The sequence below is a fragment of the Phacochoerus africanus genome, chromosome 3 (genome assembly GCF_016906955.1).
Source record: "Phacochoerus africanus isolate WHEZ1 chromosome 3, ROS_Pafr_v1, whole genome shotgun sequence".
NCBI classification, from domain to species: Eukaryota; Metazoa; Chordata; class Mammalia; order Artiodactyla; family Suidae; genus Phacochoerus; species Phacochoerus africanus.
Window position 1 is genome coordinate 64,709,393 of NC_062546.1, and position 281,578 is coordinate 64,990,970.

At 40.4% G+C, this 281,578-nt stretch overlaps 2 protein-coding genes across 4 annotated transcripts; both read left to right on the forward strand.

The window, feature by feature from the left end:
* The first annotated feature begins 52,947 nt into the window (after nucleotides 1–52,947).
* On the forward strand, nucleotides 52,948–197,138 carry CACNB4 (calcium voltage-gated channel auxiliary subunit beta 4). Of its 2 annotated transcripts, XM_047771923.1 has the most exons (13): nucleotides 52,948–53,100; nucleotides 142,167–142,286; nucleotides 144,101–144,223; nucleotides 152,027–152,157; nucleotides 154,699–154,775; nucleotides 156,511–156,530; nucleotides 156,752–156,832; nucleotides 158,174–158,232; nucleotides 168,235–168,344; nucleotides 175,886–176,037; nucleotides 177,806–177,901; nucleotides 191,814–191,999; nucleotides 194,877–197,138. In XM_047771923.1, the coding sequence occupies exons 1-13, from the start codon at nucleotides 53,095–53,097 to the stop codon at nucleotides 195,135–195,137; spliced, it is 1,422 nt and encodes a 473-aa protein (XP_047627879.1). In that variant the 5' UTR covers nucleotides 52,948–53,094; the 3' UTR covers nucleotides 195,138–197,138. The 2 variants fall into 2 exon arrangements, with proteins under 2 accessions (XP_047627879.1, XP_047627878.1); XM_047771922.1 differs by lacking the exons at nucleotides 52,948–53,100; nucleotides 142,167–142,286; nucleotides 144,101–144,223; nucleotides 156,511–156,530 and having other exon boundaries at nucleotides 152,098–152,157.
* Nucleotides 197,139–207,446: 10,308 nt separating this feature from the next.
* Nucleotides 207,447–242,591, forward strand: ARL5A (ADP ribosylation factor like GTPase 5A). Of its 2 annotated transcripts, XR_007133937.1 has the most exons (7): nucleotides 207,447–207,796; nucleotides 220,427–220,487; nucleotides 220,961–221,108; nucleotides 223,559–223,642; nucleotides 229,035–229,186; nucleotides 231,944–232,269; nucleotides 242,534–242,591. XR_007133937.1 is itself a non-coding variant. In XM_047771924.1 (6 exons), the coding sequence occupies exons 1-6, from the start codon at nucleotides 207,751–207,753 to the stop codon at nucleotides 231,990–231,992; spliced, it is 540 nt and encodes a 179-aa protein (XP_047627880.1). In that variant the 5' UTR covers nucleotides 207,447–207,750; the 3' UTR covers nucleotides 231,993–238,255. The 2 variants fall into 2 exon arrangements, 1 of the variants encoding a protein (XP_047627880.1); XM_047771924.1 differs by lacking the exon at nucleotides 242,534–242,591 and having other exon boundaries at nucleotides 231,944–238,255.
* The last annotated feature ends 38,987 nt before the right edge of the window (nucleotides 242,592–281,578 follow it).

Below are 281,578 nucleotides of genomic sequence, written 5' to 3' on the forward strand. Positions count from 1 at the left end.
CTTGTCTTTTCTAGGGCCTCTCCCACAGCATATGGAGGTTCCCAGGCTAGGGGACTAATTGGAGCTGTAGCCACCAGCCTACACCACAGCCACAGCTCATGGCAACGCCAGATCCTCAACCTGCTGAGCAAGGCTAGGGCTCAAACCCACAACCTCATGGTTCCTAGTTGGATTCGTTAACCACTGAGCCACGAAGGGAACTCCAGATTGTACTTTTCTAAGAATTTGTCCATTTCTTCTGGGTTGTCCATTTTATTGGCATAGAGTTGCATGTACTAGTCTCTTATGATCCTTTGTATTTCTGTGATGTCCATTGTAACATCTGCTTTTACATTCCTTTTACATTTCTATTTTTATTGATTTGAGTCCTCTCTTTTTCTTGATAAGTCTGGGTAAAGGTTTATCAATTTTGTTGATCTTTTCAAAGAACCAGCTTTTAGTTTCATTGATCTTTTCTGTGGTTTTCTTTGTTTCTATTTCATTTATTTCTGCTCTGATCTTTATGATTTCTTTCCTTCTGCCAACTTTAGGTCTTGTATGTTCACTCTAGCTGCTTTAGATATAAAGTTAAGTTGTTTATTTGAACTTTTTCTTGTTTCCTAAGGTAGGCTTGTATTGCAGTAAACTTCCCTCTGAGAATTGCTTTTGCTGCATCCCATAGATTTTGGAGTGTTGTATCTTTGTTGTCATTTGCTTCTAGGTATTTTTTAATTTCCTCTTTGATTTCTTCAGTGATCTGTTGGTTGTTTAGTAGCATATTGTTTAGTTGTTTAGTAGCATGTTGTTTAGTCTTCATGTGTTTGTGTTTTTTGCAGTTTTTTTCTCGTTGTTGATTTCCAGTCATGTAGCATTGTGGTCAGAAAAGATGCATGATATGATTTCAATTTTCTTAAAGTTACCGAGGTTGGATTTGTAGCCCAGAATGTGATCTATCCTAGAGAATGTTACATGTGCACTTGAGAATAATGCATATTCTGTTGCTTTTGGATGGAATGTCCTATAAATATCTGTTAAGTCCATCTGGTCTAATGCTTCCTTCAGGGCCTGTGTTTCCTTGTTGTTCTGTCTGGATGATCTGTTCATTGCTGTAAGTGAGGTGTTAAGGTCCCCCACTATTACTGTGTTATTGTCAATTTCTCCTTTTAAGGTTGTTAGCGGTTGCCTTGTATATTGAGGTGATCCTATGTTGGGTGCATATATATTTCAATTGTTATATCTTCTTCTTGAATTGATCCTTTGACCATTATATAATGTCCTTCTCTGTCTCTTATAATATTCTTTATTTTAAGGTCTATTTTATTCGATGTGAGTTTTGTTACTCCAGCTTTCTTTTGATTCCCATTTGCATGGAATATTTTCTTCCATCCTCTCACTTTCAATTTGTATGTGTCCCTAGAACTGAAGACAGCATATATATGGATCTTGTTTTTCTATCCATTCAGCCAGTCCATGTCTTTTGATTGGGGCATTTAGTCCATTTACATTTAAGGTAATTATTGATATATATGTTCTTATTGTCATCTTATTAACTGTTTTGGATTTGTTTTTATTGCTCTTTTTTCGTCCCTTCTCTTATTCTCTCCTCTTCTGGTTTGATGACTATCTTTAGTGTTGTTTTTGAATTGATTTTGCTTATATGCGTGTGTATCAATTGCAGATTTTTGGTTTGCAGTTACTCTGAAGTTTTGAAATTGGAGTCTGTATATATACAAGGTTGTTTTAAGTTGTTGATCTCTTAATTGCAAGTGTATCTCCAGTCCTGCATTTGTACCCTCCTCTTTTCACAATTTCTGATTTTGGTAGCAGATTTGCATATGGATGATTTCATACCTTTGCTGTATATATGCCTTTACTGGTGAGACTAGTCGTTTGTGGAATTTTTTTTTTTTGTCTTTGTGTCTTTTTGTCTTTTCTAGGACCGCACCCATAGCATATGGAGGTTCCCAGGTTAGGGGTCCAAATGGAGCTTTAGCCACCGGCCTATGCCAGAGCCACAGCAATGCCAGATCCGAGCCACATCTGCGACCTACACCACAGCTCATGGCAACATCCGATCCTTAGCCCACTGAGAGAGGCCAGGGATTGAACCCACAATCTCATAGTTCCTAGTTGGATTCAGTAACCACTGAGCCATGATGGGAACTCCTCATTTGTGGCATTTTTGTTTCTAGTTTTGCCCTTTTCTTTTCTGCCTAGAGAAGTTCCTTTAGTACTTGTTGTAAAGCTGGTTTAGTGTTGCTGAATTCTCTTAGCTTTTGCTTATATGTAAAGCTTTTGATTTCACCTTCAAATCTGAATGAGAGCCTTGCTGGGTAAAGTAATCTTGTTTGGAGGTTTTTTCCTTTCATCACTTTAAGTATATCATGCCACTCCCTTGTTGCCTGAAGAGTTTCTTCTGAAAAATCTGCTGATAACCTTATTGGAGTTCACTTGTATGTTATTTGTTTCTTTTCCCTAGCTGCTTTCAAAATTTTCTCTTTGTCTTTAATTTTGGCTGGTTTGATTAATATGTGTCTCAGAGTGTTCCTTCTTGGGTTTATTTTATATGGTACTCCTTGTGCTTTCTGGATTTGAGTGAGTGGTTCCTTTCCCATGTTAAGGAAGTTTTCAGCTATTATCTCTTCAAATATTTTTTCTGTCCCTTTCTCTCTCTCTTCTCTTTCTGGTACCCCTGTAATATAGATGTTGGTGCATTTAACATTGTCCCAGAGTTCTCTGAGACTGTCTTCACTTTGTTTCAATCTTTTTTCTCTTTTCTGTTCTGCATCCATGATTTCCACCAGTCTGTCCTCCACCTCACTTATTTGTTCTTCTGCCTCCTATATTCTACTGTTGGTTGCGTGTAATGAATTTTTTTATTTGTTATTGTATTTTGCATCTCTGCTTGCTTAAGTTTTAAATCTTGTATTTCTTTGTTCAATGTTTGCTATAAATTATCAATCTTTGCCTCCAGTTTATTTCCAATGTCTTGCATCATCTTTGGCATCAGCAGTCTAAAGTCATTTTCCTGGAGGCTGATAATCTGCAGATCACTTAGCTGGTTTTCTGGGGTTTTTTCTTTCTCCCTTATCTGCATTATAGTTCTCTGCCTTTTCATTTTTATATGTTTTTGGTGTGGTCTCCTTTTTGCAGACTATAGAGCTGTAGCCTCTCTTACTTCTGGTGTCTGCCCCCCTTGTGGCTGAAGTTGGTATGGGGGCTTGCTGTAAGCTTCCAGAAGGGAGGGACTGGTGCCTGCCCACTTGTAGGTGGAGCTGATTCTTATACCTTTGGTGGGTGTGGCTTTGTCTCTGGGTGAGATTAGAGGCAGCTGTGTGCCTGGGGGGCCTTTAGGCAGCCTGTTTACTGATGGGTGGGGCTGTGATCCCACCTGGATTATTTTTTGGCCTGGGGCTTCTCATTGCTGATGGGTGGGGCCAGATTTTCCCCAGCAGCCACCTCTAGAGGATCACACACTGATGTATATTCCCAAGACCTTTGCCTCCAATGTCCTTCCCCCACAACAAGCCACAGTCATCTGCTGTTGTCCAGGAGATCCTCCTCAGGTTGGAACCAGATTCCTGTGGAGACTCGGCTTTGCCCTGGGACCCAGTGCACATGAAAGCCCATGTGCACCTTCCAAGAATGGGGTCTCTGTTGCCCCCAGTCCTGTGGAGCTCCCAAGCACAAGCCCCACTGGCCCTCAGTGCCAGGGGCTCTTCCTTCCAATTGCAAATGCCCAGCTGTGGGGACCTGAGTGGGGCTCAGAGCTCTCACTCCTGTAGGTGAGGCTCTGCGATACAGTTACTTTCCAGTCTGTGGGCTTCCCACCCAGCGGGTATGGGGTTGCTTATATCATATAATTGCCCCTCCTACTGTCTTGATGTGGCCTCCTCTTTGTCATCTGGAGTATGATATCTTTTTGAAAATTTCCAATCCTTTTGGTTGAAGGTTTTTCAGCATTTAGTTGTAATTTTGTTGTTTTTATGAAAGAAGGTGAGCTCCAGTCCTTCTATTCTGCCATCTTAATCCCATCCTCAGGGAGATCCTTTTTAAATCCTCTCCTGCTCCTCTGCCTACAAGTAGATGGGAATATTCTTCTTCCAGCATGGTGTCTGCTCTCTGTGGTCACTCTCGGGCTTGCTCCTCCTTGTCTCTGGGGCTGGCAGCACTTCCCTGCTCACCCTCCCTGTCTGGCAGCTGTGCACTCAGGGCTGTTCAGCAGGGCCAGGGTGCCAAGGTGGCTCCTGGGCTCATTGAGGTGGTGCCACGTGCTCTGTGCTTTCCCTCAAACTCACCAGCAGCTCTGGGTGGCGGTGGCCTGGCCAGGTGAGCCAGGCCGGGCAGAAGGGGCTGCAGCCACGGTGGCTGTGGTAAGACTGGGAGGCTGGGCTGGGGGCAGGGGGCGCATGCCGGCTGAGGGCCAGGACTTCGGAGTGACTCTTTAAACGGCTGTTCCATTGTTGCTGCTTGGTTACACCTGTTGTACATGCTTCCATTTTCTGTAGTGCAGTGTATGTATCATGGTTCAATCTCTTCTTCACTGTTCTCTGTAAAGGGAGGCACTCTGTTTTCTCCTTGCCTTTGGAACCAAGAGGAGTATTCACCAGAGGCAAATAGAATACTTGTAACATTGGAAAGTTACAGTCACAAGGACAGTTTCTGGGGCCATTTGTAGTCACCATTGCTATTAACTTGTCAAAGCAATAAGAATATCGCTATCTTCTCTTCTCTTCTTTTCTCTTCTCTTCTCTCTGTGTGTGCCTCTGTCTCTTTCTCTTTCTTTCTCTGTCTCCCTGCTCCTGAGTCCTGACCAGTTCTTAGCTGGGAGCCCCAAATAGGAGATACTCTATGAAGGGATGGAGGGGAATACCAACTCCCATGTTCATTCCACCAAAACCTACATGGACATGGAAATTCCTGACACTCTCTCTCAGTTAAACTCTCACTGCCCTCGTAACTCACAAGGACACTGCTGGGAACCTGTCAGTTGCAGAAGGCTCTTCTTTTCCCAAGTCAGGAGAGTGCATAATAAACAGGACCAGGACTGCTAAGCTCTAGACACTTTGACTTGGGGATGGACATGAGTCAGGACCATAGGCTGTGGGATTGAAACCCTTGCACTGGAAACAAATAGAAGCACAGTGATTTTTTTTTTTTGAGTTTTTAAGGGCTGCACCCACTGTCTGGGCCCACTTTGCCCTCTCAGCTACTTCTTCTCCATCTAGAGATCCCTCTTTCTCCTTAGTCCAGTCACACATACTTCTGTCGTGGCCCATATTTCAATGGCAGAGTCTTCCTGCCTGTCTCGAAGCAGCTGCATCAGTTATTTGGCATGTCTAGAATACTGAGAGAAAAGAGGGAGGAAACTAACACCTTGAAAACTAACACCTCTACTCTTGATCCTTTGCATAAATACACATGCACCCACAGAGGTGTATACTTGGTGGTTGTCCGACTGACAATATTCAGTCCACTTGTCATTTTGACCTCTTTTAATTGTTATTCCCAATATCCTTTTGCTAGGGAGATACCATCTCTTGTATTATTAGAAAATCTTTTAATTCATTTTTTTAGTGATCCATTAATCCATCCGGTTACCCAAATATTCATTTACCCATCCATCCATTCACTCCTTAAACATGTACCAAGGGGCTGTGTTGTACCATTGCTGCTAGATGCAGGGAACTCAAAATCTGAAAATAAGTGTTGTACCATTGCTGCCAGATAGAGGGAACTCAAAATCTGAAAATAAGTGTTTCCCTTCATTTTACTATCTCTTTTGTTTGCCACAATTCTGAATCAATTCTAATTAACTATCCAGAGTAGAGATGTGATTGAACAGATGCTTGTATATAAAATGATATTCCCAAGTCATAGAGGTAACTGTAAATGATCTAAAATAACTTCTATCATCCAATTTTACTGAAGGAAAAGGAGTCTGGTTGAAAAATCACCATCTGGGTAAGTGTCCTGAAATGTCTGCACTTTGGGTAGGTTGGTATTTTTCAGAGTGTGAAAGGACACCTGCTTCAGAATCACTAGGGGGTGCTGTGAAGATGCAGGTGCATGGGTCTCTGATGTGTTCAGTCAGAATTGCTGGGTGGAGGGCCTAAGAATATGCATTTTCACTAAGCAGCCCCAGCTATTTTTATGCCCTAGAGCTGGAGAACCACTGGAATGGGTGCAATGCCTGTGTTCTTAATCTGAGCTAAGCTTGTCTTACGGTTGCAAATTTCTGCTCAGGGAGGCAGAAAAGCCTAGTGGTTAAAAGTGTGAGGAGTTCCCCTTGTGGCACAGTGGATATGAATCTGACTAGGAACCAGGAGGTTGTGGGTTAGATCCCTGACTTCGATCAGTGGGTTAAGGAGCTGGCGTTGCCATGAGCTGTGACGTAGGTCACAGACTCGGCTTGGATCCTGCATTGCTGTGACTCTGGCCTAGGCTGGTGGCTACAACTCCAATTCGACCCCTAGCCTGGGAAACTTATTATGCCGCAGGTGTGGCCCTAAAAAGGACAAAAAGACAAAAAAAAAAGTATAGAATCTGGGGAGTTCCCGTTGTGGCGCAGCAGAAATGAATATATCCATGAGGACTCGAGTTCAATCCCTGGCCTTGCTCAGTGGGTTAAGGATCCGGTATGGCCTTGAACTGTGGTGTAGATTACAGACATGGCTTGGATCCCACGTTGCTGTAGCTGTGGCATAGGCCAGCAGCTGTAGCTCCGATTCAACCCTAGCCTGGAAATTTCCATATGCCTTGGGTGCGGCCCTAAAAAGCAGAAAAAAAAAATGTGGGGAGTCTGGAGCCAGACTGCCTGGCTTCAAATCCCAGTTCTACCTCTAACTACTGTATGATATTGGGCAACTTGTGTAAAGTCATTATGCCTCAGTTTCCCCATCTATACCATGGAGATGATAATAGTACCTACCTCATAAAGTCGTTGTATGAATATAGAAACAATTAAAAACAGTAAACATGCAATAAATGTTGGCTGTTATTGCAGTCCTGTTTTTCTGTGGTGGCCTCTGTGGTTTATCCAAAGCACCATGATTGCTGCTCTACAGTAAAATCTTCCCCAGCCACCCTCATTCGTTCCTGAGCACACAAACACAGATATGCTTGGTACCACGAATGGCATATCATGACCTGCCTTCAAAGAGCAGAACTGTAGGTCACGGTCATGTTGACAGTTACTCCTGCCTCTTTGAAAGCAAAATATCTAAGATTGAAGGAATATCACTGCCTTAATGTCACGAGCCTTAATTTTTTTAAATAGATGTTTAAGCCTCAAATTTGGAGACTCCTAAGTGTTTCAAACCAGAATCGTGGCTTTGTTTTAAGTTGACACAGTGAGATAGGGTCCTTCTGTGTGCACGAAATTATGCAGCAATTATGGTGGAATCCCATCCAGAATTCTACTGGTTTCCATGGCAACCTGAATTCAAAATAGGCTCTCAGAAGCCTCCTCAGAGTAAGAAAAAGCAAGTTTCACTCCTCCTATGGTTATGGAATATATAGTTTATGCAAAGCACTTTCTAAATGGAACTTTTGTCTTTTTACTTATCTTGTCATTAATAATTTTAATGTTGTTGTAGTACTACATTCCTGAGGTTTTTTTTCTGTATCATCTCTGAATGAGAATCACAAGCCTCCTTAAACTGCTCATTTTGCTATGAATAGCTGATGTTTCACTTTGTTGCTCATAACAGATGCACTATGTATTTTTGACTTTTCTGACTAATACTCTAGTAATTAGTACCAGGGAGACCAACTGTTCAAGGATTCCTAGGTTAGCAAGTCAACTTATTTTTAGTGGCAGCTTAAAGACAAAGCAGTTGAGTAAATGCCCACTTTTGGTAAAAGATGAATTTTAGCACACATCTGTCTGAAACAATTCCAGAATCAGAGCTTGTGAACACAAAGAGCAAGTCTTTTGCAGATCCTAACTGGATTTGGTTACAGCAAGTTTAGTGGTGAAGATGGGCTAGGTTTGCTGAGATAACAAACACGCCCAGGAGTCTCAGAGGCTTATGACACCAGTTCATTTCTCACTTGGGCTTCCTGCCTGTTGTGGGTTTGCTGTAGCTCCTCTCACTGCTGTCTGTGCTCTGGGACCTGGGTTGATGGAACAGCTCTTATCCAGACCATTGCTAGTCCAGCGGAAGAATGAACAGAGATCATGGTGAAGCGATTACTGACTCTTAGAGTTTCTATCCAGAAGTGACACACATTTCTGCTCACAATTCACTGTCCATAGCAAATCTCATGTCTGGGCCTGACTCCACAGGTTGGGGATGTATAATCCCCCCTGCAGAGCAGTTAATAGGACACTCCCTGTGGTAATAAGGTCAACCACAGAAGGGACATCAGAGTTTGCAGATGATAGATTCTTTATAAGGGTGTTGGCGGTGGGAAGTCATGGTAAAATTGCAGTACTTTTGAGCTTGGTAAAATGGTCCATGAGGATTTTGTGGCTAACGAAAACCCTGTAGGCATTGGCACTAAAACCAGGTCTCTTAGAACCAAGTCTGGCCTTCTTTTCTTTCTAGAATTAGAAGACTTGGTCTCATGGTTTTGACAAATGAGCTCTTTGTACAAGATGGCAGAGTTTTCAGCCTTGGGTTAAAGTGTATTCTCTTCCATTTGGTTTGTCCTTTTGAGTACCGTTACTTTGGATAATTAAACATTTAAATTTCTGATAGTGGAACCTAGTGACTGCATAAATGTTTTTATAATTGGTTCTTTGAGGCACAGGACCTCCAAGAAATGAAAATGGCCAACAAGACATTTTTCCATTGGTAGTTTTTCTATATTAATTTGAGATTATGATTCATTTTTTGTTTTTGGTTGTGCCTGCACCGTGTGGAAGTTCTTGGGCCAGGGATCAAACCTGCCGCACAGCAATGACAACACCAGATCCTTAACTGTTGGCCACCAGGGAACTCCTGGAATTATGACACTTTAGATTGTACCCAAGCCATCAGAAAGAAGAAGCCTCTAGAAAGAAAGCTGCACTGGGCCAGAAAGGACATTTTTTTGAACCATAGGGTTGTTTCTCGTTGGCACGCCTAAGCCACTGAACAACAAGGGACACTGTATGAATCATGGGGGTGGGGTGGAGAGGCATGACTAATTGTACATGAATGTATGCCTGAACCATTTTGTCCCTGTGATATTGCCCCAGGAGAAAACGTAACTGGTCTCCCATGGGCCGGCCTGTTTCTGTGGGTACATCAACTGCGATTGATGTGATCGATGCCCCAGGGTCACTATCCACGTGGAGGAGTCCATGGTGCACTCACATCCCATTGTCTTGCAGGGTAGCATCAGTGTTTTCCTAACCAGTCAGGGAAGGCCTGACTTGCCTGGCCAGTGAACTTAGCTATAGCACCAATGGGGAGACAAGTAGAAGAGACTCCCTGGTCCAGGCAACTAGAAACATTCCACCACCTGACGTGAAGCCTGGAAATCCACTAAAGATATATTGTGAAGATTCCATTCTTCCGAAGGAAAGAACAAGTTTGTCTCCAAATGAGTCACAGGAGGGTGAGCCTTCTTACTGCCAATTTACTGAGGCCTTGTGATTATAACCTGCCATCTCCCAGAGTCTGGCTGATTCCTTGGTAATGGTTGTGTGAAGAGGTTCCAAGAGGACTTCTTCCTATACTGGGGGCAGGGTCTGTGCACAGGGCATACTTTTGTGAGGGGCCTGGTGCTGATTTGACTTCCTCCAGGTGCCCCCTTCAGAAACTCTCTGCTCTGTGAATCTGCAGGGATCCCATCATAGTGAGTGCTAATGGCCCCACCAAACCTGAAGACCCTTCTTGGATGCTCATACTCTGTGACCTAGTATTTTCTCTCACTAGCATTGCTGGGTACCTGCTGCCTGATAACATTTAATATTCATAGTAATGTCCCACTTTCAAGTGCTAGCAAAGACTTCAATATGTCTGGTGTGCATTAGACATATTTTACAGTTTGAGCTCTTGAAAATTTGTGAGCCTTGTGTGACCTGTGCATAGTCTTTTTTCTTTGCTTTTTAGGGCCGCACCCGTGGCATATGGAAGTTCCCGGGCTAGGGGTCTAATTGGAGCTGTAGCCGCCAGCCTACATCACAGCCACAGCAGCTCAGGATCCAAAGTGCATCTGCGACCTACACCACAGCTCACAGCAACGCCAGATCTTTAACCCACTGAGTGAGGCCAGGGTCAAACCTGCATCCTCATGGACATTAGTCAAGTTCGTTAGAACAGGAACATCCTGTGTATATTCTATTTAAGTGGGCTACATGGCAAAACTCTGCATTAGGATAGCTGACTCTTGAGTTTCTGGGTTAGAAAGGAGCTTGAAGTTTATCAAGAATTCTAGATCATTGTTCCTCCATATCATGAGTGGCCTCTCAACTGTGGGGGTGGAAACCTCACTGCCTCAGGAGGCAGGGACCTTACTGGAATAATTCTTCTGTGTTCTTCACTGTATCAGAGCTGACTCTAGTCCTGCCCTTCCTTAGCTTCAGTCCTGCTTCCTGTGACTGCCCAGAGTTTCAGTCCCTTTTCCAGCATGGAGGCCCTGGAAATATGTGGGGGAACAGTCACATCTCCTTGCATTGTCTTGTCTTGGGACCAAGTTTATTCTCTTACCGTTTCTCAGAGGAAATGGGTTTTGTTTCCTCTCCCTCTGGTTGCTGTCCTTGGGCTGTGTTCCCTTGAGCCCTTGGCCCCACCTTTTCAGTTCCAGGCTTGGACTAGAGGCGGGATTCTAGCTGTGGCTGGGCCAGCACTGTCCTGGCCTGGCAGAGTGGTCCCAATGGAAGGGGCATGAGGTTGGCCCTCAGATACACCTGGGCTCAGAATGCAGTTCTGCCACTTGCTAGCTGTGTGACACATGTGTCATTTTCTAATCTTTGAGTCTCAAATTTATTCATCTTGGGGAAAAAAAATGGAGACAGCAATTTCCTCATCCAGGCAGTATTGTGAGGAATAAAGGGATGACATGCTTGTGTGTGGGGTGTAAGCTATTGTCAGGAAATGTTCATTTTCCTGTTGTTCAGGGTATTACATATTCATTCATGATTATGTTATATCCACTTTTTGGTAGCCATGTCACTCCTGTGCCACCTTGAGCTTGAAGTGATCTGAGGTCCCAAAATCTTCCTCCTGCACTTTGATAAACCAGTCTCTCCTGTCCTGTTGAAAATGTGTAACAAGTATCCCCTGGAAATTATAATGGCACCTGCCTTATAGAGTTGGTCTGTAGGGTGAATGAAACAAGATCATATATGTAGAGCACATAGCACAATATCTAAAATACAGTGGAAAGCTGTTGATGATCAAGTCTTCCACCTTGACTCAACAGTAGCCAAATGGCTGTTCTAAGTAAAATCAAGTCATTAACAAATTTGTAGTTCCCTTCGTGGTGCAGCAGAAATGAATCTGAGTAGGAACCATGAGGTTGTGGGTTCGATCCCTGTCCTCGCTCAGTGGATTAAGGATCTGATGTTGCCGTGAGCTGTGGTGTAGGTCGCAGATGCAGCTCAGATCCTGCGTTGCTGTGGCTGTGGCATAGGCTGGCACTGTAGCTCCAATTAGACCCCTAGCATGGGAATCTCCATATGCTGCAGGAGCAGCCTGAAAAAAAAAAAAAGCAAAAAAACCCAAAATACAAAAAAAAAAAAATTCTTCAAATGTTGGTATCAAATTGTTTTGAAACTGAAAAACACAGTGTATACAGTCTGAGTAAAGCAATTTCCAGGAAAAACATCCCTATGGAATAATTTAAATCTATAAAATAAAATAAGGCAAAACCTTTTTTTAATCAAAGCCACAAATTATTTCCTGAATTGGTCTGCCCAAAGTCCAACACAAAATTGATATAAAATAAGTTTGGGGAATTCCTGTTGTGGTGCAGTGGAAATGAATCAGACTAGTAACCATGTGGTTGCAGCTTCAATCCCTGGCCTCACACAGGAGTCTGGTATTGCCATGAGCTGTGGTGTAGGTTGCAGCACTGCTTGGATCCTGCGTTGCTATACTTGTGGCATAGGCCGGCAGCTGTAGCTCCCATTTGACCCCTGGCTTGGGAATCTCCATATGCCTCAAATGTGGCCCTAAAAAGCAAAAAAAAAAAAAAAAAAGTTTGATTGAACTCTCTGCTCTATTAGCTTAGTAGAGAGCCTGAATAACAGATTAACAAAGCAATTTTCTAAACCAAAATGTACCTAAACATCTAAAACTTTTTAACATCATCCTTAATGTCCTATCAAAGATCTATGACTAGGCGAGTGTATATCTTTGAATTCATTTTATAGTTCTAGTTCATGTGTGTGAAAGTGTCCACTCCAGATAAATCCATTACTTATCTTCAACATTAAAAAAATACAGGGAAAAGAAGAAATGCGAGTGGTAATCTTTATTATTACATATTATACTAATTGTTTTAGTACAGATTGATTTGAATGGTGCTTACTTCTCTAAGGTCAATATTTTGATAGAAACAAAATGTGACAGAGCTAATGAAGAAGATTGAGGAGCTAATACAGAAAGCAATCATTCCACTTGGAAGAAACTTGAAGTTCCCAGTGGCTTAGCAAATTGAGGATCAAGCGTTGTCACTGCTGTGGTGCAGGTTTGATCCCTGGCCCTGGGGAGAAAGTAAAGATAAGGAGCTAATGTAAAGGGTTTGCAGCAGTGCCTCAACTTGATTGCCTGTCGGTAAAACTTAGCTCCCTGTGGCTCCCTTGACTCGACATCAATACTGTCTTCTAAGAATTGATATTATTTATTTGCTGATATTTTTTGTTTGTTTGTTTATGGCTCTGTCCAGAGCATGTGAGAGTTCCTAGGCCAGGGGTCAAGCCTGTGCCACAGCAACGACCTAGGCCACAGCAGTGGCAATGCTGGATCCTTAACCCATTGAGCCACCAAAGAACTCCAGAATTGATGTAATTTAAATCTTAATCTCAAGAAAGTACATTGCAAGCCAGGAAAGGCAGATAAGATGGTGCTGGAATAGTTCTTAGAGTGTCCTGTGTCCTTACCCCCAGGTTCTGATGCCCTTTTAGCAGGCGGCTCCCCTCAGGCAGAAAGCTGAGTAGCCTATTAGGTGGCAGAGACCTGTCCAAGGCCCAGCAGAGGGAGGCTGGACTTGTTCCGATTCAGGGACAGCCAGCTGCAGACCATCTTTCCTTAGGGTCACTTTGATTATACAAGGTTCTAGAGGTACCAACCTGTTCCTTAGCGAGAAATTAAAGACCCAAGTTTACTTCCTCACTTCTGCCGCTGTCATTTTGACATTCTGCCTATTCTCTGCTTCTCTCTTTAAAATAAACTTTTTATGTTAGAGGAGTTTTAAGATTTACAAAAAAATCGTGAAGGTAGGGCAAAGAGTTCCTGTATTCTCCTGTTTTTGACATCTTCGATTGGTGTGGTACATTTGTCACAATTAATGAGCCAGTATTCAAACACTGTTAGGAACTAAAGTTCATCTGCTATTCAGATTTCTTATTTTTTGCCTACTGCCCTCTTTCTGTCCCAGGATCCCATCCAGGACACCATATGCCATTTAGTCATGTCACTTTAGGCTCCTCTTGGCTACGACAGTTCTCTCTGCCTCATTTTTTCAACCTGCTTTGAGCTACTTTTCAAGAGATGCTTTTTCACATTTTTGATAAGTGTCTGACGGTGGGTGTTAACAAGGCTGTTAATTTTCTTTATTAATCCTTCAATCAGCAAACATTTATAGAGCACCTATGAGATGAGGTAACAGAACCTATCTACAGAATGAAGGTCAGTTGTCTTTCCCCATTTGCTCAAGCCTTAATGTGCATGGAGACCCCCTGGAGATCTTGTTAAAATGCAGATTCTGGCTCACTCATTCTGGGGCAGGGGCTCACAGTCTGCTTTTTTTTTTCTTTTCTTTTTTTTTTTTTTTTGGCCACACCCGTGACACCTGGAAGTTCTCAGGACAGGGATCAAATACAAGCCACAGTTACAACCTACACCACAGGTGTGGCAATGCCAGATCCTTAACTTACTGTGCTGGGCTGGGGATCAAACTTGCACTGCCACAGAGACAACGCCAGATCCTTAACCTGATGCACCATAGCAGGAACTCTGAGAGTCTGCATTTTTAACAAGTTCCCAGGTGAGCCCACACTTTGGGGATGAGGACCACAAGTGTGTGCAGAGCTCTGTGCTAGGTGCTAGTGGGATCTAGGAGGCTGGGATGGAGCGTGAGGGAAAGATACATAAATTGTCTATGACCATTTCTGCCATCAAGAAGTTGTTCTCCACTAAGGAGCTTCATGGGACAAATTATACTCCTTTTGTGTTGTAATAGATACACATACTTAAAAAGATTAAGAAGTGCTATTCTTTCAGAATTAAATTTGGCTAACAAAGAGTTAGCTGTTGGAGTTTCTGTGGTGGCTCAGTGGGTTAAGAACCTAACTAGTATCCATGAGGATGTGGGTTTGATCCCTGGCCTCAGTGGGTTGAGGATCTGGTGTTGCCATGAGTTGTGGTATAGGTCGAAGACTCGTCTTGGATCCTGTGTTGCTATGACTGTGATGTAGGCTGACACTGCTGCTCTGATTTGACCCCTAGCCTGGGAACTCCCATAGGCCACAAGTGTGGCCCTAAAAAGAGAAAAAAAACAAAAAACAACAAGAAAAAAAGAGTGAGCTGTGTTTATACATAGTATATAAAGCTAGAGTACTTTCATTATTAATTATGTAGAGAAATTTTTGTATTAAACTAATAGTAGAAGTCTGGCCTTAGAAGAGGAGGAATAAATAGGATGAAAGAAATGTACATATATTAAAAAAAAATGAAGCTTGTGATACTGTTAGAAACAAAAAGACTGAGCAAAACAAAGGAGTAAAAACTAAAGTGCTAAATGGAGATTAAGACAATAGATGGCAGGCATTTCACACCATTAAGATGGCTATTGTTTAAAAAAGGAGAAAATAGAAGTGTTGGAGAGGATGTGGAGAAGTTGTAAGCTTTGTACATTGTTAGTGGGAGTGTACATTGTTAGTACATCTTCAGTGGAAAATGATATAGTGGGTCCTCAAAATTTAAATATGGGAGTTCTCATTGTGGTTCAGCAGGTTACAAACCCAACTAGCATCCATGAGGATGCTGGTTCCATCCCTGGCCTCACTCAGTAGGTTGAGGATCTGGAATTGCCATGAACTGTGGTATAGGTCCAGATGCAGCTCAGATCCTGAGTTGTTGTGGCTGTGGTGTAGATTGGGAGCCGTAGCTCCAATTTGACCCCTATTCTGGGAAATTGCATATGCCACAGGTGCAGCCTTAAAAAGCAAAAAAAAAAAAAATAAAAAAATTAAACATAGAATTATCATATGATCCAGCAGTTCCACTTCTGGGTATGTACCCAAAAGAATCGAAAGCAAGGACTTGAACAGATAGACACACACCCATATTCATTATAGCATTGTTCACAATTCACATTGAAGTTATTTGCAAAAGTTGAAACCAACTCAAGTGTCCATCAATAGATGAATGGATAAACAAAATGTGTTATATACATACAGTGGAATACTACTCAGCCTTATGAATGCTGACACCTGCTACAACCTAGAGAACATTAGGCTAAGTGAAGTAAGCCATCACAAATGGACAATTACTATATCATTTCATCTACATGAAGGACCTAGAGCTGTAAAATTGAGAGACAAAGTAGAATGATGATTTCCAGGGCCTAGGGGGAAGAGGGAATGAGGAGTTAGTGTTTACTGGGTTCAGAGATTTAGTTTCAGAAGATGAAGAAGTTCTGGAGATGGATGGTAATAATGGTTGCACAACAGTGTGAATGTAATTAATGCCACTGAACCACAGACTTAAAAAATGGTTAAAATGATAAATTTTATGCCTATTTTACCATAATGTAAAAAAGAGATTTTAAAAAGACATGCACAGAAAGGACAATAGGCAGGTGAGAAGGATAAAATGATAACAGTAAAGCCATATTTATGGGCCTCGTGTGACATGCCAGACACAAAATGCTTATTAACTCTTTTAGCCTCTAACAACGATCCCATGAAGCTTATTAGCCCAATTTATTGATAAGAAAACCAAGAAAGGTAGAAGATTACAAACGCTTTATTTGTCAGGAAGAAGTGTCTAAGGTGTCAGTAGAATTTAAGGTGGGCCTTGGAGGAGAGACTGGTTTTCATTGGAAAGAGGTTGGGAGGCATTCTAGACAGACAGTGGGAACTGGCTGAGACTGGATGGCAACAGCTGTTCAGTTGGCATGAAGAGTTCATATGAATAAAGCATGACTATGAGGGCAGGTAATGAAGAGCATTCAATTCCAGAACAAGAGAGATGGACTTTATCTTTTAGTGTCTAAATAATTAATATCAAACTCAAGTGTTTTCAGAACTAGCAGGCAACATAAGTGGGAGAAGTGGCTTAGTGCAAGGCAACAGGGAGTGGTGTGGACTGTGGCAAACTGAATAGAGCACACACCACCTAAGACATTCAAGTCTCACACATAAACACAGAGTGGTATGGGCCCCTGTTGGGTTTTAGGCAGGTGTTAGATAATACTGAATTTCTCATGGTGAGGTCCCCCATCCCTGAAGGTATTCAGAGTGATGTTGAGGGTGTATAAGACCACGTGATATGTGACCCACATCTTCCTGGCTGTGTCAAGAGTACTAGGAAATAGTGGGTAAAAATTAATGCAGTTTCACTAAGTACTTTAAAAATATTTTTATTGTATGACAAAGACAAATGGAGTGGAATACTAATGTAGATAAGCAATTATTAGCATCAATTATTGTGTTACAAATATTAAAAACACATTCTAAAATTAAAATAATGCAGAGCTAATACTAATTGAACACTCACCGTGTGTCAGGCATTATTCTGAGCACTTTGCATATATCATCTCCTTCCACCCTCATCTCAGCCCACTTGCTCAGCACAGATATGACTCCGTACCCGTATGACCTCTGTTTACAGATGAGGCGAAGGAGGTGCAGAGCGGGGAAGTCACTGGCCCCAAGTGACTGTGGCAGAAATGTAGGACATGATGGCCACCGCTGCAGCGCATATACTTAACTCTGAGTTTCCTGAAAGCCACATTTCCTTTTCTCATGGAACCATAATCCGAGCGTAATATCACTATGGGCCACTAGATGTCACTACCCAGTGGTCCCTAAGAAACAGCAAGGGAACCCTGTGACTCCACTTTGAAGAAAACAGAAAACAAACAAAAAACCACAGGAGCACTGGTATTTATGGTCTTCCTGTTGGAGAATGCAGGCATGACCTGGTTGCCACAGTACCTGTCTCTCCTTCCTTCCCACCCCTAGTCCAGCCCAGCTGGCTGGTGCTGTCAGACCCCTATTCTGCCTTATAATTGTAGGAAAACGGAAGGGACTCTATCATTTCATATGTCAGTTCCCCGACCTCCAGCTCTGCTGAAGGCAAGGGAGCGGGATTGCTGAGGGAGGTTTTGGTGATTGTTGCTGGTGTGTGTGTGTGTGTGTGTGAGAGAGAGAGAGAGAGAGAGAGAGAGAGAGAGAGAGAGGCAGGGAGGGAGGGAGAGAGAAAGAGACAGTGACAGTCTCAGTTGTGTTTTTTGCAGTTTTGAATAACCTGGGACACATTCTTACAAACTGGACTAGAGCTTCCAACTAACACCTTCTCCAGTACGGCACCTGCCCGGGGCAGAGGTGTGACAGAATTCTGCTGTTATTTTGCACAGATGGGCAGGAGTGAGGCTCATGCACAGGACAGCAGTGAATGAGAGGCTCTGGGAAGGGAATAGGAGCGGGCCTCTAAGGGGCAGTGGGTGATGGAGGATTTGAGAGGAATATGCCAGGGGCTCATTGGGAGGGACAGAGCAAGGGGCACTGTGCCTCCTTACAGGGTACCCAACCACTACTGATTAAGGATATAGTGATGGAACATGTTCTGCTACAAGTACATATGGAGATATGCCAAGAATGAGCAAATCAGAGGTTTTAAAAAAAATCCTTCTTTCTGGATCCCAACGTCCTCCAACTAATTGCGAAATATTCCCTCTGTACTGTAAACTTCTCGAGACTTCTGTATTTATATCTAAATACAGTCAATAGATGGATGAATTACATTTTTGTCCCAGTTCACTTGAGCAAGAAAATGAAGAGAGGATTTTCTAAAACATGGCACACATACAAAAGTAGAGCAGATGGGGGGAAAAAAACCGCTGGAAAAAGTTTTTACCAAAATGTCTCTTTTCTTTTGGGTCAGAATATAACAGACACATCAGGAACTGTTTTGAAAAAATGGGGCTATGTTGTGAGAACAGCTGCAGAGCTCTTTGAAAAAAAATTCCATATAATAAAGCAAAATGGTACAGCTGAATGTCTTTAAAGTATAGGAAGAAAATGTCAATATCAGGCAGAACTTCTTATTTCACACGAGCCCTGGAGATGGAAATTCATCAGAAATGGCAAATGTGCTTTATGTTATGTTCCTTGATAGGATGTGTTTTTAAAAATGTGGAATACTGGGAATTCCCATTGTATTTCAGTGGAAACAAATCTGACAAGTATCCACGAGGGTGTGGGTTCTATCCCTGACCTGGTTCAGTGGGTTAAGGATCTGGCATTGCTGTGAGCTGTGGTATAGGTCCCAGACGCGGCTCAGGTTCCATGCTTCTGTGGCTGTGGTGTAGGCTGGCAGCTGTAGCTCCAATTAGACCCCTAGCCTGGGAACTTCCATATGCCAAGTGTGTGGCCCTAAAAAGCAAAAAAAAAAAAAAGGTGGAACATAATAATTCATGTGCTCAAGAAACTTGCCACTTTTATTACTTCAAATGATTTTTCTATCAGGCACATAACATTCAAATGCTAATTTATGTCAAATAGAAATATTGTTGACATTAACCTTCCCTCTGTACTGTAACTACAGTTGTTTCCTCCAAGTCCTGAGTTATCACTGACACTAAAGAGAATGGCAGCCACCACATTTTGATGCTGCTGTAATTATTTGATGAGAATACTAATAGCCATAGCCATACCACACATTTGAATCGCACTTTATCATGTGACTACATTTAATTCTTTTCTTGTGGGTGTTTGCTTTTTAGGGCTGCGCCCATGGCATATGGAAGTTCCCAGGCTAGGAGTCGAATCGGAGCTACAGCTGCTGGCAAATGCCACAGCCACAGCAACGAAGGATCCGAGCCATGTCTGTGACCTACACACACCACAGCTCAAGGCATTACTGGATCCCCAACCCACTGAGCGAGGCCAGGGATCGAACCCACATCCTCATGGATACTAGTCGAATACATTTCTGCTGTGACAGGACAGGAACACCTACATTTAATTACTGTATCAACCCTGTGTGGTGTAAGGTAGACATTATTAATTATATCTGATAGATGATAGCTGAACAAACGAAGGCTCAGAGAGGTTAATAAACTTGCCCGAGGACACAGCTAATTATTGTATACATTGATCACGAAGAATTCTTATTAAAATGAATATATCCCATTTGTAAATATTTTGCTTCAAGGAAGCATCTGCAAAGTCTTACACTGCAGATATGTATTTAGAGTTTAGTCACTGTGTAACGCTGGTAGAATTTGTTGTATAAAGGTGCAGTAAAGTCAGGCATTTATATCTTTGCTTTCTATTAGCTCCATGTTATTTGGTATTTAAAAAATTATCGTCCTTAAAAATTGTATTTCTGGAGTTCCCGTTGTGGCGCAGTGGTTAACGAATCCGACTAGGAACCATGAGGTTGCGGGTTCGATCCCTGGCCTTGCTCAGTGGGTTAAGGATCTGGCGTTGCCGTGAGCTGTGGTGTGGGTCGCAGTCATGGCTCGGATCCTGCATTGCTGTGGCTCTGGCGTAAGCCGGTGGCTATAGCTCCGATTAGACCTAGGAAACTCCGTATGCCACGGGAGCGGCTCAAGAAATGCAAAAAGACAAAAAAAAATGTATTTCTAATTTGTTGAAGCAAAAGTGTCATCATATTTGTTTTTTTTTTTTTTTTTTCCTAGCACAGGAATGAGGGAGGAACATGCCCCCACCCAAGAAAAATCTTCCCTTTAAAAATGCTGCTGTATTGTATGTCAGCCACTTAGGGGACTTTGGAACAGTTTTGTTTAAAACGATTCTTGGTGCCTGTTGCTAGTGAAGGTGCAGGCACATCTGGGACCACGTCTGAAGCACATGGGATATGGTGGTAGCAGCCCTCTTGCAGTGGCTTGTGGCATGTGAAGCCTTTGGTGCACCACAGGCCACCCCTTGGAGGGCTGGTTGTTGTCCGCATCTTCAGGTCTTTGCCTAGCAGGATGGCAGAAGCCAGTTTTCCAAAACTACCTCTCACCAATTTCCCTGGTATCTTTTGCACTGTCTTCCACCTGATTTGAAAAGCTCTACTGACCCTTCACGTTGACTTAACCTTCTATTCAACAACCACGTTCCCCACACTCCTTCCCTAAAATCTCAGCCTGGTGTAAACTTAGTCTTCCCAAAGTATTTAAACCAGTACAACTCTTTTTTGTTTTGTTTTATTTTTTTGGCTGCACCCATGGCATATGGAAGTTCCTGGGTCAGGGATCAAATCTGAGTGGCAGCTGCAACCTACACCACAGCTGGGGGCAATGCCAGGTTCTTAACCTACTGTTTTTAACCTACAGTGGGAACTCCATGACTCATTTTTTAAACCGAGTGGACACTGCCTTACCTGATGGTGTTTTGTGGGTTTTTTTTTTTTTTTTTTGTCTTTTTAGGGCTGCACTGCAGCATATGGAGGTTCCCAGGCTAGGAGTTGAATCAGAGCTGTAGCTGCTGGCCTGCACCACAGCCACAGCAACACCAGATCCAAACTGTGTCTGTGACCTACACCACAGCTCACCGCAATGCCAGATCCTTAACCCACTGACTGAGGCCAGGGATCGAACCTGCATCCTCATAGATGCTAGTCAGATTCGTTTCCACTGAGCCACGATGGGACCTCCCTGATAATGGTTTTGTTCAATAACATACATGTTTCAGCTCACCAACCTAAGTATAAACTTCAGGAGGACAGGATTTGCAGCAACATGGGTGGGCATTATGCCAAGTAAAATGAGTCCAACAGAGAAAGATACATACTGTGTGATATTGCTTATATGTAGAATCTAAAAAGTACAACAAACTAGTGAATATAACGTGAAAGAGGCAGACTCATGGATATAGAGAACAAACTAATGGTTACCAGTGGGGGGAAGGGTAGTATGGGGCTGGGGAAGTGGGCAGTACAAACTATTAGGTACAAGATAGGCTCAAGGATATACTGGACAACAGAAGAATATAGCCATTATTTTGTAATAACTGTAAATGGAAAGTAACCTTTAAAAATTGTATAATTTTTTTTCTAAAAAAGCAAAAGCTTCAGGAGGTCAGGAAGTGGTCTTAGGCCCGAGTCTTGCCAACCATCCTTCCACCTCCCCTAGGCACCCCAGCCCTGGTCGGGGCCTGTTCTGAGAGGCAGAGACTGGTGATCAAGGACAAGTACTCTGGACCTGATTTCCTGACTTTGAATCCTAACTGCTCTTTACTCACTGTGACCTTTGGCAGCTCAGCCTCTTAATCTGTGAAATAGAAATCAGAACAGTACCTACCTCAGAGGGTTGGTAAGAAGGTTCAGCAAGATAGGGGGTGCAAAGGGCCTAGACCAGCACCTGGTTAACAGTAACTATGAAGGAAGCCTCAGCTGTTGTTATCCTCCATAAGCATCTGCAGGCCAGACACAGGAACTCCATGAGGAGGCCATGGAGGCTGAGAGATTGGAAGAGCTGGCTACAGGCCCTGGGAACTTTCTCCGCACTCCCTGCCCAGCCTCAGCTGCTGGTCCCCACCTAGTTCAGGCCCCTCACTGGCTGGGGGCGTGTGCTTCTGGGAGTGCAGTCAGGCAGTGCTGTTGCCAAAAGAGAATGCTGAGGGAGAGTGGACAGGATGTGGTGACCATGGGAGTGGATGTGGGGAAGTGCATGGCAAGGAGTTAAGGATGCCTTCCAGCCTGGGTGACTAAGGTGACAATGACACTGATAAATGGATCCAGGAGTGGAACAGGTGAGGGGCACATAACCCCCAATGTGAGTTCCGTTATAGACATGTGGAGTTTCCAGTGTCTGGGATGCTGCCATTTGGAGCTACCCAGTAGCAACAGCAATAACAGATAACATGTATTAAAAAAATATCATGTTCTGGTCCCTACTCCAAGCCCATCACTGGTGCTAATCCACTTAGTCTCACCGCCACGCATGAAGGAGGTGTTATCTTTATTGGCATTTTACAGATGAGAAAAGTAGGTAAAGAGAGATTAAGTCATTTATGTTAAGTCCATGGCACTCATTAGGGCTGGCACAGATATTGGTACTCAGGCAGTCTGGCTTCTGAGCTCCGATGTGTAGCTCCCATTCTCTCTGTGGTTTCACAGGAAGGCAAGTCTGTAGTGTAGATGTGGGGAAGCCATGGGAGGGATGGTACACTCAGAGGGAGACAGCAGAGTCGGGTGGGATTGGCTGAAAGAAACTCAGGGAGCAGGGAGACAGTGCCAAGCCGCTACTGCAGGCTGGCCAAGCATCTTGAGAGAACCGATTCAAGCCCTGGAGGGAGCAAACAGAGTGGTGGGAAGATGCTGTCCCAGCTCAGCAGCAGCACCATCCTTTGGGAGCCACCCTGGCCATCAGCTGGGTTGGGAGCACATGAGGCTCCCATGTTTGGAGGCCTGGTCTCCTAAGCACAGGCCCACAGGGGCCAGGCAGAAGGGAGGAGGCTGGAAGTGGAGGGCTGTGAGTTCTATTAGGGTCCCCCCCACCCAGGACTGCAGGGCCCAGGTGGGCAAGGGCAGTCAGGAGTCAGGATGCTTCCCTGTGTGTCAGCCAATCCTCTGACATCGATGCCCCCCCACCCCCGGGAGTTCACTGAAGTCCTAACCCTCAATGTGAAGGTATTTGGAGGTGGAGCCTTTGGCAGGTAATTAGGTCATGAGGGTGGAGCCCTCCTGATGGGATCAGTGCCCCAATGAGAAAGGATGTGAGAGAGAAGGTCTCTCCCAGCTATAGAAAGACACAGCAAGAAGGCAGCTGTGTGCAAGCCAGGAGGACATCCCTCACCAGAACCCAACCATGTTGGCACCCTGATTGAGGACTTCCAGCCTCCAGAGCTGTAAGAAATAAATGGTTACTGTTTAAGCCACCCAGCATGATATTTTGTTATAGCAGCCCCAGTAGACTAAGACCATACTCTTCTTAATTTGCCAAGAAAAGGTTATAGACTTGACACAATGGTTTGATGAAACACTGTTGCCCATTTCCATCAACAAGGTTTGTTTAAATTGCCTTTAAATTTCTTAAATTAATGCTCTTTAGAAGTAAGTAGGTGGTAAGTATTATTATTGAGGGCACATACGAAGAAATGGATATGGGAATAGAATCCTAGCTAGACCCCCCCCCCGCCAAACTTTTTATGTAAGAAACCACCCACTGAAAGGGGGTTTAGGCTGCAAAATACTAGTTATGTCCTGGAGTTGGATTGGTAATTTTCAATTAACTTTTAGGGTGGCATAGCCTGGTACCTAAACAAGGTGAAGTGGCTGCTAAAGATTTATTTTGTACTGTGCATGCTGCCTTAATTATACCAAGAGGTTTAATGCTCTCAGCTCTGGCAGCGAATCAGAATCACTATCACCTGAGGGGTTTTAAGAAATTGCACTTATTAGGCCCCATCCCTGCAGGCTTTGGTTGAGTAAATTAGAGAAGGGATAGAGGAACACATTAGTGCTTTTTTTTTTTTTAATCAGTGCATTTTTAAAATAGGCGCACTTTTGTCAAGATGATGGAATGATGTAGCATTCGTCTCATTGTAATGATTTTCCCCAAAAATTTGAGAAGAAAATCAATAACAGAGCTGGAAAATAGGAAAGAGTACTGCCACCTGATAAGAAAATTTGAGGCTTCTCTGGGGGATACCAGCAGATAAGACTGGATTTTAAAAGCTAACAGAGCAGAAAGCTCAAAAGGATCTGACTGACCTGTTGGTTTGCTTAGGGAGAGCCTGTTCTTTGCCCTGGAGCTGGGAAGAAGCATCACAGTGCCATCTAGTGGAAGTCTGGAGGAGTCCTTGGAATGATTGATTATCAGGGTAATTAATTAAAAGACACCCCATTTGCACCTGCTTCCTCATGCTGAGCAGCTGGTGGCAGCATTTGTCCCCAGGCTAGAGCTGCAAGAACAGTTTTCTAAAATTTGGGCTCTGTCTTGGAGTGGGAGCATTGGCACTGAGGTAACAGAGAAGCAGAGGTTATCTTTGGGCTCTGAGTGGAGTGAGGCTCAAGAGGCTTGTCCCACTTTGTTGGAGGGCTCAGTCGCTTGCTGCCCTGCTCACACACCCATTGGGAAGCCTGGCTGTGGGCCTGTCTGCCCATGTACAGACTATTCTCACAGCTTGGCTGGAATTCAGGAGAGAGGTCAGCTGTACCAATAGACATTCTAGGGTGTGTATCTGATACAGATTTGTCATGAGTGGCCAGTTATTAACTGCATCCATCATTGATGTCAGTGGATTCCTTAGTGCCTCCATGAGGCTGTTTGCAGAGGGCAAATGAAACATTGAGAGTAAGGGTGACAAGCGCTGTTGATTTCCGTACAGCCTCCAGTCACAGTCACACACTTTACAAATAAGACAGCTGAGGGTCAGAGAAATTAAGACTTAAGTTTGTACAGATAATATGTGGCAGACCTAGGATACAAAACTAGATTTGGGGACATCAGATTATGCTCTTTCTGCTTTTCATGTAGGTTTCAGTTTACTTTGTTTCAACTATTTGATAAACATTCATTTCTAGAAGACTGACTGAACTTGGAGATCTTTAGGTAGTAGTTGTTACATGTTCCAATGTAATAGCTGCAGAACACTGAGAAGTGTTCTCAAATGATGGATCATATATAACTGGCATGGCAGGAGTGAAAAGGACATTTTAATATATTAATAAGAGGGTAATTTAGGGGTATGAGTGTAGACAGATGGAGTGTGTGTTCGTCTCCTGTCACCGCTGTAACTGATTACCACAAAGTTGGTGGCATAAACCAACAGACTTAATTTCCTCACAGTTCTGGAGGCTGGAAGTCCAAAGTCAAGCTGTCAACAGGGTCACCTTCCTTTTAACCTCTAGGGGAGATTCCATTCCTTGCCTCTTCCAGCTTCTGATGGCTGTTGGCCTCCTTGACTTGTGGCTACATTACTCTGGTCTCTGCCTCCTCCTTCACATCGCCTTCTCCTCTGTGGCTCTGTGTCTTCTCTTCATCTGTCTCTTAAAGGGACACTTGCCACTGGATTTAGGATCCACCTGGATCATCCAGGGTGATAGCATATCAACATCCTATACTTAATTGCATCTGCAAAGACCCTTTTTCCAAGTGAGATCTCAACAAGAAGGTCCAGGAATTTTGGATGTGGACATATCTTTTGGGAGCCATCATTTAACCTACCGCAGAGTGTAAATACTTTATTTTTTCTTAGTGAAAAAAAAATCCATTGGCATTATATCTTGTGATTTTTTTTTTCCCAACCTGTGGCATATGGAAGTTTCCAGGCTGGGGATCCAAGCTGTAGCTGCGACCTATGCCATAGCTGTAGCAATGCCAGATCCTTAACCTGCTGCACCACTGTGGGAACTCCCCTGTGATATTTGTTAATACAGCCATCAGCACACTTCAACTCTTGGGACGAGATCATGTCATTTTGTTTTGTTTTGTTTTGTTTTTAGGGCCGTACCTGTGGCATATGGAGGTTCCAGGCTAGGGGTCTAATCAGAGCTGTTGCTGCTGGCCTATGTCAGAGCCATGGCAACGCCAGATCTGAGCCGCATCTGTGACCTACACCACGGCTCACAGCAACACCCAATCCTTAACCCACTGAGCGAGGCCAGGGATTGAACCCGCAACATCATGGTTCCTAGTTAGATTCGTTTCTGCTGCACCATGACAGGAACTCCTAGATCCATGTCATTTTTTCTTAAACCAACGGGTAACAGTTACCAGTTTAGAAAACAGAGCTTTTCTTGAGCCTTTCCCCTGCCTGTGTGTGATGACATATCCTATGACTTTGTCTCTCCCTCCTTTTCTTCAGCTTCCTAGGAAAGATATTTGGATTTTCGGTCTTGGAAACTACTATTCAGGAGAGAGGCAGTCAAGCAAAAGAAAATCAGAAACTGTTCTGCAGTTGCTGTGTTCTTTAGTAGTGGAAAAGAATGGCAGGTTTATTTAGCTCCCAATTGGAAAGAAAGGTAAAATCCTTAACAAGGGAGTGGATACTGGGCTACTTATTTCTGAGTCACTCACATTCTTCAGTTTGCAGATGGAGAAAACAGAAAGCCAGAAGGATTATATAAGGTCATCTGGCAAGTCAGAGGCTGACCCTGTGTCAACACTAGGAGCTTTGGAGCTCTCTACTCCGATCCCCTGAATCATGTTTCATCTCAAGGGGCTCTTATTCTGTAATCTTGGGTTTCTGAGCAGAAGATGAAGTCTTGACCCTCAAAGTCAAACTGACACCAATGGGAAGTAAAGCCTTGAATTTGTCATGTTGGAGCCCCATTCAGTAAATGAGTAAAGATAAATGCTTTGGTTGTGCTGTTCAGGCTCTCTCCAGGCTGGCTCATTGTATGGTATCTGCAAACACACAAACTTTCAAAATGTCCATTCTAACATGGACCATCAGCAGTGCCTTCCTTGAGTCCAAGTAGATGGTCTATAGGATGACCGTGGCTGGAGTCCTCATGTGCAGGGTCATACAAGAAAAGCAACATCAAAACAGAAGACAGCCTTTCTTTTCCATATGGACTTGCTCCAGCTGTTCATCTGAAAGAAGGTTTTTGCCTCTGTAGACTTTGAACTGCCTTGAACTTGTTTGCATGTTCAAACAATCTGGGAGAATTAGGAAACTATTTGAGGACATGGAGCAAATGCTGTGTGGTAAACTGGGCCAAGGCAAACTTTGCTTCATCTCGGGAGCACCTGATGGCTCTAACAGGTACTGGTGGGCTGTGTTCCAATGTGAGGCTCAAGTGCCAGGTGATATTGCCAAGCTCCACCATCTTCCAAGTGCCAAACAGGCTTTCATGAAGTGTCTCTGTTAAGGGTATTATGCTTTGAATCATTTTATCTATAAAGTTAGCGCCTGAGTTTTTCTTTCTTTTTTTGCTAATGCTTATGTAAGCTGCTGCTTCTTCTTTTATTTTTTTTTTATGGTAAGCACATGACTGAACAACTACAAGCCACAAATCTTACACTCAGAAAGTTCACATAGGAGGTTTCTTCATTTGACTTCCTGGTGGCATTGGCCTTGTAGTTTTACTGTCATACCTGGGAGAGTTTTCAAGGTACATTTTTACTCACATTATCCAAAGGACAAGAACACTCCTGGTGTGTATCTGAGGGAATAGTCATGTTGCCAACCTTTTGGAGTTACTCAGTGGGCCAGAAATAATTTCGAATGTGTCTTGTTGAATATAAACTTATGAAAAACTTAAAACCCAAAGTTTCTGCAAATGTATCTTAATTCTTGCCTCGATCAACACATGGGCCTCAAGGCTGAGATGGTTTTCTATCTTTGCTTAGGCACAAAATTCATTGCAAGAATTTGCAAGGCCAGTGGAATCAGTGGATAAAAGGGACCTGGCCTAAATGATGTAGCTACTAGTTGCAGGCAGGGCAGGCAATGACGTTTGCTTAAGGAGACAATGAGACATTGTATAGAAAAGGGACTCTCCAGATTATAGATAGTAAAATGTAAACCTCAGTATGAGGACGTCTGGCGCATGAGACTGATTTTCTCTAAATACCTTTGTTTGGATTGATCTATTTCAACTTTATTTTTTATTTTTATTTTTTATTTTTTTGCTTTTTAGGGAGGCACCCATGGAATATGGAAGTTCCCAGGCTAGGGGGAAATTAGAGCTGCAGCTGCCAGCCTATGCCACAGCCACAGCAACGCCAGATCTGAGCCTTGTCTGTAACCTACACCACAGCTCACAGCAGCACTGGATCCCTGATCCACTGAGCAAGACCAGGGGTTGAACCTAAACCTTTATGGATACTAGTTGGATTCATTTCTGCTGAGCCTCAATGGGAACTCCTATTTCAACTTTGAGATTGGTCCAGGGCCTGTGCCCCTTTGTTCAGAGTGTTAGCCTCTGGAACTAGCCTGCTTTATAAGTACTTACCTGGCACCTCATGCAATTTGTTTGCCTTCCCTGGCCTACAGGTTTCTCACTGCTATATTGTTTCACCTTTGCTTTGCCACTTTTGCTCTACGTTCTTCTGGCCTGACTCAACTTTCATTGGCTCTTGTGAAAATCATTTCTCCTGGGCCCCAGGCTCCTAGTTCCTGTCTCTGAAAGTAGGTCTGGGCTTCCTGGGTCAAACAAAAATGGTATCTACAAATTACTTTGTCTCAAAGAGTGTTTCTAGATATAGTTAGTGATCAAAAATATGTTTCCTAACAGGAGGAAAGCTTATGCGTAAAGTCTTGATCAGAAAAAAGGTGTTAAAAAAAACCCCAAAAACATGGTTCAGCATCTCTGACCCTGACCTTACTCAAGATGTTTTCTTGTCCTTTCTTCCCACACCTACCAGAAAAAGGTACCAGAGTTGAGAACCTTGTGAGAAAAGGCCTCAATTTCAGGCCTGTCAGTGGGTGTGAGGAAAACAATAATTACTGAATTTGGAAGCCTATGAAGGTGTTGTTTTGACAGTACTGAGAACGGAGGTTTTCTGTTTGCATTGCTTGCAAAACTATTTGTGATTTAGGAAGTGAAATATTTCCAAAGCCTCTTTAGTGACATGGCTTGACCTTGATTTTGAAGGAGTAAAAGTCACAGATGTGAAATGCTCAGCTTGGATTGAATAAGTGCTCAGAGCATCACCTTTTTCTAAGGGTGACAGAGTGAATCCCAGTGGAATAAGGGAAGAAATGGGCCTAAAAGTTGCATCCGTGATTGACACACTAGCTAGGGTCTGGTTGCAGCTTTCCTGGAAACTTAAATTTACTCCCCAAGGTGCTGGTTTGCATTCGCACCTGTAAGGAGCTGTCACAATGACGTGTGTAACAGCCATGCTGTTTACAGCAAAAGCTAGAACTTTGTGTTGGTAAGTAAAAACTCTCCAGAGTAGGCATCCACTTAGTGGTTCTTGCCAGGGGTTATTATACATCTTTCTCTCCATAGTTATGTACTTAACAACCTCCCAAAGCCATAGTTGCCATTACATTTCATTCTTAATTACTTGAAAGATAAACTAATAATGCAGGGAATGAATGCACACCGTTATTAATTAAGATCCCAGGAAATGGGACAAATGGAAGAGAAAAGTGCTTTTTAAAAGTAGTCAAGTATAGCTTGCTACACTGCATAGAGAATCTTATGTCCTCATAGAGCCGTAGCTGGCACTTTTTCAGCCTCATACCACATCTTGTTGGCTCACCTTGGATTTCAGCCTCAGCTCTGGTGGACAGTTCCTGTGCTTGAAACTTGCTTACCTTCTCTTTATTTGCCTCATGGTTTCCTTCTAGGGAAAACTCTGGAGTTTTGTCAGCCCTTTCTGAAGCCTCTCCCCAAATGCAGGGGAGTTAACACCTTCTTAGCTACTGAGTCAGGAAAATTGATCCCGTGCTCTAACCTGTTGTCCTTTGGAGGGGGAGGCTTGAAGGGCATTTTATTCCATTGGGATTGAGCCCCAGTTACCTGAAAAGGCAAATCAGTAATGCATTCTTCATTTTTTCCTTTTCCCCAAACTCACTCTCCTGTCTCTGTCATGCCTGCTTCCTGAGACCATCATTTTCCAAAGTCCTTTATCTTAGATTCTGCCTTGGAGGAATCCAAATTAAGATATCTGTCATCATGGAATGATGAAGAAATCATTAGAAATAGCTCTTTCTGCATCTCCTTTTAACTTCTGTATTTAAAGATAGTATTTCCAGATTAAAAAAAAAAATTGGAATCCGGAAAAATGGAAAGATGAAGAAAGGGGTATTGGTCATGTCAAAAAAAAAAAAAAAAAAAGATTCTCAGAGGCCATGCATTCTGATGGTTATGGCTTCAGAAAGTTAGAAGCACATTCTTTACACTCCATTTTCAATTGTTGGCAGATCATTTGGTACATTTTTCATAGTTTGGGACTGAATGGCTACTTTTAATTCAAAACCACATAGGTAGAATTATAAGGTGAAACAAGGAAAAGTCATCTGGTCAAACTCACAGCCTTCAGACAGGACAAGAGTTAAACCCAGTTGTCTTGGTAGGGAGCAACATGAAAAAATATGGAATATCTTCTAAGTGGGCTGACTTTTTAGTGACTAATAGAGAAAGTAAGGTAAAAGGGATATGGTAGTGAAGCCTTTTTTGAAGAAGAGGGTTCAACGTGTCTAGAAACACAGCATAACAAGGGCAGGTCCTTCAGGAACTGCACTGTGGTATGGCTGGAGCACATGGGACGAAATTGTGTGAGAGATGATTCTGGTCACATCAGGAAGGGGCTGTACTTTATCCCTAAGAGAATGTGAATTCTATCCCAAAGAAAGGAAGGTGCCATTAATGTTGTTTAAGCAGAGAGTCATAATAGTTGCAGGGTGTTTTGGTATTGAAATGGAAAGATGTGACATCTGAGAGATGAGCGCAGGTAGAGGCAGAAAGACCAGAAAGGAGACTGTCACAGTAATTCAGGGAAAAATGAGGAAAGCCTAAACTCCTAGGGATTGAGAAAGAGGAAAGGTCAAAAGGTGATAGGGAGGAGTTCCCATTGTGGCACAGTGGAGATGAATCTGAATAGGAACCATGAAGTTGCGGGTTTGATCCCTGGCCTTGCTTAGTGGGTTAAAGATCCAGCATTGCTGTGACTGTGGTGTAGGCTGGCAGCTGCAGCTCCGATTCTAGCCCTAGCTTGGGAATCTCTATATGCCATGGGTGTGACCCTAAAAAGCAAAAAAATAAAAGGCGTTAGGGGAAACAATAATAGATCCTGGGGTTCAGTGGGGAGAGGGGAAGGAGGCATCACTAACGTCCCCAAATTTCCCAACTGGACAGCTGGGTGGAAGTGCTCTTCTGTTTTATGGTACAGGGACTTGGTTTCGTAGGAGACAGAGATGAGCTTATTGTTGGTATGTTCAGTCTAACATGTGTGGCCTGTAGGACATCAGTGCTCTTCTGATGGAAGTGCTCTTCTGTTTTATGGTACAGGGACTTGGTTTCATAGGAGACAGAGATGAGCTTATTGTTGGTATGTTCAGTCTAACATGTGTGGCCTGTAGGACATCAGAATTGAGGTTTCTGGTAGGTAAGTCTGGAACTCCAGACTTACATTTGAACTGAACATATTTATTCAGGAATTATCAGAAGATGGGGGGTGTTGAAGCCAAGGGAGAGATAGAGGTGGAATTCTGGGAAATTGGAGATGTGGCCAGTGAGTTTCCAAAAGAAGGGGATCAGGAGTGTCAGAGGTCATGGAAGATGAGGTTCTATTACATATAGTGACAAAAAGGTCTTTGGTAACTTTGGCAAGAACAGTTTGAGTCTGGGATGAGGATAAAGGCTGGATTCTGAAGGCTGAACAGTGTAGAAGAATGAAGGCTGAGGGTATGGATATACCCTCTGGATGCTGGCTGTGAAGAAAAGATGGAGATAGGTGAATAACAGGGAGAGTCAAGGCCAGAGAAGGGTTGTAGTTTCTGCAAGTGAATGGAGATATCCCCTTGTATTTTAAGGGTGACAGCCAGAAGAGAAATGGATTGAAGTTATAGTCAAGAAGTAATGATACCAGTACCACACTGTTTTGATGACTGTGGCTTTGTAATATTGCTTGAAGACTGGGAGAGTTATACCCCCTGCTTGGTTTTTGTTTCTCAGGATTGCTTTGGCAATTCTGGGTCTTTTGTGGTTCCATATAAATTTTTGGATTGTTTGTTCTAGTTCTGTGAAAAATGTCATGGGTAATTTGATAGGGATTGCATTGAATCTGTAGATTGCTTTGGGTAGCATGGCCATTTTTACAATATTGATTTTTCCAATCCATGAACATGGAATATCTTTCCATTTCTTTACATCTTCTTTAATTTCTTTGATTAAAGTTTTATAGTTCTCTGTCTATAAGTCCTTTACCTCCTTGGTCAGGTGTATTCTGAGGTATTTGATTTTTTGAGGTGTAATTTTAAAAGGTATTGTGTCTTTGCATTCCTTTTCTAATATTTCATTGTTAGTATACAGAAATGTGACTGATTTCTGAATGTTAATCTTATATCCTGCTACTTTGCTGAATTAATTAATCAGTTCAAGTAGTTTTTGGGTTGAGTCCTTAGGGTTTTCTATGTATAGTATCATGTCATCTGCATACAGTGACAGTTTGATCTCTTCTCTTCCTATATGGATGCCTTTTATTTCTTTTGTTTGTCTAATTGCTGTGGCTAGGACTTCTAAAACTATGTTGAATAGTAGTGGTGAGAGTGGGCATCCCTGTCTTGTTCCAGATTTGAGGGAGAAGGCTTTCAGTTTTTCTCCTGAACCCAGAAATAAACCCTGACACCTAGGGTCAATTAATCTTTGACAAGGGAGGCAAGAACATCAAATGGGAAAAAGAAAGTCTATTCAGCAAGCATTGCTGGGAAACCTGGACAGCTGCATGCAAAGCAATGAAACTAGAACACACCCTCACACCATGCACAAAAATAAACTCCAAATGGCTGAAAGACTTCAATATACGACAGGACACCATCAAACTCCTAGAAGAGAACATAGGCAAAACACTCTCTGACATCAACCTCATGAATATTTTTTCAGGTCAGTCTCCCAAAGAAACAGAAATAAGAGCAAAAATAAACCAATGGGACCTAATCAAACTGAAAAGCTTTTGCACAGCAAAGGAAACCCAAAAGAAAACAAAAAGACAACTTACAGAATGGGAGAAAATAGTTTCAAATGATGCAACTGACAAGGGCTTTTCTCTAGAATATATAAGCAACTTATACAACTCAACAGCAAAAAAGCCAATCACCCAATGGAAAAATGGGCAAAAGACCTGAATAGACATTTTTCCAAAGAAGATATACAGATGGCCAACAAACACATGAAAAAATGCTCAACATCACTGATTATAAGAGAAATGCAAATCAAAACTACCATGAGATACCACCTCACATCAGTCAGAACAGCCATCATTAATAAGTCCACAAATAGCAAGTGCTGGAGGGGCTGTGGAGAAAAGGGAACCCTTCTGCACTGCTGGTGGGAATATAAACTGGTACAGCCACTATGGAGAACAGTTTGGAGATACCTTAGAAATCTATACATAGAACTTCCATATGGCCCCACAATCCCACTCTTGGGCATCTATCCAGACAAAATTCTACTTAAAAGAGACACGTGCACCCGCATGTTCATTGCAGCACTATTCACAATAGCCAAGACATGGAAACAACCCCAATGTCCATCGACAGACAATTGGATTAGGAAGATGTGGTATATATACACAATGGAATACTACTCAGCCATAAAAAAGAACCACAAAATGCCATTTGCAGCAACATGGATGGAACTAGAGACTCTCATACTGAGTGAAATGAGCCAGAAAGACAAAGACAAATACCATATGATATCACTTATAACTGGAATCTAATATCCAGCACAAATGAACCTTTCCACAGATAAAAAATCATGGACTTGGAGAACAGACTTGTGGCTGTCCAGGGGGAGAGGGAGGGAGTGGGAGGGATTGGGAGCTTGGGGTTATTGGATACAACTTGGAATGGATTTACAAGGAGATCCTGCTGAGTAGCATTGAGGACTATGTCTAGATACTGATATTGCAACAGAACAAAGGGTGGGGAAAAAATGTATACATGTAAGAGTAACTTGTTCCCCATGCTGTACAGCAGAAAAAAATTAAAACAATAAAACAAGAAAAAAAAGGAAAAAAAAAAGAAGTAATGGACTCAGGCTCACGTTGAGGCCGCAGAAATTCGGATTTTGAGCACAGGTGCTGAGATCAACATTAGAAGGAGGAGAGATACCTCTTCTGCCGAAATGTAGTGGAAGGAGGTCTGGTTTGTGGGCTGGAACAGGAAATTCAGGGAATGTTGATTGGTTGGCCTCCTGGGGAGCAGGGGAGTGAGATCATCTGTGCAAGGTAAAAGAGGAGGGGTGAGGTAGGAATTTCAGATTGATGAAGATTTGTGTGGAATGGGGAGAAAATGGACAAGAGATATAGAAGGCGCACTGGGCAGTCATTATGGGCTGAAGGTCTGTTTCCCCTCCCCTACCCCACCCTCCCACCCCCTCAGCTCATAGGTTGAAGCCCTAATTCCTGATATGATGGTATTGGAGGTGAGGCCTTTGGGAAGTGATTATGTTAGAGACCACGAGTGTGGAGCCTGCCATGTGAGGATAAGGCATGAAGGCAACTGTGTATAAGCCCGAAAGTGGGCTCACCAGACACCATATCTGCTGGCACCCAATCTGGGACCTGGAGCCTCCAGAACCAGGAGAAAGAAATGTTTGTGGTTTAAGCTACCCAGTGTATATGGTATTTTATTATAGCAGCCTGAACTGACTGAAACAGCAGTAGTGAAAGCCAGTGGGGGTTGTGAAGCTGTGTCTGCATAATTTTGATTTTTTATTTTTTTTAAGAAATCAGACTGTTTACCCACGCTGGTGCTGGGTGGAGGTTTTTACTTTCTATTCCCCCAGATGTGGTTGAAGTGAATGTAGGGAAGGCTGATTGATGTATTATACAAAATTGGAGGTGTTTAGGGTCTGGAGAGCTCAGCAGGGCCAGAGAACAAGTAAATGTGAATAATTGAGAGACAGATTTAGAAGAATCAGAGGAGGGGTTCCCATCGTGGCTCCGTGGAAACAAATCTGACTAGCATCCATGAGGACACAGGATTGATCCCTGGCCTCCCTCAGTGGGTTAAGGATCCAATGTTTCTATGAGCTGTGGTGTGGGTCACAGATGAAGCTCAGATTACAAGTTGCTGTGGCTGTGGTGTAGACTGGCAGCTATAGCTCTGATTTGACCCCAGCCTGGGAACCTCCCTATGCCTCGGGTGCAGCCCTAAAAAGACAAAAAGAAGAAGAAGAAGAAGAAGAAGAAGAAGAAGAAGAATCATAGACGAAATCGTGATCTCGGGTGGGGAGCCTGGCTTGTCTATTCCTTTGCTGTTGTTGTCCCCTTTTACTTTTTGGAAAAATAGTAATATTAACTTACAGCCAAGCCCTGTAATGTCATCAAGAGTTTACTTTGATTTCTACATTATTTTTAAAGGTTATCTTAATCTCAAATCTAAGACGTTTAAAAAATTGTGTTTCATTTGGTAATTAAAAGGAAATATAAAAATTATTTCATTGTATCCGATTTTCAATAGGAAGAGTACAACTCTAATGAATATAGGTAAAGACATTTTTCATACAGATTTATGCAAATATGTAAATCCTCGGGAGTGAACAGCAGAAAATGATGTACAGTGACAGATATGGTCATTGGAAATGGAAGTGTACAAAAAAGAAGACATTGAAACTGGTGGGTTTCATCAAAAGTGTGATTCATTCTCCTTGTGCATAGGTACTAAGAGTTATCTGAGTTAACAGCATTTATAATAGCAATAAATTTAGAAAAATAAAAAAGAAGAGGAGAGAAAGTGCTGGTGTGGTGATTTACAGTGACACACTGCTAAATGCCTAGGTGTGAACGTGTGACCTTGTGATTACACTTATCTATGTGTGTCCTGGTTTGCTAATTCCAGTCACCCAGTTTGGTGCATTTGTTCATTTTTTTTTTTTTTTCTTAGTTCAGAACATCAACAAAGTCCTTTTCTTTTGGATGCATCTCCATGGCTTATTATGCCCAGTGGCCTCCAAGCTTTTCTGTCCTGAGGCTTTTTGGAAGATGATATCCACGGCAGAAACAATCCAAAGGCAGGCAAAGTGGCCCCTGGAGAGAGATGAACAGAATGAAACAGAGTATTCACTTTGCTTCTCTGAACTCAACTGTGCCCAGAGATTGAAGCACCCTCCTGAGCTGCAATAGTAAACTATAAAGAATATTCATGGCCATATAAAGATTTAATTTTTGAAGTTCAAATAGCCTATTCATCATTGTCAATTAATTTGTACCAAGAGCTCAAGGTGGTCGGCATGGTAATACTGATACTTTGGGGACTTTATCTGCAGAACAGATGAAATAATTCATTTGGACTCATATTTTATCTAATTTTGAAAATCTGTCCCCACTTTTTTTTTTTTTTTTGGAAAGACTGGAGTAACTTTTCTTCTTATGGAACTGTCAAGGACATGAGTTTGCTTCTCTAGTCTGACTCAAGAAGTGTTAAGTACTGTTTCTCAGCACTTACCTTGGTCCTTTCTTGCCATCTCTTCCTGCCATAATGGTCTTTCTGTGCTGGTAGGGGATGACCACTTTTAGCACCTGGGAGGGAAGGAAATAATCTCTGAAACAATTCTTGCAGAGATTCTTGAGTTGCTCAATTTCTAAACCCCAGTCGGGGTTTAGGCTAACGGTGGTACTTGGATTCAAGCTACGCTAGGAGAATCTGGTGTGGGGGCGGGGGCTGCAGGCTATTCCAATGCTACTATTTTCCAGTCAAGTGGGCTTTACCAGAGTTGATATGGAGGAAACTTTTCTTTTCAACATTGGAACTTCTTTTATCCCCCCTTAGAGTTCCCCCATTATTGTGTTAGCTAGCCAAGCTCTGAGAGTGAAATGAGAGCACTTCCTAAGCCCAGGTTATCAGGGTGATGAGTATGCTAAGCCATGTGACACCAGTTTCAAAAGCCATAGGCTGTCTGGGTCAGATGCTTAGTGCTGTGAAGGGGAGTAATTGGTTGTTTAGAGATGGGAGTAGGATTATGGGTGTGTCTGTGGGTCAGCTGGATTTCCTATTTTGTTAAATGTCAACATAAATCCACGAACGGTATCAACACTTACCCCCGGCCCATAGAGTATAGGCAGAGGCCCTCCTTGAGTTGGAGAAAGTGTCATTTTGGAAATTCACAACTGATGTGTAGCTTATCTATTGTGTAAATAGATACTGAGTCGATAAACAAAAGGTACATCAGTATTTAGCTTACTTTCTTTTCATGTGTAACCAGGTCCTTCTTAGAAATGAGACTAAGGTATGGGTGATGTTAGGTCACTTGGTGAAGGTCAGCCTCACAGGGTCATAAGTTGCTTTATGGATGTCAGGTCAGCACCATAGCATAAGGTGATAGTTTGGAGCATAACACTCTTCATTATAGGCTAAGGGATGTCTGCAATAGCTTACTCACCTGTCAGGTGTGATATTTCACTGTTTCAGTCTCAAATCAGTGGTCTGAGACTGAAAATGGCATTGGAATTTTTGGAAAATATAGATGATAGAAGCTTTACTGAGTTTTGATTTTAAGTGAATTGTAAAAAAAGCTCCACAGGTGATTCTGGTCTTCTGCCATCACTGAGAGCCATTGCCTCAGATAACTTCCTAAGGCTTTCCAAAAAGAGACTGAAGATAAGACTATCACAGTCTGTTATTCAAATGTGGAAATTCCTCACTCAGAGACAATAGATTTGCCATGCTGATAAAAATTGAAGTATCAGGCATTCCCACTGTGGTGCAACAGGCTCGAGGGTGTCTCTGCAGCACTGGGACGCAGGTTCGATCCTTGGCCTGGCATGGTAGGTTAAAGGATCTGGCATTGTTGTACCTGTGGTATAGATCACAACTGCGGCTCGGATCTGGTCCTTGGCCCAGGAACTCCATATGCCATGGGATGGCCAAAAAAGAAAAAAAAAAATGCAGTATTGTATATATTCACATATATATGTTTATTAGCAAAAAATGCAAATTAAAACAGCAGCAAATTCCACTTTTTGTATATCAAATTAACAGATTTTTTTAACAAAATTAGACCCTTAGATTTCCCATTGCCACATAGCTAATGATAGGGCTAAGAACTAGCACTTTGCATAAAACTAGTAAATATGTTAAATTGGTAGAATCTTTTTGTACACCATTTCACAGTGTGATCAAGAGGCTTAAAATAATTCATGTACTTTGACCCAAGAATATCTGGGATCTAGCCAAAGAAAATAATCTGAATTACAGACTAATATAATTTCAGCATTATTCATAAGACCAAAACAATGAGAACTGCCCAGTATATTCATATGATGCAATATTATGTAATTATAATAAATTATGTTTATGAGAAGTTTTTAGTAATGTGAGAAAATGTTTGTGTTGTTAGAGTTAAGAGAATACAACAGTTTACATATAGCATGTTCTAAATGTGAAACAAAATGCATACAGGGAGGAAGATACCCAAGTATTAACAATAACCATGTTTCAGTAGTACTACTCCCAGTTTTTATTTTTGTCTTTGTACTTTTCTGAATTTTCTCAGTTTTCTACAATACCACTTAAAAAAACATATTTCACTTTTGTAATCAAAGAAATAAATATACTCCTAGGAAATGCTTTAAAAACAAAAGTGTTGTGGAAGAATTGGCAGTGGATGGTCTCATAAGGCAGAGTGTTGATTTGCAAAGGGAAGGTTTGTGGACAATTTCTGTAGACTAGAAAAATGCTTAAGTTGGTTTCAAGCATAAGAAACAGCAGGAAGCTGGATCATAAGCACATGTTTTGGGGAAAGTGTAATCAGTGGGTCAAAGAAGGATAAAGTGAGAAAGATGTTGTAAAATAGAGATGGCAGTCCACATGTAGATGGAGGACAAGTACAATGAAAAACATGTTTAATTCTCTGTGGTTTCAGAGTGTGTGATATTAGGGGACTTTCCTGTGATTCTAACCCGTCCGTTCTCTGATTATTTTATGTTCATGAAATACATGGTTAGAGGAAGCAAATACAACCAAGAAGAGCTAAATGTGAAAGGAAATGAAGGACTCCACTGGCTATGAAGTTAGCTTGGCCCTCCCTTCTCTAACTGGACCTTTCTTTCTTCTCACCAAGTTTTAGGAATTGATTTGCTTGACTGAAGATAGGATAATGATTTGCAAAGTTGTTTTTTTAGTACTTACTATTCCAGTAGGTGTCTTTTTGAAAAAGGAGTCTGTATTAGGCCCACAGGCCATCTTCCTGACATTGTCTTTTAGTTCAGTTCTTTGATGGAAAACTTTAACGGTACCCGGCGGGGGAAAAAGCTCTAATTTCTTTATTCAGTTAGGTAAATCTGAACATTAACTCATAATGTTCTTTTCCTAATGCCAGCCAATAGTACTCTGAGATCCATAGCAATGTGTTATGAATCCCCACCCTTGGTTCCTGGAATGTTTGTATCTGTATCTCTTTCATTGCACAGCAGCATATCCAAATTATGTTAAAACATCTGGCCCATGTTCATATGACCCATAGGTTTAAATGGATGGTTAAAGGAGCCTAGGTAACTTCAGGACCATTATGACTTGACATTGTTTCCAGACTAACAAGTTACTCATTTACTATCTTCTTGTGTTTTATATTTATTTAATTTGATGGTTAAAAGAGTAACTTGGACTATGAGAAATAACTTGTTTTAAACTGTTCTTTTTGAAAATTGTGATATTATTGCCTTTCCTAGTGTAAAAGAAAATAGCTTTCTAAGATATGAAAGACCAGAGGGTCTTGTAGTATTTGTAGCTTACTCTCCCATACAAGGTTCGGAAATGCAGTGAGTTGGGGTGTTTTAAGGTATCTGGCACATAAATATTTATTTGGATATTGCTATTTTAAATTCTCAGTCTTTCTTAACATTTGAGAAATCACTTTCTGTTTTAAGAAAAATGCATTGCCAAACAACTTTGCAAAGCTGTGTGTGTGTGTGTGTGTGTGTGTGTGTGTGTGTGTATGGGTGTGTCTAGTCTCTATGCTTCATTTGTTTATGCTTTTGGATATATGAAACATGACTATTGATATAAGGGGTTATTGGCAGTTTTTTCACATTCTTCTCTATTTTTTATCAATACAAATGTATATTATTTTTATCATTTGTCCCAAAATTTATACCATTTTCTGTGGAGATGATTGTTATTTTCCTCAAATATTTAATGCAAGAATCACTTCTGAGAATTAGAATTTAGATCAAGTAACTCAGCTTGTTTCCATTTGTGCCTCTTGGGGAAAGCCTTTGGACTTAGTGCTCTAACTAATTTTCCATCCAGTACTGCAAAGGAAATGACCAAACAAATTAGGAACTAAAGAGAAATTATATTGAAAGTCTTCATGGGGAAATCCTTACAGACTTTGCTAAAAGGTGGTGAATATTTTTCTCTTTGTAGTGGTCTACTTCAATTTAAAAACCCAATGGAGTTAAAGATTTTCTTTGAATTTCTTTGAGCTTTGAAAATGCAGTATAAAATTGGCAACTTATATGTGTTTTTAGCTTACCAACATTTTGTTTTTGTTCCTCATCTTTGGTTTTAGAAAATAAACAGACTTATTGTTGCTACCCATTTATATAATACTGTTCTGTTCTTTTATTTTTGTTTTTTCCATTATAGTTGATTTACAGTGTTCTGTCAATTTCTACTGTACAGCAAAGTGACACAGTCATACATATATACATACATTCTTTTTCTCACATTATCCTCCATCATGTTCCATCACAAGTGACTGGATATAGTTCCCTGTGCTATACAGCAGGATCTCATTGCTTATTTTTCCAAATGCAATAGTTTGCATCTGTTAACCCCAGACTCCCAGTCCATTCCACTCCCTCCCCCTCTCTCTTGGCAACCACAAGTCTGTTCTCCAAGTCCATGAGTTTTTTTTTTTTTCTGTGGAAAGCTTCATTTGTGCCGTATATTAGATTCCAGATATAAGTGATATGAAAAAAAGTTCAACACCACTGATTATTAGAGAAATACAAGTCAAAACTACTATGAGGTACCACCTCACATGAGTCAGAATGGCCGTCATTAACATGTCAACAAATAAAAAATACTGGAGAAGGTATAGAGAAAAGGGTACCCTCCTACACTGTTGGTGGGAATGTAAACTTATACAACCACTATGGAAAACAGTATGGAGGTACCTCAGAAAACTAAATATAGAATTACCATATGACCCAGCAATCCTACTCTTGGGCCTATATCTGGACAAAACTTTCCTTGAAAAAGATACATGCACTCGTATGTTCATTGCAGCACTATTCACAATAGCCAAGACATGGAAACAACCCAAATGTCCATCACCAGATGAATGGATCAGTGTTGTGTTTTTAATGGGGATGGAGGGGGTGGCATGGGGATCTGTTGTAAATGACCACCATCTCGGTTTTGTCAGCATTTTGTAAAAGAAGAATTGAAAGATATGCCACAATCTAGTGAGGCACCTTTTTCTGAGTCCAGTGATTACCTTATGGACATTTTTTCTGATTGCCTTGTTTCTGCTCTAATGACCTGTATATTTTAGTTACTTTTACAGCTGATATTAATTAGTATAAGCTGCTTTAACAAAGAGATCCCCATGTAAAGATGCCTAAATAAGATGTGTCTTTCTCTCTCATTCATCAGAGCAGGAAGATGGTCCAGGACAGCAGAGGAGCCCTCTTCACAGGTCATTTACTGGCTCAGATTTCTTTAGCCTAATAACTCTTCATCGTCCATCTGTGTGGTAGAAATTGGCTCATTAGCACCATATCCAAAGGAATGGGGAAGAGAGTGTGTGGTGGGCAAACAGTCTTCTTTCAAGGATGTGAGCTGTAAATTGGACACATTGCCTTCACTCACACTGTTGGCAAGAACAAGGTCACATCTAGTTGCAAGGGAAATATAGATCTTAGTTGGAGAGTCATATGCCTTGCTAAAATTGGGGGAGGAATGGGGTTTACTGCTAAATGGAAGAAATAGAGAATGGATACCAGGACTGTTAGTCACCTTGCCCACATGATATAACAGAGAAGTCAGAGCTCAGCAGCGTGCACCAAAACTGCCCTTCCTTCCTTCCTGCTCACTGCGTTGCAGAAACTTAAAACCGTCAACCTGAAGCTTAAGACCAATCCATTGCTTGAGATAATCCTACTCAAGTCTCGTGGCATTTTGTAAGCTCTAGGTCTGGTTGCAGGTGGGACCTAGAATGAGTATTGGTACTCTAGGGTCTGTATCATTATTACTATTTTTTTTTTAGGGCCACACCTGCAGCATATGGAAGTTCCCAGGCTAGGGTCAAATCAGGGCTACAGCTGCTGGCCTACGCCACAGCCACAGCAACACAGGATCCAAGCTGTGTCTGTGACCTACACTGCAACTTGTGGCAATGCCATATCCTTAACCCACTGAGCAGGGCCAGGGATCGAGCCCTCATCCTCATGGATACTAGTCTGGTTTGTTACCACTGAGCCACAATGGGAACTCCATCTGAGCTCTGTATTTTGGACTGATAATATTTCCTACTCCCCTGCTGAGGCTCTAGAATGCCTGGTGCCTAAGGCAGCATGGGATAAGATAGAACGTGACACACAAGGTCCACTCAGGACCATGCTCCCTTGTGGAGGTCACCCATTTCATACTAGCTTATTTGGCTTTTCTTACTGTAGTCATTGAATTTCTGTTTTTCCAGTTATTGTGATAGGTACTAGGTTAGAGAGGCGATATAAATAAGATGAATGAGACATAGTTCTCTTCTTTGAAGGGGACGTAGGCTGGCATTCTTTTCCATAAGGAAATAGGGATTTCTCCAAAAATATATTTTGAGGCCACAACATTTCAGGAAACACCCTAGGACCCGACTGCTATGGTCCACCCACCAGTCACCAGTATCCCTTCTGTCCATAGATTCTGCCAAAGAAAAGCCTCTACCACTGACCCAAGTCTGGCTAACACCTGAGTTCCTAAACTCCTTTCCATCTTGTGGTTTGTTTTTCTAAAACCACAACAGCCCTAAACTTGACCTCACAGGTTCCTGGCTCATTCCCTTGTCTGTTGAGTCCTTCTAAGATCCCAAACATCTGCTAGACAAGACTATGAATTATGATGGAGACAATACCCTCAGGGCTCAAGGTGTGAGTTTTCTTTTCATGTTTATCATTCGCTTTCTACAACTGGAATTTTTTGGGGGATCTTCTATGGAAGGAAGCATTTGGGGTACAGAGCTGAACAAGACCTTGTTCTTGCCCAGGTTGTTCACCTTGTTGTAGAAGAAATAGGTCTACTGGATGAATTATGTGCTAGTAAGTGGTAGGCCCATTAGAAGAAGTCTGGGAGAAGAGAGGGCTTTGGGAGTATAGAAGGAGGAGTGTCTAATGTCTGAGGGAGTTGGAAAAGGTCTTAGTGACGTTTCCATCAGACCTCCAAGAAGGCATGAATTCACTAATAAGCAAAAGCTAAGGTGAGATGTTCCCAAACAGAGGGAACATTGTGCATAAAGGGATGAAGGTGTGAAAGATCATGGGGTCTTCTCTCCATCACAAAAAAAAAAAAAAAAAAATTCCATCAACATGCATAAATTGTTTTCTTTGAAATAAAGGCACTGTTAGAACAACAGCTCCATGTCACACCTAGATTACTTAATTTGCAAGAATCTGAATCTGAACATGATCACTCTCTTCTGGTCAGAGCATGAGGATGATTTGTTGGGAACTCTCTGGGGATGTTCATGTTCTGAGTTTTCGTAGCTCTAAAAAATATCTGCATTTCACGTTGTGAGCTTTTTTTGGTCGTTGTCAGTTACTGCCCTGTTTTGGCTGCCAAAGTGCAGAAGTAGCCAAGAGGTCAAGGCCATCATGAATTATTCACATATTTATTTCAAGCTGTATGTGTGCCAGGCACTGTGCTGGGCAGTGGACATGTAATTGGTGAGAAGTTACCTGAAACCTTTTCCCACAGAATTCACATTCTGCAGACATATTAATTCATCAGCCTCACTAACGCATGTCCATGGGGATTGGGGTCAGGGAGGTGTGGGGTTTTAGGCAAAGGACTCAGAATAGACAAAGCCCAGTGGTGGGAGGGGGGTGTGATGTGTCCAAGAAGGTGAGGCCAGCTATAGAGGAGAGAGTGAAGAAGTCAGAGGTACAAAATGAGGGATGTGGGGAGAGAAATCTTGAGGCCAGGCTGGACCGTGTTAAAGACTTGAGTCTTCACCTTAAGATTCAACCTTTAGGAAACCTCCACAGATTTCAGAGAGGAGCTGACATGATCTGATTTTTGTTCACAGAGATACTAGGTACTCAATAAGAATTCATAGATGTTTATTGGGTGACCAACTGGATTGGTTAAAAAAACAACCAAAAACATGTTATTAAATTGAGGAGAAAAACTCCCCCTGAGAGGGAAAAACATGAATTGCTACCTAAAAACAGTAACAAAATAGAAAATCCTATTTTATAAATTATACATTTAAAAAAAGTAAACTGTTTATTCTTTATAGCAAATTAGGAATCCTTGGGAAGGGGTCTGCCCAGGGCCATGTAGTAAGTTGGTAGCTGATTCATTTCTGCCCTGTCCCTGGAGTCAAATTCATCGCTTTCTTTCCCTGTTCCTGCTTCTCCAGCTGAAGCTTTGCAGATAAAGGAATCAGGTGGCTCTCCAGCTCTCATCAGAGCTTCCCCAAACCTGAGAGCTTTGATTGTAGCCCTCTCCAACCTTGGTTCAGTTTCTGTCTTAAGGATCTCCAGTTGGTCCCTGGGAGGATGCAGTCATGGTTTGCTGACCTTCAAGTTCCCAGCCTCTAACATAGTGCCGAGCCGTCAGCAATGGACAGTGTACTTATTAAATCAGCATGGACGATATGAGCTAAACAGTGTACGGGCAACGAGGAGGACACCAGCCAGACTAGTCTCCTCAACCCGATTTGTGTCTGAAAATAAAGTTGTGCAGTGTTAATGAAACTTGTGGCTGTGTGGAATGTTTTTGCCCAGAGATTGGCTTTTTTTTTTTTTTTTTTTTCTTCCTGAAAGTGAGATTTCTGAGTAATCCGTCAATCACAGGGAGGGATCTGTCATTCTCTAGCAGGTGAATAGGCCATGGGAATTTTTTTCCCTTACTGATGCTCACTCTTTTATGAAGTATGAACTATTATTTTTTCCTGGAGCCATCACGAGTGGCAGGGAGGAGGGAAGCAAGTCCACAGATTGATTCTTGCTCTGAGTGTCTCTCGGGTTTTCTGTCTCTGCCTTTTTATCCCTGTCTCTCTTTTTCTTTCTGTCTTTCTCACTATCCTTTTGCTTCCTTGATAAGAAACAGTCATAGCATGTGTTACAGGACTTTTGCAGGGTTTGTGACAGCTTGGGGCAGTCTAGGGGCAGCTGGTGGGGTGAGGGAGGTCGGAATTCTGGATTGGCAAGATGCCCGGCCGTTGGGAAGATCAGTGCATGCGGGTGCTGAGTATCGCAGGGCACGTGGGAAAAATGCAGAGCTATACAGGGTGGCTGAAGGCTTGAGGTGTTGTCAGGCCAGCCAGGAGGTCTGGAAGTGCATGCCAGCTTCAGCATAAGGTGCCATCAGTCTGGCCAAATGAAGCAGGTAGGCCATCGGGAGGAGGTTGGCATGAAGCTAAGTAGGGCGACAGGAAGCAGGATGCTGGTCTCGGCTCTGCTGGCTGAGACCAGGAACCCAGGTGGATGCTGAGAGGACCAGGCTGGCCTCAGGAGCAAGGAGGAGGACTCCCACCCCAGAGGCAAAGGGCACCAGCGCTTCAGGCCCGGACCCAGCAATGAGGAGAAGCAGCTGCTGCTTGTGCAGCATTGAGTTTGCACCAGACATCACTCTGAGCCCTTTCTTCTCTCAAGGCTTTTAACCTTGTGTGATAATCTTGGGGCAGTCCTCATTTTACAGATGAAGAGATGAGGCACAGAAAGACAGAGTAGCTGGCTGAGTGTTATCCAACTGAGAAGAGGCACCTTGGGAATATACAGGCAGCCTGGTGAGATCCCTGCTCTTATCCAGACTGCTCTGAAGTGTCCCTGTTGCACTGTGCCTAGAACACCATTCACACAAATTGCAGTTTGTGGGGGGACCTCTGAGCTGGGTGATGTAGGCAGCTCTGATTCCATACTATACCCTTAAAAAAATTAGACCAATTCTTCTGCCCTCTGCTTGCTTGCTCCCCCACCACCACCCCCACTTTTTAGGGCCACACCTGAGGCATATAGAGGTTCCCAGGCTAGGGGTCCAATTGTAGCTACAGCTGCCGGCCTACACCATAGCCACAGCAATGCAGGATCCGAGCCACATCTGAAACTTACACCACAGCCCATGGTGATGCCAGATCCTTAACCCACTGAGCAAGGCCAGGGATTGAACCTGAACCCTCACGGTTCCTAGTCGGATTCATTTCCACTGTGCCACAACAGGAACTCCTCCCCTCTGCTTTCTAACATTCTGGGCACTTTCTATGTCCCTTTCGTATATTAACTCATGAAGTCCAGAACTCGATTGTCTGCGTTTTACAGATGAGGCCCAGAGAGACTTAAGGACATGCCTGCCTAGGTAGTAAGGTCTAAATTCAAACTCACTAAAAGGGGGAATGATTGTAGTGTTTTGTTTTGTTTTCACTCCTTTGTCTGCCCTTCCATTGCCATCCATCTGAAGCATGTCAGGGAGGAAACAGGGGTAAAATATTAGTGCTCAAATGCCACACAGGTTTCTAGAGACAAAAAAGTGGATTTGTACTTGTGGAGCGGGAGAGGGACAAAATCATCTAGCACACGATGGCCGTTTAGAAAAACTTAAAAACAAAGAGTGAAAGAATCCCCAAGCCTGAGTTGGCCTTGGGTTCCTGTTCTAGCCCACAGAGCCAGTGAGTGTCCAAACACTGTTCCTTTGTCTCTTTCCCAACTTCTCAGAGTCTTACTGCAGAACACCAAACTCCACTGCCCTAGAAATGTTGAACTCTAGAGAAATCTGGGCGGAAAATTGGAGGGCAACATTTCCTTTTGTATGCAAATCTGTACCACTTGTCTTTAAATTCAGAGCTATCTAAAACTCAGAGCTCATCAGCCAGTTCTTGGCTTGTCCCCCCTCTTCCCTTTCCTTTCCAAAAAAGAGAAATGCTTGTCCTTTGTATTCCACTATCAATTCCAGGCGTTTACTATACCACAAAGCCCAGCCCAGGTAAGGAAAAGCAATGCTGTGTCCCTAAGTTTGAAGCCAGCAGAAACCGTTTCATGCTTTGAGATGCAAAAGAGTGCTGAGGACCATACCATTCCCTCCATTGAACTGAGCTCAGCTGAGACATTTGTCAAATTACAAGAGCCTCTGCACCAAGAATCATGTGATTTAGAAAATAGAATCACACAGTCAATGTCTTTTTATGAGGTATTTTGTCTTTTTTTTTTTTTTTCATCTTTTTAGGGCAGTGCCTATGGCACATGGAGGTTCCCAGGCTGGTGGTTGAATTGGAGCTATAGCTGCTGGCCTACACCAGGGCCACAGCAATGCAGGATCCAAGCCACGTCTGAGACCTACACCACAGCTCATAGCAATGCCAGATCCTTAACCCACTGAGCAAGGCCAGGGATCCAACCGGCAACCTCATGGTTCCTAGTTGGATTCATTTCCACTGCGCAACGACAGGAACTCCTTTTCATGCAGTCTTTTGGCTTTAAACTGTTGATCATCACAAGAGATCATCTGAAAAGAAACACGGTCAGCAGAGCATCCTCAAAGTGGGAGGCAGCCTTTGGAGAGGTGGGTGGGTTACTGGGAAACAAAGCAAGCCACGAGCTTTTCTGACTGGTCTGCACTGTAGCTGAGGTTGGAGTAGACCGGTGGAGGAGTGGCTTCTTTCTCATCTTCTCAACCCATCATTTAACTGGAGAACTCTTCAAATCAAAACCAAGAGGGTGCTAGTCCCTTACTTGATGTTCACCTTTTGCCTCAGTGCAGTATGACACCCTTGAGATTTGGTCCTCAGAACTTAGACCTGATGGGATGCTGGGGCCCTTTCATCAAAAGCTGGGGGCTTGAGATGGTGTGAAACAGGCCTAGGAAGCTCTCAGGGACCTCTCGCCACTGCTCAGCCAGCTCTTAGTTCAGAGAGTCTTGGGACAGAAATGGTCAGTTCTGAGATCCCCTCGGAGTTCCCAGTTCACTTTTCTGGGAAACTACTTGGAGTTCCTTTGGGAAACTCCACAGCCTCTTGCTGGGTTCCTCTGGATCTATAGGATCAGCCTGAGTACTGACTGGTTGAACCCTTAAAGTGACTTGAAGGTGCAGTACCTATTCTATGTAGATACAGTCAGGGGGCAGACTCCCTAGTCGATCAGTTGCTTTTCAGTTGTCAGCTTGTGGGTGACCAAATAGCTTGTGATTAGACAATTTTTAGAATGAAAGGAGTGGGGAAAATAGGGATCTTCCCATCAAAGTGATCTCTTTTTACTTTACTGAATTCCTCCTGGAAACACATCCACTGCTTCTCTTTCCTTATCTTGAAAACGCCCTCAAGAAGGGAATGGGGAAGCAACACACAGTGTAGAAAATTATGGCTTTGAATAAAACAATTTAACTGGATATTAAAATGAGGGCTTGATTAGGTGACCTCTGGGGTTCTTCCACCTCTCACAGTTCATTTAGCATTTTTCTAAACTCCTGGGAAACGGGCAGAGTCAGCCTGCCTCTGCTTTGCATCTGTCCTCAGTCCTTGAGGGGTCTGGGTGTAGGATTGCCAAGAATGACCAAAGGCTGCTCTACTTGATCCATTGCTCTCTCCCCTGAGTCACACTTCCCCACTGCATGCTTCCATATATCATAAGATGAGCCCCTGTCCTTTTAAGAGATTCTTTAGACCCTTACATTGGCTGTAGGGAAATGCGGGAGAGGAATTGAGCCATGTACAGTTTTACCAGTAGGGAGCAGTTTCTTTTATTTTGGTGAATTACGGAAGTGGACTGCTTCTCCCCTTCCCCGGCCCCCAATTTAGATTCCATTTAAATATATTAATAAAATATCTATGTTCTCAATTGAAATAGTAAAAGAAGGAAATGATCTGGAAAATTCTAAGGAGGAAAAAAAAAAAAAAAACAGCACCTTGCCTCAATTTTCTGTTGATTCTGGCTAAAATATTACATGGCTATAAGTATAGCTGTAATCAAATAATAGAAATCTGACACAGGAATTTGGGCTTACAAATCCTCTGACTGAGTCCTCTTGCTTGGTGGAGGGTTAGCCTGGGAAGTGACTTGCTCAAGGAGACACTGCTGTCAACAGGTAGGGCTGGCACTGGGTCTCCTTCTGTGGAGTCCTGCCAACCATACCTGTCCTCTGCAGCATTCTCCCTCCATGAAGGCACAGATGACATCCTTGTAAACCCTCCCATTTTGGGGTTCTTCAGGACAAATGAGTCCTTTTGGCATCTTTTATATTTGAAAGGATTGATGCTGTTCCCAAGGTGTGTAGCTGTGATTGATTAGACCTGGAAGAACTGTGCTCAGCTCAGCAGGTGTAGGTCTCATATTGCTGGTTTGTGACTCAGGTTTGTTCCTTTAAGAGAATGCTTTTCGGAGATACTGGCTAGAAGGACAGGCCTCATTTCCTAGGTCTGGGGCCAGCCAGTTACTCCAGTGCTGAGTTCCCATGAACTGCAACCAGTGCCTTCCAGCTGACAAAGCAGGGTTGTTATTGATAAGTGTTTATGTTGCACTTTAGATTTGCAAAGTTCTTTCTTTGGGTTATTTCTTACCTCAGCTTGGCAGGTGAAGAAACTAAAGTCCATAGAAGTGGAGACTGGTCCAGAGTCATCCAACCAATTAGTGGGAAAGCTGATGCTGGGCTCAGCCTCTGAGTTTCTGGGTCATTGCTTTGACCCCTGTGAGTCATGCAGCTTCTCTAGATTATGTTCTTTGCCCCTTACCAACTTCTTTTTTCCATATTTAGCTCTATTCTTTTACAGTGAGCTCTAGGGCTCTTATGTTTCAAAGCTTGCAGTACCTTATTGGTTGACCAGATAGCTGCAAGTGTCTGAGTAAGCACCACCATGGGACTTCTTCTCAGTCAAACCGAATTGTAGTGTGGTGGGAACTGGAGAGGCAGTAGGATGTTTCTGATTGGGTTATTGGAAAAAGATCAGTGCTATTTTAGAAATATTAAAGGACAAGCATTAGCAAAGAATTTAAGCTATTGGTTGTCATTTAAAGGTGATTTTAAAAAAATCAAACTAAAAAGACATTTAACAATTTTGCGTCTACATACAGGCTTTTGAGAGCTTTTGGCTTCATTTTCAAAATTTCACTAGTTGAGTCACAGAGGTACTTTCTTGCCAGTGAGGCAGAGAGATTTCAGTGAGAATATTAAAAATTTGTAAGGTAGAAATTCCCACAAGCAATCTCACCATCTGTTTATTCTATTTTTCTTTTATCTTGGTTTAAAATATTTTAAAAAATGACATATTGCTGGGTTTGACTTCAACTGCATCTGTTAGGTACAGATGTTGGGTAGAGATCAGTAACTGTTCAACCTGTCTTTGCACAGTATTCCCTGAAAATAAAATTCCTCCTTTGCTCCCCCATCCCCCTGCAGTTGTGCATTTAATGAAGATGAGCAGTTGTGTTTAGAGTATTCTATAGCTTTCCTTTCCCAACATACCAAGCAGCCTTCTGGATACCGAGAAGTGTTTATCACAGAACTATACAGTACAAGCGAAACAGGAAGCAGCTCTTTGCTTGGTAAGATGCTCCGAGGGAACGCTCTTCAGCTGACTGAAGCAGGGGAGCTGAGCCAATCAGAGGCCGCTTTCCTAGCTCAGTCACCAGTCTGTGGTTGAGGAAGGGTTTTGCTTTTTATGCTCTGTATTGGGAAGGCAGATAAAATGCCAGGTCTGAACTGCCTCTGGGGATAACCTCACCCTGTGTGATGTGAATGAATAGCATCTGGCCTGGTAAATCCACAGGAATCGATAAGGCAGGTGCATTTCTTCCAAACAGGCCTTTTCTGTCTTTACCTCTAGCTGTGGCTTCTGTAGCAATTTTGTTTTTGCCTTGAAAGAGGTGCTCTGGATTATCAGACCTCCATGTATGACAATTTGTACCTGCATGGAATTGAAGACTCGGAGGCTGTAAGTATTCTCATAAATAGTTGATGTCCTCTCCCCTCCTCTCCCTCTTCCTGCCCCCAACCCCCCAATTATTTCTTAGGCAACGCAGGGAACATGGAGCTGAAAGCCAAGACCATTTCGGTGCTTGTTGGCTACCGTATAAATGTTCTCTGTATAGTTTAGACTTAACTGAAATAATTCTTTATTATATAATTTCTTGTCAAGCAAAAAAGAAATGAGGTTGATAGCAGAGGGATCTAAGAGTGTAAGCGTCTGTCCACGTTTGATCTCACAAGGAAGGGGGAACTGCTCCTTGCAGACCGGCTTAAACTATTCAGAAAGCGCCTATGTTTTTCCAATAGCAGGGTGCACAGAAAAGGCTCATTCATTATATAATCCACATTGTTTATTGAGCTCACATGAATGGAAGTTCCTCAGTTGTAGCTGTGCTGTGTGTTTTCTGGCCAAACAAGTGGTGCAGATCTCCAGCTTCTTTGTTAGGGAAATCGGATGCAAAGGTTGCACCCCAGTGCAGAGGCAGAGACAGAGGCTGGGAATGCATCTCGGTACTCTACCCGGGAAGACTGGAGTAGGCTCACGTGTATTTGGCTTAGGAAACTGGACTCCTTTCCCTCCGTAGGTCAGCTTCATGTAATCTATTAAAATCAGGATGAAAATGGTTTTGAGAAATCCCTAAAATCATACCATCCCAATGCTAGCTTTTGAATATAGGGTAAGGCTGATGATCAGATCTTTCTTTTGCTATTGGTGGTCCTTGATTTTTCATCAATTGTATAGAAACCTCTAAAGGTAGAATGATTCGGGATATCTACTGGGACCTGCTGTGCAGAGCCTGAATTTTATATGAGTGCAATGCCATACGTGTTGCTACATTTGAACCAGGAAGGTGTTATATAAGGTTCTGTAGCCAAACCACCAAATAAAAAGATTATAACAGGGGAAAAAAAAACAAACCCTCTGCTATACGTCAGTGCAGACATATGTATCAAATGGTGTGCTATCCATGAAGGACAGAAAGATAGAAATGCCTTTCTGATAAGGCATTCCAGCCTCCCTTCCTGTCTGCATGTGAGCTTCGAAGTCTAACTCTGTTTCTGCAAAGTCTGTCTGCATGTCTCCCAGTGTGCTCATAAATTACCAGACTGTCAGTTTGCTGCCAGGGACTGTAGTCTGAAACGTCGGGGGCTGAAATAGAGAATGGCCACATTGGCAAAGGCGGTGGGAGGAAGGAAACAGCAACTAGAGGAGTTGAGTGAACCAACCTCCTTGGCCGGGTTCTTCAGGAGGCCTGATTATTTCTCCTACCCCTCCTCTCCACACTCAGTTATGAAACCTGTGATGCCTCATTGAATTGCAACTTCTATTTTCGACCTTGGTTTTAAACGTAAGTGAGTTGGACTTAACTGCCGAGTAAATGTGAAAACCTGGCTGCTCTGGCCAGTGCCAGCTAGGGACTAATGTTAGGGACTAACACACCCGAGTCCTCCAGAACTGTGTACGTTTCAGATGCACTGGTTCAGAGAGGAACCATTATAAGTCTGAGAACACATTTTCCCCTCCTGGCCCAGCCTCACAGGACAGCTGGGCCCTTGTGGTGGGTGGGAAGTGCTGAGGGCAGTGGACTGAGTCTGTGGCGGTCGTCGAAGGCGAGTAGTGCTGGGTACTACAGTGCTCTGCTCCCAGGGACTCAGTGGTGGCCAGCAGGCTGACATGCTCGGGACTGTGCCCATCTTTGGAGGCCAGGCAGGTAGGAAGCCTGAGGAATGCAGGATGGCACCTGGCCCATCTTTTGTTGGAAGTAGGGGAGGCTTTCTGATGGGTGGGATCAGAAGCATGGCCCATACATCAGAGGGGAAGGCAGAGGTGTCAGGAGGGGTGAACTGTCTCTGAATGCTCATTTGAGTTTGTTTGTTTTTATAAGGAAGAATAATGTGATGTGTTACCCAAGATGGTGTGAACAAAGCTTCAAGCCAATGGAGAAGACTAGGCCTAAATAGCTGACCCGGTGAAGTGAAAATTAAAGCCACACCTGGAGAGGCACATCTCAGCAGTTTTTCTCAATGCCAATGCATTGATGGCTGTAAGTGTGGGGTTTGCCCAGATCCAAGCTAAGCTCTCGGAACAGGTCTGGTGGACAGGTGTGGAGAGGCTTTTCTCAGATGGCCAGCTGCAGTTCAAGAATACACAGGCATCAAAAGCTGAGTACGGCGCTAATTTTGGGGGGTTGGGGAAGCCACCCTGTGCTGTTGGAGATGTCTTCGTGGGGTGTGTGGGGTTTAGCCTATGATAAGCGATTCTATTCAGTACGTTCACACAGTCAGCCTGCAAGAAGGTCATCTCGCTTGGGGACTGATATTTTATTCTGAATAAGAATAAAGGGTTATTTGTATATGGTTAGCACCTCCCCTCCTGGTAGTATGAGAGGGATTGTGGTATTGTGATGCGAGGCTTTTTCTTGAGAGTGTGGCCCAGAGGTAGGTAGCATACCCTGGATATCCTGGATTTTTGCTTGTAACCTCTGTATTTCACCTACTGTAGGAACACACTTAAGTCTGGGCATTTTAGACTTGTGAGCCCTTTGGAGCCTTTTTGGACAAGTTTGTTAACTTCTGCTCTGGTTTCTAGGAGGGTACTTAAGTGTCAGCATCATTGAGAATGACAAGGAAGTACAAAAGACCTTTCGATGCCTCCCCAGCAAGGCCCCTCTTGGGAAGGAGAGGTGTCACGCAGAGTGTCACATCACTCCTTTTGTTGCCTTGACGTGGACAGTGGAGTGTGTGCTCCCAAATGAGTTTACACCCAGTGCAGGCCAGCTGCAAGGGTCATGCACAGATTCTCACCATGTGGTTTTCTGTGGGAGGGTTAACCCACTCCCCCTTCCCTGCCCCCCGAGTCTTCCTCCAGCTCTTGGTGGCCAAGATGGTCTGCACTGGCTGAGCTCCCCTGTACATGCTATGTATTTTTTTATCTGATGCAAATTGATTTTGATAGATCTGCTCCTTGGTGTACACATTTTATAAATGGATTCATGTGTGTGAGATTGTTCTAAGGACTTTTCTTTTCATTCAGTAGGAGTATTATACAAACAATAGAAGGGATGTTCTTATAGGGATCAATGGGAGAAGCAGATAAGTAGGAAAAGTTACCTAAACGCCAACCAGAGCTAATTGCTATTAACATATTACTGTATGTCCTTTGTCCCTATATGCAAGTTGTCCCTATATGTGAATATGTCATTCTAAGCCTGCGACTGTGTATTGCATTCTGTGACATCCTGTTCTCACTTGATAAAATATTGAACCCATGAGGACTAGGCTGGCCTGTGCAGGAGATGCTTTGTGAAATGTAAAGCTCCTACATGGACCTTCTGGAATTTTGAGCATTTTAAATGAAATACAGATTCTTAAGAGTATTTTATAAAGTAAAGACAGGCTTAACTGCACATAAAATTAATAGTTGATTTCTCTGATATAATTGGTTCCATTTCCAAATGTTTAAATCCCCAAGTATTTAGAGGGAGGGACCTGATGTTTTTCAATAAAAATGATGATCAGATCATAATTCAGGGCATTTGCTAGGGAGGGAAATACATTCTTTTCAGTGTTTTCCTTCAAAGAAAGAAGCCATAGTGTATTTATTAATACTATTAGAAATCTGAAAGTTACTGTGAAAGGAAGTGTTAAAAATCTAATGTGTTTGTAATATCTGTCTGTATATATTAAAGCATGCATGTAAATTTATATGTCTTACATATTATAAGGATAACTATATGTTAATGGTATAAACTTTTCATTTTCTATAGGCTGTGTAAGTATGTTTGCCTAAATATCTGTGTACACATAGGTGTACCCACACTGTACGTCCTTATCCAGTCATGCACATTCATGCGTAGATAAGCTCCATGCTTTGCTAATTGAAGGTTAATGCTAAGTGGGAGATTTCTGCCATAGAGCTTTTAGAGAAGGAAAACTGACTGCTTTTGCTGTAAAGATACCCAAGAGGGTAGAAAGGCAACACATCCCCAAGAGAATAAAGGATTGCTGTTTTCAAAGACATAATAAATTTATTAAATGTGAAGATATGTCCTTGTACTTGTTAGGAAGGAAGATAAACTTCAAACAGAAGTCTTTTTGTGTTTAGGGACCTTTGGAAAAACACTCTAAAGATAAGAAGGATTGGATTTCTTTTGAAAATGTGTAAATCAGTGGTCTTAATGGTTTGGTAGGTCAGGTCAGAAAGTCTTTCTGGCCTATTTTTAGAGAGTCAGGTCTATTCTAGGAGAAAATCCATCACTGGCTAGAGAGGAAAACCAAATGCTGCTTATGGTGTGTATAATAAATTTGACTAAGAAAATCAAATTGTTTTACTCAGCTGAGCGATGTTAGTGTTTGTCCCACATCCATTAAGTCGGTGATGAACAGAACTTTCTCTTCAATTAATCAATTCTTAGTAATGATGTCTTCCTAAAATATATATTGAAATGATTTCTAGATGTAATTGACATAGAGCTTGAGAGAGAAATTCCTTAAATCTGATCAGAACCCATGGATTTGCCTCTCCAAGGTCATCAGTCTTACCTCTTTCTTGTTACTTTCCATTTTCGAGTAACAGAGGAAACATTAGGATCTGTATCTCCTTTCTTGCTGGTCTTCTACTTCCTATATGATTATGAGGTGTCAATCAGGATCAGGATTTTAGAATACAGTCTTGTGATGCTATGTGTACAGAGTGAAAACATTACATCGTTCTGTGATGCAAAGATGTTCAGTAGGAAGGTCTACAATAATGATGAAAAAAAATGCCTTTAAGGTGAAGGTAGGGAGGCATCCTTTTCCATAAGAATTCAGTGTGGATCTTACTTCTGTGTGGAAGGTTCTCGTCATCCAGTTCATCATCTAAACATCCTTTAGGAGATAAACTCAGGTACCCAAGAGGGACAAGGAGGCCGAACTGAATTTGTTATTTTTTTTGTTCTTTTTCTTCCCTCTCCCACTAATCTTTTACAATAATCATCATGTCACAAGCTCAGATCTCCATGAAGCTAAGTTAAAAATTCTACCAAGAGAGTTGTGTAGACACAGACTCTGCATGCTTATCTAAATCAGGCTACTCAGGTGCCTCTAACGTGTTCCTATCAGGCCACGCAGACTGTAAAAACTCAACTGCTGCACAAGACGAGGCCACATGGAGCAGGTGCGTGGGATCTCACTTATTGAGGATGGGGCACTAATAGTGTGTAAACTCAAGGGAGTGCGCAGCTTGTGTAAAATAATGGCAAGCAGATTGGGAGCTGTAGATTTTTATACCTTGGTCTTTGAACATTTTAGGACTTTGAAGAATCTAAGATAAAACCATGCAGCCCAGACAAAAGGAAGGTGGCCAGTTGCTGAGATCTAAATAGACCAATCTTTATTCTCCCTCTACATTTATGTATTCTTTCATAGGGTAAAATGTGTGGTTTTAGTAATAAATCTTTTTCTCTTTCTTGAATCGTGCCACAATATCAGTACTTCCTAGATCCAATTTTTTTTTTTTTTTGCATCTGTTCTCAGAAATATTGAAGGTCTTAACATTGAAAACAGGATGGTTCAAATTTGCTTTCATTCCCTTTCCATTCAATGCGGTTAATTTACTGTAATACATCTTAACGTGAAAATTGGCAGCTGTCAATTATTCAGGAGCTTGGTTGTGTAGTTTGTGAATAACTTAGCTCTCACATTTTGCCTTTCTTGTTTCTATGATTCTGTAATTTCTCTCTTCTTTTTTTAGCTTGAACATGGTATAAGATGCTTAGGGTTATTAGTCTATTAGCAGATTTGTTGAGAATTCGGTTGTGATAAAGTTGTTAAAATTGTTTCTCAATCTTTTTTAACCCCCATAAAACTGAAAGAAAACTATCTTCTACTGAGCATGTCTGTGAACTAGGAAAATGTCAAGCTTAATTTTTGTACTTTGTATCCTGAAATGTGTGTGTGGTGTACTAGTGTTGTGGATTCAAAACAGACACTCAGTCCAATTAGTCAGGGATTAAGTCCTGGCTCTCCACTTCCCATGTGACCATGGGTACATGTCTTAAATTTTCTGGGCCCTAGTGTCCACATTCCTGAAGTGTCGATGATAATGGAACCTGCATCTAGCATGGTCTTGAAAATTAAATTAGTTAATATGCGCAATGCCCTTAAAACATAGAAGTGTTTTCTGCTATTATTATTATATGAATAATGAATATACTTATGCTTGGGGGACCTAAACATACCCCTTCTTCAGTAGATTTTGATATTCCCACCAAATCCCCTGGTTTATTTTCAGAGTACTTGCATGGTTTTTGATAGTGATTCCCAAAATGTTGTAGTAGTTGATGAGCAAAAGAAGACATGATCTTCTAAGGCCTTATGATGAGTTTGTTGCATTTTGTTTCAGAATAGGGGTGGTAGAGTGTAGTTGAAAAAACACTAGGGGTTGGAAGTCTTGGTTTTCTCTACTTATTAGCCGTGACCTTGGGCAAATCATGTAATCACTCTAATCCTCAATTTTCCCTCCAATAAAACAAAAAGTTTTGACTAGATAATTTCTGAGATTTCGTCACATCCAAATTCTGTTCTATTTGCTCATAAACAGTTTCTTCAGTTGGAGTACAAATGCCACTATGTGCCATTTACTTTTTGAAGTGATTAATTACTGTGGTGTTTTGTGCATACTGACTGGGTGTCAGGATTTGGACCTTAAGTCTGGATGCTTGGGCTTTTCAGAATCTTTGAAGGAGGAAGCTGTGTGTGGTACACATCTTTGAGAGGACTAGATATTTCAAAGGGGAGATTTTTAAATTTTGGTTTTTTAACTCTAGAAGCCAAAAGAGGATGCTTTTCCTATTGTTTGTTTGCTTGCCAGTACCCACAGTGCACTTCCAGCCCATGGAGACTTGAGCTGGAAACACTTGAGTCTCATCTCTAAGAAAAACAAAAAAATTAAAGGCAAGAGCTTTCTGAGAAGTAAACTTCTCCTAACTCTATTGATGATCAAGGATCTGTAAATTTTCTTCTTTAAATTTTCTTTGTCTTTCCATCTTAGCTATACACTAGGAGAATGCTGACAGAAAAAGTTTAAATAATTGTTTTGTGATTGTTGTGATGTTTAATCATCAAGGTGTTTATTGTTTGGTATTTTCTTCCATTGCAAACTTTTCTCCAGTTCTTCATTATTATCCTTTGGGGTGTACTAAAAACCATGATCAGTCAATAGGAAAACCCCAGAAATAGAATAAATTCTGGGAGATATTCATTATTTTATAAGAAGTCTTTCATTACTTTTATTTATTGAATATTTTTGGCCATATCCATGGCATGTGAAGTTCCCAGGCCAGGGATCAAACCCAAGCCATAGCGTTACAACACCTGGTTCTTAACCCACTGAGCCACCAGAGAATTCTGTTTATTACTTTTAAAAGGATTGATTATCTGTTTAATTTTCCTTTATGATAAACTAAAAGGCCACAAAGAGGAAAGAGTAAAAAATATTTACTTGAGTCCAAAAATCAAATATTCCCTTAAATGTTGTTTGACTGAAGTAAGAGTTGGAGGCACATATTTGTTTTTAAGCTAGAAAAATATGGTGACTATCATGCTAAAATAGTTAATGAGTAAACAAATTAGTTCCCTAGTTTATTTCCAAAGAGTCGTTATTGATAACTTAATATCATCTAATTTCAGATGATGTCCCAGAGATTAATGTCTAGGGGTTTATTTAATTCAATGGCTCTGTTGATCCAAGGGATGGAATTAAGAACTTATTTATCAGACTTTGAAATCATCTCACATTTGATCATGTTGTGATGCTTAGGATATAAGGATGGTATTATGTATTTATATTATGTAGGTGAAATTGATAAGGTAGGGAGGTGCAAAACATTTCTTGGTTATCATGATGCAAAGGGTCTGTTGTGAAGTGGGAGGGTGCTGCAGAGTAGAGTAAGGGTCTCAAAAGGCCAGGTGGGTATTTGACTTGAAAAAGAAAAGATCAGAGTTCCCATCGTGGCTCAGTAGCAACACACCTGACTAGCATCCATGAGGACGCAAGTTTGGTCCCTGGCCTCGCTCAGTGGGTTAAGGATCCAATGTTGCCCTGAGTTGTGGTATAGGTCACAGCCAAGGCTGGGATCTGATGTTGTTGTGGCTGTGGCTGTGGCCAGAGGCTACAGATCTGAGCCCTGATTTGACCCCTGGCCGGGAACCTCCATATGCCAAGGGTGCAGCCCTAAAAAGACAAAGAAAAAAAATAACTAAAAAGAAAGAAAGAAAGAGAAGTTCCCGTCGTGGTGCAGCAGAAATGAATCTGACTAGGAACCATGAGGTTGTGGGTTCGATCCCTGGCCTTGCTCAGTGGGTTAAGGATCTGGCGTTGCCGTGAGCGGTGGTGTAGGTTGCAGATGCGGCTGGGATCCCAAGTTGCTGTGGCTCTGGCGTAGGCCGGCGGCTACAGCTCCAATTCGACCCCTAACCTGGGAACCTCCATGTGCCAAGGGAGCAGCCCTAGAAAAGGCAAAAAGGCAAAAAGACAAAAGAAAGAAAGAAAAGAAAAGATCACTTGATGGTTAAGTTTAATTATTAGTTAAATGAAAACCAAAAATTTGGTACTTAAGTCACGATGTATCTTCCTGGAGTACCAATGTTAGTTTTCTTCTATATCGTAACAATTTCTGAAATCATATACTGTATTTTATTGATCCTAAAGCTACAACACTCCCCAACACACACATTTTGATACATGTACAATGGTATTTCTTTAAAATTAATGGTATCTCATAGTTTTATCTGCATTTTTTTTCCCTTAGTGATACCTAATCTGATGTTGCGCCCTAAAATCATTGGTTTCTTAAATTCAGTGGAATGGAGTATTTGGGGGAAAGTATTTAAACAGTACAAAACCATATGGTGTGAGATGTTTGTCTTCCTTGACTACCTCCCTACCTAGTCCCCTCCCCAAAGGTAGCTGCTCCTAACAATTTAGTGGGAATCCATCCAGACCTTTTTTCTAAACATGAAAAATATGGATATTTAGAAAAACATACTCACAGACACAAAGATCCTGTTCATGATTCTAAAAAATATAAATAAGATCGTAACAAGTGTTCTGTGACTTGCTTTCTTCACCCAAAAATATACCATGGATATTTTTCCCTATCAGTTTACTCCTTTTTTTGTCTTTTTAGGGCCTCACCTGTGGCATATGGAAGTTCCCAGGCTAGGGGTCAAATCAGAGATGCAGCTGCCGGCCTATGCCACAGCCACAGCAATGCCAGATCTGAGCTGTGTCTGTGACCTACGCCACAGCTCATGACAACGCTGGATCGTTTACCCACTGAGCAAGGCCAGGGATTGAACCCAAGTCCGCATGGTAACTAGTCGGGTTTGTTACAGCTGAGCCATAATGGGAACTCCAATTTATTCTTTTTAATAACTGAATGACATAATGACTGTGTGGCGTGGAATTACAATAGATTTAGCCCACTGATAGATTTAGAATACTTGGGTTTTTCAGCCCTGCAGATAAATGTTACAGTTAATATTCTTGCATGTGAATCTTTGTGTACATATGTACCATTTCTCCCAAACTACTTCCTAGAAGTGGAATTGCTGCATTAGCACATTTCAAGATTTATAGATATCAGGGAGTGCTGTAAACATTTTTATATTAAAATAAATGTAAACATTCTTTTTTGATTGAGAATAAACCAAATTAGCTCAAAATATTAATGTGACATTTGAGACTTCAAAGAACTTTCTTGATCCTGGGAAGCAGCTTTGGGATATGGCCTCTACGTTCCATAAGAAGAATTTATTTACTCTCTGTTATAACAATTTGGTTTTTTAAAAACCCACAAAAACTTGAGAATTTGCCTCCATCTCACCTCCACCCCCAATCCATTTCATAAAGGTAAAAACTGAGGTTCAAAGCAGTTAGGCAACATGGGCAGAATGACCCAGACAATTTGTGGTGGAACTGGTCCTGGAAACTCCTCATGTGTGTCTGTCTGTCTGTCTGTCTCTCTCTTTTTTTTTTTTTGGTCTTTTTAGGGCCGCAGCTGCAGCATATGGAGGCTCCCAGGCTAGGAGTTAAATCAGAGCTGTGGCTGCTGGTCTATGCCAGAACCACAGCAACACAGAATCTGAGCTTTGTCTGCAACCTATACCATAGCTCACAGAAACACCAGACCATGAGGGGAATTCCAAAACTCCACACATCTCTTTCTAGAGCAATGTTGTTTTTACAATGCCAAAACCCAGGGTTAATAACATAAAAAAAACTGGAAGAGGCGTTTACATTGTGCCTTAGTGAGTTAATAACCCGATATAGTTAGTCTCCACGAGGATGCAATTTCAACCCTGGCCTCACTCAGTGGGTTAAGGATCTGGTGTTGCCCTGAGCTGTGGTGTAGGTCGAAGACGTGGCTTGGATCCAGTGTTGCTGGGGCTGTGGTGTAGGCTGGCACCTACAGCTCTTGAGTCAACCCCTAGCCTGGAACTTCCGTATCTCACAGATGTGGCCATTAAAACAAACAAATCCAACATGAAATAAACCACTGAAGGGGGTATAAGCATATTATTTGTAGGGTACTTGCTTGACAGCTAACAAAGCAATTGGGAATTGGGAGAATCTCCAAAACAGAGAACAGATTACTCTCTGATCCAAACAGTAAGACCTTTATCTCACTTGGAATCTAGATTTAAACTCTCAATTGCTTTCAATCCTTTTTGTTTGCTGTTGCTTTCTCCTGTGGCTTGAAATTCCCAGTCATTGATGGATTAAAATGATAATGCACCCTTAAAACTGAAGCAAGCATTAAAAACTCAATACTTGAAAATGTCAGAAAGAGGTTTTGTGTTTTAGGGATATATTAGAATTCTCAATATTTATATGCAGGTCTTGATGACATGTTCATCTTGATGTTACATTTGGCCCTAACCAAGAGTGATTGAAGTTCCATTTTTATTCTTTCTCATTTTCAGTTCATGGCCGTATGATTCTAGTCCAGGAAAACATTTGCATGATTCAGTAGTGATATTTTTTTTAAAAGGTAAACAGAACAGCAATGTTTGTAAAAGGTAAAAAGAAATGACATGTTCTGAATGGTGGGCTCGGGGTCCTTGTAGCAATCAGAATCCTTACCAAACACAGATAGCACCCTCAAATTAGGATAATTTGAGAGGGTTTAATAAATTGAAAAGGTACTGGTAGAATGTAAGGAAACCACAAGGGATAGCACAGTACCCCCTAAGCTGTTAACTTCAGATCTGTTGCCACCCTTAGGCTCAATGGGACCAGAGAAGGGCGTGGTTATGGGAATCTAGGAGGACTGAGTCCTGTCAAGAAGGCTACCTTGAGAAGGCTGCAGCTTTCCCTGTGGAGGGATGCAGTCAACCCAACAGGATCCTACGTGGAGGAAGCTAGGGGATAAATACCCCTATCTCATTTTCCCCCCTCACTCCGAACTTTGCTGGGGCTTCCATTGGCCAAACCCAATCAGAAGACAAGGAGTAGGGCTTATAGGTCAACCATGCTGTGCAAGAGCAGAGTAGGGAGAGTGGAGGCGAATTTGGAGGGGTTTCATCCATATCACTAAAGGGTCTTGTTCAAGTACATTCCTGTCATTCGTTGAAACCATGCAGTCTGAAGGCATTCCTAAAATGCATCTCTGAAATTGCCAGTGAAGTGCTAAAGGTGCTGCTGCTGGTCCTTTTCCATTGGAGGTGTGTGTTGGCTTTCCTATGTGAACATAGTTCTACTGAAGATGGTGACCTGGGTTTCAATACTGTTTTTTGGATTAAGATAAATGGCACAAAGGAACCTTTCCACAGAAAAGAAAATCATGGACTTGGAGAATAGACTTGTGGTTGCCAAGCGGGGAGGGAGAGGGAGTGGGAGGGGCTGGGAGCTTGGGGTAAATAGATGTAGAATGTTGCCTTCAGGATGAATTAGCAATGGGATCCTACTGTGTAGCACTGGGAACTCTGTCTAGTCACTTATGATGGAACATGTAATGTGAGAAAAAAGAATGTATACCTGTAAGTGTAACTGGGTCACCATGCTGTACAGTAGGAAAAAAAAAAAAAATATATATATATATATATATATATATATAAATGATAAAAAAATTTAGGTTACTCCAACAAGGTCTAGCAATTGGAGAATATAAAAGATTTAAATACTAGTTTTGTGGAGGAAGCTTGAGAAGCTAAGCTATGCGGGCTTCCCTGACAATATGCTAAGATCGTTACAGATAATGAGCAGATATCAAAAGGCATGTATGAGACCAACTTGTGGCTCAGCTCTGTTCCACTGTCATGGCCAGACCAGAATAATTCTTAGGATCCTTCCTAATGTCACCACATTGTGATTCCCAGCACATAAAGCAGTGGGAGGGTTGGTGGGAGTAAGGATTAGCATTGTGAGATTTTACAGTTCTGATGACAGCCTCTTTATTAAAAGACATATTGACTTAGTAGAGGTGGGAGTGGGAATGCTAGAGAAGGATTTCCTTTACAGTGTTAAAGCAAAACTTATTTTGTAAGGTTATAGGAAGCCCATGGAAAATAGCTTGGAGGTCAGGCTTTGCCAATTTTAGTAAAGCTAAACGGACCTTGTGTGTCTTATTAAAAAGCCAATTTTGACTGCTTGCCAGTTACGCAGTGTAAAATCTGTAAAAATCCATTGAGTTGCACATGTGTATGACATGTTTCTGTATGTGCATTATACTTCAGTTAGAAGTTGTGGAAGTCTTTTTGGGGAAGCAAGTGAAACCAGTGGGATTCTGGAAGCTGAGATAGGGATTAGGATCAGAATGAGCATAATGAAGGGCCTTGCTTCCCATTGTCAGAGCTTGTGAAATGTAGTGGAAGTAGATTCTTACACAGACTATGTGCTGGAGATCCTGAGTTCAGAAGAGCATGAAGCCTCACCTGGTGGACCAGTTGGCCAAGGATGGGCACATGACTCATCACTGGGAGATGTGAAAAGACCATGTCCTTCCAGTGTCTGGATCAGGAGTTTCGTTGCTCGAGGCTCATCTTGGCCTTTTCTTCTCTACTCATAGTATAGTTTCTCAACTATAGTAAGAGTTGTTTACATGCCATGCATGGCAGACGCCTCACCTCTCTACAAATGATGATTCTTAAGGTAAAGGAGACTCTGGGGAATAGATTTTCTCTCTTCCTCCAATGGTGTCTTCAGAGTCAGGGCCAGGCTGTCTTCAGTGGTGAGAGCCAGTCCTTATGCTTATAGAAGGGTGCCAGAGCATCAGCAGAGAGCCAGTTCAGATGATAAAGAATAAAATGATGATTGCCATGAGGTTTCTTTGAATAAGGTTCCAAGGCTCAGATGTTTACTCTTGGAAGGGTGTGTGCTTGGTACATGGGTGTGTGTACTCAATAGAGAGGTGCTGATTAAGTCTTTAAATATGTGTAAGGAGCAGCATTAAAGTTAAATTGGCATACATATTATGTGAACACTGCTTGAATGTTTTCATTTTCAAAATTTATGTACTTATAAAATAATATACATTATTTTTTACACATTGGTTAGAGGTAGAATTATAGCTCTAATTCTGTAATTATTGCTAGTGCAGCAGTGTTGCAAGAAGGGTGAGGTAGGTCTTATAATTCAAGTACACTATTACCATTTATTATTATAGATGCTTTCATCAGCTGTGGTATTTTGAATGGTGTGTGTGTATGTTTTAAACCCCTTGGATGAAAGCTATAATATAAAGAACTATGCAAGATATTATGTCAGGATGTTACTAGGACCAAGTAGTATGTTGATAAACATGATATTGTTTTGCCCTGGATTCGAAATATGCACAGGTAAAAAGGTAGCTTAAAAATGACTCTTCATGCCACATTCCAAACTTAGGGGGAGTAAATTTCCAAAAAAAAATTTTTTTTAAGAGAAAGGAATACCAAAAAGACAGAAAAATAACTAGGAAATGCATAACCTAGTTTCTGTGAATGTTTTGATTCATATCCCTTTTATATAAAATGTTCTGACTGTAAGATGTGCAACTAGTTGTTAGATTTTTTTCATTTGAGTGTTGCATTTACATAGAGAAGCTGGCTTTCAAAATGCCAGCCAGCAGCCAACTCAGATACTGAAGATCTGTCTAACTTAGTGACTAGTTTTAGTAACAAGATTACTCTAGGACTTTGTGTGCAGGGCACGCATCAGATACCTTGTGCTGGAAACTCAGCCAGAATTTTGTCAGTTGCGATCTATCTGATTCTTGGGGTATATGATTTTCACTTCTTTTTTTTTTTCTGTCTTTTTGCCTTTTCCAGGGCTGCTCCCGCAGCATGTGGAGGTTCCCAGGCTAGGGGTCTAATCAGAGCTATGGCCGCCGGCCTACGCCACAGCCACAGCAACTCGGGATCTGAGCCTTGTCTGCGACCTACACCACAGCTCACAGCAACACCAGATCCTTAACCCACCGAGCAGGGCCAGGGATCAAACCTACAACCTCATGGTTCCTAGTCAGATTCATTAACCGCTGCGCCACGATGGGAGCTCCTGATTTTCACTTCTTAATTTAGGGCTTGCACAGATAAAATAAAACCTCACCTCCACATATTCAGTTGAAGATGGATAATCTTGAAATTCAAGATTGCCTTCCTGGAGAAAACTTGGAGATATTCATCAGGCTCTGGCAGTAAACTATACCATTTCTTTTTGAAAAATTAAAAAATATTAATTGACACATGGCTGATTTATAGTGTTTCAGGTGTACAGCACAGTGACTCAGTTATATACCATTAGAAGTGTGAAAAGTGCTCATTATCCTATAAGCATTTATTTTAAAATGGTACAGTGGGATCTGGCTTTTCTCTGTGGAGGTACCAGTTCCATCCCTGGCCCAGGGTAGTGGGTTAAGGATCCTGCTTTGCTGCAGCTGTGGTGTAGATCGCAGCTCTGGCTTAGATTTCATCCCTGACCCAGGAACTTCCATATGCCATGGGGGCAGCTGAAAAAGAAAAAGAAAAAGAAAAAAAAAATAACTTCTGACGTCACCCTGCCAAGGACATTGATAGACTCTGGAAGCATTTCCTATTATACTGACTGGGGCTTCCTCTGGGTCCTGACTCTCCAAAAAATTATTGGACCTTTCTGCAATCCTGGGGCACCCATCAGACACTGATGGGTAGTCCTCTTTATTGTACCTACATGTAATGATACCAGCCTCCAATTTCAAAAGAGCCCTTTATTGTAAAGCATGCATTGTATTAGTGTTCTGCAGAACGTACTTTGGGGAAAATTCTTTGCAGTAGGTGCCTGGAAGCCATTGAAGCGTTTTTAAAAAGGAAAGTAGTGTGATTGGGTATGCATTGGTCAGGGTAGAAGATGGATCTGAGGAGAGGGAGAATTCAGGAAGAGAGTCCAATTAGAAAGCTCTTGAAATAGTACAGATGTGAGAGGATGGAGGCCTCAAATAGGGCAGGAGCAGTGGGAATAGAGGAGGAGGGAAACTGAGACACATTTAAGTCATAAATGCAGCAGGTTTAATATCTAATTAGCTAAGAAAATTAGAGGAGTCTGGGATAAACCACTCCAGTCTGGCTTGGGTGACCAGCTGGTTGTATGCTACTGAGAGTAGGAACTGGGTCATGTCTTCTGATGCCTTTTGAATTAAGCCAAGGGAGCTGGAGCTAGAAGCCATATCCAGATTTTGAGGGCCTCAGTCTTCCAGCTGTTGATCTTGATTCTTGCCTAAGGAAATTACTGGCTTCATCTCAGAGCTGTGAAATAGTTTTGATCCAGAGACCTAGGACCCCCAAGGACCAAGAGCTGACTGCAGAATAATTCTGTTCTCCTACTTTCCATTCTAGGTCCTGTACCCTTCCTTGTCTATCCTATTATGTTACATCTGAAAATCAGAGAGGAAACATGATCCGTTTCCCTAGCCTCTGTCTTGAGAAACTTCTCAGTAAAAAAATCTTCAAACTGATTTTTTCTTTATCTTTCTTAGCCGCCCTACGGCATATGGAGTTCCCAAGCCAGGTATCAGATCCAAGCCACAGTTGCAACCTGTGCCCACAGCTGCAGCAAAGACGGATCCTTAACCCATTGTACTGGACCTCAGATTGAACCTGTGTCCTGATGCTGCAGAGATGCCACTAATCCTGTTGTGCCACAATGGGAGCTCCCAAACTGATTTTTAAACATCCCCTTTCTCAGTAAGTGAGTATTATTGCAAGGGACAATCAGACTACAGATAGGGGCTCTTGAGATATTGCTCAGATAGGAACCAGAAGGAAAAACTGTTTTTAAAAAGTCTTATTCTCTTATATATGCTGCTTTTTCTGTGAGGAAGTAGAAGATCCTAATGTTTTTCCAGAGTAGCTCCTATCTCTTAACTTTATTTGGAGTTTCTAGCCACTAATTTAGTGTGTCCATTGACATATGTAAAAGAAAAACAGGCCCCTAGGCGAGTAAGTTTGGTAACGACCACATTCAGTGTTTCTTTCTCAAAGATTCATGGCACACAGTAGGCCACTAAAGTCTCCTAGCATTCTCTAATAAATAAACCAATTAGATTTTACTTAAACCAAAGTTATTTGACCTCAGAACATATGTTTCCCCCAAGGAATGCCGATGAACTACTTCAGAACTGGGATTCCGCAGAATGCAGCTGAGGAAAGGCTCATCTGGTTATTTCCACCAAGTCACATATTTGCTGGGAACAATCCCAGCATCTTAAATTGGGTGCGTTTTGCAGGGTGGGATGCAGTTAGCATTAGGTAGATACATATGTGCCTGGGCCTTCCTCTCAGAGACGGGTCCACTAGCTTAGGACAGGGCTTAGGATTTACGTGGTCGATATACACTTCCAAGGGGATTTTTATGTAGCTACTTTGAGAACTACTAGATAAAATTTTATTGCTGTGATCAGCCAGTGTTTGTGACAGGGCGCAGTACTTAGAGTTTCCTTTTTTTTTTTCTTTTAACGTCTTTGTCCTAAAAGAAATGTGTACTTTTTCCCTCTGGGTGGCAAGCCTTTTGAAGCAGAAATGTTTTTCTTACTCCTTTCCCTACCTTTGCCTAGCCTTGCTTGCCTGTGTGCCTGCTCCAAAACACTCCATCAATGGTTGCAGGGGATGAATTGAAATTCAATAACCCTGATTCCTCTAGATATCAAGAGGGACCTTGGGAATGGTCAGAAATGATCAAACGTGATGCATTTGTCAGAGATTCCCAAGGGACACGTGTACATATGTCCTTGACCTGCCACGTAATTATTTCTTCTTTGAAAAATCAAAGTACATTTTTAAGAAGAGATTAGCAGGTTTAGAAAATTAAAAGGCCTCTATTTATAAAAGAGTTGGGGTGTGATAAGGGAAACTCAGCCTTCTCTCAAACTGGGATATATTGGTTGTAAACAAATTGGTGACAATTTGGAGTTCTTGTTGTGGCCCCAGCGGTTTAAGAACCTGGTAACCCCTGGCCTCACTCAGTGGGTTAAGGATCCGGCATTGCCATGAGCTGTGGTGTAGTTCGCAGATGCAGCTTGGATCCTGTGTTGCTGTGGCTGTGGTGTAGACCAGCATCTGTATCTCCGATTCAACCCCTAGCCTGGGAACTTCCATATGCCACAGATGCGGCCTTAAAAAGAAAAAAAAAATTAAGTTTTCCTCCTAGAAAACTCCTAGACCCTACTCCCTGGAGCCCACTTCTTGGGATAGATTTTTTTTTTTCTAACTAGATGTTTTATTGAGATATAATTCATATACCATCCAATTTACCCATTTAAGGTATATCGTTTGATGCAGGCTTGTGGTTGCCAGGGGGAGGGGGGACGGAGAGGGATGGACTGAGAGTTTGGGGTTAATGGACACAAACTATTACATTTAGGAAAAGCAATGAGGGCCTACTGTACAGCACAGGAAACCATATCCAATCTCCTGGGATAGCCCCTGATGTAAAGTAATATTTTTAAAAAAAGAATGTGTGTGTGTACACACACACACACACACACACACACACACATACACATATATGTATGTTTGTATGGCTGAGTCACTTTGTTGTACAGCAGAAATTGGCACAACATTGTAAATCAACTATACTTTAAAAAAAAAAATAGGAGTTCCCATCGTGGCTCAGTGGTTAGCCAACTCAACTAGCATCCATGAGGACTTGGGTTTGATTCCTGGCCTCGCTAAATGGGTTAAGGATCTGGCATTGCCATGAGCTGTGGTGTAGGTCGCAGCTGCAGCTCAGATCCTGCATTGCTATGGCTGTGGTGTAGGCCAGTGGCTGCAGTTCCAATTGGACCCCTAGCCTGGCAACCTCCATATGCCACAGCTGTGGCCCTAAAAGACAAGACAAAAAAAAATTATATAGTTCAGTGGCTTTAGTATATCCAGAGTTGTGCAACCATCACATCACCCCAGAAAGAACTCTCATACCCATTAGCATTTCCTTCCCTCTTCCCCCCAACTTTCCCAGCCCTAGGCTGTCGCTATGGATTTGCCTTTTCTGGACATTTCATACATATGGAATCAGCCATATAACATGTGGCCTTATGTGACTGGCCTCTTTTGCTGAATGTAAAATTTCTCAGCTTCAGCCATGTTGTAGCCTATATCAGCATTTTATTTCTTTTTATTGCCAAATAATAGTCCATTGTGTGGATATAGACATTTTCTCTGTCCATCCATTGATGGACATTTGGGTTGTCTTACTTTTTGGCCATCGTGAAGAATGTTGTTGTACAAGTTTGTGTGTGTACATGGAACGTTACAGTGACCAGTCACTTTAGAATGTAAGCCGTTTTTAATAATTTGAGATATGATAAAGATATGTTGTAGATTCAAGGTATTTTTGAATCCTGCTCCACTGACCTATATGGCCGTATATCTCAGCCATTCCCATGTAACCCTGCTCTAGGCAGTATGGTACCTCACAGTTACATGAGTAGGCAGTGTTCAATCTTAAGTCCAAGAATTGTGGATATTGTTCCTTTTGGGCGGAGCTCCAGCCCCACCCCACCCCCACCCCCCTTGCAGCTGTCTCACTGGTCCCACTCTTATTCCATTCTTTCTATGAGACTCTTCCCAGCCTTTCCAAACTCTTCTGAATTCGCATGGCAGCATCTATCCCACTCACCTGGGCATTGACCACCTGCAGCCTAGTATGGCTTTGTCACTGCTTCATGTGTCTGTCTTAGCTCTGCAAGCAGAAGATGCTGGAGGGCAAGGATCAAATCCTACATTCTTTTGAGCCTCCCTAACCACAACCCCAGCTACACAAAAGCTAGAGAGAAATTAATATTCAATGAGTGGATGGATGTGATAGTTCGAATCCTCTGTGTTATCAGTGTTCTCTGTACAGAGTAAAATGGGACTGGCTTGCACCAACCAGTGAGGAAATGACAAGAGCCATCGAGTAAACCAGGTGCAGCTCTGAAATTGCAAGGGGCTGATTCAAAGAGTTGTTGACTTGTCAGAGAAGATGCTGAAAAGCCTTCTGTTTAGAGATAATCTTGTCTGAACATCTATAGTCTCTTCATTTCTTCTAACTTGTTCTCATCTGCAAGGACATGTTCTGGGACATTGTCTTGAAAATAGGATCCTTGCAACTTCCTCTCTTTAATTCCCAGCTCAGATCATAATTTGGCAGTTCTATCATTATCAGAGCCATTATGTCGGTGATAGCCATGGACCATCATTTCCGTGACTTCGCAAACAAGGTCATTTCTTAGAATGAGCCCCATGTAAACGGACCTTCTCATGTTCATCTCTAAAGCCAAATGGAAACCCCCTCCAAAAAAAAAATCATAAAAAAGTAAAAAAGTATAATACTTTGAAATAGAACAAAGATATTTGTTGTGCTGTCATTTGGCCATGAAAATTTCAACTATTTTCCTATACAACCCTCTCTTCAGATATTTCTCTGTGGATGAGGGTATTAAACAAATCATCCCAGTGCTTCCTTTTGAGCTACTGATGATAAGATCCATGGAAACAATTCTGCCTAAGTAAGATTACTCCACTAATTCATAGCCTTAATTTTTGTGTGATGTTGAAAAGAACTGCAGACTAGGACCATGCCTGTTAACCCTGGTATAGAACATGGGGCTGGCTGAGGGTTGGAGGGACAGGCATTACATGGTAGTGAGGCTGTGGCTGTTACTTACTATGTCTTGGCCACACCAATGCGCTTGTTCACAGCTTATAAGAGGTGGAATAATGGGAAATCTCTTCAACAGGAATGTGTCTTTGGATCCCCAGTGTCATTTAGGTGAAAACAAGGGTCATCTGAGTGAGTTCCTTAAGTTCCTGCTGTGCAAATATGTTGACGTATTTGTTCAATACACGGATGGAATTTGTGGTGAAGGCATAAGATTTGTCAATTAAGCTTAGACCCATTTATTGGTGGCCTTTGTATAGGGCCAATTATTAAATCAAAATGTTACTAAAGAATTGTTTACTCCTGTATTTTGTTGTTGTTTTTATTTTGTGAGCATCCAAATGAACAGATGGTGAGTGCCTGTGGCATGTCTAACCCTATACCTGGGATGTAGCCCTTGTAAGAGGAATAGACATAGAAGATGTTCTCAGGATGAAAATGCTTAGAGTTAACTCAAGAGGACCAGATCCAGGCACATGATAAACAACCAGGAAGAGCCACAGAATAACAAGATGGGCTTTATTTTTGCAAAAAGAGTTGGATTTATCACAGTGCTTGCTATTTACTGTTTGGGTTTGGATAAATTATTTACTTCCCTGAGACTATTTTCTTACCAGTAAAGTTGTAAGAAATAGTATCTTTACAAGGTTGTTGTGGTGAAAAAATCAATTTAGATAATATACATAAAGAGGCAAATTTCCTGACACATGGTAATTTAATAAAATCTAGAAACTGTTATTAATTGGAAGACAGCTTAGGGTGATAGAAATCAAGTTCACAAGGTTTGGTATACTATAGTATACCAAACTATGATATAGTTTGTGTCTAAATGTAGACACCAAAGGAACTGGGAATCATGGAAAGACTTTGGAGGTATGGAATTAGTCCATATAACTTTATAAAAGTAGTATCTAAACCAGACCACAGTAACCATGGTAACAGTTACCATGTGTTATGGACCAAAATTGCTCTACGTGCTCTATGTGGATTCCTCCCCCACCCCAGTTTTCACAATAACCTTATGGTGTAGGTACTTTTATCATTCATTTCCTCAGCATAGAAAATGTTATATGATTTGTCTATGGTTACACAGCTAGTAAATGATAGAACCAAGGTTTGAATCTAAGTGTCTGACTCAGAGCTGCTGCCTAAAGCAGAGAAGTGAAGGTGGCTGGAAAGTGGAAATGGCAGATTAAATGAAGGAATAGAACCGAAGGAGAAAGACTAGGCAAGGTACTAGCAGACCAATAAAGATGGAGTCCTGTAGGTGATCAGGTGCCGCTGTGGGACCCAAGTGTTTGACTGATCTGTAGGCAAGAGGGAGCCACTTCCTCTCAAAGTGGACCTTCCCTGCATCTGGAGGGATCCTGGGAACACAGTGATCTCACCAGTCTGCCTCTGCTCCGTTTTGACTCCTACTGATAATGGCAGAGCCACTACGTGTACCTTTCCTTTATCAGGGCAGAATCTTCCATCTCATCTGAGTTGTTCTCTAATTTTATAAGTTCAGGGCAGGAATTGCATTCCAGTACCCCACCTGATAGGCACTTTTTCCTCTAAACATACCCTGTCCTTGCCTCTCCACAAGCCGTCACACACTCTCGTCTATTCCTTCAGCCAGGTTTCAACACTTGAAGACTGTGCTAGCAAAGTGATGAGCAAAGCCAGAAACGATTTTTCATCCTTTTCGCCCAGTTCCCTGAAATGTAGCCCCTATTCCTGGGAATATAAATGTTTCACATATTTTTGAGAGCAGTGCCAGAATGTGAAGCAGCTACATCACTAAACATACTGTTAGTTTAGCTGACATGCTGCACCTCTCTGTTTCCCCCCCCGCCCCACTCCTGCCCCACAGCCCCACAGCAGTCCTTTTGCGATGAAGGTATCAGTGCATTGATCTGCATCCTCAGATGCTCCTGTCTTTGGGAGGGGGCATCCTTTTAAGTCCTGGACTTGCTGCTTCTGTGGTCCTTTTATTCGGGGCCTCTAGACTTCTAGGGCAAGTCATTCACCAGTTTTACACTGTGTTGTCTATTTACACTTCCTCTGTGCTTCACCTGTCTGCAGAGGTGGGGTGTGGTAAAAGGCCAGGAGAAAGAGGTGCCTTCCTGGGTTGGGGGAGAGGGGTGCTTGCAAAGATCTCTTCCAGCCTGTGCTTGCCTTCTGTCTTACATAGAGAGCTATCTAAGAGTGGTCTGTGTTTTATAGAAGCAAAGCCCCCTTCCCCCTTTTACCCCCTGAATCCTATTTCTAGCTGCCTCTTCCACATAATAGTTACTGTCCATTCAAGGCTTCCTATGAACCATGGACCAGTTCATATCTTAGGGCTGATCTGTATGTCATGTGTGTAGCACATGGGTGGGGCAGGGCTAGCATCCATCCTAATGGGATTGCTTATTTCTTTGTTTATGCTAATTAGTTGGCATTGATATCATACCAGTTATCAGGCAATCTGAATACTTCCCAGTCCTTTCTCAATACTCTATGTAACAGATATCATTAAATCCTCATGAGAGCAAATGAGGTAGGTGTAATTTTCCTGTTTTACAGATGAGAAAATGGAGGCGTAGAGAGGGTAAATAACTTCTCATGTCGCACAGTCCGTGGCAGCATCATGTTCATACCCAGAACCTCCAGCCCTTTCTAGTGTGCCCAGGCTACATTCCAAGCCCTAGAAAGTCCCTTTTCAAGTCTTCTTCTTCTTCTTCTTCTTTTTTTTTTTTTTTTTTTGTCTTTTTAGGCATATGGAGGTTTCCAGGCTAGGGGGTCCAACCAGAACTGCAGCTGCCGGCCTACACCACAGCCCTAGCAATGCCAGATCCAAGCCACATCTGTGACCTACACCACAGTTTATGGCAACACCAGATCCTTAACCCACTGGGAGAGGCCAGGGATCGAACCCAAGTCTTCATGGATACTAGTTGGGTTCGTTACTGCTGCACCACCACCGGAACTCCTTTTTTTTTTTTTTTTTGCCTTTTTCGAGTCTGTGTGCCTAGGTCATGTCTTGCTGCTTTGTTTACTAGATGCAGGCTCTCAGATGCCTCCTTCTGAGAGGTTTAATCAGCTTACTTGTGCATAGTGCTCCAGCCTCCTCATTAGTCTTTGCTATTAGGAAGAGACAGAGGCGCAGCCGTAGCAGAAGCCAAGCTGCAGTCTGCAGGCATTTCTTGAGCGGCTTTCCCCGAGGCCTGCTGTGCATGTTTCTGCCACAGGGCGTAAGCCTTCTTCCCAGGTGTGGACTTCATCTTGTTGCCCTGATTTATGATATATAGAATTCTCTTAAATGATCAGATTCCCTCCCTCAAAGGAGCAAGCTGGAACCTGTTCTCGCTGACCTCCCTGGTTCTCCTGGCTCCTCTAAACTCTCAGCATCCTTAAGGGAAATTGAAAAATGTGGTTACCTGTGGCTGTGTGCCAGCTCTGGAGGGCTTGCCTTGGTCAACTCCATCCTTATAACACTTCAGGTATCAGGACATTGATTAGAGGGGGAAGAGTTTTGGAGAAAGGAGGGTGAAATTTGGTCATTAGTTTTAAATTTTTTTTGGTCTTTTTTTTTTTTGTCTTTTTGGGGTTGCACCCACGGCATATGGAGGTTCCCAGGCTAGGGGTCAAATCAGAGCTGTAGCTGCCGGCCTACACCACAGCCACAGCAACACAGTATCCGAGCTGTGTCTGCGACTTACACCACAGCTCAAGGCAATGCCGGATCCTTAACCCACTGAGTGAGGCCAGGGATTGAACCCTCATCTTCACGGATGCTAGTCGGGTTTGTTAACCGCTGAGCCATGACAGGAACTCCTAAAAAATTTTTTAATTGAAGTGAAACTTATATGCCATAGAATTAACCATAGTACATTCATCATGTCGTGCAACCACTGCCTCTCTCTAGATGCATTTCATCACTGCAGAATGAAACCCAGTAGCATTAAGCACTTACTCAATACTCCCCCTCACCCCTCCCAGGAACCACCAGTCTGCTTTCCATCTCTGTGGACTCAACATTTTCAAATACTTCATACACACAGAATCATATAACATGTGGCCTTTCATGTCTGGTTTCTTCCCCTGAGCAGAATGTTTTCGAGATTCATCCATGTCATAGTATCCTTCAGGCCTTCATTTGTTTTTCTGGCTGAATAATATTCCATTACATGGTATTCTGCAGTCATTCGTTGATGAATATTTGGGCTGTTTTCACCTTTTGCTGCTAGAAACAGTTTTGTTTAAGTATTTGTTTGAGTGTCTGTTTTCAGTTCTTTGGGGTATACATCCAGGAGTGGAATTTCTGGGTCATATGGTAATTCTATTTAACTTTTTGGGGAACTGCCAAACTGTTTCCCACAGGGGCTGATGGGATTGGTTTTGAGAGAGAACTTTAGGGCACACAAGAAAAGACTTTCTGTCTCTATAGAAAGTCTGCACATCTTGGGACAAGACTGAAAATGTACTGGCCACTCTCCCTCTGCCATTGTCCCTTTCCAATCCTTCCCTTGGAGTGGATTGCCCTCAGAAATATCCTTTTTTAAAAATTTGTTTAATTTTTTTTTAATGGCCACACTCACGGCATATGGAAGTTCCCAGGCCAGGGGTTGAATCCGAGCCGCAGCTGGGGCAACACCAGATCCTTTGACGTACTGTGCCAGGCTGGGGATTGAACCCACACCTCAGAAGCATCCCGAGCTGTTGCAGTTGGATTCTTCACCCACTCACTGCACTGCAGTGGGAACGGCTCAGAATTATCTTTTTAAAGTGCACATCTCATCTTGCGATTCACCTATTTGAAAGTGAACTTGAATGGTTCCCTGTGGCCTTCAGAATACACTGCAGACCTCTCTCCTTGGCACATCATGGCCTTTACACCTTGGTTTTTGCCGTGGGCTTTAGCTTCAGCATCTGCGACTCCCACAGGCATTGTCACTCTTGGACCGCCTCACCTACCTGCAGGCCTCCAGCAGCTTATGCTCCTCCATATTTCCTTGCCTTTGCACACCTTGCCTCCTCTGCCCTCAGGACTATTCTATCTCCTTCCAGGCTCCACTCACACACCACACCCACCAGAAATCACACATGACTCCCTGGCCTGAACTTTACTACTCCCCGCTCTATGTTCATGGCTTCGTATGTCTTTTACTGGCTCCATGAGGATAGGGACCGTTGCTCTGTTTGCTTCGTTATGTGTCTCGAACACCTGTGACTCTGCATGGCACAAAGGAGCTCTCAAAATAGGTACTGACTGAATAAGGTCAGGGTGGCATTTTTCATTTTGTTGTCTTACTATCTGCTAGGGAAATAGGTATCAAATAAATGTTATGTGAATGAAAGATAGAGTGGAAGAGACGAGGAAGGGGCAAGTGAGGAAGAGGGGGAGGGAGACATAGGAGAAAGAAGGAAAACAGGAAAGAAGAAAGCAAGAGAGACAAAGACAAAAAAGATCCCAAAAAAGAGTGGATGAAGAGTGGGGGAATGAATGAACTGGAGAAAGCAGAGAGGAGCTAGGCCAATGTTGCTTGGCTTCAAAAAATGTAGCCATTCATTCTATAAATTTCGAAACTATTACATTAAAACATGTGCTTGTGTAATGGAAGGACGGATGGCTTCAAACCTTGGCATGAGTGTCCCCAATCTCACCCAATTCCATGTCCACTCCTCACATGGCCAGGGCCAGGAGGACCAGGATTTTGCAAATCCCAAAGGGTATATGACCCTTGGCAGGAATAGCTGCTTCCGTTGGTCCCATCATTCCTAGTCTGTTTTGGAGACTTCCAGGTCAGAGCACATAAAGGGACATTGGAGAGCAAAGCCGGAGTGGCTCTCTTCTGCTCAGCCTGAGCAGCTGTCCTTTGCTTACAGAGCACACATTATGTAATTCGTACTTTGCAAGCGGCTGCTAGGTGATGCCACTACCTTCCGGCTCTGCAGCGAAACAGGAAAGGCTCACTTAGGAGCTGTGGCGTCAGGCTAGGAAGACTTTTTATATTCAGGTCTCTATGGAGAAAATGACACCAGGTTCCTTCCGAGTTTCTCATAAGGGATTTTTAAGCAGCAAATCTAAATGCGATAAATGCGCTGGTGACACTCTCCTCCCTGCCCACATTGCTTTATGCGTGCCAGAAAGCGGAGGCCCCAGGAGTGAGTCACTGGCCCCCTAGGGCCTGAGCTACTAAAGAGAGCGTCAGAATACCCTCCCCTAGCTCCGGCAGCCCTGGCCAGGACAAGACTCCTCCGTGTACCCCTTCTGCACTATTTTATTGGCCTTTTTCCCCCATTTTAAGGCTACTGCTGCTTATTTCTGTAAACCAGGGACTCCTTAGCCAACAGATGGACATTCTTGTAACAGTGATTAAAATCTCACAAGCCTCCCTGCTAGCTCAGTGTCGGGGCAGGTGCCTGCAGATGTGCTGGGCCAACTTGGAGCAGGCAAGGGGAGTTGGCAATCTTCTCTTCCAATTAGAACCTTCTGCTGTCAGAGCCAGAAGACCTCATGGCTTTTTTTGCAAATCAAAGAGTCTTCTCCTTACCAAGGGAGCCCTGAAGTGAATGTTTCTAGAAGCCCCTTTAGACATTTTCAGGCCACTCAGGAACCATTTCTAAAGTTGTCTAGCCTCCATGTGATGCAGAAGCCCTGCAGCAGCAGTGGTCAAAGTGTGGTCCACACAGCGCGCTGCATCTTCCATGGGATCCCATGGGAAGCTGATTGGGAATGTACTTTCTGGAACCCCATTCAGGATCCACCAAGGGCTGCAAGGAGCACTGGCTTTAAAAGCACAGGAGGTGACTCTTTGCTTGGAAAATGTAAGCACCACATCTTACAGGGTTATAGAGCAGCACATCTTAAAAGGCAAGCCCCAGACATCTCCTCTTTACTCACTTGCAGAGTTCCTTCCCTTTGTCTCACCTGGCTAACCCCAGGTCCTGGGTGACACAACCAGATACACAGAACCTGCCGCTGTCTGTAGAGGGCATTTCTGGAGCTCTGATTTGATCCATCCTTTTCAGCTGGGTTGCTTTTTCTGATGATTGCTCTTTTTCCCACATTGGCTACACTTAGTGTTTTTCATATGGTGTCTCTCCTTGGGGGACTGGACTGAAATCAGATCTCAGGCTGTGAGCACATGTCACCAGGATTCGTGGTACAGGGCACCAGGATTTGCTTGGATTTTGTTTTCTAAAGGCCTCAGAATCCCCCTAGTCCTTCAGAGTCCTAATCTTACTTCTGTAAGAATCAATAGAAGAGATCCTTAAAACCGTGGTAAAGTACCCTCCACCTAAGGATGGTTTCTGGTAAAATGGAGAGGGAGAAACAGCATCTCTCTGGCCCTATTGTTCCTTCCCTTTTCTCCCCTCCATCTCATTGTACCTGGTGCCACACTGAGTGGGAGCACTTAGCTGTGCAGGACAGACCCTGAAGCTCTGGTCTTCTTCTGACTGCTGATTGCCCATTCAAACTGATCTGTCCTGTATCTTGTGTTCTGGGAAGTTAGCTAAGTTGATGATCTAATTGTAAAGTATTAAGGAATGCTAATGGTTTAAACCAACCCAGCCACTCTCATAACATTTGCATCTCAGTAACAACCTCAGGGAAGTGAATGATGTAGGAATTTGAGGCCCCATAGGATGATCCCATCCCAATTTGCCAGCCTGAGAAACACCTCTGTTCCAGGCAAACCAGAATGGCTGGTCTCTCAAGTCTTATTGGGGAGCGATTTTATAATAATAATAACAGCAATAGCATTAACAGCTAATGTTTATTATTTTCTCTCTTTTTTATTGAAGTTGATTTACAATGTTTTGCTGATTTCTGCCCTACAGCAAAGTGACCCAGTCATACATATATCTACATTCCCTTTCTTGTATTATCTTCCCTCGTGGTCTATCCCAAGAGACTGGATATACTTCTCTGTGTTATAGAGGTAGGACCTCATTGCTTATTCATTTTAAATGTAATAGTTTGCATCTAATAACCCCAAACTCCCATTCCATCTGACTCCTCTCCCCCTCCACCCTGGCAGCCACAAGTCAATTCTCAATGTCTGAATCTGTTTCTGTTTTGTAGATAGATTCATTTGTGACATATTTTAGATTCCACATATGTGATACCATATGCTATTTGTCTTTCTCTTTCTGATTTACTTCACTTAGTATGAGAATCTCTAGTTGCATCCATGTTGCTGCAAATGGCATTGTTTTGTTCTTTTTTATTGCTGAGTAGTATTACGTTGTATATATGTACCACATCTATTTAATCCCTTCATCTCACAGCTAATATTTATGTGGTGCTTTGTGCCAGGCACTGTTCTAACTTCTTTACATGTATTAACTCTATTCTTCTCAAAAACCCTATAGCTATATACCATCATTATCCTCATTTTTTTCAGTGGGGAAACTGAGGTACAGACACATATGCCCAAGTTCATGTGGGAAAGGAAAAATTTTCCAACCATGTGTCTGCCTGTTTTCTGTGCAAAGCCACCCTGCAAGAGGTAGTCCTGGAATAAAATAGTCTTTGAAACCTGAGTATTTTTCCTTATCCTGTGTGGCTTTCCTTTTGATGAACTTTCAGCTTAGTGGAAAAGTTGAGAAATTGTTTTAACCAACAAATTCATTGAGGCACCTGCAGGAAATGACTTTGTGCTCCCAGTTTGGGTATCTCTCTTGGTAGAACTTCCAGTCAATATTGAGCTTAGTCCCAATGAGTGATTGAGATACTGGATGAAGTTATTAAACCATGCCCAGGTTACTGACCTCAGAACCATAGCATGATCTAAAGGAGACCACAGTCTGTATGAGTTTGCCTGGCCTGCCATAGCAAAATACCACTTAAACATCAGCATGTATTTTCTCACCATTCCAGAGGCTGGAAGTCTGAGATCAAGGTGCCAGTGGTGTTGGTTTCCGGGGAGGCCTCTCTTTCTGGATTGTAGCTGGCACTGTCTCACTGTGTCCTCACCTGGCACTTCCTCCGAGTGGCTGCATCCTGCTGTCTCTTCCTCTTCTTCTAAGGACCATTCCTAGTGGATTAGGATTCCTAATGACCCCAGTTAACCTCAATTGACTCATTAACCAAACCACTAGGGGATAGGGCTTCAGTGTATGAATTCTGGGGGACAACATTCAGTCCATAACAAGCTGGAGGCAGAACTTCCTACTTCAGGGCTTGCATCTGTCACTGATTTGCCTCATGAGTAAAAGACAGTTCTAAACCTTAAATGAGTCATTCTGTGCAATAACCAGATATAGTAGTTCCAGTCAATGGAGAATGTGGTAGAGTCTAACTTGGGCTCATCTTGTTTTTGTTTTTGCTTTTTATTTTTTGGCTATGCCCCCAGCATGTAGAAGTTCTGGGGCTAGGGATCGAACCCTCGCCACAGCAGTGGCAATCGCAGATCCTTAACTGCTAGGCCAGGGAACTCCAGGCTCAGGTTGTTTATTCTTAAGTTTATGGGCTCAGCTTGTGCATTAACAAGCATAAACCTAACCATAAATAGGTTTCCTGAATCCATAACTCAGGACCGTGGGGGCTGGTTATTGTGTGTGTATGTGTGTGTCCAGCTGGAACTTAGACCCATATAACATAAAGTGGCTATAGCAGAGGGAAATTCTGTGTGGAGCAGAGGTATTGTAGGGTGACAAAACAGGTGTCCACTCCACTGTAGACTGTCTCCTGCACCGCTTGGTGATCTTGGAACATCAGCCCTCGGACCCCGAAGATGACTGTGTTTAGCACAGTTGCTCCTGACCCCCACTCTCATTCTCTTCCCTTCATTGGTTTTCAGGACGTATATTGTCCAGGGTCTTCCATGCCTCTGGTCCCTCCTACATCACTTTTGCTGTCTTTTATCCCACTTTGGAATCCCTTGTATTTGCTCTTTCCTAAGATTTAATTTAGACCTTGATCTTTTCTCCTTTCTTATTTATTTATTTATTTATTTGCTTGAGGAGTTCCTCTGTTTCTCCACTTCAGCCATCACCTTGTTTTTATTTTCAGCTGCACCAGTGGCATATGGAGGTTCCCAGGCTAAGGATCCAACCTGCACTTCCACAGAGCAATACAGAATCTTAACTCACTGCACCACAGTGGGAACTCCCAGCCACCATCTTTATTCCAGTAAAACTCAAATCTTTATCTCTGATGTATCAACCAGCCTCTCTACCACAGCCCTGATTGCCTACCAGCCATTTCCACTTGTGTCTCTTGTTATCAATTCAGTTTCAGGACCTCAGATAAGCTTATGCTTTTACTCTATCTGCCCTATATTGCTAATGACTAAATCCTGACAGATTTTTTTGTATTATATTGCCGGAGGCCAGCTCCAGCGGCCAGGGAGTATACACTTTTCCCCGAAGGAGATGGACAAACATCGTCGGATGCACATGGAGACAGCCTCTTTGTCCCTTCTTTCAGGGGGCTGGACTGCTCAAACTTTATTGGCATAAGTGGTTAATTATATAGACAGTTTTTCACTACAGATTACATCATAGTGTTAAAAGTACACTGGTTAACTATTAGGTTTTGTTTTTTGATCACATGGTAGTAGCAATACGTCATGTTCTAAAATCTTCAGTTTAACTAAATTTAATGAGTACAATTCAAGGACAAACAGGCACAACATATCATGTGGGAAAGAGGAGACCCAGCACAAACCACCTCATGGCCAGCCAATTTTTACAAGCTGAAGAGGCCACAAACATAACAATTCTTGTCTTCAGACTAGTGTCTATCTTCAAAGTGTCCTTGGCAGAGAGACATTATGAGAAAATACAAATCAACTTAGCCAGCTACTGCTTAGAAGCTTCTAAAATCAAGGACAAAACTCACAGCTGGGTTTCTTTTGATCAAGAATAATATAAGTCTAACTTCTATGAACCTCATTAAAATCCTAACTCTAAAGTTTACTTTATAACTAGTTAGTAGATAAACAGTATGTTTTAATTAAGTTGGATTTAAATAGGGAAAAGTCCTTTAGAATGAAATTTTTATTATATTATTATTGCAATTTTGTTAAATCACAAATCACCACAGGAAAATAAGAATGGGAAATAAGAATAATAAGCAAATAATCAGGAAAGACTGAACAAAAACCTGAATAGCAAGTGAATAACAGAAAAGACTAGGTCATCCATGGAACAATCCCCACTCAGCAACACAAAATGGAAATTGTTTCCTGGAAAATTTAGTTCCCCACCAAGGTCAGTGGGAGAGCTTTATTGTCTTCTGGGCCTGTCCTCAGAATTGCTCTGTGCAGGCAGGCATCCATCCCCTTGTTTAGGAACCTGCCCTCAGAATTGCACCGTTCAGGCAGGCCCCTTTTTCTGATTAAGAGCCTGCCTTCGGAATTGCACCGTCAGGCAAGCTCCCTTCCTTGGCTCCTTGTATCTTCTTGGCTCCCTGCATTATGTATTATGCCATTTCCTTCTTACTCCTATTACTATTGACCCAGTCCAGACCCTGTTGCCTCATAACTGGATCACTGCCACAGTTTAATTTCTGGCTTTCTGGCTTCCAATCTTTCTCCTTATTTTCCATTCCATATGCTCCTGCTAGAACTGTCTTCAGATGCAACTTTGATCATGTCTGCTTAATACTTTCCTCTCTTTTTATCCTCTAGATCAGACCTGAGGAACACTAACCTTTGGCCTCTACTAAATTCTTCATCTCTTTGAATCATAGGACCTCAGCACTGAAAGGGACCTTAGATAGTCTGATCCTGTATTCATGTGATGATCAATGACCCACACAAACCATCACTCAGGAGCAATTGTAACACCTTTAGTCACAGGTGACATAGGGAAGCACATTCCCTTCCTCACACTTAATTGTCAGAAAAGTCTTCCTTGAATACAGGTAACTTTAGAGTTTCTATACAATTGTTCATTGGCCTTATTCTGCCCCTTTTCCATCGCTAGCATTTAAGTATTTGTACATGGTTACTGTGCATTGTCTTCCCCAAATGATATGCAAGCAGTTTCTTCAAATGATCCTCAAAAATCCATTCCCTCCTGGGTCTCTTCTGGAGGTTCTCCTGGTTGACACTTTTCCTTCTAATAGGAGGCACATAACACTGAACCCTACATGAGCTTTGGAGGATGTGGCTGACATGATTAATATTAATTTTATAGTCAACAAAACCCACAAATCCTTCAAATAATTATTTGTACTACTTTTAAGTCAGGGCTCTCCTAACTGTACTTGGTAGTGGTGTCCCCCTGCCCCCAGCCTCCCCACCTCCCTCGGAAATAAATACCTTGGTCTAGTAAATTTCTTTTTTTTTTTCTTTTTAGGGCCACACCCAGTGCATATGGAAATTCCCCAGACTTGGGGTCCAATCGGAGTTGCAGCTGCCAGCCTATGCCACAGCCACAGCTACAGAAACGCCAGATCCGAGCCATGTCTGTGACCTACACCACCACTCATGGCAATGCCAGATCCTTAACCCACTGAGTGAGGCCAGGGATGGAACCTGCAAGCTCATCGTTCCTAGTCAGATTCGTTTCTGCTGCACCACAATGGGAACTCCGATCTAGGTTAAATTTCATCTTGTCTGACTGGCCATCATTTCAGCCAGAATTATTATTTATGGATGTTCTATCCGTCACCTTATGTATGAATATTCTTTCCCAATGTCATAGTCAACTTTAAATTCGATCATCAGTGCTTTTTACATCTTCAGCCAAGTTTCTGATGATGACATTTCCGGCAGGACACATTTTGGAACCTTCAGCACAGGTTGATACCTTAATAGTCATCCTATGTCTGGGCAATTGCACATCCATCTACACACAATCTGTATTCCTCCACCTTGTGATTAACTCTGTTCTGTGGCTTGATGAATTACAGCATTTCTTGTAGCCATATCAGAGCATAAGAGCGTGGAAATTAGAGTGGCCTCCTTGCTACCCAGCATTCGTGCCATGCTTATGTCACTTTGGGGCCATTTCCCCCTCATTCTTCCTGCCTAAAAGCTCCCATTTTTCACCTTTTACTTATAGTCATAATACTCTCCTTCATGACCAAGAAGCCAGCACTCATCTCCCTATTAGTTGCAGGCATTGTTTTGCTACAGCTTAGCTCTGACCTCAAGGTGCTTTTCCTTGTTTATGTACATTGCTTGATCTTATATTTATGCCCAGAATGAAACATACATTAAGGAAGTATTGGTTGGGTAAGGGAAGGTTAGTCTTGTCATCTTGATCAAACCATAATTATAAACTTCTTGGTGGGAGGTGCTCATCTTACAATTTTTTTTCTTTTATTCTGGAGGAATTAATATAATATAAAATGTATCATCTTAAAGCATACAATTCAATTTCTTTGGGTCAGTCAAAATGGACTAGGGAGATAACTGAAGCAGAGTCCCTCTTTCTAAATCACTCCTGGTCTGGCTTTGTTCATTTGACACATTTCTGTGGAGGTACTAAATGGAAATCTACTTCCTATGTACTACTTGCTCATCCCAAAGAATTCTTTGTTTCTGAAATAATAGCACGGGAGGGTCTAATACGTTCAGAATAAGGCTTCCTTTAGTCCACAACTTAGAGTTTCCAAAAATAAAACACTGGCTATGTTTATAAATTCATTTCAAAGGATCTGGGTAATTAGTGTTTAGTCACAGCATGCTTGTGGAGAAAACCAATAGATTATTACATCATGTTATTGTTAGCAAATGCCTATTTGAGGGTTTCTGTATAGTTCTGTGCCCAAAGAAGAGTGCCACAGCTATGGGCACTGTGATGAAATAATACCTTCACACATCTCTCTTCCAAGATCCTTTAGAATTACACGATGGTTAGAGACACAGCATTTGCAAAGGCATTTTATCCTACTTTAAATAGTTGATTCCAATAACTCTCCCTTGTCTCCCTTAAAGCTTTCTGGTTGACAAAGTGTTTCTACCTCCAGGAGCCAGTGAGCCAGGTAGTAGTATTGTGCCCATTTACAGATGAAATCAAAACTCAGATATGACGAATATCTTGCGCAAAGCCCGGCAGTTAGCGAATGCTGAACCTGAGACTTAAATTCCAGCCTGTGCTTCCCAAATCTTTGGATCCCCAGAGATACTTGCTGCAGCCTCAGGTTTGTCCCAAGTCACAAGAAGTCAGTGGTCAGAAATCTGGCTTCCAGGAGCTCCCTTCATGGCTCAGGAGTTAACAAATCCAACTAGGATCCATGAAGATTTGGGTTCAATCCCTGGCCTCACTCAGTGGGTTAAGGATCTGGCATTGCTATGGCTGTGGTGTAGGTCACAGACGTGGCTTGGATCCTGAGTTGCCGTGGCTGTGGCGTAGGCTGGCAGCTGTAGCTCCGATTTGACTCCTAGCCTGGGAACTTCCATATGCCGCAGGTACAGCCCTAAAATGCAAAAAAAGAAAAAAAAATCCTATTTTGGAGAAGCATTTTAGCTGAACATTTCCATTCCCTCAACACATATCCCTTTCCTGCAGTTTACTTTTTGTTCATCCCATTTCTCTCTTCTGGTACCACTTACACGTTTTCTGTCTAAATCCTCCTCAAATCCAGAGTACTGGGTTCTCTTCCAGAACCTTCTTGGCTCTAGAAGGCCCTGTGTCATGCTGTGTGGTTCTAGGTCAGCACCATGTGCTTCAGATCTCCTGTGTGTGCAGTAAGGACTCAGGATACTGTTTGTTTATAAATGCAGTATTAACTAGAAAGAGCCATTCCTTTTAGGAAATAAAACCTGGATTCCACTGCTTATTAATTTGCTTTTTACTTGTGCATATGTATATATGTTAACACTACCAGTCACGTGTTTAAGGTAGGAATTGTTGTTATTCAAGCAAATTTTGTTGGGCTGAAACAGTTTTTTTCTGGATCAATTTCAAAACTAACAAGAGTATAATTTAGGAGGAGGACAGATTATTTGATATAAAATTTGATATAATTCATAGTCCATCTTATCTAAGGTGCTAGGTTTTTTTTTTTAACCTCATTAAGAGATGAATCAAAAGAAAGGAAATTAATAAAATTTCCTTTCTTTTTTCTTTTTTTTTTTTCCTTTTTGCTTTTTATTTAGGGCCTCTAAGCTTATGGAGGTTCTCAGGCTAGGGGTCTAATCGGAGTTGTAGCTGCCAGTCTACGCCACAGCCACAGCAATGCAGTATCTGAGCCGCATCTGTGACCTACGCCACAGCTCATGACAAGGCCTAGATCCTTAACCTACTGAGCAAGTCCAGGGATCGAACCTGCAACCTCATGGTTCCTAGTCGGATTTGTTTCCGCTGAGCCACGACAGGAACTCCATGTTTTTCTAGGAAGCTTTTATATCATAACAGGGTGAGTTTCACCAGTGTCCAGGCCCATCAGTTTTTCTTTGGTCATGGAGGGTGCTGGTAGATGCCCTAAGTCGCTGAGCAGAGTGTACCCATTTAGAGTAGTTTGGAAGGGGCTCAACAAATTGATAGGTTACAGAGAGTCACTTTGGCTGACAACCAGGTAAGATGCCCATAGCTGTGAGTGAAAGGTTTTCACCTGCCAGAAAGAAAAATTTAGCCTAAGGGACCCTCAGTGATCCCATAAATGGTAACTCACAAAGCCTTGTCTGGAGGCTTCCAGACTTTTGTCATTTGTTCAAGGAAAGTCCTGGGCCATTTTCAGAAGATCCTTAGACCTGATCTCCCGTCTGAGGCCCCTGAAAAACCTCCTCTAAGGTCCGGGCCTGTGCTCTCTCTCTCCCCTCAACCCTCAGAATCAAGGTGACTGTCACCTGGTTTTCTCTGGCCTTACTCCTTGCAGAGCTTCCCTTTGATTTTCAGGGGCACTTTCTTTTTACTACCAGACTGCTGCAAAATAAGCATTTTGGCTTATTTTATTATTTTGCATGTTTCTCATGTAAGTATCAAAAAAAGCCTCTATTTTGGAAGTCAGAACTGAGTGTAGACTCCTTCCTGCTATACTCAGCATTCAGCATTCCTGCTCTTTAGATGCCCATCTTGCTAAGGGATGTCAGTTCCTTGAGGTAATGTGGATGCTGCTGGCAGAGAGGAAAGGGCTCCCACAAGGATGGGCAACAAAGAAAAGCAAAAGGATGAATATCTTGCAATGATATCTACTAGCATTTTTGGATTCTCTGAGGAGCAATCTTGGGATATATATGGGAAAATATTATGTCTCTCTTAAAGATGAAGAAATGAGGAGTTCCTATTATGGCTCAGTGGGTTAAGGATCCAGTGTTGCCAGAAGCTGCAGTGTAGGTCTCCAGACATGGCTCAGATCTGGTGTTGCTGTGGCTGTGGTATAGGTTGGCAGATGCAGCTCCAAATCAACCCTGGCCTGGTGTGGCCTTAAAAATAAAATTTAAAAAAAAGGATGAAGAAATGAGATTAGAGAAGATCTGATGAAGGTCTCAAAGTTAACACACAGAGTTGAGAAAGAATCTAAAATTCCTAGCTCCCAGTGCAGCTTTTTTCTCACCAGCAAACGTTGCCAGTTCGGGTTCTTGACTCCTGCCATTGTGTTTACCACAGTGTGGGACATGTGAGGCTGTTTGTGACTATGTTACCAGATCCTCCAAATGCCAAAAATTTCAGATTGTTCTAATTTTTGTGTGTGAGAGAGGAAGAGGGGTAGTTCACCCCTACTCATACTTCAGATGTCTTAAAAAAATTTTTTTAATCTCACTGACATCCATATAAAACTCCAAAATGATAGGAAAGGTCTTAACTTGTAGAATCCAACCTAAGGGGAAAATAAAAATGGGTGAATTTCTAAGCACCAGTGATACTGTGTCCATCTATACCCAAGCGAGCCGGTCCCATTCTTTCCTAGTCCCACCTTTGCACTCAGACACAGTGTCTCTCTGTACAGACACTGGGCTAGAGGTTGAATTGGAGCTGCAGCTGATAGCCTATGCCACAGCCACAGCAACGCATCTGCAACCTGTGCCACAGCTTGCGGAAGTGCCGGATCCTTAACCCACTGAGTGATGCCAGGGATCTTTACAGACACTTATGTCAGGTTCATAACCTAGGAGCCACAACAGGAACTCCCAGAGCTTTTTATATAACCAGTCAGAGGCTAGTTCATTAAGGTGGGGCCAAAATTTCAAAATGCTGCATCTCGTAGTTCTTTTAAAAGGATGATAATAGGTAGCTATAGCAGAAGACAGAAACAGTTCAGAATGGTTTGAATAGCCTCCCCAAATTTCAGAGAGGTGGGTACATTCTGCTTATGCATGTCTGCTGGACAAAGTTGCTGTGTTGTCCAGGAGGCCATATTAGCATATGGGATACTTGAGCAGAGCACCTCAGTCAAGACTTCTACTCTCCTTATTAACTAACATTTGCTGGAAATATGCTTAAATCAACAGCAGTGTGTTTGTTATTCATCATTTCTAGTGCATAAAAGACTCAGGGGACGTGATACTGTCTTCAGATGTTTGAGTGACTGTCATGTGTGTCTAGCTTGTTTTGTGGGAACTCAGGGTATTGGATTAGAATTCATGGATAAAAGTCTCAGGGAGGCAGAAAGGAATAAGTCATTAGTGATAGAAACTGATCCCGGGACTAGCAGAGAGAGATTTTGGTGGTGGAGTGGGCAGTGGCTGGAAGGGAGAAGTGCCTTCCAGGCACATAATATAAATCATATTCCAGCCTACCCACTTACAAGACCTTCTCTGATAGGAATTCACTGAAATGTGTTAATTTTAGTGGTTTCCAACTAGGAAACTCTGTGAATATGGAATGGAATTCATTCATTGCTGAAATTAGGTCGAAAGGTAATTTGTGCCTTTTCCATGACTGTCACACGTCTCCTCTGACAAGGCCTTCTCTAATCCCTACAAAGAAAACATTATTCATTGAGACATATAAAGATACCAAATGCAGTCTCATGAAATGACCTCCATAAATCAACTGAAGCATCTTTAATGATTTATGCTTTGGGAGGCCAGATAACATTTATAATCTTGAAACATTGGAGGGCTGTTAGAGATTTTTAGTGGCAGTTCTTCTGGTACCTATTAGACTAAAGCATATTAGTTTTCAGGAGGAGAATTGGCTTTGTACCTGATGATGTGATAGGCGTCTTGTTTCCCTTATGAGAGGTGGTCCAGGCTCCAGGTTCTTCCCAACCACATATTCCTGGGAGAGAAAGATGGGAAGGGGAGGGGGCTTTCATTGTCCAGTGTCAGACCTGCTCCCAGAGAGGCTGCTTTTCATCCCGGCAGTTGATACATATAAAGGACCAAGGAATCAAATACTACAGGACATCCCAGGCATAGAACACTTAAATTCACAGATTCCCAAATTAAGCAACATGATTCATTTTCAGCAGTCATTTTCACAACAGGATCCAGAGCCTTTTACTGTTCTTTGTGGAATGGGAATAGTTAGGCAGAGTTGTTTGCACAACATTTCTTTGGAGGTCTGACTTGCCATTTTGTGCTTCTTTGGCAGAGGTCTTTGGCTAAGAGTCCCTGAAGAAGTACACAGAAGCAGAACACATGACCATCCCTGAATGGCCATTAGAACCGAAACGTGGCTTTTCTTTGCAAGAAAGCCATGGTCCTCTGTGTAATAAAGAGCTGGCTACTCCTCAGTATGCTTTAATCAAGGATTACTAGCGGCATGCTGTCTGAACTTCCACTCCTTGGAAAATTAACGCAGGCTTTCTGACACTCAGCAAAAGCTGTTTACAGTTCTGTTTCAAATAGCACAAAAAAATTCAGGAAGTGTACTTTACTCCACAACTTCAATTTGTTGTGGACCAGATTATTTAATTGACCAGACCTTGAGAATGTTAGTTAATATAGTTGGTTTGTTTTGTTTTTCAGAGCTGGTTTAAGAGTGCCTCCAAGCATAGCACCTGTAAACTTGATCTAGTAATTGTTTGGAAATATGAAAAATGGGTAGATTCAGTTACGCAAAAAATTATGACAACGGATAATCATCTTTCAGATAGCAATCCACATCTCCTTTTTCTAAGCATTTCATATTCTTTCAAGGGAAACCTTTTTGAAGCAGTGATATTTTACTTGAATAAAAGAACAGGGCTAACAGCCTGACACTATTTCTTCAAATCTTGTAATGATTTTCATGTCCACAGGTTAAAAATTCTTTTTTCTTATGTCTTTTCTAGGGCCCCACCTACAGCATATGGAGGTTCCCAGGCTAGGAGTCTAATCAGAGCTGTAGCCGTCAGCCTACGCCACAGCCACAGCAACACTGGATCCTTAACCCACTGAGTGAGGCCAGGGATCGAACCTGCAATCTCATGGTTCCTAGTTGGATTCATTAACCATTGAGCCACAATGGGAACTCCAGAAATTCTCTATTAAAGTATAGTTGATTTATAATGTGTTCATGTCCATATTGACATCACATATTTTTGATAATTTATATGAAATGTAGTGAATACGAAATAATTTGTATTTTCTTGAATGAGTTCATCATCTGCATTCAAGTAAAATGGATTTATAATCCACCTATGCATTCATCTACAGGGATGTGCTACAACTACTAAAAAAAGTTTATTAATACTGACAGAGCTTGCTTCACTAGGTGCAAATAATCAGGTCTTAACTTAAGGCATTCTTATGTTAAAATAGGAAAGTCTACACAAATCAAAAATCCAAGCATAATTTTCAGATATTTGCAGTTGTTGCTTTAGGCCATGTGATAATTTCCATTCATTCAGCCCCACACTAAGTGCTTTGATGCATCGTCTTACTTTTATTCCAGAAACCCTTTGTGGTATATATAATAGCAGTTGCCTCATTACAAATGAAGAAGTGGAGGCTTAGAAAATTCGTCGTCTGCCCAAAGGCACAGTTGGAAAATAGCAGAGCCAAAGATTTAAATCAAGCTTTCTGATTTTAAAACCTCTCACTTAATCTCTTCAGTTTAAGAACTTGCCTTCCATCTGCAAAAGAAAGCCATGTTTCAAAATGTATAATACCGTTCAAATGAAGACAGTATTTTGACGTTCTAATGGTTTTGAGAGTTCTATCTTAGTTAATTAGCCAGCCGACAGATATTTATTTCTCACTCATCTATAATGGTCCGGGTGAGTTCTGGGATGGTACAAAGATTGCTGTTAACTACACAGATTGTTGTTAACTGTACTATTACTGGGATCTTTACTTTGAAAACATGGAGCAAATATGGGTATACTTGGTATGTTCACAGTGGATGTGTGTTTAGTCATAGCATATTTTAATCAACATACAATCAGAAAATATTATTGACATTATATTGAATTCTTATATATAATGTGGTATCTTAGAAAGAGTAAATATGGATTTTGATTGAGTTTGAGATGACCACTCTCAGTTACTTATGTCTTTAAACCTTTATAAAGTGGGAATAGTAATCCTCACACATCATGTGGTACATGGTTGACTGAAAAATAAAGCACTCTGTCATACTTTGCTCCCTTCATCCTTCCAAAACCCTGGGTATCCAAGAGAATGTATATCTCTGCATACACATAGCCTCACTTGAATTCTCTCTGACCTCCACATATAACTAAGTAGCCATGCTCACTTCCTTGGCCATTTTTATGTTCCCCAAATTTACAAAGTTAACATGACAGAGAAAGAGAACAGACAAGTATTGGTTCCACATAGGAAACATGATTTTTCCTTGTGTCCCTGTGAACACGCTGGTTGGGGACAAGGACCTCAAGTTCCAGTTGTTTAATCCTCAAAATAGCAGATCTTTCCCTAAAGGGTAAAAGACTTGTTTTCCTCGCTACCTCTTACAAAACTCATATAGTTTAGCTGTTCCTTCCTTCTCAGTCACCTTATAGCTCTATTTTTCTTTTCTTGGCCACCCTGATGGCATGGGGAAGGGAAGTTCCTTGGCCAGAGATCAAACCCAAGTCATGCATTGACAACACCGGATCCTTAACCCACTGTGCCACAGGAGAACTCCTTACAACTCTCTTTAGAGTTGGAGTGGGAAGGGTCTCATCCCTCAGAGTATTACACTCCTAAGGGTGAGAGCTTCACATTCTATAGACTTGAGACTGCAGGTTTAATATTCCAGATAATTCCGACGTTATCAAGGCCAATAACTGAAGTTTCAAATAGTTAGTAATATCTCTGTTAGGAATAACTATCTTAAATAATCTCTTCCATAAATTGGAAAAAACCCTCAATATAGATATTTGACTCTATAGTTCTTTAAAAAATCTCAAAATATGTAGAATTGGATTTCAAGTGTCACTACAACTTAATTAAAGAGCCCAGATGTTACAAGCCCGTCCTTTACCCATCATGGTACCACACACTGGTGGGGGTGGGGGCTCTGAGGGGAGTGAAGGCAGTGGGGTTTAGCAGTTCACAGAATGGACTTGGAGTTTCTCAGACCCAGATTTGAGTTCCATCTTCTAACTATGTGGTCTTGAGTACGCTGCTTAGTCTTTTTGAGCTGCGCTGTCCAAATCTGTGAAAAAGGAGAATGATAATCACAATAAAACTAACAGCCTCAGGGGTTGTGGTGAAGTTTATATAAAATAACATATGTGAAGCATGATGTTTAATATTTAGGAAGTAACCCAGAGTATAGCTATTACTATAGAATAAGATGTGGTCAAGGTGCTTTCCTCTCTTTTTAAAGAGACGGCATGGGAGTTCCCATCCTGGCTCAGTGGATAACGAACCCGACTAGTATCCATGAGGACTTGGGTTCAATCCCTGGCCTCGCTCAGTGGGTTAAGGATCCAGTGTTGCATGAGCTGTGGTGTAGGTTGAAGACGTGGCTTGGATCCCATGTTGCTGTGGCTGTGGTGTAGGCTGGCAGCTACAGCCCCAATTGGACCCCAAGCCTGGGAACTTCCATATGCCATGGGTGCAGCCCTAAAAAGACCAAAAAAAGGTGGTGGGGGGGAGAGATAGCATGTGTCCACAGAGCAGAGACGATAATCCTGTTGGTTGCTTACTGTCTTGTATGAAATACATTCCAAGGCAAGCACTGAGACACTGGCATCTCTAATTTAGCTGGTTGGCATAACATAGCTTCCTGGACTTCCATAACAAAGTACCACATACTGGGTGGCTTAGAACAACAGAAATGTGTCATATTTATTGCTCTGGGGGTAGAAGTCTGAAATCTGTGGAGCTTCTGTGACAACATCTGTGTGATTTATAATATCTAGGTCTTAACAGAAACAGGAAAGAGGCAAGGCGTATATATTTTCTCTTACAAAACGATCTCATTTTAACTTGATTACCTCTGTAAAGACCATATTGCCAAAAAAGGTGACATGCTTATTTACCTTGGGTTAGACGCTCAGCATATCCTTTTTTCTTTTTAAACAATTCAACCATATCAGATACATATCCTCTAGAATTATCTATAACTACAAGCTCCACTGATGAAGGTCCCTCACTTGTGTTTATCCACTGCCTTGCATTGGCTGTTTCAGAATTTGGGGCTCACATCTCAACTATAGCTTTAAGTATTGTAGAAATCTGTCATTCTTGCACAGATTCTTTCAGGAAGTGTACTTGTTCAGTGGCCTATTATACTTTGTTTTAAAATGTTTTCCTCCTGTATTTTATAATTTTAAAATTACAGAAGTAGTGTGTACTAATTGAAACAGCTCGGTGATATATAAAAGCCAAAGTTAGCCATCTCTCTCTAGCTTTCCTTTATTTTCAGCTTCCCCATTTGTAATATCAAATTTAATAACCTAGTGTCTGTCTTTACATTATTTATTCATGTTCAATCATGTGCAAAAGTACCTTGTCATTTTACTTATTTTTACAGAAAATGGGATTGTGCCATATTCATTATATTGCTTGCATCCATGTCATAGAGAGCTGTTGCTTCCCCCCCGCCCCCGATTTTTAGGGCCACACCCGCAGTATATAGAGGTTCCCAGGCTAGGGGTCTAATTGGAGCTACAGCTGCTGGCCTACACCACAGCTATAGCAACGTGGGATCCGAGCCGCATCTGCAACCTATGCCATAGCTCACGACAACGCCAGATCCTTAACCCACTGAGCAAGGCCAGGGATCGAAACTGCAACCTCATGGTTCCTAGTTAGATTTGCTTCCGCGGCGCCACAACAGGAACTCCAAGAGCTGTTGCTTTTTAATACTTATGTGATATATGGGTATATTGCAATTTTTTCTACTCGTTTTTAAAACGTACTGATGGAAATTTAGATTTCCATTGTCCCATTTGAGCTGTAGGAAATGTTGAGAAGTGAGAGTCACTGTTTGTCTTCCTACTGTGCAACTTGAAAATTTATTATTTTTTAAGAAAAGCCTCCAAATCTCAGTTCTTATCAATGTAGGATGTCTGAGAAGGAGTGATGAAACCCTTTGTCACTTTGTTGTCCTGTGCCTTCATTCGAGAAAATGACAGTGGGATTGCCTGGGGCCAAAGGGGAATGTTAAATGTTTGGGCCATCTTTGAACTTCGTAATTTAGTGATGCTAGAGTTCCTTTAATTTGGTATTGGCATGTTCATTTTGTGAGACTGAAAATAAACCTCCACGTGTCATGTACTACGTATGTCATTCCTAGCTAAACTGGACAAGCAGGCTCTTCAGGAAAAATAATTAGAACATACCAAACATAACCTGGATTTTAGGTAGGCTTAAGCTGATGTCACCCTCCACTTTAGGGCCATTTCAGGGCTTAGTTTGTCCATAGAAATAGCGGGAATAGGCTCCCAGGCATTGTGTTGTCGTTAGCAGCTAGCATCACTTATAAATTGGTTCCGTTTTCAGAGCAAGCACAGTATACAGGTTTCTTAGCAATTTCTGGTCAATAGTCAACTGGTATACTGCAGCAATGTGGGATAATCTGAGAGTTCACTTCAGGAAGTGAGTTTATAGGTTTATATATTTTAGCAGAGCATGGCTAAAATGGGGGAGGAGGGAGCATGGTGCATTTGTATGTGATACTGGCACAATTTCATTTTCTTCTTTTTATCTATTTACTTTTTGGAGTATGTTGAATTACAGTGTTGTGTTAGCTTTATGATTTTTCTACTTCTTAGAAGCTAATGAGGAAACAACCTTCAGGGAGTTCCCTTGGGGAACAGTAGGTTAAGGGTCAGGAGTTGTCACTGCAGTAGTTAGGTCACTGCTGTGGTGCAAACACAATCCCTGGGAACTTCTCTATATGCCATGGCTCAACCAACAAACTTCAGAGGGGTATAAAGTGACAAGTAAAAAATCTGGGGTCCCATAATTCTAGTCTCCAGAATTAGCTGCTAACATTTTCTTGCACAATATGTATGTTTTCAAGATGTATTATTGGTGAAAAAAGCAAATTATAGATTATTATATTATATATAATATTTTTCTATGTAGAGTACACAATAAACTGTAATATAAATATCACACACATATATACTATATGTAAAGATACACACAAGTATATATGTGTGTTTAAATTATGTGTGTATATGTAGAGAATGTTCTGGAACTTTCTATTTCAGTGAGTAATGTACCTTCAACATATTTCTATGTCAGTACTTCTAGATCCACCTTGTTATTCTCAGTTGTATCAAAAGTAGTATCATTTGCTTTCTAATTCACATAGGTTAATATTTTCAAACTGTAGCTTACAACCCATTTGTGGGCCATTAAATCCGTTTAGTAAATTATGACCAGCATTTTAAAAATTTTTTAGGGTTGCACCTGCAGCATATGGAAATTCCCAGGCTAGGGGCTGACTTGCAGCTGCAGCCACTGGCCTACGTCACAGCCACAGCAACATGGGATCCAAACTACATCTGCAGCCTACACTGTAGCTTTCGGCAACAATGGATCCTTAACCTGCTGAGCAAGGCCAGGGATCGAATCTGCATCCTCACAGATACTAATCAGTTCTTAACCCACTGAGCCAAAATGGGAACTCCATGACCAGCGTTTTAAAAACCGGAATTCAAATAGAATAAAAATAGAATAGAAAACTATTAGCATTATATATAGTAAGAGGTAATAATTATCTGAGGTTTCGATTGTGCGTGTGCGCGCGCGCGCACATGCACGCGCGGGCTTTCATGTACGTGTGCCCATGTTTACTGAGTCACAACATAAAATTACGTCTTACTATAGTTGTGGTTCAAAAAAAAATCTTTGAAATACATTCATATAGGTGATGTCATTTCTGGAACTTACAAATACTTCTCCTTTTCCTCTAAGAAACAGTAAAGGTGTACCCTCTCCACTTGGCTTCATCTCCCCTTGCCTGCCCATCGTGAACACTGAGTGGAATGACCTAAGCGCTATGGTGGCTTGACAGCCTCTTGGTGGAATGACATTGTGTGCATAAGCTCTGGGCTGGAAGGTGATACCTTCAGCAGAATATCCAAGAGGTAGAGAGTAGAGCTAGCTTGCTTTAAAAAAAAAAAAAAAAAAAGCGAAAGGTGAAGACACTATTTGTTGAATTTAGACAAAATACTGAATCCATTTGTATTACCTTTTTTGGTTGATTTTGAGTTATTTGCCAAATAAAATACAAGGATTTCAAATCCACACTTGATTTTTCAGCTACCCTTCTGACCACTGAGGCAATTCAGTTTCTCAAGTAAGTGGAAAGAAGGGAGATATTACCAGGGTGTAATCTTTTGAGTGATCATGCCAACATATTTTGTGGACTGCCTCCCAAGCACAAAGGGAGGTCCTGCTAAAACCACACTCCTTCTCAGGTGAGACTTAAACCTAGCCAAAAGCTAGATTGGGACTGGAACCCATGGGCTGGGACTTGAACTCACCCACACCTCAGATTAGGACTTGAACTCATGATCCTTCACTAGGAGGAGACTCGAATCCACTGTCTTTTAGTTAAAACCACTCACCTGATGTTGAGACTTACTGAAGCTTAGGTTCTTTGGTCCATCACAGGAAGAATTCAGTGTGAGGCAAAGTGACAAAGAGTAAGTTTATTAGTATAGGAAAATTGTGAGATATACAGGCTGGCAAAGGAATGAGGTAGCCCTGAGAACAAAGAGGGCAACTTTTTCTTTTTTCTTTCTTTTTTTTTTTTTTTTTTTTTTTGGTCTTTTTAGGACCACACCTGAGGCATATGGAGGTTCCCAGGCTAGGGGTCCAATTGGAGCTGTAGCTGCCGGCATTCATCACAGCCACAGCAACACCAGATCCAAGCCATGTCTGTGACCTACACCGAAACTCACAGCAACTCTGGATCCTTAACCCACTGAGCAAGGCCAAGGATTGAACCTGCATCCTCATGGATATTAGTCAGGTTCATAACTGCTGAAGCACAATGGGACCTCATAGTGTCTTGTGTTTTAATTATCGAGGTTTGTGGCTTGAGTGTGTCTGGCGCCTAGATGCACCTGGTCTTCCTTCAAGGCAGTATAGGTTGTTGCTAGGTTACTGGATTCTTTTCTTGAGTGGTCATTAGCTTACAGCAGTCTCTCAACTGCCTTAAAATTTCCTTTCCGTCTTTAAGCCCCTAGTGGGATTTCTAAACTGACTATTTAATTATCCTACTCTACCCCTAACACTAAGAGGCACAGGAACAGACCAGGCGAGGTTCTGGTCTTTACAGGGCTGCTTTGGTTCTGTTATATTGTAGTTATTCAGATACTTACATGTGAATATCTTCAATTTAACACAAAACACAGAAAGTGCTATAAAAGGGGGCATTAAGCAGGTCAAACCCTCCCGTTTGTAAGTTGAAAGTTATTCAATAATAAAAAGATATTTTAAAAAATTAGGCAATAAATGGCTCCCATTTGCTTTTATACCCTTCTGTGTAGTTATGTTTGCTCAAAGCCCAGAGCAGCCTCGGGAACTAGTTCTGAGAAGGTCACACTCTGAGCAGCAAAAGCTGATGGGTCTTCACTCTGATGGCCAACCACTCTCCTGACCAAACCTTCTCCTTCTGTTATCTCATCCTCAAATCTGGTTTCTGCTTACTTAAGACTTGTGCTTACTCACAGCCCACCCATGCCTCACCATCATACAGCCTTTCAATTCTGCTCCTGCAACCACCTGCCTGATGACTGTCCTTTTTCTTGGGTTCTACTCCCAGGAAAGCAGGAGATAGGGAGTGATAGAAAGAGAAAATGAATCTGATTTGTTGCACTTACTTACCTCTTCTGTATCTGAACCCTTCATTTTTAAGCCATTGGCCACTCTCAGCAGTCTTGCCATGCTTTTGCTTTGTCTTCATTTGCACAACCCTGGTTGCATCCAACTCTCCACCTACTTGGCACCTGCACCAGTGCAGCTGAATGAGACTAAAGCACACAGTCATGCTGACTCACTTGACATTCATAATCATCACTCTCAAACTAGTCCCCCAGCACTATTCTCCAGTCACTGCATTTCAGTAGTCCATTCACTCTTCTAATCTTCTGGTTGACCATTCCTTTCATACCTTCTACTTTCTCCTCAGACCTTCAGCACCCTCCCCACCCCCATCTGATGACTTTGCTTCTTATTTTAATGAGAAGATAGGAGCAATCAGAAGAGAACTCCCATAGGGTCTCACCAGCATCTCTTCCTCCCTACCTGCCACTCTGTCCATATTCTCTGCCTTATCTTCTGTAAGTGCACAGAAGACAGGTTCCTATCTGTGGCCAACCCCTCCACTTTGCCCACCCATTAGAAGGATCTATTGCTCCATCTCCTCTTGCCTACTCGATAGCATTGCTTTAGCAATTATCCCTACTCTTCTGTCATCAGTTCCTCCACTGTAGTGAATCATTCTCATCTGAAATCCAAATATCTTTTTATTTTTCCCATGTAAGAATATTTTCTGTTGATGCTTCCTCCTCCTCCCATTATCCATTTCTCCCTTCCATTTTCAGCAAGCACTCTTCTTTATGTCATGAATACCTTTAATATAGTCCAGTGAAGTCTATGGACTCCTTCTTGGAATGTTTTTAAATGCTGAAAATAAAATAGAGGATTTCAAAAGAAACAAATTATGTTGGAATGTAGTTATCAAAATGACTTTCATCTTGTGTGATGTGGTAACATATTATTCTTCATTAATGCTCTAGATAATACATTTAAAATATAGGCAAGCTAAAGCTAGATTTTATTTTTCAGAAACAGTGCTGCAGAGTTCCTCTTGAATCTTTGCTCTTGCATCTTACCATTTGTGTTACAAAAGGTTGTGCTGTCTTAAGAGAATTAAGAATTCTCAGTTGATCTCTCAAGTTCGGTAAAATTTAAACAATGAAAATCACTCACTTCCTTCCATGTATTGACCAACAAGTAATTATGGATTGAAAGGAAGACTGCAGTACAGGAAAGGTGTCTGGGTTCTCACTGTGAGCGTATTTAACGTGTACCTTCACCACCAAGTGGCTGAATGACTTCCAGGCAGATTTGCTAAGAATTGGCGGGTCACATTTGTCCTGGTATTTATACAGCAGATCCTAGTCACATGAGATCTAGTGGTGGGGCCAGCAGTTACTGTACACTTGCAATACTGTTGATCATGATATTTTGAGATTTCTGTAACAACTATAATGTCATGTGAAAATATCCACAATCTCTAAATTTGGCAACAAAGAGACGCTGCTGATTTTCCATTAATTCTTTAAGAAAATGCTATATTAGTTAGTAGTGAAAATAAAGATGTAATCCTTTCCCATCTAAATTCATGAGCTCTCTGAAGTCTATTCAGATTCTTTGGGGACCCTAATTTAACAGTCCCTGCCCCCTCCCCTTTTTTTCGCCAGGGTGGGATCTGAGCTACAGCTGTGACCTATGTCACAGCTGCTGCAACACTGGATCCTTTAACCCACTGCACACAGAGTCCCTGCTTTGGATAGCAAAATTCCCTTTGAGTTGTTTTATCCTCTCTTTTCTACTTCTCCTTTCTCTTTTGGAGTCCAGTCCAATCAGACATTTGCCCCCCTAATCCACTGAAGCTGTTTTTATCAAGGTTACCAATGACTTCCATATAGTTCTGGCTGATGATCTTGCTTGCCTTCTCAGTAGTGCTTGAGACAACTGATTGTTCTTTCTTCCTGATACATTTTTCTTCAAGTGGCTTCAAAGATTTTCACTCTTCTTGGTTTTACTCCTGCCTTTATGGCCACTGGTTCTCAGGTCTCTTTACTGGTTCCTCATCTCCTGCATGCTAAAACTTGGAGTCCCCAGGTCTCATCCTTAGGCATCTTTTATTTCTATCTATGCATTCTCTTGTTCTTCTCATCCAGCCAGTATTTAAACCATTGCATTCTGATGTTCCTACCCAATAATTAGAACTCCAGTCCTGACCTGTTGGCTGAATTCCACACTACTCTATCCAGCTGCCTTATTCACTATCTCCACCTGGTTGCCTAACGGGCAAATAAATTCTTCATGTCCTCATCTGTTTCTCAATATTCTCCCCAAACCTGCTTTTCTTGCTGTCTTTCTCATCTCAGCAAGTGACAGCTCTGTTTTTCTAGTTGTTTCAGTCAAACACAGGTGAGTCAGGTTTAACTCTTCTTTCTCTCACATCCCACATTCAATTCATCAGTGAATCTTGTCAGTGCCAGCTTTAAGGTATATGCCTGTGTTACTATTTTCTACCACCTCCCTGTTGCCACCGCTGACACAAGCCTCCAAGGCCTTTCCCCTGGAACTGTAGCTTTCTCCCCACTCCTTTTTTTCTGTCCTGAAATTTGAAAGTTCAAAACTCTTTCAAGCAACTCATTCGCTCTGCTCTTCTGGATTCAGAAGAAATGTGCACAGATGCCTAACTATATTCAAGCTCTGTGAAGGCTCAGATATTTATTGCTAAGGAACACAATTCCAAATGATGGATGTTTTCCCATGAGTGACTCACAGAATTCATTTAGCAGCCACATCATTAATCTGATAGGATTTTACATGTGGCTCTACAGGTTTGATACCCATATAAAGCCAGTTTTAAAAAGGTTGGTACCTCAACTTTAGGCGCCTATTTTGAAAGGATGCTCAGACGTGGTTTCAAATGTTCAAATGAAATTGTGACCTAGGTTCCCCAAATATTATGTCATTGCCATATGTATATAAAATGAGGTCTCTATATATATTATACATATGTTGACATAAACATAAACATGTATGTCAATATATCGGAGAATCATATTTAAAAACCAGTCTTTCTGAGTGGAGATGAGATGGAAATTCATGGAAAATCATTAGAAATTTCAGAATTATAAGAAACTGCTAGATAGTGTTAAAGCATCACTGTTTCCATCTTACTTTACTAATAATGGGGTGCATAGAGCCAGGAAGTAATCTCCCAGTCCTCTTCATTATACGTAGGAGAAAGCTGAGACTGATTTGGGGATGAGGAATTTTCCTAGTTACCCCGCTGATCTGCAAGAGCACAGGGAATAGAACCCAAGTTTCCTGCCTCAGTTCTGTGCCACTTCTTCCACTTTCTTGATGTGGTTTCACTGGCTGGCACCCAGAAACTTTTTCCCATCAGGATTCTGTCGGCCAATCTGTGCTTTTTCAGGCAAGAATAAACGTTGTACTTGAAGAATGGAATATCAGCTAGATATCCCCCATTGGCTTCTGACCAGGCCCCCTCTCACCTAGTGGCTACAACAGGAAGGCCACAGGAATAGTTCTTGCAGTCCACAAGCAAGGGGCCACACTGGGTTTGGGGCCCAATACCAATGTGGGAGCAAAGCCCAGGAGAGGTTCAGAGTCTGGACAGCAACACACTGAAAACTCATCTAGCGCATGAAGGATCTGGTACCAGAATAGAAGAGCAAAAGGGAATGTCACAGTCTTTGAGGACAGAAAGGAATCAAGAGGACAACGTGAGGTGAAGCTATAATGGCAAAGTCATGATCATGGGTCCTCTAGAACTGAAGGAGTTGGAGCCAGGTTCAGAATGGAAGCAGCCTCTAGCAGGGGTAGCCATCTTATAGCTTGAGGATCAAATCCGACTTGAAGTGTTGAGAATAGTTATTATTTTTAAAATTACCTTAGGGAGTTCTGGTTGTGGCACAGAGTAAATGAATCCGACTAGTATTCATGAGGATTCTGGTTCGATACCTGGCCCTGATCAGTGGGTTAAGGATCTGGCATTGCTGTGAGCTGCGGTGTAGGTCACAGATGAGATTCGAGTCCCACGTTGCTGTGGCTGTAGTGTAGGCCAGCGGCTGTAGCTCTGATTCGACCCCTGGCCAGGGAACTTCTAAATGTCATGGGTGCGGCCCTAAAAAGCAAAATCAAAAAAAAAATATATATATATAAAGAAAAGTAATTAATTAATTAAATACTTTAGGCAGATCACACAGTCTCCATTTTGCCACAATCTCACCTGTTGTCTCACACTTACTCAGACAGGTACTTAATGAGCCCAGACCGCTGTTCCTTGAGGGGTCCAGGTGTTGCACAGCTGGTTGGGAAGCAAGCACTTTTCCTTCAACAGTCTGACAATCCTCAGAGGCTCACAAATAAGAATGTGTATTAATTCCAACCTGAAGGTATTCCACAGTTGGCAAACTCAACACATCTTGGGTATTGACTAGACATGGTCCTTAGGAATCAACTCAATACTTGATACAACTGACATGACATTCAAAAAGATTTCAAAATAACGGTAATGCTATGAAGATAGCATTTGTGATTTACAGCTGCCTTGTAAAAATACCTTTTTTCAAATGTTTTTGTTGCCAAGAAACTCCAGAGTATACATGCCAAAGATCCAACACTTGAAATGTCGTGAATCTAATTTGCCTCACACAGGGCAAATTTTATATAAACTCCTTAATGTAGGCAGAGTAACGGCCTCCCAAAGATGTCCACATACTAATCCCCAGAAGTTGTGAATTTGTCAGGGTACATGGCAAAGGAGAATTAATGTTGTTTATCAATTGATCTGGAGATCTTCGTCTAGATTATCCCAGATTATCCCTGCAGACTCCATGTAACCACTAAAGTCGTTTTAAGTGAAAGAGGGAGGCAGAAGAGAGAAAACCAGAGAGTTGGCAGCGTGAGAAGAACTCAACCAGACATTATTCTTTTGAATATGGAGGAAGGAGTCGGTGAGCCAAGGAAGGCAGGTGGCCTCTAGGAGCTGGAAAAGGCCAGGAAATGGATTCTCCCCTAGAGCCTCCAAAAGGAGTGAATTCCTGCCAACACCTTGATTTCAGGCCAGTAAGGCCTGTTTTGTAATTCTGACCTCTAGAACTGTCAGATAACGGATAAATTCATGTTGATTTAAGCCACTGAGTTTCTGGTCATTTGTTACAGCAGGATTATGAAACTAACACACTCCTAGATGAGGAAGAGTGTGAATGAGGAATACCTGGCTCAGTGTGGCTCATCTGCTATCACTCATGTTGTGTTAAACCAAGATTCACCGTCTGATATTTGTAATTTGGCATTTGCAGCAACCGGCATTTGTTTGTGATGAAACTGTGACTTGTTCCCAAAGGATGTTTGTGAAGCTCTCTGAACTTCCTAAATCAGTCAAGTGAGTTTTAAACGACAAATGCTAAGATTCTAAGGCCAGCTCTCAAAATCTTTTTTCCTGTTTTTATACAAATTTGGGGTTTTTTTATTTTTAAAGTTTTATTGAAGTATAGTTGATTTACAATGTTGTGATAATTTCAGCTGAACAACAAAGTGATTCAGTTAGACATATGCACATATCCATTCTTTTTCAGATTCTTTTCCCACATAGGTTATCACAGAATATTGCAATCATCATCATTTTTTAATGATGAAACTGTGGCTTATTGCCAAAGGATGTTTGTGAAGCTCTTTGAACTTCCTAAATTGATCAAGTGAGTTTTAAATGGCAAAAGCTAAGGGTTCTAAGGCCAGCTCTCAAAATCTTGAAGACCCATTATAACTAGCCACTTAGTGCTGTCTCACATGTCAATTGTGATCATAAAACATAGTTGCATGTTTAGATGAAAATTCTTTTTTGGTAAGTAAAGACCCAAATTACATTAGACTGAGGTTAACACAAAAACTCTAGATGAGTAAAGTAAAAAAGGAATCTAAAACAAAATCTTTTAATAATCGTGCTATTTATATTATTAACTCTATTCACAAAGGAAAGACACATTCTGACACCTAGTAATTTCTAAACTGGTGTGACAGTTAGTGGGTCACCATGATAGGATTACCACACATATAGGAGGAGCTAATTACAAGACATTTAATTTGGAACTCACACCCATTGCAACCATAGCTTGATTTTTGGGTGTTCGTCATGGCAGGAAGAAAAATGAGTTAGTGAGGAAATCAGTGCTGTCTTATCCGAACTTTCCAAGGTATATGCTGGGTTTTAGTTGTATGAGGAAAAAATTCAATCTGGGTAGTGGTGTTTTTATTTGTTTTTTTCAGACTTTCACTTAAGATGTGCCTCTTTGATGGTGGCTCTGGTCTTAATGTTTTCTTTAGGGATTGCTAGATCCTGGGTCTTCAAAGTGTGCATCGAGGACTAATATACAGATGGGGGTGGGGCACCAAGTGAAAGGAAGGAAGAAGAGGGGAGGTGAGCAAGTGAGCAGCCTAGGGGACAAAATTTAAGGAGATGCTCACCCTGTGGGCTGTGTATGTGCCAGTCTACACTTGCATGACCCTGAGGGTGGTGCCTCCTTAAGAGAGAGGTACTCAGGGAGTTCCCACCTGTCATGGCTCAGTGGAAATGAATATGACTAGTGTCCATGAGTATGAAGGTTCAACCCCTGGCCTTGCTCAGTGGGTTAAGGATCCGGCGTTGCCCTGAGCTATGGTGTAGGTCGCAGACAAGCTGTCCAGATCTGACTTTGCTGTGGCTGTGGTGTAGGCCTGTGGCTACAGCTCCGATTTGACCCCTAGCCTGGGGACCTCCATGTGCCACTAGGGCAGCCCTAAAAAGGCAAAGAACGAAAGAGGTACCCAGGGCACACATGTCAAGAGGTGCTTGCTCTCAGAGTCATGCATATGCCGAGTTGTCACTTACACTATCCTGAAGGTGAGTGAGTGCCCTCTTTACATTTGGACACGAGGCACCTCACTTGCCTCAGTGGTCCTGCCCTAGAGGTGAGGGCATGGCCAGCCATGGCTGTAATGATGGCTATAAGCCTATCTCTAGTTTGGGAAGGCAGGTTTTGTTCTGGGACTTCTCATATATCCTAGACCACCTCCTTTGGGAAAAAAAAATTCACAGATAGTCTACTTTAGTATGGCCCCAGATCAGTACAGCGGTGAGCACCATCAGTCCCCTCTTTGAGCCTTCCTGAGGCTGCTCTGGTCAAGGTTCTATGCTCACCCCTCAAGACAGCTTGACTCTGGAGTTGGCTTTAGTCTCAAAACACACCTTCCAGGTGTGACCCAAACTAAGTTGAATAGATCCATTCAACTTCCATCTGCCTTTTGATTTGGGGAAACTTTCTAGTCAATGATTACTTGAATCTATTTTGTACAAATAGAAACATTTAAAATTTCACATTTGTAGGAAGTCAAATGTAGTTAACACTATAGATGTAGTTAACACTATAGATGTAGTTAACACGATATTTGGATCTCTGGGCATGTTTTTGTTGCTAATTCCGTCTTTTGTGCAAGGGATCACTTGCATGGAATGCTAATGCTACACAGTGCAGTTATAATACGGGTTTTATTTGGAGAACAATTAATAAGCAGGCACGTAGCAGCATGCACATAATCCTTTGAACTCTTCTCTCACTGCTTGGGCCAGGTGTGGAGGTCTGCATGCACTATAGCCGCATCTCTGGTAGAGAATGCTCCATACATTTGTAGGGTCAATGGCTAGGGCACACTGCTGTGACTGTGCAACAATAGAAGCCCCTCTGGTCAGGGAAGTGGCCTTGTTAGAAAGGGAAAGCCTCTGGAACACAGAGGTTGATATCAGCTCCTTTTCCATTGAACTGAGCCAGCTTTCTGCTCAGATGGCAAAAGACGGAAAGAAGGAAATGAGTCTTTGGAGCCGTCCATATTTGTGTCTTTACTGTTCCCTTTGCCCGATTGGGAACAATTGGAGAAGAAAGACACAATCACATGGATCTTTGCAACTCCCCTGGCACCCTTCCTGCAGTTGAGTGCTTAATACACACTTGTTGATTGAATTAATGAAATATAATAGACTTTGATCAATGCTCAATGAATGCTGTATTTTAAAAAATTAAGTATATATTTTCATGGCAACTTGAAAACATGGGCTCTGCCTCCATGGCAAAGCACATATTTTGGCAGGGAACAAACCAGTGCAGGTGGTTGAAGGTGGCTGATGTATGTTCTTAATGCGCCAGTTAGTAGCACTCTTTCTCCCCCAGCCCTTTACACTTTTGTTTTGAAACATTTGCCTCAGTCACACTGAGAAGAGGTGTTAGGACAAAAGACTTTCTTTTGTTGTCAATGCATGGACGTTTCCAGCCAGCTTTCTCTTTAATGCCTTTCTAGGTGTGCACAGACAAAGCATACGGAGGGCAGAAGACGTTTGGGTAAATAATAGAGCTCATTTCAGAAATATTCTTCTTGTGTATTCATAATAGGACTGACAATCATCATCATCAACTTTATTCTAGTGAATATCTTTTTGAACATTTACCCTGTGTCCTACAGTGTACTGAGCTCTGTCCTCAATTCTGTATGGCAGTCAGTCTTTATTAAACATATGATTAGCACATTCCCAGACCTGAGTTCACCTCAGAGTTCTACCAGGGGTTTTATAGCCATATTCCTTATATTCCAGCAGCTGTCAAATACAGGGATCCTACTGAGATCCAAACAGGCAGGCAGGTTTTGCTGGGTCTTCCCAAAGCCTTCCAAGTGGGCAGTTGTTATCTTTTTTTTTTTTTTTTAGTTTCTTTTTAAGCATAGTTGATTTACAGTGTTGCGTCAATTTCTGCTGTATGCCTTGGTGATCTGGTCATATATATATATACACATTTTTTCTCATAGTATCTTCAATCATGTCCTGTCTCAAGAGATTGGATATAGTTCCCTATGCTGTACAATAGGACTTCATTGCTTATCCATTCTAAATGTAATAGTTTTCATCTACTAACCCCAAACTCCCTGTCCATCCCACTTCCTGCCCCTTCCACCTTGGCAACCTCAAGTCTGTTTTCTATGTTTGTGAGTCTGTTTCTGTTTTGTAGATAGGTTCATTTGTGCTATATTTTAGATATATTTTACTTATTTTATTTGTGTGTTATTTATTAACACATATTTTACTTATATGTGATATATCTGACTTAAACTTCACTTAGTATGAGAATTTCTAGTTGCACCCATGTTGCTGAAAATGGCATTATTTTGTTCTTTTTTGTGGCCCAGTAGCATTCCATTGTATATATGTACCACATCTTCTTAATCCATTCATCTTTTGGTGGATATTTAGGTTGTTTCCATGTCTTGGCTATTGTGAATAGTGATGCTGTGAACATAGGGGTATCTTTTTGAATTGTAGTTTGGGGCAGTGGTCTTTTTGTCCATGATGGTTTCCTAGTGGGGAGCCACATCCTATCCAAGGAATATGTGATCAAAACCCCAGCTTTGTGGAGTTCCCGTCGTGGCTCAGTGGTTAATGAATCCGACTAGGAACCATGAGGTTGCGGGTGCAATCCCTGGCCTTGCTCTGTGGATTAAGGATCTGGCGTTGCCGTGAGCTGTGGTGTAGGTCGCAGGTACGGCTCGGATCTAGTGTTGCTGTGACTCTGGCATAGGCTTGTGGCTACAGCTCCGATTTAAGCCCTAACCTGGGAACCTCCATGTGCCACTGGTGCAGCCCTCGAAAAAAAGACAAAAATAAATAAATAAATAAAACCCCAGCTTTGTGAGTATTAACTAATATCAGATTAGGGCCCCTACATCCTAGACATCTTTTTATTGAAAAACATATGCTGGTCATTAAAGAGAGCTAATGATTCTAAGCCAGAGTTTCTTTCTTCCTTCCTTTTTTCTCTTTTTTCCTAATGTGTTTCTTTTTTTTTTTCTTCTAAGTTTGTTGAGTTTGGACATAAGCATGTACCCATGAAAGAGTTGCCACAATCAAGGCAATAGACATAGCCACCACCTCCAAAAGTTTCCTGTGTCCCTTTGTTGCCCCCTCCTCATCCCTGTGGTTAAAACACTTAACACAAGATCTACCCATTTAACAATTTTTTAAGTGCACAATGCAGTCTTATTTTTAATTATAGGCACTATTGTAATTCAGCAGATCTCTATAACTTGTACATCTCACATAACTGAAGTTTTATACCCATTGAAGAACCACTCCCATTTACCTCTTCCCACCAGCCACCACACACACTATTCAAGTCTTTGCTTCTATGTTTCACTATTTTTAATACTTCAGAAAAGTGGAATCAGAGTTCCCATTGTGGCTCAGTGGGTGAAGAACCCAACATAATATCCGTGAAGATGCAGGATCAATCCCTGGCCTTGTTAAGTGGGTTAAGGATCTGCTGATGCCAAAAACTGTGGCATGGGTCACAGACGTGGCTCAGATCCCACATTGCTGTGGCTATGGCATAGGATGCAGCTGCAACTCTGAATAGACCCCTAGCCTAGGTACTTCCATATGCCATAGGTGTGACCCTAAAAGGAAAAAAAGAAGAAGAAGAAGAAAAAATGAAAGTGGAACCATGTAGCATTTGCTTTTCTGTGACTGGCTTATTTCATTTGGCAATTCCTCCAGATTTATACATGTTTCAAAAATAGCAAGATTTCCTTCTTTTTTAAAGGTGAATAGTATTCCATTGTGTGAATACACTACATTTTCTTTGTCCATTAATCTATTGATGACACTTGGGTTGTTTCCATATCTTTTGGCGGGGGTGCACACCCACAGCATGTGGGAGTTCCAGGGCCAGGTATCAAACTCACACTGCAGTTGTGACCTGCAATATAGTGATTCACAATTTTTAAAGATTATAATCCATTTATGGTTATTATAAAATATTTGCTGTATTCCCTGGGCTATATAATATATCCTTGTTGCTTATTTATTTTATACATAGTACTTTGTACTTCTTAATCTTCTACCCATATCTTACCCTCTCCCCACTGGTAACCACTAGTTTTTTCTCTATATCTGGGAGACTCCTTCTTTTTTTGCTATATTCACTATTTTATTTTATTTTATTTTTTATATTCCACATATGTGATACCACACAGTGTTTGTCTTTCTCTGTGTGACATTTCACTTAGCATAATGCCCTACGAGTCCATTCATGTTGTCACAAATAGTAAAATTTCATTCTCTTTATGTCTGAGTAGTATCCCATTCTAATATATATGTATGTTTGTGTGTGCATCTCACATCTTCTTTATTCATTCTTCTGTTGATGGACACTTAGGTTGCTTCTATATATTGGCAATTGTAAATAATGCTGTGAACATTGCAGTGTGTGTATTTTTTTCAAATTGGTGTTTTTGGTCTTTTCAGATATATACCCAGGGGTGGTAGTTCTTTTTTTTGTTTGTTTTTTGAGAAACCTCCATACTGTTTTCCACAGTGGCTGCATCAATTTATATTCCGATCAGCAGTATAGGAGGGCTCCTTTTTTCCTTCACATCTTTGACAACATTTGTTACTTGTGGTCTTTTTGATGATAACCATTCTGACAGATATGAGGTGATTGCTCATTGTGGTTTTAATTTGCATTTTTCTGGTGATTAGTGATGTTGAGCATCTTTTCATATGCCTCTTGGCTATCTGTATGTCTTCTTTGGAAAAATGTCTGTTGGGTTTTCTGCCCACTTTTCAGTTGAGTTTTTTTTTTATTTATATTGAGTTATGTAAGTGGTTTATACACTTTGGATATTAACTCCTTATCAGTCATATTGTTTGCAAATATTTTTTTCCTATTTATTAGGTTGTCTTTTTGTGTTGTTGATGGTTTCCTTTGCAGTGCAAAAGCTTTTAAGTTTAATTAGGTCCTGTTTATTCATTTTTCCTTTTATTTCTTTTTACCTTAAGAGACAGATCCAAAAAAATATTAATATGGTTTGTGTCAAAGAATGCTCTGCCTGTGTTTTCTTTTGGAGTTTTATGGTTTCCAGTCTTACATTTAGGTCTTTAATCCATTTCAAGTTTATTTTTGTATATGGTATGAGAAAATGTTCTAATTTCATTTTTTTACATGTAACTGTCCAGTTTCCTCAGCACTACTTTTTGAATAGAATGTCTTTTTCCCATTGTATATTCTCTCCTCCTTTGTCATCGATTAACTCACCATAAATGTGTGTGTTTATTTCTGGACTGTCTATCCTGTTCCTTTAATCTATGTGTCTGTTTTTGTAAGATAGTCTGAAGCCAGGGAGCAGGGTGATTCCTCCCTCTCTTCCTTCTTAAGATTTTTTTTTTTTTTTTGATATTCAGGATCTTTTGTGTTTCCAGACAAATTTTAAAATTATTTGTTCTGGTTCTGTGAAAAATGCCATTGGTATTTTGAGAGGGATTGCATTGAACCTGTGGATTACCTGGAATATTGTGGTCATTTTTAACAGTATTCTTCTAATCCATGAACATAGTGTATTTTTCCGTCTGTGTCATCTTCAGTTTCTTTCATCAGTATCTTATAGTTTTCTGAGTACAGGTATTTCCCCTCCTTAGGTAGGTTTATTCCTAGGTATTTTACTCTTTTGGATGTGATCATAAATGGGATTTTTTTTTAAAGTTTCTCTTTATGCATGAATATATTGAAACACAACAGATTTTCTGTATATTAATTTTGTTTTCTGCAACATCACCAAGTTCATTGATGAGCTCTAGCAGTTTTTGGTGGCCTCTTGGGATATTCTATGGATAATTTCGTGTCATCTGCAGTGACAGTTTTACTTCTTCCTTTCCAATTTGTATTCCTTTTATTTATTTATTTATTTTCTTATCTGATTGCTGTGACTAGGACTTCCCATATTGTGTTGAATATTCTTCTCTTATTCCTGACCTTAGAGGAAATGCTTTCAACTTTTCATCGGGTGTGATATTAACTATGGGTTTGTCATATATGGCCTTTATTATGCTGAGGCAGGTTCCCTCTATGCCCACTTTCTGAAGAGTTTTTATCATAAATGAATGTTGAATTTTGTCAAAAGCTTTTTCTGCATCTATTGAGATTATCATATAGTTTTTAATCTTCAATTTGTTAATTTGGTGTATCACATTGATTGATTTGGGCATATTGAAAAATCCTTATATCCCTGGGATAAATCCCACTTGATCATAGTGTATGATCCTTTGATGTTTTGTTGGATTTGGTTTGCTAATATTTTATTGAGGATTTTTTGCATCTGTGTTGTTCATCAGTAATATCGGCCAGTAATTTTCTTTTTTGTGTGTGTGATATCATAGGTTTTGGTATCAGGATGATGCTGGCCTTGTAGAATGAGTTAAGAAGAATTCTTTCCTCTGCAATTTTTGGGAATAGTTTCAGAAGGATAGGTGTTAACTCATCTCTAAATGTTTGATAGAATTCACCTGTGAAACCTCATAAACTTTTGTGGGTTTGGGGGAATTTTTAAAAATTACTGGCTTTTTAAATTACTTTTGTTTTGGGAGTTTTTTAAATTACTGGTTTCTTTAAGTACTTTTGTCTTGGGAGTTTTTTTAAATTGCTGGTTCAATTTAATTACTGGTGGTTGGTCTATTCATATTTTCTATTTCTTCCTGGTTCAGTCTTGAGAAAGTGTACTTTACTAGGAATTTGTCTATTTCTTCTAGATTGTCCATTTTATTGGCATATAGTTTCTTGTAGTTGTCTCTCATGAGCCTTAGTGTTTCTATAGTATTAGTTGTAATTTCTCATTTTACATTTCTAATTTTATTGATTTAGGCCCTCTCTCTTTGTATCTTTTTAAGGAACCAACACTTAATTTCATTGATCTTTTCTATTTTTTAAGTCTCTATTTCATTTATTTCTGCTCTGATCTTTATGGTCCCTTTTCTCCTACTAACTTTGGATTTTGTTCATTCTTCTTTTTCCAGCTCCTTTAGGTATAAGGTTAGATTGGTTTTTTGTTTTTTTTTGTTTGTTTGTTTTGTTTTGTTTTGTTTTTGTCTTTTTGCCATTTCTTGGGCCGCTCCCGGGGCATATGGAGGTTCCCAGGCTAGGGGTCTAATCAGAGCTGTAGCCACCGGCCTACGCCAGAGCCACAGCAACTCAGGATCCGAGCCGTGTCTGCAACCTACACCACAGCTCACAGCAACGCCAGATCGTTAACCCACTGAGCAAGGGCAAGGACCGAACCCACAACCTCATGGTTCCTTGTCGGATTCGTTAACCACTGCACCACGACGGGAACTCCAGGTTAGATTGTTTATTTGAGGTCTTTCTTATTTCCTGAGGTAAGATTGTGTTGCTATAAACTTCCGTCTTAGATATCCTTTTGCTGCATCCCACAGGCTTTGGATCATTATGTTTTCATTTTTGTTTGTCTCTGGGTGTTTGATTTTTTGATTTCCTCAGGATCCATTTATTGTTTACTAGCATATTGTTTAGCCTCCTCATGTTTGTGTTTTTACAGTTTTTTTTTTCAATGTCAATTTCTAGCCTCCTTGCGTTGTGATTGGAAAGGATGCTTCACAGCTTCAATGACTTCACTTTTCTTATATTTACCAGGGGTTGTTTTGTGGCCTAGTGTGTGCTTTATCCTGGAGAATGTTCCATGTGCATTTGAAAAGAACGTGTACTCTGCTGCTTTTGGAGTTGTCCCATATCCTGACTATTATGAATAGTGCCATAACGAACATGGGAGTGCAGAGATCTCTTTGAGATCCCAATTTCAGTTCTCTCAATATATGCTCAGAAGTGGAGTATCTAATTTTAATTTAATTTAATTTTTGATGAAGAGCCATATAGTTTTCCATAGTGTGAATGAGTTTTTGAGTCTCATCACTATTGACATTTTGGACCAGATAATTCTTTGTCATGAGAGCTTGTCCTATCCTAAGATGTTTTGCAGCACCCCTGGCCTTTTCCCACTAGATGTCAGTAGCAGTCCCTTCCCCCCCCCTTCAGTGTGACAATCAAAATTATCTCTGGATATTGCTAAAAGTCCTCTACGTAGGAGAAAATTACCCCAGTTGGGAACCACTGTTCTAAGCCCATTGTTTAAAAAGCTTGACCTTGCATCAGAACAGAAATCTGTCATTTCCTTTTGTGGCTCTACAGACAAGTTTATGCAATTTCAATATTTTGGCCTTCTCTGTTAGGTAAGAACTATCATTAAGTACTTTATAGTCCTTAGATAATTCCTTCCCTTCAGAAATTTATAATCAAGGTAAGATTTAAGATTTTTTTTAGTTGACTACTTTAAAACTAGTGATAGATTCTCACGTCCAGTGTTTTATTCCACGATATTTTTTTTTTTGCACTTGGTGATCATGATTATTAGAAGGATTAGAAAGAAATTAAAATGCAATTTAGTTTGAGAATTGTGAGTTATCAGAAAATCAACTTATTTTTCAAGAGAAGAAGAATTATTGCTTATTTCTTAATATTAAAACATACACAGGTTTCTCTTTTGAGTATCTTCTACATTTAAAGAGGCAATCATACCAAATCTGTTTCCACACAAGATAAATTCTTGTTTCAGCCAACTCTCAATGGCAGGGCAACAAGCACAATACCATCTTCCCAAACAAAAAGCATCAGAATATTCCTTTGTGTTTATTTATATATCTCTTCATGTTTCTTCATCAGTTTCTATAGTTGTCACAGTTTCTTCCACATCTCTCAATATCATATTTAGATACTGATCATAAGCATGTAACCTGCCTTGAAGTTCTCCATTATTTCTCATTTCACATAGATTTGCTCATCCAGGCTGAGCCTAATGAGATCCAAGGCCTCTTCTGTAATGTAGCTTGATTGGCCTTAGACTAATGTTCTAACTAGAATCCTCACTTCTTGATCATCAAGCTAAAAGTGCAGCTTCCTCTTGCCTTAAAAATAGTCCCTGCATGGTATCTGCTTTCAAACTTCTCCAAAGTGCTCAAGTTCACCACCTCTACCTAAATATGCTGCTCTTTATCTTATAAGGCCTGGGAACACAGAAATTAGCAGCAAATGAGCTTCTTATTTTCTGCTGTTAATGCCCTGTGGACCTTGAAAGGCCGCTTTGCTGAAGACAGGCTCTCCTTGGTGCCTTTGTTCCTTCTCCCACTGTGCCCTGGCTCTCCAGACCCCCTGCCAGGGTTTTGACAGCAGCAAAGGCCCATCCCATTCATGCATTCTCCCCCTGCAGTTCTTTTTTGTAACCCATCTCACCAAGCTAAGCTTCTGGACAAAAGCCTCTTGAAGAATATTTGAGAACTTCTGATCCATGTAGGATCCCTTTGACAAAGCAACTCAGGATGTTCTTTATGACCAGTTGTCTTCATTGCTATCATCTCTACTCTACCTCAGTTTCTTTTATTTAGAAACTGTGTGCTGACCTGATTGAAACATTCTTAGCCCACATGGGTGAACAGCTGTGCCTGGCCATGGAAGCAGGACAGTCCCTGCTGTGCCCTCCTTGGCTGAGACCAGGAAATGGGGATGCTGGCCTGTCCATCATACATGAAGAGAAAAAATGGGCTGGAAGGATGGTTGAGATGTTTAGTCAGTCTTTGAAGCATTTTTTCTTATTTAAAATCAAGTAAATGTTGGATTTAGAAAAGCATATACTAAATGTAGTATGATGTCCTGAATGGAATGCTGGAACAGAAAACCAAAAAAAGGGGCATTAGAGGAAAACTGGTAAAATCTGATCATATCTGGAGTTTCATTAATGGTAACATACCAATGTGAGTTTCTTACTATACAACTATTGCTAGGTAAGATGTTAACTTTAGGGGAAACTGGGTGAAGGGTACATGGGAACTCTGCGCTATTTTTGCAACTTTTCCATAAATCTTAAATTTTTCCAAAATAAAAAGTTTATTTTAGAAGGACACAGCTCAGCTCCAGACCCCATTTGTACTTACCAGATATTGTCATATGTGCTGGATGGAACTGGCAAAATGGAGGCAGGAAAATAACCATACTGTACTTGGAATCACAACAGTTTCTCTTGGCCTCTAGACATACCTTCCTTGCCAAGGTCACTTCTCTTTTTTGAGGCGCCCCATAAATTAAAAATAGAGAAATGGAGATGAGTTTAAAAAGGCATATTTTAAAAGATAGGATATTTTTCTCTAGAATAATTTGGATTGCTCACTTCTGTTTTTTTGATGGTCAGTATATTAAAGGACCTATTCAGAGAAAAAATATTAACATAAAGTACAGCTTTAGCATGCAGCAAAGAGTTGTTACGGCTATAGCTCATCCATATCTCTAATGAGAGTATCTGATCATATCTGAGTGCCTCTACCTGCGCTATTTTTCCTACCTTCTCTTCTCTGCTTCTCTATAATACTTACTTATTTACATGTTCCCTCATTCAGTAAACATTTATAAAACCAGGTACTGTGTTTAACCCTGATGGAGGAAAAGAAAGAGATGAATAAAACATGGGTCCTCCCTGTATGCAGTGTGTAAGCTGGTGGGAAAGAAACGTGCGGTGGGATAATGATTAAATAATGATTTAATCATTAAGTGATAACAAATGTACACAGCAGTTCTCATGGAAATTAAGCAAGGCTATAGCGGGTTATCCCAAAAGGCATCTTGAAGGGGACACGTCTCTTCTTTCAGGATGAGTAGGAATTAGGATGAAGGTGTTGAAGAGATACGTCAGGGAGTTCCTGCTGTGGTGCATGGGTTAAGGATCCACAATTGCTGCAGCTGTGGTATAGGTCACAGCTATGGCTCAGATTAGATCCCTAGCCCAGGAACTTCCATATGCAAAAAAAAAAAAAAAAAAAAAAAGAGAGAGAGAGAGAGAGAAAGAGAGAGAGGCGTCAGGGTAGAAGTTTACATGATGCGTTCAGGAAACTGGGGAGCTACAAGCTTTCAGTGTAGCATGAAGGAGGCCACACAGAGGGGTGAGAATGGGGAAATTTACAGGAGCCTGTCTTCGGACCTTCAATATTGAGTGATCCTTCTGTTGTTGGACAAGACTACAGTTTTCACACTTTATATCATAATCAGATGGAAATAATAAGACAGCAAAAGATAAAGACCAGAGAATTTCTTCTTCCCTTTATTCCCCATCCATGACAATGGCTCCGGCATTTCCTTAAAATAAGGCTGATCCGAAGGAGCTCATCTTGCCCTGAAAGGAGCTGGTGGCTTTATAGATGCAGTGATTACTCTTAGGCTCTTACCCTTCTGCCATAGTTGCTGGACACGGTGGTTTATTTGTAAGGTTTATAGAGGTGCTGATGGTCAATAACAATTGTACTTAATAGTGTATCACAATTATTTTTCCTTCTGAAATAGAGTAAAAATAAATCTTTTGCTTTTATTCTTGGCTTTATTCATATTTCACCCAATGTCTTCAATTATTTCTTATTTTAAAAACAGGTGATAAAATATGAGAAGTTTTTATTTAAAGAGGATAATTTACTTCTTTTAAAGTGTTCTTGCACTATTAATCACATTTGAGTTGAGGATTTCAAAGAATAAAAATGAATTTGAGGAATCCCCTTGTGGCAAAGCAAGTTAAGGATCCAGCACTGTCACTGCATTAGCTTGCATCGCTGCTGTGGCATGGGGTCAGTCCCTGACTCGGGAACTTATACATGCCATGGGCATGGCCAAAAAAAAAAAAAAAAAATGCTTCTGAGTAGTTCCTTTTAGATATGGAGTCCCTAAACATTTTGGGGGAAAAAGCCAGTTTTTTACATTCTGGATCTGCTGCAATTTTTGGAGTCTATTGAGTAGGTAAATGATGGCAGAGTATATATGTCTGTGTCTGTGCGTATATATGGAAAGACAGAATGAGGTAGATGCTCATGCAAAACTAGACGGAAGCCAAGGTAGGGTTTTGGCTAAACACTCTTTTCACTTAAAAGGCTATATCAGAGTTTGTTCCCATTGAGTTGAATATGAACTTGGTATAAGAAGTTGAATTGCCTTTGGAATGGATTAGCAATGAGATCCTGCTGTGTAGCACTGGGAACTATGTCTAGTCACTTATGACGGAGCATGGTAATATGCAAGAATAGAATGTGTACATGTATGTGTAACTGGGTCACCATGCTGTACAGTAGAAAAAAAAATTGTATTGGGGAAATAACTATTAAAAAAATAATAATAACAAAAAAAAGAACTTGAGTATTCTTTCAGTTTGTAAATAGTTTCATTAGGAAATTACTTTGAACAGTAAATGCTATAGTCCCATTTCCAGTCTGAGTGCTTCTTGATGACTAGCCCTCTTTGCCTTAATGGTTAGTTTCTTCAGATCTCAACCCCACTTGGTCCTCTTTCCTTTGGTGAGGTTTTTGTCAGTAATGTTTCTCTGGGATGTGAAGAAGAATCATTTCTTAAGCTAAATAGTCTACCCTGATATAAGGCAACTGATACTTGAAGGCATAAGCTGAACCTGATCCCCACTCTATATTACAAGGTATAATATATATATTTGTGGACATTGTGGTATTATTATTTTCTTTAGGACCTTGAATTAAAGAGAGCAAGTCATCTACCCAAGATGTGAAACACTTGGCCCTGACAATCAAAATATCCACTTCTTAAACCTATGAATTATTTGTTCCTCTCTGCTGCAGACAGAGTTGGTTTTTAGCCGGAAAGTCAAGTGCACATATTGAAGGCATGTGTTAGGTGGAAAAGGGTGCATGTGCAAAGCTGTAAATTGATAATGCAGTATATTAGCAAGTGGACTGACAATGGGTGACAAGCAACTGACTGGTGAGAACTCTGGTTTGGGAGAAAGAAATGACTAGGCAAGGAGGCAGAGTTTTTCATGTTCTCCTTCTTTGGAGAATGCGTTGAATATTTTAGGTTCATCGGGAGGCCTCTGTTACATTTAATAGCAAACCACGCTGAGAGGCTGACAGCCAAAATGAGCTGGATCATGTTTGCACTTCATTATTTGATTGCAGACTATGAGGGAAAACGAGAGTGTTCTAGTTCTCCTTTTTGGAAAAGTCTGCATTGCCTTTCAGAATGTTTCCTTGCCAGATGCCTCATGGGTTTCAAGTGTATTTCCTCTCTTCCCACCCAGCTAATAAACCTGGAAGCCAAAGAGATGTTTTTACTTCAATTTCAGTCATTAGATTGTTGCTAATTGTTGCTGTCTTTATGTTGAATGTCTCAGAGTTCACTGATATATGGGATATATCTGGTCTTTTTTAAACCTGGTTAGCAGAAGGAAACAAGAGATTGAATGGCATCACATTTGTTATGACAGTTACCAAAGATATTGAATGGTATCATACTTATCATCATTTATTATGATAGTGCTTGTAAAATTGTTCAGTTAGTCAAGAATGGACAGTTTTTACTCAATTTTGACTGGCTGAGTAACTGTGGCTCCATTTTAGCTGTTGAATACTGAGGGGTTGAACCTTCAGTAAAATTAATGACAGCTGGAAGAATTCCCAGCTGCGCGTATAACTGGAAGTACTTAAATACCCAATTAATCATGAATGGATGGATTCAGTGAAACACAAAATTCAATCTGCTTTTGCAGGCATGGTTTTGAAAAATTGGAGGCAAGCATTTTTTTCCCATTGAATGCAACTCTGGGTGGCTAGTGAAATGCCATACACTTTTTCAAGAGCAGTGCAAAGAAGTGTTCCTCCCTCCCTACAAATATTATACACCTACCATGTGCTAAGCCCATGTTGGAGACACAAAGATGAAACAAAATGCAGTTCCTGTCCTGAGTAGTTATTGTTGGAAAGTAAAACAGCTACGCATACAGTTATGACTTGGTGAATGGATAAAATGGAGTTTGCTAGATGCACAAGGAGAAAAGAAGCTTTTTATTTTATTTTTTTTTTACTTTTTAGGGCCACACCCACCGCATGTGGAGGTTTCCAGGCTAGGGGTCAAATCGGAGCTGTAGCTGCTGGCCTACAACACAGCCACAGCAACTCAGGATCCAAGCTGTATCTGTGACCTAAACCATAGCTCACGCAACCCTGGATCCTTAATCCACTGAGCAAGGCCAGGGATTGAACCGAGTCTTCATGGATACTAGTCAGGTTCCCTACTGCTATGCCACGACAGGAACTCCAAGGAACTTTTTAAGTCAGCGGCCTGTGCAAGGGCAGGGAGGCATCACAGCATTTCCCCTCCTTATTCAACAGATGTTTTTTGCATGCCCACTGGGGGCCACACACTGTGAATCAAGCAGGTTTGGAAACAACATGAGAAGCATGTTATGGCTGGAGCATCTTGGAGGAGAAAAATGAAGGATGAGCCTCGATGTTGGCAGGGACAATTTTAAATGTCACTTTAATAATGTTGCTCCTAGTTCTGTTCTCTTCAGAGCAAATAAAGAGATATTTTCTTATTTTTGTTCTAGCTTGATACTGATGAAATAGGGAACAAAGATTTTGAGTTGATTCAGTACATGTTTATACCTAACCTTAGTAGATATACAAAGAAACATACCGAATGAATCACAAACTCAGCATTCTAGAGAAGACCTAGGCCAAACTGTGGTGCAGTAAACTACTTAATTTCTTATTTGGAAATTTCCAAATGGCTAGCAGGAACCCAGACACACTGCAAGAGAGGGATTGAAAAACTTCCTGTCTGGGGAGTTCCCATTGTGGCTCAGTGGGTTAAGAACCTTACTAGTAACCATGAGGATGTGTGTTCGATTCCTGGCCTTGCTCAGTGGGTTAAGGATCCAGTGTTGCCATGAGCTGTGGTATAGGTCACAGACTTGGCTTGCTCAATGGCTTGGATCCTTCATTGCTGTCGACCTCTAGCTTGGGAACTTCCATATGCCACAGGTGTGGCCCTAAGAAACCAAAAAGAAAAAAAGGGAAAAACCTCCCATTTGGAAAGAGAGTTTATTAACATTTATATATAATAATTGTTAGTGGATAGATGCAACCAAGGGCTCAAAAGAACTACCTGTATGCTTAAAGAAAATGGAAGAAAATTTCACTCATCTCAAATGATAGTTTAAATTTTGGTAAAAGTTATTGTAGTTTTTTTCTTTTTAATATCTGGTTGCACCTCATCTAGCAGGAATTTTGAGGTGACTGAAAAGATTATATAAAGCAACCCCCCCAAGTTAGTAACAAGCAAAATATTAGGGTTACAGAAAATATAAATTAAGATAGGAGATATGCACTAGGAGGAAAGATAGAATTTAGCTTTGAGCTTCTTGGTGGCTGAAGCAAAAAGCAAAATAGAATTGCTTAGAAGTTCTCACTGTGGCACAGTGGGTTAAGGATCAGACTGCAGCACCTCATATCGCTAAGAGGCACATGTTTGATCCCCAGCCTGGCAAGGTGGGTTAAAGGATGTGGTGTAATCCCTGGCCAAGGAATATCCATATGCTACAGGTGCAGCAATTAAAACAAACAATTACTGGCTTCTTATTGTCCATAGGGAGAACATATCTCAGGGCAGATGATGACTTATCTTTTATTACCTAGAGCACAACGTTCTAATATTTGTGAATATTCTTCTTCATTTAGTCTGTGGTAGAAGGTAATTGTTGACAGCCTTCTATATTTTAAGGAGTGGTTTCACTAGGGACTTTGCCAGGGTGCTCATGGGGCATTTTTGCTGCAGAGTTTTCATGTGAATTTAAATTGGCATTCCCTTAAAAGACAAGTGATAGTGTTATCCACCCAGAATAATGTCACCAACTTCAGCTGCAGCCACTTTGTTCTGACGAGGACTGCTTTCTGACAATATGCATAGTGATTTGTTTTCTGGTAAAGTTTGGGTGTTCTGCTGGGGTGAGCTTTGTTTTCCTTTTGTGTTCAATATGTTTATAGCATTTCTTGATAGATGGTGATAGGTTCTATTGTAGTTCCAATTTCACAAGGGAGTAGTACAATTTGCAATAAAACCAAGTTTCCCTGGAATTTGTTCAGTAAAGCAGTATTTGCTTAAAATGAGAAAGGCTTGTTTCTCGAATTCTTATTCTTAAAATTAGTGTAAGCCTTTGCCCAACTCCTTGTGTTTATCCCTCATTGCCAGTTTTTATGCTCTCTGTGGTTACAAATAACTTCTGGAACTGGTACCGGACCACATTTGAATAGAAATGTTCAAAACTCAACCCAAACTCCTTTTTTAATCCTCTGGGATCTTTTCTTGGAGGAGAGATTATTTACTCTTTTTTTTTTTTTGTCTTTTGTCTTTTCAGGGCCACACCCGTAGCATACGAAAGTTCCCAGGCTAGGGGTCAAATCGGAGTTGCAGCTGCTGGCCTATGCCACAGCCACAGCCACAGCAACACCAGATCCAAGCCGTGTCTGTGACCTACACCACAGCTCACCGAAACGCCAGATCTTAACCCACCGAGCAAGGCCAGGGATCGAACCTGCGTCCTCATGGATGCTAGTCAGATTCGTTTCCACTGAGTCATGACAGGAACTCCTCATTTACTTATTTTTAAAAATATTTATATGGCCTCACCTGCAGCTATTTACTCATTTTAATTTAGTAGTGTTGTAAATAGTATTGCCTTGAACCTATACAGCTTAAAATTTGGCTAAAAATGTTTTAAAAAATATATAACGTTAATAATGAGGATTTATTGGATTTGTTAAGGACATATTTTTAAACTTTCCCACCTTTACTACATTATCTCTCTTATCAGCTCTAATTTTTGCTTTTCCTTATTTCTGCTGAACCCAAGATGGATCAAATGCTTGTAGTTCGGTGCTGGATTTGGCACAGTTTTTAAAAAACCAAACAAACATGAAAACTTCTGGTCTTTGTACTGAAATGACTTAAAGGGGATTTAGTTCTTGTGGCAGAGCGGAAGTGAATCGACTAGGAACCATGAAGATATGGGTTCAGTCCCTGGCCTCGCTCAGTGGATTAAGGATCCGGCATTGCTGTGAGCTGTGGTGTAGGTTGCAGACGTGGCTCAAATCTGGCATTGCTGTGGCTGTGGTTTAGGCCGGCAGCTGTAGCTCTGATTCAACCCCTAGCTTGGGAATCTCCATATGCCCTGAGTGCGGCCCTAAAAAGCAAAAAAAAAAAAAAAAAAAAAAAAGATATGGGGTTTAGAACAGGGTTAAGGGATATAAATAAACTACTATATAAAAAAATAAATAAGCAATAAAGACTTACAGGGAAACATATATACAGTAGAGGTAAATATAGCCATTATTTTATGGTAACTTTAAATGGACTATAATCTATTGAAAATATTGAATTTGAAACTAATATAATACTGTAAATCAACTCTACTTCAATTAAAAAAAAAAAAAAAGATGTGGGGTTTTTCCACCTCTGGTCACCTTTAGCCAGTATCCCATCCATCGCCAAGCAGACACTGAACAGTCAGGGAAGCATCTAGGTCCCCTGTGTCCTGTCAAATGTTTTTAGAATATGTCCTTTGGCATGTGTTTGGGTTTGCCTCTGCCTCCTCCCTCTTTCTGCTCCATTTCCCTGTCAATCTCCCCATCGACTGCACTCTTTCTCACTTCCAGACCTAGCCTTCTAGGGCCCCCTTTCCATCTGAAACTCCCTGCTCAAGTGCAGGGGGCTGGGAACACCTCCTCTGGGTTGTTCCTCGTTTACTCTCCTCTGCAGTTTTACTGCCAAACACTCCTTAACACAACTTTTCAGGGCACTGCTTCCATGCCTTTGTGCACATTGCCTTTTTTTTTTTTTTTTTTTTTGAGGTGCCTTGTGTCTATAGTTTTCTGACCTCTGCCTTCTTGCAACTTCAAAACTGGTAGCCCTCACTGTTCCCCCCCCCCATATCTCTTTCATTTATTTATTCTGTTTGTTTGTGTTTGTTTTTGGCCACACCTGTGGCATGTGGAAGTTCCTGGGCCAGGGATTGAAGATGCAGCACAGCAGTGACATGAACCACAACGCCAGATCCTTCAGTAAACTGCTGAGCCACATGGCAAATCCTTATTTATTTATTTTTAATTGAAGTAGAGTTGAGTTACAATGTTGTATTAGTTTCAGGTATATGACAAAGCGATCCATATATATGTGTGTATACACACACACACATACACGTCTCTTCTTTTTCAGATTCTTTTCCGTTATAGGTAATTACAAAATATTGACTATAGTTCCCTGGCTATGCCGGTTCTTTTTGGTTATCTATTTTATATATAGCAGTATGTATATGTTAATTCCACTACTATGTATGTTTATCCCAAACTCCTCATTGCTTTTTAAAACTACATATTCTAGCACTGAATCGCTAGAACTTGACTGTAAACTGTTTAAAGGCAAGAAACATGCCTTTGATATCTTTAGTGGCCTCCACAGCTCCTACCCCAGTACTGAATAGAGACTTATCAAAATCCTCATTCCCCACACATTCCCTTTATTTTCCTGCCCTTTGGCTTTGCTCTCCTCCCTGCCTGGGATGCTCTGTCCTGATGATGTACAGCCCATTCCTGCCAGCCCTGCTTACTTAACACCCCTCACCCTCTCCCAAAGATCTTCTGTTCCCCCCAAACAGAGTTCACCTATCCTCTCCTACTCATGGTTGCATTTGTATTTCTCTTACAGCACCTCTCATGCTCTTTCCTCATAACGTGGCTTGTTTGCAGACCTAGCAGATGATGAGCCCCTGTTATGCAAGGACTGTGTCACAGTCACCTTTGTGCTGCTGTTACACTTAGAACAGGCCTCATCCATACTCATTTTTCAACCTGAATTTGTCACTTTGAATCTGGTTGTCTCCTGGATGGTGGACAACCAGACGTGAACTAGCATTCGTTATTAGGCACCTATGTTTGAGGTTGGTGTGTGGAGGTGAATCCAGAACACCTTTGACTTGAACCCAGCCAAAACCCAGATTGGCACTTGAACCCATGTATTTTTTAAATTAGAATCACTCACATAGTGTCTGAACTTACTGAGGCTCAGGTTTTGAGTGTCTCAGCACAGAAGGAATTCAGCAAGAGACAAAGTGATAGGCAAGAAATACATTTATTAAGATAGGAGGTTTGTGGAGTTCCCGTCGTGGCACAGTGGTTAATGAATCCAACTAGGAACCATAAAGTTGCAGTTTCGATCCCTGCCCTTGCTCAGTGGGGTAAGGATCCGGCATTGCCATGAGCTGTGGTGTAGGTCGCAGCTCCGATTGGACCCCTAGCCTGGGAACCTCCATATGCAGCGGCATCGGCCTAGAAAAGGCAAAAAGACAATAAATAAACAAACAAACAAAAACAAATAAATAAATAACAAAAATAAGATAGGAGGCTTGTGAGAGATACAAGCAGTCAGAGGAGGCTCTGCCCTGAGGATAGGTGGGCTGTATTTTTACAATCCAAGGGGAGTGGGGGTGGGAAAAGACAGCTCTTCCTCATTCTTCAAGTAGAGGTCAGTCTTACATCACTAGCTCCTCCTTCATATCAGGTAAGCATATTTGACCCAATGAGGTCAAACTAGGACTGTCTTGGTGCCCATTCAAATCAGCAGAAGAGTGGTAACATATGCTAAAATATGTTGAAGCGTCTCAGGTTTTCATATAATGAGGGTCTTCTACTTTAGAATGTCATCTTTCCTTTAAATTCCTCTCCTTGGCCCTAAGGATCATTATCTTGCTGAACTTGAGTGCAGGCCTCATTTTATCTTTCGCTTAATGACCTGAGGCATATCTCATGCTTTCATTTATGGTTTTAGAGTTAAGCAAGCCTGCTTTCTTCCACAGATGTTCTGATGGCTTTCTTGAGCAATTATTAACTCAAAGTGTTCTCCCAAAGTTCCCTAGGTTTCCCTCTCTACCTATGGTCCCCTACAGGGACTTCTACAACTACCTGTATAACTATCCTACTCTGTCCCTATCAGAGGACTGCTTACCTGCTCTGTCCTCTCGGTATCCCTGGACCCTGGGAACAGTTATCAGTTAGATTCTCCTGGTCCAAAGAATGTGTGTGTGTGTGTGTGTGTGTGTGTGTGTGTACATGTATGTGAATATATACCATATATCTGTACAGCTTGAGTTGGTAATGTTTTCACAAAATATGAATTTAATAATGAGGCTCTATTGGATTTGTTAAAGGACATATTTTAAAACTTTCCCACCTTTACTACATTTTCTCACTTATCAGCTCTGATTTTGTTTCTCCTGTCTCTGCTGAACAGAAGATAAAATGCTTATATACACATATATAAATACTATATATATCCTTTAGTATATATATAGTATCTTCTGCTGAACAGAAGATAAAATGCATATATACACATATAAATACTATATACTATATATATATATATATAAACACTTGAAGGAATTCTTTTTTTTTTTTTTTTGCTTTTTTTAGGAACGTACCTGTGGCATAAGGAGGTTCCCAGGCTAGGGGTTGAATTGGAGCTACAGCTGCTGACCTATACCACAGCCACAGCAATGCGGGATCCAAGCCATGTCTCTGACCTACACCACACTCACAGAAATGCCAGGTCCCCGACCCACTGAGCAAGGCCAAGGATGGAACCTGCATCCTCAGGGACACTAGTTGGGTTCATTACTGCAAAGCCATGACAGAAACTTCTGAAGGAATTCTTTTATTTGGGACTTAATAAAGACAATAAACTGCTTAGTATGAATGACTAAAACTAAACTGTGGGGTTAGACCCAAGCAGGTAGGCATAATTTCACTACTGTGCGTGCAAGAGGCCACATAGCCTCTGCAGGGCTGGAGAATCCCTGTGTCTGTGTTTGGCAGTGCCCTCCCCCTGGGGAATGTAAGGAAAATGCCCCTGGTCTCCTTCTTTCCAGGGCCCTCGTGCAGCACTGGCCCAGTACTCTTCTGTCTCTCAAGCCACCTCCTCTGGAATGTTCTGTCCTTATCCAAAGCCTTTTTATTCTCTGCCTGCTTTTTGGCAGAGAACTCTTGGTGTTGTGTGTGCATTTGCTGGGATTCTCCCTTAAAGTGCTTCGTCTCCCTGAGCTGAACCTCTCAGCGTCTGCCCTGTTCCTACTGCCCAGTGCATAGATGCGTGCAGCACTGGGAGGGCGGAAGCTCCTCTCTCCTCCCTGTCAGCCTGCCCAATGTAGCCTTTGGTTCTCGGGGTTGGCCTCTTGTGCCCTGTGGGCCTCTTGGAGCTTCACTGTGGCAGCCTAGAAGGAGTCTTCTATCCTGGAAACACTGGGGGAAGGAGAAGAGCTTTCAGGATGTGACCAGTGAGGGAAAAGCACTCCCTCTGAATGAGCGTCCTGTCTTCGGTTTTGATATGAGCATCCAACTTCTCTCCCCAACCTCTTGCCTTCCCTGGACTGGGTTTTGCTCTCTAACCATCACACTGTTGTCAGACCCACGCTCACGTGCCTGACCCACAGTGAGGCCAAACAAACCGGAACATTGGAATTTGGAGCAGAGAACAGTTTACTGCAAGGGCCGTGCAAGGAGAACAAGCAGCTCATGCTCAAGAAGCCCAAACTCCATGATGGTTTACGAGGAAGAGTTTTTATAGGGGAATGTGGGGGGAGGGCTGCGAGGTGGTGTTTCAGGAATCTCAGTCACCAGTCTTTTGGTTCGAGCCAGTCTGGGGGCAACAGATTATACTCAGCCTGAAGTTACAGCCTTCCCCTGGGTGGGGGGCCTTTGTTCCTGGTGAAGATCTCAGAGATGTGCATCAGGTTGTTATGTATGTCCCTTCAGGAGGAATCAGGACTCTGTCCCATCACTGTTTCTAGAAGGCCTTTCCTTTATTTCTGCTTTCCCTCACTGTTAACTGCGTTCCCTCATTAGAAACTGCCTTCCTCACTAGTACTGCCTTCCCTCACTAGTACTGCCTTCCCTCACTAGTACTGCCTTCCCTCACTAGTACTGCCTTTCCTCACTAGTACTGCCTTCCTCACTAGTACTGCCTTCCGTCCCTAGTACTGCCTTCCCTCCCTAGTGACTGCATTCCCTAATTAGCAACTGTTTGAATCTGCCCTTCAGATCTCAGGGAAGGTCTAGGAGGCTGAACCCTTTTACTTATGAATTAGAAATGGAGACACGAAAAGGCTTTTGTACCCAGGAGGGCCTCACAGGGTCCTGCTCAGTTCCAACACCTAACAATGGAGGTTAAAAAAGACTATGGTACTCAAATACTTGTTTTTTCAACTCCATCCATTTGGATTCTATGTGTATGTGATTCATCAATTTTATCAAGATACAGAGTAAAAGTGATAATCAAAGGCTTGTTTTTAAATTCTCCAGAGCTTTAAAATGGGAATGTTTTCACGTTCTAAGCATGTTTTTCAAGGAGGCAAAAAGAGTGAGAAAACAGGTTTTAAGAAAAACAAAATATAGGCAAGTAAAGCAACTGCTGCCTTGTTTTCCTCATTGAAATGACAAAAGGGTGTCTTCTTGTGACCAGAGAGATCACATTCTGCTTTTGGAAGGGAAAAGAGTGTCTTGTCTAAAGAGTTGGACCTATTTAGGATTCTAAAGGTTTCTGATGGATTGGCTTGTTTTGTGATAGGGTGGGCCCTGAAACCTGGGCTATGGGTGTGTTAGTAGAGGACAGGCCTATGCTCGGTGACTGGTGACTGCCCCTAGCCCTGGCCACCCTAGTGCAGGTGCTGGAGTCTCAGAGAGAAGGGCTACCACATAGGTCTTGGCTAGCAGGCACATCACGTAGAGCTGCCACGCAGTTCAGAGTAGACAGTGAGTCAAGGACATTATCCCCAGCAGTGCTCTTCATGCTGCTCTCTGACCAAAACCCAAACCTGAGCGTCTTCAGGTTATTCCCAAAGAGGGCCTGCTTCCTGAGTCAACACAGCTTTTGCAGGCTAAAAAAATATGGAGGAATAAAGCCAACCTGATTCCTAAATCTCGTTTTAGCCAATACCTTTAATTGTCCCAATCGAAGTTCTTATAGAGCATTTAATTCTTCCCCATGTTGACTAATTTAGGCTTTACATCCCTTTCCATTTTTTTTTTTCAGAGAGAAGTTAAAAATAGCAAATTTGGTCTCACCCAAGAAAAAAAGGGCCATGATAAATCCATCACCAGAAGTGTGCTTGTTAATCAGCATGAGTGATTCCTCTGCTGAGAACTTGCAGTATTCTTTTTTTTTTTCAATGAATTTTATTATATTTATAGTTGTACAACCATCATCACAACCCAATTTTACAGCATTTGTATCCCAAACCCCCAGCCCATCCCTCCCCCACCAACCTGTCTCCTTTGGTAACCGTAAGTTTTTCCAAGTCTGTGAGTCAGTTTCTTTTCTGCAAATAAGTTCATTATATCTTTTTTTATAGAGTCCACATATAAGTGATAGCATATGATGTTTGTGTCTCACTGTTTGACTACCTTCACTTAGTATGATAATTTCTAGGTCCATCCATGTTGCTACAAACACCGTTATTTCTTTCCTTTTATGGCTGAGTAATATTCTATTGTGTATATGTACCACATCTTCTTGATCCACTCCTCTGTGGGTGGACATTTAGGTTTCTTCCATGCCTTGACTATTGTATATAGTGCTGCAATGAACATCGGGGTATGTGTGTCTTTTTTGAGTCATGGTTTTCTCTGGATAAATGGCCCAGGAGTGGGATTGCTGGATCAAATGGTAATTCTATTTTTAGTTTTTTGAGAAATCTCCATACTGTTTCCCATAGTGGTTGCACCAATTTATTTCCCACCAGCAGTGTAAGAGGGCTCCCTTTTCTATATACCCTCTCCAGAATTTATTATTTGTAGACTTTTTGATGATGGCCCTTCTGGCTGGTGTAAGGTGGTACCTCATAATAGTTTTGATTGCTAAATAACACTGTCCTGAGTGCATAATCTTTAGAGCAGTTCCGTGAGCTAAGTTAAAATCCTCCTCTTCAGAAAGGAGACTGAGTGTAGAAAGATTAAGTATCTCATCCAAAAGCAAACATCTAATAAATGGCTCTTAGGATTCCAACCTAAGTCTAGTTTCAAAGCCCAACTCTTAACTGCGGCTTTTATCTAGCTCTCATACGAATAATCACTGCCTCTCCTTATGTTTCCTAATGAAAAAATAAAGGTGATTCGAATAAATTAAACCATAGCACCCCTCCCAGACTCATTCTAACATTCTAATCAATAATTTTTATCTCAGCTTTTTTTTTTTTTTTGGTTTAGTCTAAAATTTTCCAACAGAAAAAAAGAACAGAGAGTTCCTGTTGTGGCTCAGCAGGTTAGGAACCTATAGTGTTTGTGAGGATGCTGGTTCAGTGGGTGGGTTAAGGATCCAGCATTGCTGCAAGCTGCAGTGTAGATCTCAGATGCAGCTGGCACCCCGTGTTTCCATGGCTCTGGTGCAGGCTGGCAGCTGCAGCTTTGATCCAACCCCCTAGCCCAGGAACTTCCATTTGCTGTAGGTGTGGCCATAAAAAGAAGAAAAATAAGAAAAAAAGAGCAGGTATGGATTTCCTCTTTGACCACTTTGTGTGTATAATTAGCTAACAGAGAGGCCTGAAGGAAGGGGAGAAAAAATTCTGCAAGTTTGATAGTCCTTAGAAATAGTTGATTGCTTGTATTTTGATGTCAATTCAAATGAATACTCCATTACCAAGTGCTTGAAGACCTAATTCCTGGAACTATGGAGATACCTTTGAGAACAGACCTTAGAAGACTCTCAGAGATCATTCAAGAGATGCTCTGACCTGAAATACAAGTCTTGGCTTCGTCAGCTGATGGTTGGATGACAGGGCATGCAGTTTGACCTCTCTGTGAGGGCTCAGAAGAGCTTTGGAAAGAAATCAAATTTGTGTACTGGGGAGAACATAGCATGCTCAGTAATTGTCAGTTCTTTCTAAAAGCAGAGAGGGAGATTCTGCTTTTTTTAAGCCTCAAGCCTTGGTGATCTACTTATCCAGCAGTTCCTACCAACACCTCTGCTGGGGTGTTAGGAGCTATCAGGAAGGGCTTTTGAGTCAGTCAGATCAGAGGTCACCACACTTCACTAACTGCATGACCTTGGGCATATTATTGGTTTATTTGGAATCTTGGCTACTTCAGTGTGGGAAATGAGCTCCACGTCTTCACGTTTTTATGGTGACTCATTAGATAACATCCATAAAGTGCTGTTCTATTCTGATTGAAGCCTCATTTCCTAGTTTCAAAGGTTGAATGGAGAATTTCCTCTAACCTAATGAGCTCTACCACAGAAGTATCAGATGGGAGTTGAAAAAGAAGGCTTGTTTTCACCCCCTACTGCCGAACGCACTGGGGAGGAAGGGCACTACCCCAGGTAGGCTCATGACTCTTGCCACTCCCTCTCCAGAGGAAGTTGATGGGGAAGGCTGGGCACTGTGTAGTCGCTGTCAAGGCCCCAGAGAGCAAAGGAAGGATAGCAAGTGTGTAAGGACTAGATCAGCCTGGACAAGGCCCGTGACATTAAGACGCTGAAGGATTCCTTCTTCTGTGGAGGTGACTAGGAGTGAGCAAGGCTCTTACACAGAGCAGCAAGCATTCTGAGTGTGCACAAGGGACCCACCTCACTTCTCACATACCCTCAAATCAGACACTGTTTTATCATTCAGAACAAGCACTTTTACCTAAATTTAAACTACTACCCTAAGTTACATCATCTTGTTTTTAACTTAAGACCTACAAGCTTCACAAACGTAGGAGATTGGTGACCAAAGAGAGAAACTCGCACTAACCTAGCCTTTGTTGGGTCCCCAGCCCTTTCAGAGGGGCTATTGTTTTCCAAAGACCACAATGAACACGAACCATGGGACACAGTAAGTGCTCAAAAAATAATAACGGTTATTATTGGGTTTGATATTATAATGATTATTAATATTTAATGTTGCCTATCAAAATCATCATTTGAGTTAAAGCAGGTAATTTGAAGCTATGTAAATTTGTAAAATGAAAGTACATATGTATTTACGTTATATATAAAAATGTGAATATCTATATATACAATATTAGCTTTTTTTAATTTTTCAAGATAAAAATTCAAACTATACAGATAAGTATAAAGTGAACCAAATAAGTAAGACAAAGTATGTTTGTTTTCCTCCTCTAGTATATATGGTATATTAACACATAATAGACTCTCAACATTATTTTAACAGTTTTAAAACAATATGCTAGATTATTTTACAATTTGATCTTGTGACTTGTTTTCCACATATAATTACTTAGAAGTCTGTGTCTTGCTTTTTAATGTCTACATACTGTTCTATTTTGGGAATGCATCATACTTTTAAAAAATATGCCTTCTATGAATAACATTTAGATTCTTTCTGACTTTGTTGCTATCATATACAAAATATTGTTACTGAACCAAACTTGGATCCACTCATGCACAGTAAAGCCAATCTACTGACACTGGGTTGTGGTGAAGGAAAGTGCAGCATTTATTGCAGGGCCCCAAACAAGGAGTTCAGGACAGCTAGAGCTCAGGAAGCCCAAACTCCCTGATAGGTTTTATTTCAGCAAAGCATCTTTAAAGGCCAGGGGAGAGAGGGGCTTCCTAGAGTCTGATGCCTCATGCACAGTTCTGATTGGTTGATGGTGAGGTAACAGGGGGCATCACAGGGGTTAACATTATCATTCCTTAGGCACCAGTAGGCCTGGGGGCTATGTGCTCAGCGTCATCAAGTAGTTAATATCTTCTATTTGGTGGGGGTTTTCACATCTGTAAAACAACTCTGGAAATGTGTGTATCTAGCAGAGGATATGGGGGAGGGGTCTGTCCTGGGAAAGCCTTGTAGGGTCCTGCTGTACAATTATAATATTTCAGTGAGTATTTTTTGTTGTTTATTTATTTTGCTTTTTAGGGCTATACCGGGGGCATATGGAAGTTCCCAGGCTAGGGGTCCAGTCAGAGCTACAGCTGCTGGCTTACACCACAGACACGACAACATGGAATCCAAGCTGCATCTGAGACCTACACCACAGCTCATGGCAATGCCGGATCCTTAACCCACTGAGCAAGGCCAGTGATCGAACTAGCAATCTCATGGTTCCTAGTCAGGTTTGTTTCCACTTTGCCACAAAGGGAACTCCTATAGTTTTATAATGTTTTATTATCTATTTAAAAGGTTAATTCTCCTTCTTTATTCTTTTTTAAACATTTTTTCTCATAGATTTTTTTGAATATTAACTTTTCCAAATCAACTTTCACATCATTTTGTCAAATTAACTTTGGAGATATTCACTCTTCTTTCTGATGTCATTTCCAGGAACCTCTAGGGGCTAGAAGTATTCCCTCCCTTTGAGAGAGCTCTGGGCACTCCATTTACATTTCTCTCCCTTCCCCTGAAACCTCCTCGTTCACTTTTTCATTCAGCAAATCATTTTGTGCTCCTCTGAGATGCAAAGTTTGGTTCTGGAGGCTTCGAGGACAGCAAAAGCTGAGAAGACAGGATCTCCGCCTGAAGCATAGTAGATGCTTCACTCTGACTTCCGTTCTATCTGCAGCTGTCTCTGGGGAGGTATTTCTGCTCTTGATGATACACCTGGATTCTTTCATCAGTCAACACACATCCCTTTAATGAGAAATGTTTGAATACAAAATATTTCCAAAGAATTAATTTTTCATCAGTTTCTGAGGCTACAGAAATGACACGGGAGCAGTTCTAATCCTTTCTCTACTATCTTTTAAACCAACCTATATTGTGCTTCCCTTTCTATGCCAGACAGAAAAATCTTTTTAAAATTGTTTTTAAGATGGAGCTACTTTTAGGAGAAACATATTTCCTTTTCCATGTTTACTATTATCAGGTCTCTAATATGACTCTCAGGAAAATAGACCCCAAGATAAAAATAGCATTTTGTGGGCTACTCTGGGGGAAGGTGAGAAGGAAGCCCTTCTCAATCACTTTTCCAGAACAGTCATAGAAGTCCATGCTTAGGAGAAACTGTTATCTGCCTCATCATTATGCAGCTCTGCAGCTCCCAGCAGCAGATTCAGGATTTTCTGAGTAAATTCTGTCATTTCCTTTTGAATTTCTCTGCTAAAATTAGATTAGTGCAGCTTGAGCTGCAGCCCTTGAAGGAGGACCTTGTGCTGTGGCTACTACTTTCAGGGGCTAGTGCTGGGGTCCACCAGATGTAGCCACCCAGGCTCCCATCCTTGTCATGGAGGTTGGTCAGAAGCTCTCAGTTCTGACCAGGCAGGGCTGGTTCCTGGGATGGCTGCTCAGCACAGCATCCCATGGTGCTGTCCTATGATGTGTACAAAGTAAAGCTTGATTGCTTGAGGCCACCTTCTCCCAGCATGTTCCCTTTCCCAGAGGAGAGTGAGCTCCCTTAATCTGGTCATCCTGACCATTAAAATCACATTCTTGTGGGGATGCAAAAAATGATCATGATTTTTCTCAACTTCTGTTGCTCTTTAGTCTCACAGAGAGTTTGGATTTATTACTTATGGTGTTCATGGATGTAGCATTTCTTACATCCTTGTGCAATATTATGCACTAATTATCAAAGTAGTTTTTTGGCCAGATAGCATCCATATAAAGCAGTCTTTGTCTTTTGCTCTTCCCCAGTGTATTAGGTTGAACCATACGAAAGTGTAATTCTCACAGTGACCCAAGATAAGAGGAATCTACTCCCTATTACCATCATCGCCATTGATTTAATTTGAAAATCTGCCATTAGCCCACATTACTACTTCTCCTTTTGCACAAGCCTCTAAATGGCCATGGCTGATACAGATTGCCTTCCCATCTCTATCCGGGCCTTTTGTCACCTCTCTTATGAGGCCTATTGAAATTTTTCTGCTCTTTTTTGTATCTCCATTGATGAGTCTCCTTGGATTAGCAATCAAAAGAAATACCTATCATTTTGTAATGTATGTAAGTCAAATCATTATGCTCTACACCTTAAATTTAACAGTGCTGTATGTCAGTTGTATCTCAATAGAAGTCAAAGAAAAAAATGCAAAAAAAAAGGAGAAGAAAGAAAAGAAATACCTATCTGAAATCAGGCAATTGCAGAAGTTGCCATACTAGTCAACATAATAAGGATATGGTTGGGTGAATTTTTTAAACAAATATTATTTCTTTTTAAAGAAGTTACATAAAAACAGTTATAATTAACCCATTAATTTAAACTCCACTAATCAGATAATTCAGACAAAGCCGGTACTTCCTTTTTAACTATATATATAAAATTATAATTTAGTTATAAGAAATACTCTGTAAATAAATAGTATAAACACAATTGGAGCTTAAGAAAACTCAAAAGGACCTTAAAATCTCCTACCAATAACTAAAACGCTGAGTGAAAATCCTGTCATTGAAGCAGAAGCTCAAAGAAATCCATAAAACCAAAACCTTGATAATCTAGAGATAGCCTATGAAGTTAGATATAGCAAACATATCTTTTGAAAAGCAGCCCACAATTCATTTTCCATGATCTAAGAATGTCATTTCTTTACCTGCCCCCATTTGTTCCAAATTAGTGCGATTTTGATGTACCATCTATGTTATCAAAATATTACAGCATATTGTTTTTCTTTTACCAAAGGTAACTTAAATGTTTGGCATTTTAATGTAAGTTTTTGCCTCAGATTTTGTAGAGGAAATTTAAAAAAGATCCTAGCCATGCTCCTGCACCCTGCATAGTACCCTATGATAGTGGCAGGAAAGGAAGCTCGTACTGCCTGTCAGCCTCAGATGCCTCATCTGTAAAATGGGGATAGTCATAACCTACTTCATAGGGTTGATGTGATAATACAAAGTCCAGAAGTTAGTGACTCACATAAAGTAAGGGATGAGTAAGCAGTCATTATCTAACCTTTCCCTTTATGTCCTTTTCTGAACCTACTCCTTTGCTGGCCTTGACTGCTCTTTGAAGCCTAAAATCAAAGCTTAGTCAAGTTAATTGCTGGTCTTCTGTCCAAAAAAAGTGGGCTGCAGAGCTTGCCCTATTCTTTCAACCAACATATTTGAAGACTTCCCATTTACAAGAAATGGTGCAAGGCACCTTAGAGCAAAGTAAGGCATAATTTTAAAAATTCTAAGGCATAATTTCAAAAATTCTTTGTCCTTCCAAAGTGCTGGTAGTGTACACATTATCCAGTGCTCTGGATTAGAGCAGTGAAAAGCATAATTCTAAAAAAACAAAAAACAAACAAGAAACCTCATGTTATGGGCTGCTAATAATTAACATCACACCCGGTTAGCATTAATCTTGGTCAACTAACCAACCACCCTAGGAGAACTTGAAATCATGGAGCAAAGAATAGATAGGTTTTGATGGGAGCAAGAATGTCTCTCTTTCAACAGAGTTAGGGTTCTGCTATGTGGCAGGCATTGCCCAGGCCTATCTACTTGGAAACACAGCCTGGACACCCCGCCCCCCCAGGCTGGGTAGGTGCCCTCTCAAAGAGCTCTGGGCATGTTTGGTGAAGGAGGTGGAGGAGAAGAAAGCATCTGCAAGAAAGTGAGGGGCTGTCCTATAAAGACAAATGTGGCTAAGAGATCTTTTTCCCTGGGTAGCCTGGCCAGGGGTTTCTTTACCCATCCACCCTGGGAAGTCTGGGAAAGTAATCAAGAAAGAGCTCAGTTCCATCTGCAGCATGGAAAATTACATCACTAAGTCCTCGCCAGCTCAGTGTAAAGAAACAAGCTCAAATCCACTGGGAGTGATAGGTGTCTCTGGACATTCCTCTATCACTTAGTCCACATAACACAACTTTTAAAATACCAAATTTACATCAACTTTAACATTCCTTTTTCTGATCTGGAAGGGAAACTGACACATGGAGTATCTACTACTGCACAGCCCAGTATGGTAGCCACTGCTTCCATGTGTGTATCTAAATTAATTAAAGTGAAATAAAACTTTAAACATTTAAAAATTAAATTAAGGGAGTTCCCATGATGGCTCAGTGGCATCAAACCCAACTAGTATCCATGAGGACACAGGTTCAATCCCTGGTCTCTCTGAGTGGGTTAAGGATCTGGCATTGCCATGAGCTGTGGTGCAGGTTGCTATGGCTGTGGTATAGGCCAGCAGCTGCAGCTCCAATTAGACCCCCAGCCTGGGAACTTCCATATGCCACAGGTGTGGTCCTAAGAAGCAAAACAAATAAATAAAATAAAATAAAAATTAAATTAAAAATTCATTTTTTTGGTGTTGCTTGGTGCATTTCAAATGGTCTGTAACTATCCATGGCTAGTGGCTACCATACTGGGCAACGCCCATACAGAGAATATCCATCACGGCAGAAAGTTCTCTTGGACAGCAGTGGTTTTTTTTGTGCTATTATGATGCTTGTACACTGGTTGTACAATGGTACTATGTTGTACCATGTTGTACTATGATATCTTAGTAATTCTCTAAAATAGCCCTAAAGGGTTAGCTATGTTGCAGATGAGGAAAGCTAATCAGCTCTCCTCTCAAATTGTTGCCAGTACAGAACCTGACTGATGGTCAGTGTCCAGTGAATGAACAGTGAAGCTGGGTAGGAAGTGAGAAGCTCAGGACTGTTTTGAGCATGAAGCCCCTAAGTTCCATCAATAACCAGGTTCTGTTCCAGTATTAATACATTTTAAAGTCAAACATTTATAAACTCTCCCTTCTCCTTCCTCTATTTTTTATGACGTATCTAAATACTAAAACTACTCATAGGAAGGGGAAGTATATTTCAGTTTTATTTATTTATTTATTTATTTGTCTTTTTAGGGCTGCACCTGTGGCATATGGAGGTTCCCAGGCTAGGGGTCTAATTGGAGCTGCAGCTGCCAGCCTATACAACCGCCACAGAAATGCCAGATCCAAGCCGCATCTGTGACCTACACCAGAGTTCACAGCAACGATGAGTCCTTTAACCCACTTAGTGAGGCCAGGAATCTAACCTGCGTCCTCATGGATACTAGTCAGATTGATTTCCACTGAACCACAACAGGAACCCCCATATTTCAGTTTTAACAGGACAAGATAAGTGGATCCTGGATCTTATGGTAGGTTTGGAGAGTGACTGCAAATGGGCAAAGGGTTTTGGGGTTTTTTGTTTGTGTGTGTGTGGGTGGATGGGTTTTTTTGAAATGGTAAAATATTCTAATATTAGATGGTCATGTGATTTGTGTTCTATAAATTTATTAAGGATGTATTGAATTGTACGTTTAAACCATGTGAATTTTATGGTATGTAAATTATACCTCAATGAAGCTGTAAAAAAAAAAAAGAAAGAAAAATATAAATCCTAAAACTCTAGGGCAGCCAAAAATTGAATGTCGAAAGCTGCCAAAAATTTAATTAGTGAGTCAAATATAATTTGCTGGCATTTCTTGAATTTTCTGGTAAAAGAAATGATGTTCCATCTCAAATCAAACACTGGGAAATTCTACGAGATATGTGTCATTATCCTCATTTCACAGGGAAGGAAAATGAGACTCAGAAGACTAAAGTAGGTTGCCCAAAAGCCACAGGCAATAAGAACCAGCAGCATGTCAAACCCAGTACTTCCTGGCCCCAAAATCCATGGCCATTTCCCTCTCTCTGGGCAGGACAAGTAGCCCTTCCATTGTTGACCTGAACCACTTCCCTTCTCCCAGGACAACAGTAAACTGATTTTTCGGTGTTTCTATAAGGTTTGTATCTCAAAAGATTTTTGGAAGGTGTGAGGCTGGAGTCTGTTTTCAATATTGAATGAAAGTGGGGAAAACTGGGCCTCATGTTAATAGAAAAATATGCGTTTCTTTTGCTATTCACTAGGATGCATTATTTTGTGCCTTTTTTTTTTTTCCCGCTTTTCAGGGCCATACCCATGGCATATGGAGGTTCCCGGGCTAGGGGTCAAATTGGAGCTACAGATGCTGGCCTACACCACAGACACAGCAACACAGGATCTCAGCCGAGTTTGCGACCTACACCACAGCTCACAGCAATGCTGTATCCTTAACCCACTGAGCGAGGCCAGGGATCGAACCTGCAACCTCATGCTTCCTAGTCGGATTCATTTCTGCTGCGCCGCAATGGGAACACCTTTTGTGGCTTTTAAAATTATGTTGAAATATACATATATTAATGTGTATATATATATACACACACACACACGCACATATGTATATACACACACACACATATATATATATAAAATAGAGGGAGAGATTTGTGGCAAATGGTTCCATTTTTTCCCCTATTTAGTTGATTTTGGTTGAGGAGACTCAAAGATGTGACTTGCAATGGCATCTGCTTAGGAAATTTTGAGAGGCTGCCCTCTGCCGTGCCTCTGACACATGGGTTAGCAGCCCAGGTCTGACTCATTTGATAAGTTGGGTAGCTTGATCTTTGCGCATTTTCTGAAGTGGAATTCTGGAAAATGAAAAGCTGATGGGGCTGCAATTGCTAGCTTGGGCCAGTGCTAGTAACCTTTATACCTTTAGTTCTGTCCTCTTAGCATGTAGCACTATTTCCTTTTTGCAATTTCCCTGTTCCTGGTCATAAAGGTTGAACCAGACCTCTGGGCAGTCCCCCTCTGACCCTCCAGTCTTACTGAGCCTGCTTAGCACCCCCATCCCTTCCCCAGTCCCGCCCAGGCAGTCTCCCCTTGCCTCTCTGTGGCTCTCTGCTTCTCTCCCTGCCTTTGTAAACAACCTAGGTTCTTTTTCTTTCTCTTTCGTTCTGTCTATACTTTGTATCAAGTAATTGAAACAAAATTTAAAAATTTTTTAAAAATTAGAAACCTATTCTGTGCCAAGCCAGCAGAACAAGTCATGGACCAAATTTGGGCTCTTGATACAGGACCTCTGCTATGCCTAGGACCTTAAGAGACAGCACAGTGATTTATGTATTCAAAGAAATGTAATTATCATTGGAGGGAGGACAGTAAATGCCATGATGAATGATATAACACTGATATTATGAAAATAGATATCATAGTGCTTTATTAATATTCTTAGAATATCATATACTTTTATATATTTGGCAATAGTAAAACTTATGAAGTAATTTTGAAATACTTAACAATCTTGTTCTCATTTCAAAGTAGAATTCATTTACAGGGGTCCTCAAGTCACTTCTGTGCACTGGTGGCTGAATGCCAGAATTTTAAAAGTCATTAACATAGTTTCAGGAAATAACCATCTCCTAGTGTCAACAGTAGATTGTGTATTTTAGCTGTTTCACTCACTGTTCCAGTGGGCAGCCTGCTTTCTTGTGAACTGTAGTCATTAGCCTTCCCCAGCACAGGGCAAGTGCCTCCTTCCTGACTTCCTGCTTTTTACACTTTATAGTCCAGACACCTTTCCAGACATTTAACACCTTAAAATGATCTAGGGCTCACATCCACATAGTTTCAGCAAAGCATTGCCGCCAACCAACAAAAAACTGTTTTCATGTATTTTTTAGAAACATTGTTTCCTTTCTCTCTTATTCTGGATTTTATGCAAGTGGACCTTATTTGGACCAAAGATTTGTTCTGAGGAAATGGTCTTGTTTTAAAGGATTTCAAGGTAGCTCTTTTTAAAGCAATAAATGCATCTATAAAATGGTCACCCTGTATATATTTATTTTGTAGGTCTAGATTTTTCCCCAGTAAATTCGCACAGAGGAATTTGGTTATAATTTGATTAGCAAATGCATTTCCTCTGTAAAGGGTACTTTCAAAGCAATGAATAAAATACATGCACTTGGACATAAAATGATTACACTATAATCAAAGTATATAAAAGTATCAAATCAATGCATTGGGTACCTTAAACGTACACAGTGTTAATATGTCCATAATGGGAGTTCCCATAGTGGCACAGCGGAATCGAATCCAACTAGGAACCATGAAGTTTCAGGTTCGATCCCTGGTCTCTCTCGGTGGATCAAGGATCCATCATTGCTGTGAGCTGTGGTGTAGGTCGAAGACTCGGCTTGGAACGCAGGTACAGCTACAGCTACAGCTCCAATTCCACCCCTAGCCTGGGAACCTCCATATGCCACAGGTACGGCCCTAAAAAGACAAAAGACAAAACAAAACAAAACAAAACAAAACAAATGTCCATCATATCTCAATACAGTTGGGAAAAAACTGTTTTCTGTGCAGTAAATACAATAGAGATGGATACATTTCAAGATGGGCTGTTGTGCAGCTGTATTTCAAGTGAGTTGAAAAATGATTAGAATCTCTTAGTTCCTTTTTTAAAATCAAGGTATAAATATTAGTAGTAGGAAACAGCAGTGAGAATGTCTATTTATTGTGTGCCTAGTATGTGCCAAGTCCTGGAGTACATATTTTATTATGAAGCCCAGCTCAACGTAGGGTTTGAAACTGCTGGTTGGACTACCTGAGTTTGAATCCCAGATTCTCTGCTGCTATAAGGATTCAGTGGAATAAGGTGTGCAAAGTGTCTCGCCTCACGCTGGTGCGATAGCCAGGGCCCAATAATCAAGTGTTCGTCATGTCTTCTTCCATTTAATACTGCAAAGTAGGGAATATCCTCATTTTATACATGAGGAGACTGTCTTGGAGTGATCTAGTAACTTACATAAAATTTTCAAACAGTTAGAATTTAGAACCATGGCTCAAACTGGGCACTCTGATAAAACTCTAACCAGGAGTTATTTGTTCTAGGCTGCCAGGAAAGTCTGTACTGGAATTTTTTTTTTTTTTTTGCTTCTTCTTTTTTTTAATTTTTTTTTATTTTTAGGGCCACATAGGCAGCATATGGAAATTCCCAGGCTAGGGGTCAAGTTGGAGCTTCAGCTACACCACAGCTCACGGCAATGCCAGATCCTTAACCCACTGAGTGAGGCCAGGGATCGAACCTATATCCTCATGGATACTAGTCGGGTTCATTGCCACTGAGCCACAACAGGAACTCCTGTGCTGGAAATTTTTATGGTGAGAAAGACTGCCCCAGCTAATTCACAAATAATGTACACACAAATAAACCCTAACATTTTTAAGTTTAGAAAAAACTTTCAAAGGGCCTATTTCAGCAGTCAACCATTCTTAAAGAGTTCCTTTTTTTTGCAGATAGGCATCTGCTTTTCAAAATCTGTGCCTGGCTCATGAACCATGCCAGACACACCAGTCCTATCAATACACCTGCTGTGTAAATGTCATCATCCAGGCAAATATTAACTTCTCATGCCAGCTTACAGAAATTGTAAGGATGGTGTTTTTTTAGCAACAGAAGGCAAATGCCTGAGGTGTTTTGTTTGCTTGTTTGTTTTTGTTTTTAATAGTTTAGCTGCGTGGTTTTCATCTTTTTTTTAACCAAATCTCCTCAATGATTTTAATAGATTTTTAGAAGATTTTTATTAAAGTGTAGTTGATTTATGTTCCTTTAATTTCTGCTATACAGCAAAATGACCCAGTCACACTCACACACACACACACACACACACACACACACACACACGCATACGCATATATACACATTCTTTTTTTCATACTATCGTCCATCATGTTTTAACCCAGGAGATTGGATACAGTTCCCTGTGCTGTACAGTAGAACGTCATTGTTTATCCATTCTAAATGTAATAGTTGCATTTACTAACCCCAAACTCCCAGTCCATCCCACTCCCTCCCCCTCCCTCATCTTTTCTTATGGCATCAGCACCAAGTGATGTCGGAGCTCCTGGTTCCTTGGCCAATTCAGTCAGGCTGTTCAAATAGTCTTTCCAGGCATGAGCTCCAGTTGAAGACATCTTTGCTCAGTAATCTTTACATTGGAACTGGAAAATCATTTTACTAATGTTGGTTTCTGCTTTGCTGTGTTGAAATCTTAGACAAATTGATCATCTGTAATCCAATAAATGGGCAGGATTTAGCTCCTGTAATAGGCTAAATCTCTCTTTCCTGTAAATGTAGAATATAAAAGAGAGAATGGAGTGAAACTTCAGTTGCACAAGTCAATTTGGGCTTAATATAACGATAGCACAGAATAGGAAGAATTGGGGCTGAATATCACATAATTTTCATTGCAGTTTACTGTCTAGCACTTAGTCTAGTCAAAATATTTCCCTTCACAACATTGCTACCTTCCGAATTACTCAGATGCTTAACTATAGTCTGCCATCTAAATTTATGTCTGCAGTAAGGCACAGAGTATATGCATCAGATTCTATGCAAATGAGAACTTACTCCAGGATTCTGTTATGGATGCAATGATTTAGGCAGCTCCACATCATCTCACTCAACTACTCCGGGTTTTCCTTCCCAGGGTTCAGCGGATTCCTACACAAGCAGGCCGTCTGACTCCGATGTCTCTTTGGAAGAGGATCGGGAAGCGATTCGGCAGGAGAGAGAGCAGCAGGCCGCCATCCAGCTTGAGAGAGCAAAGGTGACGTTCTTGCCCTTCTTGGGTCCCAAAGTGGCATGTTGCTCTGCAGGTACATTATTGAGGTTGTTTCCCACCTCAGATTTCTCTGGAATAATTATTTTATGATCATCCTGATAAGGCACCAGATTGCAGGGGTCTCTGGTCCATTCACTCCTGATACTCACATTCTTAGGGGGCTATGTCCTGAAACACAGACCCTTTGAACTTCCTTCTGTGTTTGGTTTGCTGTTAAAAATTCTTGGTCTTCTTCTATCTTAGCAGTTGTGGCCAGTATCCAGCCTGCCACTCCCAGTGTTGGCAGAGAGCCTCCCAAGGGACCACCTAGCTCGTCCCATTCTCCACGACACCAGTCTTCATTAGAGACCACGTATGCACAGCTGGTCTGTGGGTCTCCCAGTGGGTGTCTCTATTCTCCCCTCTTGGTCTCAGTCTCCCATCTCAAGTTCACAGTCAAGTTCAGAACTTGGCAATACTATTAGCATTTCAGCAAAGATGAGCAATGAAAGTCTTTGCCAAAAGAGACCTTCAGCTATTCCACAGGGAGGGAGCCCCCCTAAGAATTTCTGTCCCCATAGGAGGCAACAGAGAACAAGTTTTGCAGTTTGGAATGTTAGAACTGCAAGAGCCACTAGAGATCTATAGTCTTTCAGATTTTATTTTAAAAAGCACAGATTTGCTTCTGTCCAATGAAATTTTATGCACAGTAACAGATATGACAGGTTCGTGGTCAGCCTTTCCTCCTTGTCCTTCATGACAGACTCCTAGGCCATCTCGATCCAATTGTTCTAATTTTTACAAGGAAAAAAGGAGCTCAAATAAAATGAACTCCTTCCTTTTCAATTTTCACAGCAAAATGTTTAAGACCGGGAAGTGGAGAATGCTGTAGGCTCTGAGGTGTCTTCCTTTGCTTTGACACCTGTGATGGCTGTGCTCTAATGGTGCAAAGGGGTGGGGACGGTGCCTAGGGGAGGGGCATGAGTGAGATCCTAACCCCGTACTGCCTCAGCTCTTGCTCCACCAGCAGGTTCCCAGCACCAATAAATGAGCCAATAACAGAGCATCCCAGGCTGCAGGAACCCTGTTTTCTCATCTGTGGCTAATTTTTGTTTTAGTTTTCTCTCAGAGTTTATTTTGTGGCTGTTGTGGTCACTCAAATGTGAGAGGCAGCACGGTTAGCTTAGGCGGGTGGTTTGCTTGGCCTCTGCCAAGCTGCACCAGCCCGAGAGTATGTTTGCTGTAAAAGAGTTCCGGCAGCTGTTCTTAGCTGGGAGAAGGTGTTGTGTGAGCTCCGCGCTCCTGATCTATCTGCACCCTCCCTCAATCGAGCTCCTCTTCCCCTTTGTTTTCCTCGGTGGGACAAACGACTGGGTTCCCTTGGGCTTTCAGATCTGAGACTATTTCAAAAATATTTATTTTACCCCTCCATCACCTTTTAGTTTAAAACCCAGCATGCATTTCCTGTACCCCCAGGGTGGGGGTGTCTGTTACCATTTATAATAACAAACATAAGTTTTATGACTAGAGGACAAAGCAGACCGTCCCATCCACCTTTCTTTTCCACCCCTCCCTGAGACTTTAGGGCACGATTCTTTAGGAAGCTGGAAAGTATGACAGGAGGGGGAATGTGGCTGCTCAGATAGGACTGAATCCCTTTCAGAGTCCTTTCTGGGAATGTGAAACCCCCTTGAGATCCCTCCTTGGAAAATGATTTCCCTTACTGTCCGGTGCTCTCCATTACCTGATTCTACATTTCAGTGTGAAAAACCCTCTGCTGTCTTCCTCCCTCCATCCTTATTCCATGGTTCTGTTCCCAGTCCAAACCTGTAGCATTTGCTGTGAAGACGAATGTGAGCTACTGTGGTGCCTTGGACGAGGATGTCCCTGTTCCAAGCACGGCCATCTCCTTTGACGCCAAGGACTTTCTCCACATTAAAGAGGTAAATGTAGGGCACTCTGCATCCCTTAACCTGCTGCAAGGCTGAGGCCAGGAATCTGCTCTGAGCCAAACTAAATGGAGAGGAGCCCTGGTGAGCTGCCAGTGTGTTACCTCATTTAATTTGGCCTTCCAAATCCATTCCTTCTCACCGAGATTTAGAAACCTGAGATCATCGCTTACCATATTGCCATTTAAAACATTGAATCACGGTCACCGTAGGATGGATTTAGGACAGATTTAGGATTTCCTCCAGTCACCTTTTAATGACTTCCCATGACCATAGAGCATAGATCAACGGATCGAACTTAGGGAAACATGAGTTTGGTGGCATGGAGCCTATCCGGGAGATTGCAACTACCCAGGAGGGACCATTTACAAGGGATGTTGTAATGATAAACATCTGGATTATAGTCCTATGGGCCTTGATCTTGGGTCCAACACTAGAGGGTGTAATAATTAAGTGTTAAAGCTAAGAGAAGGGCAGAGGACTTTGAGGATTAAGGACTTGAGGCCTCACTGGAGCAGTGACCTCAAAAACTTTCATCTCCTACGCCTGGCTATATTGAAATCTTCCTTCATGTCAGATGTAGTGCTGGGCATGCAGAGGTCAGAAATAAAGACCCACTGTCCCCACTGCCACAGAGCTCAAAGTCAAGTGGAAGAGACAGACAAGTGCATAGTTTCAGCCCAGGGATGAGTGCTGTTACAGTAAAGTTGAATGTCTGTCGTCAAAGCCTAAAGGAAGAGCAGGAGGATCATCTGGCTGCGGGGGAGAAGGATCAGGAGGCTGGAAAGCTCTTTAGAAGTGGGGGAGCCTGAGTGAGTTCAGCCTAGGGTGAGGGGTGGTGGTGGCATCGGGTGGAAGGGACAGCCAGGAGCAATGAGCGCAGCATGAGTGCAGCATGGCTGGAGGGCAGTGATATGAAGGTAGGCCATGTCAGAGAGGCAGGGGCCAGAGGAGAAAGGACCTCTTAGGCCATGGCAAGGAGGCTGGACTTTTATCACCTGGCACTGTGCTAGAGAGGAATTTTAAAGTAAGGATGGATGTGACCAGCCCTGTATCTTAGCATGATCACTCTGACAGTCAAAGGATTATTGCAGAGGCTGGACAGTGGTTTTAGCAAGGGGAGAAAGAGAGTGCCACTTGGAGAGAGTGTCAAGAGGTACATGGGGTGGATTGGGAGACTCCACATGGGCAGGGCACAGTGGAGAAAGTGAGATCAAGAGAAACGAAGGAGGAGTTCCCATCGTGGCTCAGTGGTTAATGAATCTGACTAGGAACCATGAGGTTGCAGGTTCGATCCCTGGCCTTGCTCAGTGGGCTAAGGATCCGGCATTGCCGTGAGCTGTGGTGTAGGTCGCAGACGTGGCTCGGATCCCACATTGCTGTGGCTCTGGTGTAGGCCGGTGGCTACAGCTCTGATTAGACCCCTAGCTTGGGAACCTCCATATGCTGTAGGAGAGGCCCAAGAAAATGGCAAAAAGACAAAAAAAAAAAAGAGAGAGAGAGAGAGATAAACGAAGGATAGAGGGCAGTTTTATAGTTTTGTTTTGTTGGGTTTTTTTTTTGTTTGGTTTTTTGTGGTTTTTTTTTTTTTTTTTGGCTTTTTAGGACTGCACTGGCAGCATATGGAGGTTCCCAGACTAGGGGTCCAATTGGAGCTACAGCCACCGGCCTACGCCACAACCACAGCAACATCAGATCTGAGCTGTGTCTGCAACCTACACTACAGCTCATGACAATACCAGATCCTCAACCCACTGAACAAGGCCAGGGATCAAACCTACAACCTCATGGTTCCTAGTCGGATTCATTTCTGCTGCTCCAGGAGAAGAACTCTAATGGAGGGCAGTTTTTCTAGCTTACCTGAAAGAGTAGAGGGAGGTGCCAGCTAGCAAAATAAGGAAGGCAGAAAGGGCAGCAGATTTGCAGTGGAGGTGATGTGGTTATAAATTTTCTGTTAGGTGCACTGTGTCTGGGATGCTGGGACCCTCCCATGAATATACAAGCTAGGCTTTCTCCACATAATCTGGAGGCTAGGAGAGAAGAACTGTAATTGCTCTTCCTAAATGTTTTCAGTTGAAAAGAACAGGTTTTAGCTGGGAAAAGGTAGCATAGAGTTGAGGGAGTTTTTACAATTTTCTTTTCTTTTTTTTTTTTAGAATGAGAAAGATTTAAGCATGTTTTCCATACTGGGATGTCAAACCCAGTAAAATGTATTGAAAGGAAAACACCTAACAGATAGAGGGAGGGGCTGGAGTAGAGGAAGGAGATGGTGCCTCGGCTGAGTCAGGAGGAAGGTCTTGGTGTCCTTGCGCTTCCGTGTTCTGCCCAGGATTTTCCCATGGGGTTGGAGGCATAGCCTGGAGACTGCTTCTACTTGAGAGTTTCTATTGGCCCTGCCGGGAAGGAGGTGTTAGAAATTGGATCCTAGAAAAAGGAGAGGAGGTCCCATTGTGGCTCAGCAGTAAGGAAACTAATATCCATGAGGATTTGGGTTTAATCCCTGGCTTCAATGAGTTAAGGATCCAGCGTTGCCATGAGCTGTGGTATAGGTCACAGGTGCGGCTTGGATACCGTGTGGCTGTGGTGTAGGCCAGCAGCTGCAGCTCTCATTTGACCCCTAGCCTGGGAACTTCAATATGCTGCAAGTGCAGCCCTAAAAAGCAAAAAAGAAAGAAAGGGAGGGGAAGGGGGAGGGAAGGGAAAGGAAGGGAGGAAGGAAGGAAGGAAGAAAGTGGAGAATGTGAGGTTGGAACACTAAAGTGAAACCTGAGAATGGAGGAGCTTGAGGAATGTGATTGACATAAATGTGTCACTTAATGTCACTGAGACACCTGCATTTACCCTCTGGTTCAAAATGAGGTGTGCACTATATAACAATGTGAAAAGTATTGTTGCTTAAACCTCCGCATTCTACAGTGACATTAGTGACACCAAGACATATACATTTATAATGTCTTTTTTTTTTTTTTGGTCTTTTTAGGGCTGCACTCACAGCACATGGAGGCCCCCATGCTGGGTCTAATCAGAGCTGTAGCTGCTGGCCTACACCACAGCCACAGCAATGCCAGATCCCTGACCCACTGAGTGAGGCCAGGGATTGAACCTGCATCCTCGTGGATGCTAGTCAGGTTCGTTAATCACTGAGCCATGATGGGAACTCTATGATGTCTATTTTTTGGTAGTGCCATCAGCATATGGAAGTTCCTGGGCTAGGGATTGAACCCACACCATAGTAGTAACCCAAGCCACTGCAATGACAGCACCAGATCCTTAACCCACTGAGCCACCAGGAACTCCTATCATATTTTAACTATATGAGAGCAAATAGATCAAACATTGGGTGTCTTAGGATATCTCACTGTCTTTGCATTGTACCCATGTGACCTGGGTGAAGTCCTACATTTGTTCCTTTGTTTGGTCGCTCATTCAAGATATAGTTCTTGAGCATTTAGTGTGTGCAAGTGTTGGCAGATACTGTCCGACAGCTATAAACAAAGGAGAGTCCCTTCCCTCATGGACTTGAATTCTAGTGAGGAGACAGATAAATCATTTCATATTGTGAAATACTTTGTGGAAAAAATGAACCAGATGCTGGAAATCTTAAAATATATGTATGAGGGGGTTATACACTTTTTTAAAAAAGTTTTATTAAAGTATAGTTAATTTACAAGGTTGTGATAATTTCTGCTGTACAACAAAGTGACCCAGTCACACATATATAATATCCATTCTCTCTCAGATTCTTTTCCCACATAGATTATCACAATACTGGGTAGAGTTCTCTGTGCTATACAACAGGCCCACATTGGCCCATCATTCCATTTACCTCAGTGTTCATATGCCAATCCCACCCCCACCCCCCCAGCCCATCCTTCCCACCTGTCCACTTTGGTAACCACTGGTTTTGCAAAAGCTGTGAATCTGTTTCTGTTTTATACTTGTAAGTATAGGTATGATCAGAGAAAGCTTTTCTGAGACTGTGATCTTTAAGCAGAGGAGCCAGCCTTAAAAAGAGCAAGGAGAGAAGTCCCCTGGTGGTTCAGCAGATTAAGGATCCAGTGTTTTCACTTTTGTGGCTATGGTACTACCATGGCACAGGTTTGATCCCTGACCCAGGAACTTCCACATGCCATGGATGGGGGTGGGGTGGAGTGGGGAGGAAAGGCTACTCTGATTGTTGCAGAGACAGTGAATTGTAGTGGGGTAAGTCTGGAAACAGGGAGACATTAGGACCATTTTAGGTGAGAGACAATGGGATTGAGCTAGCCTGGTGTCAGTGAGATGGAGAAAAGTGGACTGATTTGAGATACATTGTGAAAATTCAATGGAAGGTGTTGGTGTTAGACCACATGTGGAAACTAAGATTGAGGGAGAAAGCAAAGATGATCTAGAAAATGAAGGTTTATGAACTGAGAAACTAGAATGGAGATGACTAAGGTAGAGCGAGGACAGATGGGAGTGGTCATCTTGAAGGGAATATGAAGTAGGAAGTTAGATGTAAGAATTTGTAGCTCAAAGGAAGTGGTTGGGCCAAAGAGAAACACCTTTGGTTTTCCAGGTGGTAATGGGTGACGTCCAGGTGGTAATGGGTAAAGTCACCTAAATGGAGTAGAGGGGAGAGAGATGGCAGCCCTGGATCAAACCCAAAAGTATTCCATCCTGCAGAAGTGGTGTGTGAAAAAACTGAACATATAAGGAAAAGGAGAAGCTTGAGATATGGGAGGGAAACTCAGACAGAGCAGCACATGGACATCAAGAGAGAAGAGTGTGTTCAGAAGGAGGAAGCAGCCAGCTGTGGCTGATGTGACGTGTCACCTAAGACGAGAACTGAGGAATGGACGGTGGGTTGGTAACATGGTGGTCAGCAGCATGGAGCTCTTTGGAACCATTTTCTGAAACTGTAGAGACAAACGGGGTGTGGTGAGGAGAGGAGGGGAATTAGGAAGTATATTTAGCAAGCACAGCCCATGCATTCAATGGAGTTGATGCTGACCAGGCAGTAGACTGAAAGAGGGTATGAAGTCAAAAGAGGTTTACTTCCAAGATGGGAACTATCAGAGCACCTGTACATGTTGCTGTTGACCAACAGAGACAGAGAGAGAGACAGATTTGAAAGGAGAGATTGGCAGAGGAGTAAAATTTTTGATATGAAGCCGGGGATCCAGACCCCAAGTGGAGGGACAGACCTCTGATAGGAAGGGGAACACATTCATTGTAACATGCCGGAAAAAAGATGAGTGCAGGCACAGACAGCTCAGAGCCTTGGTTATGAAAAGCGGAAGATGCATCGAGTTGTTGGCTTCTGCTTGCTTGACCCTGTATGAGGTGGCAAGATCCATATTTGCCTAGAAGACAAGGCCTCTCAAAACACGTGCCCTGGCATCTGAATGGTTAAGTTGACTTGTCTCATCCTTCCCATCAGAAGTGACCAAACCATACTCATTAGTTGCTCATACCCATTTTTTTCCAAGGAGATGCAGCACTTTAAAAAGTAAGAGAAGTTCTCACATATTCCATGCACTTTTCCCAGACCAACATCCTCACTTTGCTGTATTTTATTGCTTTCCTCCATTTCATCAATATTCTCCACTTGTCCTGTTGGTTGTTTTGTTTGTTTGTTTGTTTTGATCTATATGCTCCTTGATCAGTGACTTCCTCTTGTCTGGCAATTCGATGTATTGGTATTGACCTGGTAATCCTGCGTGGGTTAGAGGCCACTTATTTTCAGATCTTGAAATATCAGATGAGGAAACATCTTTGAAAGAGAGAGGGCTAATCATTTTAGGGAAAGCAAAATGAGGATTGGAACAGCACTAAGGGGACCTAGCTCAAAAGCTGGCATGTGTTCCTGGAACTTCAACACAAGAAAACGTATTTCTCTAATCAAGTTGTAGCCTTTCCTCTCCTCCATCACCTGGAAGACCATCTAGTATGCTCTGTTGTAAGTCCTTTCTCAGTAACGAAAAGCTTAAATGCAAAGAAAAGCTACTGCTCTCCTTATCACATACACCAAATGATGAGCGATTTAAGCCCTTGAAAGTACATTGCAGCCTTCCCCCAAGTGGCTCAGAGAACTTTCATTAACATGCTTTAACTATTTCCTAGAACTAAGGTAAAACATCTCGGGAAGCTGCATTAACTATTTCAGGAAGCCCTTTTAAGGTCATTTAGGTACTGCTTAATAAGTGAGCGTTTTGGTAGACTAACTTGATTTCAGGAAGTAACTTAAGCTGCAGGAAACTATGACTCATTGTCTGTTTTGTCCCCACCACCATAAAGTTTAAATTCTAGGTCTATGCACCCAAGATTCTAAAAGGGTCCCATTGCCTTTTGTTAACTCCAAAATAAACAGGCCAGTTCTTTCAGGCCTGTTAATCCTGAAATAAAAGATGGAGAGATGAGAAAAACTGAGACCTAGATTGTTCAAGATTTTGTATTAGGTCCCATTACTCCTGTGCAGTCTGAGACTGCATGACTTGTTCAGGAGCTGCATGCGTAATAGAAAGGCCAAATCCCTAAATCATATCTTTTTGCTTTGGTGTGTGAATCTGTTGCTTAGAATCACTCGGAGTTACACGGAATCTCATGCAGTGATGATTTAATGAAACCATTCCTCCTTTGCAGCGTGTCAATGTCATAAACATATAAATTCTACTGTTTTCTGGAGCTAACAAAATATACCATATGTGGTTATATTTGGGGGAAAAAATAGATACTTTCTGTATCAAAGAGAGAGAATTACCTTGCCCAATACTGATAAAGACGGTAGAGGAATTTTTTGGAATTATCTCTGGAGGATGTAAACAATAGGACTAGTATCTGCTTTCTAGAAATCACCTAGCTGAAACCCTCCCATGAGGCAGGTGGCTTGGATTAAATATGCCTCAGCACTAGGATTCAGCAAATTTATAATTACAGATTGCTGATACATCAAGTAGGACTATGTTCACCTCATTTTGGCTGCCTTGAGTGGGTTTGTTTCCCAAGGTTACGTGTCATGAAACATTAAGTGGAAATTCCCACATTCCTGTTGGGCTTCAGGCCATTTGGAGATTATTTCAAAAATTCCATCTATGTAAAAACAATGCTTAGCCTTTGTAAGACTAAGCTTCTTTTTCTTCAGGTAGTAAGATGGACCTTGATTTGTAAACCTGTATTTGGAAAATTACAGTTCTCCTCCAGAGAGAGTAGAACACAGATAATATGATGGAACTTTTACCTCAAAGACAAATAACAGACTATTCAGTGTATTTCATCTCAGACTTGTCTGTGTTGTCTTCCAGAGTTCTAATTACGTTGATGCATATTTATCCTTATAAAATCTATTAATTATGAATTGGCTAGGGCTTCTTGACAAAGACCAAAGAAAATCCAAAGGTTAGGACTTCCTTGACTTTAGCCCAGGGACTGGCAAACTGTGGCCCACAGGCTGAATCTGTCCTGCTGCCTTTTTTTAGAAAGAAAAGTTTTATTGAAGCACAGCCACTTACTTGTTTGCTTATTGTCTATGGCTGCTTTTCTGCAATAGCACATCACAGGAGTTGCCACAGAAACCATATGGCCCTGAAATATTTACCCTCTGGGCTTTTAGATGAAAAGTTTGCTTTACTCTATGGACCCCCCTATACTATACTAAAATAGTATAATAGACTATAAGTAGTGTTTTATATAAAATATAGTATAGGATAGGATTATGCAGTATAAATAGTATTTCATTCTTCAGATGCCCTAAAATTAATTACTGAATGTGAAGATAAATGAATTACTATTGATAGCAGTTTTATTTCTGCATTCCAGAAATATAACAATGATTGGTGGATAGGAAGGCTGGTAAAAGAAGGCTGCGAGATTGGCTTCATCCCAAGTCCACTTAGGTTGGAGAACATTCGGATTCAACAAGAACAAAAGAGAGGACGTTTTCACGGAGGGTAAGAGTCCTTCCTTTCTCTAGATTTTTTTTTGGGGGGGTTAGGGAAATTAGGTAATAGTTTCAAGTTTGTTTCTTAGGTTAAAAATGTATGCTTTCAAAATAAAAGATGCTTTTTCCGTATGCAAGGTGTTTCTGAAACTGACACAAAGGGGTTTCAGATGGTTCACTCTCCCTGTTGCATGTGGAAGCCTGACACCCTGGACTCTGCGTGAATTCCTCAGTGAAGACTGTTTTCTGTGGCCTCCACAAACCCTCCTGGGAACCCGGGCTTTCCTCTGTGACAGTCACATAGGGCATCCTTTCTCTACAGTGAGTGGGAGCCCAGCCTGACTTGACCTGGCATCACGGCTCTTCTTGGTTAATTTTCAGAGACTCTCTTTCAAGTGGGCACGGAATGCCATGGCACATGCAATACCATCCTAGTTCTAGTTGCCCCTTCCCCACCCAGGATCTTCTGTGGCCTCTGCCATCACTTGGTAATGGGGAGAAGACTATCTATCTTCGGATAAATTAACCTCTTGGGAATTAATGAAGTAGCCACAGAGATCTAAGAGTGAAGGTGTTTAAAGGTCCCAGGGATAGAAGCAAAGCCTGAGAGAGGAGAAATCAGAATTGTACTGAGCCTGCATAGATTGTGAGCCTACACTGAAGCACTAATTTGATCCATGTTACCGTGTTTTTTTTTTTTTTTTTTGAAGGGCCTAAAATAGAATCAGTTCTTTCTCTTAACTCTCAACCTTCTTTTTCTATTAGATCCTTTTCTGTTTCAAAACATCCTCTGTTCTTCAGGGACCCTTTGCCTTTGCATAAGGAGAACCTCTCAAATAGTGATAGGAGATCACAAAAGTACAGTGTGAGCCCCACAGGCTTTTTTTTTTCCCCCCGACCATGGCGTGCAGCAGTTTGATGTGGGATCTCAGTTCCAGACCAGGAATTGAACCCAGGCCACGGCACTGAAAGCATCAGTTCATAACCACTAGACCACCAGAGAACTCCCAGCCCCACTTTTAATTATCAATCCTTTTTAGTATATAACAGGCCTCTAATGTTATTAATTATTAATCCCTCTTATTCCCTCTTCTCTAGAGTTTTGTCTCTTGCTGCTCCTTACATATATTGGGAACTTTGCAATTGCTTTTTCCTCTTACTGGACCCTTTCCTTAATTTTTGCATCAGATCATTGCTTCGTCTGCTTCAGATCTTTGTTAAATATCATCTTTTCAATAACTCCTTTCTGCCACCATATTTAAAATTGTATCCACTTCTCATCTCTTGTTTCCTCTCTCCCAACTCAGTTTTCTTTGTTGTACTTATTATTATCAGAAATACTATGTATTTACCTATTCATCTGTTTGATGCTGATATTTCCCACTAGAATTTGTCTGTGTAAGGGAAGGAATTTTCCTCCCCCACTGTTGTATTCTTTGTATTCCTAGTTTCTAGAACAGTGAATATGCAATAAATATTTGAATGAAATAATAAATGAATTATCACCATTTCCAAAGTAATTTTATTGCTATAATAATTATTCCATAATATTATTATATTTTTTAACTAAAAGCTTAAATTGCTGCAAGCACAAGAAGCTCAAAGACATGATTTGATTTTATCTTTATACCAATGCTGTGCTATGCAGTTTCTCCTAGAGATGGGGAAACTTGGGCACAAAGATGTGACATGATGTGTCAAGCTCCCACTACTAGTGATGGGCAAAGCCAGGATGAAGAGTCAGATTGTTGTAACTCTAGAGGTCCTGGAGGAGTATGAAGGTGGCCTCAGGGAAGCTTCCAAAGCCACATGCAGGAACCAAGGCCCGTGAGCTTCCATTTCATCCTGTGACCAAATCCTTACTACCAGCTCATAATGTTGATCCCCACATAATTGCTTTTAAGAAGTGCTTCTTCCTTGAGTTACCTTCGTGGCTCAGTGGTTAACTAACCCGACTAGGATTCATGAGAATGTGGGTTCAATCCCTGGCCTCACTCAGTGGGTTAAGGATCCAGCGTTGCCATGAGCTATGGTGTAGGTCACAGACGCAGCTCAGATCCCGCACTGCTAGGGCTGTGGGATAGGCCAGCAGCTGTAGATCTGATTCGACCCCTAGCCTGGGAATCTCCATATTCCCAGGGTGTGGCCCTAAAATAGAAAAGAAAAAAGAAGAGGAAGAAGTGCTTCTTCCAGGTCTTACTGCTCATTTTGAACTGTGTTTGACATCTAGCTAGTGCATTGGTGACCGGTGTTGGCTAAGCAGGCAGTTCACAAGAACATCCCTGTTAGTGATTCTTTTGCCTCATTTCTGCATTGACTCATTAGGAGTGAGATTTTTGCCAAATCTTTCCAGTTCTTAGTTAATTTCCCACTTTCTCTGAGAAATGAGGTCAAGGAAAACATTTGGACAGATCCTTGACATTCTCTATAGCAGAACTTGGTGTGTTTTGAATTATTTAGTAGGATTAAGGCCAAAGAAAGCTTTGTACTCTCAAGTTCTAGTTTTAAGGAATCTAGGGAATGAGTCTCAAGTTCCTTTTCTCTACCTTAGGAAATCCAGTGGAAATTCTTCTTCAAGCCTTGGAGAAATGGTATCAGGAACATTTCGAGCAACTCCCACATCAACAGGTGAGGGTTTTAGTTAGATTTTTTTTTAATGGAGTGTATTCCTTTCTTAATATTTGAACATACAGGCAAATATTTTTACTAATTTGGAAACAATTTAAAGGCTTGGTTTAAAGATGCTTCTACTTACTATTTCATTGCTCATTTGCTTTCTGTAGTAATTTGATTTGATTTAAAGGGTCCTTGTGGTACTAAAACTTCAGATCATTGTAATATAATTTTTTGTGAAGTTTTATTTGCCCTCTATTGTATAAATCATTCTGAGGCAAGTTCATTATTCCACCCAAGGCCCCAGCAGACTTTAAGATGATGAGGGTCAATTTAAAAGTTTGTTTTTTTTTTTTTTAAGTTGTAAACTCTCAAGAGAATGCTCTGTTCCAGTCTCCAACTTTAGGATGTGTTGGTCCAGCCTGGACTGTAGAGATGGAGTGGGTTGAAGAAGAGAATGAGGTTAGGCCAGATGACCTCATTTCTGTTTGGACAGCAGACAGCTAAGCCCTAGAATTAATGGTAATGAAGGGACAGTGGTGGCCCAGTTGAGAGCTGATGTGCATTTAAAACTTGTGGAGGGATTCAAGCAGGAATTTCCTTCTACCACCTTCCCTGACTCCTATAAGGCTAATTTTATTCTGCCCCAGAACTGATGCTGCATTAGGACATCTAGGATTACCAATTCAGAATGACAAAATCTAAGGTCTATCTTGGCCTACCCAAACTTCAGGAAACTGGATTGGTTTTGGAACAGATCTGAGTATCTGGGTCCCTGTTCATGTGAACTGAATCCTGGTGTCCAGGGCTCTGAACCAAATTCTGGATCTCTGGGTTGTCCCCAAATGGAAAGGACCTGCTTGGATGGCCACAGAACCTCTGTAATAAGACATTGAGTATATTTTCCCTCATTTGTTGGACACTTAGGTCATTTCAGCTTTTCACTGTTAGAAAAAGAAAGAACAGGAATAACTGCTTATAAACTCACTTGAAATCAAGAGCCAACTAATAGGAAAATTGTGTCAATATTCTGGAAATTGGGCAGAGAGACTTAAGAACACCGAAAGAACTGCAAAAGTTTCTAATAATCCACCAAAATTACAAATCCAGAAATAACTACTGAGTGAGGTGATGATTATTATTACCCAAATTGTTATTTTAAGTTTATTTTTATCAAATTTGATTTGTTCAAGTTTCTCTCAACCACACTGCATGCTGTGTCCAGCAGGAGAACAACTCATGGCCTGTAGCTGGCCCAGCCAATGTTGTTATGAAATCCAGTCTCACCACCCAGCATGGAATCAGAATATAATGTCATTCGCATAGGGAGGAAGTTATGTGTTTTTGCATTTGTCTTCAAAATTGGTGCATCCAGAATGAAATCAGAGAGTAGTGCCCTGCAGAGTGGGTGATGGTGAAAGGACAAGAATGACAGGAACAAATTGGTACATTCTTCCATCTTTTAAAATGGTGTGCTCTCAGAGTTCCTGCTGTGGCACAGTGGGTTAAGAAGCTGACTGCAGTGGCTCAGGTCACCACAGAGGCACGGGTTCCATCCCCAGCCCAGCACAGTGGGTTAAAGGATCTGGCATTGCCACAGCTGCAGCTTAGGCTCAGATTCAATCCCTGGCCTTGTATATGCCAGGGAACTTGTATATGCCACAGGTGCAGCCATTAAAATTAATTAATTGGTATGCTATCAGTTACAGAGATTGCATATTTTGATATGGCTCTCGTTGTTGTCTTTTAGCAAAACAGAAGCAAAAAGTGGTAAGTTGTATTTCCTTTTTAAATCTACCATGAAGGTTTCTGTCCATACATGCGTGCAATGCTCCATTTCAGTGACCCAAATGGCTATAAATGAGGGCGGAGTCTCCTTGGTGGGACCTGTGGTCATCATTTCTCATTTGACCTGAGGAGTGTGAATGTTGTGGCTGTGGAGGAGGTGTGCTGACCCCACCTGGTCACACATGTCCAATCATCTTTTTCAGACGGAGCACATCCCCCCTTACGATGTTGTGCCATCGATGCGTCCAGTGGTGTTAGTGGGGCCGTCACTGAAGGGTTATGAGGTACCAGCACCAGTCTGTTACGCTTCAGCTCTTGATCAAGAACCCAGGAGACAGTCATTTGCAGCTTACTCCCCAGGGTCTGCTCACAATTAGGTCCTGACGGAAGCCAGCCCTCAGCACATGGAGGCGGGTGGTGCAGCAAGGGGCTTGTGTGGCCTTTCATTCTTGCTTCCCTCTCTGGCCCACTTCTTGTCTTTCATGTATCATGGTGTTTAGAAATAGCTCCCCCGAAATATTTATAAAGGAACATTCTGGTCAAAGTTTGCTCTGCATTCAATTCAAAGAGAATTTTTTTATCTGTCCCAGCTATTCCCGTATTCCTAATAATAATAGAGTAGGAACAGCCCAAGGGAATGAACGTAGAGCCAATGTGCCAGCAAACCTCCACTCAGAGCACCAACAAATCTCACCTTGCTGGGTGCTCAAAGACAATGGCGTATTCCACCAAATATTTCTCTTCTTCTTTATTTTAAAGGCCATATAAAAGTGGGGGGGAACCCCACTAGAAATATTAATGAGTTCCTTTAGAGATTAATCAATGCCATAGAAGAAGAAAAAGAGTAAAGACTTAGCTGTACTGCATTTCAGATGTTTCCATTTTGACTTTATACCAGCATGGATATGAATAAATTCTGGAGGAGATTAAAATCTGAAGGTGGGCAACCTCCAGGGCACCATCCTCACAGGGTTAGCACAATGCCTGGCACATGGGAGGCATTCGGTACACCTTTGTTGAGTGAATTAACGAATCTCTTTGAGGCCCATTTAAGAATCCCATCTCCTTCGCCCCTCCCTCCCTTCCCTGGCTCTCCTCCCCTCCTCCCTTAGTGGGGAATGTCAGAGGAAGAGCCAGAGAGTGATCTACAGAAATCCAGCCCTGGGCGTGGAGAATTTCCACCAACTTGCACAGATGAGCAAGAAGCAGAGCCCAGGGCTGGCCTGAGGAGCCCTAGCTGCTCCTCCCTGCACGTGAGGACCACTCAGGCCAGCTCTGGCCTGTGCCCAGAGCCAGTCCCCCACCCCACCCCTGTGCTCTCTTGGCCTTAGTGTTATGCCCTCAAAAGAGATGAGGGTTTGCCTTGGATCTCGTGAATACTACTGGTTCATCCCTTAACACACTGGAAGAAAACCAAGGGGGGGGAATTTAGTTAGGTGCAAGTGGTTAAGTATGAAAAACCCCTTCTGGGTCACCCGCCCTGTCCCGCCCTGTTCCCACCCCCACCAGACCACTGGCTGTGATAAAGTCTTTTCTCTGTGCCCCTTCCCTTCCAGCTCTTTCACTTTTGCCTTCTCTCTTTTTGCGTGTGTTTGCCTTATTCTTTTTTTCTCACCTCTGCAAAGGTCACAGACATGATGCAGAAAGCCCTCTTTGACTTCCTGAAGCACAGGTTTGATGGGAGGTGAGACATGCAGATGTTTTTGTGTTTTTATTTTCCTTTAGCCAAGTATGTATGGTAAATTGATTTGGATCTATGTTTCCGGCGATTGCAGATGTTCTCTGATGAAAAGTTAATTCTGTATTCAGGGGAGAATACAATGAAATTGCTCTGAAAAGAGGAAGTTATGATGTATAACATTAAATCCCTTAAAGAAAAAGGACCTTGAGAAGGAAAACAATCCTTTTGTTTTATTTCAATATACATGTTAATCTTCATTTTTTCACTTGTTAATGAATTCATGCCAAACTTATTTTTATGAAAAAAAATAATGTAAACATAGAATATTTCCGACAAGTATAGTGGCTGACTGGTCAAGTTGGGTAGTGTCATTTGGGAATTGGCTGTGTGCTTACATGTATGTGTGTGTGTATCGTATGAAAGTATCGAGAGTGCAATAAATGATGCCATCATGAGCCTCCCAAAGTGACTGTTTAGTAGGGAATAGTACTTCTTTGGATGTTTAGTTCTGAGTTTGTTTTACTAGAAATTACCTTGCTATTTTATTGACTGATTTTGTGTATTTCCTACTATGACTCATTATCCACATGGCTCAGCCTTTAACCATCAGACAATTTTATCATTTAAGTTTTGTGAAAAATATCTGGAAAGAGTTTCTGTATTTTGCAGAGAAATGGTAAAAAAAAAAATCCATATTGACTCAGTACTAAGTGCTAAGCTCTTTCACAGTGCAGAATGCAGTATGTAAAAATAACCACATGCAAATACCTGAAGGTATATTAGAAATGAGGAAAAGTCAAATAGTGTGTGATGAGACATATGGATAAGTGCATCCTGTTTACCAAGTAGCAAGTATTTGAAGACAGTTTTTAAATATCCACAAATGGATTTTTTTTAATATGATATTTTAAGAAAAAAGCAAACATAATAATGCTTTAAGTGCAAAGGTATATATTGGTCAAAAAAAAAGCCTTCTGGATAATTGTGTTTAAAATATGTGTTAGTTTCTGGGACTATATACAAAGAAAATAAATTAGGGCTTTAGTCCCAGTAATTGAGATTTTAGTTCAAGATATCCAGATGCTTCAGTGCCATTATGTGAATTGCTGAGTAGCTTAGTACAGGCCAGTTTGCCTTAATAAATGGAGCCGAAAATGTGTAATGAATCAAACCCAATGGAAGCTTATTGTTGCTCATTTAACAGTCTGAGGCAGGTGGGTGTTCCTCTTTGGGGAAGGTGGGTAGAGTGGAGGAGGGAAGGACTGGGCAGAAGGCTTGTTCTGCCCATAAGGGGACCCTTGGCCTGGGGTTGGTCTCTCCAGTCAGCTGTAGGGAGAGGGGTGAGCCCACCCGGAAGTGATTCCAATCATCCTCAAATTTCATTGGTTAGAACTTGGTCACATGGCCACAGCTAATTGCAAAGGAGATGGGGAGTTACAATCTAGCTGTGTGCCTAGGAGAAGGAAGAAATCGATTTTGTTGAACAAACAAGAGTCTACCACATTTATCTAGTGGACACAAAGGGCTTAATAAGAAAGCCACAGGTGGAGTTCCCAGTGTGGTGCAGCAGAAACAAATCCAACTAGGAAACATGAGGTTGTGGGTTGGATCCGTGGCCTCATTCAGCGGGTTAAGGATCCAGCATTGCCATGAACTGCAATGTAGGTCGCAGACGTGGCTCAGATCTGGAGTCGCTGTGGCCCTGGCATAGGCTGACAGTTATAGCTCCAATTAGACCCCTAGCCTGGGAACCTCCATATGCTGAAGGTGTGGCCCCAAAAAGACAAAAGAAAAAAAAAAAACAAACCCATGGATGTATCCTAGTTTTCTTTTGTAAAAAAGCAAGATAGGCAGAGAATGAAGCAATTTCAAAGAAAACAAGAGAAAAGCACTGATTCCTACTACTGGAGTTAGAAGACAACATAAAAGTCTTTTTATTCTAGTCTCTTATTCCCAACAACCACAGAGAAATGGATAACGTGCTTCTGTTTAAAAACTTTTGGCTACTGGCAATTCATTTCTTAAAAAAAAGCATTACAAGGAAATAGCTGAACTCTGATTCCTTAACTTAATACTACTGGCCTTGGTCCTTCCCTCTGATGACACGCGCATAACCCTTACCCTGAGGCAGCTTTCCCTGGCTTGGCGGCAACCTACATGCCTGGCTCAGTCATGCACACTTCCTTCAGCTGCCCTTGGAGGCATGTGGTTTTAACGGGGGTGGGGTGGGGGTGGGGGGGGATGGTGGGGGGCTTTATTTAAGGAAGTTCTCAGTAGTGCCTCATCCTGTGGCCCCATAACGGCCCTTGAGCTGAACAAATGCCATCCAAACACAGTCTAAGTTTGTGCTGGATTGTTTTGGTCCCTACATAATGTCCTTATAAATGACAATATTATTAAAGGTTTGAAAGGTAGGACCTACAGAAAAGAAAGGAATTATTATAATTTAGCAAAGAGAAAGTGAGTGACTTAATTACTACTTTCAAGAATGAGGACTCTGGAGTTCCCCTTGTGGCTCAACAGGTTAAGAATCCAACATAGTCTCCATAAGGATGTGGGTTCAATCCATGGCCTCTCTCAGTGGGTTAAGGATCTAGCATTGCCACAAGCTGCAAAGTAGGTACCAGATGCAGTTCAGATCTGGTGTTGCTGTTTTGCTGTGGTTGAGTCATAGGCCCACAGCTGAAGCTCTGATTGGAGCCCTAGCCTGGGAATTTCCATGTGCTGCAGGTGTGACCATAAAAAGAAAAAAAGAAAAAAGAATGAGGAATCAGAGGTTCTTCCTCAGTCTTCGGACCCAGAAAGAGGAAATGCATTTCTTATAACAGTAGAGGTTTTCTTGAATCAGGTAGATTTACCTGATTCACAAAGCACTATATGCACTATGGAAGATGGTTTTAGTAGAAATAGAATTAAAGTTTCAATGCCAAGTGTTCCATGAGGTCTGATGTTTGGTGATGTGAAGAATACAGCAGCAACAAAAGAAATAGCCAGAGAAAAAGACTCAGCCCTAGAGAGATCTGCTGTGTGGCCGAGTTGGAGAAGGCTAGATATTAAAGGTGGAAGTAAGAGAGTGGACTTGCTTTTAAATTATGAGGCTGATGCAGTAGAAAAAGAATAATAAATGCACTGGTTCAGTGCATACGGTGATTTTGATAAGGAAGAAGAAATTTGCTTGTAGCTTCACAATGACTCAGACATGTCTGCTTTGGTGGGGGGTGGGATAGGATAGCCTTATATTTTGAGCCAGGATAATCTGCTGTTATGTTTTACCAATTAATAAAAGGAGAGAAAACAACAAATAGTCTTTAATCAAAACTATCCAAGAGAACAATTCCACAGCAGACTCTTGCACAGCGATACAGCATAAACAATATGTTCTAATGGAAACCTACTCTGTGTCTCATTGGCTATGCAGGCAGTAAGTTAGACAAAATAGGATAAAATCTTTTCTTTTTCAGGAAGAGCAAAAAAAGAAAAAAAAAACTTGGCTTTCTTTTTCAATACTGCTTTTGTGATCTTGATTTAAAAAGTAATTCATCAAATTGGATTAAAATCCAAGATTAACTATTACAGAATCGTATACTTTATATTTTTATCCTATCTTAGAATTGATTTGAGGAGTTCCTGTCGTGGCTCAGTAGAATGAATCCAACTAGGAACCATGAGGTTGAGGGTTTGATCCCTGGCCTTGCTCAGTGGGTTAAGGATCCGGCATTGCCGTGAGCTGTGTATAGGTCACAGATGTGGCTTGGATCTGGCGTTGCTGTGGCTGTGGCGTAGGCCGGTGGCTACAGCTCCAATTAGACCCCTAGCCTGGGAACCTCCATATGCCACAGGTGCGGCCCTAAAAAGCAAAAAAAAAAAAAAAACCCAAAACAAAAAACAAAAAAAAAGAAAAGAAAGAAATGATTTGAGTCAGTTTAAAGCTACTTACTTTATAGTTTTATTGTTATTAATTTCTATTGTAGGCCCTAACTAGAATCTATGTATGAAAAATGGAAAGCAAGGAGTTCCTGTCGTGGCTCAGTAGAACAAATCCGACTAGGAACCATGAGGTTGAGGGTTTGATCCCTGGCCTTGCTCAGTGGGTTAAGGATCCAGTGTTGCAGTGTTGCAGGTTGCAGTGTAGGTCGCAGACGTGGCTCGGATCCCGTGTTGCTGTGGCTCTGGTGAAGGCCGGTGGCTACAGTTCTGATTAGACCCCTAGCCTGGGAACCTCCATATGTCTCGGGTGTGGCCCTAGGGGGGAAAAAAAAGGCAAAAAAAAACAACAACAACAAAAAAAGAAAAATGGAAAGCCAAGTACTAAATACTTTCTGAGGGTACTCCTGTACCTGTGAATATCCACACATAGTGACTTTTCTGTGCACAGATCATAAGTTAAGCGAGCCTAACAAACTGCTAGAATGACACCCACTTGACAGGGACACAGTGGACGGACAATGGTGTGGAGCTTTTCTCTCTTCATTTCCCACCACAAACATTCATCAGGGATCATCCTTTCAGATGAGGTTTGTTCAGCTGGTTGAATCTACCATTCATAGGCTGAACGGCAAGCAGTCAAACCAATTGCAATGTGTTGACCTATGCTAATTATTTCAAATCGCAACAAAGTTGTAACTTTAGGCTTTGGGACAACTGGATCAGATCAGCTCTATGGCAATTCTAGGACACTTTGTAACTGACATGATTATGGCTTCAAATCCTAAATGAACATTTGGATCTGAAGCTATTAGCCAAGGAATCCTTGAGGGGGGGAAAAAAGGTCTGAGAAAGAATTTGAAGAAAGGAGGCCAAGAATACAATTTTGGGCAACTGAAGTAGTATTTATTTATAAAAGGAGACAGCAGCAGTTGATGCTCTCACAAAGCAGCCAAGACATGGAAGAATGAAAACAACTTGTAACTGCAGTCAACAAATGGAAGAGAATACAATGCCTTCTGTTTCATAACCAGTATCATCCTCTTATCATCTCCTCCTCCTACTCTCTTTTCAACTGAAGACTCTTCAGTGGACGCTCAAGCACTAGAGATATTTAATCGAATGCTTTAGTGCCAAACACGAATACTTAAATTAGCAGGTTTCAATTGCAACATGTCTGACCTTATTCTCCCACCCTCCAAGTAGATATAAATTTCATGGACTCTGAGAATAGGCAAGTTCATGGTAGGTTGCCAACTTTTGAGGATGCAATATAAAGAAACTGTCTCCTTCAAGTCTCAAATCTCCAGTAACTGTCTTGTATACATTGTACATGTACTTATCAACATAGGACACTATGAATAATTATTTAAGGATACACTTCTATATATTACATGGTTTACCCCTGATGACAATGCTGTGAGATAGTTTGACAGAGCTCCTACCACCGCTTTATTGACTATGCTGCTGATGTTCCAAAGGTGGCATGACCTGACCATGGTCACACCACCAGTAAGAGGAAGACCCAGGAAGAGTATCCAGGTCTACATACGCCTTCTATTCCTGTTCTCCTGCCAGTGCACTGTTCTGCTCTTTGGAATATTTTTTTCTTTGTGAAGATGGGTTTTGGTTGTTGTTTTTTTAAAACTAATATACTAACATGGTAGCATATTAGATATGGCAAGGATAGAGTATAGAAGGATCTTTAGCTGTTCTGTTACCAACATGGAAATGCTAAATTTTTTTCCTAAAAATGTTTAATGAATAGTGAACTAAAATCAGATTTAGAGAAAACATTTAGATATTCATAGAATTTAAGGTTACATTTAAGTCACCGTTTATAATTGTTGGGTCTACTGGATTTAAATGCCGTATGTTAATATCTGCATGGATGTTTAAACTACATATAGTTTTAAAATAACATAATTGTTTAGAAAAACATGGTTTAGGAGTTCCCGTCGTGGCACAGTGGTTAATGAATCTGACTAGGAACCATGAGGTTGCAGGTTCGATCCCTGGCCTTGCTCAGTGGGTTAAGGATCTGATTAGACCCCTAGCCTGGGAACCTCCATATGCCGCGGGATCAGCCCTAGAAAAGGCAAAAAACAGAAAACAAACAAAAAAAGAAAAACATGGTTTAGAGAAAAGAATTAATGATATATACTTTTTTACATAATAATTATGCTATTTAATATATAATATTTCTTATTAGGGTATATTATTAAAATGAGTTCAGAGAGTATGCGTATATACCTATTATATCCTTATTACGACCACTATCAATATTTAATTAGAAGATTATTTAAATTCTTAATTGGAAGTCATCAGAGAAATGGTTCAGGTTTACTTTTTTTTCCCTTAACAATGCTGGTCTTTCTATTTTCTTTTTTTTTAACTCAATGGATTTTATTACATTTATAGTTGTACAGCGATCATCACAACCCAGTTTTATAGCAAGAAATGCTAATTATCTTAGAATGAATGTATCTCAACTGAGGGTAATATCATTCAATAGAAAAATCACAAAAAATTAATATTCATAGCACATGATGGATTGCAGAAATTATGAAGAATTCCAAACCAGAAATAAGCAGCAATTAGGATTAAGGTTTACTAGATAGAGAAATACATACCCAGTCTGCTGGGAAACTGAACTTCTATTAGTCTTTTATCCTCCAGCTAGTAATTACTGACACTGTGTCACAGAAAAGCTTCCAAGGGAACTTTTTAGAGATATACATCAAACAAGATGATAGAAGTATTGCAAGACTCTTGTGGATATGAGTATAGCAAGAAAAGAAGTAGAAAGGATTTCGCTTAAAGGTGTTTTTTTTTTTAAGGTATATAAACCAGATGGTGTTTGAAGATGAATGTAATTACATTGCTATGAAGCATTTTAAACAAACAAACAAAAAAACAAATTGGGATCTGGTGTCTGATTTTGATAATAGTAAGAATCTTTGCATAGAAAATTAAAACTCCTTCGATCCTGTGTTATTGGGGCTGTGGTGTAGGCCAGTGGCTACAGCTCCTGTTTGACCCCTAGCCTGGGAACCTCCATATGCTGCAGGTGCAGCCCTAAAATGATTTTTAAAAAAAAAAAGAAAATTAAAACTCCTGCATTGTCTTATTGGAGCATTTCTAGAGCTGTGTCTGAACTCTTTTGTACATGTGTATTTTTATTAAGAAATAACTTGTATTAACAAATTAGCTGGTATTTTATTGAGAAATAAACCAGAATTTATTTTATTGACAAGTGAAATAAGAAAAAGGACACTATATTGTCCACACCTTTTCCTGTTTTTGCAATAATGAAGTAGTTTCTTTCTAGTTTGTATATGTGTGTTATTGTTTTTTTCCATTTTGGTTTTTTGATAAAACTTTGGATATGATTGAAAATGGCTTTGTAAAAGTGTGTTTGTAACCCTGGAAAAATAAGAGTGTGCATCTGTTGATAATCCCTTCAAGTTTTAAGAACCAAGGGTCACAACTTGGCTAATATAGAGCTAGAAAATTTGGTTCTCAGAGTTCCTGCTGTGGTGCAATGGTATTGGCAATGTCTCTGGAGCACTGGGACACACATTTGATCCCCAGCCCAGCATAGTGGATTAAGGATCTGGCATTGCTTCACCTGTGTTGTAGGTTGCAGATGTGGCTCAGACCTGATCCCTGGCCTGGGAACACCATATGCCTCTGGATGGCCAAAAAAGAAAGAAAGAAAGAGAATTTGATTCTCACCTAAATAGAATAGAACCTTTGGTCGCTCTAAAATCCTCATTCTAGAAACTTGAATTCTGTCCCTAAACCAACCCACTTATCTCCACTCTTATATTTGAACTGCTGTAGAACATGATTGTATATTTCTAACCAGCAGCTCCATTCTTAAAACCACAAGCAAAAAAGCCAGAAACAAGCAAATTCTGTTCTGTAGGTAAAAGGAGCTGTGACTACAGAGACTGCCTATGAGATTTCATGCCTCAAGTGCAGCAGCCAACTGAGTTACCAATCGGTAACCTCGGGTGTGAGGTTCACTGACTGTAACCTGATTGAGATTCTGACCATCGCTTAGTGTGTGTGTGGCCAGATCTGCACTCGATGATTTGGCTAGTATCTGGAGATTTGGGATTTCTGGAGAAGACAACTGTAAGAGAATCATGAGTCACTTGGCTAAGATCTGACCTGATGCTTGACAGCCTGAGCTTTGGACCTTCCTCAACTCTAAGTAACCGTGTGGAACTTCTTCTCTGCATCTCACTTTTCTTCTTGACAAAATGAAGAAGTCATACTAGGCCAGTGTTTTCCACTGTCTTTTAGCAGCGGAACAAGTTCTTACAGTGAAATCATAGATAAGGCCTCAAGGTAGAAAACAGAAATGCAGAGATGTTGCCCTGGCATTGAGCGTGGGAAATCTGGAGCCCTGCAGGACGACTCTGCCTCCATTTAATGTTCTCAGTGGCCCCAGAGGTATCTCCCCAAATTTTTGATTTCTGCAGAAGACAATCTGAGGATGCCTCAAATAATTTCTTAGGACCTAAAAAATTCCAAGGAATTTAAAGCATCTTTAAATTTCTGACTTTCTATAGATTATATAGACAATAGGATGACCCAGATGAGGACTTTGCTATAAAATGGCACCAGGAGTTCCTGTTGTGGCATAGCGGAAATGAATCTGACTGGTATCCATGAGAATGTGGGTTACAGATCTGGTGTTGCTGTGAACTGTGGTGTAGGTCACAGATGTAGCTCGGATCCTGTGTTGCTATGCTGTGGTATAGTCCCGCAGCTGAAGCTCTGATTCGACCCCTAGCCTGGGAATTTCCATATGCTGCACCCGCAGCCCTAAAAAAAAAAAAAGAGAGAGAAGAGGAAATATAAAATAAAATGGCACCAGAACTTTTGCCCAGCCTGTTGCTTTAAAGAAATAATTTCTAACCATTTACACAAAGGACAATTTTTAATTCTCCCCAAGGATTCAGATCACTGGAGTCAGGTGAGGACTCGCTGACAGTGTTACGAGATGACATATGACTCTAATTGCTGATAAGTCCTCCCTCTTTCCTGCTCCACCTGCTAAAAGAGCTTGAAAGTGCCACAATTGCTCAAGGGAAGGAGAGGCCCTCTCCTTGTCTCCTTCCTGGAACATGGCCAAGCTCTGAAGATAAGAATGGAGAAAGGCCTGTGATGGCTGTAGCTGGCCTAAAGAGGCATTCTTTGCATTCTGCAGGTAGATAATAATCTGAAGTCAAACCATCCCAGCTTACAGTGATTTTTAAATTGTAAGTTCCAGAGATTCTCCTTTGCTAAATCATATACAGATAGACTCCCCTCTCCATTCATTGGCAATGTCTCTGCACTGTTCTTGTCTTATAGAAATGCTGACATAATCCTTACATTGCCCTCAGCGATAGTGCCTTGTTACTGCCCTCCACATGCATTCAAAGTATTATGCAGATAGGCTGAAGAATCTTGTGCCTGAAGAAAAGAAATCATATTTTTCATATTTTTAGAAATACAACATTCCTTTGGGGCCTGTGGCAAAATGCTTCATGTATCATGAATTAAATACTGAGCGTCAGGAATGCAACATGGTTGCCAACTGGTTGATTGTCTTTGATGATCAAAGTGAAGATCATTTCCCCCTTTGACCAGCAGCATTGATAAACCAGGGCAGAGCATTTGAGGTTCCTGAAGGTCTTGTTCAAGAGCAAATCAACTGTGAATTGTGGGGATATTGCATTGCTGCTTCCTAGAAAGAGCATGGTTTATTCATATGTTTTGACTCCCTTCTGGTATGGGGAGCATTATAGAGAGAATTAGACAAGGCAGACAAAGAGGAGGAAGAGCTGAATTTTTCCTGGAGTCTTTATTCTTTTGTTAAATAGCCAAAAACTTTCCTTCATTCTGCCCTGCTTGTATTTCAATGCTAGTCAAAGCCTGTTTAAAGGACTTGTGGCCAATGTTTATTATCCTGTGGTTGCACTATAGTATGTAAAGTGGTTATTAAGTACTGTGGTTCTAAATCACTTGGAGAGCCCCATAACATTTTTACTGGCTTGTTCTGTTCTGTGTTCCTATTCATAGGATATCAATAACGAGAGTGACAGCTGACATTTCTCTTGCTAAGAGGTCTGTCCTAAATAATCCCAGCAAGAGAGCAATAATTGAACGTTCGAACACTCGGTCCAGCTTAGGTAAGCTGTTCAAATGTGGTACTTCTCCAAGCTGTGCTTTCAGACCGGGATGACACATGTTGCATTTGTGAATGTCTTTCCAACTGGCTCCCCGTTCAGCATGGGGAAGTGCTGATCAACTGACAAGGCCAGCCGGGGAAAAGCAGGGAGCAGAGGCCTGCAGCAGCTGGAAGCTCCTCTCTCAGCATCAGTTAATGAACTGATCAGTAGTCTGATGGGAAGACTCCGAAACAGGCTCTCCTCATCTGTCACCCCTAGTCATTCATCCCTGCTTTGCCCAAGCTCCTCAATGAGGCTAATGATAGCTGTCATACCTGAGTCACAACTGACAAGAAAGGAAATGAGATGTTTGGCTTTCTCAGATTCTTAAAAGAAAGCTAGATGATGGTGTTCTTAGTGTTGTACCCAGCTGGTACCCAGAAGAGTTGCATCTTTAAGTGGAAGTAGCAAACACGATTAATACTATGGAGGGGCTTTAAGCATGTCTCTCCTAGTGCATCAGTCAGAAAGCATCCTGAAATTCACCATGATAGAGAAGAAAAAAACCACAGTGATTGGCTCCCTCAAGCCATACACGAGCAGGGCTGTGGAGGATGCATTCACCATCCACAGAAGTGCGTCTGTGCTGCAGGAGTCACAACACTCATCCCAAATGCCTGTTTGTGGGAGTCCCTATTGTGGCTCAGTGGGTTAAGAACCTGACTAGTATCTATGAGGATGCAGGTTTGATCCTTGGCCTTGCTCAGTGGGTTAAGGATCTGGCATTGCCACAGCAAGTTGTGACATAGGTCACAGATGTGGCTCAGATCCCATGTTGCTGTAGCTGTGGTGAAGGCCCAGCAGCTACAGCTCCAATTCGACCCCTAGCCTGGGAACTTCCATATGCCACAGGTGTGGCCGGAAGAAGAAAAAGCCTGTTTGTGGTTTTTGGGACTGCACAGAGTGGTATGGTCCATCGTAACTTTTTTGCATTCACATTCTGAGTGCAACTTGTTTTACCTTGCCCTTCCTCATGGGAAGAGTAGCAAAGACAGTGTTCATCTCTGGCACTGTGTTTTTTTAAACTTCTGGAATGAGCTCTATAGATGATAGAAAACTTTTGAAGGTTAAGATTTCTAGGATAGATTACATGCCTAAATACCCCATCAAGTGTCTGCTAAAGGCTAAACCTTGACCCTGAGCTAAAAATTGTGCAGCTTTAAAAGAGACTGCAAAATATCTTCTCTATTCGTCACCCAGGATTGGCACGAGGTATTTGCTCAATAAATGTTTGTTGGATGGGTGCTTTGTGCAAGAATGCTAAACATAGCAAATGGTACGGTTGTCAGCATTTGTGGAGGCAAGATCCCAGACATCAGTGGTTCCTTCTTTAGTGCTGTATTTAGAGCCTTTCATAGGCAAGAGTGAAACACTCTTAAAGGCACAGTATTTTGACCTTCAGGAGTGATGATGGTAGAGATGATGATGAATCAGATTAGGTAACTGACTGAAGTAATATATCAAAGGTGACAAGGATGCCAGACTAGATTGGTGATGTCTCAAAGAAGCATCTGTTCTCTGTTCTCCTATCTTCCACCCTCCTTTCTGTTCTTCACAGTGCCTTTGACTTTAACCACTCCTTCCTCTGATGTATAATGAGAGACTAAAGGACACTTAAAAGCATAAGCTAGGTTGTCCAACTTTTTCAACCATCTTGCACCAGCCTACAATTTCATGGATATTCTTTGAAGTCATTCCGTGTAATCTGTGTAGTCACCTGTTGTCAGAGCCAGTCAAAGCCAGTGGAGTGGGGGGTGGGGGTTAAGAGGAAATAAGGTAGAAGTCGGTTCACTGGTTTTCCTTTTTACTCTGTAAAGCCATATACCCACAACCATTGGAGTTAACTTTTTTTTTTTTTTAAGGGCTGCACTTGCAGCATATGGAAGTTCCCAGGCTAGGGGTATAATCAGAGCTGCAGCTGCTAGCCTACACTACAGTCACAGCAACACCAGATCCAAGCCACACCTATGACCTACACCACAGCTTGTAGCAATACCAGATCCTTAACCCACTGAGCGAGGCCAAGGATCAAACCTGTGTCCTCCCTCATGGATACTAGTTGGATTCTTAACCCACTGAGCCACAATGAGAACTCCAGAGTTAATTTAATGGCAGCCTATTATAACAACCACTGTGTGAGTCGCTCCCATTTGCTTGTTAATGCACATTTGCAGATTCTTTCATCAAATGTTTATTGAACACTTGCTACTGCCATGCATTATACCAGACTTAAGAAGTACATGTGTAACTATGACAAAGTATGTTATCCATGGGCAAACAGAAAGAAGAGAGATTGTTAAAATACTATGTGAAAATGGAATTATGACCAAAGTACTAAAGATGTAAAGAAAGTATAGTACAGAGTAAGAAGTGTCTGGGAAGACTTTGAAGAAGTTATTATATTTGAGCTGGTTCCTCAGGAAAGTCAAGAATGTACAAAGCATTGAGCTATAAACATAGTGTGAGAAACAAGTAGTTTTGGGCAAAGCATGCTTAGAAAAAGAGAGTGGGGGGCCTGATTTGAGAGCAACAGAACAGACTGAAAAAATAGATTGAGGCCAGAATGTTAGGGCTGTAGTACACTTTGCTAAAGAGACCTCCATAATAGCTTCCAAGAAATGCTGATTTTTAAAAGACAGGGAATTCTCTTGTAGTGCAGCATTGTCGCTGCTGTGGCATGGGTTCGATCCCTGGCCCAGGAACTTCCGTATGCCTTGGGTGCAACCTAATAAATAAATAAAAGATACTAATAGTATATTTTCCATGGTCAAATTCATTTGACAATTATGAATCAAATAATTGTCAGGTTTTTTCAGTGCAAGACTTCTTAAAGGCATTAACATAAAGAGAGTGGAATTCCCATTGTGGCTCAGTGGGTTAAGGACCCATCATTGTCTCTGTGAGGATGTGGAGTGAGTTAAGGAACCAGCATTACTGCAAGCTGTGACATAGGTAGCAGATGTGGCTTGGATCTGATGTTGCTGTGGCTGTGGTGTAAGCGGCAGTTGCAGCTCTGATTTGACTGCCAGCCCAGGAACTTCTATATGCTGCAGGTTCTGCCATTAAAAAAAAGAAAGAAAGAAAGAAAGAAAAAGATTGGAGTTCCCGTCATGGTGCAGCAGAAACGAATCCAAGTAGGAATCATGAGTTTGCGGGTTCAATCCCTGGCCTCCCTCAGTGGGTTAAGGATCTGGCATTGCCATGAGCTGTGGTGTAGGTCACAGATGAGGCTTGGATCTGATGTGGCTGTGGCCAGCAACTGTAGCTCCAATTGGACCCCTAGCCTGGGAACCTCCATATACTCCAAGTGAAGCCCTAAAAAGCAAAAAAAGAAAGAAAGAAAGAAAGAAAGAAAGAAAGAAAGAAAGAAAGAAAGAAAGAAAGAAAGAAAGAAAGAAAGAAAGAAAGAAAGAGAAAGAAAAAAGATAGAGGGTAATGCATATTTGAAATTCCAACAGATACCCTTATAATATCCAATATTTCCCTTGCAGAAAATCCCCTTCTTCCCATAGAATAGCTCATGAGATCAGCCTTCTAGGGTACTCACTTTAAGGAATGTTCCTTTGGGCAACAGGGAGCCATTGAAGTGGTTTAGCCCCTGGCTATAAGAAAGATCACAGGTGATAGAGATGCTGGAGAGAGATGTGTCTAGACCAGTTGTGGTCAGGTTGTAGAAGTGTTCATTGAGATCCCCCCAGTTTCATAGTTCATTACTTCTCAGAGTCCCATTTGCCTGGAATAAAATCATAAAGACCCTTTGATTGGAGTCAACCTAGGTAGTCAAGGTTGTTAGGTTTGGAGTTTTTCTTTTTAAAAATGAGCTGGGTAGATAAATATGTCTTTCTTGCACATATAATTTATATATTGTATTCTGTATACATATTATCCAAATAATTGGACCACTCCAGTATATAGGGTGGCCATCTTCAGCCTCCTGGCCTACTCTGAGAACCTCTCTGTTCATGCCCATGGCCCAAGTTTTATGCTGATTAAGCAGTACATGTACCTTCCCTTTGCACCTATCAAAAACCACACTTACCTCATTGCTGGTGCAAAGTAAATAAGGCCCAGGAATTTCTGAATTATTTACACAAAGACTCAAAGTTCCTCAAGGGTTCTTTGTACCAGGGCAATCTACTTTGCTTCACTGCCTTTTTGCTACTTCAGAAAAAATTCAGATTTGAAGCCTAAAACAATATAGACTTGGTCTAGTAGAGTCCTGGCCAGGAATTACATTAAACCAGTGGCACTTTAATGGAAAACCAACAAACTAAAGAAACCTTATTTTCCAAATTCTCTCATGAAAAGTATCTTTTTTTTTCCCTCTTTTAGGACCGAACCCACAACATATGGAAGTTCCCAGGCTAGGGGTTGAATCAGAGCTACAGCTGCTGGCCTACACAACAGCCACAGCAATGCAGGATCCAAACCACATCTGCAACCTACACCACAGCTCACGGCACAACTAGATACTTAACCCACTGAGTGAAGCCAGGGATCAAACCTGAATCCTCATGGTTACTAGTTGGGTTCATTGCCACTGAGCCACAATGGGCACTCTGAGAAGAATCTTTTTTTAACTGTTTCTGACAAATGAGAAAAATGGGACAGTAGGTAGAATATGATTTCAGAATTTTGCAAATAAGCCAAATTGTCTAGATTCTTTACATTGATGTCTTGAAAACTAGTCAACTTTCAAAGCAACATGAAATCTTTCAGGCCATTGGTATTGGATAATGTGAAAAATGATAGATATGTTGACTTTTTTTTTTGCTTGAACAACAGAAATTTATTGTCTCAGAGTTCTGGAGGTTAGAAGTCTAAGACTGAGGTATCAATGGGGTTTTGCTTCCTTCTGAGGGATGTGAGGAAGAGTCTGTTCCATGCCTCTCTGCTTGCTTCTGGTGGTTTGCTGGCCATCTTTGGCATTCCTGTCTTGTAGAAGCATCACCCCAAACTCTGCCTGCATCTTCACATGGTGTTCTTCTGTCTCCAAATTTCCTCTTTTTATAAAAACATCAGTCATAGTAGATTAGCACCCACCCTAATGACCTCATTTTAAGCTGATTATCTCTGTAAAGACCCTATCTCAAAAATGAGGTTACCATTCTGAGGTACTGAGGGGTTGAGACTTCACCATATGAATTTGAGGAGAAGACAATTCAACCCATTACAGGAAGGAAATCAGAAAATAAGTTAAGAGTCAGAAGTTGAACTGAACACCCTCTACTGGGTTCTGCTGGCTCTTTTTTTTTTTTTTTTTTTTTTTTGTCAGTGTATTTTACTTAACCAAATATATGCAAAATGTCTTTCAAACAATCAAAATGAAAAAAATTATTAATGTGGTATTTTACATTAGCTTTTTCAAACAGTCTTTGAAATCAGTGCCTTTTTTTTTTTTTTTTTTGCCATGCTTGCAATATGTGCAAGTTCCCAGGCCAGGGACTGAACCTACCCAACAGCAGTGACCCAAGCCACTGCAGTGACAGTTCTGGATCCCTAACCTGCTGCACCACAAGGGAACTCCAGTGTACATTTTATATTGATAGCACATCTCAATTTCCAGTCATGTTGCAAATTCTCATTAGTCACCTGTGGTGAGTGGCTCCCATATTGGGCCATTAAGTTTTAGAGTACAGGAGAGAATTTTAGAAATTATGATGTGCAATCTCCTTATCTTGCAAATGAGATTTAAAGAGATTGCATGATTTCCAGCAAGTGACACAGCTAAACAGTAGCCGAGACAGAGCTAGAATACTGAGATCCTGATACTCAAACACATGCATTTTTTATTCATTTAATGCTGCTTTTCTTAAATTTAAGTAACTTTGCTATTAAAACATTTCCCTCTAAAAAATAATTAAGAATGTGCCAAGATAATCCAGATAGTTTTTACTGGGTCTCTAAAACATTTGGTTTCTCCAGTTGAGCAAAATCTTCCTTGCAGTTGGTTTTTGATAACTCAGAATTAGATCAATTTAAATCATTCTAATTTTTAAATAGAATATGACTAAAATTCTCAAATAAAAATGTTTCACCTAAAAGGAGGATGATGGGAAATAGTTATCCCCTTCTGACTCTTTAAATGCATACTTCTAATACAGATCATGCATCTGTGATTTTGTGAGAAATAAGAATTTTATGCTATCATTGAGTTAAACAATGGTCTTGAGCATTCATGATCCCACACTCCCTGTCAATCTATTTGGTTACAGAGGGGAGAACTTTTGGTAGGTGACATGAACTTGAATTTATAATGAATAGGCAAAACAAATCATGGGATTCTGGCACAAACCCTTTATTTAGAGCAACACCAACTTATTCCTAGGCCATCTTTGAGATAATTTAAATTAGGTAGCTTTGTCTACTGTCTGTAATTTGGACAAGATTACGACATTGGTAGGTCATACCTGTAGCAAAAAATAAAAACAAGTAAAAACAAGACAAGATCATCTGTCTGAAAATTAAATAGTCTAATTCAGACTTTGGACATGACCAGTAAATCATGGTTTATCATGATTTATAAAATATATATTAAAAAGCTTTTTATATTTTAAAAAACCATATTTTATTTTTATAGATAATATGCCTAAATTTTTGCTTAAAAAAATAGCTGGATTGCTTTGGACATTGAAAATAACCAGATTTTTTCATTTGACCAAATTCACTCACAGATTTACGTCAGTTGGCTGTCACAGCTGGCCAAATAGATTTACTTCTAAATGCATTGTGACACTTTAATGTAATTGGTATTGCATTTGTTGTTGTTGTTTTTAATGTTGAAGATAATTATGCTTTAGAATAAGTCCATTGGCCCTAACACTTGAATAAAGAGTTAGCAATATACTGGTTGTGAGAGTATATCCAGAACAATTAACAGGAGTATAGAAATGTGAATGTCTGTCAAAATAGATGAGTTGTGGGATTTTAAAAGACATCCATAAAATAGTCGTGTAAATAAGTAATAGTAAGTTGTGGACTGATAGAAATACTTCAGTGTAATTTGCTTTCCATGTGATGTTGCTCTGAACATATATTCCAGTTGTTTCCTAAAAAGCAGTTTCAGTTTCTATCACTAAAATAAAAGTTCTTCGGGAATTCCTAGGTGGCTTAGTAGGTTAAGGATCCGGTCTTGTCACTGCTGTGGTGTGGGTTCAGTGTTAGGCCAGGAACTCCCACATGTGGAGGGCACAGCCAAAAAAAATTCAATTAAAATAAAAGTTCTTTAGAACAAAACCACAATCAAAAACAACATAGGTATATACATAGCTAAATATTAGGGTGAGTGTAACAAGTAAATCAAGAGAGTCATCTCATTTTTTTTCACCAACACTGGTTTTATGCAAAACTCAACCCATTTCTCTTTAGAAAAATCTTAAATTAGATAGGACTATGAAAATTCAAATAGACAAACATAATGTCAAAGGGGATACTGTTTTTTAAATATGGGAACTAATTACTAAAAATAACCGTGACCTGTTATTTATTATTTCTCCTTTTAGCGGAAGTACAAAGTGAAATTGAAAGAATCTTTGAGTTGGCGAGATCTTTGCAACTGGTAGTTCTTGATGCAGACACCATCAATCACCCAGCACAACTTATAAAGACCTCCTTAGCACCAATTATTGTTCATGTAAAAGTCTCATCTCCAAAGGTAATTAGCTTATTTCTGTCTTAAGGATTAGAAGCTTGTTTTTTGTTGTTGTTGTTTTTTTTGTTTTTTGAAATATCCTTTGCTCTATGCATTTCTCTTAATGTGCAAGGAGAATGGCTTATTGAGACCCTTTTAATGAGCATCGTTTTTAATTCACCTGTTCTGTCCACGTTCTAGAAATTTTGAGCTAACAGATAAAGAATAGCTTATTCCTTCAAGAAGCTCAGTGTCTACTGTGGTTCCCAAGTCAGGCAGTTATGTAAGAATATAACAAAAATGAAAAACTAAGAAAGGTGAGGAAAAGGAAAGTCTGGTTTTTCAGAAACTTAGGCACTGTCTTGGTAAATCTCTTGTGTAATATCTTATATCACCTATATTCTCTCCCCAGTTGAGAAAATACATAGTTCTAGAAGTACATGTATATTTATCATGTATAAAGTCAAATATCACTGTGTAAAACCTCTCATGGAAAAACTTTATAAACGCTTACATTTGTGCTTAGGTTGGGTTCTTCAAGGAATACAGTTATTCTGTGATGGAGCACGATGGCGTATCTGCCATGTATCTTTATGCTAACAGGAGAAATAAAAATATTAAAGTGAGACAACCTCAACCTGATCCCTTTTGACTTGGATGTTCTTTAATTTTAAAAAGTAATGATGTTCTAAAAAGTTAATATGAAATGGATACCCTTGGGAGGTACTACCTTATCTGTCCAGGAGTGCATTTTCATGCTTAAATGCCAGTTCAGTTTCCAACCAGAACAGTGGTCTCCTCTCACAGGCTAAGAATATGCCCTTCCTGACCCTGCTGAGCTTCCCAGCCTTCCTTCTTTCCAGGCACTGATTCTGTGCAGGATGAGCTTGGGAATCCTGACCAAACCAGGACCTTTTGGAAATCCTTGGAATGGATTGAAATTGCCTTGACCTCTTTGACCCATAACTGAAGGGGAGTCAAGCACCCTTCACTGCTCTGAAATAGATTTCAGTCCCTCCCACCCCTGCCTGTAAGTGCAGGAGCAAGGACTCTCATGGGCATATGTGCTAGGGTATCATAGAGACTCATAGATTAGTACTGTTTTGGGGGGGAGACATCCTATTTCAGCAGAAAAAAAAAATTTTAAGGAAGGAAAAGTGTATAGAAAAATGCAGCTACAGCAGTGCCCAAAAGACATAGGTATATCACTAGCTTATATGCAGCAATACACCAGTGCAAATGTTTTGTCTAGACTTCGATCATGACATCATGCTGTTAATGTAGGATTAGACTGGACTGCCTTAATGATTATTGATGAGAGAAAGGGTCGAGTATATAAATGACTCTGTTATTTATCTGCCATTGAGATAGTAAGCCAGAATATTACTCAACTTGAATTTGGATGCAAATGACCTGGTACAGATCAGTTCCTCCACTTTTTCAGGGCTATCTTATATAAAGCTCTGGGTTAAAACCTAGGGTGGGAACTCAGATCCCACCAAGACTTCACATGGTCTTAGTCACATGGAGAAAGACTAGGATGTACATATCAAATCTACCATAACTGAAAGCCAGTGTAAGTGGATGATGTCATTTTGTGTGTATATGTATATGTGTATATAATATATGTGTGTGTGTTTATACACACACACATTGTTACATTGTGTTGTCACATTGTGTTTCCTCCCTATTAATACTCAAGGCTAAACAAACTATGAAAAAAGGTCTTTGTTTATTTGCTTTTCTTTCAGCTCATTGACAGTATCTCAGATTCATGTCTTCTTTCTGTCAGGTTTTACAGCGGTTGATTAAATCTAGAGGAAAGTCCCAAAGTAAACACTTAAATGTTCAACTGGTGGCAGCTGACAAACTTGCACAATGTCCCCCCGTAAGTATAATCACTTTTTGCTCTTAATCATTTTTGACTAGTTAGGAGAGGTTGGTGAGTTGGGTTGTTTGTTTTTTGTATTAGCATGATCATTTTTATTCTAGAATGATTGTGATGATGGTATGCTGTTATAAACGTGAAAGATTTCTTGGAACAAACTGCTACTGTAGTGTTGGCTACTCAGTCATCCAGAACTGGGTGGTGTCTGCCACGTACTAAGAAATGAACTTGGTGTCCAGGGTCCGATGTCCTTACTGCTACCTTGATTGCATTTCAGACACTCAGCAACCTACATAATCCAGTCATGTGGACACTTTTATGAAAAGAAAAGTCCAAATAAAATATACTGGTTTGCCTTTCACTTAACTTTTCTGCCAGAAAGTTCCAATAGGCATCAAAAATTATGACATTGAAAGTTGAGAATTTATTGGCACTAGAAGAGGCCTGTGGTTGTAGCAGAGGAAAAGATCAGGGTTAAATAAGATGAAAAACCATATTAGAGTAACTTTTCTCCTAGTGCCATTGCCAGGTCACAGCTGCTGGAAGCCAAGCAAATGGGGAGGAGGGGGTATGCGGGGGGAGGTGACTGCTGTCATGTGGGTCAGCAGTGGCTGATCAGTGTCTACACCTGCTTGGCTGGCTGACTCTTTCTGGGCCTATGTTTCTCTAAGGAAAAGAACTGATTTTCCTATTAATTTAATGTCCTAGATATTGTTATATGCTTGTGTAAGGATGGTTAATGCTCTGTAGAATCATACAGTTTAAGTCAAATGTTTAGAGAGGCAATACAGCTTAGCTGTTAAAAGTATAGACTCTGGAGCCAGATAGCCTGGGTTCAAATCCACACTAATCCACACTAGGGATTTCATCCCTAGTTATGTCATCCTGAGCAAATGCCTACCTCACTGGGTTGGTATAAAGACTCAATGAGTAAATGTGTGGTAAATCTCTTAAAATAGCATCTAGCACATAATAAGCATCATTTAAGGTTTCTGCTATAATTACTGGATATATTTCATTGTGCCATGCCTGCCTGTCAGGCTGCGCAGGAATCTGTGCCTGTCTGGTTCACCGTTGTATCCCAAGCTCCTATCATAGTAGGCCCACGATAAGTATTGAATGAGTGAAAGGATGTACAGGCAATAAGAGTACAGGGTAAGAATAAGGATGTACAGGCAATGCATTCTTTGAATAGATGCTGGGATTTCTTATTGGGCTGGACACTGTGCTAAATGCTTTACGTAGATTATCTCTAACCCTCACAGCTACTTAATAAGGTAGGCAGTATTATCCCCATGGTATAGTTGAAGCAGCTGAAGACAGAGGTTAAAGGATTTTCCTAAGGTCACACAGCAAATTAGGATTAGATTTAGATCTCTCTGGCTCCTAAGGCAATTTCTTCCCTTCGCAATCCAACACACACACACACACACACACACACACACACACACACACACACACACCTGGTTACCTGCCTGCAGATAATTTGGATATCTTGGAGACTGGAGTACTATGTTAAGAAGTCCAACTTCACATTGCCAGCTACTGAAGTCCACAATGGAATATATGATTAAAGTACTGAGCCTATATAGAAGAATGTATTACCCATTTCCTGACTCTGTAATGTGTCCCAGTTGAAGGAAGCTCACTTTTACTGAGCAGACACCAAAAGCCAGGAACTGTGCTATTTCCAATTTTTAAAACTGTCTCAGAGGTCCCTGATGGTTCAGTGGGATTAAGGGTCCAGCATTGTCACTGCTGTGGTTTGTGCCACTGCTGTGGCACAGGTTTGATCCCTGGCCCATGAACTTCCACATGCCGAGGGCACAGCCAACCAAACAAATAAAGAGCTTCTTAAGGGCAGTTGTATCAGTTTGAGTCTAATAGGAAGCAGACACTTGAGTGGAATTGGGAGTGCAGATTTATTAGAGAAAATACCTATAAGAGGGGAAAGAGAACAGGGACAAAACCAGCAGGGAGAGCCTTCAGTCCTCATGCAGCTCTGATGCCATGAAGGAAAAGAGGAAGGAAGGAAAAGTGGGTAGGAGGAGGCTCAGACTGTGAGGAAGCCTTGAAAAAAAATCCCCCCCACAGGGCTGGGGGTTCTCCAAGCAGACTGCTCATTTACAGGAGCCTCATGTTGGGCAGAAATGTTCAGGCTCTAGTCCCCATGCTGTGCTCAGGTGATGGCTGGGAGCAGCCTGGGGAGAGCACAGCCTTGCTTGAATGCCCTGTGGATCCTAGAGGTCCAGCCACCCAAGGCTGTCAGCTGACTGCACTCATCACACCAGGTTCTCACTCCAGGGGAAATCAGTACCTGCACCCCTGTGACTGCCAGGGCGGACCACACTGTCCTTACTTTCTCCAGGACAAAGCTAAGACCCTGCTAAGAAATTTGTTGGAAGTGACAATTAATAAGCAAGCCCCAAGACTCAACCCTCTTAGACTCCAACTAAGCTCTGTCCACTGTACCATCGCCACACTGTACCACACATAGCTATGTAGTATAGTTGGATCTCTGGTCCCCAACTTTGCTGTGCAAGAAATAGCTCATTTTCTACTTTGACCCCCAGCCCACTGGGCCAGCACAATGTTTAGACATGCTCGCAGCTGCCTTTACCCCAACCCAGGGCAGAACAAAGACTCCAAGTGGTAAGTTTGAGGTTGGCCGGAAAGTCGAGGGAATGAGGGGGAGAGTTCGACTCAGATAACGATTGACCAAATCCATGTGGTCCTTAAGGATGGATGCTCTGCTGCATCTGACCTCAACCAGAACTAGAGGGTCTTGGGCAAGACAGGGAGACACACGGCCCCTCCTCTCTGGGATGTTGACAAAAGAGCTTTTCTCTTCTCTGTCCAAAGGAGGGAAGGTATTCCCCCTCCCCAGTCTTGTTGCTATTAAAGGAACTTCCTCTCTGCTTTGGTTGTATCTAAAAGCATCCCCACCTTCTTTTGTTTCCAGAGGCAATTAGCACAAAATGTTTCCAACCAATTTAGGCTTTGGGGACACAAAACCTAGAAGGGGAAGTGGAGCGCTGGCAATTTCCTGCCACAGACACCTCCCTCCCCCACCAGACCAGGAAGCACAAATTCTGCCAGCCGCTTGAATGGTGGAAAATGAAAAGGGAAAAACACAGATTAATATCTCAGATCTCATTGGCCATGTCCAAGTTCACTTATGCTGAGATCCACACTGTGAGGGCAGCACTGATTCCGTGAGGTCTTAGACATGGCGCAAACATCAGTGGGAGTTTGGGGAGCAGTTCTGGATGGACTTGAGAGCAGTTAGATTTGTCTAATTTCACTGCACACAGTGATCACCCTACCCATAGAGTGGGGAATACATTTCACAAATCTGATCAAATGCAAATGCTGAAAAGAATGGACTGGCTTTCAGGAGTTCCCATTGTGGCTCAGTGGATTCCATCCCTGGCCTCATTCAGTGGGTTAAGGATCCAGCATTGCTGCAGGCTGAGGCGTAGATCACAGGTGTGGCTTGGATCTGGTGTTGCTATGGCTGTGGCATAGGCTGGCAGCTGCAGCTGTGATTCAACCCCTAACCTGGTAAATTCTATATGCCACAGGTGCAGCCCTAAAAAGGAAGAAAAAAGGGGGTGCTTGTCTCTAACTGTATTCAGTTGGAGGCAGGGGTGGAGGAGGAGGGGGCTCTAGGACCAGGTATCAGAGATATGGAAGGAACTTCCTCTGTGTGAAGGCTGGAGGATACAGTATGTCCCATCCCTTTCTCAGCTCTAACATTCTGTTCTGTCTTGCTTTTGGAAGTGATCAGCATAGACCTCCTGAAATCAGGAGGGTGGTAGAGCCCAGGGAAGAGGAGAGTATAAAAATAAGCAAAAGAGGAGTTCATGTTGTGGCTCAGTGGTTAACAAACCCAACTAGCATCCATGATGATGCAGGTTTGATCCCTGGCCTTGCTCAGTGGGTTAAGGATCCAGCATTGCCATGAGCTGTGGTGTAGGTCACAGAGGCGGCTCGGATCCCGAGTTGCTATGCCTGTGGAATAGGCCTGTGGCTACAACTCCAATTGGACCCCTAGCCTGGGAACCTCAATAGCGTGCAGCCTAAAAAGACATTAAAAAAAAAAAGGCAAAAGAGAGATGAGGTCATATAATAGCCTTATTGTTTTAAACTACCATTAAGATGTTTCACAGAATGACATGTGAGCGTGTCTGAGAACATGGTATCCATGTCTCCATATGCTTAATCGAACAATTAAGCTCTCAATTCCCTGTAGCTCACCTACTGTCAGCTTTCTTGGCAAAAAATAAAATGCATTCAGCAGACATTATTTAAGCATTAGGCCTGTTTCCTTTCTGGGTCCTAGGGAGACCAAGGCATGTTCCTGCCTTCAAGGAGCGTATAGTCTAATAAATGCCAGTTGGTTAAATCAACTCTTGGCAAACAACTTGTTATATCATAAATATCCTTGTAAATCTTTCTTAGGTTAAGAGAGTGGTTTAGATCAGGGTTTCTCCACAATTGACATCGTAGGTTAGATAATTTTTTTTTTTTTCCCCACTGTACAGCAAGGGGGTCAGGTTATCCTTACATGTATACATTACAATTACATTTTTCCCCCAGCCTTTCTTCTGTTGCAACATGAGTATCTAGACATAGTTCTCAATGCTAGATAATTTTTTATTATGGGGACCTGCCCTATGCCTTGTAGGATGTTTAGCATCATTCTTGGCCAGTAACAGCCGCCAAGTTGTGGTAACTAGAAATATCTCCAGTTATTGTCAAACGTCCCTTAAGGAAAAACACCACTCCTGGTTGAGAACCACTGGTTTAGATTAATATCTACAAAAGTTTTGGTTAATTATGTCATAAGATGTCTCAGTGAGAAATTCCTTGAGATGCATTTCAGTAGAATTTAACTTGTTTCTTTTTAATTTGATCTTTTTTATAAAAATGAGTTTATTGGAGTTCCCATCGTGGCTTAGTGGATATGAATCTGACTAGCATCCGTGAGGACACAGGTTCAATCCCTGGCCTCGATCACTAGGTTAAGGATCTTGCATTGCCATGAGCTGTGGTGTAGGTCACTGACTAGGCTCAGATCCTGCATTGCTGTGGCTGTGGTATAGGCCAGTGGCTACAGCTCTGATTCGACCCCTAGCCTGGGAACCTCCATATGCCATGGATGCGGCCCTAAAAAGACCAAAAAAAAAAAAGAGTTTGTTAACATTTATTCCTAGCAATGACTAGAGAAAATAACTTGTGCTTTATTAAAATTGACGTTTCGTAGCTGCTGACAGGGTTGATGATTGAGCAGTTGTGGATGTAGCACAATATGTTATATCTGAAGTAGCTACAACCAAGAAAAGAAATGTGCCTACTTAAATGCAGATAATACTGTAGTTGCCTTAGGATGTGTCCTCCGGTCAGGAACCTCCAGCAGCCCCAGGCTCTGGGAAGACAGCCTTGCTTTGCAATTATTTCAGCAGGAAAAACACGTCCTTCTTTTATATAATTGGTTCCATAACCTGAAATTCTAAACAAGCAGCCTAGATAAGCAAAGTTACCTTGTATTTAATATTTTCTAGACACATTACATTATTAAATATGTTCATTTTTGATATTGTTCGAATAGGCTTTGTAATGCTAAGAAGGAACTGTACACTGTATTTTGGCTACATGGAAAAAAAACTTCTGATTATAAAAACTAGTGATATTCTCAAAATGTATGTGCATTTGTCCCTACTTTATTTCAAGACCGTAATTATCATTGTCATCCAAAAATGGGTGATCACTGTGTCATTTTTGTTCCTCAGGAAATTTGCAGCTTGCTTAATTGGCCACCGCATCTCCAATCTGAAAAGTCAGCAAATTACATTGGCGGAGTCACACATTGCTAAGAAATTAAAAGCAGCAGTCTTTAGAAAGGGAAGTCTAAAAGAGTACTGAAAGAAGTTAACTCTGCATGGCCAGAAAAATAAACTCAGGAAGTGTTGAAGCAAAAAGGGACCTTGGAAAGCACTCCATGTGGTATTTTCTGGGGTGTGTTCTTCCCATTTCGGGTTGTGGGGAAAGCACTTTGGTAGGAAAAGTGTTTGAGAAAACAATTACATGCAACAAACATAGACTGGTTTCTTTATGTCAGAGGCCTTAATAGGCTAATGAGCATTTTATATCTCCATTAGAATAGATAGCGTACAGGACTTCCCTCAGTTTTGACTGTAGGAGCATTTTTTCCACAGAGCATCCTATGTCTCTAGTGTTTCATGGAACAGCTCTAAGGAAAGACTGATCATTTTACAAATGAGGGCATTGAGACCAAGAGAGGGGAACTGGCCTTTCAAAGGTTGACGCCTTGGCCAAAGTCAGCAAAAGAGTTTTGGCTCCTCATCTAGAAAGTCTTTAGAGAGTGAATGGTAACAGATGAGTTATTATATATTCTCCCGTAGAGAGAATCATGAGTTTCATGGGTGAGGCTTCTTCTAAGAGTAGGTTCAGCAAAGTTTTTCAGTAAAGGACGGGTTGGTAAATATTTTAGGCTTTGTGGGCCATGTGGTGTTCTTTATAGAACTACTCAACTCTGCCTTGGTAGCAGGAGAGCAGCCACGCACAGCATGAAAGTGAATGCGAATGTTCCAGTCAAACTTTATTTATAGATGCAGGAAGCAGGCTCAAGGTAGCCAGCCCACCAAAGTTGTTGCTTTCTTCTAGGACAAGGTTCTGGTTACCTACTATTGTGCAATGAACTACTCCAAAACTTAGTGACTTCAAACAATGACCGTTTGGTGGTATTCAACTGGTGGCTGACTTGGTCCCTTAGTGGGGATGGCTGACAGGCTGGGCTTGGTCAGCTCCTCTTCCTCTCTGCATGGTCTCAGGGCCCTTCCACAAGATCTCTACCTTAGGAACATGGGCTTTTTACACAGCAGCTCTTAGGGCTCCAAGAACAGATATTCCACTCCCTTCAGCTTAGATACTGGGCTTAGAAGTTGCTTTAGCATCACTTTCACAGCATCCTGCTAGTCAAAGGCATCATAGAGGCTGCTCAGATTAAGTAGGAGAGGTATAAATCTTCCATCTCCATGCAGGGAATGTCAAAGAACTTGTGGCCATTTTTAATCTGACACAGAAAGAAAGATGAGCTGGGAGGATGGACTACTGAATAGTTCCACTCTGAAAGAGGGAGAACTTTCCTTCATTGCCTGCTGTGGATTCACATTAGAAAAGGAGATGCGGGAGTTCCCGTCGTGGTGCAGTGGTTAACGAATCCGACTAGGAACCATGAGGTTGCGGGTTCGGTCCCTGCCCTTGCTCAGTGGGTTAACGATCTGGTGTTGCTGTGAGCTATGGTGTAGGTTGCAGACGTGGCTCGGATCCCGCGTTGCTGTGGCTCTGGTGTAGGCCGGTGGCTACAGCTCCGATTCAACCTCTAGCCTGGGAACCTTCATATGCCGCGGGAGCGGCCCAAGAAATAGCAACAACAACAACAAAAAGACAAAAAAAAAAAGAAAGAAAGAAAAGGAGATGCAGACAGGAAAGGGACCTGTGACACTAGGACCCACAAGCCCATTTCCTATATGTATTTTTATATGACCAGCCTGAGTTTGCATTTAGAAAAGACATCTGTACACTATAGCATTGGATTTCATTTTGCTTCTACCAAGTATTGGTACCCTCTTCTTTCAGAAAAGTTGAAAATAGTACTTTTTAAGAAGTGCAGAGTTTAAATTGCCCCAGTACTGTGGTAATAAGAGCTATGTAAGGCATGGCAAGAAAGGCAGAGAGGCAGACAATTGAATACATAAATGAAATGTAATCCTTTAATCCTACTTAGTTACAGGCTGACTTGTATTACCAAAAGCTGACCCTTGGCTCTTCAAGCTCTGCAATTTTTCTGTGCTTATAAAATGACATTGATCACTCTGCAAGGGGGGAAGACATCTCCTCCACAGAGTCTTGCAAACCTCTAACATAACAGTAACCATAGTTGTTCTCTTATATCACCCTTTATTTTCCATTGCTGAGTGGACTCGGATTTATTCTATTAAACACAAGAACTCTGAAGGGAATGATAGTGCCCAGCATCCTATCACTGCAGTATTATTATCACAGCAGTAATTTTCCACTTTGCTTTTCAGGCATTTTATTTAAATTATTTAGAATTGTGTGGATTCACCAAGCTATCCCCATTGGTATGATCATCATTACAGAGCCTCTGGATGTTGACAGTTTAATTCATAACATTACTTTTGAAAAAGGGAGTCATTGATTTCAGATGTTTCCTTCATGAAACAAGGCCATATGGGATCTAGTTTCTCTCAGTCCCAAGGAGGCTACTCTTGTTGCAGGAATTTCAGCCACCCAACCTGGATATACAGAAATAGGCATGGTTCACTCCCTTCAAGCCTAGGATTTAAAGTGTTAGATGAATATGGACCTAACAAAAACACTGAGTGACTTTTCTACAGACAATCACGCTGGCAGATATTGTTATAATCTTTGAAGAATAAGAATGGACAGGATGGAGAGGTATGGTGAGGAAATGTGGTTGGGTTCAGAATGAATGTCACAGATCCCTAAAAAGACAAAATAAATAAATAAATAAATAAGGGAACTAGAAGAGATCAAGACAGGAATTCTGACTGTCTTTCCCACTTGGCTCATTAAAGTGGAAACTGTGCCTGAAACTAACTGCTAGAGCCCCATGATATTGGTAGGCTTTCCTTTATCCCCATAAGACCTCCTAAATCTTTCAAAATCCCTTTAACTTAGAGTTTCCTATCACTAGTTGACCAGAGAGTTAAGTACTCAGGAATTTGAAAACTGTAATAATATAAGGAATGCAGTTTTGATATAAAAGAAACATCACTTGGTTATTTTACAATTAGCACAGCATATTGGCCATGCAACCAGTTTATTTCACTGAATAGTACTTGCCAGTCGTTTTTTTTAAATGGTGGGAAATTCAGGATCTCTATATTCCAATGACAAAGAAGTAAAAATATGCTCACCACTAAACTTCCTTTTTCTACTTAGAAATAGGAAAGATGCCCTGCATGACGTTTTATCTCTGGACAACAAATAAATGTAAAGCAAATCATGGGCGTGTTTGTATATATTTAATCTCCTGGCTAGGTAATATTTGGTAATACACCAACTTAAAAAAGTTAAGTTGCAAAATTAATTTCTAAGTTTTACAATATTTTTATTTTAAAATGTTCAAGATGGAGTTCCCATCATGGTTTAGTGGGCTAAGAACCTGACTAGTATCCATGAGGATGTGGGTTCGATCCCTGGCCTCCCCAAGTGGGTTCAGGATCTGGGGTTGCTGTGAGTTGTGGTGTAGGTCACAGATGCAGCTTGGATCCTGAGTCACGGCTGTAGTGTAGGCTGGCAGCTGTAGCTCCAATTCAATTCCTAGCCTGGGTACTTCTATATGCTGCAGGTGCAACCCTAAAATAAATAAATAAAATGTTCAAGAGTTTCCTGGAGGCCTAGTGGTTAAAGGACCTGGCGTTGTCGCTGCTGTGGCACAAGAACTTCCGCATGCTGCAGACATGGCCAAAAAAAAAAAAAAAAAGTGCTCAGATGTGCAATAGCCACTCATAGATAGAACGCCTTAGAAATTGTTAGTTATAATGAGATTCTTCCTCTATGCTAGAAAGTCTGCATTTCAGTCATAAAGACAAACTTGCCCACTCCCTCTCTATATCTTCCCTCACAAGAGAATGTAAAAGAAATAAATGGAACCTGTCCCATTATCAATATGGGAATTGAAAAGTGCTCCCTCTTTTCTAAAAACAAGAGTGACTAACCATTCCAGTTCTCCCCAGTTTTTCAGATTTTGGCACCTATAGTCCCAAGTACCCAGAATCACTCAAGTCTCAGGGCAAACTAGGATGGTTGGTTGCTCTAATTTAGGTGCCTTCCTTAGGAAAATTTGTGATACTCTGTGAATGAACAACTAGACAGATTTTTTTTTTCCCATACCTACAGCATGTGGAGATTCCTGAGCCAAGAATCAAACCTATACCACAGCAGCAGCTCAAGCTGCTGCAGTGATGGTGCCAGATCCTTAACCTGCTGTGCCACAAGAGAACTCCTAGACAGATCTTTAAATAGCTAAAAAATGTTATAAAGCTATTGCAGATCTTCTGCTTTACTATTTTCTTAAGCTGGAATCTATTCTTTTCTTCCCTGTCATTTTCATTCTCTGGACCACTGGATAAGCTAGAGGCATGTTTTTCACTCTTGTTATTTCCAGTGGTTTGTTTTGACTCCTCTGCTACTTATTCACTTTGGCAGCCACATTATTTCTACCCACCTCAGCTGAAGAAAACATCCCATCCCAGAATGTCAGAGGCATGTGCTGAGCTGGTGCTTTGAAAATGCCTCTTATCTCCCATAGTGCCAAGGGCACTGAGTAGGTGACCGTGACTGTTCCTTACCCACACCTTCTTCCACTGATTAGATAGCTCTCTGGATCCATATCCCGCACTGGAGGCCTCATGTATTGTTCAGTCAGGAGCTAACTAGGCTCGAACCTTAAAATTTATGAAAAATTGGCAAAGCTGGTTTGCATAATTCATTGGGTTGCTGTTAATTGAATTTCTCTTTGTATAATTAAAAAAAATTTTTTTTCCTTCCCTATCCACACTTTCTAACACTCTGGTCTAATCAGCAGTGTTATTTCCTAAACAGTTGAAAAGAAAAATTGTCACAGATAGGCAGACTGAGATTCTTCTTAGTTGGAAATAAGCTCCATATGTCGGTATTCATTCAGAAGCTGAAATTTGCTTTGCTCTGTGCTTTCGAAAGCTTAAAAGCAATTTCAAATCATCTTCCATCATATTGCTGTCTCTCTAGAGGTGCAAAAGCATAGTTTCCTAGAAATGATTGAAGCTCTAGCAAACAACCGTGTACTGATAAATACAAATTCCATCCATTGGCAAAAAGAAGTACTTTATTAAACTACTTATAATTCAGTATCTATTTAATTGTGTCCGCAGCTGTGACAATGTATCATGTGGAACATCCAGGTAGGTAGAAATCTCATTGAAATAATGCTCTATGGTAGGAGCTGCTTACCTCATTTTGCCCTCTCTGGGCTTTGCAGTCCTGGCTGTGAAGATCAGAACCCTCAATCCAAGTGTTCATTCACTTGGGACTTTGTGAAAGCCAGAAAATGACTTGTTGAGACTACACATGGTTGCGAGCCCACATTATGGAATGCGATCTACGTAACTGAATTATACAGTTAACATAAATAACAGTACGTAAACAGTAGGCTCCAGATCAAATACATTGTAGGAATTGTGAATGACTTTATCCTGAAGTGCCTGACGGAGCCATCCTTTGCTCTGGTGCTGCCCAGGTTCCTTTTCTTCTTCCCGTGTCATCTGAGTTTTGTGTACCCTTTGGGCAACTCACTCAAAGTTAGCACTGTTCTTGTTCCACTCAAGTTAGCACTGCAGTCTATCAGAGGATGCAATGTTTCTATCAGAGCATTAGGGACATTTCTCAGATTCTATATTTGTAACCGTTGACAACTTAGATTAATGCAAGAAGGGCTCTTTTGATTGGAAGAGACAGATTTGCTTTAGTGAAAAGAGGATTTATTGTAGGAACTAGCTACAGTTAACGTAAATAACACTACGTAAACAACAGGCTCCACATCAAATACAGTCTAGGAATTGTGAACAATTTTAGCCTGGAGTGCTAGGAACTAGCTGTTTCCCCATTTTTTGACACTGTAGGAACTAGCTATTGACACTCTAGGAACTAGCTGTTTTCCCATTCTTTCGTGAGCCAGATGGTCTCTTTCTTCCTTTGTGTCTTTGTACCTCTTTATCTGTTTTATTCTCTTCCCTCTCCAGAGAGAATTCTTTGACTTACTCATAATTTTCCCTCCCTCATAAATTTGATTTTCACATGTTTCTCTGGGTCTTCTTCTAAATCCAGAACTTTAAGCTACATCTCTGAACATTCACTAGCTCAGTTTCTTATTCTGAATTAAAGTCCTGGAGTAACAGAAAGTACTGTGAATTTTTATACTTGTCTCTCCCTGCTGTCTGGGTCCTTCTTAAGCATAGGGGTGATGTCTGTTTTCTTTGCCACGGTATACCCACAATGCCTGGCACAGAGTAGGTAACCAGATAAATATTTTATGAATGAGTAAACATGCAAAAACCCATCTGAAATCAACTAATAAGTGTTCTTGGGGGTGAAAGGTTTCAACAGGAGTTGAACTGGCTGAGTCTTCTCAAACACCAGTTGATTCAGACTGAATTCAGCATATTCCTTTCCTACTTGCTAAACATTTCTCACTGCTCCAAGGACTTTCAAACTGCTTTGCAAATTAGGGTCAAAATGTCAGTCAAGATTGATGTAATGAAAACATTCAAAGAGTAAATGTTGGGAGATTGTTTCCATGGTGACTTCTGCTTCAGGGAACCCTCACTCTTATGGGAGTGAGTCAGCTGACCCACCACCAACTCCGAGTCATGCAATTGCTATAAGCCTACAATCCAGCTGCAGCATCAGTGTGGATGGCAGTAACCCTATATTTGATTCATTACTGGGAGCTTCTTATTTTGGTAAAATGAACTTGTAAAAGTAGCAGGGGTGGTAGAAGTGGAATAAGTGGAAAGGTGTGGATTCAGTTCTGAAAGTTGGGGGTATGCTTTCACTTACCTATGGCTTTTCTCTTTATGGGATGCCACAGTTTGCTGTTTGTCCCTCCAGGGAATCTGGTTCCTGGGCATATTCTGTGTTCCTGACAACACTGCAGTGGCAGAGAGCCCATTCTGCTCCTTTGGGGAAAAGAGCAAGTTCCTGATTATAGGACAGGTTTTGGACAAAGTTCTTATTGACAGAAACATGGACACCACAAACTTCCTGCATGAACTTCCCCTCACCCCACCGCACCACTGCAATCTGATATTCCTTGTCCTTGTTCTTTTTTAATCATTTCACACAATGATCTTCTGGTAGTAGAAATCACTGTAATGTGGTTTTCTATTATTCCTAAACCTCCCATGTTGTTTTATCATGAAACAGATAACATCATTTTCACAAACATTGTAAAAATGCTCAAGTAGGGAATTCCCATCGTGGCTCAGTGGGTTACGAACCCGACTAGTATCTGTGAGGCTGTGGGTTCGATCCCTGGCCTCACTCAGTGGGTTAAGAATCCAGTGTTGTGGTGTAGGTCTCAGACATGGCTCAGATTCCTGGCCTCGCTAAATGGGTTAAAGGATCCATGGTTGCCATCAACTCTGGTGTAGGTCACAGATGCGGCTTGGATCCGGCATCTCTGTGGCGATGGTATAGGCCAGCAGCTGCAGGTCTGATTCAACCCCTAGCCCAGGAACTTCCATATGCCTTGGTTGTGGCTGTAAAAAGACAAACAAACAAAAAAACAAGCAAAAAAAATTAAAAATGATCAAGTAAATATTATTTCTTCCAACATAGTTTCTTTGGAAGATGAAATGTTTATTCTGTGATATAGTTGTTATTGAAACATTTTTAGACTGCCTCTTTCAGTGCTACTGACTTCCTTCTCTCATATTCTGAAGTAAGTATAATTCAAAACTTTTATATAGTATATTAAAATATATATTCAGTAAGTATAATCCTATAGGAATATATGGATCAAAGAGGTGAATACCTATCTACTTAGAATACCTTTACCTCATCTTTTTCTTCTAAATAATGAAAGATCCAAATATTTAATGAGCTTTCCCATTCTTATGTCACTGTCCGAATTTGTACATGATAAACCGTATAGTTCTTCACTCCCAGTACAGCCCCTCAAGTTTGGTATTTGCTACTTGACATTAGCAACACCATTACATGCATGAAGTGGAATTTTTAGATTTCATTGCCTAAAACCTAAAGCCCAAATAAAATGGATTTTTCTTGTCACCTGCAGGAGATGTTTGATGTTATACTAGATGAAAACCAGCTGGAGGATGCGTGTGAACATCTGGGAGAGTACCTGGAGGCCTACTGGCGTGCCACTCACACGACCAGCAGCACCCCCATGACCCCGCTGCTGGGAAGGAATTTGGGCTCAACAGCACTCTCACCATATCCCACAGCCATTTCTGGGTTGCAGGTGGTGTCACTTTTCACTTGTGCTTCTTCAACCTTACATCTACAACCTTACATTTAAGATTCTATAGGAAACTTGATTGAGATGGAGTCCAAGATTGTCCTTCATCTGAAGAGAGCAACCTGTGCATTACTATATTTAAAAATGTGGGTAGCTCCCTTGTGGCACAGTGGGCTAAGAATCTGGCATTGTCACTGCTCTGGCTTTAGTCACTGCTGTGGTGCTGGTTTGATCCTTGGCCCAGGAACTTCTACATGAGTGGGTGTGGTCAAAAAGAAAAAATCTGAAATATTACCTAACCATGGTCTACCCCAGACAGAGCTACCCAGAGAGTGGCCTTTTCTTTAGAATTTTGCTCATTCATAATGAAAATGAGCAAAGTTCATTTGTTTTGTTCATTTGTAATGGCTTTTACTTAGGTGCATTAATTCCTCCTATGTCTAAACCCTGCTCAGAAACTTACTACCTCCTATACAATTGTCCATTACCTCTCCAAGTCCCTTCCTAAGGATTATACAGTGGTGGCACTGTCAGGCACAGAGGCAGCTAAGATATCTGAGACAGATGGACCTTATGGCTGCCCTTCCCTAATCCAACTCTACAGGCTTGTCTGCTAGATTGTCCAAAAAGAATGTGCACACAAAGAGTTCCCGCTGTGGCACAACAGCATTAGCGGTGTCTTGAGAGCACTGGGTTGCAGGTTCAATCCCTGGCCCCGGCACAGTCAGTTAAGGATCTGGCATTGCTGCAGCTGCAGCTTAGATTGCAACTGCAGCTCGGATCTGATCCTTGGCTCCAGAACTCCATATGTCTTGGGGTGGCCAAAAAAGAAAAAAGAATGTGCACACAAATAGAGTCACCTTGTTTGGAACAGTGACAGATCCTTGAGTTTTCTTAGGAGTCAGAGGGGCCATTTTGGTCATCAGCTCTGGCAACTCTCTGAAATGGTGTTATAACTACATTATTCTTGGAGTTCCTGTCACGGCTCAGCGGTAACGAACACAAATAGTATCCATGAGGATGTAAGCTTGATCCCTGGCCTCACTCAGTGGGTTAGAGATCTGGGGTTGCCGTGAGCTGCTGTGTAGGTCGCAGATGTGGCTCAGATCTGGCATTGCTGATCTGACCCCTAGCCTGGGAACTTCCATATGCTGTGCCTGTGGCCCTTCAAAAAAAAAAAAAAAAAAAAAAGACAAGAAAACCCTGATATTACTCTTTTAAAAAATGGTGTGTTTGTAAGCCAAAAACTGCAATATAAATGAATAGCTTTTGACGTTGGACATGTTCCAACTTGGGAAATGTGCTATTATTATTATTATTATTGCTTTTTGCGGTTCTTGTTTTTTGGTTTTGTTTTTTGTTTTTGTTTTTTTTTGTTTTTGTTTTTGTTTTTGTTTTTGTTTGCTTTTTAAGGCCACACTTGCAGCATATGGAAGTTCCCGGGCTAGGGGTCGAATAGGAGCTGCAGCTGCCAGCTTATGCCACAGTTGTCACAGTCTGTGAACTAAACCACAGCTCATGGCAATGCCAGATTCCCAACCCCACTGAGCAAGGCCAGGGATCAAACCTGCATCTTCATAGATGCTAGTTGGATTCATTTCCGCTGCACCACAATGGGAACTCAGGGAAACATGCTGTTATGATATTTGGTGTATATGCGTGCACCAGGACTCTTTCTTTCACAGCCTATGTGCTGATCTGAGTGTGGCACTTCCACTGACTAATTGGGGTTGACACCGTGTTGTACATTGTAGGATGGGAAATGGATGCATGAAGCAATATGTTTCTGTAATGTAGGCAGAAATGAAATGTTACATTTTGTTTCTGACTGTAACACTCCTGACTTATCACATCCAAGACTTCTGCTTAGAGTGGTTCTTCCAATTTCACTCAAGTTAATGTGGTGCCCTTTATCCTGTGACCTAGTTCTCCTGTTAACCGTGGGCATTTAATTACTAGGCCCCTGGTTGGGGTTAAAGCAGAGGCTGTGACTGTCAAATGAGTTTTCTATTGTGTGAAGGTGAGTGTCCTTTAAAGGAAATGTATCTGGGTCCTTGGTTTTATCAGGCTCCTGTTTTTTAACTGAGGTGACCTACCTAACCATGTAGACACAGGTATGATAACATATTTTCCTGTGATTTAAGGGAAAATGTTAATAGAATTTTTTTTAGCACTCAAGTAAGTATCTGAAGATTGTAGTTTCAATTAATGGCATTAGAAGAATGTAATTTGTATATGAAGATTATTTTTGCAGGACATTTCAGTTGAGGAAGCAAGAATTGTAAATGAATCAATTAGCTAGCTCTGTGATTATCATACACATTTTGGAGAGAATATTGCTGAGTCTTACATTTATGTGGGATGCAGAAACAAACACATGATTTTATGGGCAGCACAATCATAATTATATTAAAATACTTTTAAAAGGTATAAGCAATATTTAGCTAAGTAAAGTGTATGATTTTAAGGAGGAGAAAGTTTTATCATTTCAAGAGAGGAAGAAAATAAAAGATGTTATTCTGAACTTTATTTCCCAATAGTAAAGTAACCTCGTTTTTGCAATAGAAGTGGAATTATTAGGCCCTCCTAAATATAATAAGTTCCATTCAGCAGTTAGCTTTCAATTCTGTATTTTTAATAGGGAAGCATAATTATGCAGCATTATGGAATTAAATTCATAAACTGTCAGCACTTTAGCATCTCTGCATACTGTGTCCCAAATACATAAGACCAGATATTCCAAGCAGACCATTTGTACATCAAAATGTTTTATTAGTCCGATACTAAGCATCTTACTGTACAGATCCTATTGTTGTACATATGTGTTCTAGATGAATGAAACTGATGTGATTTAACCAGTGAACCATCTGATGTTTTTAGAGTCAACGTATGAGGCACGGCAACCACTCCACAGAGAACTCACCAATTGAAAGACGAAGTCTAATGACCGCCGATGAAAATTATCACAATGAAAGGGCTCGAAAGAGTAGGAACCGCTTGTCTTCCAGTTCCCAGCATAGCCGAGATCATTACCCTCTGGTGGAAGAAGATTACCCTGATTCCTACCAGGACACTTACAAACCCCACAGGAACCGAGGATCACCTGGGGGATACAGCCATGACTCTCGACATAGGCTATGAGTCTGCAGAAACAAACAAAAAATTCATCTGTTGACAATTTGCCATAGCACTGCTAGGATCCAACCAATCATCTTGGCAAGTCAGCACAGTATTGACTGTGCTTGTGGGCTGCTGGCATTGATGCTAAGAAGGGGCAAAAAAAAAATGTACATTATGCCCTTCGGTCTAGATGGATATTAGATGCCCAATCATATAGATATTTTTAAGTGCAACATTTACATAACAGTACCTTTTGTTTTCTTCATTAGATTTAGACACATCAATTTGTAATTTAGGGTACTTATCAAGGCACATATAAAATAATTTCCCACGCTGGAAATTCCAAATGACCAGTTCCAGTTGGAACCAATTTATAAACCAATTCCTGTTGGAATTTGGGTGAATCGACTAGAAAGTCTACTTGAGCATGTTGCAATCAATTTAAAAAAATCTGAAAAAAATCAATTAGTAAGAAAATCAAAATACCAATAGAAGCCAAAACCAGCTATGGTATTTCTTTGCTGGAAGCTAAATTTACACTTAAAGTTGGATGTATAAACATTTTAATATATGTTAATGTTGCCAGAATGGCATTTCAAACTTACCAAATGTATTGATAGTGCCAAAAAAAAAAAACCCAACTCTAATTAATGCAGAAATTCTACAGTCTCCTCAGATTTTAATATTTTTATTTCTTTCCTGGCATAGCTGTTGTATTCAAAGTGTTTTGCTCTTTTTTTAGTCACAACTGTTAGCTTGTTTGAGGTTGGAAAAAAATTAAAAATTTCTTTAGCAGTGAGAGAGAACAGAGAAGCCCAATCATAGTTGGTTATGTGAGAAGGAAAATGGGGTGTTTTCCCTTTAATCAATCTGAGCACAACTACATACACCCAGGAATCTGAAGTCAGACAGTAAAGATGGGCACAGATCCTCTCATGTGCAAGGCTAAACATTTCCAGACAGGATTTCATCTATCCCACTTACTGCATATGTGGGTTCCATGTTTCCCACCAGCACAATTGAATATCTTTCCATTGCTTCACTCAGTCTCTGTCTTTGAATATCAGAATGTTCTAGCCCTCCACCAAATTCTTTATAATCATGCTAAGGATTTTTTATTTACATGGACATACTGAATTTTGATATTGAACACTGTGTTTATACAAAATGATTAATTGAACAATTGTGAAAACCAATTTAAAAGCTTGCATTCAAAAATATAAATTCATAGATTCAGAATAGATTTGTTCACTAAAATTATATCATTTTTGTTGCAGAGAATTATAAAGAATTTGAAGATTGAACTGCCTTATTTCTAATGAACACTCCTCTTTACCTATTAAGTCTTCACAGTTTTTCCAGTGGCTATAATTATGGAATCGGTGACCTTATGTCTTTTATGATCAAGGAAGCCTTAGATTCCCACAATCTAGAAATTATTGAAATTCAGCCTTTTATTGAATATACAAATGTCTTTAGGAAAAGTCCCTTGTTGCTAAGAGTCCATTTTTTCTAAAGGCCCAGTGGAATCAGGCATAAAAATCCTTTTCTGCTAGTACATGTCATGAAGCCTATTTTTTTTTAAAACAGTAGTAATTTATTTTCTGTTATTTCCCCCATCCAAGCCTTTCAATGTTTAGGCTCTCAAAGTATGCACCAGTTAAATAATTTTCCTGACCATGATATGAGTTCCATATTTTTGATTAGTTATATATCTTTTTTTTGGCCACGAGGTACAATGGCTTGCTGTGGGAACTCAGTTCCCAGACCAGGGATTGCACCCAGGCCACAGTGGTGAAAGCGCCAAGTCCTAACCACTAGACCACAGGGAACTCTGTAGTCATATCATATATCTCTTGAACTTCATTATGACGCCCCACATTACCTCCCCTCCTGTTGTTCACTCTGCAAACTCCATTATGAACCTGTTTAGCTGATAATAAGGATGCCTATAATTATGTAAGTTATCTCAAATATTTAATACAATTAAAAACTGTGGGCTCAGTGAATTCTAAAAGTTAACATGTGATACTGGTTTGTGAGGTTCTTTTGTCATCTAGTGATGCTTACAAAACTTTCAGTTAAGACATTTAAAGGAGCTATATCCATTAGGCATTTTAATAAACACAACCTGCCATTATTGAATACTTTGTTAGAGCACAGAAAAACATTTTCCAGCAAACAAATATATTTATTACATGTATAGCGCATATTTGCATGAGAAAGAAAACATTAGCCAAAACATTTTTCTATATGCTTTACTGGTTTCTTGTTTGTGCGCATTAAAGTATTTAATTGCAAAGAGTGCACCAAGGTGTTTAAACTTAGACTAGAGAGCTGGTCAGCTTTTTCTGTAGTAGCATTAGCAATCTGGTCATTTACCTACTTTAAGATATTTACATTTTATGGCAGGTAGCTGTAACAACATTTACATATATTTCCTACTCAGCAAGATTACTATATTCTTTCAACTTTTATAAATCTCTTGTTTTTAAAGGCTTCTCAAAGCCAAATTTCTGTGTCTTCATGTCATGCTGAAAAAAAGAGAGGTCCATTCAATATCTGTGCACAAAACCAATCTTTCCTTGACCATCAAGTGTCCATACGTATTTTGCTTTGCATTCTTGTTCAAAGGCTGTCAGTCTCGGAAAGGGTATAATGTATATTTTCTTGATGAATAGATTTAAATTTTTCCTTTGATTTGTCATATTCTTTCCCCTTCCTTTTGTAATAAGTTATCTTTTCCAAATGAATAAGGGATATGCATTTTCCTTTTTTTCTTAAGCCTTAGAGTTTATTGTGTAAATGTACTACAAAGCAGATATATACTAAATGAAAAGTTTTATTTTTGCCAAGCACATCAAGCACCTTTGGAAAATACATATTCCATAAATACTTTGTTTTTAACTAATTTCATTTAAAAATAGCAGATGATAAGCAGGAAAAACAAGTCTTATAATGTTTTGAGATTATTTTAACTTGTATAAACCACATATTCTATAATTTCAGCATACATAATTTCTGAATATATAAATTACATATTCTGTAATTTCAGTCAGCAAACATGTAACAGTATAGACTCATGTGACAATGTGGAAATGTAGTCTTGGAAAAAAAGGAATGCAGTTTGTCAGTTCTGATGTTAATTCTCAAGGCTATAATGTGACTCCAGTATTATAATCAACAATGTTATCTTGTTTACTCCAATATTTAAAGCAACACTTATACATGTTTATAAATGACTGATGATTCTCTCTTATCTTTATACAGTTCTATTGGAAAGAAAATTGAATTAACAATTCAGACTGATTGTTTTTCCTAATAAGAGAGTCTTAACTATGTGACAATATGTCATTGCACCTAGTTCTTAATGAAATGAATTTTTTAAATATAAAACAAATTCTGAGAAAATGATTCATTCCCTTTGAATAATTTGTTAATTGCTTTAATTATTACTGTTGTTTGCAAAATGTATTTTTGGAATGTTAACCTCTTTTCATACCTGCATACTTGAACTTGTTTTTTGTGTGGGGGCCTTAAAATTCACAATAGGAAGCTAGGGTAGTAAAAGGGAGGGAGAGAAGGAAATCATGCCAAAAGATGGTTTGCAAATTTAAACTCCTTGAATGAACATATCATAAAATGTTGTTGAGACCCAGGATGTCAGTGAAGAATGTTTCCAGGCAACCTTAATTTTCATGCTAGTGTATTTTCTTAGTTGCACAATTTATTTTGGTATTTGCTTAAAAATGAAAACAACATAATGCCAATATAAAATTGCCCTATATATTGAAATTTATACTACCTCTTCTCTAGAGAAGACAATTTGTCTTTAAAGAGAAAGACACTTTAAATACGTAGTGAATTTACTCCTCTTACTGCTAACCTTGCTGCAAAGCTAAATGCATAAATTGTTAAAAGATACTTTCCCTTTAGATTTTAAACTGTTGCCAAGATGCTCTTGTCACCCATTCATTTCTTCCATGTCAATAAAGTTTTCTTTGAATTGGTTCACGGTTTATCAGGAGGCAAGGTAAACATTTAATGAGTCAATATTCATAGAGAAAAAAAACAACTGCAAGGAAATTGCTTTTGTGTGCAGATTGTTATAACATCTAGCTAGCTATAAGTGTGAGTAGATTCAGAGACTTGATGTTTAAGTGCAGCTGGCTTGCAAATTCAAATTCTGCTGATCCTTGACTTCTGTGGACACTGAGCCATTTACTAAGTAGATTATCTTGGACACCCATGACATTGGAACAAACTTCATATTGATGTTTCAAATAAATGGGAATGTACCCCTTATTTCTTCAGTATTTCTCCCTGTATTTCTGTCTTTCAGGACACTGTTGCATGTTCTTTTCTTTATGAATTATATAAAACTCATCTTTAAATAACTTTATGGCTGAAAACATAGGAAATTATGTAATAAAATTTATTTCCTTAGTTCCTCATATCTTTAAATATTGTTAATGCTGTAACTGTTATTAAGTTACTCAAGCTGTGTCTATAAGGCAGAGAACAGTCCTCTTTTTTAAAATTAATAATCATGATTAAATCACTCAATACAATAGTTGTCAGACAGACAACAAGGAGAACTTTTTTGTTGTTGACTTAAGCAGTGAAGTTAGGCAAAACAGTAAAATTGGCTTATATGAGCAGACAGAACCACAGCATTCAAAAATTACTTCTTAAAAGTTTTCTTTTTTATTAAAATGAACTTTCTCATGAAATTCATCCTCATATATCTCTCTCTACTTGTGGATGGCTTCATACAAAATGTTTCATGTAATTAAGGGACATTATGAGAGGACTAGAAAATATTTCATCAGATAATCTTGACTAAGGGCTGTGATTCCCACTTGCCATAAAAAAACATATACATAGAGTGAATAGCAACAAATTTGGGGGAGTCATAGTTACATATGAAATTCTCCTTTGTTTCTTTGGATATGTGTAAAATGTTTGCAGGAGGATGGTAGAAAATGCTACTTATGTCTTTAGAGTGTTGGGGAAATACACTGATGCTTCCTCTTTGAAAATTATAAAGAGTTAAAATGAGAACTATCTAGGAACCAAAAGTGGCTGGCCTCTAGCTTTTTAATACTTTGTAAGTGTTCTTGGCTAGGTTTTGAACACTTAAATTTCTCAACCAATGGCTATGTCTATGTTTAGGTAGGGGCCACTCTTGCTCAGTTTGCATGCCACTTTCACACATCTTTAACTGTAATCAGTGTGAATTCTGTATGCATAAGGGATGTATTTAAAGATGCAGGATCATTAATGCTATATTGTTGCATACTATTTTTCATATGCCTTACAATATTTTCTGGGACATTATTAAATGAAAGCATTTTATTGCCAAAATAATCTATGTTATTCTTTCTAATCTGCATTAGCAGTAGAAAAATAAATAATGTAGCAAAAACATATATTGTACAGTACAAAATTATAAAAGATATATATTTTGCCAATAATATAAAAATAGATTGAGGAGAAAGAAGCACATTTGTTATAGCACAAACTTAAAAAATCCACTGTTAAATTTGGCAGTTGTATTTTTAAAAAGTATTTAGATTTAGTTCTAAGTTTTATCAGATTTATTTCATTTGCCATCTTGTTAACTTGCTGCTTGATACTTTTCCAGCAATTTACTTCATAGCCTTGCAGTCTGTGGATGTAATTTATTTTATTTTATTCCCTTCCGTAAAACTTATTAAATTTTATTTTGTGATAAGACTCATACTATATTTACCGTTCTTATTTCTTCTCCTTCAACTACAGAAAGCAACAGCAACTGAGCCCAAAGGGCTTCTCTGAATTTTGGATATGTTTGAAATGTTTTATATTTTTCACAGCCTACAGTCAGAATGATAAACAAAGATGTCCCAACGATAACTAAAAAAAAGTATTTAGGGATTCTTCAATTTGTTTTGTACTGAATACTATTTTGAAACATAAGTTAACGCCATTAGCTGTTTTTTTTGAAAGGGTGGCGGGAGGGAAAAAGAGATAAACGTATTAATACTAAAAATAAATACGGCAAATTGATGTAAAAAATTTCCCCTACTATTCTAAGAGCTGTTGATATCCCAAGCAATTGCTGTATCTCCAGCTACAAAGTGGAAAAGAAAGAATGCCTTGATCCAGTATTATTTTCCTTTCTTTAAATTTTAGTTATTTTGACAATTTACCCCCTTTTATTTTTCTTATATAGGTAAATGTGTAGCATTCTACAAGGCATGCTGGGTAAAATATACTATGCAAATGTGTTCAGTGCTGCATGTTATGTTCTCCCTCGGCTTTAGTGGCTTTAAAGAAAAAAAAAATGTGTTGTTATTTTTGTGAACCAAAACATTTAACAAAGAAAATGCAGAGTGCATGCATATAGTATCCTAATTTCTATGAATTTGTTTTATGGAATTTAAATGTGTACAAACCAACTGCATTAATTTTTTTCTTTTATATAATAAATGAAAAAAAAACACTGAAACCAGCGTTATATCTCTCCTTTACATTTTTCTAGAGATATACTAAAGATATATTGGAAATCAATAGGTGAATTCCTGTACTTTTTTTTTTTTTTTTTGGCCCCAGCATGCAGTGGGTTGATGTAGGATCTCAGTTCCCAGACCAGGGAACTGAACAAGTTCAGACTGAACCTGGGCCACAGTGGTGGAAGTGCTGAGTCCTAACCACTAGACTACCAGGGAACTCCCTATTCCTATATTTTTTTATAAGAAAAATAAGTCTAAACATTTGCCCTCAAAACATAGATTCAATTAAACAACTATTTCCTTAATACTCAGCTAGGTGCTATGAATGATCACAAAAGAAGTATTTAAAGGCTTGGGCCTCCCTTCCTTAGGAAATAGGAAAGAGCTTGTAGTTAAATACATGCACACACATGAAATAGAACATATTACAGGAGTTCCTGTCGTGGCACAGCAGAAACGAATCCAACTAGGAACCATGAGGTTGCAGGTTCGATCCCTGGCCTCGCTCAGTGGGTTAAGGATCCGGCGTTGCCATGAGCTGTGGTATAGGTCGCAGACGTGGCTCAGATCTGGAGTCGCTATGGCCCTGGCATAGGCCAACAGTTATAGCTCCAATTAGACCCCTAGCCTGGGAACCTCCATATGCCGCTCGTGTGGCCCTAAAAAGACAAAAAGACAAAAAAAAAAGAAAAAAGAACATATTACAATATATATGTGAAACAGGATTGAATACAATATGGAAGAATAAATTGGGTCAACCATATTCTTCACAAGAAACAATAATTACTTTACTGAATATCAGACATTTCTAAACGAATCCTGTACCCGTTAGAATTCCATGGAAGTTAGAATTCCATGGATGACACATAGGTTATGATTTGTGCCCAGTACTATGACTCAATCAGCATTTGGCTTTTCTCTCATCACAATGCACAAGAAGTTCAAAAGAAATGTGTCCATTATTGCTTATTATTACTCCATTAGGATTATATAGTGAATTATTATATCCAAGTTATTTCACAAGCATTATCACATTGGACCCATCTGACTCCACCTCTCCCCCACCATGGAAAATAGGTTTATTAGACCCAACTAAAACAAAGTAACCAAAGCTCATTGTAACCTTTCTCTCTAAAGTTTTTTTTTTTTTTTTGGTCTTTAAGGCCCTACCCGCAGCATATGGAAGTTCCCAAGCGAGAGGTCAAATTGGAGCTGCAGCTGCCAGCCTACATCACAGCCACAGCAACCCACCAATTGTGACCCACATCTGTGATCTACACCATAGCTCATGGCAACGCCATATCCTTAACCCACTGAGCGAGGCCAGGGATTGAACCCGCATCTTCACATGTACTAGTCAGGTTCATCACCACTGATCCACAATGGGAACTCCCATCTCTAAAATACTTTTTAATCTAAAAATACATATATTAAATGCTTTTAAGCTGGTAATCATCTGAAGCATAGAAAACAATGCCTGAAATACAGTAGATGTTGACTGAGTGAATGCTAACTCAATTACTAGAGATGTGCCATATAAGGCTGCCCCAACTATCAACGCATTTCAAGCCACAACCTGCAACTCCCAACTGGGAGAATTGCAGCTCACTGCAATCACTCCATCAACCTGGCCCTATGCCTAAAGCCACCTTTTGCTTCATCAGTACATCTCTACTAATAAGTTGTAGAGAGAAACATCTTGTTTGTCCTGTCATAAAGCATGCAGATTAGCATAGTTTTTAGACTGTGGCCTCTAACACTTGTCTGGGTTCAAAGCCTAGATCCAGCAGTAACTTGCTGTGAGTTTGGGGTAATCACTTAATTCCTCTGTGCCTGGGTCTGTTTCTGTAGAGTGATTTTTCTTATGGCTATATGTCACATTTTCAGGTTTTTTTGTATGTCCACTAATTTTTTATATTGAATTTAGGATATTGTAAAAGTTCCATGTGCATGAGATGATCTTGTCATCTCCATCTTTGAAGAAGGTTTCATTTGTTTTGATAAGCAACTAAGCAACTGTGAGTTTGATCCTTTCAAGGTTTGTTTTTAAGCCACTTAAAGGACAGGTCTAGAGTGAGACATCCTTAGGAAAATTTAGCTCCTCTTCTAAGCTCTCTGGCATGTCTACTCAATGTCCCATATATTCTGTGTGTTCTCTTCACACTGGCTAAAGGGAACACAAATTATTTTTGGCCCTTTGTAAACTCTGGGAAATACTTGTTTTACAGCTCCCTGGTACTGGCTTTTTCCCCTCAGTTGTTACTGGCTAGACTCATGGGGTTCCATACTGGTTTTATATTACACACGTATGGATTGTTATGCAGCCAAGACTGTATAACAGTCAACTTACGTAGTTTTCTGGATAATTCCATCTTTTCAATCACTATTCTAGTTGCCTTGATCTCTTGGAATGCTGATCTCTGTCTTCAACTTGAAGAGACTCATTTAAGTTCCTCCTCCCTCTTGTAGCTGACTGGAATTGCCTCTAGGCAGAAAATCCACACAACAAAACTTCATTGGTGTCTTTTATCAAGGGATCACAGTCTTGTGCTGGGTATTGACCAATGTTTGAAAATAGCTGTTTTCTATACTTTGTCCAATTTCCTATTTATTGTGGTAATAAAACCACGCAATTCATATTGGGATGTGGACCCATGGACAGGGGCTTGAAGCCAGCAAAAACCCAAATTGGGGCTTGAACCCACTGGCTTTTTTTTTTTTTTTGGCCACTCTACAGCATGTGGAGTTTACAGGCCAGGGAGCAGATCTGAGCCACAGTTGGAACCCATACCACAGCTGCAGCAACACTGGATCCTTTAACCCATTGTGCGGGCTGGGAATCAAACCTGCATCCTGGCACTACAAAGACACCAGATCTCATTGCACCACATTGGGAACTCCCCTACTGCCTTTTCATTAAAATCACATACCTGGCCTCAGGACTTACTGAGGTTCAGGTTCTTTATGTCTCAGCACAGAAGGAATTCAGTGACAGGCAAAGCAATTGGTAAGAAGTAGATTCATTGAGAGAGTATGGACCATCTCAGAAGACAAGAGCAGCCTGGAAGATACACATTCCATAGACAGAATGCAGTTGTCTCAAAAGTCGAGAGTGCCCGAAATACGGTGTCATTCATTCTTATAGGCTGGGTAATTTCACAGGCTAAAGAGTGTGAAGGACTAGGCTAAGGAATGGGAAGGGACAGGGATTTCTGGGCATTGGGCCACTGTCCACTTTTGAGCCTTTTATAGTTGGCCTCAGAACCTGTCATCGCACCTATAGGTGTGTCATTTAGCTGATATATTACAGTGAGCATATAATGAGGCTCCAGGTCTACTGGAAGTCAAACCTTCTGCCATATTGGGCCTAATTAGTTCTAGCCAGCTTTTATCTTATCCTCCATGGCTATGTCATTCTTTTAAAGGTTGGGCCTTGCTCTCTTCCCTCCTGGTTCAGTAGGAGATCAATTCTAGACCATCCTGCTCCCTTATAAGTGGAAGCAGAAGTCTCTCCAATGACATTTTGCACAACACTATAGTCATGAATAAATTAGTCTTTGAAAAGTTTTTTTTATAATGATTTTTATTTTTTCCATTATATGTGGTTTACTGTGTTCTGTCAATTTTCTGCTGTACAGCAAGATGACCCAGTCACAAATACATGCACACATTCTTGTGTCTTTCAAAAGTCTTATGAGTCTGTTTTTATAAATAGCTTCATACTACTCAATAAACATTCTCAATTACTTCTATTGTAGTTCCAAATTTGTATTTCACCCTTTTTTTCCCTTTATTTAATTTTACTTTTTGAGAGACACTTGGAAAATTATCTCAGAGGGAGTTCCCATTCTGGCTCATCAGGTTACAAACCCAACGAGTATCCATGAGGATGTGGGTTCAATCCCTGGCCTTGCTCAGTGGGTTAAGGATCCCACATTGCTGTGGCGTGGTGTAGATTGGCAGCTGCAGCTCTGATTTGACCCCTAGCCTGGAAACTTCCCTATGAAGTAGGTGCAGTCCTAAAAAAAGAGAAAAAAAAAGATTTTAAAAAGAAAATAATCTATAAGACCATCTCTTTAATGAAGATTATAAAATATGAAGCCCAAACTTCACAAGTTAATGTGGATATGACATCCATTTAATAAATTGACAGAGATGTGTGGGGAGTTTGCAAAAAGTTTTAGAGCTGCCAAAAGCATTACTTGTAGTGTACAAGAATGGAATTATTAGAGGGTTAATGTAAATTGATTATGCAAACAATATTGTTTTTCTAAATAGCCTAGAGAGTACTTTATTATGTAACTACAAACACAACAATCTATAAGTTAAAATGGATTAATATAGCAATTTTCTTTCCCTTCATAAAGGCTTTTTAACCGTAAGTCCCAAAGGAAAACAAAGGACGTTTTCCTAAACAATTGTTCAAAAAGAGATACGTTTCTGTCCTCAATGCTGCCCTTTGCTTTACAGGTACAAGTTTTCTAGCTCAAGACGACTAAGAAAAAATGTAGATTGTCTTGAGTTCTTACTCAAATGAGGTATTTTGTATATATTGAGAAGAGATAATGTATGGCTAGAAGTGGGGAGGAAAAGTATAGTTTATTGCTGGTTCTAATTTCCTTTAGCTCTTGCAGATGAGTGGGTATGTAGGCAGGAGCTGTTCAAAATATCTTTTACAGTTCCCCCACTTTTTTCTTTCTCTTCCTTTTTACCAAAGTTAAGGAGAAGAGAAGGGATTCCAGCTGTTTCTGGTTTCTTTGTGGAAGAGAACAACCTTGGTTTCTTTTTTCCCACCTTTTGCCTCTAACAAGAGTGGAGACTAATTACTACAGGCATCAGATGGTCCAGAATCAAAGACAGACCTCAGCAACAAACCCTTTGCTTTTACATATAAAAAGTGGAGGCAAAGAGAGGTTAAGTAACTTGCCCAGCCAAAAATAACACCTGAAACAAGAATTCTGATATCAAGTTACCTAATTATTCTCTTATATTCTAGTTTTCAACTAAGTATCCCACAGTAGAGGGTTGATGAAACACAGTGTGACTCTTGCATAGTATGTGACACAGCTGTTCAAAGTGTTCAGGCAAGAAGCCTAAAAGAGCAGACAGAACATTTGACCACCTATTTAACCAGCTTGGAATGATGGGAGTTACAGCTAGAAAGGACGGCTGAAGCCAAACTGTGGAGAACAATGCGTATCTAAAGCATTTGGATTTTACTGCTCAAATAGCTCTAGTGGCCACTAAAAAATTTTAAACATGGGAGTGACTCGATCAAGATTGGACAAGATTGGCCTGAAAACATGGGAGTGACTTGATCTTGTTTCGGACAACATTGGCCTGAAAGTGGAGGAAGATTGGAGAGGGAATAGCCTTGAGGTACAGAACTGCCATAAAACGACTGCGTAGGTAAGGTCACCCTGCTGGGTGTTCAGGCCTAAAAGTTTCAGAGATAAAGGTGCTGAGCTTCTCTCAAAGACCCTGCAGGAATGCCGTGCTTATGAAGGCCGGGACGTGGTACTTGGGTGTGGTGAACGCAGGGTTGGGGAAGTGCACTCAATAATATGTTCACATTATGGCTCTGTGGAAGAAATGCAGAGAAAAACAAAGCTCGCTGAGACGCCCACGCAAGCAGAGGAGAGCGAGCAGCCCCAACCAGCACCCTGCACTGCTTGGATCCCCGGGCTCCGTCCCGCCGCCTACAGGTCGCCTGGTTTTCTCAAATTAGCTGGGGCCTGGCAGGCGCCCTTCTCCAGGCCACGCCCCTCCGGCCGTGCGCCTGCGCCTTCCTGTCCGCTTCGCCCCGCCCCTCGCCTCCCCCGCCTGCCTGGGAGCCGCCGCCGCAGCCGCCCGAGAGGAGCTGGGGGAGGACGGTGGCCCGCGAGGCTCGTCGCAGACAACGCGGCGGCGATGTCCGCGAGCCAGGCGAGAGCCGCGGCGGCAGCGGCGGGGCCTCGCGCACGGGAGGGCGACCTGGGCTTCGGCCTCCCTCCGGTTCCTAGGAAGCGGGCCGGCGGCCAGCGCGGGAGCAGCAGCGGCAGAGACGGAGGCTCCGGCGCGTCTCTTTCCTCCCCTTGAGCCTGAGCTGGGGGAGGCCAGGAGGCCCAGGTGGCTGGAGGGGGGTCCGCTGCCCGAGAATGGGAATTCTCTTCACCAGGATATGGAGACTGTTCAATCACCAGGGTAGGGGCTGGGGCCGAGCGCGTACGGGTCGGGGAGAGGGTCAGCCCTGGACGCGTTGGGGGGTGGTCTCCGAATACTTCCGGAGTGTGGGCGGCGCGGTCTCTGCTATGGTTCCTGGCTGCTGGGGATGCGGGCCTGGGGCAGTTCTATCCCACTCCCAGCTAAGGAATGGTTCCCGACTCGCAGTCCTTTGTCTTAGGAGACCTTCCTAAGAAGTCCATTCCGCAAATACACCCATTGCTCCGATTTCAATTGTGAGCGGCGGTTTCTTGCCCCCCGTCCGACCCCCCTGAGCTGCATAGCCTGGTCCATTTTCCTTGAACAGTTGGGGGTTTGCATGCCATGGAGAAATGCTGAGGTTCTCTGGGATGAACGTTATAGGTTGTGCCTCCAGCCGCATTACTGAGGGTTGCTGAATGCGGAAAACGTGAGGAATCGCTCTTGACTTGTCCAGTACACCTCAGGTTTATGAGAGTCTTCCCTGCACTCCCCCAACCCGGGAGAAGACACTTAGGCGTCCTGAGTAGTGATGGTCCTCTCCGTTTGCCGTATTTATATCTGTGTTTAAGGTTAAGTTTAAGGTCATTTTCCTACTCGTGTTGGTTAGTAAAGTAGAGGGTTTGGGGGCTGGATTAGAAATGTTAAGGTGTTTTATTGAAAGCATTTAAAAACCATATCATATGAAGTGTTTGTTAAGTGTAGGTAACTAGTAAGTTACCAATTGTAGAGTGTGTGATCAAAGAGACGCTCAAGTTCATCTAAACTCAAAACAGTGCCTTGAAATGCATATCAGATTTATTGAAATATGTTCCAAAATAAATGTAAAACTGGGGAAAGAAGATACAATTTTAAGAAAAAGACTCCATGGTGCTTAAGATACAGCATAGTTATTGGTGTACTTTTGTTTCTTTTTAACTTAAGTTGGGTGATTCATCATCCCTGCTGTCAGTAACTTAGTTTGTGTTTTCCTCTTGTGTAAGCTAGTAGTAGTGTCACAGCCTAAGATTTTCCAGTAAAGACTTAAAGGAATGGTGGCATCTATTATGTACCACCGTCCCGCCTCCTATTTGATCCTGCAGCTCCTGTAAGAAGACTGTGGAAAGGGAGCAGAACTAGGAACTTGTGATCTCTAGAGTATTTTTTTAAAAAAAACTAAAGATGATAATGTAGGTCACATGGTACTAAATGAAAGAGTAATATTTCAGATGATTTTCAAATGATATGGGGAATTTTCATAAACTGGATGAAGCCAGTTTTAATCTACACAGCCTCTGGCTGGCTGTTTCTGTTGGGAGAGGGCAAGGGGGAACCAGTCACTTCACCTCTCTGGATCTGGAGCTCCCCTAGAACAGCTGGGATCTTGACTATATATGACTGAAGTCCACAAAACTTAATCTCTAGGTCTCAAGAATTGAAATTTAAAATTGCTGTAAAATGGGTGGTGCTTATAGTAGATAAGATCTATTCTGGCTTTTAAATCCATCATTTTGTATTATTTTTAGCAAAGCTAGTAAATTTCAGTTCTGCTATGAAATTTAAAAAGACTTTGCTTGTTAATTGAGCTCCAGTACTGCAAGCAAAATTAGATGTCTCTACTTTCTGTTTTGAGTCAATGATAAAATTATTTGTCTCTGTAATTTAAGAATGAATTAGAACTTTGCCAACAGCTACATGCCAGTAGTAAGTAATGATATGTTCTTTGTTACCACTAAAAATCTCTGAGTAGTGTTCTTATTACCTATACTTTGTGGTAATTTTTGACTGGACCTTTATTTCAATGTTGGGAATTAATAGTAAGAGGAATTAAGTGAGGTTAAGTTCTAATTTAGATGTCAGTGTTGTGAAAATGTGAATAAACTATTTCTCTTCTGTTAAATGATGTCGTTGTCTTATCAGTAAGGTCACAGTGTTCACCATTAAATCTAGTATCCGGTGCTTTTTAGTCTTTTTAGTCCTGTAAATTGGATGTATATGTCTTTTATGTTGTGTGTCAGATATATCTTAGATGTTTTATTTTACCTTTATAAGATACAGAACACAACCCTATGTTCTTTTCACATAAACTCTTGGAAGATTTTGGGGATTACAGAGTTTTCTATGCTGATAGAACAAACTCTGTGCCATTTCTTTTCTGAACTCCTTTTAGAACAGCTTTTTCAGTTTAAGCTTAGCTAGGTTGAGTACACAGTGAAAGCTAATTGCATATTGCTCAAACTTGAAAAACCAGAGGTTGCATTCACATGCTGTTTAAATCAATAGGGTACAAACTTTGTCCTGGATGTTGAATATATATTTTTTTTTAATGTTTCTAAAATCCTTTGAAGTAGTTATTTTCTCCTGAAAAGAGGAAACTAGGTTCTAGAATGATTTTACTAGGTGATGCAGATTGGTGAATGCCAGAGTTAAAACACTGCAGAAATATGTCCTTGGTACTGGTCTTCTTAAAGAAGTGACTGGCATCATTTTTTAATATACAAGTGTCCCCCATTAGGTGTTTCTTGTTACTGAACTATAAACCTTTACTGCTTTAGGACTTTGAAGAGTTGCCATTAGTATCTTTTAGTATAGAGGGCTTATGATCAGTACTTCATTTGTAAAGCAAGTATTTTGAACACCTGTTTTGTGCCTGAGACTGGTCTAGGTGTTGGGGATAGACAGGAAACAACACAAACCCCTGTGTTGTTATGTGGGGAAACAGAAAATAAGCTAACTCTATCTTTATAGATAGCAGCTGACACTGACATGCAAGGTTAGGTTTTATTTGTTTTATGCAGTTGATTTAGTCTTCACTTAATTGATTTACCCTTTACCCTGTGAGGTAGATCTCCCCCCGCCCCACATTTTTAAGTGGTAAAGAAATATTAGGTAACTTGCTTAAAGCTCTAGAACCACACCCACGGCATATGGAGATTCCTAGGCTAGGGGTCGAATTTGGAGCTATAGCTGCCAGCCTAGCCACAGCCATAGCAAGGCCAGGGATCTAACCCACAATCTCATGGTTACTAGTTGGATTCGTTTCTGCTGTGCCACAATGGGAACTTTGTGATAGATTTTAGATAGAGATAATGACCAAGATCATCTAGTGTCTTAGTTAGTGCTCCTGAAACAAAACAAAATCTTCTTTGTATAAGGATTTGTGTTAGATAAAAGGAAGAGCTTTTGTGAACTATGAAAGAAGTTATGAAATTTCCCCACTGATAGCCTCATTGCATTCTTTTAAAAAGATGTAATCTTATTGAAGTGTAGTTGATTTGCCATGTTGTGTTAATTTTTGTTCTGCAGCAAAGTGATTCAGCCATGCATATAAAGATATCCATTCTCATATAGGTTATCACAGAACATTGAATAGATTCCCCTGTGCTCTGCAGCAGGTCCATTTCATATACAAAAGTGTGCCTTTGCCATTCCCCAACCCCTGATCCAGTCTCCCCCACTTCCCCATTGGCAACCATAAGTTTGTTTTCAAAGTCTGTGAGTCTGTTTCTGCTTTGTAAATAAGTTTATTTGTATCAGTTTTTAAAATGCCACATGTAAGTGATATCATATGTTTTTTGTCTTTCTGTGTGTGACTTCACTTATAATCTCTAGGTCCGTCCATGTTACTACAAGCGGCATTATTTCATTCTTTTTTATGAGCGAGTAATAATTCCATTGTATATATGTACCGCATCTTCTTTATCCATTCTTCTGTCACTGGACGTTTAGGTTGCTTCCCAGTCTTGGCTATTGTAAATAGCACTGCAGTGAACATTGGGGTCCATGTGTCTTTTCTAATTAGGGTTTTCTGTGGATATATATGTCCAGAATTGGGGTAGCTGGGTCATATGGTGATTCTTTATTTAGTTTTTTAAGGAACCTGCATACTGTTTTCCATAGTGATTGTACCAATTTACATTCCCACCAACAGTGTGGGAGGGGTCCCTTTTTTCCACATACTCTCCAGCTTTTTGATGGTGGCCATTCTGACTGGTATGAGATATGAAGCCTCATTGTAGTTTTGATTTTCATTTCTCTAATAATTAGTGATGAGTATCTTTTCATGTGCTTTTTGGTCGTCTGTCTGTCTTCTTTGGAGAAATATCTATTTAGATCTTACGCCTTTTTTTTTTTAATCTTTTTAGGGCCAACCCATGACATATGGAGGTTCCCAGGCTAGGGGTCAAATCAGAGCTGTAGCTGCTGGCCTACATCACAGCCACAGCAATGCAGGATCCAAGCTGCGACTGTGACTTACACCACAGCTCATGGCAATGCCAGATCCTTAACCCAATGAGCAAGGCCAGGGATTGAACCTCATGGATGCTGGTCAGATTCATTTCCACCGAGAGACATGATGGGAACTCCATTGTGTCCATTCTTTGATTGAATTGTTTGTAGATATAAAGCTGCATAAACTGTTCATATATTTGGGGGATTAATCTCTTGTTGATTGCTTTGCAAAAATTTTTCCCACTTTAAATGGCTTCATTTGTCCAAAATCTTTTAAAAGAGATGAGAATATACAGTGGAAAAGGACCCCCACCCCCCGAAAAGATCCACAACTATGAGGGGGCTTAGTATTTATTGAGCATTGTCACTGCTGTGGCTCTGGTTACAGCTGTGGTACAGGATTGATCCCTGGCCTGGGAATTTATGCATGCTGTGGGTGTGGCCAAGAGCAAAACAAAACTAAAGCAAAACAATACAATGGAAAAAAAGACAGTCTCTTTATTTTTTCTTCTTTTTTGGCTGCCTGCGACATATGGAATTCCTGGGCCAGGGATCAGATCCAAGCTGCAGTCTTGACCTAAGCTGCAGCTGCAGCAATGATGGATCCTTAACCCACTGTGCTGGGTCGGGGATTGAACCTTCATCCAGCACTCCTAAAACTGATCCTGTTGCACCACGATGGGAACTGCAACAGTCTCTTTAATAAGTGGCACTAGGAAAACTGGACTCCACCATGTAAAAGAATGAAATTAGAACATTCTCTAACACCATACACAAAAATAAACTCAAAATGGTTTAAAGGCAGATACTATAAAACTCCTAGAGGAAAACATAGGCTGAACACTCTCACATAAATCACAGGAGTATCTTTTTGGATCTACCTCCTAGAATAATGAAAATAAACAAATGGGATTGTTTTCTCTGATTGGTTCCTTAGAAAAGGGATGATACGTTGTGATTAAGTTTTGGAGAAGCTGCCTCTGCTGCAGGAACCTTGTTTCTGTTGTTTTTTTCATTGTGTGGGATTTCAAACATGTGCAGAAAAGTTCATATAGAAGCTGGGTAGCCAAAAGAGTGAATAGTGCCTGTTATTAAAATTTTTAGCTCCTCATCCACCCTTTTTGCATGCCCTCTGGATATGGAGGTGGGCCCTTTAAATATTTTTCTTTTGCCAGCTGGCACAATTTTAAACTTCGTTGGTAGCTGGCATTGCAGGGACACTGCAGAAGTGGAGGGTTTTTCCTCCTGGATATGGTGTACTTCTCAGTAAGCTCTGTCCCGTTCTTGCAGTGTGAACACCTCCAGTGGCTGGCTCTTGCACTGCATAGTGTCAGCGGTATTTTTCCCTGGTACCCACCTCAGTTGGTGTCAGAAGGGAGGTCCACCAGTGAAATATTTCCCAATGAAGGGTTTTCCCCAGCATCCCAGAGGAAGGATTTCCAGCACAATCCACTGGCAAGTCTGCACAGTGGCTTTGACATTCAGTGAGCCGAGGCCAGGCCCTGAGCAAGGTCTACGTCTCATTCCTAGGGAATTGGGGTAAGTTCTGTCCCAGCTCCAGAGTGAATGCTCTGTATATTTGTCATTCCTTTAATCTTTAGAGTTATTTCTTGTTAGCCAATCCTTCATCACTCCAATCCCCTGTAATAGTTATTTTCTTTAAATTAAACTGCAAGTTCAAATTGCTATGTGGTTTCTGTTTCCTAATTGGATCTCTTCTTTTGTCATGTATAATTGTTGCTTTTCATTCAGCAATCTCCTGGTGCAAAAAAAGAGAATCCTTTTTTTAATTTTTTTGGCCATTCCAGCATCACGTGCAAGTTCCCTGGCCAGGGATTGAACTTGTGCCACAGCACGGCTGTTTTTTGGTGGTTTTTTTTTTTATTGTTTGTTTGTTTGTTTGGCTTTTTAGGCAGGCACCTGTGGCGTATTGCAAGTTCCCAGGCTAGGAGTCAAACTGAAACTGCAACTGCCAGCCCATGCCATAGCCATAGCAATGCAGGATCAAAGCCACATCTGTAACCTACACCACAGCCTACAGCTACGCCAGATCCTTAACCCACTGAGTGAGGCCAGGGATCGAATCTACATCCTCACAAAGACTACTTCACGTCCTTAACCTGCTGAGCCATAATGGGAACTCCTGAATTTTTAATATGTAGTAACTTGATCTATTATTCCCCTTCTACCCTTTATGTCTTCCAAGTCTGATTCATTTACTCATTCATATTTATTAAGCACACACTTTATTCTATGTTCTGTGTTACGGCCTAAGAGAACTATAGTAAACATTACTGAAATGGAGTTTTTGCTTCATGTGAGATAGAATCAAAGGGGCTTAGTGATAGTTTGGTTATGCAGTGAGAATGAAGCATCAGAGTGACTCAATTTATCTACCTTAGTGTTGTGTTTTCTGACTTTGCTATAATCCAGAGATTGAAGGCCTCCAGGATGATGATGACTTCTTTTTCCCCCTTAATTTACTGAATACTAGTTGGTAGGATATGTAGTGACTCTTAGAACTTGGCAATAAAAGGAACTGGACGTGCATGTATCAAAAGGAAATGAAGAAGGGAAGCAAGCATTTTCTTGATGAAACAGTATTGATTGGGAAACTAAAGCCTAAGTGATAACTCAAAATTCTACCCAAGTAACTGTTAACAGTGTGTAGTTGTTTTGGTTTATCTGAGAAACTGCAAGAATGCTGTGGCATAGATATTCTACAAGAAAAACCATACTAAGCAATAAACTTGTTGTGAATCACATAAATCAAAGAATTGAAATAGCCAGAAGTTTTATTACATTTGTCCATAGTGACATTATCTCTTACTATGCACATTATATTAGGTTCTGTGGAGTGCTGTTTTGAAGTGAACTGTAATACTTTTTAGCCACAGTTTGATGTTTTACATAGAACACTGTTCCAGCCTGGTAATGAGAGAAACAGGCTGCAGTGGTAGGGGAACCAAAGGATATTCAAAGGAAGTTGGTTTAGTATTAGAAAGTGTGACTAATCTAACCCTATTGTTGAGAATAAACTGGCTTTTCACCATTGATTTGGCACCTTTATCTTTGAGCCCATTGCACCAATTGTGTCTTAATCTTACAGTTCTGTGGCCCACATGTTGTATCATAGACTTAGAAAGCTATTAAAAACAACCATTGGTGCTTGTAAAACACCAATTGTAAAAACACACAAAAGTTCGAATAGAGACAAGTCTTGGGAGGGAGTGGGTGTAAGTTGGTATTGAATGTGGCTTGTAGGAGTTTGGGTGGGATGAAGAGGTGAATGGCCTCTGGATCATGGCCTTATTGGAATGTCCTCCAAGAGATCTCAGACTGCTCCACAGAATCTTTGGCTCGTCAGAGATTTTCTAGGGTTCTGCACACATGTGTTTTGAGATTCTTTCTTCCTCTTTTTTTTTAAAAAATATTTTAACCACGAAAAGAAACCATCATGTATTCAAATATGTTAGCTTGCATTCCCTAGATTGATTTTAGAAATCTGCTTTATGTCTTCAAGAGTTTGGAGGAATGTTTGCATAGTTATGCATTTGTAGGTGACTGGATGGAATTCATTGAGTTTGTACAATTAGAAGAAGGAAGCTGTTTCCAGTATGGAGAGTGGTATGAGCTGCTTCTTTACTTCCCCATTACCTTTTCTGACACTCTCTTCTGTTTACTTTGCTCGGTGCTGGACATGAATTTCACCCTGTATCATCTGCCATGCCTTCTCTCCCTGGTGTGCTTGCTTTATTTCTAGGAACTAGGGAAGAAACATAGTATCTTTATCTACCACAGGTTATGTTATCTAATTTCAGCTTATTGATTCTCTAGTTCATTCATTCAGTGACTGTTAAAAGATGTTGTGTCTTTAGGACCCCATCTGGTTCTCAGCTGGCAACTAAAGATGGAATCCTGGTATGAGTCTGCCATCTGCTTTATCTCACTTTATGTGTATTATCGCACAATGGTTTTGTTCATAGCAGTTTCAGTTTATCCTGTTGGTCTTTTGGGCAAGTATGATACAAAGTCTTTCTTTAGTTTTGTGTGTGTGTGTTGTGTAGTTAGTTCTTCCTCACAGAAGTGGTAGAAAAGTGCTATGTTTGAAATCAGGAAATAAGTTCCATGCTGTATGGCTAAATTAAGGAGACCACTTTAAAAAACAAAACCTGGAATTCCTGTCGTGACTCAGCAGATTACTAACCTGACTAGTAGTATTCATGAGGATGTGGGTTTGATCTCTGGCCCCTGGTGGGACCAGGTGTTGCCGCTGCAAGCTGCATTGTAGGTCACAGACATGGCTTGGTGGATCCCTCTGTGGTGTAGGCCAGCACCTGCAGCTCCAGTTTGACCCCTAGCCAGAGAACTTCCATATGCCGCAGGTAGGGCCTTAAACAAAAGCAAAAAATAAATAATAAAAAAGCCAGATAGAATTTTCTTAGAAGTGATCATTTTAGGAGGCCAGATAGTTTTTCTACTGATATGCTCTATTAACTCAGAATACCTTTTGAACTCCTTTTAAAATTTCTTTAGAGACAGATTTTTAAATCATATAATTTGGGGACCACATCTTATTTAACAACAAAAAGGTGACATCCTGTGACTGAGATGATATCATATGGTCCCCTCTCATTTAAAATCAGATTCCTCTTTAGAGGTTATAAAAGGTGTGCTTCCATTGGGAGTGTTCAACACAGTGTACCTTAGGCTCTGAAAGCAGTTGCAAAAGAAGAGTAGTAAAATATTTTGAAAAATGTTAGCATAGTTAGAATATAACCTCCCTAAGTTATTGAGGACCTTGTAAGAGTTAGTACTCTTGCATTTGTGACTACACATTTTTTTAGTCACTCTCTAGTTATTTATCATAGATCCTTGCCTATATTTGTATTGTTTGCTTTTGCTCCTGTCCATTTCATACTGTTTTTAAAGTACCGTTTCTCTCATTGGTCAGAATAGTTGTATTTTCTTCCCTAGTATTGACAAGTCTGTCTAAATGTAGTCTTGCAGCTAATGCAAAGGGGTTGACAAAATGGTGTTCCTGAAACTTAAAAATAAGATGACATTTTGAGAATTATATTATTAAAAATTAGTATTCAAATGGGAAGCTAAAAACATTCATTTACGTCAGAAATCAGAGTATAGCCCTAAATGAACTCCGCATACATTAAAATGTTTATAGGTGCTTGTATTACTAGAACTGAAGAAGATACCTGTCATTAGAAAGGAAATGCTATATTTTGGGATATAGAAACATATAAAGTCGGGCAAAATCAACTTGCCATTTAAAAACTTCCCAGGTGAGAAGGCACCCTGCTCCAGGGACTCAGTAATCTGGTCCTAATGCAGGTAGGGTCCTACTGTGAAGATGGATTTATCAGTTGCCACAGCCTATAATATTCCCTTTGATGGGATTCCATCCTCCCCAAGTAATCCTGTTTTTAATTCAGCCATACTATATGCTTTTCCTTAGGGAGAAAGCGCACGCACTTGTCGAGTAGTTCTGAACATTTGATTTCATTGTATGCCTTTTGGCATTCTTGTTTCTATTTTACTGTAGTCTGTAAATTGCCTTCTCTGAATCCTGTCTACTCTGAGATAGTAGCAGGATTGAGTTTGTGGACCTAGGAGACCTAGGGCCATGCACGAAGTAGTTTCATCAGAGGAATGGCCCCTGATGAGGTCTTCTGGTGGTCATTCAGCTGGCCTTCCCTTGGCATACCTTCTATTTGTTATTAACCCTTTACTTTCATTAAGTATCATCTTTGCTTTGGATCATTTTCTCAGGACCTCCATCCTGGTCATCTCTAAAGGTAAAATAGACTGGGCTCTGCTTTTTTTTTTTTGATCTTTAGGGATGCACCTTCAGCATATGGAAGTTCCTAGGCTAGGGGTTGATTTCGAGCTGCAGCTTCCGGCATACATCACAGCCACAGCCACAGCAACAAGGGATCTGAGCTGAGTATGCGACCTTCACCACAGCTTGCGGCAACCCACTGAGCGAGGCCAGGGATTGAACCCACATTCTCATGGATACTAGTTGGGGTCACTTCCTCTGAGCCGCCACAGGAACTCCCTGGGCTCTGCAATTTTAAAATGACTTTTAAGAACCTGTAAAGGGGAGCATGATTATGCTCCTAGTGATTCTAAGCTGCCTTCTCTTTCTTCAAAGAAATGAGTGATTGGATAAAATGGATTATATTAAAATTCTGTATTTACTTGGTAAATGACAACTATTTGGAAAACATCTACCGTCTGACTGCAAAAGCTTGTTCTTAAAGCTCTTCTTACTCTTAAGTATTAAAATCCTGTTTATAGAATGAATGTTAATTAATTCAGCATTTATTGACTACCTACCTTGTGCCAGAAAAAGTTGTAGTCATTGGGGTTATGAAGCTGAATAGCATGTGATCATACACTTGAAGGGTGCCTTATTAAGCTGAGAAGATTAGTGTGCACGTAAGTAATTAGAAGTGCTATATTAGAGGTGTAGCAGAAGAGCAAGAGAAAGTGATTGTTCTTGGGGAAGTTAAACCCTAAAAGATTTCTAGGAATCCTTCAAGTGGAGATTGGAGAGGATAATTACAGCACAGGTTTAAAAAAAAAAAAGAGTATAGATGGAGAAATGTTTGCTGTGACCATATGTGGTGGCTTATGTTGGGAGAATGGCTTGCACTCCAGCTTAGATACCTGGCAGTAGTGGTGAGGGATAAAGCTGAAGCCTATTCCTCGTGATTGGCTTTATTTACAAGGCTGAGAACTTGTCCCTTGTTTTCTTGTCAAAATGGAGAGCCAGTCATCTATGATGGAACATGATAATGTGAGAAAAAAGAATGTATACATGTATGTGTAACTGGGTCACCATGCTGTACAATAGAAAAAAAATTGTATTGGGGAAATAAAAAAAAAATTAAAGTAAATAAATAAATAATAGAGTGGCAATATCAGCTTTATAGTGGAGAAAAGTTACTCCAGAAACAGTAGGGAGATGGTTTGGAGAGAGCCCACCGGGTACGATAAGAGATAAGACTACAACTAGGACAGTGGAGAGGAGGCAGTTTCAGAATATATGCTTTTGAGGTGGAATTGATAGAACTTGGTGACAGATTAGATGTTGAGGTTGAGGGGCTCCAAAGGCATCTAAATTAATGGTGATATCATTAAGCATAGTAAGATAGAATTAGGAAAAGGTTTGAATATTGGATTTGGAATACATTGAGTGGCACTGTGTTTATCCACTACATAGATTGGAATTTAGGAAAGATTTGGGAATTGCATTAGGAAACGTTTGTCTTGTTGGTAGGCAATCTTAATCATTACATAACCCCCCGAAAGAGAGGTAACGTTGTCCCTGTTGTACAGTGAGAAAGCTTAGGGTTAAGAGAAGTAAGTCATTTGCCCAGGGTCACATAATCACCTATATTTTTCCATCTGGCTTTGTCATCTGTTGCTGTGTAACAAGCTACTCCTAAATTTTATGACTTAAAGCAATAATTTATTAATTATTGTTTTGTCTTTTTTAGGGCCACATCCATGACATATAGAAGTTCCCAGGTTAGGGGTCCAGTCAGAGCTGTAGCTGCCAGCCTATGCCACAGGCACAGCAACAGCAACGTGGGATCCAAGCTGTGTCTGCGACCTACACCGCAGGTTCACGGCAACACCAGATCCTTAATCCACTGAGCGAGGCCAGGGATTGAACCTGTGTCCTCATGGATACTAGTCGGGTTATTACCGCTGAGCCATGATGGGAACTCCAGTAATTTATTGTTCTTTCTCGTGGTTCTATGAGCTCACTGAGTCCTGGATTCCTTGAACTTCCTAGGGAAAAAAAAAAAAAGATATCAAGAGACAGAAAGAAGAAAACTTGGAGAAAGTGATGCCAGAGGTGGGAGAGGGTTATTGCCACCATAGCCATAGGTCCTTAAATTTGGTTAGAAGGATCCTATGGTTCAAATGTACTCAGATAGCTTGCAGTTGCCTTCTGCCAGCAGCTTTAAAAGGCTTCCCCTCTTTTATTCTCATTCACCTCACCTCACTGATACATACCCATTTGATGCCTAAAATTCACATTTAGAACTTGTGGCTTAGTCCAATATGAAATATTTGCACCTTAAATTATTCATAAATTGTTATGATTATATTTTGAATACTTTGCTTAGAGTAGGCCTCCATAGAATAGAAATAATATGGTGCTTCTGGCCTCCTAGAGAGATGAGCATTCTCTCCATAGAATGAGGGGAGTAGGAGGGTTAGATCAATGGTATACTTCTGCTGGTCTCTTGCTGGGATGTTCTTTTCAGTTTCTAGAAAGTATAAAAGTGCTGTGCACTGATTTAGACCATAGCTAGAAAGGATGGATGAAATAGGAAATTAAAAAATTTTTGTTTTTAGTTAATCACTCATGTTTTCTTTTTTCAGAGCACAAAGTTATCATTGTTGGGCTGGATAATGCAGGAAAAACTACCATCCTTTACCAGTTGTAAGTATAGCTACTTTAAAAATGTTATTTATGGTTACTTTTTCCACCTGAGTGATATTTGATTAAATTATAATAAATTATTTGATAAAAATTATATGGAATTCAAATTACTCAGTGAGAAGGAAGGTTGGCCATGAACCAAAAGCCAAATTTAGGCAGCTGTTTCTGGAGAGCTAGGAATTAAGCTCTCCAGAGCATGACCTTGAGCATGTTGTTCACTTGTTTTACTTGTAGACAGTAGAGACATATTTGCTTATATAGAATCAATCTGGAACAAATCTAGGTGGTCTAGATATTCCATTACCTAGTTCTACCTCTGTTTAAACCTTTCGTTCACTCTAATGAGCTAGTGTAAAGGGAACATTTGGATATAAAATAGGTCATGCTGATTGATTTATCCCTTAATTAAAGAATGTTCAAACAATCTACCTTCCTTGCTAATGGTAATGTATTTGAACTTTTTTTTCCTCCAGTTCTATGAATGAAGTTGTACATACGTCCCCTACAATAGGAAGTAATGTAGAAGAGATAGTAATTAATAATACACGTTTTCTGATGTGGGATATTGGTGGCCAAGAATCTCTTCGCTCTTCCTGGAACACTTATTATACTAACACAGAGGTATGTTTCTTAATACACTAAACCTTCTTTGAGTAGACTGCTTGGGAAGCATCGTCTAGATTTGAACTCTTATAATTAGTCTTTTTTTTTTTAAGATATTTCCTTTTTTCTTTTTAGGGCCTCACTCATGGCATATGAAGATTCCTAGGCTAAGGGTTGTATTGGAGCTGTAGCCCCTGGCCCACGCCACAGCCACGCCAGATCCGAGCAGCGTCTGCAACCTATACCACAGCTCAAAGCAGTGCTGGATCCTTAACCCACTGAACGAGGCCAGGGATCAAACCTGCATCCTCATGGATACTAGTCAGATTCATTTCCGCTGAGCCACAATGCGAACTCTCTCTTATAATTAATCTTTTTGAAATATCACAGTATGTTAATGTAAGTAGAGTTTAAACATAGTGGAATCTATGAATCCCTCTTTTGGGGTCACTCTTTTGTATATCCATTCTCATTGAACCTCTGTGGGGAGAATTGGTGATTGAGACTGATTATATATTGATCCTGGATCTTGTCTTAAATAGTTGTTTTGGGGTTTTGTTTTTGTTTTTTGCTGTGCCTGTAGCATATGGAAGTTCCCAGGCCAGGGATTGAACCCACACCACAGCAGTAACCCAAGCCACTGCAGTGACTAAACTGGACCTTTAACCTACTGTGCCACAAGAGAACTCCCAAGTAGTTGTTTTTATAAAGAGTTCCATTTTAGTTTATAATTTCATTTCTCTCTTACTGTTTATTCGTGTCTGCATAGAGGGGATCCTAGTTAAATGAGAAGGCTCTGGTGGTTTGAATCCTGGCCAGTATTTTACTATGTATTTTCTTTTATGCAACACAATTGCACATTACAGAATTCTTTTTATTTTTATTATAAAGCAATTTAGAAATAATTGTTTTATTTACATATATTTCTCAAGAGAAAATTTCAGACCTATGACATTTGAGAGCTTCACTGTATAGATCTTGTAAGTTGAAGGGCTGTTACAGTTGTTTTTCTAGTGCTGATTATAAGTTAATAAAACTCAATGTGTATAAGGATGAATATTAGGTCATTAATGTTCTCTAATGACCTGATCCTCTACCACTCCATTATGCATTTAATAATATCTTTTGGAGAAGGGGAGGGTATATAAATGATCGATACTCATATATAACGCCGCAGGAATCAAATCCATGGTAACACCTTGAAAATCAATAACTTTATTAAAAAGGCTTGGTGTAGAACAGGTCTTAGAGTAATAAAATCAAGTGTCACTAAAGTCTCCAGTGAGAGAAGAGGTAAGATAGAAGTTCTCTTATCCATTTGCCTTATGGTTGATGAAATCTGAAAAATAGAGAATTTTATTTCATTTTATTTGGAAATGAAAAGCTAGTTCTAAACAATAAATAGTGCATGCTAATAATAGGTGGTCAGAACTAACTGGGGCATCACAAATGCCATCATAAAGTGACAATATCTGTTCCTGTTTCCCTCATGCCTTTTGGGGCTCATGGAGTTGAAAAAGAGATGAACTGTAGCTCAGTCCTGCGCAGCTCCTTTGTAAGTCTTTAACTGTGTCTTCTGATAACTAGCTTCATCATCAGTTCATTAAAGAGTTGTGCTTGCAGGTAATAAGTGCCAGTTATATGAGGAAGAGAGTATGATTTTAGATGCAGATTTATTCTTTAATTTGTTTTTTGTTTTTTTTTGTTTTTGTTTTTGTTTTTTGTCTTTTTGCCATTTCTTGGGCTGCTCCCGCAGCATATGGAGGTTCCCAGGCTAGGGGTCAAATCAGAGCTATAGCTGCCGGCCTACACCACAGCCACAGCAACATGGGATCCGAGCCACGTCTGCAACCTACACCACAGCTCAATGGCAACGCCAGATCCTTAACCCACTGAGCTAGGCCAGGGATCGAACTGGCAACCTCATGCTTCCTCGTTGGATTCATTAACCACTGAGTCACAACGGGAACTCCTTAACTTGTTGATTTTTTAAAAAATTGATTTAACTGTCACATTACTCCATTCCCACATAAATACCCTTCTAGTTTTTTAAATTGGTAATAATAAATAATATCTGCCTAGAAGTAATTTATAACTTAAATTTAGGACCATAATGTATTTTTGTCCTATTGACTTACACTGCAAATAGACCCATTGGAATTCAAGTTATTAATTTAGAAAACAAACATGTTATTTGTTGGTTAGAATATTAGCAAAATATTCTAATAAAATGAAATCATGATACTGCCTTTTATTTTCTCTTAAGAATTAGTAAATGTATTTGAATCCAGGATGGATCAGGCCTTTAGGCTTCGTATAGTGGGTATCTCTGGTTTTCCAATAATACCATAGTGTAAGTTTCAGATGTCTTGAAGTTGTTAGCATATAAGTCAAATAAGCACTTTATAAATTTTACAAATGTCAAATGATGTAATCACTAATGATTTTCTTTTTTGTAATTATTTTAGTTTGTAATAGTTGTTGTGGACAGTACAGACAGAGAAAGGATTTCTGTAACTAGAGAAGAACTTTATAAAATGTTAGCCCATGAGGTAAGTAGAATTCTGGCATTAGATTGTGTGGGGGATATTTCCAACACATTTATTCTTTCCACTTTCTCATGATGATACTATTTCAAATTTGAAAAAAAAAAGATTCTTTATCTGTAGACCATGCTTGCTTTACACTTCTGCCACTTCCCAAATTGGAAGTGAATCTGGAAGCTGCAGAAAGATTGTGGAGTCAGTTGTAGAATTTTAATTCCATTTATCTTAGATAAATTTGGTTTAGAGGTTTTCCTGTTGTAAAAGACCTCAATTGGCTTTCATTTTGCATTTTAAATCATTTAATTATACAGAGGATTATCATTAGAAATGAGATTTTACTGTCTCGGGGACACATAGGAAGTCTTAATTGTAACTCAGTTATGTGACTTAAGTTTAAATGTTGTTGTTCTTGTGTCTCTGATATTGTCCCTTTGACTGAACAAAACTATAACTAGCCACATTTTCTTAGTCCTTGGGAAATATTACTCGTGGCATAACCTGAAAATTAAATAACTGAATAATGTAGTCAGTAATGGTAATAGTAACTATACAATCGTATAATGTTTATAATACAGTCTTACCTCTGAGTCAGTAGACTTTTAGTTCTAGGATGCCTGTGGATGCCAAAATCTGAGGATGCTCAAGTCCCTTATGTAAAATGGCATAGTGTTTGCATATAATCTCCGCTCATCCTCCTGCATACTTTAAATCATCTTTAGATTATTTATAATACCTAACATGGTGTAATGCTAAGAAAATGTTGCTGGCATGCAGTAAGTTCAATTTTTACTTTTTTGAACTTTCTGAAACTTTTTTTTCCTGAATATTTTCAGTCTGAGTTGAATCCATGGATGTGGAACCCACAGATAAGGAGGACCGACCATAGTGGCAATTGATTATTTTTGCATACTTTTTATTTCAGATGTTGCTTTCTCAATTTATAGGAATAAAAAAAACTAATATTTAGATGTATACTGTGCAATTTTTAATTTCAGTAGAATTTTATGGGTTTTTTTTTTGTTTTTGTTTTTTTGTCTTTTTGCCTTTTCTAGGGCTGTGCCAGCAGCATATGGAGGTTCCCAGGCTAGGGGTCTAATCGGAGCTGTAGCTGCTGGCCTACACCAGAGCCACAGCAAAGCGGGATCTGAGCCGCATCTGCGACCTACGCCACAGCTCACAGCAATGCCGGATCCTTAACCCACTGGGCAAGGCCAGGAATCGAACCCGCAATCTCATGGTTCCTAGTCGGATTCGTTAGCCACTGAGCCGTGATGGGAACTCCTAATTTCAGTAGAATTTTACTAAAGCTTAGGAAAACTGGGATATCTTTGTAATGAAGTTTCACATTAACTTTAATATTGATTCAATGATTTGCTTTTTGGATTTTCATTAAGAATTTTGGTATGTTTCAGGCAATCATTCAAGACTTGAGGAAAACCTAATAAAATGGTTATGTAAATTGAAGTTCCTGTTTTCCTTGTGGTTATTATAGCCACCAAGATGTACTTTCCCTGGTTTTGACTAATTCTAGCAGTTAAATCCCTTGGGCTTTTTTTTTTAACCAGACCTTGCTTTTGTATATTTATTTAACAGGTTTCAATTCTAGTTTGGGAAAAATAAGCAATAAAAGAGTTAGGGGGCTAAGTTTTTTTTAAAGTTCCCCTTTGCATTTTACAAGAATGCATCATTCTTCATTTTATACCAAAGGATGGATTTTTTTTATTATTGTTTTATGAGGACTTTGGAAAAAGAAAAATAAGGCACAAATATATTTGTCTCTAGACTATATTTTTCATGAATAGGTAGCCTCTGTATTTCATTCTTAATCTAATTGGACAATATGTAGGAAGATCAGTATATTAAAAGCCCAGTAGTAAGACTCAAAGCCATTGAATTTTATAAGTTGGGTCATTAACTCAGGTAGATCAGTTAACCTCATATGTTAAGGATTTGTACACTGAGGCCCAGAATTTTATGTGATTTGACCAGTTTTTGAATTTAGGCATTTGAATTACTCAGGCTCTTTGCTGGGAAAAAAAGAAAAAGCCAGAAATAGGGCCTAGTTGGAAAGTGAAAGAAGATGGATGAGGAGATTACCAGAGAAGAAAGTAATTGCAAATGAAGTTGAGAGCTAGAGTAAGCCACTTAAAACAGGGTCTGGAAGAGCCAGACAGGCAGAGTTCTGGAGGGATGTATGATCAAGGATGAGAATGTGTGAATGGGAAAGAAATTATGATGTGGGTTAGTCAGCTGTTTCATGCATACCATGATAACCAACAGTCGTGTTAACATCGCTGATAATGATTCTTTATTACTTAACACAAAACTGTAAGATGTTTTGAAATATCTCGGAAACTTTATCTTAAGTGTGGTGTAAGACCTTGAAGAGCATGGATTTTTTAAAACTTCCAAACACAAAAGGATAGATGAATTTTATTTAGAATGACTTAACTTCTAGGAACTGTCTTCACAAATGAAGCTTTGAGAAACAAATTGACAACTACATATGGCATATAGAAGATGCTAAGTAAATATATCTTGCATGTGCTATTCATCTTCTTGACTAAACTAAATATTTTTAGACTCTTAAGTACAGAAATCTGTGATATGTAGCAGAAGTGTTTTAAAGTATTTAAAATGGGTGATGTACAAAGATCACCACTGTTGACCTTGTACTTTGACCTGTCGTTAAGTAAAATTGAACAGCCCTAATCCAGTGTCTCATTTATACTATTTTCATAATGCATAATTGGTTGTGAAGTTATTAATAAAAAGTAAAGGAGGATTTTCTCCTCTTTCTAAATATTTAAAAATAGGTAAAATAGCTTTAAATTTAAAAAGTTTGATCCTACAGCTAGCTAGAAAAATTATAATTACTGTGTTTTTTTTTTCTTCTTATGTTTCCAATTTTCAGTCCAGGGGCTTTTCCAAGTAATTTCATTACTAAAAGTGATGATATAGATTACTTGTAAATAAAATAACATAAACTGTGTGTCCTAACTTGTGCCCAGTTTTTCTAATGTCAGGTATTTCTAAAGTTTGTTGTTTTTGAACATGCCTGTGTTAGCAATCCTGACCTATTTGAAAGATATCAACACACACTGACAAGAGATTCTGAAATCTAGACAATTTGTAGGATAGGAATGAAATCCCATGGAAAGTCCATCTGCTAAGTGATTCAGCCATATATCTACTCTTGATGATTGTTCCATTTTCCAATTAGGATAAGAGAAAAAAATCTATATCCTTGATGATGTGCACTAGTTATAGTTCATCCCTCCTAATTTTTGCCTTTTATATAGACAGGTGAACCGAATTATAGGTGAAACAAGTTGAGTATAAACTCTTAAAACTTCTAGATTCTAGAGTATCCCTTTCTGCCCAAGCTGTTCAGGTGACTGTTCTTAACTGTAGTAGTGTATTTGCCATCCTGCAGAGGGCACTGTAACTAAGTCAGTCTCCATTGTTATATAAAATATATTGCATAACTCCTTTTAACCAAATAAGAAGTTTACTACTTATATTTTTTTATTTATATCAGAAAGAATCAAAGTCATCAAAACTTTATTCTAACAAGGGTAAAATGTTGTGGAGCAATGTCAGTTTAAATCTGCTGGATGCTTTCTTGCTTCAAATACACAAACATGTGCTTGAAACCAAAAGATTCCACTAAAATCCTGAAGAAGATGATGGCATTCAACACAGCTGGGAAAACTTACGAATATAACACCAAAATCTCAGAGTTTTCTGAGAGTTTAATCCACTTGTTGAGAGCATCCACCATGGTTTCTTAGTCCAGGATATATGAATGGACTTTAGGATGCCTTTTAACATCCTAAAATTGTAACAAGCTTTTTGAGCATATAGCTCTATGTGCTTTTCTCTCTCTCTCTCTCTCTCTCTCTCTCTCTCTCTTTTTTTTTAGGGCTGCACCCGCGGCCTATGGAAGTTCCCAGGCTAGAGGTTGAATTGGAGCTGTAGCCTCTGGCCTACGCCACAGCAGCAGCAGTGTGGGATCTGTCTGTGACCTATCCTACAGCTCACAGCAACACTGGATCCTTAACCCACTGAGCGAGGCCAGGGAGCAAACCTGCATCCTCATGGATACTAGTCAGGTTCATTACCACTGGGTCACAATGGGAACTCCTCCCTATGTGCATTTTTATGAGGAAAAGTTCTATAACTTTCCATAGGTTATCAGGGAAGATCCTGGCTGTAAAAATGGTTGGGTGAGGGAAGGTAGAGTACAGCAAAAGGAGACTAACTTAACCTTTGGTCTGCTTTGTGTATAAAATGTTGTATCAGTCAACTGGGGACATGCACAAGGGTGAAGTTAATCCTCATTTGCAGAGCAGTAAATGAAATAAAAGCCAAGGACTGAACCGAATGCTTTAAGTGTAGTAATTCAGTCATTCAGACTACCTCTCCAGGAGGCAAGTAGTGGTCTCAGCATTTTACAGATAGGGGGTAACTGCTATAGTAGGAAGATCTTAGCTCAGACTTGGCTCTATCATTGAGTAGTTATGTGACCTTGTATGAGTTACTTACATCTGAGTCTTATTTTCCTCATCTGTAAAATGGGAATAGTAAAGCCTACCTTTAGCAGACTTGAAAATTAAAAAGAGATTTTGTTTGGAAAATGGTTAGTATAATGGGTGTCTTGCTCAGATTAGAGACTCAATAAATGTTAATTATGAGGAACAGATTTGTAAAAGAACTTGCCTCAGAGTCAAAACATAGAAGTGGGGGAACTCACTATCTAATTGGGAAACTTGATAAGTTTAATGCCAGTTGAAGAAGGCTCTATCATATATTCAAATCTAAGAAACCTTCGTGGACAAAAAATAGAAGAGCTGGGTCTCAGCAAATGAATAGAATTGGTTTAGGATAGCTCCTCTCAGCTGAGAATTAAGTCCTAAGACTCTAAGTCATATTATATATATTGAATTAGTTTATTTCCTATGTACCTAAAGGGTATTGGCTTTAGATAGAGATACCTATACCTAAAGTGTAGATTGGGATAGAATTTTGAAAGCTCTTAAGTGCTAAAGAGTAGTTCTTAATATCATAGAAGTCTAGTTTGTGGTTGGGGGAAGAGTTAGATATGTATTATATTGAAAGATAAGACTTTGTTAATATAGCGCTTATGACTATAAAAATGTAACCCAAGACTATAAGATATGTATAAATCCATACAAATATAGATTGATTTATTTAACATACATTCAGCTTAAAGTTTACTTTCTGTCATTAGAGCTGTGAGATGCTTTTATGTCAAGTAGTTGAGAAATTCTGGATTATAAAGACTGTCAAATATTGTGTGTTAATTAAGTTGGAAAATGTATGGGAAAAAAAAAAAAAAGCGGGCTGGCCCTTATAGTGTTGTTTGCTTTTATAGGATCTAAGGAAAGCTGGATTGCTGATCTTTGCTAATAAACAAGATGTTAAAGAATGCATGACAGTAGCAGAAATCTCCCAGTTTTTGAAACTAACTTCTATTAAGGATCACCAGTGGCATATCCAGGCATGCTGTGCTCTTACTGGCGAGGGGTAAGATGCCTTTTCCATGAATGACATGTATTTTGCTTTGAAACCTGTATTTCTCCTTAAAATCAGATATTTAAAGTTACTATGTACAGAAATTTGTAAGGGAGAGGTGGGCTGAAAAAAAAAAGAAACAGGATGAGGATGCTAAGGTAGAGTTTTTGTTGTAGTTGTTTTTCTAAAATATGGTGGGTCTGTGTGTATTTAAAAAGCAGAGGCAAAAAAGAATTAAATTGAAGAGATCTTAAATTTGAGATTGAAGTTCTTCAGGTATTAGGAAAGGGCAGAATCTTGGGGCATAGATAGATAGTGTCAGTAATTCATCAGTTGGTCCACTGTGGTCTTAAAAGTAGAAAATTTCTGCCACTTGAGGTAACTCATTTATCTATGCCACAAAATTCTGCCCTTTCTTCACACCTGAAGAACCTCAATCCCAAATTTAAGATCTCTATTTAGAATCCTTCATGGATTTATTTAAAAGCAGAGAAAAAAAAAAAAGAGTTAAATTGGAGCTGAAGCCAGATCTTAGTGAAATAGAAGTACCTGATTACAGACATTTGAAGAAGAGCATAATTAGAACCTCAAAAAAGTGAATCTATTCTTTAAAAAAAGAAAAAGAATCCAGATTATACCAATTGCCCACATACTTATTTAAGTAAAAATATCTTTTACATATATCTTTGTCAAATAGCTTAATATATGTCAAGATACAGATAAACATATAGATGTATCTTTATATATACTATCTTTATAAAAGGTTTTTAAGCAAAAGCACTGATTATAATACTAAGTTTGACAACAAAGACAAATCATCTAGGATTGATAAAAGATTTAATTATATATGTTGAGTAGTTGTGTGAAAAATATATCATTAGTTAGGCTACGTATGAACTTTGGCAGTTTTATTTTTAAAAGAAGAAATCAATAGGTGATGGTATCTTTTTAGTTTTGGGTTTATATAGACTTCCATTTGCAGTAGTTTCCAAGTGGAAATGTTTGGTTTTGGGGGAAATGTTTCCCTGTGCCGTCTGGCCACCTTGGTCTAAATTCTTGTATTTTAGCATTGGTTGACATTTGACTCCCATCTCTGCCATTTGCTCATCTCTTTAAGCCTGGGCTCTCTCTGTAATATGGGAAAGGCTCTGGTCTTAGTGTTGTGAGGATTAAGATAATGGATAACAAGTGCTTAGCGCAGATTACAGTTTGCTATTAGGTAAATGCTATACCTTTAACAATTTGGAATTAAGTAATTTACTCACCTAATATTATTTTGTATCATTTCCAGTCAGTTGAAAAGTAAGGAATTGGGAGTTCCCACTGTAGCACAGCAGGTTAAGGATCTGGTGTTGTCTCTCTAATGGTGCAGGTTAGATCCCCAGCCTGGCACAATGGGTTAAGGGTCTGGTGTTGCTACATCTGTGGCATATGTCGCACCTGCAGCTTGGATTCTATCCCAGGCCCAGTAACTTCTGTATGCTGTATGAGGCCAAAATAAATAAAGTAAGGAATCAAGTAACAGGAGAAAATTATGATCTAATACCAAAACAATCATTTATTTACCTCATTGCTTTTTTCTCCCCCTTGTATTATCTTTTACATTATTGGACTCATACGTAAAAATATAAGTCCTGGCTTTTTAAAAATTAATGTGGTAGCATAGTTTCTCATGTCTGTAAAAGCTCCTCATAGATACTGGTTAATGCTTCATAATAGTATTTCATTTTGTTATAAAATTATATGTACAGACTTTTCCCTCTTGTTATATATTTCGATTCTTTTATCATAATGAACATCTCTTTCTATATTTTGGATTATGCTCAATTACCCATTGTTCAGTGATCATTGGTGTTAGTGATAAGAGATTTAATTTCCTTCAGTTTTGTTTTAACATATGGATGTAACATAAATATTGTGTGCCTACTTTAACAACTCTACTGTTTGTTTAATAATCCTTTCATTTCTGTTTCATTTATATCATGAGCATTTTATCATATTGTAAAATAGTCTTTGAAAGGAAGTTTTAAATATTTTATCATATGAATGTTCCGTAATTAAAATTTTTTTTTCTACTGCTAGACATTTAAATTTTACTTTTTCCTATTAAAAATACTTTCATAAATAGAAGTTCCCGTTGTGGCTCAGCAGTAATAAACCTGACTGGTATCCATGAGGATGCAGGTTTGATCACTGGCCTTGCTCAATGGGTTAAGGATCTGGTGTTGCCTTGAGCTGTGTATAGGCCACAGACATGCCTCGGATATGGTATTGCTGTGGCTGTGGCGTAGGCCAGCAGCTACAACTCCAGTTGGACCCCTAGCCTGGGAACTTCCATATGCTGCAGATGCAGCCCTAAAAAGCAACAACAAAAAAAATGCTTTCATGAGCAATCTTATGCATAAACCTGTCTTTATCTCTGATTATTTTTTAAGGATATATTTCTAAAAGTAGAAAAACAGGGAGAAAGTATTGATATTTTAAATATTTTTGATACTTATTGCTGAATTACTTTCTGTGGGTATTCACTATATAATTATTGAGCTCCTTTTTTGTGTCAGGCAATACTCTAGGCACTAGAGATGGAACAGAATCAAAAATGTATGGTTGCACTGTATGAAAGTATGGCTTCTCTGCAGTAGCACCAACATTCAGTGTAACTGATTTATCTTTGTTGTTTGGGTAGATGAGAAATGATATCTTCTTTTAGTTTACTGTTCATAGCTTTTTAGTTGGGAATTTAATCAAAAAATTTTATTTTCTTTATAGATTATGCCAAGGACTTGAATGGATGATGTCACGACTTAAGATTAGATGATCTCTACTGACCTCTTCTCATAGACTTTGTATAAATGAAGTGCTGGACTTTACCTGAAAGCTGCAAAAATTAATGGTTTAGATATATTTATAATAAACTGATTTAAACATTTAAAATTTTTCTATAAAAAGAAAAATTAAGACCACTTATTTGAAAACAAAGATGAAGTCTCACCTTCCAATCTGCTTTTTCATTAGTTCCTTCCAAAGCAAGGTCTTAAAGCTGTGATTGACGTTTTTCTCATAATGAATCCTCTCAGGACATTGTGTAGCCTGTGGTAAGTACAGAGGGAGAGGAAAGACATTTTTAACTTTAAGAACTTTATTATCAGTATAACCCTCCCTAGTTGAATGTTTTTCTCGTTCCATTAAGTCAAAATACAAATCAGCACAGATACTCAGTTTCCAGTATCTTAAAATGTAACGTTACTTATGAAAGGTATTTTGCATAAGGTTGTGTATGTATTGTGTATATACCTCAAGTTCACGTTAATGGCTTTGATCTATGTTCTTTAAAAAAGCAAATAACACAGAAATTAATAATACCCTTAGTTATAACCACAGTGAGGTGAGTACTATACTAGCATTGGTGGTAAGTGCCATTTCGTACTTCCCCTATGTTCTCTGTATCATACTAACCAATCCCAAAAATCATTGAGCTGCTCTTTAAAAAAAGAAAGAAAAAGCTTGACATTATGTACCTAACTTTTGGTTGACCAAATCACATACATGGAAACATATATGTAATCCAGCTGAGTGGGATATCTGTCATATTCCTGACCTATTATTACTAGTGGGCAGAATTGCACATTGAAGCAGTTATCAGATTGTTTCTTTATTAGATCTATGCCCCCTAAATTACTGAGTAAATTGTTAATCCATTAATCAGTCAATCATTAATTGTGACTAAAGTTATCAAGTGATTTTTTTTCATTATTAATTGGAAGCCGTTGTGTGAAATATGTCAACCCAGAGAAGTATCACTCTGTAAATACTATCAAATAACTTAGCCAGAGTCGTCTTGAATATTAAATTATATGTCAAGCATTTAAAGTAAATTGAGATGAAGAGTAAAGTATATTTTCTAAGCAACAAAAATACTTTCTTAATTTGAAAATTACTTATTTCTTATCTTAGGAGTTAGAATAGTTTGGGGGTTTTTTTGTGTAAGTTTTCTTTTATTATCTCATATCACATGAATGCATTGTTTGACAATTACAAGAAAACATCTTTTCTAATGCTTTTAAGAATTTGGTTTAAATTGATCCACATGATGTATTATTTTTACTAAGAAATAACTTCGCCTTGAAGCCTTTTATGTTTGCTAGTGTTTTTTGTTTGTTTCTTTGAGCATCTGAAAGTCTAAAGTATTTCTGTTGTAAGTGTAAACAAAATTAACCTAAATGTGTTAAGCCGTATTCTTGAGTACTCTGTTGGTGTATCTTTCATGCCCTGAAAATCTAATGGCTAATGCAAAACTGGCATGTTTTAAACTATTCAGGGGAGGGGGGGAGAGCTACTTTTAATACCAGCCTTTTAGATTTCAAAGATTTTGATGAGAAATAATAGTACACAGTATCAGCATTGACAAAACATTGAAAGTTCCTTTCTAGAAAATATAAAATACTCATTAAGTCCAAGTCAGGCATGGGAAATCAGTGTTTAAAATTGAATGTTTTGTGTTTTATATTTATATTATAATGTTCAAAATGCAAGTCTAACATTTTAATATTTGTCTAGTTGCTTTTACAAAAGTTAAATCCTAAATTTCTAAGCTTTCTTTGTTCATATGTCCTTGTACTTTTTCAAATCACTGTAAGGAATTGCTTGTATATTGAAAACCCAGATCTATTTTGTAGATGTTGCGGTGTCATCAGAGACAAATATTCTGTAAAGTAGCTGGGCAGATCCACACCTTTATCCTTTTTATCTTTTGAGTAATCATGGTTTAGTCTCTTAGATTGCTGCCCCATCGGTCCAACAGTGTACCAGCATATTCTCTGTCATCAAGACATTGGCCAAATATTATTCTTAACTGGATGTTCAGAGCATGCATTACATTGTTACAGCTGGTTTAGTGATGACATGTCATCATAAGAATGCATGAGATCTTATACCACATTTATAAAACATGCTTTTTTTGTTATATTTTCTCCTCTCAGTCAAGCATTAGAAATGATGGTAACTTTATACTTGTGCATAAAACCAAAATTACGTCAAAAAAATTTTAATTCATGTATGAAAATGCATCATACATCAGAATCATTTGAACAGTATTACTTCCAAATAAAATGGAAAGCCTAATGAATAGTCATATTGGTGATTTTATGTACTTTAAGTGGAGTTAAGCAAAGGGCAATGCTTTTTGTTTTTTAATATACACCTTTTGGGTGTAAACAAGCATCTTCTTTAGGGTCATTATGCTCAGCTTTGAAAAGAACAAATCTTCATACTTCTGTACATGTGACTGGATTTAAATATCCTGTGTTTGATACTAATTTTGAAAGTCATGCGACTTCTGATATCTTGGTAAAAGTAACCATATTGCTTATACGCATTTAAATATGTTTAATTTTGTCATAGAGTATTTAGAAAGCATATCTTACACATTCTAATGAGGATTCTTGTTTGAAATTTTTGGTCCTATCTTTGGCTCTCATGATGGGCAAAGAATACAATGAAGGCAGGTGGTTTGGGAGGCAGAGGGAAGTGGGTAGGGAATATGACATTTTGCCTTAATTAAAAAGTGCTTCAGCATTGCTTTCTGGCATTAATGCATGTAGTTAAAGTGATTTTAGAAGCATGGCATGGAATAGAGGAAAGGTTTCTGTTTTCTGGTCTCCGAGAAGTGCCTAGTAGGTAGCAACAGTGAGATGACAGAAATGTGCAGGGCACTGAGGAAAGGCAGGAAGTCCCTGAGGTGTTCTTTTCTTTTTCGTCTGAGTGTATAGTATTAAGATGCCTAGAAAAGGGACTCTGCCTGTCCCTTCTTAGGGCCACTTTACATTTCTTGCTGTGACTACAGCAACCACATACAGTACAGACAACCTCAAATTTTGTTTTTATTAGTGTAAATAGAAAAACTGTATACAGCTTTCTAGTTTTCTTTGCAGGTTTTGGGACTGTATCTGTAGTGTGTTCTACTTTGTGTATGGCGGTAGCAGCACATCCCAGATTATCTGTCAACTTTGGGATCATCTTCTCAATTGCCCACTTGTATCCTGGAATCAATCCATCCTTTATGGCTGAATAGAGGCAAGGTTTCTTTGTGTGATTGAACTTTGAAACCTCCCACTATCCAAATGTAATCGGGAACTACTTTCCCATAGCTCAGCCATGCCCTGCTCTCCTGTATCGTCATTCCCCATTTGCCAAGATATGTTATCTTTGTCCTGGAATTACGCTAAACTTTACTTACATCTGTTGTTCCCCAAACTACTAGTTTCTAAGTACATTCTCTGGTTCTTTGCTGTGCTCCACTAGCTTGATTGATTGATTTGCACTTTGCTCACTGGAGAGCAGTGTCAGAGTTGGTGAGTACATCATAATACTGGGTTGCTGTGTGCACAGCACATAAATACCAGAAGTAGGGTCCTTTAAATTATATTGTATTTAACATTTTAATACTTATTTTAGCTTTACATGTTGAAAAGTAGATTCAGAAAGTTAAGAGAACTACCTAGACTCTGCCAGCTCCTTGAGCTAATAATTAGATGTGAAAGGGATCAAGTTATATGTGTATTATCTTCCCATTACCAAAAATGGGTTACACTTTGAAGAATATCGGTACAAATAATTTGAGTTGGAAAAAGACACCAAAGTCATATGTAGTGTTTAACCTCAAGACATCCTCCATCCTTAAGACCATAGAGCGCATTCCATTTTTTTCTCTCATGTTTACTTAATGAACAAAGATAAATGTTAGCTATCTAAAGGAATTAGTAATGAGAAGCCTATCTTACAAAATAAACCTATTGAAATAGACCTTTATAAGACATCAAAATTATCAGTCATTATGTATTGATATTGTAGATAGAAAATATTTTTTAATAAAAAGTTCCACTTTTACAAAAATTAAACTGTATCATGCTCTGTCAAAGAATGTATGCTAATTTTAAGACCAGAATGGTAAAGGAAAGAAAGACAGATTTTTTAAAGTTTTGGATGCTAAAAACTGACTGTTTCTATTAAACCCTAAATTGTGTGTGGAAATATGAAGAAATTGTAACAAGATACAGTTGGGTTAATTATGCAATATTTCTTATCAGTTGCTTAGCCCTTGTGTATTCTAAAAGCTAAAGTTTAAATCTTTATGGTCTTGCCTGCTAGATATTCTGTTCTTTGGTAGAAAATTCCCATAGTCTGTACTCAACAAGTGCCTAAAATTGATTTGTGTTGATTTTTAAGTCCATCTAATAAATTATATGTATTTTCTTTGGTATTATATGTGCTTGGCTTACTGATGATACAGCCTAGAGGGTTTTTAAATCACAGTTTTTGCTTTGTTTTACTAAAAGGCCTTGAAACTGAAAATACACATCATAACCGTGAATAAACTGTAGCTTAAGGAAGCAAAGCAAAACCATGTTTTCTCTTTCCTAATACAAATATTCCATGACCCTTGGTGTTACGTAATGAAGAGATTAGAAAACAAAACTCTATTTTTGTTCTTTAAAAGAGTTTCAAAGTACAGAAAATTATATATTGTGTGTCTTAGTAAAAGTTTGTTGCTTGTGTTAAGTACCCTTAATTCTCCTCATACTCAGTGGTTAATCATTTTGAATCGATCATTTAGATCTTAAGCCATTTCATGTGTGTGTACACCAAAATCCTTCCCCTTTAGATTCTCCTTATAAAAAAATTTGATAGAGCTCTGTTATATTTCTCATACATTCATTCTCCCTCCCTCTTTTTCTTGACTCTTTTTCTTGACTAAACTCTGGGGGCAAAGACTTGACTGTATTTTCCGTGATTCACAGTTATATTTTGTTTATATTTTAAACCATCTTGCATGGAAAGTGAAATGTATATATTCTTTTAATTATTGTAATTGATACTTTTCCTTTCCAAAATTCCTTACATTGGTGATATAAAGAGTTCCTCTAATAATTTCTGTTTTAAACTAGTACTTTAAATTAGAGTAGGCTTTTCTACATTATACCCTTCCATGGTTCCTTAAGAGGAGGTGATACCTGCAGAGCACTTTTAAAGATATTTTATGGGTTAATATTCAAGATAACACATTGAAGAAGAAACTATGTCTAATGAGGACTCTTGGTTGCTAGAGATGAGAAAAATGTATACTGATTTTAATTTGTGCTTAAAGTATACTTTACTAACTTGATATTTAAATATGACAAATTCTTCTTGTAGATATTAATCTTCCTTGCTTATTGTATTTTCCTAGAGAAACCTAGATGAAAATGTATTCCAACTAGTCTCTGTATATTGACATATGTGCTCTATGTATATTGACATGATTAAAGCTGCATTTAACACAACAAATTAGAAACCTTTTGAAAAATTTTAGGTTTGTTGTATTGGAATTTCTAATATGATACAAGGTTTTCACTCAAGTTTTGTATGCAAGAAAAGGCAGAAAATTTTTTTACCTCTATATCACCTTATTAGCTTGTGTTTCTCTGTATCCAAGAAAAATTTTACACTCAAGGAATATTCTAATAGGTGATCATCTTAGAGCACTTGGGTGCATTTGTATTTCATCAGTGCTGATATGTTAGGTACCCAGGGAAATAATGCTTCAGGGCCTTCTTGATAAGACAACTTCATGAATGGCTGGGGATATTTATGTTTGTGCTCAGAATGGGATGGAGTGGCTAATGGTGTAGGGATGTCTCCATTGGCAAAGCAGTGCAATCAGCTGCTTTGCCAGGTGTGTTACTTCATTATACTTGTAACGTCATTCTTGTGTCCATAACTTACTGAAATGTTAAGCTGCAGAAATGTAAGGCATTGGGTTCAGGTAACCAGTGATGGGACCTTGTTTATAATGAAATAAAAGAATAATGTTAAGGTATTTTGGGGGGAAATGACAAATATGATTTTACTGGTGAATTAACGTGTTTAATATGTATATTAACTTTTTTTTCCCCAAAGTTGCATGTTACCCCGGTATGAAGTATTGTCTCTGCTTTATGCTTTGAGTAAAAAGGAAAAAAAGTCGAGTTAAATTGTTACCCTATTATGTACTATTACGTATACCTTTTCTTTTAGAAAAGGTTAATTATAATTGCTGTTCACATATCCATGTTGTCAGTGTTTTCATTCTGGTTTATTCTCTTAATGTGTTCAGACTTGCTGATGGTAACTCTATTAAATACTCAGGACTGGGATCACCCGAACGGTTGAAAAAGTTATAACGGCTGCATCATACAAATGAAAAAACAACTGTCCTAGTCTTCTCTACTAACCTTTCTCTCTTTTTTTTTGCCTTTTCTTGAGCCGCTCCCGCAGCATATGGAGGTTCCCAGGCTAGGAGTCTGATCGGAGCTGTAGCCACGGGCCACTGGCCTATGTCACAGCCACAGCAACGCGGGATCTGAGCTGCATCTGCAACCTACACCACAGCTCACAGCAATGCCGGATCTTTAACCCACAGAGCAAGGGCAGGGATCAAACCTGCAACCTCATGGTTCCTGGTTGGATTCATTAACCACTGTGCCATGATGGGAACTCCTTTAGTAAGCTTTCAATGGAACTTAATTAATAGCATTTTCTCTTACTTTTGGGTATTTGAATTGGTCATGAACCTGATAAATAGTGACCAGTTTGTGTGATTAATTTATCTTAAAATGTGAGGAAAGTCCAGTTTTTTAAAATGAATTTTTTTATCTTGTCTTTTTGCCATTTCTTGAGCCATTCCCACGACATATGGAGATTCCCAGGCTAGGGGTCAAATTGGAGCTGTAGCCACTGGTCTACGCCAGAGCCATAGCAACACGGGATCCAAGCTGCGTCTGCAACCTACACCACAGCTCACGGGCAATGCTGGATGCTTTACCCACTGAGCAAGGCCGGGGATCGAACCCATAACCTCATGGTTCCTAGTTGGATTCGTTAACCCCTGAGCCACGACAGGGACTCCAAAAATGAGTATTTTTAAAGTGCACATTCATGAGAATAGTTGATAGTAAATAGAAGAAAAACAAGGGAAAAAGTTGCGGATGGCAGGGGAGGTCACTGCCACACATATCCTTATTTGAGAATTGGTCTTTCACCCCTCCTAGAATGTAAGTTCCAGAATAACAGTGACCCTGACCAATTTATATTTCTCAACATGAACACAGTGCCTAGTATGTAACAGGTGTTCAATTTATATGTGTTGATGAATTTGAATGAATGAACTATTAATATTTTTGTGGTCCCCCACCTCTGCCATGGATAAATTTTTCTTACCTATGTAATTGTAGCATACTGCCTCATTTAATTCTTTTCTCAATTTTTATTTAATTCTGCCTTATTTCAAAAGGAATCTAAGATAATAAGGTATTTTCTAATTAGTTATTCTAGTAGAAATGAGACTTACTTCCTTAAAATGGCCTAAAAGCATCATGCATTGCAAATTAATATGTACAAAGTTTATTTCTTTTGAGATCTGTATGATTCTGCATCTAGGAATGTCAGGAATGCACCAGGGTTTGTGGTAAGCTTCTGCAGACATTGAAATAGTAAATGGTGCAACAACTCTTTGTGTAAAAGATCTGTGTCATCTTCTGCTTGATCTTTCATGCACTTCCTTAAGTTTTCCTCTGGAATATCCTCTTTTTGGTGGTAAATAACCTTTATCCTATGAAAAGAATGATATTTTCACAACATAAAATAGCCTCTGGCAGTCCTTTTGAATGTGTTCCTTATGACTGGTACCAACCTTTTCAGGATTCCATGAGTTGGCCTGGCAGTTATTCACATCACTACATGCCTTGCATTCTAGTAAGTCATTCTGTATCAAAATGGATAAAATCTTTTTGAAACAGATCAGCAGTGTTTGGATTCTTCTAGTGTTTAAATCCTTAAGTAATATTCTACTGTAGTTCCATTATTTTCCTTTACAAGGATCATTGTAAAGGATGTTCTGCTGAAAAGTTGTTTTCATAGTTAGGAGTATTTTTGGCTAGAGTCCTAGAAGAGAAAATGCTGGATTAAATAGTTTGATGGGATTTGAGAATGCCTGTTATTCCATATTCTATTAATATTGTGTGTGTGTGTGTATATATAATTTTTTTTTTTTTTTTTGCTTTTTAGGGTCTCACCCGAGGCATATGGAGGTTCCCAGGCTAGGGGTGTAATCAGAGCTACAGCTGCTGGCCTACGCCATGGTCACAGCAACGTAGGAACCAAGCTACTTCTGTGACCTACACCACAGCTCGTGGCAACACCAGATCCTTAACCCACTGAGCAAGGCCAGGGATCAAACCGGCAACCTCATGGTTACTAGTCAGATTCATTTCTGCTGAGTCACAATGGGGACTCCTATATATATTAAAAAAAAAAAAAAAAAATTTTTGGGAGTTCCCGTTGTGGCTCAGTGGTTAACGAATCCAACTAGCTCCAGTTAGACCCTTAGCTTGGGAACCTCCATATGCTGTGGGAGTGGCCCTAGAAAAGGCAAAAAGACAAAACCCTTTTCCACTCTAATGAAAGGATAAGCTTGGTATCTTATTTTGCACTTATTTGATTATTGAGACTTTTTCTTATAGGCTTGTTTCCTTTTATTTTTCTTTTGTTCATTATTACTAGAATTTTAGTGTTTTTCTTGTGAATAGAATAGGTTCTTTAAATAGTAAATATATTAGTTCTTGCTCATTAGACTTCTCTAATTCCCCTTTTATTTGTTTATTTTGTCTTTTTAGGGCTGCAGATGCAGCATATGGAAGTTCCCAGGCTAGGAGTTCAATCGGAGCTGCAACTGCCAGCCTATGCTACAGCCAGAGCAATGTGGGACCCCAGCCGTGTTTGTGACCTACACCACAGCTCACAGCAATGCCAGATCCCTAACCTACTGAGCAAGGCCAGGAATCGAACCCACGTCTTCATGGATGCTAGTCACATTCATTTCCACGGAGCCACAATGGGAACTCCTCCCTTTTAATTTTTATAATTATCTTTTTATCATATAAAAGTATTTTTTAGGAATTGGCATATGACTCAGTGGGTTAAGGATCCAGCATTGTCACTGCAATGGCTTGGGTCACTGCTGTGGTGTGTGTTCAATCCCTGGCCCAGGAACTTTAGCATGCCTCTGGGAGTGGCCCAAAAAATTGCTTATTAATGTAAAAATTTACGTAAGAAATGAATGATTTCTTCGAGTGAAAACCAGAAAAGAGACAATAAGCAAAAAGAAAATTAAAATCATTCATTATCTTAATGGATGTATTTTGTTTGCCTGTTTGGATTATCATAATTTAACTAGTCTTCTGTCGATGTATATTAAGTTCCATTAAAAATAATACAGTTGGGGGTTCTCTGATGGCCTAGCGGAATGAGGCTCCTGCATTCTCACTGCTGTGGCTCTGCTTGCTGCTATGTGGTGTAGGTTCTATCCCTGGCCCAGGAACTTCCACATATTGCCTGTGTGGCAAAAAAGAAAAAAAAAAAATACAAAACAAAACAAGAAACCTGAAATAAACTTTGCAACCCTCCTTTAAAAAAATACAATTAGGAGTTCCCCTCGTGGCTCAGCGGAAATGAATCTTACTAGCATCCATAAGGATGCAGATTAAATCCCTGGCCTCGCTATGGTATAGGTGGCAGACACAGCTCAGATCCTGCATTGCTGTGGCTCTGGCGTAGGCCAGTGGCTACAGCTCCAACTTGACCCCTAGCCTGGGAACCTCCAAGTGCTGTGGGTATGGCCCTAAAAAGCAAGTAAGTAAATAAATAAATAAAAATTTCAAATGATCCCATTGGTTTATTTTTGCTCTTATTTCTATTGCTTTGGGAGACTGACCTGAGAAAATATTCATGATGTTGATGTCAGAGCGTGTTTTGCCTATGTTTTCTTCTAGGAGTTTGATGGTGCCCTGTCTTAGATTTAAGTCTTTAAGCCATTTTGAATTTATTTCTGGGCATGGTGTGAGGGTGTGTTCTAGTTTCATTGCTTTGCATGCAGCTGTCCAGGTTTCCCAGCAATGCTTGCTGAATAGACTTTCTTTTTCCCATTTGATGTTCTTGCCTCCCTTGTCAAAGATTATTTGACCATAGGTGTCAAGGGTTTATTTCCGGGTTCTCCATTCTGTTCCATTGGTCTGTCTGTCTGTTTTGATACCAGTACCATGTTGTTTTGATGACTGTGGCTTTGTAATATTTCTTGAAGTCTGGGAGAGTTATGCCTCCTGCTTGGTTTTTGTTTCTCAGGATTGCTTTGGCAATTCTGGGTCTTTTGTGGTTCCATATAAATGTTTGGGTTGTTTGTTCTAGTTCTGTGAAAAATGTCATGGGTAACTTGATAGGGATTGCATTGAATCTGTAAATTGCTTTGGGTAGTATGGCCAAATATTTACAATATTGATTTTCCCAATCCAGGAACATGGAATATCTTTCCATTTCTTTACATCTAAAGTTTTTGCACAGCAAAGGAAAACAAAACGACAACTTACAGAATGGGAGAAAATAATTTCAAATGATGCAACGGACAAGGGCTTAATCTCTAGAATATATAAGCAACTTATACAACTCAACAGCAAAAAAGCCAATCAATCAATGGAAAAATGGGCAAAAGACCTGAATAGACTGTTCTCCAAGGAACATATACAGATGGCCAGCAAACACATGAGAAAATGCTCAACATTGCTGATTATAAGAGAAATACAAATCAAAACTACCATGAGATACCACCTCACATCAGTCAGAATGGCCATCATTAAGAAGTCCACAAATAGCAAGTGCTGGAGGGGGTGTGGAGAAAAGGGAACCCTTCTGCACTGTTGGGGGGAATGTAAACTGGTACAGCCACTATGGAGAACAGTTTGGAGATATCTTAGATATCTATACATAGAACTTCCATATGACCCCGCAATCCCACTCTTGGGCACATATCTGGACAAAACTCTACTTAAAAGAGACACACGCACCGCATGTTCATTGCAGCACTCTTCACAATAGCCAAGACATGGAAACAACCCAAATGTCCATTGACAGATGATTGGACTCGGAAGAAGTGGTATATATACACAATGGAATACTACTCAGCCATAAAAAAGAATGACATGATGCCATTTGCAGCAACATGGATGGAACTAGAGACTCTCATACTGAGTGAAATGAGCCAGAAAGACAAAGACAAATACCATATGATATCACTTATAACTGGAATCTAATATCCAGCACAAATGAACACCTCCATAGAAAAGAAAATCATGGACTTGGAAAATAGATTTGTGGCTGCCAGGATGGGAGAGGGAGGGATCGGGAGCTTGGGCTTATCAGACACAACTTAGAATAGATATACAAGGAGATCCTACTGAGTAGCATTGAGAACTATGTTTAGATACTCATATTGCAACAGAACAAAGGGTAGGGGAAAAAAAGATGTATACATGTAAGGATAACTTGATCCCCTTGCTGTACAGTGGGAAAAAATAATAAAAAGCTTTAAAAAATGCATAAATTGGTTAAAAAAATTTTAAATGAAATAAAAATTTAAAAAATACAATCAATACTTGAATTTGTTTTTTATTCAGTTTACAATTTGAATTGCTGTGTAAATGTGTGTAGATTTTTAGAGGCATTATTGGCATATTGCCCAATTACCTTCCCAAAAGAGTACCCACATCCTGATCAATTCTTCACTCAAACCCATGGGCATCTTTATTAAGACATTGTATATAATACTAAGATTTGTTGAATGTTCATCACTCTTCATAGGCCATTACTATTTTCCCTAGGCATTTTCAGGTTGTGCTATTTGAGTTCACTAGTTCTCCCTCTCTTAGTACAGAGCTTATTTCTACCCTTGCATCTTCTATGATCTCTGGTCTTTCATTGTTGCACAAAGTTTACTTGTTAATCCACTTGTGATGTATTGTCCTATGCTAATCATTGACCTTTTTTTGAAGAATAGAAAGGAAAAAAACTAAAAAAGATACTCCTCGCTGATCTTTTTTTAATGTGGGAAAAGATTAATCTCTTAACATTTTATCTTCTGACAGAGACAACCTGTCTTTCTGCCTTGGCGATGCTTTCCTGCAAATGTGTCAGTCTAGAGTAGTCAGCCTTTAATACTAGTTCTTTTACTTCCCCTTATAGCAAGTTTACATTCACTTTAATAACATAAGGCTCTTTTTCCCAAGTACAACTGAAATTCTTGTGAGAAAATTGTCTCCCCTTTTTTTAATGGTTGTACCTACCTCATATGAAAGTTCCTGGGCTTTCCCTGAATCCAAGCCCCAAATGTGACCTATGCCTCAGCTGCGGCAATGCAGGATCTTTTAACCCATGCCGCCAGGCCGAGGATAAAACCTTGCCTCTGCAGCGACCTGAACCCCTACATTTGGATTCTTAACCCATTGCACCACAGTGGGAACACAAGAAAATTGTTTCTGATGAACAAGTTTTTAAGTTGGAGAAACACGTCTTGTTTATCTCATGCACCAGCTATTTTATTCATTTAAGATCTTAGCTAATCTGTAGATGAAAGTGATACCTCATTTGTATGTTTAAGGTATGAGATTGAACATCTTCATAGATTTTTGGTCAATTGTATGTTTTATATAAATTTTCTACCTTTGTACATTTTACTATGCCTTGTGAAGACACATGGCAAAAGTATAATGACCTTTTGCCATGTGTCTTCAATCTTTTTATACTTTTTTATGTAGTATCTTAAGTTGGCCCCTGAAATTAAAAATTTTAGTTCAACGTATTAGGTTTTCTTCATGGTTTGTCTCTTGTTCAAAATGTTTATGTTGAAGAAGATGAAAATAACTACTAATTGTTGTAGGATATTTTTATCTGTACTCTGAGTAGATGATGGTGACTTTATATTTGTTCCTTTTTTCCCCTCAGTAAGCTATTTGCAGTTAATGTGATAGGATCAGTAAAAAGGACATGATTGGCTTTTCAATCGACTGGAATGTATGTCCTACATTTTCTTTGTTTTTTTAAGATTTTGCCTCTTTTTTTTTTGTAGGACACTACTAAAGCAATACATTGAATACAATTCAGTGGTAAAAGGTGTTGAAAGTCCTGTGTTAATTCATTTGAAATATCCAGTATCCATCCACTAATCTCCACCATGTTAAGAGATTTGTTAAATTACAAAATGAAACATACTGCCATTAAATTTTTTTATGAGGAGATTTTAACAGCATGGGGAAATAATTGATTATTGTGATATATAAGTGGGGAAAAAAGGATACAAACTTTTGTGTCTAGTATGATCTCAACTATGCTTGGGAAAAAGAACAGAAAAAAGGAAGAAAATGTATCCTAAGGTTATATATTACAAGTTGTTATAAGCTGACACCATTATGGTTGATATTTTTCTGATTCTTTATGCTTTTGTACATGCTAGATATTCTATATTGAGTACACTATACTTAGAAAACAGTGTTGAATCATTTTTGTTTGTTTTTAAAGAATCATCTTTTTTTTTGATTTTTAAAAAAATTATTTCCCCAATACAATTTTTTTCCTACTGTACAGCATGGTGACCCAGTGACACATACATGTACACATTCTATTTTCTCACATTATCATGCTCCATCATAAGTGACTAGACATAGTTCCCAGTGCTACACAGCAGGATCTCATGGCTAATCCATTCCAAAGGCAATAGTTTGCATCCATTAACCCCATGTTCCTAATCCACCCCACTCCCTCCCACCCCCCTTAGCAACCACAAGTCTATTCTTCAAGTCCATGATTTCTGTAGAAAGGTTCATTTGTCCTCTATATTAGATTCCAGATATGTGTTATCATATTGTATTTGTCTTTCTCTTTCTGACTTACTTCACTCAGTATGAGTCTCTAGTTCTGTCCATGTTGCTGCAAATGGCATTATTTTGTTCTTTTTTATGGCTGAGTAGTATTCCATTGTGTATATACACTACATCTTCCTAATCCAATCATTTGTCGATGGACATTTGGGTTGTTTCCATGTTTTGGCTATTGTGAATAGTGCTGCAATGAACATGTGGGTGCATGTTTCTTTTTTAAGGAAAGTTTTGTCCGGATATATGCCCAAGAATGGAATTGCTGGGTCATATGGTAGTTCTATGTATAGATTTCTAAGGTACCTCCATACTGTTCTCCATAGTGGTTGTATCAGCTTACATTCCCCCCAGCAGTGCAGGAGTGTTCCCTTTTCTCCACACCCCCTCCAGCATTTGTTATTTGTGGACTTCTTAATGATGGCCATTCTGACTGGTGTGAGGTGGTATCTCATGGTAGTTTTGATTTGCATTTCTCTGCTAATCAGGGATGTTGAACATTTTTTCATGTGCTTGTTGGCCATCTGTACATCTTCCTTGGAAAATGTCTATTCAGGTCTTTTGCCCATTTTTCAATTGGGTCGTTGGTTTTTTTGCTGTTGTAAAAGAATCATCTTAATGGGAGTGAGAAAAATAGAGAAATGTTTCTAATTTATAAGTAAGTGAGATGCAATTTTGTTTTTTGGTTTGTTTTCAATATATTTGGGGGCATTATAAAAAGAGATCAAGGGGAGTGGTAAAAGTTAATTCACGATACAATATCATTTGTAAACTCCAGTTGCAAGGTTGAATAATTTTGTTAGAATTCTCATCAATCATTGTGGATATAAAGATATTAACTACTCTTTTAGCTTATTGTTGATATTTTACTGCTTTTGAAGGATTCTTGACCCTAGATAATATCCATTCAGATGGCTATTTTCAAAAGATATAAGCAAAATGTAGTGAGAATTAGAGAAGAGAGGTGTATTTCCAGTAGGGGATTCAAGAAGTCTTTGGGCTTTTTTTTTTTTTTTTTTTTTGGCCTGCCTATGGCACATGGAAATTCCCAGGTCAGGGTCAGGGATTGAACCTGAACCGTGGCAGCTACCTGAGCTGTAGCAGTGACAACACTGGATCTTTAACCTGCTTCGACAAGGGAACTCCTCAAAAAATCCTTGTAAAAACAAAACAGTATAGTAAACCAAACACTGGGCTGGGAGACAACTTGAGTTACAACTCATATCTGCTGTGTACCCATTTTCAGTGCTTTAAGTCCTTAACTTCCTCATTTTTCAAAACTGTCTTAGCAATGTTACTTTTTTTAAATGATACTCTGTGAAACCCCAGATAAAACAAAATCAGATAAAACTGATATTTTATTTCTGTGCAGTTTCTTTTAGTTCCCATATTCACTGGGTGGGGAAAGGGGGTTAGTATAACTAAAATTTAATTAATTAAAATTTAATAACATTAACATTTTATTTATAACTTTTTAATGTGTTCACTTTTTGAAAGTGGGAAAATAATAATTGACAAAAAATGGAAAGAAATGATTTTTAGGGCCACATATGGAAAGTAGCATATGGAAAGTTCCCAGGCTAAGGGTTGAATTGGCACTGTAGCCTCCAGCCTATGCCACAGCTGCAGCAACAGCAGATCTGAGCCGCATCTACGACCTACACTACAGCTCACGGCAACACTAGATCCTTAACCTACTGAGCGAGGCCAGGGATCGAACCTCCTTCCTCATGGATACTAATCAGATTCATTTCTGCTGAGCTACGAGGGGAACTCCTAAAATATTTAATGGTCTTATTGTACATTAAATGATTTTAACATTTTGGCTTAAGAAAATATAGTCTTTTTTCAAGATTATAAAATCTCCTGCTTATTTTTTTGTACTTGATAAATGAGAGCCAAATCAAAATTATTTATAGTTTAATGTATTACTTCACTAAATATTTCCCAGATAAGAATGTTACTTAAATGAAAGACCTGATGTAAATTTATGTAAAAATATTTTTCATGATATATATGGCTCTAAAATGCTTTATTTTTATATTATCATTTGATTAAGTAACAAACTCACTTGACTCAGACAAAATTATTTGCTGCCCCCTTAAAATGAATACGTATAAAAAGCCCATCCATTGGACCTAGAAATTATCATGCTAAATGAAGTCAGTCAGACAATAAAACACCAACATCCAATGCTATCACTTATATGTAGAATCTAAAAAAAGGAAACAATGAACTTTGCAGAACAGATACTGACTCACAGACTCTGAAAAACTTATGGTTTCCAAATGAGACAGGTTGGGGCTGGGGAGATGAACTGAGGGTTTGAAATGGAAATGCTATAAAATTTTGTTTTGATGATTGTTGTACACGTATGAATGTAATAAATTGAAGTAATTAAAAAGCCCATCCATGAAAAGCAAAGTTGATATATGAGGGAATTATGCCAAATGATTAACAGTGGCTTTCTCTAGGGGATGGGATTGTGGAAATGCAAAGTCTAAATAACTTTTGTGCCAGGTATAAAAATGACTTAGTTGTTACTATTAAATTCTTGTATTTTTATTTAATATTTAATTACTAGACTAAATTTTTATAATGTGTATCACATTAATTATAATTAAATAGTTATAATTTTGATAATGGGTTGGAACAGAAATATATAGTGAATAATAAATATAACCAAATTATAACTTTTGATGACAATATCAAAATCAGTTATAATTAATGTGTTTGAATATTAGAACACAAGCTAACACTTTAAACATTACTAATGTATTAAAGTTAAAATGACTCATACTTTAAAAGATGATTCAGATAATTCATGCTAAACTTTTTAAGTTGCGACTGAAAGAATGCAAATGTGCTAAGTTTCTGAATACAGTTGCTGTAAACAAGCATATATTCGGTCCCTGCTATGTGAAAAGGAGCCAATGTAATGATTGTGGTCTTATTCAAGGACGGGGTGCTGATGATATCATTTCCAGAGACAGCACAATGCTGCAGCTGGCTCTGTCAGTCTAGGAAGAGAGCTGACTTAAAAAAAGATGGTGAAGTAATTTGCAATACAGGGTCAGAGTTTTAAAGGAAATGAGCTGGAAGTCTACTCAGTAGAGTCAAAGGAAACCTTTTTAATACTTGCGTTTGTTCAAAATGTAACCATGTCAGCTTGCATAGCCCATGTTAGGAATTCAGGAGAAGGTGACCGTGTTAAGAATTCTGCTTTTTAGAAAAGTTCTTTGGAGGGAGACCTTGGAGGAAAAACTTATATAGGTGTCTGGAATTTAAACCTATACTGCTAATTTCATCTAAGGCATTAAAGAAATGTGTTTCAGAGGTATTTAGTAGTTATCTGTTCCCTCACAGTACAAGGCTGACAAGCATTTAAGTGTACAAGGCTTAACAGAATGAAAGCCAAGGGTCAGGGTTCTGACCCTCCTGGACTCAAAGGAAAAACAAATGAACTGAGTAGCCTTCAATGACCAACAACCTGGTCAAAAATCCATTAGGTGCATATCTAGTTTTCTCAGGACAGTATTTTAGCTACGGAGGCTATTTCGACATTTCTAGTTTCCTAAAATGTATCTTTCAGCTTCCTATATGCTATAGCGAAATAAAATTCAACAGATGCCTGACTACCTACCTTGTCTTAGAAACCATGCTAGGCATCAGGTCCATAGAAAATGAAACCACATATGTTCCCAGGTGTCTTAATCTCGTGGGGAAGATTTATGAACAAAAAGCTTGTGCAGTCTTGAAACACTGACATGTGTAAGCAGACATCTGCACTCTTGCAGTGGTCCAAGACCTATAAGTAAAAAATCTGTGCCAGAGCATCTCTCCCTTTTATTAGGTATCAGTCAGATAGCTTGGTTCTTCTTGGGGATTTTTTTTTTTATTCAAATTTGTGTCTACTGACTTCTCTTTTACCCCTGTATCATGAGAATTCCTCAAAACACACTACCACTCCAAGTCATTCAGGGTTTTACCAAACCTCCCTGACTTTTTGCTTTTTATTTACGCTCGTGTCACCTACAGACATGTTTCCTGTGTGATTGTTCAGATGTCTGAAATGTGTATGTTAGAAAAAAATCATCTTGCCTCTTACCTACCTCTTGTTTCCTTCTTTCATTTTCTCAAATTTCAGTATCAGTGATTTTCTCTTGGTCTTCAAAGTAACAACCTCCTTAAATGGAATGGCCTCTTTCCCCCTCCATCTTGCTCTTGCACCTTTGTTACCAGTATCTATGTGTCTTTCCTCTTTTCAAACTTCAAACTTTTGTAAGGTTCTGTTGATTTGAACTTGAAGCTTTTATTCCTCCAGGCTGTTCTTTCAGAATTACTGCTGAAGTTATTTAATACTAATCAGTTACATTATTACAAAAGTGCAAGTATACTAAGTATTACTATTATTGTTGGAGTTTTTTGGCTGTGCCCATGGTATATGAAATTTCCCAGGCCAGGGTTTGAATCTGTGCCATAGCTGTAACCAGAGCCACAGCAATGACAACAGTGGATCTTTAACCTGCAGAGCTACAAGGGAACTTCTACCAAGTATTATTTTTAAAAGACAGATTTAGCAGAACAATGACAGCATTTCAAAGAGATGTTTGCTAGTGACTATATATTTAAATTAAAAATGTTCTATATGTGCTTGTTTCTTGAATTCCCTGTCTATTCGACACTAAGGGTATTAAATTAATTCTAGGTATTATTTGAAAAGTAGATGGATAGGAACAGCTCTAAGTTGAACTTTAACAAGTATTTAGAGGTTTTCTAGTTGTCCAGACCTTTATTCTTTCCTCCTTTAAATACTGGACCCACCTAAATACATAAGCCCACTGAATCTTTCTCTATAAAAGAACCAAAAATCCCACAAAAGGATCAGGATGCTACTGAATTCAACTGGCTAATTTTCTACAGATTTAGCTGTTTACCTGTAAACCATTACTTGTGTGTGTGTGTGTGTTTTTAAATTTTTCTGGCTGCACCCCTGGCATATGGAAGTTCCTGGGCCAGGCACTGAATCTGAGCCACAGCTGCAACCCACATGATAGCTATGGCAATGCTGGATCCTTGAACCCATTGAACCAGGCCAGGGATCCAACCTCCACCCCCACGGTGACTTCAGCTGCTGCAGTCCGTTTCTTAACCCTCTGTGCCACAGCAGGAATTCCTGTGTGTGTATTTCTTTACAACTTTTCTTTACAGCAAAGTAAGTCAGCGATTCCTTGAAATTGTTCATTTCTCCCATAATTGTCCAAGGCAGGTGTTCCAGTTTGATGGCCAAGTCCTTCCATCTTGTGACTCTACCATCCTCAAGGCCTGCATCAAGCCTGAAAAAGGGGACAGAGCCTGGCGGAAGTATATCTGCCTTTTAAAGGCCTCAGCCCTAGAAGTGGCATGCCTCACTTCTGCTCACATTACATTGGCAAGAGCTGGTCACATGGCCACCTCAAGATGCATGAGAAGCTGGGATATACAGTCCCTGGCTGGACAGCCACTTCCTGGTCACCACTGTATCACAATCTATGAGAAAAGGGGGATTTGGTGACAATAACTCTCTGTCATGTAGGGAGTTTGGACAAGTTAACAAATAATTACAACAGTGCAGTTTAACTCATTTAACTCAGATTAGGGGACAGATCAAGAAAGGCTTTGGGAAGAAAGAGGCCTTTGGGCTGTATCTCAAAAGAAGAGTGTAAGTTAACCAGGTGAAGAAGAGGAAAAAGATTTTAGGCAGAGAAAACATGCAAAAAAGATAAGGAAGTATTAAAGAGTCTAGCCTATTAAGACAAAAGCAGTATGGGTTGTATTGTGGAGCCATGGTAACCAGGTGAGCCAAAATGTGTGGCTAAAGAGGGTTTAGTTTTGTAGGACATAGAATCCACAAGGTTTGGGAGGGAGACAAGGTCTGAGAGGTAGTAAGAGGCCACATCACCTAGGGCCTTTTAACCATGGGGGAAGTTTTGGATTTTATTGTAAATAAGACTACACTAAGGTCACACATGTATTTATTCAATCACAACAAATACATTCTGACACTACTCCCCAAAATACAACATTGCAAATGGTACATGTCAGTGTAGTGACTAGTAAGCAACTCGTTCGTTTAGATTGCCTTCAGGATGTGATATGAGAGGTATTGACATTGAATTGATATTCTCAGCTTACCTGTCTCATGGTGAAAGCAAGTTGACATGCAGCAGAAATGGATAAAGACAGGTATCAGGAAAGGAAGGAGTGTGAAAGTAATGCCACATAATGATAGTCTTCATTTTTTTCGAAAATGAAACATTATGCATATGGTTTGGCAAAAGCCAAGCCAAGATTCAAGTTGGGGCAAGTCTCCAAGCAGAAAGCTTCCTTTTCATGTAAGATGATGGCCCAATTCTCTTGGTGCCCATGAATGGCTCTGGCCCAACAACTCCACGCAGAGAATTTGGGGAAGAGTTCAAGAGAGGTTGAAGAGAATTACACATTAGAAAACACCTTCTTCTAAATAAGAACCTGGGCCATGATAACCTGAAAACACACTTTTCACAAGTGCCTTCCTTAGACCCAAGAAATAATTTTAGGAAAGAGTAACGTCTCAGAGTTAAAGAACAGACTTTGACATAGTTGCCTTCAGGATGTGATATGAGAGGCATTTCTGAGAGGATCTCCTGTTCAAAACAGCCATATGGCTAATTTTGAATAGCTGATCCCTGAACCCCCTTGCTAATCCAAAGAACTTTCCAAAGTGCTTGGTATTAAGATGGTATTCCTTTGGTTGAGGTGAGATATTATCTCGTAGAGTCAGTAGAATTGCCCTTATCCTGATATGCAGATGCATTAATAACTAAGTAGCAGACAGGAATCCCCGTTTTGTACAGGGTGTTTCCTGAAGCACCTACTTTGACACAGAGCAGGTGCTCTTTCGCCTCCCCACCTGAGCTATTGCAACACTTCAGTGGACATTTCAGGTCTCCATTTTCCTTACTTTTCTTTCCTCAAGCTCAGCAGACAACCTCGCTTCATAATTTAAAAAAAACAGTCAAGGCTATTGGATGCTAATTTCTTGGTTTTCCTGCCTTCTCATCTACATATTCACTTCCTGCCCATTTTCTGGGAATTTGCTTCCTCCACTCATTGAGGCTGATTCAAGTCTCTTTCCATAACTGTACTGTTAGTTCCATTTCTTCTTGCATTAATTCCTTAGTTGTTTGGTTCCTTCCAAAACATTTTATTGAGCACCTACTCAAAAAGATCTGAACAGGATGTAAAACACTTTTCATGTGCCACTGTACTTGATGCTGGGAATATAATTGTGATAATTAAGATGGTTCAAGGTGGTCAAGATTCCTCTAACAGTAAGAATTGTTATTGAATTTTTAATCTCTTTTTCTCAATTGGCTTCATCTCTAGAACCTAAAACTACATTCAGTTCTCCGTGTGGTTAAAAAAAAAAAAAGAAAGAAAATTATTTAAAAGTCTCTTGATCCTGCTGTATAGGACTGGGAACTATATCTAGTCACTTAGGATGGAGCATGATAATGTGAGAAAAAAGAATGTATATATGTCTGTGTGACTGGGTCACCTTGCTGTACAGTAGCAAAATTGACAGAACACTATAAACCACCTATAATGGAAAAAAATAAAAATCATTAAAATAAATAAAATAAAATCTCTTGAATTTAAGCCCCCTTCTTGATACCACTCATCACTTCCCTTGCCAGCCAAACTTCTTTTTTTAAATCAAAGTATAGCTGATTTACAACAGCCAAGCTTCTCAAGAAAACATGATATTGTAGTGTTCTAAAACTGAAGTTCCCATCAACTATTTTTTTTCGCATTAACTATTTTTAAAGAAACTTGATCCATGCTTGTACCCTATACAGAAATAAACACAAAATAGAACATAGACCTAACTGCAAAACTTAAAACTATGAAACTTCATAAGAATACATAGAAGAAAATCTTTATCTTAACCCTCCACCTAAATGAATTAGAAAAAGAAGAACAAAAAAGTCCTAAAGTCAGCAGAAGGAAGGAAATTATAAAGATCAAAGAAGAAATCAATAAAATAGAGACTCAAAAAACAATAGAGAAAATTAATAAAACCAAGAGCTGGTTCTTTGAAAAGGTAAACTAAATTGACAAACCCCTGGCCAGACTCACTAAAAAGAGGAGAGAAAGAACCCAAGTAACCAAAATTATAAATGAAAAAGGAGAAATCACAACGGATACAGCAGAAATACAAAAAACCTTAAGAGAATACTATGAACAACTATATGGCAACAAGTTTGACAATCTGGAAGAAATGGACAATTTTCTAGAATCTTACAGCCTGCCAAAACTGAATCAAGTAGAAACAGACCAACTGAACAGACCGATCACTAGAAATGAAATTGAAGAGGTCATAAAATCACTCCCTACAAATAAAAGTCCAGGACCAGATGGCTTCAAAGGTGAATTCTATCAAACATATAAAGAGGAATTGGTGCCCATCCTCCTTAAACTCTTTCAAAAGGTTGAAGAAGAAGGAATACTCCCAAAGACATGCTATGATGCCATCATCACCCTCATTCCAAAACCAGACAGAGATACCACCAAAAAAGAAAACTATCGGCCAATATCATTGATGAATATAGATGCAAAATTTCTCAACAAAATCTTAGCCAACCGAATCCAACAACATACCAAAAAAATGATACACCATGACCAGGTTGGGTTCATCCCAGGTTCACAAGGATGGTTCGACATATGCAAATCAATCAGCATCATACACCACATTAACAAAAGAAAAGTCAAAAATCATATGATCATCTCAATAGACGCAGAAAAAGCATTTGACAAAGTCCAACATCCATTCATGATCAAGACCCTCGCAAAAGTGGGTATAGAGGGAACATTCCTGAATATAATCAAAGCCATTTATGATAAACCCACAGCAAATATAATCCTCATTGGGGAAAAACTGAAAGCCTTCTCCCTCAAATCTGGAACAAGACAGGGATGCCCACTCTCACCACTGCTCTTCAACATAGTTTTGGAAGTCCTAGCCACAGCAATTAGGCAAACAAAAGAAACAAAAGGCATCCATATAGGAAGAGAAGAGATCAAACTGTCACTGTATGCAGATGACATGATACTATACATAGAAAACCCTAAGGACTCAACCCCAAAACTCCTTGAACTGATGAATAAATTCAGCAAAGTAGCAGGATATAAGATTAACATTCAGAAGTCAGGTGCATTTCTGTATACCAGCAATGAAATATTAGAAAAGGAATACAAAAATATAATACCTTATAAATTGCACTTCACAAAATCAAACACCTCGGAATACACCTGACCAAGGAGGTAAAGGACCTTTATGCCGAGAACTATAAAACTTTAATCAAAGAAATCAAAGAAGATGTAAAGAAATGGAAAGCTATTCCATGTTCCTGGATTGGGAAAATCAATATTGTAAATATTTGGCCATACTACCCAAAGCAATCTACAGATTCGATGCAATCCCTATCAAGTTACCCATGACATTTTTCACAGAACTAGAACAAACAATCCAAACATTTATGTGGAACCACAAAAGACCCAGAATCACCAAAGCAATCCTGAGAAACAAAAACCAAGCAGGAGGCATCACTCTCCCAGACTTCAAGAAATACTACAAAGCCACAGTCATCAAAACAGTGTGGGACTGGTATCAAAACAGACAGACAGACCAATGGAACAGAATAGAGAACCCGGAAATAAACCCGGACACCTATGGTCAATTCATCTTTGACAAGGGAGGCAAGAACATCAAATGGGAAAAAGAAAGTCTATTCAGCAAGCATTGCTGGGAAACCTGGACAGCTGCATGCAAAGCAATGAAACTAGAACACACCCTCACACCATGCACAAAATAAACTCCAAATGGCTGAAGACTTAAATATACGACAGGACACCATCAAACTCCTAGAAGAAAACATAGGCAAAACACTCTCTGACATCAACATCATGAATATTGTCTCAGGTCAGTCTCCCAAAGCAACAGAAATTAGAGCAAAAATAAACCCATGGGACCTCATCAAACTGAAAAGCTTTTGCACAGCAAAGGAAACCCAAAAGAAAACAAAAAGACAACTTACAGAATGGGAGAAAATAGTTTCAAATGATGCAACCGACAAGGGCTTAATCTCTAGAATATATAAACAACTTATACAACCCAACAGCAAAAAAGCCAATCAATCAATGGAAAAATGGGCAAAAGACCTGAATAGGCATTTCTCCAAAGAAGATATACAGATGGCCAACAAACACATGAAAAAATGCTCAACATCGCTGGTTATAAGAGAAATGCAAATCAAAACTACCATGAGATATCACCTCACACCAGTCAGAATGGCCATCATTAATAAGTCCACAAATAACAAGTGCTGGAGGGGGTGTGGAGAAAAGGGAACCCTCCTACACTGTTGGTGGGAATGTAAACTGGTACAGCCACTATGGAGAACAGTTTGGAGATACCTTAGAAATCTATACATAGAACTTCCATATGACCCCGCAATCCCACTCTTGGGCACATATCTGGACAAAACTCTACTTAAAAGAGACACACGCACCCGCATGTTCACTGCAGCACTCTTCACAATAGCCAAGACATGGAAACAACCCCAATGTCCATTGACAGATGATTGGATTCGGAAGAAGTGGTATATATACACAATGGAATACTACTCCGCCATAAAAAAGAATGACATAATGCCATTTGCAGCAACATGGATGGAACTAGAGACTCTCATACTGAGTGAAATGAGCCAGAAAGACAAAGACAAATACCATATGATATCACTTATAACTGGAATCTAATATCCAGCACAAATGAACATCTCCTCAGAAAAGAAAATCATGGACTTGGAGAAGAGACTTGTGGCTGCCTGATGGGAGGGGGAGGGAGTGGGAGGGATCGGGAGCTTGGGCTTCTCAGACACAACTTAGAATAGATTTACAAGGAGATCCTGCTGAATAGCATTGAGAACTTTGTCTAGATACTCATGTTGCAACAGAAGAAAGGCTGGGGGGAAAAATGTAATTGTAATGTATACATGTAAGGATAACCTGACCCCCTTGCTGTACAGTGGGAAAAAAAAAAATCTTTATGACCTTGGGACTGGCAAATGTTAGAAATTTTACCAAAATATGAGCCATAAAAGAAAAAATTTGGCTGCATCAAAATTAAGAACTTTGGATATTTGGAAGATACTGATAAGAGAATGAAAAGAAAAGCCACACATTGGGACAAAATACTTGCAAATTATCTGTAAAGAATTTGTGTGAAGAATATATAAATAACTCAAGGCTCAATAAGAAAACAAGCAGCTCAGTAAAAAAATAAATAAATAAAAAATAGGCAAAAAACTGAACAGACATTTCACCAAAGTAGACATACAGATAGATAGATGATAAGCACAAAAAAGACAGTCAGCAGCAAAAAGATAGTCATTTGGCAAATGCATATGAGAACCACAAGGAGTTACCATTACATATCCACTAGAATTGCTAAAATTAAAAAAACCCAGGAGTTCCCGTTGTGGTGAAGTGGAAATGAATCAGACTACTAACCATCAAACTACTAACCATGAGGTTTCGGGTTTGATCCCTGGCCTTGCTCAGTAGGTTAAGGATCAGGTGTTGCCATGAGCTATGGTGTAGGTTGCAGATGCGGCTCAGATCCTGCATTGCTCTGGCTGTTGCATAGGCCAGCAGCTGTAGCTCTCATTTGACCCTTAGCCTGGGAACCTACATATGCTGCAGCTGCAGCCCTAAAAAGCAAAAAAAAAAAAAAAAAAAAAAACCCACACACACAAAAAACACAAACAAAACAAAACAAAAAACCTCCAAAAAACCCCCCAAAAACCAAAAAACTAAACCAAGTGTTAGTGAGGATGAGGAGAACTTGGAACTCTTATACACTGTTGATGGAAGTGTAAAATTGTAAAACCACTTTGGAAAGTAGTTTGACAGTTTTTCAAAGTTTCATATGACCCAACCATTTCACTACTAGGTATTTACCCAAGTGAAAAACAAAATAAAACATATGCCCATACATAGACTTGTACCTAAATGTTCAAAGCAGCTTTATTTGCAATAGTCCAAAACTGGAAACAAGCTAAATGTCCCTCATCAGGCACATAGATAAACAAATTGGGTTATAGCCATACAGTGGCATGCTAATCAGTGATGAGAAAGAAGGAGATATTGATGCATGGATCTCAAATGTATGCTAGGTGTAAGCCAGACAAAAAAAGATTGCATGTGCAGCAGAAATTGGCACAATGTTGTAAATCAACTATATTTAAATCTAAAAAAAAAATTTCATGCTGCATGATTCTGTTTATAAAATTCTAGAAAATACAAAGAAATCTCTACTGACAGCAGATGGGTTGTTGGCTGTGGATTGGGGGTTAGGGAGGTCAGAGGTGGGACTACAAAATGGCGTATGGGAACATTTGGGGATAATGGATATATAATTTTTATTGTGATGATTCTTTCATGAATATATGCATATGTCTAAACTTACTAAATTGTGCCCTTAGATATGTGCAATACCTTATATGTCAATTGTACCTCGAGAAAGATGTTAGGTTTTTAAAAAGCTGAAACAGTATTTAATTCCATTAATATGACATTCTTACCAAAGCACAAGTGTAGGGATAGAAAGCATATCAATGGTTGCCTGATATAAAATCAGGTATTTTTTAAATAAATCCTGCTTATTACTTACACATTTATACCAAAATACATTTACAAATCAGATTTTTAAAACTACAAATTTAATGCCATTCAAATAAGCAAATTAATTCATCAAGTTGGACAATGTTATTTTGCTGAAAATAAAACATTTGTATCTTTCTCAGAGACCACCCACCCTCCTAGCCATCTCCAAAACCTAGCATGGAGTGTACTCTCTCTCAGATCCTATGTCCCCTCCTGGATAGTTCCTCCCTTCTTCCTCTTCTTCTTCTCCCGGATCCCCCCAGCCACTCCACCCCCTAAGGTTCCAGGTCTAATTGTGTCTCAGCCTCGGGCATCAGTTGCCATTCATTTTCTGCTCCCCACATGTCCCTGTTAGATAAGGGGAAATAAGAGCTTCTGATCCTGCTACTAGAAGAGAGGAGAAAGAGAAAGGAAGCCTCACATGAGTCTGATCTGAGAACAGAAAATCTGAAAAACAAACTGAGGTGGTTGCACACCTGATAGCACACATCCTTTTCCTTATTCTGAGACTATCTGTCTGTGTCACAAAATAGAAGGACCCCTTGTGTTACCTTAACCTTGAGGTACTAGGCTTGAGAAAGCAGGGAGTGGGAAAAGTCCCATCCTGCCAGGTGTCTCTTCCCCTCAAACCACTAGAGGACAGTGGACTTGAAGTATAGTCTCATACATCTTTATATCCTCAGTACCTGGCATGTGTCACTTAATGAGTGAATAAATGAATAAATGAACAAATCAATCAAAGTCATTCAATTGTGATGAGCTGAATAGAAATAGTGATTAAATGGTGCAACCCAAATACAACTTACTGTTTGCCTTAATTTATCTGGAGGTATGACAGATATCTGGTTCATGCACCAACACTTAGTAACACCCAATTGATTCTTATCTTTTCTAGATGTCCTAATTATCTGGAAGAGGCTTTGGGGACCAACCTTCAAACAGTTTTCTGTCAGCTTATCTTCAGGGTTTCAGAAAAAAGTTTCAGAAATCCACATGTTTTTAAAATAGAAAGTTTGTGTTGTGGCTCAGCAGGTTACAAACTCAACTAGTATCCATGAGGATGTAGGTTCGATTCCTGACCTCCCTCAGTGGGTTAAGGATCTGGCATTGCCATGAGCTGTGGTGTAGGTTGCAGATGCGCCTCAGATCCTGTGTTGCTGTGGCTGTGGTATGTAGGCTGGCAGCTGCAGGTCTGATTCAACCTCTAGCCTGGGAACCTCCATATGCTGTAGGTGAGGCCCTAAAAAGCTAAATAAATAGTACAGACTCTCTACTCTTAGACAAGTTGAGTAATTTTTGTGGGACTCAATTTCTTCAGCTGTAGAATAGGGATAATAATAGCAACAACTTACTAGAGTTGAAGTGAGGATTAAATGAGGCAGTAAATATAAAGTGCTTTGCATAGTGCATGCCTCAAAGTAATAAAAAAAATTTACTATTACTCTTCCTCTGCTTCCTTGTCCTATTACTCACACTGTCACCTCCACCACAGCCTTGGCTCATTTCTGTTTCCTGTTAAGATGTGAGTGTAGCCTTGCTTAATTGGAGGAAGTATTTTGAACTCTGACCATTGTCTCAAGCTCACTTAGGAAAACTGAAGGAATTGATTACCATCTGATATAATTTCACCGGAAATCTCCATAGCACACTATTACTTTTTGTTTAAAATAAAATAGAATAAATTTGAATGACTTACCAGCTCCTGAGCATACAGAATTTATTTTTTAGAGAAAAAAAAAAAACACCTTATTCTCAGGAGGAAAATGGTACTAAATTAGGATGTATTTGGGGGTCACACAGATTCTGCAAAAATGTGTTCTTGAATTTCTAGACATCTAGGCAAAAAGTAGATTTCCAAAATGAAGGGAGGCAGGTGGTGATGCTATGTGGAGAAAAATGACCTTGACCTTGGGCCCTATCTCTGCAGGGGAGGTGGCGTGGGTGGTGGTAGCCAGCCAGGCTTTCAGGCAGATTCAGTTTTGAATCCTCTCCATCCCTTACTGGTTATATCATTTGGAAAAAATTATTCTCACAGCCACCTCTTGCTAGCTTCACTTTTCTTTTTCATAAATGGGAATAACATCTACTTCTTAATGAGAATTAAATGAAGTCTTACAAGTGTGGAGGGGGAAAAATGAGATTTTAAAACCTAATTCAGGGAGTTCCCATTGTGGCACAATAGAAACGAATCCAACTAGTAACTGTGAAGACATGGGTTTGATCCCTGGCCTTGCTCAGTTGGTTAAGGATCCGGAGTTGCCATGAGCTGTGGTATAGGTTGCAGACATGGCTCGGATCTAGCATTGCTGTGGCTGTGTAAGCCAGCAGCTGTAGCTCCGATTCAACCCCTAACCTGGGAACTTCCATATGCTGCGGGTGCAACCCTAAAAAGCAAAACAAAAAAAAAATAAAATAAAAATAAAAGCCTAATTTCATATGCTGCCACATGAAAGGTCCTCAACAGAGACAAATTTATCCTTTTGATTCATAGAGGATATTGATGGGCCATCTACTTCTGAGAGGCAAAGCCCAGACCCAATTGGATGGAAAAGATTAAATAAAGTGTGTGTAAAGTAATGAAGCAGTAGAATTTTCAAGTTTTCTCCTTGAAACCCAAGAAAAGGAGTTTTGAACCCTGAAACTAGAGGAAAAGTTGATCTGGGAGAAAGCCCTAAGTGCTCTTCCTCACAGGCATATTGGATAATAAATAAATAAATAAAGGTTGCTTTTTCTTGGGTGTTCCAGTTTCTTATTACCCTTTCCCATGTCTTCAGGGAAGCTTGATGGCTTACTTAGTCTTGTATTAACACTGCCTTAAGGAATCAAGGGAGGGTCATGTTCAGAGCACACTGGGGCAGCCCGCAGGATGTTGATAGGGGATCAAGTGTTGCGTCTAGAGCAGGGATCAGGAGCAAGTGGTGAGAAGAACCACCAGGAAAATGTATCTTCCTCTCTGGCACTCCCCAGAGATTTTAGGAAGGGAGCTAGACTCTCCTAGTTATTAATCTATTTGCATTTTATAGTCTTTGTATCTCTTTGAACCCAGAAATTTGGAGCACTTGGGGACAAGGGAAATAATACTTTCCACTGAGCACTTTTTACTGTCACCACCTTAGAACGAACTACCAACCCCTCTATCCTGGACTACTGCAGTTGCCTCTCAAATATAGCATCAGCATCTTCCCTTCTCCTTTCCAATGCCTTCTCTTTTTGTGTGTGTGTATGTGTTTGTGTGTGTGTGTGTGCTTTGTAGGGCTGCACCCGCAGCATATGAAGGTTCCCAGGCTAGGGGCCTAATTGGAGCTATAGCTGCCAGCCTACACCACAGCCACATTTTTTTGTATTGTCTTCGAAATCCATAGTGTCTTTTACACTTTCAGTACATTTCAGTTTGAACTAGCTACATTTGTATAATTTTTTAAAGGTTCCATATATAAGTGATATCATTTGATATTTGTCTTTCTTGATCTGACTTCACTTAGTATGATAATCTCTAGGTCCATCCATTTTGCTGCAGAAGGCCTTGTTTCCTTCTTTTTTAAGGCTGAGTTGTATTCTATTGTATATATGTACCACATCTTTATCTATTCCTCTGTTGATGGACATTTAAATTGCTTCCATGTTTTGGCTAATGTAAATAGTGTTTCATGAACATTAGGGTGCATGTATCTTTTCAAATTACTGTTTTTCTCTGGGTATATGACCAGGAGTGGGATTGCTAGGTCATTGGTAGTTCTGTATTTAGTTAGTGTTGTAATATCCAGTCTTACACGAAGGTCTTTAATTAATTTTGAGTTTATTTTTGTGTATGATGTTAGAGAATGTTCTAATCTCATTTCTTTACATGTAGCTGTCCAGTTTTTCCAACAATACTTATTGAAGATACTGTGTTTTCTCCATTGTGTATTCTTGCCTCGTTTGTTGTATATTAATTGACCATAGGTGAATGGGTTTTTGTCTGGGCTTTCTATCCATTTCCAGTGATCTATATTTCTGTTTTGGTGCCAGGACCATACTGTTTTAATGAATGTAGGTTCGTAGTATAGTCTGAAGTCAGGGAACCTGATTCCTCCAGCTCCATTTTTCTTTTTCAATATTGCTTTGGCTATTTAGAGTCTTTTGTGTTTCCATAAAAATTTAAAAATTTTATATTTTGTTTTGGGAAAAACGTCATTGGGAATTTGATAGGAATTGCACTGAATCAGTAGATTGCCTTGGTAATGTAGTCATTTTGATGATATTGGTTCTTCCAATCCAAGAGCATGGTCATCTTTTCATCTGTTTGTGTCATCTTTGATTTCTTTCATCAGTGTCTTAGTAGGTTTACTCCCAGGTATTTTATTCTTTTTGATGAGATGGTAAATGAGATGGTTTCCTTAATTTGTCTTTCTGATCATTCATTATTAGCATGTATTATAAATGCAAGAGATTTATGTGTATTAGTTCTGAATCCTGAAAATTTACCAAAGTCATTGATGAGCTCTAGTAGTTTTCTGGTAGCATCTTTAGCATTTTCTCTGTATAGAGTCATGGCATCTGCAACCAGTGACAGTTTTACTTCTTCCTTTTCAATTTGGATTCCTTTGATTTCTTTTACTTCTCTGATTGTCATGGTTAGGACTTCCAAAACTATGTTGACTAAAAGTGGTGGAGAGTGGAGCAAGTAGACATCCTTGTCTTGCTCCTGATCTTAGAGGAAATGCTTTCAACTTTTCACTATTGAGAATAATGTTAGTTGTCAGGTTGTCATGTGTAACCTATATTATGTTGAGGTAGATTTCTTCTATGCCCACTTTCTGGAGGGTTTTTATTATAAATCAGTGTTGTATTTGGCCAAAAGCTTTTTCTGCATTTATTGAGATGATCAGATGGTTTTTATCCTTCAGCTTGTTAATGTGATGTCTCACACTGATTTGCAGGTATTGATAAGTCCTTGCATCCCTGGGATAAATCCCACTTGATCGTGGCATATGATCCTTTTAATGCATTTTTGGACTTGGTTTCCTAGTATTTTGTTGAGGAATTTTATGTCATGTTTATCAGTGATATTGGCTTGTAATTTTCTTGTGGTATCTTTGACTGGGTTTTTTTTTTTTCAGGGTGATGATGGCCTCATAGAATGAATTTGAGAGTGTTCCTTTCTCTGCTATTTTTTAGGAAGAGTTTCAAAAGGGTAAGTGTTAACTCTTCATTAAATATTTGATAGAATTCACTTAAGCCATCTGGTCCTGGACTTTTGTTTGCTGGAAGTTTTAAGTTCACAATTTCAACTTCAGTAGTTGTGCTTGGTCTTGAACTAGACACATTTCAAGTGCCCAGCAGCTGCATGTGGCTCCTGGCTCCTGTTCTGGGCAATGCAGGTTTGAGCATCCCAGTGCTCAATAGTAGCTATTAGATGAAAAAAACTGATGCAAAGCTTTAGAGGAAGAAGGGCATATTTTGAGAGCTGTGGAGAAAGAGATGTACCCACTGACCAAGTCAACAGGATAACTTCAGCATCATTCACTTGCTGGCACCTGAAACAACATGGAAACCTAGTGTGCCCTAATGGATGAGTAAAGCTACTGGATGAAGGGTGAGATGGACATCTGTGCAAAAGCCCTTGCCTTCCAGACACCTGCAGAGTGCATTGGAAAAGAGGACACCAGGAGAACAACAGGCTTGTTGCTTGGGTGGGAGGAGATGGTGGGCAGCAGGCTCTGCCAGAAAGGTTGCTGCCAGCACAGTACCTCAGAGTGGAATCCATCCAGACACCATCAGGGGTCTTGCAGAAACATACTGTTCTGGGGTTTGTTGGTGGCAGAGTATGTAATAGTGATACATATTTTTTTCTTATTAAAACTTCCTTTGGCTACTTTGTGGCAAGCATGCTTCCAGTGAGGATGTTGGAACTAGCCAACAAGACTGTTTACTGAAGAGTTTTAACCAGTTTTCTGGGTAGTAAATTGTCTCCTAAAAAGTGACTTTTAACTTACAGCCTCTCACTAGATAAGATTCACCATTGCATCCATAGCACAGTGCTTTGGAGAAGAATTCATTATGTATATTTAAAACTCATTTGTAATACTCTGAGAATAAAATGTGTGCTGTACAAAGAAGTAAGCCACTTACTCTGGTATCCAAAGCAAGAACTGTCTCCCACCCACGTTTGACTGATGATTATTTTCACTGCTTAATGCCATCTCTTGTCACTGTGAGTTCCTGAATCAGAGGGACAGAGGGGCAATCAGTGCCAAGTCACCTAGCCCACCTCTTTCTTTGTGCTTAGGGAGCAATCTGGGTGGTGGATTCTGAATCATCTTGCACAAAGAATACCAAAAGTCATCAGTGGGGATCTAGAAGCAGGAGCAAGTCTAAAGATAATTAAGGGAGAATTCTGCAGTGCAGAGCAGAGAATCCAGCCCGCTGCCCAGAAGGAACTGTTTTAACATGTTGGCTTCTTCAGAAAATGAAGACTCACTCTTCACAAGTCTCAAGGAACATCTGTCAGTAATATTTCGGTGAAGATCCATGATTTACAAAAGGTGTAGTAATTTTGGTAAGAAGTTTCCAAAGTAGGGTGAGGAAGGTAAGACTGTTTCCCTAGCACAAAGAAAGCTGCTAATTTGATAAAATATCAGCTGCTGTTTGACAACAAACAGAAACACTCCAGGAAAACACAACTGTTCCTTTCAGACTATTTTAATAGAAAAATTGGGTAAACAAGAAAGATACAAGAATGTTCTACCAAGTAAATCCAATTTCTCCAAGGAAATGTTAATCCATACTCACTACAGGCTTTCACATTAAAAAAAAAAAAAAAAAGAGTCGTCATTGTCTCACTGATTATTTTAAGAGATTTTATAAAGGTTAATGGGTGTTTGAGTGAAATGAGTCTTTTTTATTTCTTTGTTTCCCCTTCAAATATTTGAAAAGTACATTACAGATATGTTCTTAATGAAATGAAATATTAAAGTATATTTTTAAGTTCTTATGGGCCCCTTGCACTTTCATCCCTCTTTCCCTCTTAAACTATATTTTTATCTCTGAGGTCCATGTATGGTTTTTTGTTTGTTTGTTTTGTCTTTTTAGGGCTGCACCTACAGCACATGGAAATTCCCAGGCTAGGGGTTGATTCGGAGATGTAGCTGCCGGCCTACACCACAGCCACAGCAATGCCAGATTCTTAACCCACAGCGAAGCCAGGGATTGAACCTGCATCCTCATGGATACTAGTCGGGTTCATTAACCACTGAGCCATGATGGGAACTCCCTCCATGCATGTTTTCTACTTGCTATATATGCATGTGTCCAGAGATGAAATACAGTATTGCTTGTGCATATTTTAATTTTTAAATAAATGGTAACTACTGTTAATATTTTGTGTCTTCTTGCAGAAATTTCTGTGGATATACAAGCATATATAATTTTTTACATAAATAAACTCATATATACATTTTTGCTGTGTTTTTCACTTAATCTGTCCTAGATTTTTTTGGGAAGGGGGCCAAACTCACAGCATATGGAGGTTCCCAGGCTAGGCATTGAATCAGAGCTGCAGCTGCTGGCCTGATCCACAGCCACACCAACACGGGATCTGAACTGAGTCTATGACCTACACCACAGCTCATGGCAACACCAGAACATTAACTCACTGAGCAAGGCCAGGGATTGTACCTGTGTCCTCATGGATGCTAGTCAGATTCGTTAACCGCTGAGCTACAAATGGAACTCCCGTCCTATTTTTTTTTAATATTTCTCTGTATAGATCAACCTCATTCAGTTTAACAGTTCTAATTGTTCCATGTTAGATAAGTATCTCTATTACCCAAATTTATTTTTAAATTTTTTTCTCTTGTATTTTTTTAAAATTGAAGTATAGTTGATTTATAATGTATTAGTTTCACATGTACAGCACAGCGATTCAGATTCTTTTCCCATCTAGGCTTTATAAAATACTGAGTATAGTTTCCTTTGCTATACAGTGGGACCTTATTGTTTATTTATTTTTATATATAGCAGTGTGTATATGTTACCCCAAATTTCTAATTTATCTCTCCCCCCACTAGTACCCCAATTTCTTACTGATAAGCATTTAACTTTGCATTCCTCTATTGGAAATATTGTTAGAAACATTTCTGTGCACTTATAAAAGTATTAACTAAATTTATCTATGAACTAAATTTCAAACACTGTTAATTTTAAATTTCAGTAGTCATAGCAAAATTGCTCTTCCAGAAGTATGAGTGTCTGTTTTCCCATATTCTTCGTATTATCAGATGATTTGACATTAGTCAAGCATTAGTGAAAAATGGCATTTTATTGCCTGAATTTGCAATTCTCTGATAATATGTGCAATAAAAGCTCTTTTCATTTGCTTAATGGTCCTTTATTTTTTTCCTCTGAACTGCCTATTCATGACGTTTTCTCATTTTTAAAAAATTTGACTCTTTTTTCAAACTGCTATACAAGTGCTTTTGTATACTAGGGAGATTAACCCCATTTTTGTGTTGTATGGCCAAAAATTTTATTTACCAGTTTTTTTCTTTTGACTTTGTTTATGGTATTGTTTAAGTTACAAAACCCTGTAGAATTAGATTCTTTTTTATTTCTCTTTCTTACTCTAGTTTGGGTCCTTGCCACTCAAAGATTTCCTATTGAACAATTACAGAACCAAAGCAGGCTTTACTAATATACTGACCTCACTAAATTGAGGAATCTCAGACCTTGGAATGGTTCAAACAGGCACTACAATTGATCTAACAGGAATGCTGTGCGGACGACAGGAGATTGGCATGTTCCTTCCACTTTCAGCAAACCCCACTGTGCTATGAAGAGTCTGGTTGGAGTCATTTTTTGGAGTCTTTCAGAATGAACATTTTTGAGTCCATTTTATAGTCTGTAGTCACTTGCATTATTGTAGGGGAGTCTACTGTCTTGGCTGCACATTTCACTCATGTGGCCCTGTGGAAATAAAAGAGGTCAGAGACTCGTGACTCGGGCTGTGGCCAACACCGCCCCTCCCCCACCCCCACCTCCTCTGCCCTTGAAGGTCCCTCACTGACCCAGGTAGGGAGTGAGGGGTGGGTTTGTGTGATGTTCTGATGCCTCCAAGGGCTGTTGTGGGACCATCTGTTTATCAGCCAGAATGAAGTGTTTGTGGCCCCTTCCAAGCCCACAGGTAGTGTGTTTGCCAGCCTCTTCGTGAAGGATGGACACATTCCCTTTTCTGTTTACACCATAGACACGCAATAAATAGCAAATGTTGGTAGTCATAATAATCCATGGTTGCCTTGAAAAACAACCAACTCTTGAGTAAAACCAGCATTAGGGGACTCCAAACAGCCGTCACGTCTCAGGCGCCTCAGAGCAAGCTTGCTATTTGGTAGCCAGTGACCTTTTAGTGTGAGCTTGCCCCCGGTGTTGCTGGAGGAGGACCAACTGCTTTCCCAGGGTGCTCAGAGGCGGCTTCCGACAGCTGTGTTTGCCCAACTGTTTGATGTCACCTCTCTATTTAGTCCATGGACTAGATCTGAGAAAAGAAAACACCAAACAACAGCAGTTCTAAACAGTAAATACGACATGGCAATGGAAATGACTTGTTTGCTTAGATATTGGGAATGCTCCAGAGAGGCCAGCCTGAAGGTTGGAAAGGGAGGCTATGCCAGGATTTTGGGGTCCCCATTTCTAAATTAAGTCTTTCAGAAGTCTGTTTAGTGAGTAATTTCCTTAGGACTAGGATTCCTCAATTGACTGGAAAGACTGAATCTGGGCTGCTGACAGAGGGACAGGCTAGTGGAGAAGGATGGGTCCAACAGAGTTTAAACATCTCCAGTTCCTGCAGAAACAGAACCAAAATCCTCCAGCATTGTGCTGTGGAACTGTGGTTCAGTGGTAAGGGACCTGTGTGTACCTGGAAACTGTGCCTTAGTTCTGGCACTACCTGGGCCAAGACATTTTATCTCTAGGCTTGGTTTATCTCAGTTTGCCCATCTGTGTAACAGGAGGATCAGACTTCATTGGATTGTCCCTAAAGCCTCTTTTGGCCTCTAAGAGCTTCAGTAACCTTTGCAAAGTTAAACAGAGACCAGAAACTATCCAGGCATCCACAAAGTGGGCTTATAAACACTTTTCAAAAATGTCCCCTGGAATTTTACATGAATTTTGCCACTCTCTCAATCCTCTCTCACTTTCTTTGGAAATTAACTCCAAAGAGGGTTAATTTCATGAATCTACTCACAGGAGCAGAGGGAGTATGACAGGCTGGAACCATCCCTCAAACTTTCAAACTCTGAGTCCAGCTTTTATCTCTCACGTCACTGATAACGAAAACAAATACATGTTGGACATTCACAGTAACTGAGGAACTTACTTTGCAGGAAACTGGGTTAAAAACAAAATCCACCCTATGCTTGACAGGCTCACATTTTCATTGTGAGGTCAATTTTAGATAACAAGGTTAAACACCAGGGGTGGTATTTTCTGGATTTCAGTGGAAAGTGGCATCTGAGTGCTCCATGGATGAGGAAGGCACTGACAGGAGCCTTGAACAAGGAGGCCTTCAGACTAGTGAAGTGCTCCAAGCGAGGAGGAGTAATGCACAAGAGTATAGAACAGCCATGTTTGGGAGATAGTGAGCAGGTGAGCATCTGGAAGACAGGCCAAAGAGAGTGAGCAGACAGTAGATTCAGTTGGAAGTGGGGTTGGAGGTTTTGGCAAACACTGCTAATTAATTACCCCAAAAACTTTTCCTCTCCTTCTCTTGGCAACCTAACCCTGATTTTCAGCTGAGCTTCTTGCTGCTCAGAATTAAATATTACATTTTCCAAATCCTTTGGCAATTAAGTGTGACCATGGGGATGAATTCTGGCCAATGAAATATAAGCAGAAATGTTCTGGGGAATTCAAGGAAGGTTCATGTGTATCTTCCCCCTTTCTTCCTGCCAGAGAATGTAGAATGTAGATGAGGTGGCTTGAGCTCTAGCAGCCATCTTAGACCAGGAGGTGATTTGAGGATTGATATCGTATGTTAAAGTTTATAGAGAAAAAAGGAGACTGGGTCATTAATAGTGTTTGGAAGGGGAGACTTCTTATTTTCAGATTATTTCACATAAGAGAAAATTTTAAGGAGTAATTCCTTAGTATTTTTCTTTAAAAAATTTTTTTATTGAAGCATAGTTGATGTACAATATTATATAAGTTACAGGTGTATGATATAGTGATTCACAGTTTTTCAAAGTTTATACTCCATTTATAGTTATTATAAAACATTGACTATAAGCATTTTTCTCCCATATGCAAATCATATTTGAAGAAGGTTCAGATTGTGCTAGATGTATGGTTCCATAATAAGTTGTTTGGATTTAACTCTTTAGAAACCAGGGAACCCTACAGACTCTTAATCAGTCTGCCAATGATATTTTAGGCATTTACTGTACATCAGACACTGTACAGGGTGCTGGAAGAATGTTAAGCTGATTTCCTGAAGACTACAATACAGAGATGATTTGTGGCTCCTCTAAATTAAAGTAGACCTTCCTCTATGGTAAGATATTCATCTTACTTTGGTTTATCACATACCATTAGAAAAAACAGCCCTAAATTTGCTTCCACTGCCAAGTTCATGAGAACGTTTGGCTGAAGTGAGAAGGTTGGAATATTTTAATGGGACTGTCATATCTTTAATGTTCACCTAAAAAATAAACCGGGAGCAAATATAAAAACTCATTTCACATTCCCTGCAACACATACGCCCTAAACACTGAATCAAATGTAGAGCCACTGCCCCGAAGCTGATTTCCTAACCAGCTTTCAGGGCAGGCTAATGCTGCTGGTCTGCCAACCACACTTCTTGTAGCAAGGGTTGACAGATGAAATATTACCTGTCCCAGGGAATTCTTCATTCTGCTTCTCATGAACCCTCTGCCAGCAAGGATGGCACCCAAGGTACAATAAGGAATATATCGACGACCATGAAATGTTTCGTACTTGACTAATGCTAAGAATGTGACACATCCAGAATGACCATCACATTATAGTTCTCTCTTTATTTTTATTTTTTTAGTTGTGGTACAATTGATGTGCATTATTATATGATATAGGCATACAACATAGTGATTCATAATTTTTAAAAGTTATACTCCATTTTTAGTTATTATAAAAAACTGGCTATTTTCCTGTGTTGTACAGTGTGTCTTTGTAGCTTTTTTATTTTATACATAGTAGTTTGTACCTCTTAATCCCCTACTCTATCTTGCCCTTCCCTCCTTTCCTTCTCCCCATGGTATCCACTAGTTTGTTCTCTACATCTGAGTCTTATTTCCTTTTTGTTATATTCACTAATTTTATTTTTTTAGATACCACGTATAAGTGATATTATACAGTATTTATCTTTCTCTGCCTGAATTATTTCACTTAGCATCATACCCTCAAAGTCCATCTATGTTGTTTCAAATGGCAGAGTTTCTTTCTTTTTATGGCTAAGTAGTATTCCACCGTGTGCGTGTGCGTGTGTGTGTGTATGCGTAAGTATGTGTACTTCTAACTACATTACAATGAAAAAAAGTTCTAGAACTTTTAAGAGTTCAAGAACTCTTACAAAGTTCATGATGAGGTTGCGGGTTCGATCCCTGGCCTTGCTCGGTGGGTTAAGTATCCGGCATTGCTACCACTGAGCCACAACTGCGGCATATGGAGGTTCCCAGGCTAGGGGTCAAAGAGGAGCTATAGCTGCTTGCCTATGCCACAGCCATAGCAATACAGGATCTGAGCCACATCTGTGACCTACACCACAGCTTATGGCAACTCTGGATCCTTTAACCCACTGAGCAGGGCCAGGCATCAAATCCACATCCTCATGGATACTAGTCAGGTTTGCTACCACTGAGCCACAATGGGAACTCCCAGTAAGATTTTTAATTTTTTTTTTTGTCTTTTTGTCTTTTTGTCCTTTTACGGCTGCACCCGCGGCGCATGGAGGTTCCCAGGCTAGGGGTCTAATCAGAGTTGTAGCCGCTGGCCTACGCCAGAGCCACAGCAACGCGGGATCCGAGCAGCATCTGTGACCTACACCACAGCTCACGGCAACACCAGATCCTTAACCCACTGAGCAAGGCCAGGGATGGAACCCAAAACCTCATGGTTCCTAGTTGAATTCATTACCCACTGAGCCACGATGGGAACTCCCTAAATTTTTTTTTTTAATAAAGTGTTCTCAGGTCTATATTAATAGCTGATTTTAAGTAACATACCCTACTTTAAAAACCAGTGTGTTTAACCCACTGGCAAATGATTGAAATTCACAGTGCTTGGCAGGTAGGCAGGGAAGAGAGTCTGTCCAAAAAAAGGAAGTCTTGTGTAACCAAGTTTGCAAAGGTGTGCTGGATGGGTCAGAGTTCTCTCAGTTTTCTAGTACCATCTCTATCTCTGTTCCAGACAATCAAGACTCTGAACATTGAACATGAAGTATATCTATTGCTGTGTGGTCAATTTAGGCAGCGGCAGGAAGCATTTCTCTTTCTGGTGACTGATTTGAAGGCCAGCTGCCCTGACAACTTGGATTTTCTGGAGCTTTTCTCAGGCATATGGGAAACAGATGGTGAGCGTGTAGTCATCCTCTTTTCCATCAGATCCTCTGGGCAACTACTGAGATTGACTGGATGGTTCCAATGTTTAAGTCACGATGGTTCTCTGTTAGAAATAACTCAATCTGCATCTAGGGATAAATAACAAAATTGCAACCTTTTCTTTTTTTTTTTTTGTCTTTTCTAGGTCCACACCTGCAGCATATGGAGATTCCCAGGCTAGGGGTCTAATCAGAGCTGTAGCAATGTGGGATCCGAGCTGCATCTGCAACCCACACCACAGCTCATGGCAATGCCGGATCCTTAACCCACCAAGCAAGGCCAGAGATCAAACCCGCAACCTCATGGTTCCTAGTCAGATTTGTTAACCACTGACCCATGACAGGAACCCTAAAATTGCAACTTTTTCTAATGAGGTATATAAATTGGTATCTTGGAAGTTTTTTGAAGAATTTAAAATGTCTGATACTTCTGAAAACACAAAACCTTTAATGAATTGATTTTTGTTTTATTTATTTTTCTTTTGTTATGTATTTAATCTTGCCAGAACTGACATGTTCAGTGATAATACCATTATTTGCAATCAAAGGGTTGCATATACTGTAATCATTACATTAGCCTCATTGCAAAGGTTATTAAATAGCAACTCAAATGATGTTGACACTGACATCAGAAATTTATAAACACACCCCCACACACATGTACTTATATAAGTGTGTGTGTGTTCATGTGTGTTGGTAACATATGGAGAAGAAACATTGAATTATAGCTTATATCTCCCACATATACACTCAACATTGAAGCAATACTCATTTTTATTTTTAAGATTTTTATTTTTTCTATTATAGTCGATTTACAATGTTCTGTCAATTTCTGCTGTACAGCAAAGTGACACAGTCATACATATATCTTTTTCTCACATTATCCTCCATCATATTCCACTATAAGTGACTAGATATAGTTCCCTGTGCTATACAGCAGGATCTCATTACTTATCCACTCCAAACAATACTCATTTTTAATTTGAAGGAATTGTTTCCCAGGCAAATCATTAAGGAAAGTCATTTGTCTGTAAGTTACTTTTATTTATGTATTTTTATTTATTTTTGGCCTCTTCCGTGGCATGCAGAAGTTCCTGGACCAGGGATTGAAGCTGAGTTTTTAACCACTAGGCCCCCAGGGAACTCCCTATAACTTACCTTTTAAAAGACCCAAAAGCTTGTTGCTGAAGGCTGCTCTAAGGTATGGGGCAACTCTGAGGTCAAGGCTGTGTGGCCAACTCAGTGTCTCAGACCCCCCACTATCCTCCAGGTCGATTTGCAGCTTCCCTGGTTTCTCATACCTGGCACCTTTGTATACATTTGAGGGCTGGAAGCTGAAGGTACACCAAGGTAAGTCCTAAAGATTCTTTGAGATTCATTTGTTCAGACACATGTGTATTGAGCAACTATTATGTGCTGAGTTTTAGATAAATACTGTTCCAGCTTATAGCCTAGTGAGAGAAGACAAACACAATGCAACACATGGGATCCTATTCTAACTGATGCTTGGACCATCTAGCAGAAGCTGTGAAAATATAGGGAAGATGCAACCTTGTGCAATAGTTTCCTAGGGCTGTTGTAATGAAGTACCATAAGCTGGGAGGCTTAAAACAACACAATTGTCCCGCCTCACAGTTCTGGACGCTGGAAGTCTGAAATCAAGGTGTCAGGACCATGCTCCCTCTGAAAACTGTAAGGGATAATTTGATTCTGGCTCTTCCTGATGCTGGTATTTGCAAGTAATCCTTGGTGTCCTTGGCTTGTAGATATCAATCTCTCCCTCCATCTTCATGTGGCCGTCCTCTCCTCTGTGTCTCTGTCTTATGTGGCAGTTCCCTCTGTGCTTCTTGTCCTTTGTGAGGACACTAGTCATACTGGTTTAAGGGCCTATGCCACTCCAGTACCACCTCACCTTCATGACTTATGCCTTCAACAGCCCTTTCTCCACAGGAGGTCACATTCTCAGATCCTGCAACCTACCTTTTGAGGGGGACACAGTCCCACCCATAACATCCTGATGTAAAAGTAATACAAAGCTTTAGGAGATTCAGTGCCTGGCCTGTACCACTCTGGCTTTGGAAACTCGATCTATTAAGAAATAACTTTTTAAAAAAGTTGCAACAGGAGTGCAAGATTATACATATTGTGAAATCCTTTAAATGTTTTCAGCTGACAAAGGAACTTAGGGAGTTCCCATTATGTTTCAGTGGCTAATGAACAACTAGTATCCATGAGGACGTGGGTTTGATCCCTGGCCTTGCTCAGTGGGTTAAGGATCTGGCGTTGCTGTGAGCTGTGGTTTAGATTGAAGATGTGGTTCAGATCCCATGTTGTTGTGGCTGTGGTGTAGGCCAGCGGCTACAACTCTAATTTGACCCCTAGCCTGGGAACCTCCATGTGCCGCAGGTGCGACCCTAAAAAGACAAACAAAAAAACAAACAAACAACTTAGAATACAAAAACAGAGTGCAATATCATTCTGTTATCCAAAAGATAATTGCAGAACTTACAGAAAAATCTTAATCTACACTGTACCCTAGGAAGTAGAATCCAAGTTTTAAATTCCCTGATGAATAGTGACTTATTTTAATCCTGTTGGTTTGTCTTGGTCAGCTAGTGTCACCTCGTTAGACATAACCTCAGAGGCCCCCTTTAGAGGCCCTTTGTGAAAATGAGGCTGGGTCTGGGCTCCCCACAGACAGCACAGTCATGTTTGATTGAAATGTGTCTAGTTCCTTCCCTTCTGCCCACTGAGCCTGCACACAGTGCTCTGGGTCTCAGCTTTTTGCTAAGGGTTAGCTTTTTCTCTGGCTTAGCTTCCCTCACAGGCTCGTGCCCCTGACTCAGAGCAGCGCTGGCGGTCTCCTGCCCTCTCCTCGTCTGCATTCGCCTGCTCCTCGCCAGAGGGTGGACGCATTCTGTCCAGCCTGCAGGTGGCTGCTTTGCAGCAGTGAGCTCCGCGGTCAGCACTGTGTTGACCCCAGGCCTTAAGCCTGTTTGCTCTTGTCTGGTGACCCAAAGAGGGCTCAAGGGCTCAAGACAATTTTCGAAGTGCCGCAAGCATTCTCCTGAGACATCATGATGGCTCCTGTGATATCTTCCTTACATTTTGGTGGAGAAGATCACTTTGCCGGACCACATAGTTACCCCCTCCAGAAACATGATAGTGATAAACAACATTTATCAAACACTTACCATCCATGAGGCACTGTCCTCCACTTTTGGCAGAAACTTTCTCCTTTAACCTGCACAAAATCTTATGAGACCAGTACAAATGTCTTCCTCGTTTTACAGGTCAGGAATCCAAGGTACCAAGCAGGTAGGTTCCTTGCCCACTGTCACACGGTGTCTTTGCAGATCTGGCACTCACACTCAGGTGCCCTCACCTCAGGGACAAGACCCTTCACCACCCTGGCCACCACTGGAGGACGATAAATGGCCAGCCAGGGAGTAGGTAGCTGGATGGACAGACAATAGCGCAATGGACTGATTCCTGTGCAGTGAGCTCCACTGGCCTGGAGGTCCTAGGATGTGGCAGTCCTTGGATAATATCGCATTGCCACTGTTACAGACAGAGATAGTACTAGCACAAAGGAGTTAAGAAATCGGACTCTGGAGTGACATTACCTGAGTTTGAATCCCAGTTCCATGACTTCCAAGTTACATAATGATGGGCAGGTTTTTTTGTTCTTTTTTGTCTTTTTTTTTTTTCCAATTTCTGCTGCCTCAGTTTCCTCTTATGTAAAATAAGGGGATTATCATAGTATTTTACTCATGGAGCATTCAAAGTATTATTTAAAATGACACATTTTACACTCAAATTAGTACTCACTAAATATTGGCTACTGTAATTTGTATGATTATTTAACAATACCTTGGAGTTCCTGTTGTGGCTCAGTGGTAACAAACCCAACTAGTATCCACAAGGTTGTGGGTTCAATCCCTGGTGTTGCTCAGTGGGTTAAGGATCTGGCATTGCCATAAGCTGTGGTGTAGTTCTCAGAAGCGGCTCGGATCGTGCGTTGCTATGGCCGTGGCTGTGGCTGGCAGCTGTAGCTCCGATTCAGCCCCTAGCCTGGGAACTTCCATATGCCATGGGTACAGGACTAAAAGCAAAAAACAAAACAAAACAATACCTTACTTTTGTCTTGTACCTCAAAACTTTCAAAGCTTGTTATATATGTTTTCTCAATTGAGCCTCAACCAGCCCTCTGTGATACACAGGCCAGCATTTATCTCTAGTTTACAGAGGAGGAATTCATCTCAATGAGTTTAGGGACAAAAGAAAGCTTAGAGCCAACAATAGTGAATGAAAAGTGGGCAGGACACCAGGTGGCCTGCCAGGACCCTGAAGGGGAAGATCTACCCCAAGGAAAACTGAAAAAGTAGAGAAAAATCTAGCTTTGTTCTCTCCCTCCTTCTCTCTACACCACTGCAGCCTAAGTTGCTCTAGGCTACTAACCCCCTCCAAGATTTGATCTTGTGTTGAAGGGCTGTTCTTTACATGCCTATGGCTTGTTTAAGGAAGGGCACCAGCAGGGCCTTTAAGACCCTGAGGAATGTACCTGTGATAGAGATGGTTTGGGCACTCCTTGAGGGAGTGAGTGGGGAAGGGAGCTGGAGGTACTCTGGTGTGTCTGAAGTCCAGGAAAAGTTAGGCAGGAGCCAAATCACAAGTGGCTTTGCATGAAGAACTTGAAGGTCTTAAACTTACCTTTAGATGACACACTGCAGTGAAAGCATTTGAAGCACTAAAGGGACACAACACAATTTCATTTTAGACAAATCCATCTAATGGCTGATGGAGAACAGATAGAGAATAGATGGGAGGCATGGATTCAGGGAGCTCATTGGGAGACTACATTGATAATTCAGGCTTCAATTAAACCAGTGGCAATGCAGGAGGAAAAGAGGCCAACATGAGAGAAATGTAGGAGGTTGTGCTGAGAGTTTACGTTGACGAAATAGATGTGGATGAGGGTGGGTAACTGGAGTTGAAGGTTTTTACAGTCAGACTGTAGGTGACGGGAAATACTTCCTAGAATTACTAGCCCTTGAACTTTATCATGCATCAGAACCACTTGGAGGGCTTGTTTAAATAGAGATGCTGAGCCTCTACTCAAGAAAATCCGGTTCAATAGGCTGTGGTGGGGCCCAAGTATTTGCATATCTAGCAAGTTCCCAGGTGATCCTATTACTGCTGGTCCTGGGACCACAGTTTGGGAACCACTGTCCTAGAGAATGGTATAGTTACATTTTGATGTATCTTCAAGGAAGTATTTAGACATATATTAGCTGAGAAGATGGAGGGGAGCATTTTATGGGGGCTCAAAAACATGGCCATAGCAAGACCGTGACTTGCCCCCTGGAGTGCCCTCTGGAGAGGTTGAGCATAAAGGAGATGAGATATTTATTGACAACCATGCCCCTTTGCAGTATTACCTGCTTTTGAGAACTTCCCTTCCTCATTATGAAATGGCCATTGAATAAAATGAGTCTTAGTGTGGGTTTTCCCAGGTGCTAATACTGAGGCTGGATATATGTGAAAGTACTTATATATAAGAAATGCTAGCATCGCTCGTGGAGAAGGGCATGTTATACAGGGAAGGGAAGGCAGAACTATTAAGTCACAGGGAAACTGGGATCAGTGCAGAAGTACAGGCCTCAACATTATTCCTGCTAAGGTGGGAGGGAGCTGAGATATTTATATGAAAACTACTGACAGTCACTATTAAGTGTGAGAGCTGGTAACTCAGGGGAGCAGAGGTGGGTGGTGGGCTATGGAAGTTCCTTGGCCCTTGTGGTCTGCAGCTTGCTGGGCAGGGTAGCCTTCCTTAGCCCTGAAGAAAAGAGCCTCAGGCACAGAGATGCAGATATGGCTTTGGAAGTGGTGGAACATGTCCAAAGCACCAAGGGAGAGACTGTACATTGATAAAGCACCACCTGGGGTAATCCTTTTTTTTTGCTTTTCAGGGCCCCACCTGTGCCGAAGCATATGGAAGTTCCCAGGCGAGGGGTCGAATCAGAGCTACAGCTGCCGCCACAGCTACAGCAATGCCAGATCCAAGCCGTGTCTGTGACCTACACCACAGCTCACAGCAACACCGGATCCTTAACCCACTGAGGGAGCCCAGGGATCGAACCTGAAACCTCATGGATCCTAGTCAGGTTCGTTAATGGCTGAGCCATGATGGGAAGGAACTCCACCTGGGATAATCTTGAGCTAAATGCCAATAGTGGTCTCTGATAAGGTTCCTCCCAGTTTGGGCCTTTAGGCGGCATGGCAAAGCAACACTCAGCCCTGTAATTTGGTGTTCATTTCCATTTTGTGCATCTGGAGAAAGAGAAGGTAAGGTGAGTTGAGCTGAGATAGGAGGAAGGATTCCGTTTGGCTCTCAAAGGATGCCAGGTATTTAGCCTCTGTGAATAGTGCATTTTAGAGTTAATATTCTCTACCTATTCCCTACATGTAGGACTATTCTTTACCTATTCCTTATCTGTAGAATTATTATTTGCTTTTTTCAAGGAGCAGAAATTAATTTCCAGACTGCTAATGGGGTTAGAATTTAGTTTTGGATACTCCCTTGAGATGAACATATTGCTAGATTATTATCTCATAGTTTCTCATTATTTTCCTCACTGAAAATACCATGACTTAGGTATTTATTTAAATATTCTTCCCTGAAAGCCATGTTTTCCTGGGCATCTAAATTAGATTTGCATTTTACTTTTGGTCCCTTTCAGTCTCTGCAGACTTAGGTTCATTCTTAGATCAGTTAGAATTTAGACCTCCTCCCCCTCCTCCTTTTCACCATTCAGAATTGAGCAAAATAACAAAGAAATGAAATGTTTCTGCTACTTGTTAAACCCCTAGGGTAGCTGAATGAGGCATACCTGTAACCAATCAAGAGATGTTCTAATCACATTGAAAGGTCTTTTATTGCTTTCATAAAAAGCAAAAGGAAACGCATTGAAATTTTCGAGGTGAAAAATCATTATTAACCTTAATGCCTCCTGGGATAGCTCTAAGGTGCATCAAAATGCTTCTTGGATGTTGTCCTGTCCAGAGAAATTCTTGATAATATTGGTTAGCTTTTTTATTTTACCGATAAAAATTAGGATTATCATTCATACTTGTTAAATAAAAGTACATCATTGCTTTATAATGTAAAATGATAGTTTTAAAATAGTGTGAACTGTTTTTTTCTTGGAGGTCAATTTGGTCTTGTTTGAAAGTTACTAGGTGTCAATCTTTAGCTATAAATTCATTCTGAGACCCAAGATATGGAACATCTATTTTTGGAAGATTAGCTGTGGTGTCTGTCACTCAGTAGCCCATGGGGCAGTAGAGAGGTCAAGGTCTAAAGTGAACCTCACACGTAGATATTTCATGCAATGACAGAGCTGAATGGGTCATGCAGCTCGCTCATTTTACAGATAAGGAAAATGAGTCCCAAAGCAGGGAAGAGATTTCTAAGAGCAACACATTTAGTTGTCACTTAAGTGGCACGCAGGTCAGAGATGGGAAGGATGGTAAACTGACTCTTCCCAGCCTTGGGTGCCAGTTTTTCTCTGTGCCAGTTGCCAGGATTTGTTTAGATCAAGGCAGGTCTGGAATCCCCACTTTGGACAATGTTAATGTTGGGATTCACAAAGTGTATTCAATGGGACAAAATTAACTTTATTGTTCTGTGGTTGAATGATTTCTGACATGCAAGGTGAAGCCAAAGAAGCCAGTAGATTTCTTTTTCTTGGAACCATTGCAACTGAACATGCCTACAGATCTCATAGAGGGGCTATAACACTCAGCATTGCCCATGCTTCTTGATCATGAGAGCCTCTTTTCAGGGATCAACTTGTAATACTAATGATTCTCAAGAACTCCTATTGGGAGAGGCCAGTCTCAATTCCCTTGTTTACTTTTGAGGAAAGGAAGCCACAGAGAGATTTTTTATGGAACCAATCTTCCATACAGGAAAAAACCCATCTCAAGTATAACAAAGTGGAGTTTCCATCGTGGCGCAGTGGAAAGGAATCTGACTAGGAACCATGACGAGGCAGGTTTGATCCCTGGCCTCGCTCAGTGGGTTAAGGATCCAGCGTTGCCATGAGTTGCAGTGTAGATCACGGACGTGGCTCGGATCTGATGTTGCTGCGGCTGTGGTGCAGGCTGGCAGCTGTGGTTCCAATTGGACCCCTAGCCTGGGAACCTCCATATGCCATGGGTGCAGCCCTAAAAAGCAAAAACAAAAAGCAAAAACAAAAACAAAAACAAAACAGTATAACAAAGTACTGATTATGCCCAGTCTAGGCAGCTGTCCATTGAAACGATAATTCAAGGGGTGCAATTATTTAGGTTGCAGTTTGGATCTGAGATTATCTGTTTAATTCAGGGTCCACAGTGCCATACTGGCCCTCCCTAAAGTATATCAAGTTGCTGGAGATGATAGAATTGACCCAGGTTTTCGGTGACCTCTAGACCACCTATGTTCAAGAGGTCAGCTAGAATGTCCATTTAATGATTAACTGGATTTCAGGAATAGTCTGCATTCTAGGGTCTTTCTGGGACTCAATTGCACTTGAGAATTAATGGGACAGTTATCATCTACTGTTTGCCTGCCCATATTTGCTATATAATCAAACATTCCAAGTTCCAATGCTGTGTGACTAATCATGAAAACTTATTGTTGACATACTCTCCATTTTCCTCCTTGAAAAAAAACTGTTCTGGTCCTAATGACAATGGCAGAAAGATCAATTAGATATTAATTCAAACTCTTTCAAGTGAGTTAGGCATTCCTGGACTTCTCATTACCTCACAAACAGCGTTAAGAATTATTTAGCCAATTTCCACTGGGAGTTTGTGGTTAATAGAAGCAAACTATTGCATTTGGAATAGATAAGCAATACCATTCTGCTGTGTAGCCCAAGGAACTATATCTGATCATTTGTGATGGAATATGATGGAGGATAATGTGAAAAAAATTATGTATGCATATAACTGGGTCACTTTGCTGTGCAGAAATTGACAGAACATTGTAAATCAACTATAATAAAATTTTAAAAAATATTTAACCAATTTCCTTTAAAGAGAAAATAAATCATTGTCCAATGAGTACATATGTGGGTTGGTTTGGCATATACAAGACCTCATAAAATGCCACCTCTTTCACACAGCCTTTTCTTGCTAACTAGAAAGTATTACCACAGCTTCCTCTCCTAAGACCAGCTCATGTGAAAACAAATGAACATGAAATGTATATTCAACTTTAAAAATTCTCATCTAAGC

What these genes read in the sequence shown, in the direction of transcription:
- ARL5A (XM_047771924.1), top strand. Translation starts at nt 207,751, where the DNA reads ATGGGAATTCTCTTCACCAGGATATGGAGACTGTTCAATCACCAGG. An exon ending in ACTACCATCCTTTACCAGTT is followed by an intron (nt 220,488 to 220,960) that starts GTAAGTATAGCT and finishes TTTTTCCTCCAG; the next exon opens with TTCTATGAATGAAGTTGTAC. An exon ending in TGTGCTCTTACTGGCGAGGG is followed by an intron (nt 229,187 to 231,943) that starts GTAAGATGCCTT and finishes TTTTCTTTATAG; the next exon opens with ATTATGCCAAGGACTTGAAT.
- CACNB4 (XM_047771923.1), top strand. An exon ending in CGTCACTGAAGGGTTATGAG is followed by an intron (nt 156,833 to 158,173) that starts GTACCAGCACCA and finishes ACCTCTGCAAAG; the next exon opens with GTCACAGACATGATGCAGAA. An exon ending in GAACACTCGGTCCAGCTTAG is followed by an intron (nt 168,345 to 175,885) that starts GTAAGCTGTTCA and finishes TTCTCCTTTTAG; the next exon opens with CGGAAGTACAAAGTGAAATT.